General features: G+C 39.0%; 4 protein-coding genes and 1 pseudogene across 5 annotated transcripts; 3 read left to right on the top strand and 2 right to left on the bottom strand.

Moving 5' to 3' along the window:
• Window positions 1-10,787: 10,787 nt before the first annotated feature.
• Window positions 10,788-125,651, bottom strand: LOC140226907 (oxysterol-binding protein 1-like). The gene is made up of 13 exons (XM_072307336.1): window positions 125,478-125,651; window positions 114,355-114,563; window positions 69,673-69,920; window positions 43,499-43,673; window positions 22,243-22,366; window positions 21,306-21,450; window positions 20,359-20,505; window positions 15,806-16,051; window positions 14,774-14,995; window positions 13,734-13,829; window positions 12,767-12,942; window positions 11,623-11,843; window positions 10,788-10,944 (listed from the first exon to the last, which is right to left on the bottom strand). Exons 1-13 carry the CDS (start codon window positions 125,600-125,602, stop codon window positions 10,802-10,804), a joined length of 2,277 nt encoding a protein of 758 aa, XP_072163437.1. The 5' UTR covers window positions 125,603-125,651; the 3' UTR covers window positions 10,788-10,801.
• Window positions 125,652-125,900: 249 nt separating this feature from the next.
• On the top strand, window positions 125,901-133,105 carry LOC140226906 (mitotic-spindle organizing protein 2-like). 2 transcript variants are annotated; one of them, XM_072307333.1, is made up of 3 exons: window positions 125,901-126,027; window positions 131,054-131,201; window positions 132,049-133,105. In XM_072307333.1, exons 2-3 carry the CDS (start codon window positions 131,059-131,061, stop codon window positions 132,368-132,370), a joined length of 465 nt encoding a protein of 154 aa, XP_072163434.1. In that variant the 5' UTR covers window positions 125,901-126,027; window positions 131,054-131,058; the 3' UTR covers window positions 132,371-133,105. The 2 variants fall into 2 exon arrangements, with proteins under 2 accessions (XP_072163434.1, XP_072163436.1); XM_072307335.1 differs by lacking the exon at window positions 125,901-126,027 and adding an exon at window positions 126,860-126,896.
• Window positions 133,106-140,497: 7,392 nt separating this feature from the next.
• On the bottom strand, window positions 140,498-147,098 carry LOC140226905 (uncharacterized). Its single transcript, XM_072307332.1, has 5 exons — window positions 146,211-147,098; window positions 145,288-145,368; window positions 144,125-144,469; window positions 142,191-142,340; window positions 140,498-140,842 (listed from the first exon to the last, which is right to left on the bottom strand). The coding sequence occupies exons 1-5, from the start codon at window positions 147,038-147,040 to the stop codon at window positions 140,569-140,571; spliced, it is 1,680 nt and encodes a 559-aa protein (XP_072163433.1). The 5' UTR covers window positions 147,041-147,098; the 3' UTR covers window positions 140,498-140,568.
• Window positions 147,099-158,306: 11,208 nt separating this feature from the next.
• Window positions 158,307-181,177, top strand: LOC140226904 (pre-piRNA 3'-exonuclease trimmer-like). The gene is made up of 21 exons (XM_072307331.1): window positions 158,307-158,382; window positions 159,257-159,382; window positions 160,143-160,179; window positions 161,082-161,157; window positions 161,650-161,697; window positions 162,369-162,457; window positions 163,135-163,235; window positions 164,000-164,085; window positions 165,823-165,893; window positions 167,151-167,211; window positions 167,898-167,967; window positions 168,804-168,889; window positions 169,518-169,585; window positions 170,952-171,019; window positions 172,257-172,310; window positions 173,421-173,463; window positions 176,865-176,964; window positions 178,921-179,010; window positions 179,746-179,834; window positions 180,469-180,567; window positions 181,073-181,177. The coding sequence occupies exons 1-21, from the start codon at window positions 158,307-158,309 to the stop codon at window positions 181,143-181,145; spliced, it is 1,611 nt and encodes a 536-aa protein (XP_072163432.1). The 3' UTR covers window positions 181,146-181,177.
• Window positions 181,178-222,545: 41,368 nt separating this feature from the next.
• Window positions 222,546-225,776, top strand: LOC140227636 (uncharacterized; annotated as a pseudogene).
• The last annotated feature ends 486 nt before the right edge of the window (window positions 225,777-226,262 follow it).

The raw sequence follows: 226,262 nt of genomic DNA, 5'->3' as shown, positions 1-226,262 counted from the left end.
AAGCAGGGATTTTTTTTTTTTCATGATGCTTGAACCTCCAAGAATATTATACACATGTAATATCAAGTTTTGTTGTGTCCTGTTGTGTACAGACACTTGCTATCAGCAGTACATGTGTTCATGTTTCTTTCCCTCCAAGTTCTTGCTGACAAATTTCTCATTATTTTGTTATTCTGGTGGTCCAGTGAGAGTTATGTTTTTATCATGCTGTGCCGTCAAAATCAATACCCTAGGCTCATCGATGATTTAAAGGGATGGTACAGTATTGGTGGAGATGAGAATTGGGCTTTTAACTTTTTGCAAGATACCAAGAAGACACTTATGATACAGTACAGAGCATACCATTGTAAGAGGAATTGAAAATTTATTTGATGAAAATCGGGTTCGGAATGACTGAAACATCCAAAAACAAAGTAAAACAAAACGATCGTAATAAAGTGTGGGTCCCACACTTTATTAGAATCGCTCTTTTTTGGATATCTCAGCCATTTCAAAACCAATTTCCATCAAATAAACATTGAATTCCTCGTAGAATTACATGCTCTTTCATATTTCATAAGAGGTTTCTCATTATCTCACAAAAAAATGTTAAAAACCTGAAATTAGGTCTTAACCAAAACTGTACGATCCCTTTAAGAGTTTTTAAAAGTTTTGAATTACAAAGGTACAGCAAATGTGACATTGCTGTACTTCATCTACATAACAATGGTAATGAAAGATGATATCACATAATTGCTACCTCATTATGTTATCAATTCTAATAAATATGATAAATTTGCTATGTATTTACTCATTCCTTTAATCACCAGTTTTCCTCTATCAGTTGTTTTCCTTTTTTTTTTTTTACCTGGATTTTTATCCGTATATTGTTTTATAACATTTCTGCACTTCTTTTACGTACACATGACTTTGTAATGTTGCTCTTAATATTTTCATTGTTTTTTAATGTGTAGGAGCCCAAATACATAATTAATCGGTATGTGAGCGTGTGTTTGCAAGTTTAAATGAAATAATCTCTTACAAGATAATTCATGTACATATTTCCTCTAATTACGAAATGGTGTGTATGTGGGTACTACTGATTCCACATTTACCACGTCGAACAGTCATTATCCTATGTTTGCAATGCATGTAGCTGGCATTTACAGTCAAACAGTTAATATCCTATGCTTTGCACCGCGTGCAGTTTTCAATTTACTTGTAGTGCATTCTGATTACATGTTATATTGTACATGAATGTCACAGCTAACAGTTTTGCTTTTGTTTGTCACTAAAAATATCACGATCTTACACTCCTGTTGAGTCGTGTGGAATATTGTGTTCCGAAGCAGGACTCCCAAGGTTTTTACGAACCTCAAGCTTTTCTTCTGCTTTCTTTGCTCGAAGCTGTGCTCTCTTTGAGGAAAGTCTCTTTGTCACAGTGTATTCCGTTGGACCGTGCTTCATTTGTTAGTTAGCGAGTAACTACAATAACTGAAAAGTGGTTATACAATGTCTTGAGTCATGTTGACTTGTTTACTAGATTACAGACATGGTATACCTTGTAGCAAGAGAGGAACAATGAGTATTTTTGTGCTTTGCAAAAACTTATTTTAGTAAGCAGTCAAAATCATGCTACCGAAGAGCAGTGCAAATCATACAACTAACGCAATATATTTCTTTGACGGCATTCAATTGCATGAATGCCGCTTTCTTAAAAAAATTGTGGTGGAAAAGAGATTATATGGGTCTGTGTATTTATGAGAATATGGAGAAAAGAATCTATTAAACATGATGTGAAACTTAAATCAATAAATGTGTTATCTGAGGTGTGTTTATTGTGATTTCCTGAACCAAAGTTGTTAGTACAGTGAAACCCCGTTATAACGAGGTCCGTGGGACCGGCGATATTACCTCGTTATAACCGGTACCTCGTTATAACCGTACGCATCAAAAACAAAGAAAAACATAAGCACGACGTCATACCCAACAATGAAAGTTAAGAACATCCTTTGCGTTGTTATTACACAATTATGGATCATTATTATCGAGAGAACAAAGGGAAATTATTTGCGAATTAGGCGAAAATGTCGGGGTTGAAATAGATTAATTCTTTATTTTTCTTCCGAAAATCTCTTCGCATAATAGTGCACGTTATGTTCTTGAGAAGTATAGGCCTATATTATATTAAAATCACATTGTATAATATGCGTTGTTTACCGTAACTTGCGAGGTATTTTTACGCTGTTGGTGTCAAGCGGGAATGCGATAATTTCATGAATCATTTCGGCTGTATTCTTATACACAATGTATGATCGTTGCGCCCGAAAGGATTAAAATGCGTTGTTTATTTTCTTCCGAAAATCTCTTCGCGTTTTGGACATCCGTTCTTGAAAAATAAGCGACAGGATTGAATTTAGAAGGTTGCGATCCTTTTTACGCAGATCTGTTCCTCATAGACCATTCTGAAAGAAAGAAAATCTTCATTGTGAAATGCGTTGTTAAAATTGTGATGACGAACAAACCCAGATCCATTCAAATTGTTAAATGCGTTTGTTTCTTTTTCTGAACACCGAATAAGTAGCTTAACTTGCGTTATTCAACTGTTATTTTACGCTACTGTCATCCGGCGAGATCGCGATGATTTCAGAGTAACATTCGTGCGTCGTTTACCGAACTTGCGAGGTTATTTTACGCTGTTGTTGCCCAGCGGGAATGCGATGATTTCATGAATCATTTCGGCTGTAATCTCATACAATGTACTATCGTTTCGCCCGGAAGGATTAAAGATGCGTTTTTTATCATCTGCCGAAAATCCCTTCGCATTGTATACATCCGTTCTTACAAAAATTGCGACAGGATTGCGTTATTCAACTATTTTTACGCTACTGTCACCAGGCGAGATCGCGATTTCATTAATTATTTCGGCTATAATCATACACTCGTATTTGCTAACCAGCAAAAGAACTGGAAGTCGGGACTACAAATGGAAAGGATACAATGTTGAGTTGCAAACGCATTCCGATTTCCATATTTGCCACGAGTGTCGCTACATGAAAAGTTTTTGAGTGCGTTATCTTTTGCGCTGTGGTCTGCAAAATATTACGCACGCGTGTGATCTCGCGTAAAAGAAAATCAAGTGATTATGTTTAATACATGTAATTTAGTAGGAACATCGAATGGTATTAATGTGTTGTTGTTTTTTTTTGCGTGGTTTAGAAGAAAACATGGAAGGAACCGTTCTCTGCAAAACGGGAAAAAGACATGGATAGCGTGAATTCGATTTTCAATGTTTCATTTGTCTCGTGTTTGAAAGGCGGCAAGTCAAGAAATGGTACCTCGTTATATCCGATCAAATTTCTTATGTTTTTCTTTATCATGATGCGCCGAAAATGTCCTCGTTATAACCGGAATCTCGTTATAACCGAACTCGTTATAACCGATTCGTTCTGCCATAGGTTTACACGCAAAGGAAAACGGGACCGACGCGATCACCTCGTTATAAGCGGTTCCTCGTTGTAACCGAACTCGTTATAACGGGGTTTCACTGTAAAGGGGACTGTGTGACTAAGGCTTTAGAGGACAAGTCCACCTTCATAAACATATGGATTGAGTGAATGCAGCAATATTAGTAGAACAGTTCAGTGAGAGTTTGAGGAAAATTTGGACAATCCGTTAACAGTTATGAATTTTTGAAGTTTCTGCTGTGTCACTGCTGGATGAGAAGACTACTACAGCTTGTGATTTCACATGTGTAGAACGATATAAATAAAAATAATATAAAGAAAATTCAACGTATTTTCACTTTTCTGGCATAACAAAAGAACACTTGACTTACCTCTTTCAGTACACATGAGGAATAATATAACCTTTAATATACATCAGTGACAAGTCTAGGAAATGTGCACTTTAAAAAAAAAAAAAATAAAATTTTGTGAAATTCTCTTTATATTTTCCTTATCATTCTACGCAAGTGACATCATACACTGTAGTAGTCTTCTCATCCAGCAGTGACTTAAAATGTACTTTAAAAATTCATAACTTTTGAACAGATTGTCCAAATTTTCCTCAAACTTTCACTGATGTGTGCTACCAATATTGCTGCAGTCACTCAATCCGTGTGTATGAAGGTAGACTTGTCCTTGAGAGTCTGGTATGAGGTCAGTGCCCTTTCCACAGTGTGCTCATTACATGAAAACCTCTCAATAAATGGTTTACTTGGATCATGCTACTTCCTTTTAGTTTGGAGGAAAACTTGGTAAGTTTAAATTGGTAGATGTACCCCTTTCCTACCATGCTCAAGAGTTGCTGGTATGTTACATATTCAGTGAAAAATAGCCAGTCTTGTGTCTCTTCACTTGCCAATAACAAGGATATAAGTGGTTTTTAACATTAAAGGCTCCAGTAAACAATGTTTTCGTTACTTAAAATCTAAAATGCATGATCCTCCCTGCTCCCAGAGCCTCTGATGCTGTAAAACCAGAAACATTCCTGGCACGAAACTTTTGCAAATTGCCACCGGCATTGAATGCATTGTGTAGACAAAATATCTTTGTGCGCATTTCATACTTTCGCAAATTTTGGCTCCTCGAGAAATTCACAAGTTTTCATGCAGTGTGAAAATTTCTGGTTTTACAGTACATAATTATATTGTGTTAATGTGAAGCTGTGGAAAAACTAGGGTTGAAAACACATTCCAAATGCTCATGAAAGCAAAATCTGTCAATGACTGGATTCAGTGTATCCTATTCAATATTTCCCATAGACAGTAGTGTTGGAGTTAACCATTCAGCAACAGTTCATTAGAATGGTGATATTTCTTCGTAGATCTCTTGAGGGAGAGGACAATTATAATCCCATTAAAGCCATCTTGTATGCTGGGAGTATTTTTATCATGCTTTTGAACATAATTATACAGCTCAGCGAAGTTATCTTGAAAGGAATGTAGGTCCTACATATTTTCTTTTTTTCATTCTTATGATAACTTGAAATCACTGTTTTGGCTTCCATCAACCCAAGAAGATATATATGATGTGCAGTGGCCCTCCATTCTCCCATGAGTTATATACAATATTAATCCAAGACGGTCAATGTGCACACACTTATGGTGCATTTACACCAAATCTGGCACGGGTCACAGAACAGGGTTTTTGCTATGGTGCGCCAAAAGGAACTAAAATTAATCTTCTGCTGTTGATTTTGTTGCTCTTGATTTTGACATAAGAATAACATTTTGGGTGATTTTTTAATCGAATTACTTATTCTATTTAAACAGAACCAGAGATGGTTCCTTTTGGCATACCATAGCAAAAACCCGGCCTATTGTCTGTACCGTGCTCGGTATAAACGCACGATTACACCACAAACAACACACACGGACAGGTGTTGGGAGACACATTAACAAGGCAGCCAGTTTGACATTATGAACAACAGTACACAAGTTGGGACAAAGTTTCCTTGTTTTATATTAATTTTTTTTAATACATTCATCATTCAAATACAATTTTCTTCTTCAATTTTTTTTTTTCTCTCTCTGTTAAATCTTGGTACATCATTACATCAAATAATGCCCCCAGCAACCCTTTGGGGCCGAGACACATTTACTACACTCATCCGAAACACTGGACAACCGCCATTCATAACACATGGAGAAAGGGAGGACTTACAAATCCATCAAAAACCCCAACATAATCTGGTCATCGTCTAGAACTAACCTCTCACAAAGTACATGATAAGAGTCGCAGCTTCCTAATTTGAAAAAGAGAAAAAAAAATTCTCTGTCAGCAGTTCGTCTTCAGGGCAAGGGGGGAATGTTTTCATAATTAGAAGAACAATGTGAGGCTATTGCCTCCTCATGTATAGCTGAATCCACATAGAGGAATTCAGCATACATTGTAGCTCCATATGTAAGCAACAACAACAACAAAAAAGTACTCTAAATGAAAAAGCATAATTAAAAAATGTATGCTTAAGTGCTTCTGGTCATAGCATTCTTCTTTTGATACACACTTCAGTACATAGTTGGTGCAGTGACATTTTTGGAATTTCGGCATATTATTCTTCCTTTGTGTCCTATCTTTCCCCTTTTTTTTTATTATTTGTGGCTGCAGCATTTGCTGTGAATGGAAGCACAATCTCCTATCAGTTGAAGGTAAAGAAATATCATCACCTGCAACCATTTTACATATTTTGTGCAAACCATACCAAAGACTCATGCCTGCCTAACACAAGAGGGAGCTCTTCCTTAGGTGTAGGAAGTGGGTGTGGGGTCGTGCAAAAGCCAACTCTCGACCGAAAAGGGCAGACTGTCGTATTTTGAAACTCTACCTTCTACCCCCTCCTCACAACCTGTAAGATATCATGGGATTACATTGCCGCAATAACAACTTTGTGTAGCAAGCTGCAAATGCATTTTGAAATATTACGTTGTGGGCAATACTGTGAAACAAGGAATGTTCGCATGCATTTTAATTTTGCAAATTTCGCAAGAGCCTGTTCAGAGCCAAGATTCGCGAAATTAAAATGCACGCGAAGGCTCTTGTCTACGCTATATGCACTGAATGCCAGATGCACTTCGCAAAAATTTCATGCCGTGAAAAAGGCCGTTGGCTCCAATTCGCAAAAAATTTCACACCGTTAAAATATCATGTTTTATAGTACTTGCTGCCATTGGTCAATGGTATTTGAGCTTAATGAGTATGCAGGTTAACCTCCAGTGGACCATTTTTTCTGATGTAGATATCACCATCGAGCCACATGAATTCTCTTTTATGGCAGATCCTACATTGTATTTCATAGATCAAATATTGCACCATTTTTGGAAGGTCATGACATTGAGGCTATGCACATCATGGGTAGGGCACCAACACTGATGCAATAATGCACTTGGCACAGTGTGCATTGTGCATTAAGCACAATTACAAGTATCTTTTCATAAGAGCGTCACAGCCACAATGCACCTAAAATTGTGCATTATTTGCATAAGCAAACACAGAGAAAAGTCCTGTCATCAACAGCCAATTTCTCCGCAGCCTGCCCTGTTCATTTTTTACACCTCGACATGCCTACAGAATGAGCGGAGATCAATTTCACATTTCTCAGCCAATTCATTTGACGCTACATGTATATACCGGCACATGAATCGATAGTCACCTTGTGGTCTGACTGGCAGTGTGTATAAACCAGTCTGATGTATTTCTCAATATATTATGGCACTTCAAGCACCCAGGCAATATCATTTTACATTCTCCAACTTCTCACATGGTAACAGCAGATTGTATCTTTCGCAATACGCCATTGACTGATTGGACTGACCAGCGGAAGCTGAGCAATTCGAGTGAAACAAAGACTTGATTCGGAATCAGCAGGTTACTATGGTAACGGCATCAGATTATTGAAGGGTTACAGGTTGAATATGCACACATGTTGACAATAGCTACTGACAGAAATGTTAAAAGGGTTTAGTGGAAATGACATTCTACATTTCTTGTCTTACTTTGGCATAAAACTGAATAACACAAGTGAAAATTCATGCGTGAAATCTACTCATCCTTTATTTGTTGAAAATAAGGTACACTCAAATTACCTCGACACAACTCTAACCCCAAATGAGTTCAATCAGAGTTGCTGCATTCCCTGAAGCCTTTTACGGTATTTGGAAAAAGTTAACGGGAGACAAAGGGTAAAATAGCACAATATAATGCTTCACATCAACTACCCATACTTTTTTCCATGGAATCTGCATCTATGATGATTCATGCCTTGTGTGCACCTATTATGTACATGTTGTGCATAATATTATAAATCTTGAAAGTACAGATCTACCTTCTCACCACTGCTGGAGTGACTGCACACACACAACACAGTTCTGCCACATTCATTTCCTATGAATGCAAACCGTAATATCTCACATATTTTCCCCCTAATCAATGCCATTGTACACATTTTGTCAAAATACATACAAACACTGTGCACTTGGTTCCTAATGGAAGAAATTAAGATGGTGATTGATAGCACAAAATATCTTCATTCTTGTCATCTGTATGCGTTTGTGTATGTGTGTGTGTGTTTACACTTGTAGCTGCCAGATGCTAAGCTGACGAAAATGCATGGAAATGAACAGATAATTACTGACAGCATGTTATTAAAGCAAGCACAGAGATTCAAATGTACCCTTTAAAACTGAAGAATGTATAACAGCATTTATATTTCAAAATTCCTAGATGGTTGTATTGCTTTCACATTCCTCCATGTCTTTACACTCGAGTTGTAAACTTACAACGGGCAGAGTCCGACGACGACGTAACGTCGTTCTCCTAGCAAACCCACACTGTGCTGGACTGGCAGAGGTAAGAATAATTTACAGGCCCGCGTAACAGAGAAGAGCACTGGGCGTGGTGGGGCGGGGTCACTTTGTGAGGGCATCCGACCTGCTCTCCTCCCTGCCTAAGAAACACAGTACAGTACACAGGCTAGGCAAGTCTTCACACACCCTACTCTATCCCCTTGTGACTCTTTATTTTTCTTTTTTTTTTTACTTCTAAAAATGAAGTAAAGAAACCCCCTTACCCATACAAAAAAAGAAAGAAAGAAAAAAGAAGATAAAAATACCATAATGCATTGTCCCCCAAAGACAATGATCTTTTTCAAGTTACCAACGATCCTCCACAATAATCAGAAAGTTATGACATATAAACTCTGTCTATTCCCTGACAGACTGAATGATATACTTGCTAAACAGTGCAGAGATGAATTGGCAAACCACACATCTCATATCTCACCTTTGGCTCATATAAAGTGGAAGGAGAGATAGAGAAAGAGAAGAAGAGAGATGGCTCTCCTTTCTATTTTTTTTAATAAGCCCAACTTTGAGAGACTTTATCGCTACTTTCCAAATGGGATGAGATATATTCATATCCTCTCCGAATAATTGTGTTTGGCATAACAGGTCATATTCTTGTTATTTTCTTTCTTCCGATAAACAAAAGGCTCAATGATTGAAACAGACTTTATATCAAAGAACAAAGTTGATTGGGTGACAGAAGGGATCAGCTCCCTGTTTTAGTTCTCAGTTCCTCCTCATGAAATTATAAAACAAATAATGAACCAACGATAATATCACTTTAACTCCCAACACACAGCCATTCATCACTCTTCAGAAGCTTAAGTCTTCCTATCTACATTTCTTGCTACTCGGGGGGGGGGGGGGGGGGAGGAATATCACAAACTGTTCTGGAGAACACAACATCTGTGCTTCTCAGTAAATACAATACCACAAGGGATCTCAACACTTTATTCATATCCCACATTCACTCTGGATACCAGCTCTTCTAATGGAGTCATACAGCAAAGAATGATCATGGGTGGATGGAATACTAAAATGCAAATCTGCAAAGAGCTGGGGTACGGAAGTGAAGCCTATGACTCGTGTTCATGGGTAGAGGGCATGTCATATTATAAAGTACTCCTCATAATTTGCTATGGAAAACCTACAAGAGGCCCTACAGAGTTCCTCCAAAAAAAAAAAAAAAAATAGAATAAAAAAAATCTTGAAATTAAAACGAGCATAATCAATTGTAGATATTCATATATTCATATACATATATATTCATAAAAAAAAAAGAACCTCTCTCATAGAATTTTGGTGTGTAATTCTATACAAATAGATTTAATAAACACTGGTTATAACATGTACATTCTTCTCCCCATTCAGCTCTCCACAAAACGCAAAGATACGTGTGTTTTGGAGCGTGTTTTTGATACGCCGTATTTCAGACTGCTCTGTAATATTAAACCCACTGCCCACTCACACCTGGTAAGCCCTGTGCAATGCCTATGCGGATTTCAGAAGCTAGTAGACAAGGGGTTAAACCTCCTTTTTGACAGCTGATGGGAGACAGTGGAACAAAGACTCACCACTCCACTGCTGCCTCTGCCTCTGCCTGACTCATCATCATCATCATAGAAAAAAACAAAACAAAAACATAATACCTCCAGTGACACTTTGTGGCGGGGGCATTAAAAAAAAAAAAAAAAAAAAATCTCTTGCATGTTTTCACTTCTCAACAAGCTGCATTCCATACTGTCAGCTGTGTATAACTTGTCACGTTTTTTTAATGAAATATTTTTTGTGGAGGAAAAAATCTGCATAAGCCCCGCACATAAACAATTACACCATTACTTCTACACCTCTACAACACTCACCTCGTCTTGAAAGCTTCCGCTTTCTTTAGTCTGACAAAAATGTATCATTTCCACACAGTGGATCTCATCAACTTAAAAGGAAAAATTACAATGATTAGAGATCCCAACAGCCACGGAGTATAGATTACGATCCCCTCTTAGCATTCTCATCAAAATCACATCTCGACACCTCAAGATCGGGTTTTGGATTCCACTTTCGCAGTGCCAACTTCGGCATTGGCAACCTCCATGCGTCGTTCCGTGCTTGTTGTATTTCTTGAGAATTTGAGGAAAGCTTTTCTCGGTCTTTATACGATTCAGGCATTTCCAATGATGCCAAGCAATGAAGATTTGCCACCTCTCCACACGGCAGCACGATACTGTAACTGGCAGGGGAGCAATGAACAGAATGCAGTTCGTTCACACCCCCTGGGATCGCAGATGGAAAACTGAAAGTGACGATGGTTTTTCTGCAATCATTCCTTCATTCTTCGACAACGTTTTCCACAATTTTTTTTCCCCACAATTGTTGGCATGTTCTTACATCATTTATTAGAGTGGCCTAGTTGAGAGGTGAGCAAGAGAGAGAGAGCGTGAAAGAGAGAGAGAGAGAGAGCAAAAGAGGAAAGTGAAGCCCACATCAATATATATCTGGACATTGGTTCCAGTCCTGCTTGGCTTTGTTCTGCCAATAATCTCCCCTGTACGTGTACGCCATGCCCTTGGTGATAGGATCCATACGACGCTCAAACCAGACTGGTCTGTATCCCTCATATGGCTTGCCTGCAAAGAATTGTGGGGGGGGGGGGGGAAAGGGCAGAGAGAGAGATTGAAAAATAGTTCTAATATTTCTTCTCCTTGTGGAATGCATAGACATTTACATTTACATTTACATTTACATTTACATTTACATTTACATTTACATTTACATTTACATTTACATTTACATTTACATTTACATTTACATTTACATACCCTTTTTTGATTACATCTCAGCATTTCAAATTATTTTCAACTTATTTAATCAAGAAGCTGACAGTATGATTAAACTTGTAAATTAATTTTCTGTATTCTGATAAATTGACTAATTGAAATTGAAAACCATCAAAAATTATATTTGAATTCAGTTAAGTACACAAAAAGTAAGGTTTTATGTAGTGCACAGGTACATACACAACAATCAAGGGTACACAACAATTAAGGATAAACATTTTCAAAATTTCCCATGAGTAGTGTGAGATACTATTTGCCTACATGCAGGCCCACATATGCAAGAATGGGAAGGTGCATTATAGACCCCTAAGGTAACCCTAGGGCCTTCAGAGGGTCCTGTTTCATTTGTTTTTTGATACTCTGAACAAACCGTGTGAAATGCATTCCCCATTGAAGCCGTTTATGAAAACACACACGCAGGCACACAAATTGCCACGTCCGGTAATCATTCTCTCGCTGTCGACTAACCTGCTTCTGCCGCCGCGGCCGCATCTGCCTCCCGCTTTTTCCTCTTGGCCCGCTGCTTCTCCTCCAGCCGCAGCTTCTCCTGGTTGGCCTCGTCCCAGAAGCCGTCCTCCATCAGCCGCTGGTCCGGCCGGTGGCGACTGTCCGTGGGCGCCACCCCGTCCTCGGGCTCGTTCATCGTCACCGCCAGCTCGTTGAAGTTGTACATCAGCTCGGTGTTTTGCCTGTGAAGTTACGGTGATTACGACATGTACAGGAGAGAAAGAGAACTTAAGTTTTCACGTGACACTTTCATTTTAAAAGATTAGATATATATCAGAAAAGAAAACATAAAAAAACAATCATTAAAAAAAAATCAACTGAAATGTTCCCAGCCAAACCAACCAAGAGAAAAATGTAGTGTAAAAGATATATGCATGAAGAGATGGATAGACAGAATGGACCAATACAGATTGATGCAGATAGATGGATACATGCACACAGATAGAGATTTATCATTTAGGAGCAGAGCAGCAGCATACACACTTTCTGAGTGATAAACACAGTGAATATACAATGATGGGTGCATTTTCTAAGATTGAAACACCATACTATAGAAAGCTATTGCTACAAGTACATAGACATGGACATGTATTCTTTGATATGATGTAAGTTTCACAAGCACTGTGGTATCTAAATGCATCCATGATCTGTCACATCCAGTTTGATATGATGACATCTGGAATTATCTTCCACAGACCATGACTTCCATCCTATTCTCTTTGTTGCCCATTAACACCTCCCTAACCTGAAACTTTCTTACCTCAATATGACAACAGCATTTCAATCATGAACTCCCACAAGCACTAAAATCTTGCACCAACACCTTATTATCTGTCAGACATCCAGTTTGATATAATGACATCTGGATTATCTTCCAAATTCCATGACTTCCATCCTATTCTCTTTGTTGTCCATTAACACCTCCCTAACCTGAAACTTTCTTACCTCAACAAGACAACAGCATTTCAATCATGAACTCACACAAGCACTAACATTTTGCGCCAACACCTCATCATCTGTCAGACTAACCACTGCAGTAACATTTAATGAATGAAGGGACAGAATACCACTGAAGTGGAACTTCACCAATCTTCACAAAACTCACATAGGAGGGTTCCTCTGCCAGAGGACCTTGGGTTGCCCCCTCTCGTAGACCGGCTTGCCCGGACCCGACTTGTCCGTCGTGATGTGAAGGACCTTGGCGTACTCCATCTTCTTGTCCCACGTGCCTGACAGCACAAACTTGGCCATGTTGTTTGAGTCCATGATGACACCAGTCACCTGCGGGGCGAGAGGAGAGAGGAGGGGTAAATAATTGCACCCCTTCCGGCATCATGTGACTCGTTACTGGGATTGGGGAGGGATTGGGGGCACATGCAAGCACACACAATCTACTTTTCCTAGCTCAACTCGCGTATATTTGAAAGTTTGCCCATGTTGAAGATCTATAGAAACAACAAAACCCAGCGTACATACACTGTATACAGATCACGGTTAAATACTGTCTAAATTGGTATCTATGGTTTAATCCAATAGATCAGACTGAAACACGTAAACACCATTTTCTGCTTGATGCTTGAAGTTAACCATGATGACAATCTCTTACTTCATACAGATTTTGGTTGGACCTGCTGAATACACAAAGCACAAAATAACTTTTACTACTTAAGATAAGGGAAATTGAAGTAATGACAGAGCTATGCACGCTGCACATAAATGTAAAACAACAGATGTTGACTTGGGCAAGTGGGAAAAGGTATCTGTGAAGATGTGGATCACAAATTTTCTCTTCTCCTAGTGGCAGACAAAGAAACTATTGCTTGACTATAATATGCATATTGTGGTGTACTTCAATGCCCAGACACAAAATATTCACATCATTGACTCTTATCTTAGATAGAATCCTTCAATTATGCCTGAATGACTATATGCACGAGGTGGAAACATTTCTTTTCCATTCATTGACACAGGGGATAAGAGTTACAGTCATGATACATGAATCCGTTTGCCCTTTTCACATCATTAAAGGAATCTTTGCTCAAGTTGTTCTCTCGTTTGAAATGCGGTCTTACCTTCCTCGGTATATCTCTTGAGAAATAACTGGTCTGCTTAAAGTTGAGTCTACACACATCTTTGGTTGTATGGTTGAAGAGTTCACATTCACCAGACTTTAGTGGCGCATTGGGAGAAAAACAAATGCAATAGTGAAGTTAATTTAATACCCCAGCCATGCACATGCATACAGACACACATATACAGCATAAAGATATCATTCGACAAAGAACTGATTTAGCTGTAATCACGATATCATTTACTGACAGTCACCAGCATATAATGGGAAAAGGGGCTATGCCATCAAAATGTCTTTTCAAGAACATATTGAGAGCCTACAAAGTTTCAGCAAAAGGAGCCACACACCATGTAACTATCACTTTTGTGTTGGTAGTGTACTTGAATACTCATCCACATGTTACATTTCAGCCACAATATCCTCCAGACAATCAATCCAAAGTCAGTACAACAGGATCTCCCTACTACAATCCCTTCTATGCAGTAACAAATGCCTTCAATTGTAAAAATAAAAAATAAAAAGACTTTCTGCGTGTTTGTTTCTGACTGTGACAATGAGGAGCAGCAGAAGAAGATGTTGAATGAACTACACACGCCAGCTAAATGTAAGATGTAAACTGACCACATATAGATATGTGATCATGTCTTGAACATCTTCTGTGAGTGGATACTAGCACAGGAAATATACAGCTGGCTTCTGTAACTCTTGTTGTTGTTCTCAATATCAATACTACAATTGTCATCCTCACCATCATCAAAATTATTTCCATAATTATGTTCTCATCAATGGACTGACAGCCAAGCTATATTTGATTTGATTTTGTTTAATTGCAATCAGTCACAAGTACACACCAAGGGAAGCGAAAGCAACACAAAATGCCTTCTGTTACCAAGGGCACTTGCCACCGTCTTGTCTGCCATCCCAAACTTCTCCTTCTTCAAAACTCTCCGTTTTTACTCATGAACATTTCTATGATACATCTACTAAATCCCCCTGAAATGGGGGTATGAAGGAGGGGGTTAGGAGGCAACATCCACTGACCTGGTCCACCCACAGCTTGCCGACGATGATGTTGTGGACGGTGACGGTGACCCGCGTGTAGGTGTAGTGGCTGCCGGACTTCTTGAAGGAGATGTGGGCCGTGCCCTGGGGGAAGATCTGCAGATACTTGCCGCGGAACTTGCTGCTGATGGTGGTCTCCATCCACAGCGTCCAGTCTTTGCTCTCCACGTGGAAGGCTGCGGCAGGTGGGTGGTGACTCACCTGGAGTGATGGTGGTGGTGGTGGTGGTGATGGTTTTTGTGGTGGTGGTGGTGGTAGTGGGCAACAAGGGGAAGGGGAAAAAAAGGAGGTTAGGGGAGGGGAGAGACAGGGTTAGGGGAGGGGAGAAGAGGGTGGGGGTAAGAGAGGTGGGGTTAGGGAGGGGAGAAGGGGTTGGGGAGGAGAGGGGCAGGGTTAAGAAGGTGAGAAAGGTGGGGGTTAGAGGAGAAGGGGGAAGGTAGAAGAGAAGGAGAAAGGATGCATCAAAGTGTGATCGAATAGAAACAATTTACAAGATGCTGTCTACGGCTTCTGTAAAAAAATATGTATATTTGTAGATCATTACTGCTGTTTCTTGTCACATGGATTTTCTTTCAGCTGATATGCATGTTTTCATGAACAGAGAGCAAATCCAGTTCTCTCTCTGAACAGGGAAATGCTACTACCTTGAAAACACTTCCCTCCTAGTAAATCCACAGCCACTTATGCACACAGAACCTTTGTCAGTTGTATCATTCATTATTGGGAAATAGGATTGATTAATCAATTTTTTTTTGCACTTTTACAAGTTACTATGGAAGAGAAATCAGTTTGCAATTCCTGTCTTTAATTTCCAGATTGCCATACTAGAGATGTAAAAAAATCACTTCAGAGTTTGCAATACAGGCAAACAAGTAATCAATTATTACTGAAGTGAAAGATTTGCACCTGCATCAAAACATGAGTCATCTGTCTGCATTTCATATCTGCTAGTGAGCAGTCTCCCACTTTAGGGAAAGAATGATGATAAAAAGAAGATCACCGGCTATTCACCTGTTCACTTATTGCTCTCCATCCCAAGTCGTCTGTCCGATCGCATTCGAAGGTCTCTCCGAGGAGAGGGTTGAACGGCTTCGTGGATCGTACCGACGTCTCGGCATACGCGGAGACGATGAAGGCCGCCACATATGCCATCTCCTCGCACGTGTCGTCGCACTGGGCAGCCATGTTGAGCAGGTCGCTGTACAGCATGTCTTCTGTTAGCCGCTGCAGCATGGACAGCGGTTCGTTGAAGTTGACCTGGAAAAGGACAAAAGGAGAATGCCCCTAAACTGAAAATCTAAATGATAAGAACACAAGACTCGGGTAAAAGGGGGGGGGGGGAGAGAGATATACCAAATCCTCATTTGCAGGCACTGCACAGAGCATGGAATGTTTCTACTTTACTGCTAATGTACAAACAGACGATAATATAAATCCATTCATCCATTCATCAATCCTTAACAATTAACAATCACATGTATACCAACGCACACACATACACAAATGAGGTTGATTAGTTCGCTGCAGTTAAATCAGAAGATAGTGCAAATCATCTCATCTCCCTCAGCTCAAGGCCACCAACTTGCATACTTGCAAGTTGGACTTTTTTTCAACATTTTTTTCATAATCCTGAAGAATTACATCATATTAAGAATAATACTTTTAGTTTTCAGATATTTAATCTGATTTAATTTGACTTGATCTGATTTTGATTTGATTTGATTTCTTAAATGGTATCACTATATATCATGTTCCCTATCTAAACTTGGGAAATTATAGTAAACACCACTGATATCTTAACAGTCACCATTACTTAAAGAATATCACAGGATCTTTGTCAAATATTGATACTGATTTAAGGATTTTCACTGACACATGAAAAAACAGAATGAAAACCACACAACAAAGGAAGCAAGTACTGGACAATTTTAATAATCACGAGATATGAAACTCGTCACAATGACGAGTTAGGTGATACGCTTGGGGTCATCAGATGTTGGTCATCTGTGATCAACAAAGAAAAGAATGTGATATAGGCACCTTGAAGTTATATTGAGCGTGCATGCGAAACCGTTTCTCTAACCACTCGGCCACGGGACATCCACGGAAATGGTAAGACAAAAAAACAACAACAATGTATAGATATAACAGGGGGAAAGTGAATGCCCACTCAACTAACGTGGCCGCGTGAACATCTATTGCACTGCTAGACGGAAAAGCGGCCTTGTAACGACTGATGTCGCTATGCCATTTCTGGCAACTTGGGAAAAATACGTCCCGCAGACATAAAACCTATAATCGGCTGGTTTTGATACCTTGCCTTTAATCACAATTTTCAGTGTAATGACGTCATCAAATTACAAAACAATGACATTGTCTTGAAAGACAATTGTTCAAAGTACAACACCTCAGTCGTCGTCATTACATACTATGATCGGTTTGACAAAGTCAGCCTGCAAAATTTTGCTGCAATCGAAGCAATGTGGTCTCCAACACAAAAAAGAGGGATATGGTGTGTGTGTGTGTCTGTGTGTGTGTATAGGTGCGTTTATATACGAACGTGATTTCTACATGGACGAATATGTAATACAAAATTGAAGAAAAAAAAAAGTAAAATAGCTAAGTATTTTGTTTCGTGATCTCGTGGGGTTCGAACCCGCAACCTCACGTCTCTGAGACGTCGGCTTTAACCACTCGGCCATACGTCTCGACGAGAAAATATGAGGAACGTAAACTTATGTATGTGAAAGATGAATGAGGAATCGTTTTGTCCACATTCCATTCTCATTTTCAGTTTTAAACTGCAAAATTGTCAACCTGATGAGGAGATTTCAAAGAATAAAATGCATGATTACTGCAGCTTATTGTCTCAGCTACAACATACTAAAGTTTCAGAGGAAATGAAGCTAAATCAGCTCAGATAAAGGTGCTTAAACGTTGTCAAGTCAATGCATGGTTTTAAAAAAAATCACCTCCCATAGACCATACACGTAAACTTGTCCAATTTTGCGTCTTTACCTTTAATCACAATTTAAGGTATGATGACGTCATCAAATTTCAAAACCATGACATTGACTTGAAAGGCAAATGTTTAAAGTACAACATATCTGAATTTGGGATAATATTGAGCTTAAACAACAGAGATACGAGCAAATGAATGTTAGAAACAGTACCTCAAAAAAATTAATTCCACTTTTTTGATTTCAGATGATGATATGATGACTTCATAATGTATTTCGGGAAATATTGATACTTGAAACGTTATTTCCAATTCATATGCTTTTGTAATATGCAATAAAAACATAGGGTCAACAGACTTTTTAAAGAGCTATGGCGAAATAAACAAAGACATGTTTTTCGCTATATTTCCACATAGACGCGCACACGAAATTTCAACTTTGACGCCAGCGCATTCCTTTGTTATAGGTCAAAATTGATCGGAAATCAATGGATATTGTTACTTAATGTATCAGGAATCCAAATCTGTAAAAAAATTTGCATTTTCATGTTGCTTATGCGCACTGCGCGCGAAAATACGCGGACGGAAGCGTACGCGCGGAACGCTTAAAATTGTCTGAAACTTCGAGATTTCCCATTGGAAAGTTCTTTTGAGCCTTTTAAAAGTTTGACGCGCGCGTACGCGCACGTAATGATGTCCTAGGTAATTAGCATCAAAATGTAAGATAGAGCGTGACCTTAACTTTATGTCCACCGAAAATGATACAGAAATGACCTTTAGTTATGAAGTTATGATCGATCATGTAACGTGGTCCGAAAATCACAAAATGGCGCCTAGATGACGTCATAGATATGTTACTGTCATGAAAACCTTATTGTGGCTAGATTTTGTCATGAGACATGTTGACTGAAAATGTCATGTTATTTCGTAATGTCATTCTTGAGATATTGACGACACAAAATTGTCCAGAAAGAAAGAAGAATAAAAAAAAATAAAGAGAGATTTTGACAATCACAATAGGTGATACGCTGATAGCGTATCACCTAAATATATCTACAACACACATGCCTTTGACCTGAACAGCTTGCCAATTTACCAATCATGCTGAATACTTCCAGATTCATCGAACCCTTCAGGGCCTCATTACAAGCTGATTAGCACTGTGTTCAAATGTAAGCACACGATCTGGTGGTAAAAATCTGTATATCTTAGTGCGCCCTCGACAGAGCTGTGTATGCAATGACCTTCTAACGTTGGATCGGGTTTCATGCCTGACTCCCGATCACTAATGCTCATTACTCATGCATTTATTCGCAGAGTCAACTCTGGAACCACTGGAAGAATATCAATGACACTGACCTAGATATGCACACAGCCAGGGAAACCTTGGGGTGGGCATCTGACTGGGTGCAAGAACTGACTCGTGGGACTCTAAAGTGCCACTGTAATGGCGGGTTTCTTTACAGTATTCAGGGCTCTGCTAAAGGTATGATTAATGGATACTATGTTTCTTTGACATCATTCGCACCTACAGCGAGTCTACTCCTTCACAGAAATCTGCAAAAGCATTGTAAGTCCACTTGCACAGAAAAACAGTCAAGAGGGTATTGCAAGAGGGGCGTAACAGTCAGGACATAAGCTTTAAAGATGGTTTGAGTTTAACCTCGGACATCACTCTTTGTGATTTTCTAGCATTTACACAACCCCAACTTTGCATCAGATGTTAAATCTGTCATCATTTAAACTAATTTGCTATTACTCATTCTCTCACTTACATGTGCACAGCATTTTACCCCTAGATGATATGCATAAATTCCTTTGGGAGTAGCCTCTTCTAGTAAGAGTCCTAATGCCATCAATTACGCCATCTTTCCAGTCAAGCCTTGCAAATGAAGATGGTTCCCAACTTATCAATCATTTTCTCAACACTTTTCTTGAAGTGTTTCCTCACCTAGAATACATTCAATATGAAAAATCTATGTGTTTTCTCATGTATGAGTTAAATATCACATACATTAATTTTGCACATACAGTATGTCCCCATAACCCCCCCCCCCCCCAAAAAAAAAAAAAAAAAAGAAACAGATTTCCGCATTGATAACTTTCAATATGATTAAACTGTCTGAATGCTATTTCAGGGTCTAAAAATATAGCATCTGACCTACATTTTTGCAAAAAAAAAAACAAACCCATTAAATTTGGTTAAATGGTCACAGAGAAATGGGGATCCTTGTAAAGCATGTCATGAGTTTGCTTCTTCCAAGTTTAGCACTTGGATGCTCTTGGAACTGCATATTAATGTGTGAACACCATGGACAGAACTCGAAGTGAAGGGATTCCTGACATGCTCTACAAAGATCTTCATTTCTCTTTGACCACTGAAGCAAATCGGATGGGGATTCCAATAGATGTGGGTAATAAGTTATAGTTTCATACCCTGAAATTGTATTTGGATTGATTCCATATTCTAAATTTATCATTGTGGAGGCTCAGGTTGTAATTTGTGGGGGGGGGGGGGGGGCATACGGTATAATCATGCCAAGATTTTGTTGCATTGATATCAATAACAGAATGCAGAAATAAAACTGAGCTCAACTGAACTTACAGGCATGGGTATCCTTGAGAGCTCCTTGCCAATACAGTTCTTGATGATACTCCAGAGGCTGAGGCTCTGGTTGGGCTTCTCTGGGATTTTCTTACGCCTCTGCCTGGCCGTCTGGGGCGCCTTGGGCCGCGGCCATCGGTTGGGTAACTGGAAAGAAAGGGGAAGGGGGGAGGATTCAGCACCTTATCATTGAACAGGAGAAGGTTCTATTCATTTACCTCCTGGTATAAAGAACTGGTGGTGTGTTCATACCCAGGAAAGATAGGGAATGGGTGTTACTGGTAACAAACCTGATCACACACTCATACAGATATGGGATTGTCAAAAGTAAAAAAAAATAATGGATAACCAAGCAAATAGTAGACAGAAAAGTAATGCAGTCTCATATGGGAAATCCCATATGAGGTGTTCCTAAAGTCATTTCAACTGAACCACTTACTTACAGAAAGCACTTCTGATATAGTCTATACAGACATGGTTTCTGATACATGAATCCACAAAAGAACACTGGATTTTCCCTTTATCCAATTTCCCAGGAGGAAGCGACTGTATTCAGTACATGGTCAACAATGTGATGTTCCCTTGAAGCATCTATTCTTCTACAACCTATAACCTCTACTCCCCTTATACTGAAGTGGACAATGCCTCATGGACTTTATGACAACATAGAAACAAACTTTGAGGGGCATACTTCATCCTAATAAGCACATACACAGATACATGATGACTTCATCTGCAATGAATTTAACTGAACCTGACTGACATGCATCAAAGATTAAATGCCACACAAAGTAGGACTGTACAAAATATCTTTCTTTCTTTTCCTAGGATTGAAGAAAGAGTTTGGGATGTTGGGGAAAGATTGAGAGGGGGTGGGGAGTGGTTGGATGGGGGAAAGGGGGGTCGGAGGATGGAGGAGGGCAGGGAACAGCACGTCTTCCACTCACGTCGTTGCCGTCATCTGCTGTGTGCACCTTAACCATGGCCTCAGGCTGCATCTCTTCCTCACTGCTTGCCTCTGGGTCCTCCCCACTCCGCCCTATCACCCCGATGCTGTCTGTGCTGGCCACACTACCACCGCTAGCTGTTCTCCTGTCGCCACGGAAACGGAAACGAGAGCAGAAAAAAAGGATAGGGGGAATTGGAAGACACACACAAAACAAAGGTAAGTCTATCATTTACCATTCATTTGGGAAGTCAACACTGACAAAATCAGCTTAAGTCTATGTTGAGTGAGCCAATACATATTTACAACCATATGTAAGTGGGGGAAGGGGATCCTTCTAAGACGGAAATGAAAGGCAACAACAAAGTCTTACGTAATTTATGTTTTGGGAAAAAAAAAGTGATGGAAGTTTAACTGTCATAGAATCAACAAGTAAGCAAGACATTCTCACATGACTATCCAAAGTTCTCAGTTACACGGATGCAGTTCTATACTCATTTTCATGTACATGGTATATTCTTGGTCTTTTTTTTTGGGGGGGGGGAGAGGGTCAGAAAGGAAATAATTGTACAGGCTTTGCTTTTCTTCTGCAAGTTCCTTCCATATTTACTACAATTTAGTGCTACATCAATTTGCAAATATGAAGATAACAATAAAAATATTATGTGTATGTACGTGTACGTATATGCAGGATGTATACCAGTTGATTATTTGGTTCATTTCATCAGGGAGGTCTCACCTCCCTGATTTCATGTGCATTTTTGTATTTACATTATTGTATCATCTTAATATGCCTTTTCACCTGCTTGTGCAAATGATTGTAACTTTGTAAAAATGTTGTATTATTTTGACACGGAAATGAAATGAAATGAAAGATCTCTTCACTTAATGTGGCAATAATATAAGACCTGTGTGATAGCATCAAGGCCTAGTCTCACCTGTGCTTGCTGAGGTTGTCGCGGGGAAGCTTGACCGTGGTAGTGAATTCCAGCTTATCTACTGCATCGAAGAACTCATTGTCCTCGTCATCGCTGTGTTCGTCTTTGCGGACTTCTGAATTGCCTGGATGGTTGGGCACACAGAGAAGGAAATTTGACTGCAATGACATCACGGCATCATAATTAAACTCAGGAGATGTCTCTAAAACTACGACAATTTTCTGAGCGGAAATGTTTACAACAAAGGCAGATAGATGCATGCCGCGGCCATTTGATGTCCATGGGGACATATGGTCAGGATTAAATTGATGGACAATCAAGTTTCTCCCTTCCCTAAGCAAATTACAAGGAGGGAATGACTTGAGAATCCGAGCTCAGTAAACATTAGGACCACTGAAATCTGACAAACTAAACAACAAAATGAATCTGTAAGAAAACACACTGTAAGAATAAGTATGATGAACTTTTTCATGAGAGAAAAACTTAAGCGCTGGTTAGCTGAGAGCATACTTGATGAGGGCGACAACACTCTACAGACAGTCACAAAAGCTACATGTCCTCCACTAGTATTGCATTTTACTAGAAGATGCTCTCGACTTGTAGAACTGACAAATCCCTCATTACCATGTAGACACTGAACTCGCTCTGATCACACAACCAGAAGATTACAGAACATGTTGAAATAGCATTTTCATGTATAGCATCCTGCGATGTAGAAAACAATTTGCCAACACAATTAATACTCCGTGAATGCAAGTCTCACGGTAGGGCCCTGTATGCACGCCAGCATGGAGGGCGCACACACTTTATGTGTATACATTTGAATTCATGCTGTACCATTTGGAGGCAAGCGAGTGGGCCCAACAACTCTCCACGGGCAAGTAGTCTTTGCAGCGGTCAGATGGGGCATCTCTCCAACACGGCAAAACTGGACGTGGCAAGATATCCACTAGAATTGACACTCGGGAGCGAAGGGGTCAATTGTCCGGATGACCGATGATGGTCAACTAAGATTCCACAGGCTACTGAGTTAGAAATTCTATGTACAGCAGACCGCAGCAAAAAACTGAGTCAAGAATTCGGTCACTGACACGCGAGAGGAATAACCTCACAAGTCCACTGATTACTGACAATACATGGGTTGAACCGCAATACTCTGATTTGTTTGACCAGTGTCATGGCCATTTCTTTTTTTAATTACACGTTTATCACAACGCTTCCAAAAGAGGCATTGAATTGGGTAAAAAAAAAAATCCAGTACGGGGATGGTAAAACTTCACGGACAGAAAAGTGCTGATCAGACACTTAGATGAGATATGCTTCTGCAATTACAGAAGGAAAAGAGCATTAACATGTGCATGAACGACTGTGAGCCAGAAATGTTTAGTCGCAAGGTGGAGTACCAAGTGAAGTAAAGCTGAAAGAAAGGACTGCCCTCCTCCACGTACTGCTGTCTACAAAGTTACGATCTTCAAACAAAGAAGCTCCACAGAATCACACCCGACTTTAATATACCGGGAAGTCAAGCCTACATTCAGCATATGTCACGTCACCGCTAATGACGGTGTGGAAAGGCAACTTGCAGCAAATAACATGATACAAATAGATACGAGGTTTCCAAAAGAGCCTTACACTGATCTCATCCCAATGATAAGAGGAAGAAAAATGAGAGAGAGAAGTTAATTTGTGTGACATTGGCTAAAAATGCTTCTTGCACACAGAGATTTGACAAAAGAAAAAAAAAAGAAATTATGGCTTCTACCACAGAAATTGTATTCTTCCCACGTTGCAGTAACTGTGACTTACATTTGGAGATGATCTTTCCACTCGATTCTTTGTCCCTGATCTAAAATTAACATCCCCACCACTTCCTTCATTAACACACACACAATGCACAAACGATACTTTGGTATGAGGGCGTCAGTCAGAAGAAATTGTGTGTAGGAATTGTGTGAGGTAACTATGGAATTGCTTAACCAGTGAGGCACAGCCAAGTTGGTGTGGACTAGATTCCATAGTTACTGCAAGCACACTATTCATTCTGACAAACAAAAGGAGACGGGCATCATTTGTTTTATAGTACAGTAGACAGATTTTTGCCTGAAATCCATTGTTTTAATTGTTTTTCTGACAATTAGATATGCTGGACAAATTTACTAGATACATTTTCTTTTGGCTTGCCATAGTTGGAAACAATGTACAGGAATTACTGGATGCATGGCTAGCCAATCTCTTGCTACAATGTACATTGTAAGTGCATGAACTTTTGCTACTTGTTATCACAGGATGCATAGCTAGCCATATCTTCCCAAGTGTGCGAACGCTCACCAAGTGCGTGAACTAGCTTGCTACAAGTATACATGCAGCAGCATACAGTGTCAATTGTAAGTGATTATTTCACTTTGAATGTGCTGCTGGTAGAAATTACTGCACGGCTCTTGACCAATAAAATTGCAGGATTTTCTTGACCAGTTCTAGAATGAAGTCTTGCTCCTGCTCTTCATCCCTTCTACCTGCCTTTAATGACCCGTTGAGGACGGACTGATTTTGCTACAACACGCATTTCCCATAGACACCTGCCCGAGTATACTCGGGACTCGTCTTCAACGGGTTAACTGCATTGCTAGAGTCCATGTTTCAGCAATATGCACCCTTCTCACAGAGAGATTACCCATGGTACCAGTACACAGAGATGCAGTGATGGAATACTGTAAAGCAAGATAACATATTCGGGGCATAAAATTTTCACAAATTGGAACCAACAATCTTTTTCGCCACATGAAATTCTCGCAAATTGCCACTAGCATTCAATGCATACAGTGTAAACAAGAACTTTAACATGTATTTGAATCTCGCGAATCTTGGCTGTCGTGAAATTTGTGAAATTAAAATGCACGCAAAAAATTTCTGGTTTTACATGAGTCCATATTGATATACAAACAGTGTTGTGGTGAGGTGTCTCAGTCGGTTGCCCGACTGCCTTGCAATGAAACGGCACAGGTTCAAGTCCCAGTGAGTCTAGAAGCGCAATGCATTCTCATCTTTTCTATGTTTTGCTGCACTATCTTTGGTACATAGAGAGATCCTATAAAACGGTATACGACCGAGCGCAAACTTTGTAAAGATTCATACAGTCTTGCACATAATACAAGCCACTCGTTATCCAATAGCTTGTCTTTGCTTTGGGAACGACTGTCATTGCTTCAGCTTTGCACTTGTGGGAAAATCTTGAAACTTTGGACTTGGGCATATCAAAGTTTGGCAAATCAGGAAATTTGGACACATTGCTTTTTTTTTTCACTTTATACAATTTAGGTTCAGCATGAGAATTCAATTATCAGAGTGAGACAGTTAGAATCTAGTTAATTGCATGAATTTCGAGCTGACTGCATGAGAGTCACACTACAATTTTGTCCCTCATGACACTTTGAGAAGCCTCCATGGACAAGTTAGGTAGTAGTACAGTGAGGTCTACCACATGCCCCATGTAACACTAGAAAAGGCAACAGCGATTCTAGAGGCTATAGATGCAAGAGGAGTAATGGCTCACACTGTTCAGTAGAGTTATCTCACTTGTGGTGCCAATATGCTGGGCAGCTTGTAGTAACTATTTCTACTGGCAAACAAGTAAATGACAAGGTACGTTTTCTTCAAGCCACAATCACTGTTGAACCTACCGTGCATTCGGCTGAGAGGTTCTTCCCGAGACGCGGCGTCTGAGTATTCCGTTTTAAAAATATTCCTACACGATCCCCGACCAGCAGAGAGGAAAATGACGCACCGCACCAAAGACACACAATGCCGCAAGACTCGTTGAGGAAATCAGTAACACTGCTCCCACGCAATGATTCCCTTCTATCGTTTGTCGATTGCGAGGAGTCACATGTCATCACTTCAACCGACTCGCCTCATACCAAACCAGGCCAACTGGACGGTTTGTGGGCAACAAACTTTTTGCGAGTTTTGAGAGTTCTTGGTGTACAATGGAGCTGTGGACAAAGCAGTCGTTTGTTTTACTTTTGGACCGCTGCAGACAGGAAGTGTGGCACGGACTGAACAGGAAAATCACTTCCTTCCTCCTTACAGAAAGTGAGTCTGATGGTTTGGAGTTGACATTCTGGGGTGGGGGTGGGGTGGAATTAAGGGGGTGGGGTGGGGAAAGATGAAGGAGGGAGGCTTGGGATGGATGTCACAATTTCTTTTGCAATTTAAGGTGCCGGATATCAGCAGAGACTTAAGTTTTCTTTCAAGACACCATAACACCATGACAGACTCCTGTCTTCTTCTCAATGACATGGGAAAAATGCTAGACTGTATGGAAATTATGGTCTTTGATAGGGCTAAAACAAAATGTGGGAATGGTCATATATTCTATACATGAATGCATAAACTTTCTATAAAGGAATCTAGCATTGGTATGCTTATAAGTGTCCCATTCAATCCAGTTTACAACATTGCTTACGAACTAAAACAAGCAGTATGGAAAACTTTGTCTTAAAAAGATGTTGTAAGAGAAATTTTGATTTAAAATTTAAAGATTATACTTCCAGATGTGATGAGACACATCTTTGGTTGTGAATACAGTACACATTTCTCCCTGACACATTCACTGTGTGTCACAGGGCATCTGTCTGAAAATTGTTTACAATTAAAAAAGCTTAAACGTCTTTGGTCTCCCTGAAAATTAATTTCATTGAGACCGTCAGTGTCATGATGTGTATTTTTTTTTTCTTTCTTTTATAATATGTGTGTGGGTGAAATTGTAGGGTCACAAGCTAAAAGGTTTCAATTCTCTGTAAACTTGATCTGCAAGCATAAAAAACATTTGAGTCGAATCGGCTCTGGATGAAATACGTGTGGAATGAGTCATCAAAAGTCTCCGAGTATACAATGTCAAGGCAATGGCAGGAACCACTGGCGATCTCTATGACGCTTTCTCAATGTCTTCTGATTGTTAATGGAATATATCAGAGGGAAGGGCAACGCCGTGAAAATGGTCACATTGCTGTAGCTGCTGTCTCATTCAACCCAGTTTCAGTCCTCGCATGCCAATGGTGCAGTTTGACACCTCTCCTGCACACACGTGCCGTGGAGATGTACTTTATCCGGTACACAAAGAGTTACTGAGAAAAAACTCTATTCCATATATATTCACATCAATGATAAACGGATAATCCACTCAATTCAATGTGAATTTTATATTCAATGTGATTTCATCACATTTGGGGAAACAAGGAACCGAAGAGAGAAGGCTGTATTGGAATCTACAAAGAAAACAGTATCTAGAAGAAAATGGCACAAAAGCTGTTAGTATAAATTTCCTCCTCAAAAAACTAATTTTTCCCGGTATCAAATTCTTCTGAAATTGTGATGAAAAAGCGATTATGGTGACTTTTGAGAGGGCTAGAGGATTTGTTAGAAAATTGATATACACCATGATTTTATTTTTTAAATAATGTGTATCAAAACAGTGGAAGATTTCCAAGTCAACAAAATCACCATCTTGTTACCTCATCATTCCCTCATCAACTCATCTTTGCATACCAGGGTCACTCTGAAATTAAAGCCTGAAAACACTTTAAAAGATTCCGAACTTTCTCATGTTCTAGTCTAATAGTCAATGACAGTTTCTATGTCTTTTTTCCCAATATTTTTCCCCTAAATTTCTCCTTCCCTACTGAAGTCAGCTAGAGTTCACTCTTACATCCTTCCAAGAACACAACCTGGATGGGTCACTTGTTCACTCACTTTTTCTTTTGATATTGAAGTAAAATAAAACGCAGTGCAGCTTTATCACGTTGAAGTCTTTTCTTGAAATTTACCTGGATGAGTCATGCATCCACTCTCATCCAGACCTCTTCCCCGAACGTGCAAACGAATGCTATCACACTACCGAAGTAATCCAATTACAAGACTAGTTTTCATCGCTCCAGCACATGGCTGGTGGAAATGAAACAAAAGGGAGGAAAAGTGGAAATGGGGGATTTACTGCCGTGTAAAAACACACCAATGCAATTCACTTAACAATTGGCCTTAACCTCGAGAAAGTAAGGGAGTTATGGTGAGAGAAATGGAAGTGGAGGAAAACTAAAATCCTCATCAATTACATTTTGTCCACTACGACGATTTCACCTCAAATCCAATCAGGCGACCACTTTGAGCATCCGCGGTTCATATGGGATGCACACAATGGGGCGAAATGAAGAACCTTCTCCTACCTCCCCCCATCTCAAGAGAATGACAAACGATAGCCTCGTTAAAACCAATGTAACCATATCATGCATGTCATTGATATACACTATATACTTTGTATACACTCTCCACAGTCCCTGGTACAGAAAGGTGTATAAAGAGGCATCTGTTTCATTCACCAACACACACAAAAAAAAAAGCAACAGAAAATGATAATGATAATAACGATGACGACAATACAACAACGGCAATAATAACGAATATGATAATAATAATATCTGTAAGAAGAAGAAGACGAATGATAATAAAAATAAAAATGATAATAACAATTACAACAATAATAGTGATAATCAATTTCGAAACTGGTATATAGCTGCCCTTGGCATTTACTGAAAACTTGGGAAAGAAATAACACAAAACAGAAAGTGCGCTAGTTGTGGTGAAAGTGCCCTTGACAACTTCCCGTTAAAAATTTTCAGTTTCCTTCCAAAGGAACCAAGGACTGAATAGCGTATAGTTACACATAAGTTAACACTACCCATCCCCAGTGATGTAAGCCTGCATGCACACACTCAAATATATGCAGCTGTGTCATACCATAAGAACACACAAGGAGGGAAGCTGCTGAACGTATGCAAATTCTAAATGCATACAAATTCTCTGTAGATTTGTTCTTTTGGTTTGCTTTCTTGCTTAGATATTGCTTTGTTGTTGTTTTTCATTCCCCAAAAATGTTGAATGTTTCAGCTTTTCTCTCAGAGCTCTCGTCGGTGACTCACACGTGGGGGTGAGGCCAGGGTACACTCACTGAATGGGAAATGACGATACGACTGAAAGTGAGCTAACTGCCCAATGTGTCGGGACGGTTAAGGATATTCTGTGTTTTCCCATCCTTGGATAGGCGCTCGGATCCTTCCTACCGAGTCGTCACATCAACCCTGCCTTGGTGTGCACATTGGTATCATGGTTTCCAATATCACAGCTATACAGTTTTCATGTAAACCATGGGCATCAAGTAAAACACTGCAGAGCCTCGAATGATAATGATGCAGTGTATCACTGCTGTAAAATCATCGGTGTTTTGTCACCATGAATCAACATGCCCTTAAACTCATGGCAACCAAACGTCTCTGATGGGCAAGTGAACTGTATAGACCCCTGTTGTTTTACCAGTCTACTAATCAGCCACTGCTTTTATACAAATAGTGAATGGTAACGAGTGCGATGGTACAAGATTTCGCATAAGATGAAAAATAGAGGTGCTCTATTCAACATGAGTAAAGATTGTACACTATTTCTTTTATACAATACCCACAAATGTCAATAAATCTGGTCCTCACATATTCTTGAATTTAGCACACAAATGGCAACTATTTTCTGTGTAAGACAAGTGAGTAGCTGCACAGTCAGTCACAGTCAACTGTGTATATATGTACAGATGCAAAACCGATCTTGTATTACCTTCAGCACAGATATTTCAAGAAATTAAAAGCATGAGGAGAAAGATTGTGAAGAAACTTCTGGTTTGAGGCTAAAAGTAGTCAAGATTGCATCTAGACGGAAGAAGATAAATGCTGAGACACAATTACTGCGGTTAAAACTCGGCAGAAATACACAGCAGTAGAATTTCTCTGTCATCATGATTAAATCAATAAACTACATCTGTAATCAGTTGGGTGAATTCTTTCCTCTCTTTTTTTTTTTCTCTCTCTCAATACAGAGAAAACCGAGCAAGAAGAGAACAACGTTTAAGACAAGCTTTACAAGGGACGTACAAATGAGCGCGAATAATGCTCATCCGGGCCGAAACTGTTCATTGATTACAGCGCAAAATTAAATTGCCCTCATGCATCAACAAACACCTTGTGAGGGAGCGGGAAAAACGGCATCTCACTGACGAAAGCTGGGGACGACTGAGTGGCTCCCATGGGGAGAGATGTAGGTACATTACGGCTTCTAGACATGCTACTTTTAAAAAGAGGTCACTGTATACAATGTTATATATTTCAGGAAAATATTTCGCTAATTGGGACGTGTAAGACAATTTCGCAAGCCTTTGAATTCACAATCAAGAACCAGCTTGACAGATTGAGAAAGAAGTATTATACCTTTTCAAGAGAAAAAGTTTGCCATTCCCTGCCATGGAGACTACATACAAGATGTATAATGATGTTGAATGAATTTGTGTCATGGAGGAAATATTTTTGTGAGTCGTCATCTTAGTGACTATTGGTCCACTTTATTTCATACATTGCAGACGATGGTTCCTCTTTAAAAGGTATATGTGCAGCGTCACTCATGGCAAAAGGAAACATCCTACTTGCCCACACACTTGAATGAGATTAAAAAAAAACAATACGTACATAGTTGTCTTAAATAACGCACAGTCAGTGCTACCATGACAGCAAGTACCCACTCATTCTGTACTTCCTTGCGAAAGAGTAATTTGGTTGCTGCAGGGCACTGAAGTTCATTACCCTTCTACTGTATTAGAGAGCTCTCACCAAAATTGTGGCGCTCTTGAGCGGAAGTTGGGATACAAGGTGGAAATCCCCCATTTGGCCTTCACAGCAACCTTGGCATGGATCAATGGTAGCATGGCTGTGTCTTCAGTATACCTAACCTTCTACGATTACAAAATGTATAATATGGATATATTTTCATGCCATCTGCAGAATCTATGCATATCATACAGTGTGAATTTTGTCGTTGTTGTCATTGAACAATGCAGATTACATAAATGTATGACTTATATGTTGTGTGTACAGGGTGAGTAGATACAGCAAAAGTGTAGCTACATAGACTGTCAGTAAATTCATCAGCCATGGGAAAGGGGTAAGTAGGTCCAGAGGAAATCTACCAGTAACTGCCAAGAGAACATCAAGTTCTTCATAATAATACATGTAGCACTGGCAATACCACTCCTAAGTCAGTATTCTTCTCATTTGGAAGCCCCTCATTTTTATCTTTGTCACTCTCAAATAAATAGTGAGACAATGTACAAGCAATTAACTTGCAATTATTCTGCTGCAGAAAAAAACAATGGTCATTGGAGACAATTGCCCCCCCCCCCCCCGAAACAAAAGAACGCTTACACTATTGCATGTGATGGGGTCAGAGAAAGTGCAAACCATTCACTGTAATTAAAAGAGAGAACATGTATGCACACAAAGACAAGAAGCCAGTGCCAAATTGTGCGTGGTATGACGTACATCCGGTTTTGCCTACTGCAGCTTGGAAATGGCCGTGAAAAATATAAGAAATCTACTACAGTCTTGTAATCCATACCTAATCTAGAGTTGATACATCTATTAATACCTGTTTTTGTTTACACACCAACGCAGACACACAAAAACAACATTCATTTCCTGCTGTTGTTGTTGTTGTTGTGTTGATGTAATCAAAGGCCGTCATGTGGTTATGCGATGCAGGCATCGCCACCACATGGCAATCAATATGCATAACTGCCGCTTGACGACATATTTTGATCTAATCTCCTCTCGTCAGTCTGCGCATTTTAATGAAAGGAATCAATGCGCATTCCGTATTCATGTTCCCTCAATTGCCTTGTCTGGCGCGGCGTGATTCAGAATGCGGCAAACCTCTGTGACAAGCACGTGCGGGATTTGCTACGCCCCCACGTGTGTAGCGCAATCAGTCAGGGTAATGACAAAAATTGCTTCCTGTGTGGAAGCGAGCTGCAATTATGAGATTTTGGAGGGATGTTAACAATGGTAAATTTGGCAGAGGAATTGTAAAGAACAAGTAGAGGGTGAGAAATTCAAATATGCGCATCGGTACACAGGCACCAACTTCTCTCCTCGCTTTCTTAGTTTTAAAAATCCAATTTCGCTTGATTAAGCAATTCCCAATGGATTTTAGTCCATGCAGCTAATTATGGCCAGTCATTCTAAAAAGCTGAATAGGTTGGATGCCTCTGGAGGCAAACATGAAAACATGTGAGTGGGGATGTGATGTGAATAGCTCAGTCAACAGAACTTATGTGCTTATAATTCATGTTACAAAGCTCTATCAGAGAGAAGGTATAACACAGCAGAAACTTTGCTTCAATATCCTTTCAATGTTTCATACTTTTTACAAAATCAAAATGTTCCAGACGGTAGAAAGCCTGGTGCAAATGCAGGTACCCATTCAGAAATTGCTCCAAGAAATGGACTAAGAAAATGTTCGAAATATCATGACATGCTCCCCAAGTTTATCATCTTCATCAGGCATTTATCTTCAGCTTTTAATGGGTCACAAATTGAAAAGCAATATTTTGCATTGTGACAGTTTCAGAATGATATACAACCTCAATTTAGAAAATGTGGATTCTAGTTTCACATCATCTTCTGATATCACTTGGTTATGCTGCACTACTACAAATATTTTCATCTTCATCAGGGTTTTCTCTTGCAGATTGTAAAGCAATATTTTGTGATGTTTGAGAATGACAGAATCAATGACATGTTCCATCTACACTGTAGTTTCACATCATCATCTGATATCACTTTGGTATGCTCCACTACCACTCATATTAAGATTGAGAAGGAGGTATCTAGGTCATTCACCTGGACAGGACAAATGCAGATATTTCCTGTGAATATAATATGTGTAATTAAGGTTTTGTATCCGATGCCCTGACAAAATTTTGGAAGAACATTGATTTCCCTTGACAGTTTTACTGGAGCAATTTTATCTTTTCTACATGTGGGTCTGGGTAAAATGGGGGCTCTATAACGGCCAGATTCACTTCATAACCAAAGCAACACAAGATGCCCAACTCCTTACCCAGTAAAATTATGGTCAGCACATTTCAGAACAACCTTGGCGTATACTCCGTGATACGAAAACAAGTCGGTGATCCCAACATCAAGACTGATGTTCTGCAATTCCATCGCAACACTTCACGCTACCGCCGTACTCCTTACACCACAGGCTATCATAGAAGTGCCCCTGGAGAATACTCTCCAAGGAGTATCGAATGTCCGGCTCTCGACATTGGGGGTCAAATGGGCACGGGCACTCTGAGATTCAAAGCTTCATCCAAAAGGCTCGGCTTTCGTCGGCGACCCACATAATGCCACCATCGGAAACTCTCATAACATGTGACCCACCACTTGAAGGAGGGCAAGGGGGAGAAGGAAGGGGGGTTGACTGGTTGGGTGCATATTGAGGTCATTTTGCGGAAGAGAAATTCTGGCAACCAACAATACGCAATACATCCCTTTTGAAATGCCACATCAAACAAGAAACTAATGAGATTCAAGGGTTCTTCATAACCATCCATAAGTGTAAGCTTTACGGGAGTTCATTACATGCAATGCTGCTGCAGAAGAAGCTTCGTACTTATTGAAATGGTTTGTGAGTATTCTAGTATCAGGTGGCTCTTCAAATAATTCAATGTTTCAGTCAGACTTCTAGTTTGTGCCTTGGGAAACAGCTCCATCCCCTACAAGCAAAAGTTTAATCGTCACTACAGCAGAACTCTATGAAGATATGGACAAACACGGCATCGTCCTCAGTGGGGGGAAGATGCAGATATGGCACAACGCAGCGTGGATATCTCAGTTCTGTACAGATTCTTACTGGATGAGATGAGCCGGAATGAGGAGTCACTTCGACATCAGGTCGGCAGTTAAATTGCAGCAAATGGCCACTTTGGTCCGAATGTCAATGCATGTATGCGCACACACACACACACATACAGAGGCACTGGAGCTGACCAAACAGGCTACAATAAAAAGGTGCTCTTGGGTTGGTGCTTTTGACACTGATTGGACCGCCTCTAAATCTTCACAACTATTGGCAACAGCGCTTTGTAACATATCAATGCTACCTTCAGTTAGTGGTCTCAGAAGGGTTAAGTGACTTTTAATGACTGCAGGAGGTAAAAGCACGAGAATCATAATGTACATGTATTACTTTACTGCAAATCAGCATCACGTCAGGAATGGCAGGATACACAAGTAGCAACTGCGAAGGACTCACATTGGCAACAAGCCACTAGCTTGAGACACGAATGGAGGATATGAATGAAAATTTCACATGAAGCAAGAGTTGTTTCTTCTGTAATGTTCAAGAAAGACTTGCAAGTAAAGTAGTCCATATTTTAGCATCAGGTGACTAATGAAACAGCTTGAGGTTGTTATGTAACAAGAAAAAATTTCAATACATACCATCTTTGTTGCCATCCTTAACAGAAATATGATCATTTTAAGCATAAGATAAGCTATGATATGCTTATCGTATCACATCCCAATTTATGGTTTCAGTGTAATAAAAATGTGAAAAATTTACTGTCATTTGGTGGAGTACCATTTACCGAAAACTGAAAGAAACATTTCTTGTCTCTCAGCAAAGTCACAAAAGGAATTTGTATCTGAAAGCTATGTACCAATCGCTATTCTAAAGCTATCGCCATTAGTAAAACTTATTGGATATTTCAAACAGCTTGCAAAAATGAGCAACCTCTGCCTTTTATTTTTCCCCACCTCACTGGATATGGACTTATCAATAATCCAACTCCCTACAATCTAACCTCACTGATGAACTTGGATGTGTGGCGGAGAATCTGCCGACAGCTTTATCAACTGCCGCTTTAATCTCTGTCACCCCGTGACAGAAGCTGAAAGCTAATAGCCACGTTATCGGTTTAGCCGACTCACTGTTGCACTTGTCACCTGTTGGCTTCCTGTCTTCACGGCCCCTCCCCATCTGACACGCCATTCTATCACCCTCCTTTAATAATCATAATACTCTGACAAGCACTTCATACTGGTGAGTGCTTCCACTGGCATTACAAGGTTGCAAAACCCCAAGAGGGTGAGCTCTTCAATATTTCAACATAGTTTCATCCATCAGAGTGGTTATTTGGCTTTATGACAGCGCAGCTCTAATTTTCCTGATCACGCTATCATCGGGTTTGCTGATGAAGAATTTGGAAAGCAGAATGGATACACATTTCTGCGAAATTTTCTGTCTCTCCCTCACGAGCATCTTAACCACGAAAAAAAACCCAAAAAACACTGTGACATGCTAAATACAATGTGAGTGAACGCATGCACATTTTTCTTTTTTTTTAATTCGTTTTTTATTTCCTGCTAATACTTTGCCTTAAAATTCACACGGTACTTTCTTTAACTACCTTTTACCCTGACTTTTTTTTCTTTAAATGCGAACTAGTCTTGGAACAAGACTGATGCATCCATCTCGGTCTCTAATGTCCATTCATGTTTCAGACATCATTTGAAAACCTGCATATTGTCCTCACAGCTTCAGCGAATCTCTCAGACGAGCCAAATTATTAACTTCAGCGCTAATGAATTAATGAGACCGATCAGTCATTCCACTCTCCAGAGAAAGAATTCTTAAGCATTTCCTTGCCTACTCCCAATTAGTTTTTCTGACCATATCTGGGACACACAAACACATGCACATTACGAGCTCTGGAGGCGCACTGACGTAAAACGGGACTGATTTAGGGCCAGCCGTTTGGGCAAGCCGTTTCAAAATTCATGCATGCAGGGTTGGGAGTTTGCTCGCGAGAGGAGCGTGCGTGCGAACATGTGCCAATGCATCGGATGGCACGGCCAAAAAAAAAAAAAGGAGAGAGAGAGAAAAAAAAGATGCACTCAAAGTTATGCTCTCGTCACGTTGCAGCGATATGCCACAGGAGAAATTTTACACATGCACACAACCAGACTCGACCTCTTCTCTCTCTCTCACACACACACACACAAATATAGACGCATGGTGATATCTGCGTTGTGCTCCACGCAAAATTGGCGTGCGAAGCCCCCGTCCCTCTCACATGGGGCACAGTGCTCCGCGTCTTTGACGTCACTGTCAATTAAAGTGCCAGGCAGAGTTTTGAGAATCTGCCTGCCGGAGAGAGAGAAGAGGCATGGAAAAAATGCTGGGGCACTGGCTGGGAGCCCTGCGCTTTCCATCTTCTTGTAATAATTGATTTTCACCAGTGTCCAACAAAAGGTACTGACCTGCACTTCATTATTAAAGGGAAAATCACTCAGCAGAGGTATATTGAATAAAATGCAGTGACTCCTTGAAATGGACAGGGCATGGGACATGGCACATCTTAAGGAAGAGGCACTTACTAGAAAGGATTACACATCCTTAGGACAGCTTGATACAAGTATGGGTAATGCCATCATAGATATTGAAAAGAGAAATAAATCTCTATGCAAGATTAGCCACTAGGTGACAGGATTGTGTTCAAGATGTGTTTAAATCAGAAGCAGTGTTAATTCCCAGTCATAAAAATCAAGGAATTGTAATCACATAGTGTACATTAAAAGAAGTGGCCCAAATTGCCATAGAGGTATTTGGGGTAAAGCAAATTGTCCTGTATGCCACAAAAGAATATTTACTCTTCCAGCAATAAGGGTTATCTTTACATAATTTGGGCTAGAAAAGAATTTTGCTCAGAATGACATCATTGTATGTTAAGTTCAGCTCTCTTTATTCACATGAGTGCAACATAAAGCAAAGAAACCCCTTTACTTTGAATGGTCTGAAAACAGAACCCAATATGGCCTTTAACCAGTGATCTTATTACAGATGATCACAACACTAAAACCTGAAGTGAATACAGCTACAGAAGGACAAAAACACAATATGCCATAATTCAAAATAATGGTATTAGAATATATCACACAATTAAACATAGATATTGTAAATTTGGAGATGTACATCTTCATCTTTTCCATCTTATTCCTACATCTGAATGAATAAACTGGAATACACACTGTAGATAAAGACACACCTGAGCAACATCCGTTGCACTGCGAGGATTCAACCGTTCTCCTTTCGAATGCTGGAATATTCAAATCCATATCTAGAGATGTCACCCATGCCTTCGGGCTCTCCCATATACAATGTGTATTATATACTACAGTCCTCTTCTTTTTGGCAACGTATGCAGTCCTTCTGGTATTTGATTTACCACAACTGAATTCGAGACCTGTCTGAACATATACACTATGTAGCCACACAAACATTTTGCTACTTTCTTGCTCTTAGAACATACACAGGTAGCTTGACCAGAGAATCAAGCTTTAACATTGTGAGGTACAAGTTTACTTGACTTTCGAAAAGGAGTGAAAATAGAGACTTTCTCTCTCTGACAATGTGCTTTTAAGTACATTAAATGCAATTTTCTCATTCATTGTAAATTTTCAGAATTCATTCAAAGTGATAAACTCACACATTGAATCATCATTTCCTGCTAAAAGAAGCTAATTTTTGTTCAAGGTTCCTCCCCGCCACTTCTCAATTTTTCCGAACAGGGGCCGATTTAAACTTTCAAAGGGATGTGGTATAGTTTTGGTTGAGATGGGGGATTCAGATTTCATCTTTTTGCAAGATTATCAGAAACCACACATAGAATATTAAAGAGCATACAATTCTGAGAGAATTCAAATTTTATTTGATGAAAGTCAGTTTTGAAATACAGTTGAACCTCTCGTATCCGGACAAGTCGGGACCGGGGCTCGTCCGGATAAGGGATTTGGCCGGATACGGGAGACTCAATGCTTTATACATGTAGAGTCTACATATACATACACATATACACTGTACTGATGTAGCCCATTGTAGTACCACATGTAGTCATGTGTATACTGCAACCTTTTCATTGTTACACACAGTAACAGACCCCAAAATAAAGGTTCGTGTTTGCAAGAATGAAATCATTTTCTTTTATAAATTCTTGGGATGATTTACCTAAATAATTATTAAGAAATGTATCCGTTGGGAATCCCCCTTTCCTCCCGTAATTATTAAAAAAAGATTAAAAAATCACGGCGAGATTGCGTCCGGATAATAGAGAGATCCGGATAAAGGGAGGCCGGATAATAGAGGTTCAACTGTAGCTGAAATATCCAAAATGAACTAAACCAAAGAGGTCCTGATAAAAGGTGGGTTTCACCTTTTATTAGGACTTCTTTGTTTTTTTGACATCTCAGCCATTTCAAAACCGATTTTCATTAGATCAAAATTGAATTCCTCTTAAAATTGTGCTTTTAATATTTCATAAGAAGTTTTTCATTATCTAACCAAAAAAAGAGTTGGAAACCTGAAGCCTCATCTCAACCAAAACTACATCAGCCCTTTAAAGTGATGGTCCCTGTTTTCAAATGAAGACTTCAAAAATGGCTGTGAGGTACAGGTGCGAATCTGACAGGCCGGCAAATTGTCTTCTCCCCACCCCACACCCACCACTGTGCCATGTCTGGTATAAAATCTCATCGTTTAACATTCCTAGCACTTCTGAGAGGGGTGTGGGCATGTTACCCACGTCGACACTCGTCCATCATGTGGGTGGCCTAATAGCGAGGACAAGAACGCAGGCCCCTGATTAATTATGACGTTTTTGATTACATTACACCTAGCCTCATACCATCCCGTATGAGGTCAGAACCTGCACATAATTAATCCTTTCCTTCCCCGAGCATGCACTTAGAAAACTATGTACACATGGAGCCAGTAATGATTGCGGTCTGGTCCAGGAATAAAAACAAACAGGAAGACATAATGTCACCCTTTACACTAAACACAAACACAAACACACAAACAAACAATCTGTCTCTCTTGCCTCTGTCTGACACATTTAATATTTGTCTTTGATGTAAAGCTACAAACTGTTATTAGAGACAGAGTAATTCATTCCACTGTTAATACCATTGTGGGACTATGCAAAATTTGGAGAGTTTCCTGTATCGTTATCTTAAATAATAATTGTATCTGTAACCTTTGACCAACTATTGCAGGGGAGATTACCTTACAATGATCATGAATATTAATTTTTGCACTATGTATTACCTCTTGTTAGATGGGAATTGAATTGAGTTGAATTGAATTGAAATTGAATTGAATTGAACTGAATTGAATTGAACTGAACGGAACTAAACTGAAATGAATTAAAATGAACTGAACTAAACTGAACGAAATTGAATTGAATTGAAATGAACTGATATGAACTGAACTGAACTGAAATGAATTGAACTGAACTGAATTGAATTGAACTGGATTGAACTGAAATGAATTGAATTGAACTGAATTGAATTCAAGTGAAACAAACTGAATTGAATAATACTCTTCCTTTCCCCTACCCAGACGCCAACAGCAGAGTTCCCATCAAATTACACGTGTAGCTTCCGACATGAATGGTGTATATTTCATTACACAAATGGTCTACTAAATGGCAAAAATGATGCTGTCTGCTAACTACACCACAAACTTGCAGGAACAATTTATGCGATCTCCAAGGATTTCATCCATGCATGACCCTCAAAGAGCATTCACCTTCACAGAAAAGGCAGGACTCTTTGTTTTCCAATTTCGCTGATGAATTGCGCGACGTGCCGTTAGACACATCGCAGATCAAAGTCACTTTCAAGGATGTTGCAGACTACGCGAGATAGCTTGTATCCATGATGAGAAGGCAGTAGCGGTTAACACCACACGCATGAATCATACTGTCTAAACTTAGCCTTCTATACTCACATCCACAGACAAGGAAGGACAAAAGGAAGGTTGTAGGAGCTGATAAAACAAGTATCAGATGTTGGCACTCATCCACTGTCAAACTTTCTTATGAACGAGATGCACTACTGTAAAAGTGGAAATTTTCGCGGTGTTGAAATTCTCGTGCATTTCGCGCAACCAGAAACTAGCTTGAAAATAAAAGCACGCGAATATTTTTGCTTGCCATATGTTCAAGTAGTTGATGTCTTGATTCCGCAGAATTAAAAACATGCGAAACTCTTCTAACCCCACCAAGCACGAAAAATTAGTCAAACGAAAATATCCACTTTTACAGTATTATATCTGATGTACTTTATTTGGGGTCTATCTTCATCTCACCTAGTCTCTTCTTCTCTATCTTTAATATGTCTATTTCCTTTATTTCTATACTTTCTCTCTTTCAACATTGTATAGAAGTTGATTAATTCTTTTGATATGTGCCATACAAAAATGGTTTATTATTTTTTATTAATATTATTCTTATTCTTATTCTTATTCTCATTCTTATTCTTCTTAATACTATTATTATTATATCATTATTATTATTATTCAATTATTAATACTATCATTACTACTACTACTATTACTATAATTACAATTATCATCATTGTTTTTGTTAGTATTCATTAAGGCTACTTGAACAAGCAAACAAACATGAAAAATGATCCATTCCTTGTACTAAAGGTAAGAGTGTAGGGGTGTAAGAGCGTAAGGGATGTTCATAGAGGCGAGAAGATGGCAAATCTTGTAAAAACTCTCGCAACATGACACAATGGTACATGTCAGGCTTCCTTGTAGTATTGGAAGAGAGAATTTCACTCCAGTTTAAAAGGGCAGAAATGACAACAGGCACTCTCTTGTGCTTCTGTTATACGAATAGGATATTCACATTGTTCTATCGAAACTTGTCATCATACACTTATCTGCACATGGATACCAGATAACACAAAATCCTTGTTATTCTTGTAGAGAGTATTTCCTCTATTGCCAGGCTTAGCTCACAAATTTTAATCCATGTATCAAACTGGACTGAATAAATGTTGCTGATGTGAAAACCACTGTGTTACTTGTTAGGGGTTTGACAGGAACATGCAAAGAATTCAACCAAAATGTGACAAACCCTATCATGAACGAGCAGCCACCTTCTGAATGCAAAATTTCTGCTGAAATCAAAATAAGGCTTCAAAACTCAAACATCCCCACAACCTTGAAAGATTTTTTTTTTCCAAGTGCCAAAAAGATTTTTTTTTCTATGTGATACTAGATTCTGAAAGAAGAGATTCACAGTTTTAAAATGCTATCAAATTTTGATGTTTCTAACCTATCAAAATAAGTGATTTAAAAAAAAATCAAGCATTCTTCTATTTATGACAATTTAAAGTCAGGGATGTCAAGGGTGACAATGAAGAAATCCAACATGGGTCTACACAAAATGCTCAAACGACTCCTTATACTTCGTTTCCTGCCTGGCATAGCTTCCCTTGATCATAATAACCTGCCTGTCACAAGAAGGACTACAACTTACCTTGATCTACCACCTGCGCAAAAGCATAATGGCAGTATGTGCCTCCAATAGGTCATGTTTTGAGTAATATCACAGCAAATGAAACGTGTCAACAGGGAGTGGAATGAAAAATCTGTGACATTCATATTTCCTAGTTATGCCAGCTTTCTTTACATCAAAGTGTTTGTCAGTCGATCAGTCGATCTGTCTGTTTTTCTCTTATCATTGTATATCATTCTTGAAAAAGAAATTAGTAGTGCTTCATTTTTTTTTTTTATTTGTAGAGATTAAAGTCTTGATATTGGAGTGCAGCAAAAAAGATAGCTATAGATGATATTTCCTTGAATTTGAATACATTTGCAGTTAGGTTCATGAAATGTGTGATAGTATTTTTTAAATCAGCCACCTTTAATGTCTGGCCAGCAAAAACTATCGCCGGAATCTGCGGTAACATGAAAAGGTACAAATTTGATTTCCATTACTCACACACCCCGTGCCTCCCGGGCTGTATGAATGTCTGTGGAGTTTGATTCTATCATTTCTGTTTTGTTGTCAAGATCTCTTTCTCTCTCTTCTGTGTTGATCATTGCAGCCACTTAAATGCATGCATATATGTGTGTGTACGTATGTGTGTTTGTGTGTGTGTGTGTGTTTGTCTGTGTGTGTGTGTGTGTGTGTCTGTGTGTGTGTGTGTGTCTTTATGCCTCTAATTTTATCCTGCGTTATAAACATTTTGAATGTCTGTCTCTACCTGTCATACAGTCTTGTCTGTGTGTGTCTCCTCACCTCAAATTCTGTCTGTCTGTCTGTCTGTCTGTCTGCCCTCTCCCTCACGATGATCACATATGTTTTGTTGGGGGTTTTTGTTTTTTTTTTTGCATGAGAATGTTAGTCTATTCATCCAGTCAACATGTTTCAATGTGTCTTCATGTGCGTGTGCCTGTGTGTGTCTCTCTCTCTCTCTACGTGGCAATGTCTGTTTGGCTTTCTTCACCTCATGCGTATACACCTTTTGAACAAATGCAGATAAATCTTTCTACCCTACCACGAATTCATTCCAAGAGAGCAGAAGTCATTTTCCAGGCCATAGCCTGCAGACCTTGAAACCCACAGTGACGACGCAGAGGAACACTTGATTACACAGAATGAGACCAGACAGAGATTTCTCTGTAACATTCACAGAGAGAAGATGCTGGGATTGCATCTGTGATAAAAGTTGATCCCTTTCATCTTTTTTTGTTTTCTCCTTCACAAGTATCGAGATGAGCTCTGAAATGTGGCAGAGAATTACTATGCCTGCGGTTTCCATGGCTACACAAATTTGCCATCATGCAGTGCACTGCCTCAGACAGAAAAAATAACGTCCAGGTAGCTGGTATCACTTGGTAATGTAACACAGCCTCAGACAGGAAAAAAAAAAAATAACGTCTAGGTAGCTGGTATCACTTGGTAATGTAACATGCAATTTGACTATGCTATCTGAACAATGGCTGCTGTATATCTCCACCAAGTGAAAATTTACCATCTGATAAATGTGATCAGAACAAGAAATCTGCAAATGCACTGTGTGTGAGACTTGATTACAGGTCTCTTAGAATATGCAAACAAAAAAGTGCACAAAAATATATTTGTACTATACCAATAAAAGCAGGATTTATATTTCGAAGGGGCTAACAAATGATTCGCAGGTAAATAATTAATACGAATCAGACACCAATCTGTACAGATTAGTGTTCATTAGCAGACAGCTATGGAGTTTCACTGTACAGTCCTTGAACCATGGCAGAAACAGTGTGTGTCATTAAAGGCAGGTCTGCCTAGAGCAAGTATACAAGTGAACAAATGTGTGTGTTAAGCTTCATCACTTGCACATATAAATTCACATGCATGGAAATATATTCCTGGGACTAACAGAGCTTCCTTCTTTTTTTTCCTCCTTCATTTGTCTGTATTAACTTGGACACAATACAAAAACAAATGGATGGGACTGAAAACTCATGAGAGCTGCCTTACTTTTGGGCTTATCCTGGCTGTTGGCCTCGCGGCAGGCCTGCTCCAGAGAGTTGTGCTGTTTGGCAAGAGTTTCGATGGTCTCCTCTAGGCGTAGCCGCTGCGTCTGCTCATAGTGGATCGCCTTCTGCCACTTTCGACCATGGGTCTGGGCAAGCTCTAAGAAATCCGCACATGCCTGGAGGTTGAGTCAAGGGGATGGAGAAATAAGAAAGAGAGAAGAGAGAGAAAATGGTTAATATCACTCGACACTTTATATGCATTTTACGAGAAACTTCACATGTACCTGAGCCTTTTTAGAATTTCAGGTGGTATTTCAATATTTGATAGGTGTTCATACAACATGTACAACCTAACCTCATCCATTGAAAACAACAAATAATTAAAGGACCTTCACTAAGACTCACAAACAGAAAAAGCATCTCGTGAATGCTATTAAAAGCATACCTAGTGGCTGGTAAAATTGCATCTTTGAGCTCAAGCGCACCTCATCTGGAATTCTTGCATATTACATGCTGATTTTGAAGTACACATCCTTATGCACACATTGTATAATATGATTGCTCCCCTTGGTTCTCTGCAAGGATTACCTAGCATGGCAGATGTTCTACACTGATACTCATCAAATTACACAACTAATATGGAGAATAGCATATTGCGTGGGAAGCAGTCATATGCTTTGTGTCACATATTCTCTTGATTCCCAAGTGCCATTTTCAGGCACAAGGTACTGTATACGCTCGCATTTTCGCGTACAGATATTTTCCCTAATGAGGTCATAGACATTTTAGCGAGATGTTGTTTTCATGAATTGACGCTGACGCTAACATAAATGCATTATCACCCAAGCACATCGAGACATTTTCGTGTGTTGTTAAATTCGCAATCCAACTGTGACTTTAAGTTAACCCAATGCTAGCAGGGGTCTGGAGTTCAATGTATGTTCTCTTTGGCGGATGACCACCTATCACAGGCAATGGATTACCCTCGAACAGGTGGTCATTTCTTGGAGCAATCATTCCTGGCAGTCAAATAGTAAGGATAAGAGGAATATGAGAAAGAGTAGACAGAAAGAGAGCAAAGGCAGTATTTGCTTTTTGGATTCATGACCAATGATAAGATGTAATACCATACAACACACATTTTAACTTACTTTCAACTCTCATCCATCAATCAACTCCCCCCCCCCCCCCCCCTCCCAAAGCAGGCATTGCACGGCATGTTACATAGAGTGCATCAATGTCTTTGTCAAAAGAGTGGCAAACATTTGTAAATGTGATCAGAACGTTGATGTGCAAATAGGTTAAGCTCGGTGGAAATTCAAGCGACAGCCTTCTTTCGCACTTAGCGCATCCACGCTCTAAGTGGATTTCAGGCTGTACTCCGGATCGATGGTGTCTCTTTCTAGACCCTTTCGCTGTTGAGCCTGGAGAAATGAAGAACATTTGATAAATATCTGCTCTATCTCGACAGTTAAACGTCTGCTGCGTAATTGCCTTGATGCACTGAGCTTGTATACGCATTGCAGGTTGTGGCAACATCGTCTTTGTGTCAGACCGTAATCCTACCTCATTCTGTTTATGGAGAACAACCACCTGAACCGAATTGTAGTCGTTCCCCAAATTCCTAACACCATTTTGCAAACTTGGCATGACTAACAAATTTAATTTTAGCACCTACTGCTGGTATTTGTTTGCTCGTCTTACAAACAGGATTCTATGCGCATCGCTTCTCTTTCTTTTCCTGAGGTCATATTAAGGGTTAGGAGGCTGCAAACGTACAAGACTTGATCATTTCACTAGCAGGAGAGGAATGCGACCTTTTCTTACCTACAGAAAGGGTATGACCGAACACAATGGAAGGAGTAGGAAATGTAAAGTATGCTAATGATGCAAAGGTCCGAGTGCATCAGTTAGAACTGTGTGCATTTTCCCCTATGGTAACTATGAAATTGTTTCACCCACGAGGTAAAGCTGAGTGCATAAAGACTAGATTTCATAGTTACACCATGCACACTATTCCGACTGATGCACGAAAAGACATGTGTGCATCATCTGTTTTATAAAACAGTGGACAAATTTTTGCCAAAAATGATTCTTTTTAAACCAAGCCTCCAGTAATTATCAGCACATGGCTAATTTACAGGATGGATGGCTGGCCATGCATGCAGTACATACACATACTTGAATGCAAGGTAAATTTACTGGATGCACGGCTAGCAACCTCTCACTAGGTGTGCAAAAGCTTGGTAAAGTGAGCGAACTCTTGCTAAAGTGTGCAATAGCATGTTTACAGTGGCTGTCATCAGTGCTCATAATCAGTTGATCATATCAAACATGCAGCCAGTTAAAATCAATACGAAATAACAAAAATCCATAACAATTATTTCTTAACTTTCTTTCTTGTTCCATTTGTGTCTCAGGAGCTACATTGTAGTTCTAGAAAATGTATGGAAGTCGGTACAAATCTGTGTAATTTGCTTGACAACTCCAGCACCCATGGAAAATGGAAAGTTTCCACAATGGAAAGTGCAACAGACTGATCCGAGTTGTACTCTTTCAATCTCTCTGCTGTGTATAGTCCTTCAATAGTGTTTGAAGTGAGGCAACACCAAGTGTACATGGGGACATACTTTCAATATCAAGGCACAGTAACGACAACATAAACACATCAAGACTCGTATATGTGCCTGGTATCGTCCGGTATCGGTTTGGTACAGATTGCCATTACAGCAGGAAGAGCTCGTTATGATTTGTTAATTACAATCAAGAGGATCATCGTGCAACACATTGTCTGGCATTTTGCCATCCTCTTCTAGTTTTGATTCAAAGTTTGCATGAACTCAAATCAAAGGTAGAGTAGGCAACTGCCACGAGTTCTGAATCAAGGACAGTACACTAATCTCAATTCTCACTATCGCAGATAAATGTAAAAACTCCACAGCACTATTTCATTTCCATGATACTAGCAATGTGTTGGCAATGGTGTTTCAGTACACAACGTGAGCTCTATTTGGTCGTACACGAAAAAATTTTGAGATCTCGATCTCCAAACTACCATATGTAGCTTTGTACATTTTCTCAGCAACTGTAAATTGTCAGGAAAACGAATATCTTTCTGTAAGCTCTGAAAATGTGTTTGCATTGTGAAGTGACATGTTTTAGTCATGATAAAACAGGGAATATGATTACAACATGTACACTCTGTGCGTGCCTGCTACAACTCCATGTAACCAGAAGTGCGCAAGTAAACGCCAAAACTGAGACCCCACTCGACGTCCAGATGATGCGCGTAGGTGCATAAGATCACAAATCTCATTCATTTGTACACAGCATATAGCCAGCATATGGACCCAACTGCTGCTGACGAAATGTTCGCTTATATGAGACAGGGAGAATTCCACAACACTTGTAGGAGCCTACACAATCTATGCACCATAATCATGTACTACACATAATCTGATGGAGCAACAACCCCGTACTACTGTACCTTGGTGGGTTTTTTTTTTCTTTTCTTTTTTTTTTTTTAGATCACGCAACTCATATTCAATGATCAGATTCTTGAGACTCTGTTGGTGAAGTCTCTTTCCTAGATCCTCTTGTATACAGGCAATCTTCTCAGCTCAAAGACAGTCTCGGGCTCTTTGAGCGGGGAGCTAGGAATCAAGTGAGGTGGTAAAAGAGGGTGCCACTTTGGGTCATTACATCTAATGAATTAACCCTGCCTTCAGTGATTGGCCCGCATCTTGTAATGAATTAGCGATGAGAGGAGGGTAGAAGATCGAGGGAGAAGCACACAGCCCCTTCCACGTGCATGTCCACACTTTTATCATGTAAGATTCAAATACTGGTACAAAGATGGCCAAATGACTTCCAGCAACCCCCTAGAAAACTTACGCGTAATCATGGGAGCTCACTTGCTGCTGCCCTAGTGCTTGTAATGAAAAATATACTGTTATACTTGTCAAGGCCAACAACAGTGTCAATCATAATTGTTACCCTTTTTTTTTTTTTTACCCATATTCTAAGATCGGTCTGCTAACATATTCGATCCTTATCTACTTGTATGTATGCTTTTAATTAGCATTGCTCCCAGCAAACAGAATGCCCGTCCTGGGTTGACCGACATAGCAACAACTCATACATGCAACAAGAATTCCAGATTTTGTCGGTACAATTGCATGAAATGGTTTGCCACTGCAAAGGTCCTAAAGAAAAGAGAAACTGAATATTTAAATGCACTGAAAAACTATGGTATGTGTTCTAAAATGCGAGGTAGGGATAGAAACAACCAACCGAAAAATGTTAATCAGTATAACCAATGTTACGTAAAATGTGAACAATAGTCCTACTAAAGTAATTTCTAGAATAAACAGTCTATACATTCATGGTTTATTGAGAAAATCAGTGATGTTTCCTTCTATCTGCAGCTTTATTGCCAAATTTTGACATGATAGGATGTTTTTGTGATACAACTGATCTATATATGCAATGAATGTGATAATTCAAACATTTCCTAAATCAATGCTCCCAATGGTAAACACTGAATTTAAGAAAGCAACGTGGGTATGAAAAATACCCTGTGCCGTACCAATATTGAACACGTTCAATTCCGAAAAACATCCACTAAACTCTGAGACAGCATATAATCATGATTACTCAAGGCCTCTGCAAATACATGTACACATAAGCCCTATATACTCTTGATCTACATAAGACATGAAAAAAAAAAAATTCATCAAATTATTGGGACTTTGTCATAACACAGGGTCAGTTAAGTTGGATAAAAATTGCCGCTGGAAATTTTTCCTCATATCTAGTACTTTTTTTAAAAAAGTTTTACACTCATCCCTTAAGTGTTTCTCTTCACTGAGATACATTCATTAACCCGTTGAGGACGGACTGATTTTGCTACAACATGCATTCCTCATCTATAGACGCCTGCCTGAGTATACTCGTGACTCGTCTTCAACGGGTTGAGGTTGCTATGGAAAAACACACCATATGAAACAGTATACATGGTTCGTCATCTTGGAAACAAGCATTTGTTAGGCTGATCCTTGTGCTGTTGTTGATGATTCACAGGCCGCATTTTTCCAAAAATAAATCACAAATTGGATCTTGTTTTCAACCTACAAATCTGCTTCATAAAAGCATCAATTTCTAAGGTTTCAAAACAGCTTGAAATAAAGGCCAACTTTGCTCTACTCAGAGAGGATAGGTAATTTTAAAAATAGAGATGGCTTCATCTACGATAGCTAAAAGTAGACGACCGAACTATATGTTGCAGTTATTTTGGTAAGAGTGGCCATGTCTCTTTTTATGTCGCAAACTTATTTGTATTAAAAGAAAAGCGTCCAGCATGAGTGAAGAAAATACTGACTCTATGTTTAAAGGAAAAGATTCAATTTCAAAGAGCATCTCGTTTTAAAGGAAAGTTAACAGATGAAAATAAATGATGATTTCAATCAAGGTTGCATAGAGTATCAGATCCAATCAAACCAGTATATCAATAAGGAGTAGTCTATCTAAAAAATGTCAGATCTTCTTGTAAGAAAACTTTAATACAAGAAACACATTACTTGGTGTGTTCTGCTATATGATTATGAAATAACCAGCATAAGGTCTGCTGAACACACTTTTTAATGCTTTCTACAACTTCTGTTTCTAACTGGTCTAACCTCTGGATCTCAATAAGAAATATAAGAAAGTTGCATAACAGTATGCGTCTCAAAAAAAAAAAAATTGCATGAATGGTTCCGCACCTTAAAGGATGTGTACAGTCCTGGTCGAGGTGAGGATTTAGCTTTTAACGTTTTGCGAGATATTCAGAAACCACTCTATGAGATGTCAAAGAGCATGCAATTCTCAGGGGTATCAAAAGTTTATTTCATGAAAATTGGTTTTGAAATGGCTGAGATATCCAAAAACAAGGTGAAAAAAGAGATCCTAATAAAAGGCGTGGCCTGTAGTCTTTTATTATTATCACATTTTTGGATATCTCAGCCATTTGAAAACCAATTTTCATCAAATAAACGTTGAATCCTTCTTATAATTACATGCTCTTTCATATTTCATAAAAGGTTTCTCATTATCTCACTTAGGAATGTAAAAAACATGAATCCCCACCTCAACCAGTACTGTACAGTCCCTTTAATGTCAAACAGAGAGGGATATGAAAGAGCCTTTAACAAAAGTGCCCATCTACAACAAAGTCTAAGAAGTAATATGCAGAAGCTAACGCTTGAGATTGAGGGGCTAAACTGCCACTTAACTATCAAGTGCAGCCTTATTCTCAAACAGACACGGCTTCACATTATACGCTGTCAGCCTTGAAGCAACCCTACAATACCCTTCACCCTCAAACTGAACGTCTTCCACAGAAGCATCTCTTCCAAGAACTCCATCTCAAAAATTTGGTGTATGCACAAAAACAATAGGAGCTTCAATTCCAATACCTCAATTCCATACACACCATACAGAATAATCACATTCTGCCACAAGCGATCATCCGTGTACCATACATTCTAACTTTTACATTCTGCCAGAGCTTCTGCCAAGATACATTGTAGAACTCTTTACACAATATATGCACATGAATGCAGTGTTCAAGACTTGGGCACGGGAAGTAAAACAAGCAGATGCACTTACAATACTCCAAGACCTGAAGTGTAATGAATATGCTCTGACTAAAATTTCAAACTCCACATGCAAATACTAAATTCACTGCAGATATTTTAAGTCATATCTATCACAGAGATACTTACGGTCCTGACATGGCATATCACAAAGTTGAGGCACTCTGTTGATATAAACTCACAGCATCAATACCCATGAAAATACATTATACAAAGTTGATAAATAAACAGACTATATGAAGTACAGTGTATTTATTGTGGTTGGTGTGTAGAACTAAATGTAGAAGCAGAAAAGAAGACACAATATCTGCCACACAACCACCGACGATAGCCCATTCTACCTCGAGACAGTTACCATCCGCCTGCCTGTCATGCAGGGGTGAGCTCATTATGGGACAGTGTGGGCCTGGGTGTATGGTCTGTTCCTAACAACAACAGCCAAGGACACAGGGGGTGCGTTTAATCAAGCTAATTAAGGGCGGAGCGAGGAAAATTAAAAAGTGCATCACTTTACAAAGTGTGACGGACGCTGTATGCGCTGACAGGATGACAAGCCACGATTTGACACGGCACTGCGACATGTACAGGATATGAGATTGTTTGCATCAATACAAAAATCATCAGAATCACATCATAATCAATTTTTAAAGGAGTACAATTGATTCATATTTTGTGATCCTCAGCATGCGGTCGTGATTTGGCAAAAAGGTGTATGTCTGAAAAATATCATGTTTTTGGTTTTTACCATTTGGGGGGTTTTCGATGCCGAAATTTTCATGTGACCAACTTTCGTAAGTCATCGATCCTTTGTTTCCGAGATACTTGGGGCTATCTCTGTATTATTTTATCAATTTTCCTGCTTTTGATTAGGCAAAAGGGTGTATCTTTACATACACCCTTGACGTACAACGACGTACAAGGATAGAGAACTACATGATTTGGCAAAAGGGTGTATCTCTAGATACACCTCTAACCGTGCACGCTGGGGAGAGCTTAAAGATTTGGCAGATAGGTGTATCTTTAGATACACCCATCTGCCGAATGAATCATGAATTATAGTTGCGAAGTATGATAAGGCAGAAAGGTGTATCTTTTATACTCTGTGTATATTATATACTCTGTTATACGTGCTGCTGGCATGTATGTGTACCGTTTCACCGGTCGGTGCGGTGGCGGGCCATGCTCCTGACTCAAACTGGCAGCCCGTTGTACTGCAGAAGTTTCTCCTTGTTACTAGTCGGTGAGTAGATAGAACCTAATATCTAGAAGTTCAAATCTAACGTTTGTCCTAGACTTCTATGGCCACTTCTATGCCATTAGATGCGCAGATTCGTAAAATCTAGCATTTCTGTTGAAATGACAGCTTTTCCGGCAAGTGTGGCTGTGGGATGAGAGTTCTCCACGCTTCAAAATGACAGTGATCCCTGCACTGTCCGTGCTGTGCAGTGCATGTAGAAGCCTGTACATAGTGTAATGGTGTGCTGTGTGACTGTAAGATCGGCTACCCATTACGCTATGCGTATGGGGCTGTTACCTAACAGACATTTAGTGGCAGTTACGCAGAAAGGTCTAGAGAAAGATGTGTCCCTGTCTTTGGAAATGATACTTGGATGTACTGCTCAAAGTGCTCAGTGGATGCAAACAGTTAAATGATCCTACCTGAATTTTCACATTTATTGAATTTATTGCAAAAATTGGGAGCAACATGATAACTGCGTTTTTAAGAATAGATACATGATGTGCAAACAACTGCCTTTTTTTTTTTGCTAAAGCATTCAGCAGAGAAAACAAACGAACCTTTTGTCGAAAAAAAGGGGCACAAAGCTAGAAATATAATGAATCATCTCATTGGAAGTAGAAGTTTTTGAAAAAAGGGAGGAGAAGGAAGAAGAAAAATTCTTCAGCTGTAATCCTTAACCATGCATATCCATGAGACCATGTTTTGTTAATATTCAGACTCTAGGGTGAGTTGTAATTTGCGCACATTTTTCTGTGTTTGATGAACAAGTTGTGCATATTGATATTTTTCTTTATTGTTATTTTTTAAATCTTTTTGTAATAATGAAGTAAAGATTGTCAAGAGTTAACATTTTATTAGAAATGGTCTCATGCACATACACCCTTCTCCCTACAAAATCTCTGGTATATTTTGTTATCGTTTAATTTGGCAAAACGATGTATCTCTATACATACACCTTTTTGCCAACTTAAATGCACAATTTCTCACGGTGCATGAGAAGATACACCCTTTTGCCAAAATAGCGTTGGTTGCAGTCCCTGTAAACGTGATTTGGCAAAAAGGTGTATCTCTATACATACACCTTTTTGCCAAGTTAAATGCATGATTTCTTACGGTGTATGTGAAGATACACCTTTTTGCCAAAATAGCGTGGGTCGCAGTCCCTGTAAACGTGATTTGGCAAAAAGGTGTATCTCTATACATACACCTTTTTGCCAAGTTAAATGCATGATTTCTTACGGTGTATGTGAAGATACACCTTTTTGCCAAAATAGCGTGGGTCGCAGTCCCTGTAAACGTGATTTGGCAAAAAGGTGTATGTCTCTAAACATGCTAAAAGTGCTAATTCTGAAGTATTCTTTAAAGTTAGATGCAAGAAAATTATCAGGAAATGAAATTTGAAGTGTATACTAAATCATGGAATTGAATCCCTGAGCGTTGCACAGTTTAGGTGGCTTCTACGGTCAAGGAAACTGCCAAAACTTTAAAGTCGATTTTCTCGGCTTTGTAGTCGCTGTAAAACTGCAGACATACACCTTCTTGCCAAATCACGACCGCATGGCGTATTGCGTTAGTGTGTGTGTGTGTGTGTGTGCATAATAGAAACAGACTTGTGTAAATAGTGAGAATGAAGAAAAACTAATGATCTACTCAGAGAATTTGTACGCTCTTTGGGAGAGATATATGTGGAGAAATCTGTATCAGATCAGCCAACGATCGCAGGCAACCGCCACAGGGTTGGTTCACTGAACAAATAATTGACCCTTCTGGGGGAAGCCTGCTAACGTAACACGAAGCTGACCGCTCATGGGTGATGCTGATGATATCATTCACTTATAGGCTTACACGGAAACCGAGAGAATCGTCAGCAGGGGGAGGTATTTTTAGCTTGCTCTCCTTTTGTCACGGCCCCCGGACCGCATATTGCATGATAATCAATAATGCCCCACTCATCTCCCCCCCCCCCCCTTATCATTATCTGTTTTCCAGGTGCATGACTGCGTTCGAAACGATACTGAGTGTCATGCAATACGCACATCGTTGATTCACTGTGTTGATGGAGTGCTGCTCATGCAAAATGCCTGGATGTGCCTTTGGGAGAGATCGGTGGACAAAAGTCCAAAGAAAACTCACACCTGTTGATTCTGTTTTTTAAATATCGATGACTCTTTTGAAATGGAGAAGGCACACAAATCAACATTGCCATCCCCAACGACTCTGCCTAGAGCTGAATACAGAAGCAAAAGTCGTATCATGTATTGAAAAGTGGCTAGCATGTGGCTATGTACCTGTCATTCGGAATCAAATAGTACAGGTATACAACTCCCCCCTCCCCCCCCCCCACAATCTTAATTTCAGTCTCAATTTGATAATTTGATATTCAGAGACATGCACAAACTGAGCAGGCTTTTTATAAAAGATATTTTTAAAAATATAGGGAACACCAGACCTTTCGAACATGCGGCAATTTGATCAATCCTGAGTTCACATCACAAAGCTTTATAAATCTATTAGTTTAAAACAATGGCCAAAAAAAAAAAAGGCTGCAATGTAGACATTAGCTTGTCAATGTCAACTTGTTATTACCGAGCTTGCTACACAGAAGCCTTCATTTGTGGAATATAGTGTATTTACTCATTTTCTGGGAACTTCACATTATTCTAGTGAATTTCCGTGCCACATCTTCAGGTACTCACCGGGGCAATACCTCTGTCAAGTAACAAAAACATATAGCACTTATACTGTATCTTTCTACGGAATCAATGGATAATGAATATATAAATAAATACAGAAAGAATGAAAACATGAAAGAAAATACAACAGTACCTGTGACAAGACTGTGCTTGGAAATGTGAAGCCATTCTCCATTTAAATACAACATGAGCCGTGGATTAAAGAGACTGAGTAACGCATTAAACCACTTCCTTGGCTCTTATAAAGATCTCATCAGCTGTGGCCAAAAACTTACCGCCAACCTTTGGATGACCTCTAAAAGATGAGACCCTACACACACGTACAACCCACTGCAAAACAAAGAAGAAATAGTTTCTTCTCTCTGCCCATGCAGTACAGATAATGAGTAAATCCAAAGTTTTTTTTTTAAAGAAATGAGATCAAGGCAGCCCACATAACGGTATATTTTCATTCCCCCTCACCCCTCCCCCCTCCCACACACACACTCTCCACTCACCTCGACCTATGGTTGCGTTGGATGCGGTGAAAAAAAATCCCAGGAAGCTAGCGAGGCGTACTTCTCTCTGTGTGCGCGCGTGTGTGTATGTGTTATCCGCTTGCAGTAGCAGCGGCTGCTTGCGGCCAGTCTCCGCTTATTGATTTAGCCCTGCCCGGACGCAGCGACACTTGCTGCCCCTCCTGTGTCACAGCCCCCCCTCCCCCCCCCCCCCCCCTCTCAGAGAGGAATTGCGAGCCATTGATTGGCGCTGTGTGTGCGTGGGGGGAGCTGTTACGGCAGCGCTTCAGTCGGCGTTTGAGCCTAATTACATGAGCACTGCAGAAATATGTCCCCTGAATACATAATAGATTAAAGTGCAATGGCACACAGATGTAAAGGGGTGGTCACAAGGAAGATGAATTTGTTCACTGCCAATGAGGAACTACTCTAGAAGAAGGAAGAAAAATGTATGTCGAAATATGATCTTACTGAACATGTACTTGTCTCACTGAACATGTACAGGTACTTGTGAAAGTACAAATACATCTATATCAAAATGGTATTATACATTCTAACTTTCCTTTTTAGCCTCTTCTTTTTTGTTCAAAAGGGGAAAGACATCTCAAATTCTAGAGTGTTTTGCTTGTAGATTAAGTGTTGGTTTTTGATTTGGTTTTTGATTTCATAAATTTCTTGCATGTACAACACTTTCTGTCATGTAAACATATTCCCCTACTTAGTAATGGGTCATTAAACTATTTAAGGCTCCTCCACACAAAAATTGAGCAGAGAATGAGAGTAGGCTCATTAGAAAAGCACATGGTACCTTTTCATTCTCCAATTTCAGATGGTTTATGCATCAGAAGAGTATATTTGGTGATCATCTTGAGAGTTGCTCAAGGGGAAGATAAAAAAAAACAACTGTTACAGCAGTGCATAAGTACATGAATGTGCACATGAGTATTTTCCTACATTACCTTCCATTACAGTGCATTATTTCCAACATTTCTGGTCATTTAGTAACTAATGCCTGTCATAAACATATTGTGAATCATCAATACAACTTTTTTTCTTCATAATCAATGCAGCATTTAAGGCATAAATGTTTTTCACAGGTTATTGAAAATCATTAAAATTGTTAAATTAATGTACAGAAATTTCTTGCAATGTTTGGCTAGGAGAATACTATTAGCCCCTATCTACCCCCCGTGTCTACATTTGAGAGCAAGAAGGGTCTTAACGTGATACACAAGGTCCGCTGTGTATATCCTTCTACTTGAAAAGAATCACATTGTACGACACGCATGGCAGTACAAATGTTTTCTCTCATCATACATTAGGGGCAGGAGAGACGATCCCATCTCCGGATACCAAATGCTACCACGGTCCGCAAATTGCGCTCAGGCCACCCGATACAATGTAACCACGTCTTTCCTAGTAGCACGGGTGATTGGGTTAAATCTTCTCAAAACAAAAACGTGAGCGCAAAGCATTCCTTCATTCTAGATTGCTAACATCCGCGACACGCAAAGTGTCCGCTGACATTATAAAATGTCAACTGTGATGCTGATTTGAGACAGGGCGCAAAAAAAAAAAAAATAAGGAAAAAAGGTATGAGATACTTCTACAACACAACAAACAACCAGCTCCCATTTCCGAGCTCCTGCGTGCTTGTCATAACACTTCACTAACTCAATAGATAGCTCACCCTGTGCTGCTGGATGAATTGTGACTAAATTTGGTCTCCCCTGCCAAAGGTCAATTCTTTCCGCGGACAAAAACAGGAAGAGGTGGGTGGTTCAGCACTTTTACATCATTTTTTTTTTCTTTTCTCGCATTTCATGCAGATCTTTTAACTCTGGTGAAGCCCAGGAAAACATTTTCCCTGCAAAATAAACTTTTCATTCTCTCTAAATTAATTGTGACACAAAGTCGATAGGGTGTTTCTCTTTTTCTTTTTCTTTTTTCAGCGGCATCTTATACCAGATAAATTTTCTTTGGCATAGAGGACCGATGCCCCTCATTAAAATTCTAAAAATCTTCGTTATTGTCACTATCTTCCCGAAGGGCCATGTCGTCCTTTTCATAACAGTGGTGGCAACAGATCACTAATTTGTAATTCTGTACACCTCTTTATCTTGTAGAAACTAGGGAAGTTTTCTTGCATCTCTTGTTTGCACAAATACGTCCCAGAGGGGCAACGCTATGTCCAATTAAAATGATGATGGCTTTCATTACAGGCAATAAACATCATTAAAAGTGTGCAGGCACTAATGAGAAGGTGGAAAATACACAAAATCATCTCCATCCCCTATACTACACGGTACAATACATTACACTGCTGCAAAGGATACAACTATCATAGTATTACAAGTACTACATTATCAACTTGATGCATTTTACTCGCAAGATAATTGTTCGGATGCGTTTTCCAGTTGACTGAAGTAACATACTTTCACTTTCATGTGCTCTCATGTGTACACGACAGTCGCATACTATGTGGAAATCTACCGCATAATCTGTCATTCTTACCTACAGTACAATTACTCTATGCATGACATGCTAGAATGCCACGCATATATCAGCTTTTTACGTTTGAGGGCATGAACAACAGTCTATATCAAATTGCAATCATGTTCGAGATTGCGTGATGACCTACCAACTGAAGCTTGCTCTGGGCAGTTTTTATATGCAAACTTGATGAACATTCCGTGAAAGCTGCAATGCAAGGACGAATTATTCCGGCATCACATTTGTTACAAGTTCAGTGGAACTCTTATAGCGCCTGAGCGAAGGATATCTGACTTGTAATTCAAAGTAATCAGGCTCACACATCAAGACTCCCTCAGTTGCCCCAAAACAGTGCTGCACATGTGTGTATACAATATCGGTCCTTGTTCAGTTTCAGCCGATGACACCATATATTCTGGGTAGAAACTTTTGTAAGTTTCATGACGGGGCTGATTTCACAGATTTTGCAAACAGTGAGAATTCGTCAAAGTATCAAAAAACAAAGAAGCTTTGCATAACATCATGTGTACTGCAAAACTACTCACATAAATTAATGCCAACATTACCAGATTTCTCCTCTCTTCTAATACTATAAATGTCGATGACCTCATTGTTGAACTTTGGTCCTTGAAATAACATCCTTGTTTTCATCTACACAACATCGTCACACATTTTCATTGTTTTCTTTCCATTTTGAGAGTGAGAAACGAAAGTGAAACTACTGTAAATAGCTCATGAGAGAAGAATTCCCCACACATACATGTACACTTGATGCATGTAAAGACAAAAGGGCAGTAACATAGGCACACAACATGCAACAAGACATGTTGCAGCACTGGGCACTACATACTGTAGTTTAAGATATACAGTTAGACCTCGATTATCCGGCCTCCTTTTATCCGGAAATCTCTATTATCCGGACGCGTTCACGCAGTGAAGGACTTTTTTTTTTTTCATTCAAAAATTGAGAAAAAACAGTGACTTTCATGGATTTATTTCACTAATTTCATAAGATGTGCATGATAGGTTTCTCAATATCTAATGAGGTAAAACATGTATGATTTTCACATAAAGATATACATTGTACTTTATTTTTGTGAAGGGACTACAATTTTGTGCAGGCTAGCATAGATTACACCACTGTTGCGGGGTACGCTACCTGCCTAGCTGCCAGTGCACTGGGACGGCAGCTTGGACGGCAGCTATATACATTAACATTGTGTCTCCCATATCCAGCCAATTCGCTTATCCGGATGAGCGTTGGTCCCGACATGGCCGGATAATCGAGGTCAAACTGTACAGTGTACAGGGAAATCAGGCCAAAGAAACAAGAGCAGGAGCTACACGCTTGATTTCTTGTAGAGTTTTATGAGTCAATTTGCAGAAATTATAAAAATTGTAAATTGGTTTTTGAAATGGCTGAGATATCCAAAAACAAGGTGAAACAAAGAGATCCTAATAAAGTTGTGACATGTCGCCTTTTATTATTATCACTTTTTTGGATATCTCAGCCATTTGAAAACCAATTTTCATCAAATAAACGTTGAATTCTTCTTAACATTATATGCTCTTTCATTTTTCATAAGAGGCTTTTCATTATCTCACTTAGGAATGTTCAAAACATGAATCCCCACCTCAACCAGTACTGTACAGTCCCTTTCAGAGTGTGGTGCCCATGGCCACAATGTCTGCAGGAAATATGCCTCGTTTAAACCACTTCAGGGTGTAGTGTTTTCTACACTCTGCCCGGATGATGCCAGTCACATGATACTGAGACAACCTCAAGGGGGCGAAATCCACAAAACACAGCCGGCCGTTTCCCTTCAGTCAATATTTAAAGACGACTCTTCTTCCCTGCCCCCCCCCCCCCCCTTCCCACGAAACTCCCATTTTATGCCATCTTGTTCTTCCTACAGGAGCACATGTCACTGTTTGTATCACACAAGGATTGAAAGACGCGCTGACCTCCATCATACTGTGAACCACAGATACCCACTCACTCAATTTGCCCCCCCCCCCCCAAAAAAAAAAATAGAAAAAAGAATTTCCCTTGATCTGATTATGGAGTCACAATCTCAGTACCGTAAGCCAGTTATCATGGCCTAAAATGCTGTAATCCCACATTACCTGCACCGCCATCTCACAGCTGTTTCCACCTGTAATGGATTTACCTCCAACCTTACAGCAGGGACAATCCAATATCATGGCGGAGAGGCGCTAAAGGCGTCACAAGAAACACGGGAATGAATCAGCAGAACCAATAAGGGGGATCACGAGGCACCTGGACGGAATTGGATATTTCTATGTTGTCAAATGACACACAAGAACACAGAAATACAATTAGAAGATGGGCTGCATAAAATGGTGTCAAAGATTGGAGCATCGTCCATTCACAACTGTCATGATCAGTACTACTGCATATTCAGTTGATGCACTAAATATTGTCGACTGGCAACTTCTGCCACGTGATAAAAATTTGAAACTCTATAACGCTTGCATTTAAGAATAGAAGTGGCAATCACTGTGGGGTTTGTTTTTGTTTTTTCTTATCTGTCTGATGAAACGTGACCAATGCAGGTCTCCAAACATTGAATTATGCTACTGAATGACCCCAACATCCTTTGCGGAAATCTCTCCGTCTAATTTGGGAAGAAAAAAAAAAGAGATGTCTTGATCCTGCTTACATGAAAGAATTTTTTTCTTCTTCTTCAGATCTGCTCGTAATATGTGAGGATATTATGTTTCTATGACTCACTCCAGACAAGGAAGTCACATCCTTCAAGAAGAAGAAGAAAAAAAAAAATTTCGAACTTTTTGATATGTGAGGAATAAGATACTGTACCAGTAAAACCAGAACCTTATGGTCGAAATAGGTTTTATTTTTTGTTTTCTTTGATGATTCACTGGACTGCCCTAGATTATTTGGTTACTCATTGTTTTCATCCAAATTTCACTAATAAAACAAGAACATTGTAGCTTGCTATCACTTTTAAGTGTTTTTCATCAATACTATCTTACATCTGTAGGCTGGTTTGCCAGAAACAGTAAAAGATTAATACATGAGAACATCAAACCACATTGATCTTCCGCCTAGTATTTAGTTGCTTCAGAAGACACAGAAGAAAAACACTTCAGCATTTAGGACAATTGATTTGCTGGCTTTATATGTACCTCACAATAATACAAAAGATCAGAATTCCTCATGCACTGTCTTGAAGATTTTGATTGACTAAAGCAAACACCAATCTTTGGAAGAACAAATATTGATACAAAAACTATACCTCACACATACTCAAACAACATGCACATACACATACAAATACATAAACACAAACACAAACACATACACATACACATACACACATACATACACATGTATACACATACATACAAATAGACTACACATACACATATACACACACATACATACACATACACATAGACTACACATGCACACTTGTTCAAACACAATACAGTAGTACATAGTGTATTTGGAGAATGAAATGATCAGAGATGCATTTTGTAAGACATACTGCAAAATTATCACACACAGAAACATATTACTTACCAGCTTAGCATAGAATGTGATTAATCTTTCAGAGAGAATCCAGTAGCAGCGTATTTACAAATCCATTCAACTACCGTTTGTAGTGCGAGAGCAGAGTGCTGTCTTCATAAGATGTGTAAACAGCGGCTTCGGGGACGGAAGACGTATGCATTTGCCTCAAGACGGGGGGCAGCTCTTTTCTGGCGCCCGATGCCGACAATTCAGAAAATAATGCGCAGGGCTCCTGTGACCGGAGCAGGGCAAACTAATTCCTCCCCGCACACACACACACACACACACAAAGCTCACAGAACGCAGGGCTCCCTCAATGTAGCCTTCGTGAGAAAGGGGGAAACACACAATCCCACCGCTGGAAAGAGAGTTTTTTGATACAGCTTCCTTTCTCTATCTCTCAACGTGGATGTAGCAATCTTGCAAGATATCCTTTGGTCTAAATTACCCTCACACAATGAGATTTTCTCCTTACATGCATGCTCTGACCTATTCACTTTGAGAGGCAAATCATGGGACGGATATTTTGGCAGATGAATTTCTTCAAACTGACTTGAGTGGTGCAACGCAAAATTTGTGTCCTGCTGAAAAGTGATCACATTTACTATCAATTCAAATTTGTTACTGACTCAATGCACACAAACATCACTGGTTGAATTCTTCGTCTGAACACACTTGCAGTACTCAGTGTGTTTTGTTCATTGCTAATCCATAAAGACATCCACATGAGAGGGAATTTACTTGAATGATTATTGCTGCTTCGAACTGGGAAGAGCACTGACGGGATAGGTTCATTGGTCGCTCACTTGTGTAAACAGGGTGATGCAGGCTCGATCGATGAATCAGAGCTGACAAGAACAGTGTACAGACAACTTAGCACACCCTGCCACTAAGATAAACTGCAAATGGATCATTTAAATGAGATCCTATCAATGATGACAGCACATGTAGATTGTGGTTTCACGCCCAAAGTGTAATTCCAAGCAAATTCCTTGGCAAGACTAGAGACTGCAGAAAATGAGTTTTCCACTAATCTTCCAGTTCAGGTAGTAGCATACAGTATTCCCGAAGACAAGCAGCTCAATGGTGTTGTAAAGGAATGTTGTATACTGGCGCAAATGTGACTTCAGATGTAGATGCAATTGCACAGACAGCATGCACACTGCTCGAGCTCCACACATGTGTCCACAGCAGACAGAACGAACTAGGCATTAAATCAGCCGGCACTCAGCTACCCATCTCGGAGGGAGCTTTAGAACAGCCACATGGACATTTGATAATGTGCACACTGCTGGAGCAAGCATACAGTAGAAGAGCTGGTGCATCGAACAAAAGCGCCGAGAAAGCCGGATTCGCAATAACAATGGAGATGACGATGGAGAGGATGAACTTAGTGGCTTTGCAGTGAATGGGGAAACTCGCTTGCTTTTCGTGAGAGACGGGAGAAAGGAGCGACCAGAGGAGATGCATAGGTCTTCTAGGGAGTGTTGGAGAGAGAGAGAGAATGGCTCAAAAAGAGGGAGTGTTCAGTGAGCATGTATAAAGTGTGTGTGCACATGACCACTTAACACGACACATGGACATGTGTATATAGTTCTACAAGTGTGTGTGTGTGTGTGTGTATGTGTGTTGAGGAGTGTATTGTGTCCCGGCGAGAGGTCTTTTATGGGGAGGAGAATGTCTGTCGGATTCTTTTTCCTTTTTCTTTTCATATTCTCCATGCATTGCATTTGCTTTTGACAAAACAAACAAACAAACAAACATTATTCATGGAGAATGAATGGGTAAACCAAGGTGTGACGTCTGCCTAGAGTGCACACAATGTAATATTCCTCAACAATGGGGGTTCTTCTCACTTGAAAAGGTCAGGATTTTTCCTTTTGAAATGATTCAACATGTTTGAAAACATTTGTACCCCCTTTGGATGCTTCTTCTGATCTATAGATATCCTTAATTCCTTCAAAGAGTGTATGGTTGTTGCAAAATGATGACATTTCGAAATACAGTTCCAATTTGTTTTATACACACAAACAAATTACACAGTAACTACACATATCAGTTCAGGCAACTATGATTGCAGGTACAGCTTTAACCTCAACACAAAATAAGAAATAAAGATTAAATGTTCAACAACCCAACGCCTGTAGTTAAATAATGCAGCATGACTCAATCATGCCTTTATGCTCTTTGCAATTCACTCTCAGCATCTACTTCATCTGTCCCCCCCCCCCTCATGTTTAACCATGTGTCTCTATCTATATCTCTGTAACTGTACTTTTTTAGAATCCAGCCATCTCTCCATCCCTCCATCCCTTTACCCATATCTTTTCCATCACTCATTCGTTCTCTCTTTCCATTCACACATTATCCAGATATATTTTCACACTGTATGTACAATTACAAGAATCCATATATCGTCATGCACTTTGCCACATATGTATCGCCCTACATATCACTGTATATATATATCGCTCTCCCTCACAAAGCTGCCAAATGTGTTACGCCCGCAGGAGAGGGAGAGCAATCCTCGCAGACACGGCTTATTCACACCAAAGAGTCTCATTTGCGATGCACGCTCTGAGCAGGGGGTGCCGCTCTTACGCACTCAGACGCCTCAACACTGCAGAAGATGTGCTGTTTTTGCTGCGGGCCACATTTGACACTCTGCAATTTAACTCGGTAGATCTCAGACAGCGAGACAGGATGCAGACCTACGCGGACACATCATCTTTTTTTTCAGGATCATTGATTTGAATGAGTGCAGAGTGGCTGTGCTATTTGTCAAACCGATACAAACATTGAAGTGTAACAAAGTGATTCAAAATCCTGAATATCAAAGAAAGACATCAGAGCAAGTTGTGTACATGTACATCTTCAATCATTCACAATGAACAAGCCAAGACATCTGGAGAGCCAAGCATTCAACATCATTCTGAAGGACATGGTACATGCTACCCCAAAATGATCAGAGATGGTTCTCTGAACAACTGATGGGGTGTTATTTTGAAATCAGCATCTGTTTAAATGATGTATTAACAGGATCATTCCATCTGTGTGTGCACTCAAAAATAGGTTTTTGCCGTCGCCTGACACAAAGAGAGGGGTTATCTAGCCATGGCATTGAGTAATAGCTGGATCAAAACACATTTCTATCTCCCCCTCACTCTCAGTCTCTCTCCATACTTCACGGTCGAAATCAACTTGCTTGTTACACCCACACATGCACGGAGAGACTTCCCCTTCACTGACTTCACAACAGTTGATCCATCACTGTCAAGTTCCAATTCCCACAAAATGTCCAAATTTGAAATCCTATCTCTTTTATACCACAACCCGTCCTTTTAAACTCTCGATGACAGCACAAGACCTCATCTGACACTTTCAGAGCAACTGCATGGCAAACTGATGTCTTTAGGAGTGTATTATGTTTGTGGTTATGTATTGCTTGCCAATCACATACAATTTGGTATACCATCCACCATCTTCTACTGTAGTAAAAAGTGACATTTTGGGGGCAAGTCATTTCTTTGCAGTCAGCTGAGAGAGATGAAATTTTTGCATTTTAAACTCCACAGACTAAAAATTTGTCTATAAAATAGCACAAAATTTAATGAGCAAGGAAACCAGTCAAGTGCTTTTACTTTAAAGCATGTTTCATGTCATGGGAAATGCACACAAATTTCTACTTCTACAGTACCTTTCAGCATCTTTTTGAAAGGTATACAGGGTAAAGAATGTTAAAAATTAAAACAATTCTTCATATCTTGAGATAGTAAGCTGCCAATGCTTCTACTACTCTACCCATCTTATCTCATGCACTATCATGCAGTGTTGTAATATTTCCATTATCATTTACTCATAGTTCTTAAAATTCGTATAGATAGATTTTCTCTCCTCACAAACAGGATTATTCAACGCAGCACATGTATGCACAATCTTTGTCTGCACATGCTCAGTAATCTGAGAAAAGTCATTATTGTGCCTTGAAATAACATGGCTTGCCCAATCATTATACTGACAGACAGGGAAAGTAATATGTTGCCGCAGTATTGACATACATTGTATATATCAATGACCTTATATGATATGATTTTTTTTTAATATATATCGTAAAAAAGAAAAATCATTTACTATTAAAGGTCATTTCTGTCAAATAGCATATCCACATACAGTGACAGCAACAAAGTCACAAAGCGTAGCTAGTTAACTCCAAGGTTACACAAAAACTGCTACCAATTTTGTATGTATTTCCCAAAGGATCTAATATGTATTGTTTGTATCACACAAACCAGTTTTATTCAATCTGATATATCAATTTCACAACAGAAAAGGCATGAAATTCATTACATGCCTTAACATGAAGTGTTTTTCTTAATGCTGTCATATGCTGCTGTACTTCTGGTTTCAATAGGAGTCATTTCTTTTCATACACTCATACACAAAACTCTTCATTACAATTTATGCAATTCACGGATTTGATAATACCCCTTGCTGGCACATCGACTCGCCAGCCATCATATTTTTGCATTTCCCCCTTTTAATCCTCCACCCTTCTGGGGTACCCCATGTACATTCTGTATAGTCGGCCTACTCTCAGCGAGTGGTTATCAGTGTTGTAATTAATAGGCCCCGTCAAAAGCCGCCATGAATATTTACGGCGCACGCGTCTGCTTTGCTTAGGGAGCCCCATCATCATGTGTGTCGCTGTGACAGTGATAGCTATCTCCTATCCACTGCTATAGCTAGATGCCCATTTGCTGACTGACACAACAGACAATAACAGTACCAACAACAACGACAAACAAAACCCCTGTTTCATTCCACATTCAAATCACCATGAGGCTCATACAAACTTAATCAAACATTCCAATAGGATTGATTTTTTTTACAATTCGTTTCTCTTTTTTTTTTTCAATTTGAGGAGAATATTCTTCATTATTCCTTCTTATTCTCAATCCAGACATAATGTTTATTTTTCCAACATTGTTATTGCACTCATTCTAGATAATATTCTGCTGAGTAAATATCAAATCAAATTGTGATGTTGACTGAGAATAAGAGTCAACATTCACTAAGATTCGAAAAGGGCCACAGGAGCAAGATGCGTACCATGTTACATTGATCACCAGAACAATAATACAGTGTAGTTCCCTCATTTTACAAAATCCTGCATCCATAGTTTATCTACAGATGATATTAACATGTCATTGCATGGCTTCATCTGTACGCGCGATGAAACCTTAAGTAGCGCCTTCATTCTGCCACAGACAATTCTCGGTTTTCGCTCAAGCAATCGCAACATGCTGGGAGAAAGTGGTTCCTGATATTGAGATCAGAGGAATGATGACCCCTCTCTAACCCATCTTCTCTTGCATCTCATAACTGTTTATTTGATCGGGCTAAAAACAAGAAAAGGAACCCCCAGTGCTCTCCAGGGGGCCCCCTGCTGGTCACAGTTTGATGATATCTTGAGATTTGAGGACAAAATGAGCACAGCATCAGATTTCCACTATACTCATATCATCCCCCCCCCCCTCTCTCTCCATCTATCCATCTATCTATCTATCCATCTCTTTCTCCCTCTATTTCCTGCCAGCCTTTCTCTCTTTCTACATCTTCTTTTCACCTTTTTCTTTACCTCATCATACAGGCTTCTGCCTTTTAAGTTAATACCTATCTGACTATCTCCCTCTCTCTCTCTCTCTCTCTCTCTCTCTTCCTGATACTATCTATAACTACTACATGTACAGGCTGCTGCCCACTATTACTGAATAGCATAAATTTGACATCACTGCCAGAATATGGTGGCAATCCAAATCAGCGTTTGCATGAAGTCAGTGATGGAAACATCTTGCAGTGCCACGGACGTTAGTAGTGACCTTGCATACAGTATTTATCTTGTAATCTAGCTGATCTCTTCCACATAAATTTTTGATAGTACCTGGTATGCTAAAAAAGGTGTTATTTAATTTTCGCAAATGTGGAGGTCACAGACATTTTTGCGATTTGACATTGAGACTATTGAGAGTGCATCAATGCCTATCCATATAAAGTTTAATGGGATTACAATCAGGTGGTAACATTTTTGCATGTTGTTAAATTTGTGGTCCACCAGTGACTTGCAGAACTTGCGAAAACAAAACTGTCACAAAAATATTCATACCATTAGCAAGTCAGATCTCCTGTACACACTGTGCCTTTGGGAATTATGCCACTCATTGCTATGAGGAAATGGGAGAGGTTGTTGCTGTCTGTATTAGTAATGGGTTCATGCCTTTTCATATGTACATCGACAACATAAATAATACATGTACTTACAAATCTGAAGATGATGGGCTACAAAAGTTTTTTTTTTCCATAGACCAGCATCCATTTAAAGTCTGTTAATGGTTTGCACAAAACCCAGTGATAGTGTCATCTGTTTTGATTAGCACTGCGGGATTTTACATTGAAACATAATTCTCACATTCTAAGCTTTGTATAAAAGATGTCATTTTGTTTTGATCAACACTGCATGATTTCACAATGAAACATAATTCTTACAATTGAAGTTTTGCATAAAAGAAAAGCTATAATCTACACTCACATGACAACTAAAAACAAGCATCACATTATTCAGGGGCAAATCCCCCCAACCCACTCATAAATCCTAAGACCTCTCAGGCAGTGCTCTGGCTTAGGAACAGCACTTGGTCTATGAATTTAATTAAGTTTGATCAAACTGATACTGGAAGCGTTTTTGCAATTGCTTTTAGCATATTGACACCGTGTGAAGATAATACCCATCATTATTTCCTCTAAACATTTGAAACATCAGCATCATAATGTGATACGATAATGACAAGAGCGTATGTAGATCCAACTGCACAGAGGAAGTACATACTGTTAGTGTAAAACCAGACATTTTTGTGTGCATTTTAATTTCAAGAATTTCACGAGCCAAAATTTATGAAATTAAAATGTGAGTGAAAGTTTTTACGTTATATGCACTGAATGTCAGTGGCAATCTGCAAAAATTTCATGCCACATGCCACAGTCGGCTCCAATTTGAAAGATATATTATATAATATGCCCTGAAAATTTCTCGCTTTACAGTAGCGAAAGAGATATTACATCCCATAGAAAAGAACAAGAGATGTAACACAGGAGAGAGGGGAAGAAGGAAAAAGAGAGAGAATAAAAAAGGAGAGAGGAAAGAGAGTTATGAAGGAAAAAGGAAGACCTACAAGGGAAAGGACGATGAACAGAAGGACACAACAACAGGAAGTGAACAAGGAGACAGAATGACAAACAAGCATACGGCTGAACAGAACATGGCATAGGGAGACAGGAAAGACAACAACCAAGTTGATAATGCAGAAATCTTGTTTACTCCACTGCTCTATTACTCTGTTAACGTCCTTGATTACGACTGATGATATTACTGAAGTTCTTTGTAATACTGGGGGCCTCAGCCAAGAACAGGGACTGGTACATGTAGTGAGAATGGAAAACATTAGGCCTAAAAAGAGATATGTAGCAAGGTTGAAAATGGTAAAGGGCTAAAAACAAAAGTGCTAATCTGCATTGTGAGTATCATTAGACTCTAAATACCTCCCCTAGAAAAAGACAGAACATAAATTTATGTGTTCACAGTTTTAATACAGTGTATGTATGAAGGAGAATCCATTTATTTGGAACATCACATGCACTAATAATATCAAAACAAAAGATACCTTTAGTTATCTTTGATCTGCATTTAGTGATTAACTCTGTTAATTCTTAAAGTCACGCAAACAAAGAAAGAAGGTAAGGCCTGAGCAATAAATCAACCACAATATTTGCCTGAAGAGGATGATACCTGTAGTGCATATTAAAAACCAAACGACAAACTGTAGCAGTAAAAAATATCATATACATCTTTTTTTTTTTTTTAAATTGAATAACTTTCTCAATGCATGGACACACAGCTTAGACTTACATGAATGAGGGGAGGTAAATTGGAAGTTGCTGAGCTACATGATATAGAATATTCAGCAAAGGGAATTTACAATGACATATACATGAACTCTGCACACAAGCACTGCAAACAAGACATGGATTGAAGATCATCCACCAACAGAGGGCAGCAGACAGGCAGCCATCATCAGAGCAATTGGGTTTGTAGGCATAACACACCACAGCAGCTTCGCAGGAGTCAAGATTGTCTCAGCACTCATTCTGGTAATGAACATGGGCTGAATACAACACAGCCAACTGACAACTTTCTAAAAAAAACATCCTTTTCTACAACTGAAATGGCAATCATCATATTTGATGAAAAAAAAAATAGAATTGAATTCTTTTCACATGAATATCTTGTCAAAGTGCCTTTAAGACAGACTGTAGAATTGACAAGGAATGCAATTCAATTAAATTTTTAAGAATTTATGTCACCTTTTCCATACCATTGATTTTTAGAATGGAAAATGAAGCTGTACTACATGTAGTCAACCCAGGGTAAGTAGATCTAAATGCCAACTGGCCAAGACCTACTGAATACATGCATAGCAATCTCTGGCTCGTAATCATTTGTGGCACTACAGTGCACTCCCGTTATAATGAACACTAATGAACGTTATAATGAACGGTTACAACGAAATAAAAATTCAGGCCGTAACATTATCAGTTCTATGTATTTTTATTGTTCATTTGTTCGGTTACAACTAAATTGCAATATAATGAAAGAAAATTGCCGGTCCCGAGGACTTCGTTATAACGAGAGTCCACTGTATTCAATAGCTTTCTTCATTTTTTTCTTATTGCCAGAATCAGTGTCTTTCCCTCACACGATTCCTCCAAACAGATTTTGCTTTCTCAACATTTTTGAATTACATTCAACTATCTACCCCCCCCCCCCTTTCTCTTCCTTTTGTTTTTATTGTCTAAAGTGTAAACTAGTAACCTGTTGAAGATGAGTCCTGAGAATACTTGGGCAGGTGTCTATAAGAAAATGCGTGATTAGCAAAATCAGTCTGTCCTCAACGGGTTAATGTTTCAACACCTGCATAAAACACACACGAGTGGCGAGCTGACTTACGTTAATCATGGCGTTGGATGTTATTCTGAACAGCGTCGCTCGCTCGCTGATGCCTTTCAGACGGGACGAAGCCTGCGCTGGATCTTCGGTGACCTCCAGCTCCGAGAGCGCCCTCTGAAGTGCGGCCCCGTGCTTTCCTATCAGATCATTGCACGTGTTCAGGTCCTCCAGTTTACTGGTCAGCTGCCTCAGTGTCGTCTGGACCTCGTTTCGGTCAGTTTCTGGCGGTAGCACCTCCTCGTCATCATCTGGACGACAGAAGAGTAAAAAGTGACCAATGAGATCGTTTAGAGCTTTTGCATTTAAGTGATAGGTTTCTGGACTCCACGGGGAAGGGAGGTGTCTTGACTCGACTTTGGCAGGTAATGAATAAAAGCCTAAATTAACATCCGAAGCTGCAGTTGACTTTCTAAACTTTTTGAGCCTTAAAGTATTTACAGGGAATCTGTACATCAGATATTTTTCGGAATGACTCGGTAGATGAATATTTCCACGGTTAATGATCGTGATAAAATGCTCAAGCAAATTTAAACTTCCCATTCAAAGTTAAATCATTTTGCTGTATCACAAGTACAGGTATGCTACAACTATCACCAAGACTGACATAAGACTAGCTGTTTTAAGCATGAGTACAATGTACAGTGAAGTTGCCTCATCACAGGATTGCCCAGATGTAAATGGTCTTACAGTCCACAATGAGTACGCCATATTTCATGAGCTTATATGCCATATTTCACAAGTGTATATTTCACAAGTCATAACTTGCAAAACAACTTTGCCCAAGTAACTTCGCTCAAGAAACTTGAGCGAAGGAATCAGAAATAAGTCTGTTCCCTTTAAAGGGAAGAGTCAGCAACTTGCTACCTTGGAGATGATGTACACTGCACTGCATCTCAGGAGTAACATTTTGTAATTTAGGAAATATAGTTAACTTGTGCAATTTGCAAAGAATAAAGACATAACCAAAAAAAAAAATGTGGTGGACAGAGTAAGTGCTATGTCTAGGAAAATACTGGATCTTTAATTAACGTACTCATAGAAATGCTCCATTGCAGTAGCCCAGGAAATAATGTAAATACACATAGCTTTCAGAAAGTGAGGTAATAATCCCCTGCCAAGTCAGGATTAATCAGAAATGAATGGACGAAATGACAGCTTCATTATCAAGATGAGCAAGAAGATGTTTAGTGCTGACTTTTAAATAGAAAACAAGTCTGTGTCATGTTTTTAATTATCTTTATTACATGGCAAACATTGGGATGTCTGAAATTAGGCTGGCATAGAAGATCTGAATTGATTAGGCAATGCAAAAATCTATGTATGACATTAGTTTGAATGTAAAATGTACATCGATGTAAAGATGTGATCTACACGAAGTTCCAGAGCTCTGTAAGTCATTAGTGAGGGTTTATGATGCATCAACTGCTATCAACATTGAAGTTCCTGTTGAAAATTATCTAATATGCATTGTAAGTACTGTTAATCTTAAAGCATTTTACATCATGGAGAGGCAATGTATTGTACATGGTAAATCAGATGTAATACTTTAATTTGGTGCATAATTCAAATCTTATGAATGTTTGTTTGTTTGATTTTTTTTTTTTTAAAGACTGAAATTCTTTACCATCAGAAAGCTTATGCAAGATTCACCTAACATAACAGCAACTGATTAATGCGTCTTATTTAGATTATAGATAGTAAAAGGCTTCTTTAGAAACAGAAGAATTTAAAAGCTGAATATTTGGTCTTTATTGAAAATATCCACAGATTTCAAGACATCACCAACAAGTTTACACCAATAAAATGGCAAAACAGAGCTCTGGGAAGATGCAAACACATGAAACCTGCACCAAAGGAAGGACAAGTGTCCAATGTGATGATATGTCCCTCTTGAATTAATTGGCCGTAACATACTCCATGCAATGCTGACATGGGTTTAAAATTTTGAATGCAGAACACAAAACTAGATATGTGGGACTGAGCTAAGAGCACAAAATTAATGACTGTCAACCCTACACTGTGGCATGTCCACAATGTGAGTGGAAGTATAGATACAACTGTATAACATTCAACTGTAAGGACAACAGGCATACACTTCTGGGGACACCCTGTTACCCGATGCACGAGCAGTAACTTACAAAATGTAAAAGGTGCACTGGTTTGTTTTGATGATATGTGCACACGTTTTTCTAATGGAGCAGTCATCCATTATAACTGATGACGGGGCTGTGTATCACAACACTGCGGTGTCATTACATCGGTAATTGCGGGATGGAACCCTTTCCATCGTCCCAATGCCAACCCACTGCAGTTACATCTTCAATTTGCAGCGGGGAAAACAACTACAATACACATGTAAATCAAATTCTAACGCCCAGTTGTAAAATCTCAGAAAGTGGAAGGGAAAGAGAAGGGCATTGTATGGTGGCCTTGCAATGACAGCAATCACAAAATTCATGCAGTAAAGGTGGTGGTTTCTTCTGAATATGTCTTTAGCTTCCTAACTTTCTCTTGGAGCACTTGGAGCACACACTTGTTCATTCACATGCTTGTAGTAGTACGGTGGTGAAGTCTGTCATTTAGACATAAACTGCTTGACGAGTAGGAATGTTTAGAGAGGGAGATAGGGAAAGAAAGAGAGAAGTGAGCAACAATGTTTAACTAGTTGCTCGTACACATTAACACAGCATGGCATGAATTACTGTCTCTGGGGCGTTGCATCTTTGGTGGAATGGTTAAACAGCAAGTTTCCGTCCATAATGTCCAAATCTTGTAGACAATAAAAACCTCCTTTCCAAACATACACAGCAACAATCATCCAGGAAAGGATCAGTATTTTGGTGGCTGTGGCACCTAATTTCTTGACTCGCAAAGTCAGAAGCACATAGAGAAAGCGCAAGACTGAAGATGGCAGTTTGGATCATAGGCTGTGCTACACTGTACCTCAGCTTTCCCTCTGCTGACTCTGTACTGCACAACATATCCTCCGCCATACACCACACACTCTCACTATGAGCGTGTTTCTACTGAGAGCACTTTGCATCACCTCTCATCACCATGAATTTTGTCCCCCGCATCACCTCGTATTTTACGACCACTCGAGCTGTTTCTACAGAACGATGAATACGTGGTGATGCGAGGTGACGTGCTAAATGAGGTGAATCTGGAAGTCGCATATATTTTCAGGTCACTGGTAGGTCACTGAATTTTGTTTAGCCTTTCCATTCAAAATGCCCTAACCCTCACCAAAAGTTCCTGCCACTTGGTTATCAGGAATCGGTCATTGCAGGTCGAGGGTCCTGTTAATGCTCCCCCGGGGCTCCGACATACTAACATTAGTATTCCAGCGAAAACGAATTAGGGAATCTACATCTTCGAGGCGATACGATTTTATGGGAAAATGAACGCAGTGTAAAAATCAGAGTACATGTATATAGTATGATAGGCTGATGAGCACGCAAACAATTTAGACGATGGATGCACGCAATTCACATGTACTCACCTCACCCGGTGTGTTTCTACTGAGAATCGTTCCTCGCATCACCACGCATCGACCACCTCAAAAGGTGGACGACGGAGCACCTCGCATCACCTCGCATCGGCCACTACCCGATCTGTTTCTACTGAGGAAAAATTTGAGGTGTCACCACGCATCATCGCGCATCACCATGTATCACCATGAATCACCTCGCATCGCCTGGCATCACCTCAAATTTTCAATGCTCAGTAGAAACACGCTCTATCATCCACTATCAAACAAAAGGCAGAACTTATCCATAGTCTCGAGATGATGCACTGATCAATATTGAATGGGTTAAACAAAAATCCTCCAAAAAAAAAATTAACAAAGCAGGGAATGAAAAAGTAGCACTGCCCATCCCTGACATGTAAAAGAAGTCCATGTGTAATTCTGTTAGCATGTTTGTTTATTTTTGTCTTCCCAGGCAGGTCAATCTTTAACCTGAAAGCTCTCTAGTAATGTCTTTCAACCGTTAAGCAATAAATCACGGCTAATGCAAGCTTACAGCATCCCCCCTTTCCAACCTCTTCCCCGTGATCAGTCATCCAAATCTAGCCTACCTTAAAGGGATAGTATAGTTTGGTTGAGACAGGGATTTAGGCTTTAATTTTTAATAGGATGATTGGAAACCACTTACATGTATATAAAGTATGAAAGAGCACACAATTCTAAAACGAATTCAAATCTTATTTGATGAAAATTGGTTTTGAAATGGTTTAGATATCTAAAAACAAGGTAAAAAAAAGTGGTCATAATGAAAGGTAGGATCCATCTTTCAATAGGACTTCTCTGAATTTGGATATCTCAGTCATTTCAAAACTGATTTTGGTCGAATAAACTTTCTCTTGAAATTGTGTGCTCTTTAATATGTCACATAAGAAATTTGTCATTATCTAATAAGAAGTTAAACCCTGACTTTCCATCTTAATCAAAACTATACCATCCCTTTAACCATGTCAACTCAAAACCATGCATAATTTATTTTGCTGTTTTTGTTTTTGTTTCAATGAATGTGTTATGGACATGGAGCCTTATGCAGAATGCATAAGAGAGACCTAGGTGACATACTGTCCCAGAAGATACCACTTGAACAACTAACTATATATTCTTTTTTTCCTTTCTTTCGAATAAAAGTTCACACTGCTTTATAGCAAGTGAATGATTAAGAGATTTTTGCGTTGATAATCACAATCTGATTTCTAGAGCTTTTCTGTATTATTTAAAACCCTTGATACACCGGGTTAAACTCTCACCAATGCAGCATATCAGTAAAGGTAAGAAATTTTCAAATTGTTACTTACCTTCTACTGTATCTCCCCCCCCCCCCCCTTCTCTCTCTCTCTTGAAACAAAAATATACAAATAAAATAATCCTATTAACCATGTACTGACTGAAAAAAAACATACACTGTATTACACTGTCCCTAGCATTCCAATTTGACATTCCTTGCACAAAATGGTATTGCTCATGCAAATGTTACAACACTACCAGCTAACCCCAATGGTTTCATATCTACAGCTGAAGAACTGTACAATGGGAAGAAAATGAGCTGGCTGCTTCCTCACCAACGCCTGCATAATGAGCAGCTTGTCATGAATGCTGCAATGCAGACACTTACATGTAATATCTTTGTCAAAGCGATATGAATTTACATCGCTGAGATGCTACAGACTGAGATTATATCACGTCTCCAGAAAAGTTTGCCGAGATTAGACATTCACCGAAATGCAACTTGGGTATTGTGGCGCTGACTGCGCAACCACTTATATTTTGTTTCTCGTTGCTTGAATCAGAATGCAATACAAGAAAACTGTTCATCTGCATCAATATGCACTGGAATGTGTCTGTGCTTATTTGCACCCAGGGTAGTAAGTGTAGATGATGATATTCACTACTGTTTATGCCATATATTTCACAGAGTTTTTATTTCTGTGAATTTCTCAAGTCAGGTACCCTTTGCAAATTTGAGAACATGTGAAAATATCGACTCTGATCCCAACATGAATGTGATGTGCACACATACATTTGTACATCTCTTCATCTATTGCTTTACTCCACTATCATGAATTTACTCAATCTCAAATGTTGTGAAGTCCTGATTCGCAAAATATTAGACTTGCCAAATATATGGTGCACAGTGACTGTATTCTTCACATAGAAAAAAGAAACCCATATTTCTTGCAGGCTTTCTATAAAAATTTACATGTGTGTTTGTCTGTCTATCCATCTGTCTGTATGTCTGTGTGGTTACATCCATGCTGACACATTGCACAACAACTGAATTTAAACTTATAACCAGAACCTGAACCAAATTTCCTCAGAACTATTTTCAAAGTACACTAGTATGGACATTGTACAGTTTTCAGGGTTGGGTAGAAGTAACATATTACATGTACACGGCTGTTTTTCACACTTTTGCCTGTAAGACTGATACAATTTTGTAATCAGCTGTTTGAACACTAAATGCTGAACATTCAAACAGACTGACAGCAAAGGTAACGGGTCCAAACAAAATCTCACACTGGTCCTCAAGTTATGCTATAACTACAGACAGTTCAATTCAACACACACTGAATGTCCAGGAGATAATGTTTGTACAACATAATAAAATGATGCTGAAACATCACACTCAAGTCTCCATGCAGAACACTGCATAGCAGTCACATGATACTCTTGGAATGTTGTGGGTAGAAAATGCAATCACACTCACTTTGCTTGGAAAAAGGGGGATGCATGAGGTAGATATCTTTTAAATCCCTTCAGGAGGAAGAAATTTTTTCCTTGCAAAAGCTGCCTAATTCCATCCCATCTCGCATCCTCACAAAAAAGGGAAGAAATACATGTGTATGATTTCATGATAATCCTCAGACATCAATTGACGTCAGAGTACGACTGAAGAAATTACAACTGAAGCCAAGGAAAAAAAAAAAATCTTAAATTCCCTTCATTTTTTTTGGAGGGGGGCAGTGATAACAACCTCTTGAAAATATAAAAATCATTATTCTTAAGTACACAATTTATTACATTGAAATGAAATAAAGGTCAAAAGTTCTCTTTAAGTGTTCCTTATCATAGATGACAATATAAATCCAGGGAAATGTTAGGCCAATATGGCAAATAAAAATGCTGTCACAATGACTATGAATGATGCAAATAGTTGAATACTAGATGACTTGCTAAACTGTGTTCAAAGTTGAAGTGAACCATGCAAACCACAACATGATACAATGTACAATGGAAGTCCCGACTGTCCTAATTGTCCAAAGCATTGTTGCCACAATTCGGGCCGGCACTACAAAATAACCAAGCATGCTACCAACTTTGGGACCTTTTGGTCAACTTTTGCACCAAATGTGCAAATGCTGTCATATTAACTGCTCTGTTTTCATTACTCACCCTGTACATGCTAAGCCACCTGTATCAACAGGTACACAACTATTTTCATGCTGTTTCTGTAGATGGTGTCGCTTGGCCACCAAACTATTGCACTCAGATTGGAAAAAAAAAATAAAATTGCACCGCTGAAGGATCATGCATACACACGTAATTGTGCATTACACATATGTTGTTGTTTTAAAAGAAAGAAGAGAGAGAGAGAAATGGGGCCCTATACAAATAATTTGCCTCAGACAGCACGTCTATAACATAAAACAAACATTATAAATCTTCTAAGAGAGATCTAAACAGGAATATTAAATATACCAAGTCTCCACGAGGGAGCTCATATCGTCTCCACGAGGGAGCTCATATTGTCTCCATAGAGGAGCTCATTAATTCTCCACGAGGGAGCTCATATTGTCTCCACAAAGGAGCTCATTAAGTCTCCACGAGGGAGCTCATATGATATGGAGCTCATATGATATACACATAATTGTGCTATTACATGTGATATTTGGTGCTTCAATGCTACATTTGTACAATGAAAATTACTGCATTGCTGAGGGCAGTATAAAAGTAGCACTGGTCATCTACTGCTCGAGGCTCTCCCCCTCTCATTCATAAATCACATGTGAAAAGAAAATGAATACATTTAAGACAATAAAGGATTTTCAGAATCAAAATGAAATTTAAGATGATTTCGAAGCAAAGTTTTTTTTTAGTAGAGATATCAGCAGGATAAAGTACAATGTATGTTTTAGAAAGTTTGATGAGTTCAGCTTTTAGAAGCTGTTGTTATTTTCAATCACAAAGTAATGAGCAACTTGATGAAACTTTTGAGAATTGCATATATATGTTCTAAATTTAGAGTGCAAATTGCAGAATATATCAAGAATTGCATTTAATAAGTTTTCACTTTCAAATGTCAGGGTTCTTTTTTTTTCATGACAAGTACATAGATTTATCAAAAAACTTGATGACATTGCTCATTTAGTCAACAAAACAATCCTCCAAGTGGTAATACCCATAGTGCAAAAAATATATACACAAGATTGTTCAGCCCGTCTGATGCAGTTAATGAAATACAGTATGGATTATTACACTTTGAAACCCAAACACAGCCATGACATAATTAGAATACAGGAAAAGTGGAAATTTTCATGTAATTTTTTGTGCTTGGCCAGGTAAGATGAATTTTGTGTGTTTTAATTCTGCGGGATCATTACATAAAACAAGCAGACTATTAATGTGCTAAAATATTCAAGCTACTTTCATATCACACAAATGTGCGGAAATTTCGACATTGCGCAATTTCTATTTTCACAGTAACAGGCCAAAATGTACGCGCTTGGCCACAGTTTGATATGTGAGAGCTTCACAGAAAGTACTAGGGATAGGTACAGTATGGTACTATGCCAGGATGGGTTACTCAACGGTAATTACACAGCTAAGAAACCACACTCATATTCATTCTGTAACCGAATGTAAATATGTGCACATGTGTTCAAAAAAATTGAAATGAAATAAAATTAAATTAAATTTGAGCATAAATCTACAATATTCAAAGTGATATTATATGTTCTCAATAACACTACATACATAGCAGAGTTTGGTTGATAATATGATTTAGAAATTGTTACACATTTTAGACTAGACAGAACAAAACAAAAAATCTCACACAAACCGTGTGTAACTAGCTTTTCATCAATGCACCGATTTCAAACTAAGGTGTTACAAATATCATCAAATTCATCACATGACATCGATAATGACAATGCTTAGAAATTAAAAAAAAAGAATTAATAATAAAATATGTTGTACACATTATGCCAAAAAGAACTATAACATGCAAAGGTTGGTATTCACCACTGACACAGATCCCTCATCAGCTGAATAATATGTCAGAGATGAGCACATGTAAACACGGATACGGGAAGACAATGCTGCATACAGTGTAGAGAAAGCTAAAATCTAGAGCCTACTATTGTAGCAGATCCCATTTGCAATCTCTGAACATTCTACAGTAGAATCTGCAGCTAATCTAACGTATCTCCTCCAAATATCGAGCAACTGCATTTTGCGCATCATTTGCTATTAAAAGCATATTAGGATAGTACAGATTTTTGTTTCAAATATTGTCCAGTATAACAGATAAGTAGCAAACATTTAATTGCCCTCCAAACAAATCCCTCCCATCATATACAGACATACAAGCAAGAAATATAGAAATATCAAAGGCTTTAAAGGTAGGGAATCCCATTTGCATGCCTTAAATGAAGAGTTGTATAAATACAGTGGTATGTTGAAGAGAGTATCATTTTAGAAACTCCCATAAAGTATTGAAAGTGGAAGGTAACATTTAGTACATTTTTATTGACCGTTAGATTTTGAATTGAATTTTTTTTGCGGGGCTCACCGTAAATTCCAGTACATTTTACTAGGCTACCTTTGCAGACCCATGCATTGCATGTGTGTCCATCATGTATATTTTGTGAAGAAAGTTCATCAAAACTTACAAACATTTCTATATAAATTCTTGCCACACACTCTATATGTTATTACATCAGCTCTTATACTTTTAGATTTGTGTTTATAGATTAAAAAAATACAGAAGACTGCAACAAAAAGGCTTAAGTGTGGCTGACACACAGAACTACTGAGTAGTTGAGTTTTGTGCATTATTCAAATTGCAGATAACTGTTGACTTCTAAATTTCTCAGCAGTGGCCTAAACAAGTCCCCTGAGGATCATATTTAATGTTTTGCTGCATTTTGGGAGGTCTGTAAAAGGTATCCCCTACCTTTCAAGTTGTTAGGAATCCTGGACATGGTGTTAATGTTGTACCATCGATGTACTAAAAGATCCTCTACTTAGCTGCATTTAAATGCACTATGCAACATAAGGATGTCCTGTAAGTAATGCATTTTGTCCCAAATCATTTTTTTTTTTCAAATTGCTGCCTACTGTAACCCCAAAATGTGTCTATCTACTTTCTTCTTTCAATGGCATTTAATTTCTTACATCAATAAATCAGAACATGTATCCATGGAGCTACTGGTACATTGTAGCTCCATGATGTATCAAAGCATACATTGTAGCAGTGCAATAAATTTTATGCTTTCAGAAAAAACCTTAATGTCCATTATTTATTTATCATGTATAAGACATCTGATGATAGGACTGCATAATTGATTGCATAATGACTAAGTTTTCATACCAAGTCAAATTAAGATGAAATTATGTCCACATATTAATCAAATATCACTTGTGTTTCTTTGAATGAATATGATTTTTAATAACAGTTCCATACATAATGCTATGTTTCACATTCATGCAAATGAAACCCTTGAACTTACATGAATTTGCATGACACAATTTTTGTTTCTTTTATGGAATTTCAAACTTCAACTCACAAGCTTGAAAAATCATACCAAACATTTAAATGTTGAGAAAACGTGAAGTTTTGCCTTTTCAGGGGACCTTATTTTGGACAAGTTTGCCCTGTAATCAACATGCCATTAGCAGTCGTGATCCTAGTCGTTTTTAATCTTGATTTGCGATGAATAGTTTGCATGGTCTATGGAGGGATGAACATTACTGAAGTGAGAGTAAATCAGAAAAAAAAAAAGAGAGAAACATTCAAAAATTACTTGCACCTCTGCACCCAGCAAATAGATGACTGTGGTTTGATATGTACAGTACACTGTACATGTACAATAAATTCCTTTTTTTATGCAGAAGAATCAGGATAAGCAAATATTACGCACAAATTTGAAAAAAAAAAAAACATGACACAAACGGGGAGCTGGACATGAGCGGTACGTGTTAACATGGGGATGGCAAAAAACAAAACCAATGACAACAATTGAAGAGATGGTAGGAATTATAAAAAAAAAAAAGATGCAAAAAGAGGAAATAGTGAATTACTGGGAGGAATTCGCTAAGCAAGCTGGGTGCACATTGTACCTTTTGGCCACTGAATGAGTGTCCATGAAGACAAAGCTGAAATAAACAAGAAAAGTCAATAAACAAAACATGACAGTTGATGTTCTCTCACTACATGCCTCTTGTAATCCTTCACTAAAGTTTCTCCTCATCAGCCCTACCCCCGACCCCCCCCCCCCCCCGCAAAAAAAAAGAAGAATACTGCACTAGTACACAGTACTTAAGCAACTATGGTATCCCCCCCCCCCCCCACAACACACACACTAAAAAAAGAAAAAGAATTAAGTTTTTTACATTGTTTTCCAAAGATGTCAAAAAAAATTACAAGAACAGAAATTTGATCTGAAAACATAATAGAGGATGACATACAAAAAAAAATACCCTCCTGATTAAATTAGGTCTACGAAAACAAGATCAGTCACACAATCTTCTAACACCTACTGTACAGTGTGTATCTCCTGGAGCTGAAAAATCTATGTGTAGAAACATTCTTGATACATTTGACACATAATGTATTTACATAAAATGAATGATGCCTTTCCCAAGCATGCTTCAGTACATGAGCACAGAGCTACAAACAGATCTCCCTGATAGGGTTTAATAGTGGGAATCACATTCCCATACTCAGGCATATCAGCCTACCATTATGCCAGTTCAAACAGATCCGAGAGATTTCACAATTCACTAGATTTTCAGTTGAAGAGGTTGTAAATTACACATGCACAGTCCAACTCAACAGCTATTTTCATATAGTACTTATAGAAATGTTTTTTTTATCTATTTATTTTAATACTCGCTTGTTTATTTTTTCACAACTGTTTAGTTACAGCTATTAACTGGGACATTCTATTCTGCTGCTATGCAGCAAAGCTGCTTTTCAAGGAAGCCCTGAATACATAATACACTACATGCACTTTAGTTTGCTTTTATTGTTCTTTCTTTGTAAAGCATTGTCCTCTGAAGACAGTCTTCCACATGAAGCATCAAGCTTTAAATCTTGCACTGCAAATTACGAAAAATGAAAGGGCAGCCTCACTCACTATCCCCATGGATATTCCCAAAATAAAGCCACAAAGATCCTCCAATATTTTAGGTAATTAATCCAATGACATGTGTCATCTCTTCTGATAAATCATATTTTCCACACACAGAGCAACCAAGTCTCACGCATTCTGCGTGAGACTCAAGCATTTAGGGGCCGTCTCACGATCTCACGCATGACACCCATTTTTTCTCACGCATCGGGCGGAGTCTACAACTTGAGCCTATAATAATGAGCATAGCTCAGAGGACTAAAGTTATTGTTGCAATTGAAGGTATATTTTCCTTTTGTCTTTCAAAATAAGTAAAAAATAGTATACACGTAAAGTAAAATAGTATATAGTATAAAAAATAAAGTATGCACCTGATCGCACCATTAAGAGCAAAAAATTGAAAAAGCTCCCTACCTTGGAAGGGGGGGGGGGGGGAACCCTCCACACCCTCGCTTACGCACACATTTGCGCGCCGAGGTTCCGAGTCATGGAAATCTCATTCATAAAATTTTTTTTAACTTGCCATCCCTGCACACACCCATTCTGGCAGGTCGTATAGAGTAAACAACGCATACAAACACAAATAGGCTGAAGTAAAGACAAACATGGAGAACATTTTAAGCTGCATCTACCTTTGTACTTTCAAGCACACAATAATGGTGCTGTCACTATGTCGCTGTATGCTGGTAGGTACACTGTAAATATTCATCAGAAACTTAAATCAATTCCTCACTGTGTTTGATATGGATAGTGAACATTTGGAAATGTGAACATTTTGTGAATTTGTGTTAAATGTTTACAGTTTGTACATTCACTGTGTTTAAGCGCCACAGCCACATAAATATTCACTCAGTACTGATGATTATTAACTCGACAGCTGGTTTAAACATTGTGCCCTTTCACTATGTCTTGGTGCTCAAGTGACTTTATGATAATTGTCATCAACCAAAACGATGAGATCGAGCCTGCCATTACAGCTTTAATACTCGCTTGCTCTCTGGTATAAAGCCCTTAAGTCTCACACTTTCTCTTCTAATGCACATGTGGTGAAGTACACCGCAATTATCAAATGGCAATAATCCACATGCTACCTCCTTATCAGGTACTTGTTGATGCTTGAGGGTGCTATGTATGGCAACACTTATGTTATAGTGCACTATACCATGAATGACATCACAGTGTACAGTGTAGTACACTTTCACCCTGTTGTTTTCATCATCATCAATATCATAGCATGTTACATGTATGGTACGTCACATGACACCATGCAGAAAAATAAGGCAATTGCATTATATTAATGAGGGATTGGATACCGGCTTGCCGCGGGCAAGTAGAACTTATTGTCGGGCATGTAATATGAATATATGGGCATTTGCTTATATCTAAAATACAGTTGCATGAGGTCCTTTTTCCCATGAGCCCAGTTGGGCAACTGAAAGAAATATCTTCATAATGCCCTGCACACAGATGCAGAAGATGGGTTTCAAAGGTAATTGAAAGAACTGGGTGCCACAGCGAGGCATGAACTCTTGACCTTCAAACTGAAGTGTAGTATGCAGTGCATTTGAAGTCAGTGCCTCCATCAATGGCAAAGTCATGTCTACACTAACTTGTACCAATAGTATATCTTCTTTTTTAATGATAATAATAACAATAATAATAGTCTACACTTCTCATAACGCAACAATCTATCACAGAGATATTCACTGTGCTTTTAGGCTTTAAGGTTCAGAAAAACAAGAAATAAGTACACATTATATATTCTTATCAATTTACAAGCATTGTGTATTTTTTAAGTGCAATACATTGTATTTCACAATATTATACTGAATGACAATTATGCAAGTATTTGAATTTGAGATCAAGACCTGCAATGACAGAATGACAAATATTTAATATCCCCAATATAGTAGAAAAGTGGGTGAATTCCAACCAAGGTGACTTCATACAGCACATTCGTATCCCAGGAGTCAGTATATGGTAATCTCACCCTGACTATTAACCTTGTGTACATCTCATTGCAATATGTAGATCATTGAAGAATCTGAATAAAACCAGGGAGGTGACCTCCCTGATAAAACTCACACATTTACTAGAAGTGTTCTTCCACAGCATGAACACATATTGTTGTTGCCATTGTTGATACTTGTTGTTGGGTGGGGTTTTTTTTCAGAATTCATCCACACACTACTATCTAACCAGCAACACAAAGAAACAAGGCCAAGGGATGTTGTACAGAAAAGACACAACATGCCTGCATGGCTAGAAACAGGAGGTGATAAGGTGACGGCATACAGATGTTTTATGGATCAACTCATTAGAGGCCTAGTCTGTGGCGCATCTTCAGAAATTGGATAAACGGGAGAGCGAGGGCACTTTTGAATTTCTGTTTCTAGGTTGTGGACGCCTTTTGTTCCTTACGAATAATAAGAAAGGTAGGAGTGCTGCCGCAAAGCACATAAACTTTCGTAACCATGGTTTCTTTTGGAGCTCCTCAGTTTTCATGTGTTTTGTCTTGGAAACGTCTTGGAAAATGCCTCGATGACAGTGGCTTTTAAATACAGCATTATGCTGTTGCTCACTTACAACCACCCTTGTTATCACTCATAACAGCTGTGGTTACACAGCTGATGCATGTATATAAATACAATGTGTGGTGGGGCTGAAAAGTATACGGTCTCCTCACATGACATGAATCTATGGTGATGCTGCTCGAGAAGGTTGGGAAACTTTTCTACGTTAAAATCTGACATGTGGGTATTTCAATTACAGTGTACAGTGATGCAGATAATGTATAACACACATGTAGTAACGATAATAAAGGCAATGATAATAATTTAATAGGGTTAGGGTTACTGCAAGGGTTAATTGAATGGTTAGGCGGTTTAAAAAAAAAAGAAAACATTTCTCCTTTGCTTTGCATTAAATGCACTCAGTGATGATGAACTAGGAATTCCAAATGTTCACCTTGCTGCAACCCTATCTGAATACCATGAGGTCGACATAGGGGCAATCAACAGGGTATCCTGCCATTGCTCTGTGCAACCAACATCTTTCTTATTAGCAGCTGAATAGATTGATAGATGATATGCTGCTCCTAATTATGACTGCTCCTTAAAAAGAAAAAAAAATATGTCAAATAATTAAACTGGAATCATGGCAGGAGATGATATTCCTCTGAATACAATGTAGGCCTACAGTGTATTAAATTATTTTTTTTTTTTTGCTCTCCCTATTCTTAAAAAATAAAAAATAAAAAAAATACACCCTAGAAATATGACTGCCAAATGTGAACACTTACCTGAACACATACCAGCCACACTTGCAGGCAAATGTGACCAAACATCTGGCACTGAGACTAGGCTATGATTCTAAATGAGCGATTCATACTCTCCCTCCCCCACCCCCCATCCCCAAGTCATCACACACAGGAATACAACAGCAAGGCCAAGGGCACACTGTAACATACCATGTACACTGAGAAAATTCAATTTTCTTCACCCTTCTTCCTCTCTCTCTATCTGGTTCACCACACACGCCTTTACATTTTCCACATTTGCATCTTCAATAAGATTACGCATCTCCTAGTTGCATAAATAATTCCACTGGCAATGATCATCTCTAGAAGGAATGCATAGCAAGCCAAGGGTGTCTAACCAAAGTGACGCACACTCTGGATTGCAGAGTCTCCTTCCGTTTTCTGCCTCGTCAGAGAGGTAAAGTTTCTACTCCTACGCGAGACAGTTTGACCTACAAACATCAGAAAGGTGCACTCTTAATTCTGTGAATTCTTGCGGTAAACATTCTACACGAAACTTGCAACTCTGAGAGTCGAAGCCCCATTCAAGGTACAGTTCTGTAAGTCACCACAAAATGACGGCAAGAATGATCCCCACAAATGGGATGTACTTGTATGATATCGAATGAATGCACAGACCCACTAACAACACCCATTCTCACGATGTGGAATGACATCGTTCCAAAATTCAATACAGACAAGTCATCACACTTTTTTTTTACTTATCCTTGCGTGGCATTCCTCCGTAGTAAATGTGATCATCAACAAGTCTCTTGGGATTACGATTTCCTCGACATTTTTGCACACCATCGCTACGCTTTTCCGAGCAACAGTCCCTCCCACACACTTACATCTGGTTTACCTGTCCATGCTGCGTCCCGCGTCATTGCTCCACACAGCGAGCACAGCAGCCAGTTTCCCATGAGATGATTTGGACCAGCCACTCGACCGCGGCCACCGCATCTTTCAGACACGACGAGCACCATCCATCATGGGCATCATTATCGCGGTCCTCCGACCGACATTCCGAGTGACGGGCGGGCGCTCGCTGCTGCAAGGAGGCTCACTCGCTCCCCCGAGCCAGACAGAAGGAGGGAGACGTCAGCCACATAGCCGATTGCACTGCAATGAAGCATAACACCACTGAACGTTCACCCTAACCCCACCCTCCCCCTTCTCTCCCTATCTCACTCTCGTAGAACATACTGATCTCTTTTCTCTATCCCCCTCTGTCACACTCCTGCATCTACCCCAGCCCCAGCCACCCCCCCCCCACACCAATACATACTTCTCTCCTCTCCTTCTATAGATCTCACTCATGATGATAACTGTCAGACTTCCTTGACAGATTCCATTGTCAGAAAGAGGATCACAGCGCAGATTAGACTAGATAAAGAATGCTCCCTCAGACACTCAAGGGAATGACGCCCAAAAATCTCCTTTCCCTTTCAAATCCAACTGAGCATTACATATATGCAAAGCAAGCCTATGCCTGTTGTTTACTGTACTCCATAAGGAATATACAGAGAGAGATGTCAAGTGAAGATATCGTATTGAAACATGCCTACAATGCTTAGCTTGTATTTCTGACTCGGTAATCAATAGTTTGACATGAATGGTCTCGAATGTATACACAGTGACTTAACACATATGTTTGTGCCTATATGAGGGATAATTCTTTACTAAACAAGCATATGCCCATGCATGGGAAAGTCATGTGCCAGTGGATAAGCACTGACATAGCTCAGCCTTGCTCAAACTTCTGTTCAACATGCGTGAACAGGGTGATGCTATCTACAGCAATTAACTACACGGTGAGCACTGATACCATTGCAAGAAGCTTTGTACCCTAGAAATGCTTCAAATGTCTCAATGAAGCAGACTCGATCAATACTTTACCATCACGGTTCACACACATTTTAAACTTGATTAAAAATACATTGTATCCTCATTGCACCCTAATCAGCACTACAAAATGTTACTGTGTAAATGCTGCAGTAGACAATTTCATGCATTTGAAAAAGTCTACCTTGCTGTGGCAAGCAAAACAGACTGTCCAGCAAACATGATTTCAGGGCACCTGTCTTGACAGTCTAGAATGTGAAATGCCACATTTTTAATTAATCAGACAACTATAAAATGACCTGAGCAGAGAAGTGGAAGATATTATAATGCAATGTTCTAGTGTAACTAACTGCAGCATTCTGCAGGCCCTGTACTCTTCTTTGAGAAAATACAGTCACAGGAGTATTAATAGTCATAATCAAATTCCAATGGTGAGAAGACACATGAAAGCCAGATTTGAAATAATTATTGCCTTTCAGTGAGAAAATGTTTTGGCAAGTTCTTGCATTACAGTGAGAAAATGTTCTTGCAAGTTCTATTCTTGCAAGTTAGGCACAGACCGTGCATCAATCTATCTACTGCTTCTGATAACAGACATGGCAAGGGAAAATGTCGAGCAAAGTTTGAAATTATATGGAATCCTTCATGCTGGAAATAGGCATAAATTTGAATAAATTATACTAATAGCTATCACTCAGGTAATGAGAAGTCCCAGGATACTGTATACGCCGAATATTTCGCGAGGTTTTTATTTTCGCGAGTCAGTTGCTATTCGCGAAATTAAAGACACGCGAAAACATTGACTCTGATCCCGATGTGAATGTTACAACGTACGCGTGTACACTTCTCTGTTCTGTACAGGACTCCATGATCGCAAATTTAACCACTCGTGAAATCGTCAGAAATTCCTGATTCGCGAAAATTTAGACTCGCGAAATATATGGCGTATACAGTAGTATATGAAAGGTCTATGGAAGGTGTGTTCATGGAGCTACAGACAAAATTTGTTAGTAGCTCCATGGTGTGTTTAAGATCCTTCGCAGCGCAGATGAGGCAACACAAGCTCACAGGCTACAGTGTATCTTGGGACTGTCAAGGTCTCTCCAGCACGGCTTGGGAATGCTAACCTTCCAAGAATGCAGGCATGAATCAGCCTGGCTGCCATCATGAAGGTTGGTCTTGCAAGGTCTGTCCGCACTCATATTCTATCTACGGTACTTGACCCTGATGCATTGTTTGCTTATATGTTTGTTTCCACAACAGACCACAAAGATTATACAAACATCTCTCATCATCTTTTTTTCTCTCAAGTAAATAACAGTGCACTCCTATCAAACAAACATGGATACAACAAAATTCTCGTTACAATGAAGTAAAAATTCAGGTCCCAAAATTATCCTCTAAATATTTTTTTTTTTTACTTTACGGTGGCTACAACAAAATTTTGATAGAATTAACAAACATGGCTGGTCCCAAGGGCTTAATTATGATGAGAGTTATTTGTATAATTCTCTATTTTTTATGTTTTTTTTTGGGGGGGGCAGTATGTCAGAGGAAGAACATTCAGATGACTTTTAGATGGACAGAGAAAATCTTCAGGAGGGAGATAATATTGAGGAGTAGTACTAAAAGTGCTGACAGCATCAAAAATAATCCATGGTATAACAGAGAAAACAGAAATGATCAGATCAAAGGACTCCAGACATGAAACAGATAGAAGATGAATGGGAGACATAGAACAAAAAAACACCTGAAGAAAGACTACCTGTACAAGCCCCCCTTGATCACTCCAGCCTCTTACGGTTCTGCTGGATCAGAGGTAATTAACCTGCTTTTCAGAATGGATGGCAGTTCACTAATGACTTTCCGCACCCACTCAGCAGTGGCGGCAATGGCAGAAACGACACTATTCACGATCCCAAGAGTTCTGTAACAGGCTGGATGGAACGGAGAATTCTCCAAGATGCAAATCAGAGGACAAAATGGCTGGCTCCACAGAGAAGAGCTCTTCTGAAATCTTTCGCAAACTCTGCTGTGAATTCAACTTGACAAGGAAACACCACAGAAGACTCACAACATACAAAATGCATCAAAGAGTGCCAGCAATAAAGCCACTGTGGTACTCACAGTTTGATTAGAAATTGAAAGTGTTACTTTCGTCTTGTTGCAACTGATGATTAGAGTTATTAAAATTACATATTCTTCTTTTTTTTTTTTTTTTTTTTGCTTACAACATTGCAATGTATGACGCAAAGAACAAAATTCTTTTTACTCCTCTTTCAAAACAAAAAGTAATTTTACCATTTGAACAAAGAAATATCTGTGGACATCAAACCATGCCTTGAAACATAAATATCACTGAAAAGGGAAGTAAAGCTGTACATGCAGAAATACAAATAGATTTGGATTGGGTCTTCTTTAGGAAAGCAATCAAACATTTTCTTTTTTTTTTAAAGTTAGTCTCACCATGATGAAAAGTGTGAATTAGACCCTACAAATGTTGAGTGCTGATGTACAACTGACCCAGCAACCAACATGAGACTTGTCAGGGTAAGCCGAGCTCTGGTGCGAGTGCTTCCATGCGCATACATGAATGTCTCTCGCATCGAACATACCATCTTCTTCTCCCCTGGTGCCAAGCATAAGCACACTTCGTCACACGACCGAGGGAGATTAGAGTTCATGTGCATACTCTGCACCCTGCCCACGCATGGTCAGCTAGTCTTTTCACGCAGACTGTTATCTTCTACATCAAATAACCAACATGAGACAACCGATGCTGCAGGATAATCTAGCAGGGCGCCATCAGAGTTCAATCAAATTTCCATCGGTTTAATTCCAACAATTTATGGCAATATTGAATAGTCTATTTCTATCAATTAGTATAATCTCGGAGGCCTCCCTTCAATAACTGGTCCCGTGATATATTCGAGGTTGATGGGGCCAAGGGTCAAGTTCAGTGAGACTACTATCTCCCTGCCCGTGGGGGGAGTAGCATCATGTCTCCGTGGCCACATTGCAATTATGCACAGACACATGCGACCAGACATGTTGTTGCACGTCAATCAAACCCAACAGGCAAATTAGATTTGTAGCTGGATTGGGAAAGGGAAAAGAGAGGGAGAGGGCGACAGTGAGATGGCATAACTGGGCTGGAATGCTCTTGAGGAGATAAAGGTGTGATGTGGTGAGGCCTCCCTCACACTGCTGATGTGAAAGTGAAGATGAGATGTTCACATTGCGCAATTTTCTATTTTAAGCGGTCTTCCTTCACACAGCCTTTGTAAAATTGTACATCATTTGGTCATGCTTCCATTCTTGCATTTTACATGACACTGCTGACAATACAATTGATTTTGTATCTCCAATCTTTGTTTTAAATCAAATAACATTGTAATGTTTGATTGTAATACTCAGCTAATCCTTTTCTTTATTGCATTTTTGGAAACGAGATGAAAAAAAAAATATATATATATCTATATGAAATACATTTGTACTGGTGTAAATGGAATAGCAACATAAACAGACATGACAATACCAGCGTATGCAGCTGAGAACTGTCACATCAAAATCAGATAGCGATTTCTTTTCCCCAAATTTGGAACAATGGGATAAATAGATATCTCAATAATATCTCAATGCATTACAATGCTAACAAAATATCACATATCAGTTTAGATTTCAAGCTGCGCTCATCTCTCCCTCAAGAGAGATAGGAACAGGTAAAGATGAGACTTCCATCTGATCCTATACGAGTTGGTGGGAGAGAGAAAAAGAAATCAATATTTTGGCAATTTCCTACGACAGGAACACAGCACTCTTGCTAATTGATGGATCGTCAACATCTCCATCAAGGAGAAAGCTATTAAATCGAAAGCAAGTACAATGTACCCACTGCGCTTGTTCTCCATAGCACTGGGTGTCTGACATGCTCACACTTACAGCCACATCTTTATTGAGCGAGTGTGTGTGTGTGTGTGTGTGTGTGTGTGTGTGATATGCACACATGTCTATATCATCACTTCAGTCAGGTAGCTTAAAGGCATAATCTGCAGATGAAACAAAAACCCAGCTTTAGTGCTTCTTAATAGTTCTAAAATGTGAGGTAGGGATAGAAACAACCAATGTAAAATTTGAACCAATATAATCAATGCTGAGTATTGTTAAATATCCTGAATGTGAACAATAGTTATAATTAAAAATGTTTCTAAACTACAGATGTAAACTGTCTACAGTTATGGTTTAGTGAGAAAAATAGTGATATCTCCTCATATTTTAGGCTTTATTGCAAAATTTTAATATGGTAGGATGTTTTGCGATACAACTGACCTACAACATTATGCATCAAATGTGATATCTCGAACATCTTTTACATCACTGCTCCCAATGGTAAACAGTACCTCTTAAAGGGTTATTACAAAAACATAAGCCCCACTAGGAACTTCAGTACAGACATGTTGCGCCCTCAAGTACATGTACTTACAAGTATAAATGCACAGGCAGACATTTTGTAAACTGTTTTATAACTAGAATTCAAATCTCTTCAAATAGAATTGATTTCATGGGAATTCGAGCAAAGTCTACTGGTGTTTAAAGCCCACATACAGCTTTTGCAGTAAAAAAAAAAAAAAGAAGAAGCAAATAGTATTAAAGAAAAAAAAAACATGCATTAGGACAATTTACTGGATTTTATGTCGTATGGTAGCAATGCTAAAGGTGTTAATTTCTTTTCTTTTGTATCAGAAATCGAGTAGTTGGAATTTTGGTCCTTGAATGGTACAATTGTATGAAGGGTATCGAGACATACTTGCTGTAAACTATGGCATAGTAAGAAAAAAACAGCGATGAGTTCCCCTAACTTCATAATACATGCACACTGACCATCCAGTATTTACGGTCCTACTCCAATCCTCACATTTGATCCCTTATTGTGCCACATATCCACTGACCTCGCTGAGTCAACCAGTTCATTCTACATACACTGACTGGAAGTCCTCTTTTATCAGCAGACAGATACAATAACATGGGGAGTTTACAGAATACAATTAGGTGTACCTCCAATATCTCCTTGCTAACAAACCGCACAAGTATTCTGGGGTCAAATTTTGACTCACACTACACATCCCTTTATACAGTTGTAGGTGACCACACACCACACTAAAGACTACAATCTGGTAATAACCAGGAGGGCTTTTAAGAAACCAACAAAACATTCATCTCTCACCTTCCGGACAGAGGGTGCATGGTACAATGATGTGCTTTAAAACTCACTAAAATTTCCCAGCTGGTAATTCAAGAAGTAAACTCCCATCTCAGGTTTCCTGCTGAACACAAGGCCCGTCACATGATCAGCATTCTATTATTGATCATCAGGTCTCCGAACTGGATACACATGTAGTATAAGTAAGCGCATCCAACAGCACATACAGTTCTGTACCAGTATTTCCTAGTCTGGTGTCTGGAAGTTTCTGCAGTTCTTTTGCACTTGTAGACAGACTTACAAGTATAAACTCTCAAAGTACCATCAGCTTATATTCTGCACATAATGTCAATGGTATTTCAAGACTGTGGTCCAAAGAAGATTAATTTCTTCCTGTAGCTGGTTGTTGACTTTTCATAAAGCAATCACTGTCATGTAATAATTTAATATTCATGAATGATCACTTCTTATTCAACAATGGTAGACATTACACAAGGAAATGGGAAGACAAAACGCAAACTTTGTGTTTGTGTACATGTTTCATGATCAGTGTGTGCATGGAACTTCAAGAAAAGCTCTAAACTGGAAAAATTACTTGTTTAACGTACAAGTCAACAAATCAAATAAAGTACAGTATTAGCAATACTCCAAGAGTGTCTGTATTTATCATCTAATATGGATCCTACAGGCATCTTAAATGACATACAAAATGTATAATTGGCCTAAAGATAGAAAACACTGCCCACACCCATTTAGATGCTTCTCTGGCATTTGGAACATGCACATAGTATTCTTTCATTAAATTAACCATTTAATTTGAAGGAAAAAAAAATGCAGACTTCCATTCTACAGGGGAGTCTTATGACTTAGGGCGGACTCACACTGTGCGATTTTTACTGCGATATACCCTTTGCGATGTCGCACGACGAGAAATCGCACAGTGTGAGGATGGCTGCGATACGATAACCGGTGATTTTTTAGCTATCGCAGCCCATCGCAGAACTTTCAACATGTTCAAAATTTATCACAGGATCGGCGAGATTCTTTGCAATGATGATCGAAAACTTTCAGTGGAGCAAGGCGGTAGAAGAAATACTGATCAGATTTGAGTGGATATGATTCCTTCATTCCACATTTGCTTACCGATCTATCTCAACATGATGACGAAGATGAGATGGGGAGGGATTTCTACGACTTAGGATGCAATCGTGAGTAATTCTACCACGAATATGGGCTTGTCGTGTCCATCGCAGCCATTTTGTCCATACGTAGTCCCATGTATAGAGTTTGACCGAGGGCAGATTAAACAGTCTGTGTGAGGTGGGGTAAAAGTTTGTCTACCCCAGAACTGGATCTGGATCTGGATCAATACGCTGCCGGACCGGGTGGTATAGTGCAGCGGGGAGAGAGGGCGCGGACTAATTAGTTGCAACGAAGGTGGCTTTTTTCTAAGAACAAGGTTCTACTGTATGCATAGCCTAGCCCTTACACCTATGGCTATTAATACTACCGGTAATGGTTACTGTGGACCCATATCTAGCCTAGGTACACACATTGTATGGGCAGAGTAAACTCTAGTGGTTCTAGGCCTCGTTAGATCTAGAGTGTTCTAACAAAACTTACTAACGTTAGAGTCTAGATCTAGTCGATTTTATAGACATACATCTGTACTAGTGTGCTACGACTAGGCCTACATTTTACAAGACTACTACACTAGTGCTAGATACTATAGGCTAGTATAGATTTCTAGAGATCTAGACATTCAGCTAATAAATTACATCCTAATGGGTTAGACTTTCAATATCAATATCATCATTTTTCTTATCAACGTGTAAAAAATTATCTTGACCTATATTCAACGTTTAGACAGAGAACCTACAAATTTGTATGGAGCTGGACACGATCACTACGTCCAGTTAAGTGCAGTAGGGCAGAGTGTAGAGCCTAACGTGTTAAAGTCTAGACTTATTAGATCTAGGGCCTACAGCTAGAACTACTAGTAGGCCTAGGCCTAGACACAGGCCGTGTAGATCTAGGCCTATATACCAAGAAAACTGTCACGCCGCATAGATTAGGCCTAGACATCTCTAGGCCTACCTTGGTACTAGAATCTAGAGTTAGAGTATATTGCTGGATCTAGATTTCAACTGTGCTAGCCTAGCCTGCCGTGGGCTTGGACCTTTTAATGGTCTAGATCTAACGTTAGGGCTCTTAGACCCTAATAGGTGTGGACCTACATGTATAGAGAATTTAGAACTTGTCTAACCGTTGGAGCTATTCGAGATCCATAGCTACGAGTGTTAGATAAGAAGCAGTAGGGATCCAGATCCTAGACAAAAAACAAACAAACAAACAAACAAACTCTGTCTGGAGGAGTTTAATGACATTTTGTTTTTAATCTTTGACGGTTCTCCTCCTAAGCAATTGTTTAGGAGGAACTCCTCTCCTGAACATTATTAGGAGAGGAGTTCGGGAAAGAAAGGGCTTCTCTACGCATGTTCATTATTATTGATGAAGGGTCTAGTGCCGTGGAAATTGCGTAACTAGGGCAGGTGTATAGCACTATAGATACAGATGAAAAAGAATAGGGCCTAAATGAGGCCTGCGGTAACTTAGATTGATCGTTTGTTCTTGGACATTTGTACGGAAATTGTAGTCTAGAAACAATTTCTAGATCTTGGGCAGGCTGTAGAACAGCTAATGGCCAGTGGTGGAGGGCGAGTCCCAAAGACAAGTGGACCAAGTGTGAGATGATAATAGTCTAATGTGGTGTGGGTTTGTGGCGTACTGTAGTAACTGCTTGCGCAGCTACATTATATGCAAAGAACATTGGATTTTGTGTGATGTACTCCATGATCATATTACTGATTGAGTCTGACCCCCCCCCCCCAAAAAAAAAAAAAAAAATGCTGTGAAGAGACCCTCTCTATGTGATTTACATTTCATCCATATGTGCCACTGCGTAGTTGGAGTTTTTATGTGGTGATCATGCACTCCAAAGTGAAAGTTGTAATGTTACTATATGAGGCTGTGTCACAAATGTACACACAAGTAGTTATGTACATGTATCAAGGCTGTATGCATGGTTGTTTTAATGTGTATGTACCAGATTAATGGAGAACATTCTATATGACATAGATATAGTACATACAGGCTGACCAGATCAGTGGAGAATTTTCTACGTGGTATACAATGTAGCTACAGTACATGTATGCATGTGACAGGAAATACATTATAGCTCACTCAATCTCACTGAATCGCTGCAAAACTGGAGAGGGAAAAAAAGATCCACAAGCTTTTTCCCTGTTTTGTTTGGGCCATTACAATGTTCTGTGACAATAGAAACATTCTTTCCACTACAATTTAGAAATGTATGTTTTGCATAACTTTACCTTAAACTCAACATGTGTGCCAAATATTGTTTGAATGGCTTAAAAACTGGGGAAGAAAGTTGTTCCCAAAGCCTTTACATAATTTTGAGGGCCATAAGTGCTGTTACCATGGCAACACACTTTGCATTGCGCTGAACATGTACGCCAAACTTCTTTTGAATGGATGGAAAACTTGAAAAGAAGTTCAAGAGATGCTTTGCCCTAAAGTTGTACTCTAGCAAAATGGTAGTGATATGACATCATATTTCTTTGTCATTTACAAGAATGTGCAGAGTAAAAACACCTTACATAGGGTGAGAAAGTGTGAGCTATTTCCAGTTTTTTAATCTTAATTTAACTTGACCATGGAACAACTTAGTTTTATAACTTATTAATCACCTTAATAATGCCAGTCTACATCAACAAGGTCTTAATCATTGATAAATGATGGACGAATTTCACAGTGTGTTTCCATTGCCTCGTCTAAACGTATTCAAATGTGACTTTGACAATGATATTGCCAGAAATGTTTGAGCTAGAAAAATGGAGAATGGCCCATATATCCTTGCAATGAATTTTATTGTAGCTGGCCTTTTTTACGATCAGTGGTGTAACTTTTGTACTCGGAGGGTCAAAATTTCAAACAAAATATTTTTTCATTATTCTGTTTGATTCCTGTTTGAAAGTATTCAAATTTTTGAAAAAATAACATTTCAGACCTTAAAGCTGAAGGGTTATTGGTGTAATTTAAGGAAAACCCTGGCACCTGAAGTAAATTTAAGCAAAATTTTGCTTTCATGAATTGCACCATATTGACAAAACTCTGTAGTCAAACTTCACCATGCAAAGTTGATATGGTTAACAACAATATATAGTTTGTGAATCAAAACTAATTGGGGGTTGAATATAAAGTGAATTCAAAAAAAATACATGAGATTTATAAATTTTTGCTAAAAAATACCAATTGACATGTAATTTTTAAGATTTTAACTATTTATTGGAGGGCAGGCCAGGTCAAACTCTTACTATAACAAGTCTTTAAGAAGGGCTACCTTCCTATATAGGTTAAATGAAATTCCAATCATTTCTTTAAAACTTGGATTTTTCACACATGGATGTTTCGGAGGTGACAGTTAACATATTAGAATGTTTCGGAGGTGACATTAATATTAACACTCACTTATTTTGAGAATAAGTGACAATAACACAAAAACTTCTTCTTTTTATCAATGTTTTTAATAATTATAACTCAAGAACAAGAAATTAACTCCTGTTTCAAGCAGATAAACCACACAGAACAAGTGTTTTTTTTACACTTCATGAATTAGCATGGGTACCAGTAGTTTGCCTTCCATTTGGACGAAGGATGTAAGCTAAATATTGTAATCTGAAGAAACATGGCATTCCATTTTCTACCTTAACTTGAGATGAGGGTGTGAGATCATTTTAGTAATGTTTCTTTGCTCTCTGAACATTTTATTCCACAACACCAGGGAAGAATCACTTCGTTTCGGAGGTGACATTCAATGTTAACATTGTGATAAAATATAAATTTACAGTAAGAATATGATGGACATAAGCTAGATATTGTAAGCTGAAGAAATATGGCATTCCATTTTCTACCTTAAATTGAAATGAGGGTGTAAGATCATTTCAGTAATGTTTCTTTACTCTCAGAATATTTTATTCCACAACACCAGGGAAGAATAACTTTGTTTCGGAGGTGACATTCAATGTTAACATTGTGTTCATGTATTCATATAGTATGTCCCCCCAAAAAAAATTTACAATTAGACTTTTGCATTGATAGCACCCAATATGATTAAATCAACTAAATTCTACTTTGGGGTCTTAAATTATAACATCTTAGCTCTATTTTGCAGAAAGCCCCAGTCAGTTTGGTTAAGTGATCTCAAAGAAATGTGGATTGTCATAAAGGATGTCAGGAGTCTGATTCTTCCAAGTTCAGCACTTGGATGCTCTTGGAACTGCATATTAATGTGTAAACACATGCAGAACTTGGAGGGAAGGGATTCCTCACATGCTCTACAAAAATCCTCAATTCTCTTTGACCTCTGAAGCAAATTGAATGGGGTTTTCTGTAAGGCGTGGGCAATGAGTTATAGTTTCAATCCCTTACATTGTATTTTAGATTGATTCACTATCTTTAAAGTTATTGTTGCGGAGGGTACCACTGTAATTTTTTGGCGGGGACATACGGTATGAATACCAAAAGCAAAAATTCTTATTTGACTTGTGTATGTTTTTGTTTGCACATAGTTTTATAAATAGATTAATTCAAGGATGTTCATGAATTCTTCATCATCCTTGATAGCCACCATATAAATGTTATAATACTGGTGAAAGGTGTTTGGTTCATCTGGGATAAATTTTCTATACACCAGATTCATTTAAACTGTTGACATTACTAAAATATATTTTACATATCATAATGAATTGATTGAAAATTACCTGCAAATCATGCATATTTAACAGTCACTTTTGAGAGTAAAAAGTATATGATAAGAAAAAACATTTTATTGTTTTTGAGGTGACACAACACAGAGACAACCCAACTTCTCAGATGTTAACTATTTAGTGAACATTCATGTCTTTCCTCATGGCTTTAATTTTCAAATATAAGCTCTTTCTTTAAGTTCTTACTTGTTATTTCGTTTGGTTATTCTCTTTCATGATAAAGGATACCAGCTCATATTTTGTTTGAGATTGTAATTCATACTAATCTTTAAAAGGTTTTTACAGTTGGTTAAGACAACATTTTGTGTTTCCCAGCTGAAGAGAGCAACATAATGCATAATGAGTTGTGAACTTGAGGGGAAAATTTGTTTTTGTTCAGTAATTTTCCCCATCAACTTCACAGAAGGTCCTGAACACAAACTGGTCTCAAATAAACTTATAAGGGACAGAAACTGGAAAAGGACAAGTTCACCTCAATAGACATGAGGGTTGAGTAAATATAGCAATATTAGTAAAACACATCAGTGAGAGTTTGAGGAAAGTAAGGCAATCCGTTTCAGAGTTATGGATTTTTAAAGTTTCTGCTCAGTCAAAGCTGAATGAGAAGACTTCATAGCTTGTGATGTCACATGTGTACAAGGATATAGAGAAAGTATCAAGAAAATTCAACGTTCTGTATTTTCACTTTTCTTGCATAACAAAAGAACACATGACTTCTCTCTTTTGGAAGGCAGGGTGAATAATATTGCCCTAAAATACATCAGAAGCAAGTTGAAGAAATGTGCACTTTTTTCAAAAAGTAAAGTTTTGTGAAATTCACTTATATTTTCCTTATATCGTTGTATGCATGTGACATCATACACTGTCGTAGTCTTCTCATCCAGCAGTGATTGCGCAGATACTTAAAAAACCCAGAACTTTTGAATGGATTGTCCAATTTCCCCCAAACTTTCAATGATATGTTTTACTGTTGAACATTTGCATTCACTCAATCCACATGTATATGAAAGTGGACTTGTCCTTTAAGAAACCATTTTCTTTTCCTTGAAATTCCAGTATTTGAAGCCAAATTCTAAGATAAAACATAATAACAAAACAAGGTAAACACCTCATCAAAAGTACTGAAATAGATCTACAAATCTTGTTTTTTTTTTTATCTTTCCCTTTCCAGTCCTGGGGACTTGATCCTCTGTTCACTTTAGTTGTCACATAACTTCAATAATCTTAAAAAATACAATGTCATAAACAGTTGGTTCAACTTGGAAATATGTAATAATTATTGTCATATTAAAAAAAAATCACATAATTTTGTTTATGATTACCACATTGTACATGGAAAAACAACAACTATGAATTCAAGAACAAGTTGTGCACCAGCTATAGGCATGTGGCCTTTTTGTGGAGTTTGATTATTTGATGATTTTTTTTACATTATTTTTTGTTAAAGATTGTGGACTATGGCATGCATGAACTGCCACATGTATTACTTTGGTATCAAGGGAATTCTGGTGAGCTATGTATACAAAAGTCACTTCAGTTGTGATGATTTTGTAGATATTAAATGTATTAGAAAAAGTTAATAGATAGTGAAAAGGAACTGAAGTCTTGCCTTTCACTATCACATAACAATATGGTGTTAACAAACAATGTCACCTCCGAAACACAAGAAAAAGCAACCTACAAGGAAAGCTGTGATTGGTAAATCTTCACAACTAAATTGCTTGTTGGAAATCAAGCTTCTAAGATGAAAGCATCTATATGTTTACTTAACTAAAGCAGGAGAAATGATCTTGATTACAACATTATATATACAACAGATGGGTGTATTTTGTGCATTCTCATTGTTAAAAAAAGTGAAAAAATGTAAATTTGCCCTAAAACGTACAGTCTAGTAATAAAAAAAAGAGTGAGAGTGTGGTAGTTGATTTCTCCACTTTGAGACTTATGTTACTAAAATAAATGATACCATTGGTGTACATGATATGGTTTCTTTTCAACAGAAATGAACAAAAAATCTTGTTAACAGTGTTTTGTCACCTCCGAAACAGTAATTTTTAGTTTTTATTGAATCTTTTATTAATCCCTAGAAAATTCTCACTTCCTGTTGCCATATTACTATTGTCATCCAAAAGAGATTCCTGTCAATTGGACAGAATCAAACAAAATTGCTTTGCCTTCGAGAAATTATCAAATATAATATGCCTGTTGTTTCGGAGGTGACAATTGTTTCGGAGGTGACAAGTGTTAACGGAAAATTGTAAATTGCTCCGAAATGAAAACAACAGGCTATATTTCTACTACCTTCCTTCAGAGATAATGTGAGGGGATATGTTACATTTTTGCAAATGTAATGTATAACTGATGTCAAGAATAAAAAAATTAAATACATAAATCTGTTGTCTCGGAGGTGACAGAAATGTTAACGGAAAAGTTACATAAATTTCTAAACGCTCACCAAAAAATGATAAGTTATTTGAATTAAATAATCTTTGGATCAAAGTTAAGTCAGATTGATTACTATTCTGTTTTGATGCAAATTAGCAAAGTTGAATTTTATAATTGTGAACAAGAGCTAACTCAAAAGAGGGGTTAATTGTTAACGGAAAATGTCACCTCCGAAACATAAAGTTTGGACAATTTCAGTATTTAAAGAAGACAAAGCAGAACCTGGTAAACATAATAGTTCTTAAAGTTGGATACCTGTCTATCACAACAGCAACAAAAATAATGAAAAGGAATAAACAATTTAATATGCTAGCTCTGACAAAAATACTATGTCAGAGTGAGTACACCAAAAGTGTTGGATTTCAAGCATGTAAGTGCCTGCCACATCTGAAAGAAAAAGAGAGGAAAGTTCATTAAGGTACCCAAGGTAGACACTGTGGGTGGTAAGTTTATGAGAAAAAATAATGCATATCTGTCAGTGTATAAGAAAGTTATACACCAATTAGTACCAATACTGCATTTTACACCACTGATTGTAAAAATGGCCAGCTGCAAACAAGAACTCATGTTACTGTGCAATTCTGAATTTAGAGTAAAGTGATTGCAGCAGTCGGCATTCTGAGATAGCTCTTTTTCCTTATGCAGTCATATTCTGCTACTGTATAAGTGTTTGGTATGTTATTCATATATATTTAAAAAAAGTCTTCTGATCTTAACCACAGATCCCCCCCCCCCCCCCCCCCCCCGAACACAAAATTATGTTTGTTTGTTTTTTTATACTATCTCTATCTGTATCAACGGATAACATTTATTACTGGATTCACCATTGGAAGGTTTGAGTCAGCAAATTGTTATAGTTAGTTTTGCTACATTGTGGGCTACAATTTACCACTTACCCTTATCATTCAAATATTTCAAAGCAACTCAGTGTTCATTCATTTGTATCTGCCTGATTTACTGATAACATTATTTCTTGCTTATGTCATGTCTGGAAAGTAGAATGTGTGACCAAAATACAACTGGCCTTCAACCTTTTACCTTATTTTTTTTTTTCCTTTCACACATTTTAACCAGCACATCTTCTTCTTGTAAAGAATGCCTTAAGGTTGACAGCAAGATAATCTGGGATGGACAGAAAATAGACAATGGGGAGACCTCCTGTAGTGATATTACGGCGCCGGGTATACAATTGACAAGGTTCACACAGTTGGAATTTCACTCCAAATGGCTGCTTGGCCACAGTATTTTGCAGTACATGCATTGTCTGATTAATCTGGATTAAAACTGGTAGCACATTTCAGTGCACCTCCGAGCACCCCTTAGAATGCTGGTATGATCATTCTATTTTGACATGTTTCAAAATATGTTTACAGTAGTGTTTATGTACCGGTACCTTCAAGAGCATTGCTTGTAGAGTATGTTACTGTAAAAGTGGATATTTTCGCGCGACTAATTTTTCCCGCTAGGCCGGGTCAGAAGAGTTTCGCTTGTTTTTAATTCCGCGAAATCAAGACATCACGCACAGGAACGTATGGCAAGCAAAAATATTCGCGTGTTTTTATTTTCGCGCTAGTTTCTGGTTGCGCGAAATGCGCGAAAATTTCAACACCGCGAAAATTTCCACTTTTACAGTATATTGCAGCAATTTGCTTTGTGCTGTTTGTTGCAACATGATTTGGGAAATAGTGGCATCCAGGTAGTTGTCTCATGCAAATTGTAATGGCAACAATCACTCGTACAGCTGAACTTCTTGTAGATGTTGACTGAGTTTTTTTTTTTTTTTTATGTGGAAGAGAAATAGAAGTTGCTTAGTTTTGTCGCTTTGTGTGCTATTTTTATGAACTATGATGTCCATACTTCAGTGTATGTGAATTGTACAGCACAATTATGATATTGCTTTGGTAAAGTACTACAGTAGTACTAGTTTTGCATTTTTGTGTGCTTTATTTTGACAGTAAAATTGCCATTGAAATAATTTAAGCATGCACCTGTATTTTGGTGTACAGCAAGAGTGATCGATGAATCTACAGTATATACCAAAAGAAACTTTGCGTTAATCAACAGTAACGTTTCATTAACGCAAGCGGTTTCACCTGAATCGTTAGTAACGCAAAGTAACGATCGGGAAAATTAACGTTTGTAGTAACGATGAGTAACGATGAGTAACGATGAGTAACGATCCCTAACGCAAATTAACGATGTTTCGTTAAAATTAACGATAGGTAACGCAAGAACTCACACGAGATTTTGGTTTTGTAACGAGACCTGGTGAAAGGACGACGTAGCCCCTGCCGAGTGTAGCGATTTAGCGGAGTCTTTTCGCGAATCGAATCACGATTTCGCGAATGGTTAATTTGCGACCGGCGTCACCAAAAACGCACGCCGGGCCGCGTGGCCACCAAAAAAGCCGGATGTTTGCCTTCAGTTTTGAAAATGAACAGCGGTAACTATCGGCTCCGTAAGCTGCTAGAATAAATGTCAGATGTTTGCTCTTAATTTTGGAAATGAATAACGGTAATATTCGACTCCGTATTATACAAAAATAAATGTCGGATGTTTGCTTATACTTTTGGAAATGAATAATGGTAAGATTCAGCTCCGTACGGTGCTGAAATTAACGTCAGATATTTGATTTTGCGTTCGGAAATCAATAGGGATAAAATACGGCTCCGGAAGATGCTGAAATAAATGTCGAATGTTTGCTTTGACGGTCGGATATAAGTGATAATGAATTTCAACTCCGTATACGATGATAAAATAAATGCTGGAAGTTTACTTTTACGTTCGAAAATAAATAATAATAATATTTAGCTCTGGAAGATGCTAAGGTAAATGCCGAATTATCCCTTTGGCGTTCGGAAATGAATAACAATAATAATAAACTTCGTACAACGACGAGATAAATGTTGGATGTTTGCTTTTACTTTCGAAAGTGAATAGCAATAACATTCGGCTCCAGAAGATGCTGAAATATATGTCAGATGATTGTTTTTACGTTTGGAAGTGAATAACACTAATATTTTGCTCCATACGATGCTAAATAACTGTCAGATTTTGTTTAAAATTTCGAAATGAATAACAGTAACATTTAACTGCGTTTGATGGTGAAGTTAATGTTTGCTTTGACGTTCGGAAATGAATAACAATAGTATTCAACTCCGTCCGATGATGAATAAATGTTTGATGTTTACTTTTATGTTCGAAAGTAAATAGCAATAACAATCAGCTCCGGAAGATGCTAAAATAAATGTTGAATGTTTGCTTTGGCGTTCGGAAATGAATAACAATAGTATTCAACTCAGTACGATGATGAAATAATTGCTGGATGTTCGCTTTTACGTTCAAAAGTAAATGGCAATAACATTCAGCTCCGGAAGATACTGAAATATATGTCGAATGATCCCTTTGACGTTCGGAAATGAATAACAATGATATTCAGCTCCGTACGACGATGAAATGCCGAATGTTCGCTTTTACGTTCGAAAGTAAATAGTGCTCAATAACATTCGGCTTCGGAAGATGCCAAAATAAATGTCAGATGATTTAAGATTGCTTGAACGTTCGGAAGTGACAAGCAGTAACATTCTGCTCCATAATTAAAATGCTAAAATGAATATCAGACATTTGCTATAAATTTAACATTTCGAAATGAATAACAATAACATTCAGTGGCGTTTGATGGTAAATTTAATGTCGGATGACGTTTGAATGTGAAAACCAGTATAACATTCGGCTCCGTACGATGATGAAATATGTCAGATGATTCATTTCACTTTCGGAAGTGGACAGCAGTAACATTCGGCTCCTTCAATCATAAAGTAAATGTCGGTGTTTGCTTTTGAATTTGGAGATGAATAACGGTAATATTCTGCTCCGTACGATGCTAAAATAAGTAACAGATTGTTGCTTGTACATTTGGAAATTATAAACGGAATCAATCGGCTCAGTTAGATGATAAAATAAAGAGCGGATGTTTGCTTTCACGTTCGGAAATGAATAACGATGATATTCAGGTCCGTAAGATGATAGAATGAATGTCGGTTGCTTGGTTTTACATTTGAAAATGATTATCGGTAACATTCGGCTCCGGAAGGTGTTAAAATACTTGTAAATGTTGAATGATTGCTTGAATTTCCACCAGAAATAAATAACGGTAATTTTTTGGCTCTTTACGGTGCTAAAACAAATGTCGGATGTTTACAATGTCTGCAAATGCTCCCATTTTCTCATTTCAAACGTAAATTTTGACCACTTTAATAGGCATCAACTTTTATAACAATCTATAAGCCTATTTGCGAAATCTTAGAACTCAGAATAACGGTATAAGATGATTAAATTTTCTATTCATTTATTTTAGGCGTGGGTACCTGTATCACGTCAGTAATACTTGATATTTATTTTTCTATGTTTAGTAGGACCGATAGTTTTGCTTGTTTGTTTTTCTTTTCGGGCCACCAAAAAATAAAAATCAATCATTTTTGTGGCCCGATTGGGCCACCGAAATAAAAGTTAGTGTGGAGCTCTGGCCTTTTGTGGATAAAGTGTCTTGCTGAAAGGCAAATAAACTGTCTGTATCGGGCTTCGAGGGGATTGAAACCGCAAACCGGTACCATGGCTAATTGATCCAGATTTTACTGAAGTACATGTATTTGAAGGTCAACTTTAGATAGACTTCTTTTTTTTTTTTTTGCGATACAGCTGGGGCTCCACGCGCATTTATTTACAACAACAGTACAATCGGAAGACGAGCAAAAAGAATGTCAGCACCAGGAGTAATTGCACCGGGCCGAAAGGGGAAAAGGATAAGTATATCCTGAATCTATACCCCCCACATCGACAAGAAGACAAACGATAGAAAAAAGAAAGAAAATGAATGGACCCACATGACGCATAATTTTGGTAAATCTGCGGGATATTCGTTATTTCATTTTGCTGTGTTCAAACTATACACCAGTTTTGCTTTTCGAGTGTGATCTTAATGCGTATGAATGTTCTATGGACTTTAAGTTTATAATGCGAAAGAGGGTAACTATAAAACAATTAACGACATTGATAACGCCAAACAATAGGAAATTTCAGAGTGCAAGAAAAATAAGATGTCCCGGAAGTACGCCAGACGTCATAATTGCTTTTTTTTTTTTTTTTTTTTTTTGTTCCTTTCTAGCTCCACAGCATCGTCTAGGAAAATCGATTTGACCAAGAACAAAAGCGTGTCCCTCTTTTCTTCCTGGGCAATTACCCCGGACCCTTCCCCTGGCCCTAATCCTAACCATAACCCAAACTCCTCGCCCTAAACCTAACCCTAATCTTTACTCTAACCTTACCATTAACCAGTATTTAGCGGGGGAGGGGGGGGGGGGAGGAGGGGGGGGGGTAATTGCCCTCTGGGGTTAATTGCCCGGATTAGGTTGCAACAAACAACAAAAACCTCTTCTCAGCCCTACACCTTCCTGATCTCCGTGTGTTGTCAGGTGAAACGACATGTTCAAATACAAGAATAAAACAACAGTAGGTATTGATTGAAACTCGACACCCATTCATGCCAGCCAGGCCAGGCTGAAATGTAACTTCAAAGCACATTCCGACAGCTGGCTGGCAAAACCACATGGCAAAGGAATTTGCGCGCGCGTGTGGATTGCTCAATTGGAGGCCTGGGAGCGGGAAAAACAAGGGTGATTTGATAGTCTGTGAGTTATCAAAAGCAGACCTTTCGAACATCGTTGTTTCGTTGTATCACAATTTTTTACATAGCCATGCAAAACGATTACTATACACTCATGTCATGACAAGAAATGAATCAATATTCCAAGACAAATACAAAGCAGCCTCGGGTACGGACGGTGACAAGAAACGCCACGCATTCACGATGCACGTCGGGGAGCAACAGAGAGGTGGGAAGAGACTCTTCCCGCCTCCCTGGGAGCAACATGGAGTTGGCAGGGAGGGGTGATCCTGGAGTTTGTGACAACTTCCCGATACTCCGTGACAACAGGGACTGGGAGGTAGAAGAGAGACACTCCACCTCCCTGGTGACAACACGATTGTGACGATCTCAAAGCATGGACCTAGAATACCACGCCCAGCAAATCTGCGTGCTTCTTCTCAAATTTGAAGGAACCTTGTCTCTGATCTGTTGAGTAGTTTTTGCTGAATATCAGGAGCTTTTCATGCCTGAAGTTCAAATGGATGGTTGCCAAAAATTTCATAATTTATAAATCTCTCAGTAATTTATCTTAGGCTGTTGATGCTGCCATAAAAACATTAGAAATTTCATGTGAACTAGTCAGGATAAAGACAAAAAATCTCCGCACAAAACAAATACAAGTATTTCTTTTTATTGTCATTGGTAGTCAAATTTGTGTTTTACAGATATGAATAAAGCAATAGGTATAGTATTAACTATTGTATTACACGTAGTAACACTTTCATGGTAAGTTTGACGTTTTAAACGGCTACATTAAGTTAACAAAGATCGCAGGAGAGTTTTTTTTTTAAGGAGTGCAACCATTTCTAAACGTGAAGGCATGTTAAATGAAAGGAGAAAAAAAAAATCAACGTTTGTAATCCTGGGTCTTCGACTAGAGCTATCTTTAATTAAACATTCCTTCTCTGTTCATCTCCAAGACCCCAGACCAGACTGTTCATGACCTCCGAGAATGCGCCAGTACGCGCGGTTTCTTCTGTTAATTGGTCTCTCTCTCTCTCCACCCCTCCCCATTCCCACTCTGGCACCTTGGCATCGTGGGATTTTTCATGTTTCTGGGTAAACTTTCATGTGAAAGCGTGCCTATCAAGTCACCACTTGACTCACCTGCTGGCAGTGTAATAATGCGAGCAGAAAGTGGCAGACATTTTCTTCTGCTGCCCGCTACTTTTACTGCCGAAATACTCGGCTTTGTCACCACACACTACCACCAATTATTCAGCGAGACACACGTTGTGTATTGGAATATAAATGGACTTTTGCACCTTCCTGAATTGAGTAAGTGTCTGACAGTTAAAAATCGTGACATCGCTAACGTTAGACAGTCGGCGTTAACAGTCGTTAGTTTTAGGCTTGCGTATGCGTGATTTCATGGGTTCAATGTTCGATGGAAATGTTGGCTCTGGGGAAAAAGGTGGCTTCGACATTTTTGCTTGCCCGATTCCATTGACTGCGCCCATGAGTACAAATTTGACCACCATGACAATACGACATTGCCAGGGGAGTTCTGCTCAACTATAAAATCTTTTCGGTATTTGTATCGCTATTTTGATGCCCTCCGCCGGCAGGAAATTGTCCGTAGTAAATATAAAGAACGACAGGCATCTCCGAGTCTCGCAATTTCCGAGATTTCTTCCCAGTCCACATGACAAGTCCGCTAACGCAAGATCTAAAAATTAACGCACAGTAACGATCTGTAACGCACAGTAACGATCATTCACGCACAGTAACGATCTGTAACGATCATTCACGCACGGTGATCGTTAATTTTGTAACGCAGAAAGATTAACGCAGTAACGATCGGCGCTTGCGTTACACGTACATTTAACGCAAAGTTTCTTTTGGTATATACTGTATATTAAATTCAATGACTTGAATATGAGATCATCTTTATTCTTGTCACTTTCTGTATATGTGAATCAATATACGTGTATATTGTAAATAAGTGTGATTCCCTTACATCTGGATAGTAAATACATACAGAAAACCAAAGTGAATTTTTCAAGGACCAACTTGCAAAATAGGTCAGCACAATATTGTATGTGTTTGCGAAACCACAATGTTAGACTTGCACTATCATGGCTATAGAAAAGCACTCAGAGAATACAGACCTCCGCCATGCAGTACATTTTCACCTACATTGTGATTTCTACCCATTGTTGTAGTTACATAAATGTTCATAAAGTATGCTGAAAATGACCCCATTTCTTTCGACCACCGCCCCCCCACCCCCCCCCCCAAAAAAAAAGAAAGAAAAACTTTGATCCAGGCAGTGATCCAGATCAATAACAAAATTGCATCATCTCTTCCTTGTATCATCATTAACTTTATTTCTTTGATTATACGGTATTCCATTCGATTCGTATCTAGTATTTTTTAAGTTATTTCACAAACAAACAAACAAGCAAGCTTCAACAGACTTTACAAACCAACGTCGCCAAAAACATTCACGAGTACACTTCATTCAGACCGGTGCCATATCGTTGTACGCATGCGCACAATGTAAATCGTATGCTACAAATCGCATAGTGTGAGGGTATGCATCTCAGCACCTGCGACAGAGGGCAACAGGGCACGATATCGCTCATTGTTGCACCGCCATGTATCGCAGTAAAAATCGTACAGTGTGAGTCCGCCCTTAGATAATTGGACAATAGAACATTTTAGATACCATACATGAATTTCCAATTGACAATGCTATCATACTACTTGTAGGTACAGTTGTAGTCACTTTCCACATAAATGTATAAGTACTGACTTCAATTAGACAATACTTTTTTCTTAAATCATTCCGAGGCTTTCTTCTTTAACAAGGGAATTTGAGTCCATCCCCCTACTGTAGATCTGTAAATTGCATGATAAGGATGATAAATCTGTAGAGAAATAATTCCAAATCTAGATCTGCCTTCTCATGGTAAAATTAATGAAGACACAGGAACACATTAAACATGTACATATCGAGAGAACAAGAACATACCTGTTATTTGATGTTAGGCCCTTCTAGATCGAGTACTGGTATTGTATGAGTACGACAAAATCTTCTGAAGTATCTCCAACACACACACACACACAAAAAAGATGGCTCCACTTCTATATCTAACAGCTGATTAATGACAACTAAAGAACTGTACACCATCGATCCCAATGAGTCTGTTCCTTTTAAACACAATGCACACATTCAGAACTGGATCTGCGCAGAGTTACAAAAACATTTTCAGCTGCGTGGGAGGAACAGGATACATACAATCTACATCAGACCGATGTTCACTCAAAACATTGATTACATGTATAGCGTAGACAGGAAAGACAGAAGGAACAGCTACACCTAGTAGTCTACACAATGAGCCACTGACAAGGCCATCAAACTACATATCTTTTCATTTTGTTGTAATCTTTTTTTTTTTTCTTTCATGATGTGGTTTGAATATATAGCCTATAGTCTTCCTCCATGCAAACATCACTGGAGCCAAAGGCAGGCAAACAGTAATGGCGACTGTGTCAGGTTGACTGGGCACCATCAGATCAGTCATCCAAACCCCCCACGATGAGAGCCATGGAAACCAGCCGCTGTTTACTCTAAAATGTTTCCATTCTTTGTGCAATCACAGGCAGCATATTTCACTGCCATGATGCGTGTTCAGATTGTACTTGTCCCAACTGCTTGTACAATTGGTTATCAAAATACCCCCCCCCCCCCATAAAAAATAGTAATAAGCATAACTTCACACCCTTCTCTTGGTTGACGTTAAATAATCTTTCCATTCAATGACATACAGTTGTACACGTACAACATGTACAGTGTATCTAGATACATACAGCTGTACATTGTAAGTGTACAGTAGCATCTACAGCTTATTTTCAAACTCTTTTTAGAAAGAGAAAAAATAATAACGGTGCAGACCTAAAATGACTAGGGAGAGAACTACATAGAAAAAACAAAAAGACTGAATGTTAAAAACTTGAGACTTCAAAGAAAATACACAAGCTATTCAACATCAAGAAGGTACGATATAGCTGTACATACGACTGTGTACACAGCACTTCTATTAAAACCAATATCGACCCTGGGTCAAACAAATCTGAAGCATCAATATCAGTTTCCTGAATGAATTCTTTGAGATGACTGTCTCTGATCATGTATCTATAAATGTTCACGGAAAAGGGGAGAGTTTCCAAATATGGCAAACATCCCATTTAGGAGACACCAGAGCAAATAATAACTGGCAGGAAATCAAAGGTCAGACATGGGTCACATTTGTCCAGAAAAACATCACATGTCACCCACGTGCCCAACAAAACAGCACCTGCATCTGTATATTGCATGTGAGTTCAATACTTTAAAAATATTATCCACAACTCGTCAAATGCTTGAATGATCAGAAAATTAATGCAAAATCAGGCAATGAAAATATCCAAACAGAATTGGAATACTCGAGTTCTAAAGTCATAATTTGCCTAATCCCTTTTAGTTTTTGATACCATAAGCATACATATTCAGTGTACAGTGTACATCATACAACCAAGATGATCTTCCTATGTTGTAGCAGAGAGTTACATTATGTAACAAAATATTACCCTATCAAAGTTGGGCTAAAGAACAATCTACAAAATGTGTATGCACAATCAACAGAAATCTAGGCCAGTCACTTCTGTGTAGCAAAAAAAAAAAAAAAAAAAAAAAAAAAAAAAAAAATCATTCATATATGACAAATTGTTCAAGGAATAATATTAGAAACATATCACATCAGTCATCACATTTTCAGCACACCCACAGTATGCAAACAAAACTTTTCTCTCTCTGAGCCGGCATGAATGGGTACCGATACCTAGTTAAGATTTCTGGCAGAAGTGCACACCACCTACAGTACTATACACTGTAGATGGCTTCCTGATTCACAGAGGATACATTACAGGTAGAGGTATTTTAAAACATATGTACGGCAGTCTCAGCATTTGATAGAAACTACAGTTGATTCATACAAACAAGCATCCTTAAATGCAAGATACTCACAGCCATGCAAGTGTACGTGTACCAGTCTACTCCAGTCACACCCTCATACCTACTCTATTGTGTACGTACATGTACATTGTACACTGTGTCACAACTGGTGAGCACAAGGGAAAAGCAAAATCAAACACTGACCACATAAAGTCATAATCTTTGAATCACATACTTTGTTTACAATCCCCATCACAGCAGCACGATTCACTCTGTCCTGCTGGGGACTGAACCAGGGGTGCTGATTTGTCATACCCCGGGAACAGGGTGAACGCGAGCATTCTCAGATACCACACTCTTAGCTGGTCCATTCCCGCAGAGCCGTCCAACTGGCACCATGCTTGCCACATTAGACTGTTTGCCCCACATATACAGGCAGTGAGCTCACAGTAGATCACAGTAAGCACTAATACTTTTCCGAATACAGTACGTAACTCTACTGGTATTACTCTGCAGAATACAGTGCCACAGCTCTCTCATAACTTCAAGATATCATACATAAGAATGATCACTGCCTGCAATTTCATTGAAGGACCCCCTCCCCTCTATCCCCCTCCCCCATATTTTCAATGTTTTTCCTTGTTTCATTTCTGGAATTGCCTACCAGCATGTACAGTAACCACAGTGACTTGAACTCAATACTCTTTCAATAGCCAACATGGTTTTAGGTTCCCAAGCATTGCTATAATAACCTATTGTTTCATCCTCAACACCTAAAATTTTTGTACAACTAGCAAAATCAATCGTCTTTAAAATCCATTGCAAGGTTATCAAGATATTTCAATATACTGGGTAATATCACAATACTAAAAGCCTAAACAGTCATAATATCTTAGAAAATTAATTAATTTAAGGAAATTAATACAAAGATGCTCCAGTAAACTACCATAACATTTGTACACATTAAAGTTTCTACTGTTTCAAATGTACAATGTAGGACTTTAAATGGCTCCTCGTGTCATATTGACCAAAGAAAAATAGTATTTTTTCTTTACTTTCTATTCCATGAATCTTCGTGAAAAATAAATCCTTTTAAATCTGCAAATGGATATCACAGTTACTTACAGTAAGTACAAATTTAACATGAAGGTCTCTAAATAGTATGAGACAGTTTTATGGGTCACCAAAGTTCTTCCATGGATGTAAAAAAAATAATCATCATCATCATAATCATAAAAAATAATAATAATAATAATAATAATAATAATAATAATAATAATAATAATAATTATTATTATTATTATTATTATTATTATTATTATTATTATTATTATTATTATTATTACTAGTATTATCATTATTATTATTATCATCATCATCATCATCATCACCATCATCATCATCATCATCATCATCATCATCATCATCATTATTATTATTATTATTATTATTTTCCTGTTCAAGGTACATGTAATACATACTGTACTTCTTATCCCCCACCCTCCAACAAAATAAAGTTACAACACTTTTGTAGCATTTATAGCATAACTTTACTACCAGCTGGTCTTCATGAAGTACTGTACAGTTTATTGGCAAGGAGTATTATACATGCAACTGGTCGATGGATTTTGAAGAGTCAAAGCCATGACTAAAAACTTGTAAGTTGTCTGTTTTAAGGTAACCCATGTTTCTGAACTGAGAGTGTCTCAATGGCATAATGTTTTGGCATAATGTTTGAGGTGTAAAATCTTCTGCCATTTCACAGGTCTTTTGCAAATTTTAATCAGGAGCTAGATTTATAATGACACTTCTTTTTTCAAGATCTGCCCATGAAACAAGTTTATCAAGTTTCAATCAAACTATTGGTGTCAGGTAATGTCCCATGTCTGTCGGTGCATCATTTATAAAGTTTACAAAAGAAAACTAATATTGGGATTCACTAGTAGCTCATGTCATTCTGTGTGGATACTTTATAATATCAGTAGCATTCTATCACAAATGTTTGTGAGTGCATGACCAACATGGACTTAACTGCCTGCGTAAGTTAAACTTTAGATTATTTACATGCTCACGGAAAAAAAAAAAAAAAATCATAAATTGTTTGAAATTACAAGTACCTCACATGAAAGGAATTAAAGTAGAAAATTACAGGGCAGTATGCATGACATTTTGGGTTGCAAAGACTAAATGAAACTAGATTAGATACAACAAGAATGTCATTAAAAAAAAAAGAAGAAGAAAAGTTGAGGCAGCAATGGCAAAAACAAAATATTTAGCTACTTCATAAAGGGGGAAAAATACACTGAAGTTCGAGTTAAATGTAGGCTGATGTGATACCAATGGCATATGTACACTAATGTCCCACATAGTATGAGTTAGATTCCTTGCACTAGGAAAATGCATGCAAATTCCAATATTCTTTATGAAATTGCAATGTACAAAATTATTGCACATCTTTCTTTCAAATGGAACACGTGGATCTCTTTTTGCATTTGTCCAGAAACCTTTTCTGAAATTAACCAAAGTAAATTGCTAAGTGATAACTCCAAATACAAACGTAAATAACTTGTTAAAATGGGGGCAGATGTTTGATGACTACTCAAAAAAACACTGTATAACTTCTCACCAAAGGTGTAGAAACTGGCTACAACTAATACCTGAAGACTGTCTCACAAAAGTTGGAAATGTAGGTAACACTTTTAATGGGGTAAACTTCCTTTACACAATCCCCATTCCCAAGTTACAAAGATTCAAAACAAGTGAATTTTCTCACAAAGATGACAGTGCAAACAAAATATTTTTTATGAACAACAGAACTTGACAAGATGGTGAGCTGTAGCTGATCTGAGCCAATGGTATTTTTATACTTCTGCATCATGTGCTCAATTCTTTAACCCTTTAGCAACTGAAGATTCTGTACATAATGGTCTACGGTTCCATAGTCTAAGGTACAGTAATATTGCTCCCATTTTAACAACTTTCTATTAATGACTTAGAATACAATGTAGCTCACTTCATGGTCACTTTTGTCTATCATAAATTATGTTTATTTGAAAGCCTATCAAGATCTTACCAAGAGAATGGTGTGTCACAGAAGTAATTCTGACATACTTCAGTTGACTTTCAACTAGTGAAATTACATTATATTTTCTATATGAAAACACAAAATAGTAAAGCATAAAACAATTTTTTTTTAAGATGGGCAGTTTCGGGCATTTTAGGGAGTAATAAGATGGGCGGTTTTGGGGCGATTCAGCTGCTAATGGTTTTAAAAAAAAAATGTGCAAAAGACAACTGATGAGGGCTACAAAGAGAAATTATTTTTCCTTTTTTTAATATCATATTAGTGTTAGTAAGATTTCAGTACCATTAGGTTCAAACTTAACATGACTTGCAGGACCACTTGATAAGAATTCAAAAAGCAATTTTATAGACTGAGCTGGGATTGCAGCTTTTCTGTAGCTCATACAATGGTATGCTCTATAAACTTTGGGAACACACAGCCAGAGAGAGAGAGCTTCATACCTGAATCTTCCTCCATCATCTGGATTGCTTTGGCTTTGGCAAGCTCAAGTGCTGTCACCCAGCGCTGTCGCTCTACCTCTGACGCTGCCTTCAGGTGGAATGTCTGTGCCCCGCTGGATATCACAAAGTTGCACGAGTCCTCCGTATCTATGTAAGCTCCGGCAAGGTTGATGGTTCCTCGACAGGTATGAGACATTTCTGCCTGATTTCTGTGAAGGAAAATGTGTTGAATGAAAGTAATGAAATGGATCACATTTTTATGCCATCTAGATCTAAGGCCAGGGGAATAAAGAAAAATGCTGCAGCTACACATATTATGAGCATATTACACAACAGGGGTTCTACAGTGTTATTTGTGAAAAGTTTAATGCATTCTCAGAAGACACTGAAAACATAAAAACTTATACAATGGTGTACACATGGTGTATACTATAATCAGCTAGATAATGAAGACCATAGTATTAGAACCAGGTAACAGATGTCTAGTCACAGTATCTGCATCACTTCAGTGACACTCCACTTATTCCCAGACATACACTATAACCGATTGCAGTTACATAGTTGGACAGTCCCTGCTACTCATCGACCACCTTTTGATTGAATACAATATGCCTTGTTTCTTACAAACAATCCCTCAGTTTCACCTTAATTTCATTCCACTCAAGGCAGAAAATACCGCAGATTCATATCCCGAGCTCAGATTGTTGACTCGTATCATACGCGCGGAATTATCGACAACAAACACAAGTGACATTTTTCACTGACAAGTGCAAGCTCATCATTTTAATCGACCACCTGTTTTCCCATTGAAAAACATGTAAACCCAGTAAATGGGCAAATATGCATTACAATAATTATGTGTATTGCTAATGAGGATTTTCTTCAATTCATTTTTCTTCCTGTTTCCTGAGGTTATTTACCTGTATCCCCCTAATTTCTCTTGATAATTGTATTCATGTTCAAATGTTCCAGTGTATTGCGCTCCATCCAACGTAATACTTTTGATTTAATAAGCGAGAAAGCCATTGCGTGAGGGTGGTCGATCTAAAAATAGGTGGTTGATGAGTAGGAGAGTAACTATATCTAGGGCACCAAGGTTTCTTCCGTAGCGTCATGTCTCAAGATTCGACCATGCGCAAAACTACTGTAAAAGCATATTGTTTTTGTAGGTTTCTACATGTAGCACTAGCAGGCAGTTGAATCTTGGATGGATGGTGTTGTGGTTGAATTATGGTGGCATGTGTTAGGCCCTGTATTCCTTCCTGTTTACCCAGGAGATGTTGCAATTCTGTGTAGCATAGCTGCCTACCCTAGTGTTATCAATATCATGATCACTCATCACTCATCAGTAGGTTCGCGCATAGGCACTAGATGGCGCTGTTGCGGATGTGTCCCGAAAGTCAATGCGTAAATCGTTTCCGATTCTGTGCGATCGTTTTGCTATCGGCGTGTTGCTCTGTGAAGGTTGGTCGTATGAATTAATATTCTTTTCACTTTGTGTGACTCGGTTTTCACACTCATGTACAGTGATCTGCTACAGTATCAGTACTGCTGCTCTCTAAAGAAAGCAATGCTGTGAGGGAATGCGACCGATATGTCATAGAATCAACAGTGAAATCCGAGGCTAATTTTTAAATTTGAATCGATCACATGCGAGTTTCATCTTGAATACTTGTACGAGTTTTCTTTTGCAGAGGCATGGTAGCGCAGAGTAGCGCATAGATGCAATGAGTACACAAAGTAGCTACAGGGCTTGCAGGAACAATTTTCACACGATATCGGTCAGTGAGCAGTCTTCGCTCGCACTCGCGAGAAGAAACCCGAGCGCACATCTATGCAGTTATACCTTATGATACGATATGTTACGTGAATGGAGGTATGATGGTATTGTACTTTTGTTGGCAGAATTTGTTGTGTGTCCAAAGCAGTTTCATATTGTCGTTTCCTTACGATAAATTATTCTCCAGTTCATGTAAAATGGAAAAACGCGACATTCAAAACGCACATGACCGTGTTATTTCAGTCCATTCACTGTCAGTATACGCTAGTTATATAGTGACACAGCAAACTGGCAAGGGACAAAGAATTTGGCGGCTCATGCAACTCACGGCCCTGTGGCCCGCGGAGTTGAGCGCGTGGCGAAAGCAGTGGCGACTGTTCGCAAACGGGACACATCCTGCAGCTTGGATTCTTGCGACAGCAAGAATTTTTGACAGTAATTTTTGACAGTTAAAGAAGCGGCAGCAGAAGAAACTGCCTGCCGCATGCCATTTTCTGCTCGCGGGATAGCCCGACCAGATGCTGTTAGTACGGCGAATCTCTACGTACAGCGACTGTTATGGGCTGTGTATAGTTACTCGCGGGAATCCCGTGGCGTGGTGTGTACCTGCGCTGCAGTATGCATCCACCGGACTAGCAATGGCCGCGCACACACAGCGCATCTGCACACATGTGATTGTCATGTATGGATTGCATGAGCATAATGCACAGAATACATACTACTGTACGTAATATCGTTGCAGCAGCGTGATGTACGGTGAATGATGGTACAGTGCTTACAGGGCCAGGGTAAGGGAAACTTGCCGAAACTTTTACAAATTATGTTTACAAACCAAAAGAAAATGAAATTGCTTGAATACAACGTATGCAAAAATCGTTTCAGTATTTTCGGGGGTGCGTCAAATGTACCGAGGATGTCCGTCAAAAAAGTGACCGAGGTGTGTATCACTTTCAACGTGTTGTCCGTCAAAAAAGTGACTGTGGTGTTCGTCATTTGCGTTTTGTCCGTCAAAAAAGTGACTGTGGTGTCAGTTACGAGTTAAAAACTCTGTGTGGTCAGTCAAAAAATGACCATGACGCACACATGTCCGGGGTAGTGGGGTGCGTCATCACATTGACAAGTGCATAACATGTTATATAAATTTTACATGTCCAATGTAACATTAGTTCAGACTTCAGACATTGTCATTTAAAAAATAAATTTAAATTTTGAGACTGGCTTGTGACTTTGGACCCGATACAACCTGTAAAAACCTACGGCAAAATCGTGAAATAGGCCCCACCGCAGTGCGCGTACATCCGTGCGTTAGCAAGCAAGGGTAGGTCCTAGGGTTAGGGTTAGGGTTAGGGTTTAGGGTTAGGTAGGGTTGTAATATGGTTAAATTGGCCGTTAAATTAGTCGAGGGACAATAGGGAGTCCTTCCGATAAGTTAAGAGAGGATGAAAGATGCTATGCTGTGGAAATCGGCCCCACCGCTGTATCAATTTCGCGTAAACGCCGTTTGGTGGGGCCGCATTCACGAGTATTGTGGAAGGAAGCCCCACCGCACCGCCGTGCTTACCTACCGATGAACGCCACACGGTGGGGCTGAATTCACGAGTATAAATAGGCGAGCCGCCGTAGTATTAGTAGGGTGTCGGATCGTGCCCTCCCTACCTTCGGACCATTGCGCGCCCTATCTCACAACACGCAACTCCCATAGGACGCCGTGCAAACGCGAAGTGCTCCGATTTTGGCAAGCGATTTTGAGCCGGATTTCGCCTTTATTGAGTTTTCCACAGTCGATGCCGACCTCAAATCCTAACAAATTTGGTATCATATGAAAGAAGGAGTTTGTCTCCATCATGTATTAGAGCGCTGGTACATGAATCCGCCAATAAATAGGTGTAAATGTCGTTAGAAACACGTTTATCCCCATATCTCAGCATCTGCTTCGGTACTTGCACCAGCGTGTAGCATGTAAGTAGTTTAGGATATGCTAAATCCGGTGGTGTGGTTAGTTTTTCGCTAGCTCCACGTCTTCGACTGTGGATTTTGTCTTGAAAGCACCCCTTGCAATAATTTTTCGGCTGCAGCGAACGTTCGAGGCGTGGCTTCGTATGCAAGGATCCATGGTAACATTCGCGTATTTGGGGTCATGCAAATTTAAATTCAACACGCAACGCAGCCACATGGCATTCGCGGCGCGAAGCTGGATTGCGTGTGCATGATGTGTGTATGTAGGAAGCCTGTGTGTGTGTGTGTGTGTGTACGTGTGTGTGTGTACCATACGTACATGTATACATACGACTGCGTCTGTAGTGCTACTCCTCGCTGTCGCTGCACAGCCAGGCCAGGCAGCGCAGCGGCAGGAACATGCCAGCTACGCAGGCATGCATGGCAGGGCACGCGCTGTCGACAGCTAGGCTAGCTTGTGTTGCTACCTACAGCGGTACCCCGGTCGACAGCATGATCGTGCAACGCACGATGTTTAATTGATACACACTGATTCCACAGCTTACAAATGGACAATGCTAAATGTCACGTACCTTCGTGTAGACTCAATACATGCAACCACAGTCACAAACAAAACACTATCGACAACATTGACTCTCGCTTTTCTCAGACAGCCGATGTGGCAGCTATCGCAAACAAATAAGTTGTATGCATACGTAGAGCCACAGATCGATCGCAAATGAGCAGTATTCCTTCCCAGGCCTACGCGTGGAAGACACGATTGAACAGGAAACTGTGAGTACGATCGAGTAGACCTATTACGAGGTTTTTTTCAAAAGATTACTATAGCCTGTAGGCTCTTTAATGCTTTTATGGATGGTGGTAATTTGGCATCATTTTCATGCAAGAAGCTGCTGGACGACATACTTCCTGTGCAGCGCTGGCATCACATACATGATCACGGTGCGTGCGTGGCGGCGATCCGCGAGCTGCTAATGTACTGATACTGCCGCGCGATGGCAAGGCTAGCTGCCCGAGGTAGCAATGCGCGCGCTGTGAAAAAGGCATGGGAACGGTCGGCTAGCTGGCGCCTATATTCTCGTACGCCGACAAGAGCGCTGCTTTCGCGCTAGCTTTATCGCGATGATTGGGGGTTGTGTGGGTCTGTAATGTAAACAACTGCGCTGTGTGGCACGGTAAGCAGTAGGGGCGCTGGTCCGAGAATGAGGATCGTATTTGTATATGAGGGTCGTCTTCGTATACGGTGACTACGTCGCAAGCTGCCGACTTCTCGGCGAACGGCGTCCCGATAAATGAGGATGCGTCCTTAAAAACCGATATAACCTTAGAAAACTATGATTGTCCCCAAAAGTAAGGACGCAAAAGCGCGACTGTTGATTGCTTCTTGCTTTGACCCTCGTAAATGAGGATGATGTGCAATAAACAGAGATCACTGCTTTCCTCGTTTTCTGTGTGCCCATGCATATGTTTTGTTGTAAGTTGAAGCTGACATACATGTAATACATGTAGGGCTATCTCTATAATACAAACGTACCACACGAAGCGAGGTAAACACAAATGCATACATTTGTGTTTACCTCGCTTCGTGTGATAAAAATATACGTACCGCTGCATGCTGCGCATTGCGACATCAATTTACAAGTCATGCAAATTTTGCATTTCGAGGAGCAATATGGATCGAGTTTTATTAGCAAAATGCTCTTCAACCTAAATGTGAGTATCGATGTCCTACTATTAATCATTGTGATGTTTGTATAGACCATCGGCATAACATACCTAAGTACAGGTAGATCGCTAGATGTGCTTGGATTACATGGACGTTTCACTCGGGATTCTGTAAATTGTGAATAATTCTTGCAAGCGGCCTATTGTGGCATGTTGATTTGTATGTGAAAGGCAGATGAGTTTCAAGTCTGTTTACGTCTATCATTCAATTACTACAATTTTTAGTTGAAAACGACACACATTAGTATTTTCCATTCAATAGCGCTGACGAAACCTGTATGTATTAGAAGTCTTGTGTGGGTATGCATGTGTATGCAATGTGGGTGTTTGAGAGTAGTCTGTATACCCAAATGCCAGGAAATTGTTATCATACATCAAGAAAAAAACAAAACAAAACAAGCGCCAAGAAATCAGGTACATACTTTTGTACCATTTAATCACAAACACACACACAAATCTTCACATTTTTATTGCCAATGCTATAAAAAAAAAGATATAGGCACAGGTATCACAGCACACGATGCATGCATTTCCTTTCTGTGCTGATAATATTAATGCTAGCTAGAATTATGATACAAGCAGTATGCTTTAAAAAAAGACTAAAAGCCTAATTACATTGTATGCGTAGAATAATGAAACATTCAGCAGTAAGATAACTGGAAAGCAAAAAAACAAAAAACAAACAAACAAACAAATAGATTATTAACAATTTAAGTATAACAGACATAATAATAAACTTAGTAAATTGTAAAAGATTAGTGAGTGTTAAACGTGAAATTGCACTTAATGATTATTATTAAACAGTTACCAAACAGTTTGGCACAGACAGATCTTGGCCTAGGAGTTACCGAGGAGGGCATAAACAAAAGTATGACTTTATTGTAGGAGCTGATGTCAAGACTTTTTATCTTTTGTCCTCGGGAGAAGATAGTTTGGTGACTTTTTTTTTCCAGTTACAAACAGAATGGGTAGATGCTAAGCACATAGCTGTTCATACACAGCAACATATCAGGAAGGAATGTCCCTAACATTATATACAACACCGTTGGTCAAGTACACAATATTGTAACATTATGCCTACAGTCACTTTACGATCTGCATACTTTGATATCACACAAGTTTTCCCCGTTTCGAAATAAAAATGTCATTTTCTTTTTCTACAGAATTAAGTCATGAGAATTAAGGTTACAGCGTCATTTCCATCAAGAACAAGCTGAAGGAAAGTTGAGCAGTAATTCTGGATGTTAATTGCATGACGACAGGTGCAAGCTATGTTTCATGACGCCGTAACACTGGTACTGAGAGCCGCCGGGAAAGCCGACATTCGTGAGGAGCAAGCCGAACATGCGAACATGAATTGGGAGTAGCCCAACTTGCATGAACATGTGCCCTTCAACATCAATTTCTAGAACTGCTGTCGTGTTCTGTCCTCCAAGATCATTCACTGAATCAAAGAGAAGAACAAATACTGTAATTAATTTGTACAACAAAAGTAACTCGGCAGTTTTGAGTGTAGTGGCAGAATTGTACATGAAACACGATAGGAGCGTACATTGTAGCTCTTGTATATTATGTAATTAGTTGTTCATCATTCAAATTATATATCTATATAACCTCTCTTAAACATAGCTGGTTCTCTTTATATGCATGGTAACCCATTCCATGACATATTTTTGTTCTTTTAAATAAAACTATTTGATGTAAAATATAATACACTGTATGTCCGACATAATCAAGCTACAGTCATTTACGATAAAGATATCTTGCCGAAGTACAGAGCACTGACGTTAGAACAAAGTCTTCGGGATCGACAGTTTTGTTTCCTTGTATCAAATTTTTTGTGTACAACAACAACAACAACACACACACACACACGCACAAAACCCAACACTCAAGCTCCGTTTATATTACCGGTATGCGATTATCGACTACCCATAGTACGCTAAAAAGCAATATTAAATGCAATGTTATCACTCTAATTTCGTTGATAATGTACATTTAATAGAGATAGTTGTTTGTACTTCATGCTTAGTTTGAAATCACATTAAAGTAGTTGAGGATTCGAGTACTATTCCAAAGGTTCATTGTTCCTAATGTCCGTTGTACTATAAAAGGTTCGTCGTTTCGACGGGTCGTCGGTTTTACGGCTCGCTATTCCCAAGGTTCGTAACGGTTGTTCCAAAGGTTCTTTTTTATATGAAAAGGAAATTTAAGTTTTGCTATTTTGAAAGTCCATTTATCCGAAATGAAGTATCATTCGATTTTTCCGGAGGTTCGTTCATCCGTCAATCAAAGGTTCTTTTTATATGAAAAGGAAATTTAAGATTCGCTATTCTGAATGTCCATTAATCCGAAACGAAGTATCATTCGATTTTTCCGGAGGTTCGTTCATCCGTCAATGAAAGGTTCTGTTTATATGAAAAGGAAATTTAAGGTTTGCTATTCTGAAAGTCCATTAATCCGAAATGAAGTATCATTCAATTTTCCGGAGGTTCGTTCATCCGTTAATGAAAGGTTCTTTTTATATGAAAAGGAAATTGAAGGTTTGCTATTCTGAAAGTCCATTAATCCGAAATGAAGTACATGTATCATTCGTTTTTCCGAAGGTTCGTTCATCCGTCAATGAGAAAATGTTCGTTATTACGTTTCCTTTATCATAAAATGGAAATAAGGTTTATTGTTCATAGAAAAAGACCGTTCATCCTGAAATGAAAACGGTTCATTATCCGAAGACTTGTTGATCTAAAAACGATGATGTATGTTTTTGTTAGCAGTCCTATAATCACCTCTTCGTTTTCAGATTAACAAACGATTTTCATTTCCGATTAACGAACCTTGAAACACAAAGATTCCTAACATTTTTGGATTAAGGAACCTTCGTAATAGCGAACCTTATTTCATTTTCGGATTACTGAACGCAAGGAAAAACGAATCTTCGCAGTAACTAATGCCATACAAACAATGTCGCAATGACGGACAGGTAGTTTATTTCGGATTTGCAACGAACATCTAGGTACACTGCAAACAGAATTTGTGTGTTTTGGAATTACGAACCTTCGGAAAAACGATCGTTATTGCATTTCGGATTATCTTATAATATGGCCTAATGCAAGTTCCGTGAAACGCAGAGCGATTTCTATTTAAACCCACTAAAATGTGATGCGTTCTTCAACAAAGCGACGCTCGCTAAATTTTTCTTATGCTGAAGTTATACTGTATATCGTAAGCGTCCCGCATTTCGTTTTAGGGTCTAATTGAATAAATTTCGTTTTTCTTTTTCAGTGTCGCCCGGAAATTACTTAGTTCAATCAAAAATCATTTAGCTATTAAACGTTTTAGTTTTGAGCGACTCAATGATGTTTATTTTTAAATCTGAATTTTTGCATGTGCTTCGACGTTGTAACAATATGTCGTGCACCATATCAGCTCCTCTTGCCAACGCAACATGCAGAAGCATTGTTGAGCAATAATAATGATTCTGGGAAGAGTGTAGGGCCTATTTCAGAGCTGCCATTATCCTACACATCGTATGATCTTACCTTGCTCAACTTCGATTGTGCTGTTGGGATCTGTGCCATAAGACAAGGAAAGAAAAATACAAAAACTGTCAAGAAATGTTCCAGTTTCACGGAGAGAAATATAAATATGCAATGTGATCAGATTAGTAGCAATATATCAATGTTACTTTATGTGTAACGTTGCTTACCTGGTTCGTTTTGGCCTTCATTACGCAACTCCTTCATTTCCTCAATGTGAACATCCATCAGTTCTTGGAGGTCATCTTTATGAAATTAACAGATGTAGTTTGGTTAGTACACTTGCATCTACTGTAGATTCAAACAGAATTTAAGATGTGGCACACGTATAACACTTCTAAAGAAGTACATATAATCTGTTCCTGCTTATGATGCAATAACCAATAAAACAAATGTGATATGATTAATGAAGCATGCGTGTGGGCCATCATGTGAGAAGTTCTGGTAACTTTTCTTACCAATACTGGCCTCTCCCCTCACTTGACTCCACGATGACGGGCGTGCTACCGGACCTACAGGTGAGATCTCACCCTCATAGATACAATGATTCACGGGAATAAATCAAACACAGTTTGGTTAAAACTATCAGCACTGCATACTCTATAACTGTAGTGAGACCAGTCTTTAAAATTGCTACAGTACTCACTTACGGGAGCCATTTTCACGTTTATTTTATAAATTATTATTGGAATTTTAAAAATGGGAATATCATTTAACAAGTTAGATGCGATCGAAAGAAGTATCTTTGATAATTTCGTTTCCACTGTTTCAAAATAATTACTTTTTTTTTTTCGTGTTTGTTTTTTGTTTTTTGCTTAAAGTTTTGTTGTTAGTTTTATTCAACCGGTCCTTGAATATTAAAGCACTTTCTGTTTTGTTTGTGATCATTTAAATGTCCATGTGCATGCATACATTATACCGTACATGGGAAACTAGCGTCGGCATGAACGCAGCTGCCATGCACGGGCAGTCGGACATATTCAACACAACGGTGTTCACAACGGGATTTTAGGTACCGGCATACAGTCGCCAAACCAGGCAATCGGAAATCGGAATATTAATTAACAATAATTAGAATTAATATTTTATCGATCAGAAATATTCATACCGTTCAAATTTGCCATAATTCCACTGCAAAGTGCATTGGTTACTTCGTAGGTGTGTTGCTCCATGATGCGTGTATTGCCAATGACAGCACAGCGACTTTCACATTTCGCGCGATAAATCCACGGGAAGACGGACAACCCACATAAGTAGACGGTGAACTAGGGGTATTTGTACACGAGGAATCCGTTTATCGCATCTAGAACGTGCGGTTCGGTACCCCTAAGCCCGCAAAGCCCCGAGGAAAAAAATCGTCCGCGAAAAAGCTACCGATCCTGATTTTCGCGGACGCGATTTTTCCGCGTTTACGAAGATACCCTCGTTTGTGCGGACGATCCGCATTCTCGGACCAGCGCCCCTACTGGTAAGGGTAGTAGCGAGCACATACAAATGTGTACACACACACACACACACACATACATACACAAACACCACATGCGGTGTGACGACATTGTGGGGGAGTGGCTTCAGCGCTTGTTACGCGTATTTTCTAACCGCTGTACGCTCATTATCCGATTGCTTGAGATCCACACGCGAATGCAACTTTCCGGCGTAATGATTTGGACACATTTTGGAGCGTTCTCGGAGAAAAGTGGGGTAATATTGCTGTGATTTGAAAGTTAAATTTCTCGAGATAGAAACATCGTTTCGCCATGAAATTTGAAATGTGTCTTAATGATGCAATCCTCTTTCATATAAAATAGTTCACAATTCGTTTTTCAGAGAATTTCAAAAGTTACAAAAATGCTTCAGACACCCTAGTATTAGTACGGACACGCAGTGGTGGGGCCTAGACTATTTCACGAGTATGCCAAACCTACGATTACCTAGTCTCTAGCCGATTGCGATAAATACTTCATTGATACACAAATTGCACTGTGTCCCACAAGTTACTTTCCTTGGCCTTGGTTAATATTCGGTTGATATTACTACAAGGTGTGTATTTGGTATCATATCAACAGTCAACACTCACTCGTCACCCACTGCACTGACACTGTTCAATAAAAAATAAATGGACTCACCTGTAATAGGAGAGCAGACCATTCGACAGTACAAACCATCTCCTCTGATAACCTTTGATGTAGTTCGTCCATTTGTAAAGCCACCCCCTGAAGTTTTCCGGGGCCCCTACTTTATTTTCTGCCATCTTGCTTGAATTTCAAGCAAAAGAACGTAGAAATGTGTGTGGCAATTTTTATGCAGTTAGTCGTTGTCGACTGATGATGATGATGGGACACGTATGTTGCATATGCGAGGAATAGCATTTCCATTAGCATTCGTGAAAGGCGGTGTCCAATCGTAATGTGTAAATACAAGAGCAAATAATCTGCCCATGACAAACATATCATGGCATTAGAAAACTTTTATATGCTAAAAAAAAAAAGTTTTTAAGACTCAAAGCTACAGATATATGTGTTGATAGGTTTTTAACGTATAGTCTTTTAAGTAATCAAACAATGTTACTGAACGAGGACAAAATGGCGCTAAGTTTGATAGGAGAACGAATTTCGCAGCTTTTTCGACTGTTGATTGTGTCTCTCTGAAAACCTTTCAACGCTATTTGGATATCAGGTAATACCTATACTTGCTCTATAAATCATATTTTGTACGTCAGTTAGGTAATTTTGTCAAACTTCAAGTCAGATTTGATGTAGAATCTTTCCCAATTATACCACCTTCTCTCAGTCCCACCTGTTATAAATGAAGTTGCTTCAAAGTTCTCGGTGCTGCATGGCAGCATCTCACTCTGTGCACAGCTCCAGTTTATAGAGTCTAGTAAAAATAACAATAAATTTACTGACTCTTGTCTACAATACTGTAGTACAATGTAGTTATACTAGGCTCAACCGTTTTCAACCCGAGGATCACTTTGGCTCCTACATTTTTTTTTTTTTTTTTTTTAGTTTAAATAATCGGGGAAATTACAGAATACCGGCTAAATTAGCATATTGGTGCGTATAACAGCCGCCGGAGGCGGCTCTCCCACTCCCCGCGTTCACATTGGTCCCTGCGACGCGGGGACAGCCACAAGAGATCTTATCTTTTTTACGACTGACCGTTCACATTTTGGTATCTCATCTGTCCCCGAGCTGTGGGGGCATTTTGGGGCTTTGGAGCGAGCTCTGCCACTTGAATCCAGGCATAGCGCATGCGCACATTTTGATGACCACAGCTGGACGCTATCAATTGCGCCCCAAGGTCACTCTCCCCTCCAAATCTTGTCCCCGTACCCGACTTGCTTCGCGGGACGAGGGGACAAGTCCCAGCGAGCGTTCACATTATGGTTTTTGAGGAGAAAGTCCCACAGCTCGGGACTTTCCCCGCGTCACGGGGACCAATGTGAACGCGGGGACTGAGATTTCAGCCCGAAAGGCTGAAATTCGTCTTTCCCGTCGTCTGGGGCCCCCAAAAAAGCCCGGGAACGGAACGGCCATCAAAAAGTAGGTTGACCACACAATTTTTATGAAAATTGAGTGGTTTCAGAGGAAAACTGCTCTAACATCAACTATCGTATGGTCGCCACTTGTGTGTAATTCTTGTGCACGTCGGGCTGGCGAACTAATATCGGCACTGAATTAGTTCGCCGCCCCTAGCCGGCCACATATTATTAGCGTGTGTGTTATACATACGCTTCAATGAAGGAGGCATTGTCGGTCACCGCGTTTGAAAATCTCCCTTAATCTGCCACCTGAAATCCATTCTAAATCAAAAACATCCTCGCATTAAAAATGGTTTTATCACCTGTTACATATGGTGAAATATATTTTGATTAAAATTATTTGTGTTTTTACGGAGGAAAAAGGTGAATTACGAATGTAATTTTGAGAGTGATGAAAATCCGTCGCCCAACCTGATCTCCGATCGCGGCGCGCGGTACATGCGATGTGAATGTCTGGCGACCTTACCGCAGTGGCGACCATACCGTAATTGACGTTTAAAGACCTAATAAAATGGTTTAGGCATTTTTTTCTCAATGATGTAATAATATTAAATGTTAATTTCTAAGTGATTCTATGGTTGTGCGGGGTTTTTTACTGTTCTGAATTTTGTTCTATATTTGTTAACATAATGGATGCAATTTCCTCGGTTTTGGAAAACTTGCTATACTTTCACCGCATGCGGCGCACTATCACTTCTAAATTGTGATGACGTCTAAGAACGGAGTCGTTCACGACCAGTCTAGTAGCGTAGCCAGCGAGCTGGCAAGGCTATGCTAGCGCAGCGCAGCGACAGCCGGGGCGCGGCCGGCGGCTGCACTGGCTAGCGCTGGCGGGGGAGCGAGCTAGCGAGCGCATAGCAGGTGCTGCGCTGCACTATTGTCATTGGCTCAGCCTTTAGACAAAAGAATATTTAATGAACTGTATCGGATTTAATACTGCCAATAATACAGATCACAACTGTGGTACGCTTGGATATCCATTATTTTCGGCAAACTCGTGAAATAGGCCCCACCACTGCGTGTCTGTACATACTACGGCGACTCGCCTGTTTCAGCCCCACCGTGTGGCGTTCATCTCAGTAGGTACTAAGCACGGCGGTGGGGCTGCCTTCCACAGTGAATACTCGTGAATGCGGCGAAAATGACTTCATAATATGGCCCTCGGCTCGACTAATTTAACGGCCAATTTAACCATAAATACAACCCTACCTAACCCTAAACCCTAGGAGGACCTACCCTTGCTTGCTATAAACGCACGGGTACGGTGCACGCGTGACTGCGGTGGGGCCTATTTCACGATAGCCCCACCACCACTGCGTGTCTGTACTAATACTACGGCGACTCGCCTGCTTTATATGCCTAGACCTACTCGTGAATCCAGCCCCACCGTGGCATTCATCGGTCACGGCGTTTGGGCTTCCTTCCACAGTATGATTTTTAGCATAAAACAAAAACTACTCGACCAAAATTGACGATCATTCTTGGTATCGTTTTTCTTAGAAAATGACGCATCTAAATCACTGATCATATTGCAGAAACTGACTATGGGAAACTGGTTATCGTGTTAGGCTTTTTTTTTATTATTTATTTTTTTATTTTTTTTTTAGCCACGACCCACCCTGTAACAACATATCCCCCTAACCGTTAATCGTTAGAGTGTAGCCTCTGTACTAGTACTACTACCAAAGATTCTGCTAATTACTAGTCTACTAGACCTAGTGCCGTAGTGGTAATAGTACACTACTAGTAGTAGTACTAGTAGACTACTACCGTACTACTAGTAGACTATTATAACTACTAGTAGACTGCTACTAGATCTACTACTAGACTACTACTGGTAGTTTAACTTGTAAGCGCCGGCCGACGGGCCAGGCCACGGCCGGGACGCTCCCGCTTGCTTGCTGCGGCCGGAGTAGCCGCTCACTTTGTGAGCGAGCTGGGCCTGTTCTTAAATACTAGACAGTTACAACTTACAATGTCAGTCATGTAGAATGCAGTGTATCCTTTCTAACGTTAAACTATATGGGGGCATACCAGACATACCACTCTGTATTTCCCAGGCGATCGTTTCCGTGAGGTCTATTCTCGGGCTTGGTGCCATGTTCATACGCTCTTGCACTGGCAGCGGGGGAGATGCTGCTGGTTGTGCAGCCCCACGATAACGTTCTGGTTCATCGGCTGCCTCTCCCTCTCCATCTTCCCCTTCAACTTCATGTGCCTCCTCTTCCTCTCCGCTGTCGTCAGAGCTGCAGTCTTCATCATCATCATCAATGTCGAAGTTTACCCATATAGGGGAAGACATTATGCTCGAGGTACCAGGTATCTGTGCAAGCTAACTTAGTGATAATGTACGTGGTAATGCGTACATGTCGACAGTCAGTGTGTCGACCGGGAGCGCACATCCCGCGGGGCCCGGGCCTGGCCGGGCTAGCTATCGTGTACGCGCGTGTACCAAGCTAGTAATCTGAGTGCTTGTGCTGAGCGGCGTCTGCTAACTGAGCACAACTCCGTGCTTATACGTCATCAATCGGTTCAGGGGTGTTGGTCACGTGACTATCTTTTTCGCAAAAGCTGCAACGGGGTCCTCCAAAAATGTGATATTTGGGGGAGTTTCTAGAAGCGATGAAAACCGGAACGACACTGACAACATATTTACATTGATAATCATGACATATATTTTACATTTCTTTTGCATATTAAAAAATTTTGTAAGCATTTTATTAGGTCTTTAATCAAGATAACTCCAGTAAATCGTCGATAAAGAAAATCGAGCCGATTTTGACGGAACTACTTTAAACTTGATGACGTCATCACAGCTGACATCCTCCTTCCTTCATCTCTTTTCGACACAACTTCCAAGTCATTCACGATCAATCACACTACACTAGTTTGGCAAGGCAGCGCGTATACGCGTATTGTCATGACACAATTATGCGCTCATCTGCTATACGTACTCTAATCTGTACAAGTAAACATGCGCGTTTTGTAGACTCAGTACGCGCTACCACTGCCACAAGTACGCACAAACTGTTGTGTGTGGATGATGTGTAGTACAGTGCATACATAGAGTCAACATGGTGGGCTGTCAAGCGCACCCACACAGTGCGTAAGCTCTACTGTAAGCTAGCACCAGCAATTAGATAAGTGATTGCTTTGTAGTCTCACCTAAATTTCTGTAGTTTTCTTGTTGTCTACACGGATACGGACTATTCTCAACTCCTAAAAACGTGAGTACACATCGTAAATTCGGATAAATTTTATCGGCTAGTCTAGACTAGCATCGTCATGCAGGATCTAGAACTACCCGGTACATTATTCGGGGGACACCCCCGAAACCCCCGAGAACAACGTAAGATACCACACTTCTCACCTCACAGAGCAAAGAAAACACACGTAAACAAACGCAATCGTCGACAGCCGAATCACGGACCATATCGCAGATCGGATTAATATTTTAATGGTTGCTATCGGCAAGCGTAATTACGCTCTTTTCAGAGCGATTTGCGCTCTCCGTGATTGGTTGCCGGTATTCTGTAATTTACCCAAATAATCTGTTTAGCTAGAATCCTCTTTTATTTGTGTGTGTGTGTGTGTGTGTGTGTGTGTGTGTGTGTGTGTGTGTGTGTGTGTGTGTGCGTGTGTGTGTGTGTAACTAACTGAGTTATAAGGTTTATAAGGCCTCGGCAGCAAAGAGTATAAAAGCTAAGAGGGCATATTCTCACGATTTCACACGCAAACGGGTGTAGTACGCCGTGGAGCCCCATATGCATGGAGCCCAATAGCGGCCATTTTAGTAATAAAAGCGCGAGCTTCTAAGTCAAATGTAAATGATTGACAACTATTTGCACCTGCTATTGACATACAATGTAATAAGGATTGTACATTCTTCAGAGTACCGAAGAATAAAACATTTTTCAGAAAGGACACTTCTGTATGGAATTAAAATCATCAATAAGTTTGAGTGTGCACTTTCTGGAAATTAAACATGCGTGGGTTAAACAAATACTTTAGATGTTTAGGATATGAGCGAGGCTTTGTGGAGGGTTGTCATCATTCAGGTCTTGAAGTCCTGAAAAAAAAGTAAAAATATTGAACTGTTTTTGAGAGGACATATTTGTGGACTTAATCATTACGAGAAGTTTGCTGCATTATTTGCAGATAAAATGACATCAACCCAACGCACCACCCAGTCACACAAGTACGCCATCCCGGGCAAGAGGGCAAAGGATGCACTCAACAAGGACGAGCAGGATCTTTATGACCTCTGCAGCCTGGCTGGTGTGGAGATGAGCCCCGCTGTCTTCAGGTAAAGCACTGTTCAGAGCAGAAACTTTGGTGCAATTGATATTTCACACTCTGCTAACTTCAGTGAACATTGCTTGTCTATAATATTGCAAGTTCAAAATGTGATATTTCCAGACTCCTAGTAAGTTATTGTCTTTTGCAATTGTTTAGCGGAGCATGAATTTTGTGAAAAACTTCCAGGACTCCACAAAATCATCCACATATTCCGGTTACTTTTGTTAGATTTCTTGAGTGCAGTACCATTTGAAGCAACATTTTTTCCTTCTCTTTACAAGATATTTGATTCTGATACGTCAAGAGTTTACATTGTGAGATGACATTTATTCGACTACCACAAGAGTTTATATTGTGAGATGACCAAGTCACTGAGAGATATTTTTGTGTCTGTAAATGCATCTTTCAGTCACCCATACTTCAGTGGACAGCAATATTCCAGTTTTGTGTCTAGGGTTATGTCTGCCCCTAAATTAGAAGTTTTTAACTATTTTAAATATCTTTACTATTTGCCATGATGACTCTATGAATTCACCATGTGGTGATACAGAGCATGATGTTATTAGGATGATATCCTGAACAGAAACTAACTATCCAGTGAAAGAGCAACCACCTGAAAAACTTCAGCCATTAAAATATGTTGTAGTGAATTATCAATTGCTACTGTAACACTGGCATTACTTTCCTACAGTGTATAGGCCATGGGGCTAAAGGTCAAGATAAAACATGTGCTGCTTCATAGCCACCTGCCTAGTGGGAGAAACTAGACTCTTTTTCAGCAGAGTGAAACAATTGTATGGCATATTCTAACTTTTATGTGATGTACCGGTATGCATCATCTTTTCCCCGCAAAGGATTGTCATGAGTCTCCTCAAGATGAACGTCTCGCCCATCGCCATCGTGCAGATGCTGAGGTCAATGGTCAATCCAAAGGTCAGCATCTCCACCACTTCGTTGACCACCTCCTCGACTGCCGAGTCCGATGTGATGGGCTTGTCGCCCGTCTACAGCCACAGTGCCGTCAAGCGATCTGCCTCCGCGACAATGGCTGGGGGTGGCGGGTCAGGTACGACGAGTACATATCGTAATATGAAGGGGGCTTCTCGGAGTGCAACAAGCGTCAGGAGTGACCAGAGTGGACGACCGAGATCCACACGGAGTAATGCAAGGACTTGATGAAAAAAAAAAAATTTACAACATGCAACTCTGTGTGGATTGCTTGTACAAACTTTCCTGACACAAATGAGGCCTTTTGATGAATTCAACCTCTTATTGAGTGATACAAAAGTAGAGATTGATACCTTTCTTGAAATTCATCTGATCATCCCAACTTTAAAAAGGAGCAAAAACTGTACTCTGCTAGGGTCATCATACATGTTGTTGCATGTAAGTGTATGTTCAAAATAAATGAACATGTGTGTGTAGATGTACGTACACTTAGGCTACTGATGCAGGTTTTCAACTGAGGCCATAAGATATGTAAAACATGTCATATCTTCCTTTACATGTGCATGATGCTCATTTTTGAACAACCTACATGTAGGCAACTCATACTGTTCAATTGTTCCCCAAAGCCCCAAACATTCCATATTCTAAGCCTTTCTTGCATAATGATGTCAGATAGTCCCAAGCCACAAGTCATATTCTAGATTTCTTGTTGGAATTGAATTGGCTGATGTTCCATCTGTGATCATTGCAACTTTGTCCGTTTCACTTTATTTGATAGGGGTTATTCTCTAGAGTCAAACTTGTAGTCAGCTTTGTTGCAAATTAACCCTTGTTTGTGTGACATTGACATCCCCTGATAATTGCCCATGCATGTGTGCGTATATGTACACAATATTTCTTTTGATCCTGTGTACATTGTATCATAATCTAGGTGTAGTGTGAATAAAAGATAGAACACTGTAATCACTGTGTAGTTTGATTACGTTTGTACACTGTTTTGTCAAGAGCGTCACGATGGCTAATTGCTTGACAAGTGTAACATGCATGTTTGATGACAGTAAGTTTGTGTGTGCCTTCTTTCTTTTGTTCTCATATTTCAAACTGAAGCCCAAATATCAATGTGGATTGAATGAAAGCAGCAAAATTAACCCGTTGAGGACAGTTTAGTTTTGCTACAACACGCATTTCCCATAGACACCTGCCCGAGTATACTCGGGACTCGTCCTCAACGGGGTAATAGAACACATCACTGAACATTTGAGGAAAATTCCTCAATCAGTTCAGTAGTAATTAATTTTGAGGTTTTGGTGCTGTCATTGCTTGATAAGAAGACAGTTCATGATGCCATTTTGAGCAATGATATAAAAAAAAAATTTTACAAGAATTCCACAAAATCTCATTTTTCATGAAAGGACACATTTCATCAACTTGCTACTGACATATGTTAAGGGTAATATTATTCCCCATGCTTTCTGAAAGAGGTAAGCCAAGTACTCTTTCATTATGCAGAAAAGTGAAAATGAGTTGTTGTTTTTTTTTTTTTTCATTATGTGTGTATTGTCCGTAATAATGTCATGAAGCGTGGTAGTTTCCTTATCCATCGATGACATCACCAAAACTTATAAAGATTCATAACTTTCAAATCAATTTCCCGATATTCACTAAACCTGTCACTGATGTGTTCCAATAATTATGGCTGTATTCACTCAATCCACATTATGTTTGGGCTATGGTTTCAAGTGAAGCATGATCAGACAAAAGAAAGGGGGGAAAAGGGGGTACTGGTGCCAGTTGTTATGGCTAGTACAGTGCTTATATATCAAAATATTGAACTATAGTCAGATTTAGCTAGTACTCTTAAGTCATGTTTCAGTTATTTCAAAGACTCCAGGGTCAGTATTGGTAGTCTTAGTTCAAAGCTTTGATTGACCCAAATTTGTTCTTGTGGCAATATGTGTAATGAAGAAAATCAACTTGCAATCTTCTATGGTACAAACACAATACACTGTAGTTTGTCTACAATGTATCAGGGAGGCAGTACTTTGAGGTATCAATGCATTCTCAGTGTGTGGGTGTGTGTGTATATATATATATATATATATATATATATATATATATATATATATATATATATATATATATAATATATTTCTATATACGTACATGTACATATGTTGTTGGACTCCCGTTATAACGAAGTCCTCGGGACCAGTAGTTTTCTTTCGTTATAACGAAATTTCGTTATAACCGAATGAATAAACAATAAAAATACATAGAGTTGATAATGTTGCGGCCCTAAATTTTATTTCGTTGTAACCGGAATTTCGTTATAACCGTGTTCGTTATAACGGGAGTGCACTGTATATTCATATGCGGTGTGTGTATTGTATGTAGTTTACAAATTTGTAAAGCATAGTTCCCATATGACTGCATGAACTATTGATTTCTGTTCTAAAATGGAGACATAAGCATAAGCCATGTGTAAAATACATAATGCTGCGTAAACAAAATTTCAGTTTGGAAAAGACGAAAAAGTGAAACATTACCAAGAAAGGTACGCAGAAGTCTTGGAGCATACCTGATCGTGGTTGCTACACAATTCTTTATAATCCATTACATTGAGTGCATATATTGGGACAGCAGTATCTATAGCTTTCAATATGTCTATTGTGAGCAAATTCCAAAAGGTGGGAGATAGACTATTATCCTTTCTGAAAACCAGGGTAATCACAAAATTACTCAACTGCACACAGGAGGAGATTCTGTTATTACATATGGAACATCAATTTTTATTAGCAAAATACAAACTAACATTGATGACCAAAAATACATACCTCTCCAAAAATTGTTGTTATCATGTTATTATGACATGATAGTGTAATACATTTACAGAGCTGTGACTTTGAAACTGCACCCCTCACACACATTTTCTCACTCTTCTCTCTAACATTACATCTACAGGTACAGTGTATGTATTTCAAAGTCCAGTTTATGCAACGTCTATAGCATTACATGTGGGGCTGACACAATTTGGCAGTTGAGTGTAACCAGTATTGCCTATTTATGACCTCTGGGAACTTCTAGTTACCATGACAATGATGAGGCCGCTCTGAGCATTTGGCTTCTGCCATGGCAACCAAGAGTTAAAAACCTCTATCCAAATGTTTTTTACTTCAAGTCTCCTAGTAAATCGGGGAAATGAATTCATATTGCAGCAAGGTGACAAAGCAATACCAAGTACACTGCAGAACCCATCAACTTAGACTAACCCCAGCTCCTTCAAAAGCAAAAAAGAAAAAGAATATGAATAAGGCCATTACACGAAGCAAAAAAAAAAAAATTATAAAAAAAAAAATAAATAAATAAAAAAATGATCCAGAGGTGAGGTGGCGCCTGTTTTAGAAGAATGCCAGGAATGCAAGCTGGTAATTGACGTAGCTAAAAACTTTCATTAGCAGCATATCTTCCTTTTAATAAAATAAAACAATATACACAGAGCAGTGTCCCTTGGTTGCTACGTGTGCACATGACAACCTCATTTTCTAGCAAAACTTGAATTAATTTAATAGTTACACAGGACATCTGCTGTGATTAGTATATTTAATTACCCTCATATTTCAAACACAATGATTTAGTGTAGTAGAGGACTCGGTTTGGTGACAAATCATATTTAGTATATTGCACATTAACTCTCTCAATGGGGTAATGTGCAAATATTACTCTGGCAGCCACAGGAGAGTGGTGGAGATTTCTTTCTTGTGTTCTGTACTCATCAGTCCTCATACCGTAGCTCACCGTTGATCAGATTCAATGACTCTTGCTAAGCAGTTGCACCAAAAAGAAATCAAGATGCAGGGTTTGTTCATCCCTATCTTGCACTTATTCCACATCATGTCATGGCCGGCGCCACATTTTCAAAAGTGGGGGACCCAGTTTATATTTCTGGTGTCACTTCTGGGTTTCTTCAGCTGACGCGCAAAATAGAAAAAGAAAAAAAAAAGGCCTTCAGCACAACTTTTTGCTCCCACTTCCAGGAAAAGGCCTTAGCATTTCCGTCTCATATACCACAAACAAAGCTTAACCAAGTTTGTTTGTTTGTTTCTATTTTCTGGTGCCACTTCTGGAGTAAAAAAGTGTGGGGGGGAGGGCAAGAGGTTAGACCCTATATATTCTTATGTATTATCCAAAAAAGTGCCATGACAACTTATAACTTCTCGGCTGTCCTGTGAAAAAAAGTATTTGTGTACAAATCACCATGCTAAGATGAACAAATTACTTTGGCAGGCAACGAGGTCATGAGTCCAAGATATGGGTTAAGATCACTGCCTACCATTCCACATTCTCAAACAACAGCTCTTAAAACATTACGTTAAGTGTGGTCCATTTTGGTGTCAGCACATGCTACGACAGGAGAATTTTATCCAGCGTGATAATGGGGAAAGACTTCTTTTTTTAATCACATCATCTACATGTGCACATGATCAGTTCTCCAATTTCTTACAATCATAGCTGGTATCTGCAGAGCATCCTCACTGCCTAGTTCAAAGTTGGAAACTTGCCCCACCTCATTTTGGCAAGCACAGCAAAATATTCACACCATCCTGCCCACCCATCATGCATGGATGGTGTAAATAATGCTATTGAAAGCAAACACAAACTAGAATCTGTAAAAAAGTAAAGTTACTTTTGACGTAACATTCTTCAACATACAATCATATGAGATGGCTTGTAAAAAGGAATACGAACTGGCATATCATGTTAAATCAGTGGTCTAGACTGCCATGTAAACAGTTTCGAGAAGTGAGAGTATGGACTATTGCCAACAAATGTTTAATCTTATATCAGTATCGAAGACATCAATGAGTGCATAACTGGCAGACTCAAAGCCACCTTACTCTGCCATTGTCTACCATTATTTTTACACATTCACATTCACTTACAAAGTTCAAGTTGTGTACCAGTATACACTATGAAGATGCATGAAGGAAACAAATGTAAAAAACCTATGCACATTGCTTTTCTTCTGCCAGCTACACGTACATGCAAAATCAAAGTAAAAAAGGATGTGCACACCACAGGGTCACAAGTTCGACTATGAATGCAATTGACAATTTTGTGTCTTTTCCACCACATCAAAAGGATGACTGAGGTAAAGAGTAAATTACAAGGAGAGTGTGACGTCAATAGTGCATGAGATGTACAAATTCCACAATGTTTATGTTCCCTGTTTTTGGCCCCTCTCTCTGATGCAAAATTCATGATAGAGTCACACAAAGAATTGCACGCTGGCACTGTCTCATTTTTTTTGTATTTTTGACAATGCTACAACATGCACTGCTGTTTTCAAATGTGTTATCCTTCTTTCAGTATTACAGTGATATCGATATCAATCTAAAAAATAATGATAATAATCCCTCAACAAGAGTCAGAGGTCGAAAATCTCTCTTCATTGTCTGCTTGCCCTGAACAGTCTGTCAGTTCTCAAAAACTAAGCCTGTTATTTGGGACAGCCATGAAACCCTGATATGATACCCAAAAGAGAATATGAGAGAAAGAGGAGGGCAGAATGAGAGAAAAAATATGAATGAGTCCATTGTATAAATAGAGATACCAGGTATTTTGTAATGGTTGGATGGAAACACCATGCTTCTGACACCTCGTGGAGTACGAGTCATGAAAAGGTTTTTTGGGGTGGGGGGTTTGCGGGCCAATGGGGGATGGTCGGGGGTCAATGTAACCCTTTCTTAGTTACAGTTAACTCCCGTTATAATGAAGTCCTCAAGACTGGTGGTTTGCCTTCATTTTATAGAAATTTCATTGTAGCTGAACAGTAAAGTACATAACAATATATAAATGACGATTTTGGGACATAAATTCTTACTTTGTCGTAACAAGAATTTTGCTATAAACGAACCATGTTTGCTACAATAGGGATGTACTGTATCTCTTTGCTGCAATGCTGAGCTTATGGGGGGGGGGGGAGGTGGGGGAAGCCCTGCAGTAACTTTACAATCCAGCTTTTTTTCTTCTTCTTCTTCTTCTTTTCTCTTTATTATTGTCAAGAATAAAAAAAAAAAAAAAAAAATGCCAGCAAAGCGACTATCTGGTATACCATGTATGTGTAAATTATTGATTCACAAATTCTTTAATCTTAACCAAACTAACGTTATGACAGCACAGTGGTATGGGACATAGCTTGGGTGAACCTTTACAGAAACGGCTTGAGAGAATACAAAGGAGGAAGATTGATTTAAACTGTCAAATCCTATATTTGCAATAACTTCTCATTTGTCTTGCAACCTGAATGCAAATCTCATGCAATACGCAATTAAGCGACATGGATTTGCATCTGATCTGACACAAAACACTTTCACTCTTCATATTGAACAAATTCAACACTTATCCAGAATGAATTCATATACAGTGTATTACAATTCAATGGGCCAGATAGACTCACAGTATTCCGGATGTTTGTCCCATATACATGTACTGGGTGCAGACCAGATGTGGACGTGTACTCTTTACGCAATACGTTTAGCAAGTCTAATATTTCGCCAATTGGTACCTCCCAACAATTTTGCGAGTGGTTGAACTTGCGAACGTTGAGCACAGGAATGAGCAGAGAAATGTACACGTGCATGCTGAATTTATGTCAAGATCAGAGTTAATGATTTCACGTGTTTCTACATTCGCAAATAGCACCCGACTCGCAAAATTTGCGAAAAATCAAATCCTCACAAAATAGTATACATGTACTCGATCATGAGAAAATAAATGTTGCTCTCTGAAATCCATAATTATCATAAAGCACAATTAGGTGCAGTTGATGGTGAATTCATCAACACATATGCAACTTGTCACGAAATATTTTGATGATAACATGATATTACAAAACCACATCTGAAAAATCCTGAGATTTCACCCGACTCAAGAAAAGAGCACATTCCCAAGATTCTTTCATTGAAAAAAAAAAAAAAAAAGGCTTTCCTTGATGTAAAACCATTTCCACCCTTGTGTCTACCCATGTGGAGTCTGAAATTAAACAAATCAAATTCTGCTCTTCCCAAACTCTAGAAAATATCTTATGAGCTCTTAGTGCCAGCATTGCCTGTCGGCAAGAGAAAAGTATCTGTTGCACCTTCAAATTGAAAGTCCAAGAGGGCAGCAGACTCTCCAATAGAAAGATGTAATGCATTTTGAATGATAAACGATACAAACTATCATGTACACGTAAAATGTCAAACTTTTGACAAAAAGGAGGAGCACAAAAGACAGAATATATCATATTGCAGGGTTCAAATATTGGTGGCTATTACCAGTGTAAGCATTAAAGGTATTCAGCATTCTTTTCAAGTCTTAGCTCCAAAAAGGATGTAATTGCTCATGTCTGTTAACTTCATTTCATCTCTGATGTCTTTCACAGTCAGCTACCTTCAGCACACCAGCACATGGACATGTGCAGCAAGCCATGACCTCGATTATGATGTAAGCATTCAAATTTTGCTCTGGGTTCCATCCCTTCATCCATGCTGATATCAAGGCATGTAAGCAAGGTAATGGTACCTTCTCCTTGATAATAAGACTCAATTCCATGGTGCATGCGAACAAAGACATCACCTCTGCTCCAATGCCCTATTGCATAAAAAAGAGGAAGATGTGAAGCATGGCTTTCAAACATTAAAGAATCCAGTGTTGAGGACTCAAGTTTGATGTGTGCTGGTCTCTGTAAGCATAGCTTCCAGTGTATTACAGGGCTCATATTGAACAACAGCGAGCAGGCTGACCACCAAATGCATCTTTCATCGAGGGACTCATCACGATAAACTTCAAAATAGCCTTTCACTTTATGTTATTTTCATCTCGCTTCATTTCTCTCTTAGTTCTAGGCATACAGTATTTCAGTGTTTGGCAGTCATCAGACAATAACACAGTATCCAAGGAGTCTGAACAGTCAGTGACAATAAGTCCATGCTGTAGTTGTGACACACATGACAACTACCCCACTGCCCCAATGGGACAAGACAATGCTTGCGATTCTTGCAATTCTCCCATCCAGTCAGCTGTCGGAGCCATCCGAGCACGAAAGGTGGAGCGGTATGCATTTCATCACTCTCATAGCAGAGAGTGACGCACCGAAAGTCCATTTGACATTTCACTGGTTGCATGCAATCCTTAATGCACAAGCAGGAGTGATGGGAGCTCAAAATTTTTGACTGGCAAACAAAAACTTTTGCAGATGCACAAATATCCACGCTCTCAACAAAGAATCATGCAGTCCCCTCCAACCACACAGTTCAGCCTCCGTTCCAGGAGCAGCTGATCATTTCTCCATCTCATTTTAGTAACATTACATGAGCTGTCTCTTTCAAAAGTTATCTAGAGTTTTAAGTTTGCATAAAAAAATCAAGGCTAGCACCGCGTGGGGGTCACAGATCCATGTCCTCGTCATAGTCCGGTAGGCCCTCCTGCATGCCGTTGCCGGGCGTGGCGGCAGCGCCGTAGGGCGGCTGCTGGTGTGACATGGCGCTGGCCTCGGCTCGCTCCCGCTCCACTTCCACCTCCATGATGGGGGCCAGCTCGGAGCCCGGGGGAGAGGGTGAGGCAGAGGGCGACTTGCTGGGCGAGTCGGGGCCGCCGCGAAGATTGAGGATGGACGGAGGAGGGCGCCATAGAACCAGCTCCATGCAAGGCGACGTTGCTCTGTGTGGAGGGAAGATTGCAGTCATATTAGTTTCATGATTCAATCAATTCATCTACCCATTCGATTTCAGTCACTAAACTTTGCACCACAGTAATCTAGTTATGCAGCCATTTCCCCCACTTACAATCCAATCCGTGTCATCCAATCAGGACATCAACAAAATCTTTGCACATCGGTGTCAAGACATTAAACCTCGGTTAATATAGGTTGCTTTTCTATATCAAGCATATAACAAGGGTACAATCATGTGACTGCTAAAATACTGGACAGATCAATTTGCTTGTAACACACAAGAAAGACAATGACCAGCTGCTCATTATTCAATTCAGTGTCTTGCCACATAATTAACACATCAATTATCCTGGTCTGCTAGTCCTAATACTTTGAAATTACACTCACTAGAAGACATATGGGACACAGCTTCTAACAGATATTTCAGTATACAAATGATACAAGGTCTGTGTGTGTCAGTAGGAATTGGGTGCATAAGGTAACTATGGAATGCTTAAGCCACAAACGTTTAGGCTAAATTCCATAGTTACCGCAGGGACACTATTCCTTCTGACACATGAAAAGACATGTTTTATAGAACAGTGACAAACTGTATTTCTGACAATTTGCAAGTCTATTTTTGGCTTGCCATATATAAAAATCATGCACCAGTAATTATTATACAACAGGTACTAAATGGCCCGTGAAAATGCCAGTGAAAATTGATACATGGCTCTTGACCAATGTGATTGCAAGATTCTACACTTCGTTCTGTAATATATTGTTAGTGAGGTCCATAAATCCATGAACATTACAAAATCCCTGTCTATTCAAAGTGTGGCGAGTACAGGTGACGCATCAAACAAAGGGGCTTTCCATACACCATTTCCTGTTAGAATAAGAGCACATGAAGCTGTCAGTCAATTCGGTAATCTGCATAGCCTGGACCCTGCTGCACCCAATCAAATGACCACTAGTAACTGGCATTGCTGAATTAGAGGTTCATCTATGAATAGTCAGTCATAACCAGTGATTGTTATAGGTAATTCTTTGGCCTTGCTGTAGACATACCGGTAAAGAGTACATAACTTTCTTCTTTTTTATTTCATTTTAACGTCGACTAACCATTCCTTACACAACTGATTGGATCTTTTAAAATTGTAAGCTTTTTTTCCTGCTCTTTCTCCCATGAACTGTCACACAAGAGTACCTGGCGATAAATTGATCATTTTGTAACATGTTTCTAAATAGGTTACATAAATCGGGTGATAAGTTCAGTTCAGCATCACAATTTTTCATTGCATCTAAGGGAAATGTGAACATGCGTTTTACATACTCCCCCAACAACAAACTAACATTTTCTTGACAATGTCTGCTGGCAAGACGTGATTCTCTGCTCCTTTGGCCTTGAGGGCCAGGGCTAGTTGGGGTGTCATCTCGAGTCGCTGACCGTCCGACGATGGAGGCATGTCTTCTTCCACGCCTTCATCGTCTGAATCATCCAGTCTAGCAGAGAAGGGGGTATAGAGGGGTCGATTGTTACGAGCAACACCATCTCACCTCTGGCAATAATGCTATTATACTCACATGTAAAGTAATTTCAGGGTCACTGATAATTTAGAGTGAAGCTAGAGTCCTGTTAGTCTTCAAAATTACTTCCAGTACTTTTCACAATTTCAGCTTGCTTAAAGGGATAATACAGTATTAGTTGGAGGTGAGAATTCAGCTTTTAACTTTTTGCGAGATACTTAGAAACCACTGTATGAAATGTTAAAAAACATACAATTCTAAGAGGAATTCAAAGTTTATTTGATGAAACTCGGTTTTGAAATGGCTGAGATATCCAAAAACAGAGTAGAACAAAGTGATCCTAATAAAAAGTGGGTCCCACCTTCTATAAGGATCACTTTGTTAGGATATCTCCGCCATTTCAAAATCAATTTTCACCAAATAAACTTTTCATTCCTCTTGGAATTATGATGTTCCTTCATATTTCATAAGAATAAGAGGTTTTTCATTTGTTCAAAAAATAATAATCAAAAAATGTTGGAAACTTCAAGCCCCATCTCAACAAAAAACTGTACCATCCCTTTAATAAGTGCAAGAAGTAAGGGTGGGGAATAGTGATGCTGTTAAATTTAGCATTGGTTAGGATTTAAAGAAGGCAAAGATTGAAAAAAAACACACATGCACACACACAATGATCATCAGTGATGACATGCTGCACCACTTAAACATATCCATGCTAGGAGCTTCACCACTACAAGTACGAAGAAAACGATTGTATCCGTAGCTTCAATATCTTATCTATTTGGTCATATGCATACCAAAATTAGATATATTACATTAGAATACATTTGTGACCACAGCTGGAGATTCCTGCATTGCAGTGTGAATCAATTCTGACTTTAGAGAAAAAAATTGATTAGATTTGCTCATGTTGTCATCAAGAGCTGACCTTGTTTATTTCTAGAAACGGCAAACAAATTAGTACAGGTGTTAAGCTTTGATTACATTGGAAGCAGTTCTTTTTCAAAAATTCAAACACATCTAGCATAACAGACATCAATGACTTTCCATATTCTGAAGAGCTGCAATAGGGACATAGAACGGAAACATGAATGATTTTCCTAATTCTTTTATAAACACATGCTTTGTTTCTCTGACGTTCCAATATAAGAACTAGAAAAGCACTCAGACAGCGCACACCTCCGCCAAGTCAGCAACTCATTTTCACCCGTACACGTACACACATACAATTTCCCAATATAGAAACGTTTTGTTTACATGACAAGCTTCCAGCTGCACACCTGAGCAGAGCATGTGCTTTAGTGCGCTTTTGTAAACCTCTAGTACACACAGCTTGAACTGCCAAGGTCATTGACCTTCCATGCCAACAGATAGAAAATCCTTCAAAAATCCATAAAAATTTCCAGATCAGTACTAAAATTTAATCATCTGTTCCTTGTGTCATTACCGACTTTTTGAGTTATTTTGCAAACAGACAAACCAAAACCAATGATCAATTAACCTCCTCCTTCCTTGGCGGAGGTAATGAATTAGTATCACTCACAGTATCACGATATTTTCTTCTCCCTATCTGACAACAAAAAACCGGGGGGGGGGGGGGGGGGGGGATGGGCCTGTAGAAAGCATAAAGTCAAGATTTGCAGCATTGCAGCATGCATAACTGTAGCTATTCCAGCTAGCAACTCCTTCTCATTGAACAGAATTATAGACAATGAAGGCAAGAAGAGATCTGCAAGGTGTTCAAGACTCAAGGTACCCACCTCCTTTCGATGTCCGCAATGACGGCCCTGGCAGAAGGCTTGGGTTGGGTATAGTGGTGGCATTGGTGATGCCTGAGGAGGTTGGACGACTGGGCACCGGTGCCGCCACTCGTTGAGGGGAGGCAAGAATGGGAGGCGTGGTCCTGTCGGAGGTGGGGAGGGAGGGAGGAGTGGGGACACGGAGGGCTTTCCCGGGCCAGTGGAGGAGTTGCCATGGCAGCAACAGAGGGCGGAGACTGGGGCGGGAAGAGGAGGGGCTTGTGGAAGCCATCGAGGCTCAGGTTGTGCATCTCTGCGGCCATCCGCTCCTCACTGATGAACTGTTTGTGAGTGGGCTCAGTCGACCTGCAGCAAAGGCAAAGCACCACCAATTATACATGCATGCATGCAAGACATGCTCAATTTCAATCTTATGAATTTTCAACTGCAACAAAGATAAACACAGCTCTGCAAAAAGCAAGCATCTGTTGTGATGAGAACTCTACAAATATCCATACTTTGTATGGTAACAACTTATTATCAGGTAAACTGCAATATTCTTCTGATACCATTTCCTCCCAATTTTAAAATCACACTTTTTGATTGAAAAGACATTTATAGTGCATAACTTACTAACATAATTTGCTCAAATTTAGGCATACAAAAAAAAAAATAATTTAGTGTTCACAAGTAAACAGGGAAATTCAAAATGTGCAGTTTGATTTCAGTATCAAAGAAGATGGATCTCATTAGCCTTGACAAGCTGCTAATCTAGTGGTAGAAGAACTCTTATCCCATGACCATGGACTACATGTATCACCACTCAAATGTTGTAGTCTAGCATATGCTTCCTCTCCATTAGTCTTTCCTCCTCTCTTTTACTGCCTCTTCCAGATGTCTCATGCTGTTTTATCATAATGTTTTGGTTTCCTTGATAATTTGTGTTCCTGCGAGTGTGTGTGTGTGTGTGTGTGTGTTTCCATTACTTCACTTTTCTTTTTTGTGTACTTCTAATTGTGTGGAGTGGCCCACATCTCTACAAGCATTCACGGAAAAAAAGAAACTGTAAAAAGTAAACACAGATTGAACTGCATGGTCATAGATGACTATGACAACAAGAAGGAATTGTGCAAGGAAATCATATCACCAACAGTGCTCGTATCCTGCATACATTGTATACTCACCAGGATTCATCACAGCTGGTACTTGAAAATGCTCTCTTTCCAAAGAACCTTGTTCCTCCTGACTCCATGCTTGTCATAGGCCTGTCAGAAACAAAAACAGTTGAAGTATTACATTGCTAGATTCCTTACAGAGTTCATACTGAAGGAGATGGTTCCATGGCATTTGCTCCTGTGATATATCTGCACGCGAAGCCAAATATAAATTCTACCCACAAACATAACCCTTACCCTAATATTAATCATCACATCAAATTAAACCTAAAACCTTATCACAACCCTAACCCTAAGTTCTTGGAGAAATTAATACCGAAGCAACTGTCGCAGGAGCAAATGTCACATCACCAAAGGAGACACATTCGCCTGTAGGAGAAAGTTATTCTGTTAAAATGAAATCATGCAAATTTATGAGCACAGACCAGCATAAGTTGGAGTAAATCGATTCACACACTGAGACAATTGTGGTAATAGACTAAATACCATTATTTCACATTGTAAACTGTGGGAATCTCAAAATATTTGTTTTGTCAATGTGACTATAGAACTACTTGAGTAGTATTCCATGACTATTGTGCACCAGCAAAACAAGATGCCTCAATTCTACTTGAGATTAATTACAGAAGTTGACTGAACACTGGAAGTGTTGACCAAGAAGGCATGGGGGGGGGGGGGGTTAAGATGACTGTTCCGTTAACCACATTGGAAGACCATTACTGTAAAAGCTGTTATTTTCACTCACTGTTGGGCCGTGTATTTAAAAACATCGCCATGTACAGGAAAGTGACATATATTTATGATAGCCTTGGTGTCATATCGCAAAAACAATATCTTGCTGAAAATGTCTGTGACTTCCTCACTTGTGAAAATAACTGTTCATGGGAATAACAGCTTTTACAGTAGAGGGAATGACATTATAAGAAATGTACCCAGAGTGCGCTGCTGACACGCTGAACATGAAGGGTTGCCTGTCTGTGTAGCTGCCACTGCTTCTCCTACCATACTTCCACACTCTGGACCGGCGTGCAGCGGAGTTGGGGACCTTCTCTTCCTTCTCTGGAGACATCAGCAAGGGAGCGGCATGGCTGTGGGAGGGCTGGCTTTGCACAGCCCCGTCAAAAGACCCCGCCCGCTGAACGGGGGAAAATGGGCTCGCCTGGTGTTGCTGTTCCTGGCTGCCGTTCACCTGAGGAGCTGGATCCTGGCTGTAGTATACATGGCTTGGAGGCCAGGACTGCTGCTGGGGAAGTAAAGGTGGCCGATGATGATTGGCCCCAACCTGGTGGCAGTGAACAGGACTTCTCTGGCTAGCAGCAGAAGTGGCCCCAATGGAGTTTGCATTGGGGAACATCCCCTCGCCGACACCAGACACGAATCGCTCACCGCTCACACCCACATGCACCAAGCTTTCGGCCGATGGTTCCGGATACACGTCATTTGCATTCGGAAGAAATTGCACTTCATTCTCCGGGAAGGGCGTAGAGGGCCTTCCTGGCTGATCTTTTGGAGCAGAGGTGTCTTTGATAGGGCACTGGGAAGCCCCAGGGACATTCCCATTGCTGTTCTTTGAGTGGAAATTGAAATCTTGTGTGGCAAAGTTCTGTGGTCTCTGCAGACTCTTGCTGGCATCAGCAGCGAAATCTTCTTGCTTGGTTTGCCCCATCATGAATGGCAGCTTCTTCATCTTCCCACAGCCAGCCAAGTATGATGAAAAGCGGATCTTCAGTAGATATTTTTTAAGAAAAAATAAGAGCAACATCACAAGACAAGGTAAACAATTACCAAAATGAAATTTCACAGGAAAGTGTTAACTTAAGTAACTGTTAATACTGTAAATTATATATGTATATAGGCCTACATTTGTATGTTTTAACTGTCATATTCAAACAAACAAGCAAACAAAGGTTTACAGTAGGTGTGTCCTTTTGGCAGCTTCATATCTAGAATACCATTTATTGTGGTTCTTGTCTGTCACAATACCTCACTCAGTCACTGTTCCATTTATTGCTATTCACCTCATCAGTGCATGCAGAGAGTCTATGAATATGGCCATGGCCATGGGATGCCGGGTGCACAACTGTCATCTACATGTTATGGTTGAGGGGTCTAGATATCGCGCACGAAAATTTGTGATGCTCTTATAATAAAAATTATTCTACAATCGTACCTGAATTTCTCAATAAATATTATGAAAATGCAGAAAAATCACCTCCCAGAATCTCCTGATGATACGATGACGGAGTAGTGCGCTGTCGCCGTTTGTATGTCGGACTTAATTTCATGCGTTCAATTTCTCGGGGTATGTAAAGGTCGCGCAGCTGCCCTATGTAGTTTCATGCGTGAAAGTGTCTGCCCCTCTCTGCGGCTGAACGTGCTTCGGCTTTCGCAGAATATTATAAACGATCGATCGAACAAAATACGAATTCTATCGGCTACGATCATACGAACGAGACAAGCGAGACGACACGTCTTGGCTACAACATCCTTAAAAAAGATTTTAAGCTAAGGTAGGTAAATTATAACGTAAAAAATTGGAAATTTAGTGAAAAATTTGTTCCAAAAAATTGGAAATTTAGTGAAAAATTTGTTTGAAATCTAAATTTTTTACCTGCTTCCTTCTCATTTTTAGCGGTTGTCAGGTATGTTTATTCCATGGGCGTTATCGGCAAATTTTGCGCTTAGTCTTACGCGTATTAATGCTTGCTATACGCAGTTACGCTATGCGCGATCATTACGTCCCTGCGCGAGACCTAGTACCCTTACTATACATGTAAATTTAACTCTGTGAAGCTGATCAACACCTGAACACTTTGTCTTTACTTTAAAATTTCTTAATTTGGCTTAACTTTACCTCCATCTGTCCTGCATGGTCATGAGGTATGGGTTTCCATCCCTAATTCTGTGGTGTATTGCATGCCATGGGCCATTTATGATTCGTACAACTACAATACAGCGCAATGCAATACCAATGTCAATGATTGTTTCCTACCAGTGCCTACGGTAAGACTTGTACAACGGTCCCATCTATATATTCCACTGTATGTGATACAACTAACTATTGGCTGAGTGGGACACGCTCGAAGTCATTGAATTATGCGAATACCACTATCTCTATTATGCATAGACTTATTCTTTAAGTATCCCAAAGTCTGCTCAAATAAGAATTTTTAAAATTGGTGCAACTTACATGCGTGATTCACTCGTGTACAACATGAAGACAGCTAACATCACTAAGTCGGATCTCCGTCGCGTGCAAGCCTGTAGTGTGATGTGAAAACAAAAACGCATCGCAATAGAAAGCAGCTACACTGGTAGTATAGCTAGCTAGCTAGCTAGCTGTCGCTCGAGCTCGTACTGTATACTCGTACTCGTCGTCGGATCATCATTCCGTGACAAGTATGACGTCATTCTCTCAGCTACTAGTCATGTACAGTAGGCCTATACCACCGAGGTCTAGTAGTCTCCCGAGCAGGCCTGGGAGCAAGTAGAAAGTTCGAGATATTACTATACGTTCAGTACAGTTGAATTGAACGGAATTCATGGGTTTATTCAGTATCAAACTCAGCAGCCCATTTGCTACATTCTGTTTGATTTACAGTTATAATGTACAAAGAAAGAATATACCTGACACACAAACAAAACACGTCAGGTAGTGAAATTGTACTGCAGTGTAATAAAAATCAATTCGTGTAGGCTCTACATCCAATATTAAAGATAGATTATTGGATCATGACAGATATAATGCCAATCTAATTTTGTACTTGATCCACATCATTGTAGGTATATTTTCATAATTCTTTTGGTTGCCAGCAAGATGGGTAAAAGATCAAGAAAAGGGGGAAAACAAAACAAAACAAAACAAAACAAAACAAAACAAAACAAAACAAAACAAAACGGGAGTGAGAAAGCCGGGTGAGAATTCAAGGAGGTGGAGAGGGGATAGTGAAAGAGTTCAAGGGAGAGAGAGGAGAGAAGGGAGGAGAAGAATTAGACGTAGAAGGCAAGGAAAGGAGGAAAATGAAGACACAAAAGGAGCTGAGAATAAATGAAAAGATAAGAGATGAAGTAGAAGACGACGAAAAAGAAGGGGGAAATCTAATCAAGGCATTTCTTTCGAACATAATGTTTAAAATTTGAATTATTACACTATTCAATATTAATTGTGCTGAATATGAAACACACACACACACACACACACACACACACATATATATATATATATATATATATATATATATATATATATATATATATATATATATATATATATATTATATATATTATAATATATATTGGCAGCAAAACTTGCACATAGACGTGGCTATATAGTGTTGGGTTGCACCCCTTTAATCAAGCTTTCTGGCGAAATGCCCTTCTTCAGGATCTACACAGTCAATACGTATAAACAAAATCAACCTAGATGTAAATAACTAACCTTCAATATTATACATTCCAAAATATACTCAACATAACAATATATATATATATATATATATATATATATATATATATATATATATATATATATATATATATATATATATATATATATTATAGTAAATAAAAAATAGCCTAATCAGACGCCGTGTGAAGGTCGCGAATTCTGCATGTATACAGCGACAGAACTGTGTATAAAATTAATAATACAAAAAAATACACAAAAAACACTCCATCATTGAAATATATTCAAATATAAACCATGAATAATACACCATCACAATATTGAACGCATAAAATGTAAATAAAAAAGATAAAATAATACCAGACATGCCATTCGAATATTAAGTAGCCCCCCCCCCCCTAGATTTTTAATGACTGCACTACACCTTGGAATGCATCCTATTTGGAATATACAGACGTACTAATGATGAGGGTTGCACTTTATCCCGATTGTTTCACACACACACACACACAAATCAGGATTTTCTTCAACGTTTAACAGCATTTTGTTACTTGATTTTTTGAGAAAATAATTCCAACCTGCTCTTGTCCAGATACACAATGACTATTAATTGTATCACAATTATTTCAAATGGTATAAGAACTGAGTTTTTAAAAAAGTCGAGAAAATTAATAAATATTGAAAAATACAGTTGTAGTGAGAAAGGAGATGGTGAGGGAAGAGAGAGAGAGAGAAAAGACCGTAGTAGAGAGCGAGGGGAGAATGAAAGGGAGGCACAAAAGGAAATCAAATAATATGAAAAGATAAAAGAGATGAAGTATAGAGGACGACAAAAGGGAAAATGTAAAGTTAAAAAAAGTACAAGACGTGTCATTCGAACATGATGTATACTCGACTCTGCGTGTGGAATTGTACTTTTATATCATGTTTTTTGTTTGTTTGTTGTTTGTTTTTATTTCCGTCTTCAGATTAAAGAAAAAAAAAATACACAGAAGTTGCATATACATTGCATATACGTACAGTATGAAGAAACGGGGGATTGCCCGTTCAGTCATATCTGCAAAATATGACTGTTCTTCCACAGGGTCCTAGAATGCATAACTAAATAACACTAACACACACACACACACACACACACAAAAAAAAAAAAAACCCCTGTCATTTGAACACGATGTACAATATACATTCTTTTGTATAGGGGATATCCAGTCAAGTTAGTCTGATAAAAACAGAGTAAAATCTTACGAATTCAACGGTAAAAATTTGACTGAAATCGACGAGTGAAAAATAAGGAAGTTGTGATGTTTGAAGTTTTGCTCATTTCTGCAAAACAGTCTTTGTACAGTGGATATGAATATGCTAATGAGTGAGCTAACCATGTCATACCCTCACAATATTCCATTGATCGTGTACAAAAAAAAAAAAATGACGAAATTATTTGCTATTCGATGTTTCTGTCATTTTGAGTCTGAAACATGATGTTCTTTCTGGTTGAATAACTTCAGAATAGTGATCAGTTAGATATACGAGGATTTGAGCCTCGGGAATAATTGTGTTTGAATGAAAGACTGGAAATTTCACAATTCTATGTACAAACTATTATGGTAAGTTGTGAGGGAATGACATGCTCACTTTGCCATTTGCATGCATATTGACTGTTCATGAATTGTTCCCCCCAAAATAGCGGAAACTTCAAAATGTCAAACTTCCTTATTTTTCATCCGATTTCACAAAATACTACCGTTGAACTCTTAATATTTCCTCTTTCTTATCAGACTTAACTTATATTTGAAATGGATTTCCCATTTAAAAAGAAGTAGGCACCCCTACATGGCAATTTATTCGATCATCATGGTTTGATACAGATTCAACATCATTGCACATTAATCACACATCGAATTAATGAGATCACATCAGATCTATAGTTTTTGTAGGCCTTATAATGATTATTATAGATATTAATGTTGTTGTTATTATTAGACTGACTGATTGATGGAATCGAATTAATTACTTATAACATTAAATTGATTGAAAGATTGAATAGCAGGTTAGGTTCAGTATTAGTAATAGTACGTGATAATTATGTGCGATAATCATGGGTATGTATAATATGTGAGAGTGTTTCACTGTAGTTGCTCACAATTATTGTATATTACTTTATTTTTTAATTTGTAATAAAATTTAAATGAGAGATAAAGTCACTATTCTTTTAGGACAAATTGAATAGTTCCTGTGTGAAATTGGAGTTCAAAATACTGAAATCGGTGAAACATAATCACAGAAATGAACAACGCAATCATGTATCCCGCATTTCATACAGGAAGAGAACTGAAAACTTAAGGAATTAAAAAAAATCGCAGTTATGCGTCGCAAAATGAGAAGAAATCTATAGCAACAACAATTAAATGATTGCATGATGACTTACGACATTAACAAAAGTTTTTGAGGCAAAGGAATTATCCAAACAAAATGTTGGTCACTTAGCTAGGCCAGGTATATGCATATGTCTTTCCTGAACCCGATTAGAAAGTTATGATACAGTACCCACTTTTCAACTCCCCCAACACATAACCTGTCGTGTAATGCTCGGTGTTTTGAATGTATCTGATTTTTATTAAACTGACATCATTCTGTTAATCTGATTTTAGTCTATCCACAGTAAATGAGCATGACATATCGCGGAGAGTTTTACTTTTTTTTTAAAATCTCTCGAAGTTGATCACCCTCCTCCAGAAGAAGAAAAAGAAGGAGTCACTAATCACTGATCACTAATGGGTGTGGCAACTGACCAGTGTAGGTGTGGCCCATCATCGCCGTTTGGCTGTTGTATCCTTGCGAAAATCAAGAAAATATAGGAACATACATGTACTAGTGGGTGTGGACACATGATGGCGTTTTTCTGTGCGCATCATGCACAGTTTACCTTCGCAGCCCAAGGGGGGGGGGGGGGGGGGTTAAACCTCATACCCCCACCCGCCCACCCAGTTTTTTATTACCAAAGTTTTTATACCAAAGTTACACTATTTTTTACCATTCTTTTGTTTTCTTTTCTTTTCATTTCTTTTCTTTTTTTCTTTCCTTTTCTTTTTTCTTGTCTTTTCTTTTCCTTTTTTGCATTGGTGGTATGTAAACATAAACAAAGATAAGAGATATCACTTATACTATTAAATGATACTCTGATTCAATTTTCTTTAAAAGATCAGGCAACCACCCTTTTTTCCGATGCGTTCTTCGATAGGGCTATATAGCGCTTGCAATTTCCCCGTAAAGTAGGCCTACATGTAGAGATTGCATCCTGCTATGTTCCGTTACTGATTGACTGTATTGATCAAGATAACCAAATCAAGGGGCGGGGGAGGGGGGGGGGGGGTGTGATCGTGTATCGTCACTAACAAAAGAATCGTTTCCCTCATTTCAGTCTTGTTTCGCTGATGTGCCTTATTCAGACGGAAATATCTTTAAATAAATACAGATGATGAGGAGCAGCAAAACCTGAGAACATGACAAATTTTGTGTCAAAAGATGGGTATATTGCTGATTCGCACATTTTCGCACACGCATAAGACCTTGCCTGATGGCAAGATATACCTGTTCTCTACCATTACCGTCCCTTTTTGCTCTGGAATAAGCTGCTGAAAAGTGAAATATTGAGATCACAAATGACAATCATTTTGCCAAAATGATAGCTTTGTTTTAAAAACTGCCTGCTTCTCCCAAGCGAAATTGTCTGAGGCATGATTTCCTAGCATACACCACAACTACATATTCACTTTACTTGATTTTTGTGAGTTATTTACTTCTGCGCCAACGGCGTAAATCCGTACTGAGGAGTGGGGGGGATGATCACCATCACCACGATCACAAGCCCATAACCGGACCGGCGCAGCCTTGGGGGGGGGGGGGGGGGGGAGCTTTGTGCCCCCCCCCCCCCACACACACACACTTTACAGGGATCGGATGTCCCACTCTTTTGCAGAAATATGAAGTGGGAGGAGAATGGCAGCAAAAATATGAAGACTTTTTGTTCTTTTTGTTGCTTTTTTTTTTTTGCTTGTCAGATGACTTGCGGCGGAAAATCAGTTTGTTTTTGAAATATCTGTGAGAGGGAGCGGAGCGACCGAACGGGGGGAGGGTGTGTATGGGGGGGGGGGGTATCCCTCTCCCACACAAGGAAGATTTTGCATTTTAAGACCTGAAATTCAGCGATCTGGTGCACCCGTTTGGTGAAATTTTTGTGTGTTTTTTCTTTAAAAAACCCAATAGAAAATGAAATATTCACAATATATTATTGAATGACTAAATCGTGGTATTTCAGCTCTTGCTCCGCCTGTGCGACATCACTGCGAAGGCCTACTAAATAGTGGGGCCTATCACCGGCGTAGACAGGATTTGATCTTAGGGGGAGCGGTTATGAGATCGTGAGGGAGCGAAGCAAGGGGGAGGGTATGGTAGGGGGTTTCCCCCTCCCACGGTGAAATCTTTTTACATTGAAAATTTTGACATTTTACTGTCCAAAAACTGCCGTTTGTAGCTGTATTTTATTGGAAACTAAGGGGGGGGGGGCACACCGGCGCAACTGCTCTCAATCACTGGCAGCAACATCAGGAGAATGGCATAGCGATTAAATGCGAGCGAGCGGAGCGAGCGAGCTTGAAAATTTTGACATAATACTTTTACAGTCTAAAAACTGCCGTTTGTAGATATACTTCTTCGCTTTGGGAAGTAAGGGGTGCCGCACCGGGCGCCGCACCGGGCGCAACTGCTGTCAATCATTGGCAGCAACATCAGGAGAATGGTATAGCGATTAAATGCGAGCGAGTTTGAAAATTTTGGCATTTTACAGTCCAAAAACTGCCGTTTGTGGCTGTATTTTTTTGCTTTGGAAATTAAGGGGGGCGCACCGGGTGCAACTGCTGGCAATTACTGGCAGCAACATCATGAGAATGGCATATTGAATGCGAGCAAGTGAAGCAAGCGAGCTTGAAAATCTTGACATTTTACAGTCCAAAAACTGCCGTTTTTGGCTGTATTTTTTCGCTTTGGAAATTAAGGGAGGCGCACCGGGCGCAACTGCTGGCAGTTACTGGCAGCAACATCAGGGGAATGGCATAACGATTAAATGCGAGCGAGTGAAGCGATTGAGCTTGAAAATGTTGACTTTTTACAGTCCCAAAACTGTCGTTTGTAGCTATATTCTTCGCTTTGGAAATTAAGGGGGGCGCACCGGGCACAACTGCTGGCAATTACTGGCAGCATGCAACATCAGGAGAGTGGCATAACGATTGAATGCGAGCAAGCGAAGCGAGCGAGTTTGAAAATTTTGACATTTTACAGTCCCCAAAGTGCCGTTTGTGGCTGTATTTTTTCGCTTTGAAAATTAAGGGGGGGCACACCGGGCCAACTGCCGGCAATTACTGGCAGCAACATCAGGGGAATGGCATAACGATTAAATGCGAGCGAGCGAAGCGAGTGAGCTTGAAAATTTTGACTTTTTACAGTCCCAAAACTGTCGTTTGTAGCTATATTTTTCGCTTTGGAAATTAAGGGGGGGGGGCGCACCGGGCACAAGTGCTGGCAATTACTGGCAGTATGCAACATCAGGAGAATGGCATAACGATTGAATGCGAGGAAGCGAAGAGAGCGAGTTTGAAAATTTTGACATTTTACAGTCCCCAAAGTGCCGTTTGTGGCTGTATTTTATCGCTTTGGAAATTAAGGGGGGGGGGCACGCGGGCCAACTGCCGGCAATTATTGGCAGCAACATCAGGAGAATGGCATAACGATTAAATGCGAGCGAGCGAAGCGAGTGAGCTTGAAAATTTTGATATTTTACAGTCCCAAAAACTGTCCTTTGTGGCTGTATTATTTCGCTTTGGAAATCAAGGGGGGCGCACCAGGTGAAAACTGCTGGCAGTTACTGGCAGCAACATCAGGAGAATGGCATAATGATTAAATGCGAGTGAGCTTGAAAATTTTGACATTTTACAGTCCCCAAAACTGTCGTTAGTGGCTGTATTTTTTCGCTTTGGAATATTAAGGAGGCGCACCGGGCGAAAACTACTGGCAATTACTAGCAGCAACATCAGGAGAATGGCATGATTAAATGCGAGCGAGCGAAGCGAGCGAGCTTCAAAATTTTGACATTTTACAGTCCAAAAACTGCCGTTTGTAGCTATATTTTTTCGCTTGGGAAATTAAGGGGGGCGCATCGGGCGAAAACTGCCGGCAATTACTGGCTGCAACATCAGGAGAATGGCATGATTAAATGCGAGCGAGCAAAGCGAGCGAGCTTCAAAATTTTTACATTTTACAGTCCAAAAACTGTCGTTTGTAGCTATATATTTCGCTTTGGAAATTCAGTCACTGGCAGCAACATCAGGAGAATGGCATAGCGATTAAATGCGAGCGAGCGGAGCGAGCGAGCTTTAAAATTTTGACATTTTACACTCCAAAAACTGCCGTTTGTGGCTATATTTTTCGCTTTTGTCCCACTTTTATCTGGGAACCATTCCCCCCCCCCCCCATCGACGCCTCTGCATATGAGGGTGCTTTTGTTAAGTGAAACTCTTTGATAAATTAGGGAAATGTACGTCAATCTCAAAAGTGTACAAAGTCTATCGAAAGGGATACTGTATAGCGGAGCTTTTGCATGTTTAAGATTGCAATACATTTAACTATCTGGTGCATAGTTCTGGCGATATTTGGACAATTTTCCATTAAGAAGGTTCGAGATTTGTCCTCATCTCGGGAATAGCTTGGGGGATAAATGATTTGTCTGCCTAAACATTTCCGTAGGGGCGGGCAGATGCCCCTTTGCCCCCCCCCCCCCCCCGAGATAGATTCGACGCCCCTGATTTTCCCTGGGTATGCCCATAGATGTATCCTGACTGAGTCACCAGTCACTGTCGTTTCTCAGGAATGATTCAGGAAATGGAGGGGGTTCAATTATGGCGATATAGTTTTTTTTTTTTATTGTTTGTTTGTTTGTTTGTTTGTTTGTTTTCGTACATATTTTGTAGATGGTCCCAAGTTACTCGCGTCATAGCATGTTTACATGTAGGCCTATACTATGTGACGTTGTCAACGTCTGAGCCATACCTTACATTGTACAGTATCGTCGGCCTCATGCCAAAAGGGCACTAATAGTGTACAAAGTCTATGGTGTAAGGCCCTTTTGGCATAAGGCCGACGGTTATGTCGATGTTACTTTCTTCGCGAGCGAGCGAAGCGAGCGAGCGCTTGAGAAAATTATGTATACATTTTCCTACAAGATAGAATACTGTTCAGCTCTGTTACCTGTCTGAAGGCCGGTGTACAAACGTCACGCAATATGCCAAAATTGATACAACCACATTTCTGCTTCCTCCATTTTTTTTTCAAAATTCAGGGGGGGGGGGGGGGATGATTGTACAGGCCATCCCCCCCTCCTCCATTTCAGGGGGGGATATATCCCCCCATCCCCCCCCCCGGGATTTACGCCCATGTTCTGCGCATAATTTATATAGTTTTAGATTTCTCGAATCTCCGTCTTGTTCTTCTCCCGGCTTGCTGGCGGTGACGATCATGGGATCAAAGCAATGAAGCATGTTAAAAATGTTTTTGTGGCACTTTTGAGATGTACAGGTGCATGAATTAATTAACGATACAATGAATGTCCTTGTATATTAGGCCCATGGATAAACCAAATTATAAGATTTGTATGTTTGGAAAAAATATAAGATTTGTATGTTTGGAAAAAATATAAGATTTGTATGTTTGGAAAAAATAAATATATCTGTATATTTTAACAAATTTTGAAATTGTTGATAAATATTGATAATTAAATTATAGGTTAAAATAGAGATTATAATTATAGTCTGGCAAAAATAGTCAAAATTATGACTGATTTCCATTAAACTCAAAACAACAACAACAACAACAACAACGAATAGGCCTAATACCCTAAGACGTTCACAGTCCCAGTGATGTTGCGCAATTTTTGTCCCTTTTGCTACACAATTTCATCATCACAGAGTGACTGCCTACTAACCACGCCACGGGGCGCTCCTTTTGTCCTTGTACACAGCAGGGAGGTTTGTCTCACCTCCCTGTACACTGGTATACCAAGGAGGTTTTGTTCACTAATACAGTACCTCCTTGATGCCTCTGTACCCCATTTGAGAGCACGCGCGTCCCTATTGACCGATTCTGTGACGCGCTATGTGTATTTTTGGCATGGGCAGCGCCATTACTGCGGTGTCTCAGCCGACCCCCCCTCCTCTCTCCCCACCCCTCTTACGCGCGCAGAATGAAAAACTGATGCGTGGTTGTTTTAGCCAATGGGCATCTCGTACTGAGTGCGCGAATGCTTGCTTAGTGCGCGAACCTTTGTTACAAGTGCGCGATAAACATGTTGCCCGTGGGGTGGGGGAGAGCAGGGGGGGTCGGCTGAGACACCGCAATTTGAGCTCATGGCTGCGCCCAGTGCCATAAAATGTCTGCTGCCCTCAACGAACCCGAATCGGTCAATATAAAGCGATCGATCGCCGCGCCGCCCCAATGCCCACCGCCACTTTCTCGTTGCCTGTGGAGTGAACGACTGGCTGCTTCTCTAGAGTCAAAGTTGGAATACAATTTACTTAGTATGGAAGTCACCCGTCACAGCTTCCCATATGAGGAGCACAGGATACTCCAGAGCATAAGTGACAGTTCTTTTATCGGTTCGTATTTCAAGCTTTTCTAGGCTTGATTAGTAGGCCATTATCAATCTTCACTCAAAAAGAGCTCGAGTTCATTGATCTGTTCAGTCCCACGCGCGACTTTCTGTGTATGACTTGTCAAAGCCCAACTCGAGTTGCAGTTGTACACAAACAACATGTACAAACCGGTTTGTGTGCCCGTGGATCGGACATGGCCAATGACAATGTAAAATGAAATGCAATAAATGGTCTGAGACTGAACCGAATTATGTATTGTTTTGTAAAGCACCGTGTTGTTGTAGGCATATTCCGCTAAATTTAGATGCATGCCTCCTGTGCCATGATTGATTGATCACCACTTACTTATTGTTTTTCTTTTTTGGCAATTTTGTTTGTGTTATGTGTGTCCGTGTGTTAACTGTGCAGTGTGTGTGTGTAGTCAGGTGTGTGACTATATGATTCAATATCTAATGCAATGCTAGGCTTTGTTTTGAAAGATATCCATATAAATATGAATAGGATCTGGTGATTCATTCAACCAAAGTCGTGCTTGGCTCACATGATTGACACAAAATTTCTTAATTTCCTATTTCATATTATACACTGTATGTTATAGCAGCATAGGGAAATGCAAGCAAGTGGTTGATGTTAAACATGTTATCTGAATGGAGGAAGTCGGGTTTCAAGGTTTCATATTTAATTCAGCCCACATTTTTTCTTTCTTCTTTTTTTTTTCTTCGTATATCACTGTCCAACACCCCTTAGTAGGGGCCAACCGGACAGGGGGTGCGCTGGTGTTAAATTGCGCGGAGAGAGTAGTTTGGGGTCTGCTATGTTGCCTGTCATGATTTTCAGTAGCCATGTTTGTGCATACATATTGTATCATGTTTTCCAGCTATAGACACAGAGTTCACTGGCTTACACGCTACTGAAGAGGATATCAACAGTTTGTTTGACAGCCCTGAGAAGCGGTATGAGAAACTCAAGAGAATGGCCATGCAGTACACTATATGTCAGATTGGTAAGTGGTGCAGTTTAGACATTTACTTTATTCTCTGATGTCTGGACTGCCAGTGTCTACGCCAAGATTCTGACATTGTCATTATCATTTACTTATGTCTAAATTAGACTGTTCAATACCGTAGTGGACAGTTGCTTGGATAGAAACTTGATCCTTGGAAAATGAAATGTGTCGACAATTATTCAACATCTTTTTGTTTAAGAGAAAAGATAAATGCTGGCAAAATCAATTCTAGCATGAGAAATTTGATACACTACATCTGTGTTTTTCTGAAGGGCTTTAAAAGACTAAGATAAAGACAAAGTTGATGGATTATACCTCCCTGTGATTATGTTTATTCAAGCAATAATTGATATATCACCAAAAAACTTGTGATGCATTTTGAGTATTACTGCAGATTTATGTGATTTTCTGCTAAAAACCATCACATTGAGTGGATTAAATACCAGAAATTATTGTTACCTTCCCTGAATTGATGAATAAAGAAATATCATGTCTTCTACCTACCCTGATAGTATATTCAAATTCTGTTACATTATAACCTGCATGTTATGTGAATCTGGAAAGAAACCAATTTTTTGCCATTAAATTCTGCAGTATGAGGCTTGGTAAGTTGAACATCTCAAAAGATTAGTGAAACAGTATCTAATGCTCAGTATGAATTTCATACATGCCATCATTATGAAACCCAACAAATCTAATTGTTAATTTCAATTTTGTGTTATGTTTGTGATTGTTTCCTCATAAATATTCTTTTCAGGTATATCAGCCTTTGTGAAGGTACCAAAGTCAAATAAGTAAGTGGAAAGAGGAACCTTTATTATGCCTTCAATTTGATAGCAAAATGTGGATTCAGAATTGAAATGTCACAGGCATTGGAAATAAAGCCACAAAATATGAGTTAGCTTGCAAGTGATTTCATCTACAAATTGTAATTTGACATTATTATGTGATCTGTGCATTCTATTTGTTATTTTATTCCGTAGTTTAGAATAAAATGCAATACCAGTTATTCTTGTCACCCTCTATGGCTTCAGTATATTCTGATTATTTTTTTTACAGATTACAAACCTTTAAATTTTACATTTCCTGTTTGCACTTCTCAGAATAAAGATGGATTGTAGTTGATATGCAAGCTGATTGATAGATGTTCATCGTTTTTCAGTAGAAAGTTGAATCAGTCACAAATTTTAAGTCACACAGTTGAGGTTAATTGAAGTTGTCCAGCCCTGCTAAATCTGGATGTACATCACAAGTCTATGTGCTTGCGTGCCAATGAATGTAACTACAATGAGCATATCATTATATTCATGTATACCCTTGGGAATAGCATTAAAAGAAAAAACCCTAACTTTAGTGCTTCAAAAATAGTTCTTAAATGTGTGTTAGGCATAGAAACGTAAAAAATGTTAATTAGTATAATCAATGTTAAGTATTGTTAAATATACACGTGAACAATAGTTATAGTAGTTATGGTTTACTGAGATAAATATCGTCATATATTTTAGGCTTCAAATTCATGAAATTTTAGGCTTTATTGCAAAATTTTTGTGTGGTAGGAATCCTGTAGGATGTTTTGTGATACAACTGACCTACACACATGCATCAAATGTGAAAACTCGAACAATTTCTAAATCACTGCACCCGATGGTAAACAGTACAAATTACCATAGCATTTCATAAATGTTTCACCCTTCAGGTACGTGGCGCACACATACAATATCTACCTGTTCCCCAGGAGCATGTCATCAGTCGATGCAAGATTTACTTGCCAGGTAAAATGCTGTAAAATGCTTTGCCTTAAAATAGTGGACATGCCACAACTGAATTGTAGCTCATTTATGGTACTTATTGTTTACCTAAAACCTAAATGTCCTGTCCTCTCACATTTTATTATATATTTTGATATTTCACCTGCTGCACAGAAAACCCTCCAAACATTATTGTGTATTACAAATGATCAGTTTTTTGTTTTGTTTTGTTTTGTTATTTTATTCATCCTGTATTTGGATTGGGGATTTTTTTTTTTTCATATCTGTGTTGAAAACACTTTGTTACATATATGCATGATGATGAGTCTGTACAATTAGTATGATATTTTTTTGTGGTGACAAAAAAATGAAAGAAAAATAAGATTTTATGTACATGTTGCATTTTCTCCTTTTTTGCTTTGAATACCATGTTCTCAATGCTATCTTCCTTGCTCTCTGCAGAACTCTTTCACTAATTTTCTCTCTTTCTCTCTTTGTACTTGAATTAATCCACAGGCATCAAGTATTGAATTCCTCTGCAAGTACAGCTTTGACTTCAACAAGGTGAGATTGACAGTATTTTTATGGTTCTGTACAAATTGGCTTCAGATCCAGTTCCATATGTGCATAACTTTGAGCACAATTCTTTAAATTGATAATTGATTATATTCCGATGAAAATGGCAGATGTCCTGCAAAGTCTGTCAAAAATTATTTAAATTTCTCTCACTGGAACTATACTTAAAGTATATCTAAGGCTGAAATAAGATATGAAATCAGTTATGTCGATAGAAGTTTTATGCACGTTAAAGCAGAAAATAGATGTTGTTTTGTTCTGTTTATGGCAGAAAGAGAGGAAGCATAATTGCTCTAAAGGTATCTTTGTTTCTGTGAATACATTGTAGGCCTACTTGATATAGTAACTTCAAAATGCAGACATACTTCTGTTAACAGGGGTTTACACTTGTGTATTAGAATACCCTTTATAGTTAGTTAGTCATTTAGTTAGTTTGTTTGTTTGATATATCACCTTCAGAGATTTACATGGAAGCTATGACTTCAAAAATTGTAGTGGCACTGTGATTATATTGATGTTTCTTTCTATTTTTTTTTTTTTCATCATTGTGACTTATTTGAGTGTGCCTGAAGACTTTGTCTCAAGTTTTAATGCTGTATACAGTTGTAAGTAAACAAGCATTAAATGCAAAATCTGCTAATTTTCATTCTTCATGACAGCTGTTCTACTATGGCTTGAGTTACCTGACAACGGACCAGGAACAGGAACTCAGGAGGCAGGCTGATACCAAGCCCATGTTGCTAGCCAGGTAGCAGTTTAGATTGATTGTCTGGTTGGTTGATTCTGGGGATTGTCTGTCTCTACACCATGCCCCTTTGTAATATTGTGTATGCAGGCAGTGAGTGTGAATGTGTGTGTGCTTGTGTGTGTTTTTTGCTCTGTGTGTGTGTGTGTGTGGATGGGAAGGGAAGGAGGTGGGATTATATATCAGTGGCGGATCCAGAGGGGGGCGCACCGAGCCTGCGCCCCCTCTATATTTTTTTTCTTTAAAAAAAAAAAAGAAAAATTGGGGTGCGTGCGCCCCCCTTTAACTTTGTAAAGGTGCCTCCCCTTAACGGAATTCCTGGATCCACCCCTGTATATTTTCTTTGAGACATGCAAAGCACTGTCAGAGCAGTTTGTAGTTGTAGTTAAGATTTATACAATTAGGGGAAGAAAATAGTTGACTGTATTTATTCACATTTCATAAAAAATGCACATTGTCATTTAGTCTATTAATTTACCATTCCTAGGGTGATTTTGAGAATTTCTCATGATAAGTATTATTCAGTTTAGAGAGTTTGAGGGAAATCATAAATGTTGCTCTGATTTGTCGGTAATCACTTGCTTGGAGAATGACTTTCACCTTTATTCCTGTTGTCCAAACATTACCTTAACTCTGTGGTAAAAACTATTGCATCATCGTCACCTCTTCACTTCTGATAGGTACATGGACAAAGACATACAGAGAGAGACGAGGAATAGTGTGGCAGAGTGGCTATCTGGTGCAAAGCCAGGCGATGAAATGGTCCTGGGCCAATATGAAGGTTTGTGTTTTTGTTTCTCTCACTGTTGTCATGGCAACTGTTCCATATTGTAATTGTTTTGTTTGTTTGTTATTGCTTTACAAATTTGTTTTGTTTTGTTTCATTGTGTGCTCATTATATCTGATAGCTGCCATTCTTTTCTCTCTGTTATACCCATTGCCCCTTTTCATCCAATTTAGAGTGTTTGTGTTGTTTGGTTTTTTTTTTTAACTGATTTTGTGCTACATTGATGATGGATGCAGAAGATAGAAAATAGATTGAGAGTTTACAAGTTGCTGCTACCCCAAGAAGGCATTGAAACATGTACCACAAAGGGTATATGTAAAAACACATTCCAGCACATCACACTGGGAACTTACTACCATTTACTGATCATCATCAACTGATGTATACCATACTACTTCTTGATTTAAATGAGAATGTGAATGTGGCATGCCATTGAGTAAGTCAATCATGCTTAGCACTCACTTACAGCATGTACAAAATGTACAATATAACAATTATGTTACAATTATCACATTACAATGCATAAAAGTTGAAGCATGACATTGTTGGGGTTGTCTGAAGACTTTGATGAGAAACAAGAGGAAAGAAAGCAAGAAGGAAGGGGAAAATAAGCAATCCTATTTCTTGCAGAGCATTGCTGTGCGAAATTTCTTGAAAAGATAGAGAGGACATGAGCAAGGAGAGAGAGAAAGCAGATCTTTGATGTCATGTCTTTTGTTTTTTTCTCATTATGATTATTTTCATATCTTCACTTTCAGAGCTGAATGGTTTGCTGACTCAGCTGGTCCTACAGGATTCTTTTCCCATTCTCAACACAAGGTTTGATGTCAATAATACATGGCAGGTGAGCTTGGGTTTACCCATTAAAGGCCAAGTCCACCTTCATAGACATGTCGATTGAGTGAATGCAGCTATATTAGTAGAACACATCAATGAAAGTTTGGGGGAAATGGGACAACCCGTTCAAAAGTTATGAATTTTTTAAGCGTCAGTACAGTCACTGCTGGATGAGAAGACTACTACAGTGTATTATGTCACATGCATACAGCGCTATAAGGAAAATATAACGAAAATTTCACAAAATTTTACCTTTTGAAAAAAGTGCACATTTCCTCAACTCATCACTGACAAATGTTAAGGGTAATATTATTCCCCCTTGCCTTCTAAAAGAGGGAAGTCAAGTGATCTTTTATTATTCGAGAAAAGCTTTAAAAAGTTGAATTTTCTTTATATTTTCTTCATATCGTTGTACACATGTGACATCTCAAGCTGTAGTAGTCTTCTCATCCAGCGGTGACTGAGCAGAAACTTCAAAAATTCATAACTTTGGAACGGACCGTCTGATTTTCCTCAAACTCTTGCTGATGTGTTCAATTAATATTGCTGCATTCACTCAATCCACATGTCTGTGAAGGTGAACTTGACCTTTGATATAATTATCACATTAGATGCCAGGCTTTAAAATGCCCATAGCTACAGAATCTGGATTCCACACAGCCACATACAAGTGTTGCTGTCATCGTTGGCATCAGCGTCGGCATTGTAGTTGTGGTTGCTGCTATGAAAATTTCCAGTTATTGCATGTCTTTTATACCGTATGTCCCCCCCCCCCCCCCCCCAAAAAAAAAAAAAAAAAAAAAAAGTTACAATGAGACCCTCCGCAATGATAACTTTAAAGGGGCTGTACAGTTCTGGTTTAGGTGAGGATTTAGCTTTTAACGTTTTGCGAGATATTCAGAAACCTTTTTATGAGATGTCCATGCAATTCTAAGGGGTATCAAAAGTTTATTTGATGAAAATCGGTTTTGAAATGGCTGAGATATCCAAAAAACAAGGTTAAACAAAGAGATCCTAATAAAAGGTGTGGCCTGTCGCCTTTTATTATTATCACTTTTTTTGGATATCTAAGCCATGTGAAAACCAATTTTCATCAAATGTTGAATCCTTACAATTACATGCTCTTTCATATTTCATGAGAGGTTTCTCATTATCTCACTTAGGAATGTTATAAACCTGAATCCCCACCTCAACCAGTACTGTACAGTCCCTTTAAAGATAGTGAATCAATCCAAATACAATTTCAGGGTACGCAACTATAACTCATTGACCACATCTTACAGAAAACTCCATCTGATTTGCTTCAGTGGTCAAAGAGAAATGAGGAGTTTTGTGGAGCATGTAAGGAATCTCTTCTCTCCAAGTTCTGTCTGTTGTGTTCACACACAAGAGCATCCAAGTGCTAAACTTGGAAGAATCAGACTCATGACATGCTTTATAACAATCCACATTTCTCTGTGACTGCTTAACCAAATTGTATGGAGTTTTCTGCAAATATAGCTAAGATGTTATATTTTAAGACCCTGAAGTTGCATTTAGACAGATTAATCAAATACGGTGTTATCAATGCGAAAATTTGATTGTAATTTTTGGGGGACATACTGTATATCAGATGATAAGATGTTTTACAGCCACACGTCTGCCATTTTCATCTATCATTCTTTTGATTTAGCAGAAGAGATTCAAAACAATCAAAAGTATTGAATAATTCAAATCCTGTTGTATTTGTGTGTTTCACCACTAGTTAACCATCAAGAGAATGGCCGAAGAAAATGAAGACTCCCTGCACACAGACCAAGTCGCTATTGGCAACAAGTAAGTAGCAAAAATGTGAAGACTTGTATGATGCATTGCATTACCATACTCAAGACCTCCTTACCTTTTGATGGCAAGTTATGTAAGGCTGCTTCATTTCCAGTTATATATGCATTACACACATTCACCCACAGACACATACATCCAGGTACTGGCATCTACAAAACATTGATAATGATGCATACACACACTCATTCACAAACACATAGTATTAGCACACATTTCTCATTCAACTGCACACACACACACAATTAACTTATAACACACACACACACACACTGTTACAAAAAGAATTACATGCAAATTTAGACTCTCAGATTGACTAACTTATGTCTGTCAGTAAAGGATTTAAAGGGGAATTCCAGACGATTTTTCGTATTTCATATCATGTAGTACATAAATCAACAGCTCCATATATAGATTTGTGGAATTGATTGTGGTCCTTGAGCAGAGAAACCAATACTCTGAAAAATCTTAAACAAAATACACTGAACAGTCTTGATGATATAGGAGCCTCACATATTTCAGAAATCTGGCAATGTAATCCATTACAATACGTCTTGTTTAACATGTTCACCTGTGTGAAATCTATGCATGCCTTCTTCTTTTGTTCTGCTTCCTTGAGCCCCAACTCATGCATTCTTATGGTGAGGCTGCCATGTCATCATCCTTGTTCAGTGCAATTTGTTTTAGATTTTGAAAACATTCTTATTCCTCACCCCACTCACTATAAATTCTGAAACTCTGTACTCAGTATAAGTAATGTATAGTTGTTCAAATGTAAAAGTCTGAAAATCATGCGGAGGTCTCCTTTAAGTGCTGATACTAGTAATGCATGAAATCCAGGTCAACATTACAACACTGCTAAACACAACCATTCTATAGGTTTATTTTTCTCTTTTTTGCTGACAGATTGCAACACAGTCTGTTTAGTGTTGTACAAATGAGTGAAATATAACAAAATGTATTCGTGCTCAAATGAACATCAACCGTCAATGAGATGTTGTAGAGCGCTAAATTCTCTTTTGCCTGCAGTCCCAAATTTCCTAAAGACTTTCTTCAGTTCTATGTTTACAAAGGTGTGTAGGAGTGTAGGGAGAATCTTTTTAAGAATGTAACCATATTCAAGGTATTATTTACCACTGATAATTTGCCTAACACATATCCTGCACTTTGAAACGTGAAGTAGTAATAATTCTTCCTGCTTTGAACCCTATGGCTACACATCTGAAGTGTCTGTTGTTTTTTCTTTTCAAGGATTGTAGATCTGCTCTTAGGGTTCACCAAAGTCTTCCGTGCCATCAGCGAGAGTAAAAAGGCAAGTTCCTGGGAAACAGAACATATTTGACTTTACTTACTTACTTACCTTACTTTACTTGGCTTGTACTTTTCCGGAATGATGGTGTAGGTCAGAGCCTGTTCATCGATCAGGATCGTATCTTTGGCTGCTCTTGATCCTTCCTCATTTTAACTGTCGATGCTGCAGAGCTATTACGAGGACTGCTTCTGTATAAAGATTAATTAGTTAAAGATATTGTTTTGTGGACTGAAATGAAGGATCAGTCAGAAACATGACGCTAAGACATTTACTGGCAGAGAGTGTCTCTGAAGTATTTTTGGTTATTAGATAATTACTGTTGTCAATATAATATCAAGGTTTCATAAATAGAACAAATGACAAGACCCTAGGTGTCTTTATCGAAAAGTTATGTGTTCAAATAGGAACAAAATGGTTTGTTCTCAGGCTCACTCATATTGTATGAGCACAATCATAAATGAAACCAGTTGTTTGTATCATATGTCCAGCACTTTTATGAGATATATGGATTTCTTAATAGTGAAAGCATCATTGAACTTGACTGCAGCTTCATGTGGAACATGGGAGGTGATCGCAAATGGCCTGTCATGAGTAGCCATTACATTACATCTTGCCTCACAGCTGAAGATTGAAATTTACTGTCACGCTGGCTCACATAACCTTCACCCTCTCTCTTCTACCCTCAGCCCTTGATTGGACATAATCTACTGACTGACCTCTTGCTAATGTTCCAGAAATTTCAAAATCCACTTCCAGGTAATAGACCAGTTCATTAGCATATTCAAATGTTTTAATGTTTCTTCCACCCTGACGTAGCAAGTTATGTTATTATTAATACGTGTACTCCAGAAACACCTTTGAATACATGGAATCCGGTTTATACATTACAGCATATGCCATAAATTAAACAAGTTATAATTTTTTCCAAATTGGGACTGCCTGACAATATTGCAAGTGGTTTTATATGCGATCATGGAGTGCAGTAATGACTGGAGAAATGTATGTGTGCACGTCACATTCATGTCGAGATAAGTGTTCAAAATTTTGTATGTTGTTAAATTTGCAAAGTCCCCTTACAACATAAAATACTAGTACTGTGTATAGTTTCCAAAGCAAACTGATGTTCTTACTCTTTCTCTTTCTTCCGCTATGTCATGTCCTATCTATCTATCTATCTATCTATCTATCTATCTATCTATCTGTCTATCAATCTTTCTATCTGTCTGTCTATTTATCTATCTTTCTATCTATCTATCTATCTATCTATCTATCTGTCTATCAATCTTTCTATCTGTCTATCTATTTATCTATCTTTCTATCTATCTATCTATCTACCCGTCTATCTACCTATTTATCTATCTACATATGTATCTGCCCATCTATCTATCTATCTATCTGTCTATGTCTATTCACAATTGTAAGTATCTATATATCTATCTATCTACCCATCTATCTATCTATTCATCTACCTATCTATCTATCTATCCATCTGTCTATCTATCTATCTATCTATCTATGTCTTTTTCTATCTATCCGTCTATCTCAGCCACCATGTCCTCACATTCATCTTTTTTTTTTAATCCTTTGTTCAGGCAGTTATGCAACCTTCAAAAGAGAGATACACCAGCTTTTTCCAAAGGTGTACGACACAAAGTTCCTGGCATTTGAGATGCGAAAGGTACCTGTCCTTACCTTTGTTAATAACATTTGCCAGAAAGGTTTCATGATTATGATGACTGTGATGAAAATTTGTTTTCATAAGTTGACACATCATGATAAGATTTATAAGAAGAGCATACCACCCGCTTTGATAGGTTTACAGGAATATGTGTTTTGTTGGTGTTTTTTTATACCTCCACTAATTGTTAGATCAGTGTTATCAATTGATTCTTTGAAAGTATTAAGAATGGAAGCCGTCAAAAGGTAATCAATTTCTCTTTGTCAGATATACATGTACAGTAACATGGAAGCTCCAGGCACCAAATTTGTCATATATTTCATGATTCATTTCTTGAATAATCTTTAAATATGTAAGATAAAGATGCCTGTGTAAAGGGCCAAAATAGTTCTTCTCTCTTCCCGATCAATCTTTCCTCTGTCTCTCTCTGGCAATCAATCCCACAAAGTTGGGCCCATGTGGCTCCCAGGAGCAATGTGCTACAGTGAATGAGAGAGTTCAGAAAAACCTGTTTATTATATCAGTCTGGTCTTGTTCTCTCATGGAGAGAGGAAGATGAAATGCGGAGGCAGTGGCAGCATGTCAACTCTATTCTTGGTTTGCTTGGGTTTTTTTTTTTCCTCTTCAGAGCATGAACGAGGCAGGACTTCCCATCTCCCAGACATTCCTAGCTTCCCTCTTGGAACATCTTTCATCGTGAGTACCTAGTAGTCTTTATAAAGGAACTATATAATGCATATGCATGTTGACTTTTGTTGATTCAGGATACTCTCAATATCACTTACATAGCCACATGAATATGTGAGTATGTGTCATATGTTTTATAATAATTTTTTACTATCTTTCTTCAGATCACGTGGATATGCCCACAAAGATAGAACACATTCCAAACCAAGATTCAGCATGTAACATCATCTGTTTAATCATTCCTTAGGTACTGCATATGGTATAGTTAACTAAAGACGTTTGAATGCACATATCCCTAGGCCGAGCACAACTTGTATGTTTCCATGTTACCAATGTGATTAGCAAAAGACATTGCAGAAAAACATGCAAGTTCTTGCTAGGTCTAGGGGGGAAGGTGCATTTTACTGTGTTTTGTCAATTACATAAATACTTTGCAATACAGGTAATTGGCAGATGATGTCATTGGCACTATCTTGGTTAGGAAGATTTTCTTGTGGGTGTATCCCAAGTAATCTAGTCCGATAGCAAATAAAGTTTAGCTTAAAGGGATCGTACAGTTTTGGTTGAGACCTAATTTCAGGTTTCTAACATTTTTTGGTGAGATAATGAGAAACCTCTTACGAAATATGAGAGAGCATGTAATTCCATGAGGAATTCAACGTTTATTTGATGAAAATTGGTTTTGAAATGGCTGAGATATCCAAAAAACAGCGATTCTAATAAAGTGTGGGACCCACACTTTATTACGATCGCTTTGTTTTACTTTGGTTTTGAATGTTTCAGTCATTCCAAACCTGATTTTCATCATATAAACTTTGAATTCCTCTTAAAAGGGTATGCTCCATACTATATCATAAAGTGTTTTCTTGGTATCTCACAAAAAGTTAAAAGACAAATTCTCATCTCCCACCAATACTGTACTATCCCTTTAACCTGTTGAGGACGAGTCCCGAGTATAATCGGGCAGGCGTCTATGGGAAATACATGTTGTAGCAAAATCAAACCGTCCTCAATGGTTTAAGCATGCACATAATTGCCAGCACCAGACTAGACTTTTCACGTTCAGTACTAGTGTTGTTTTGTCAACGTTTTCACTTGTTATTACTTCCGGAATCGATGACATATGGAAGAAATTTGCAAGAGTAAGACCACCACGAAAATTTTAGCGTTAACAGTAAGCCATCAGAAGCTGTCAATAGAGAAGTTCCGATTTCACATGATACATATTAGAGAAAATCATAAGACGGAAGTATGTATGAGGGTCTACCGTTACTCTCTTCACTCTGTAGATATGAGCTTTCACATTTCCTCATTGTTTGAGTGTTTTGAGTGAAATGTTTCTCGGCTGTCCTCGGCCATTTTCTCTTCTCGACAGTCTTGAAGGAAAGCAGCTAGTCCTAATGTCTCCGGATATCGGTCATGAGGTTGGCTTTGACAAGTACGGTAAGACAGAAGGGAGATAGTTACTGTTACTACTGTCAAGTTACTGCTATTTGTTTTTCATTCACTACATGGAACTGCTCCTCACTACAACTGTAGCTTGATTACCCCTTTATACAATCCTTCTAGGCGCCTTAGGTCTTCAAACTCATCTCTACTTGCTGTACCACAAACTCATCAATTCTTGGGGTGATCGATCATTTCTGTATGCTGGCCCATTCCTATGGAATAGACTCCCACAAAACATTCGTAATCTGTCCTCTCTAAGTGAGTTTAAGAGCTCACTTAAAGTGACCTGGTTATTTAGACAAGCTTTTTTGTGAACATTTCCTTTATTCCTTTTCTCATACCTCTTTTTCAGTGGTATTTTCTTTCTGCCTCTCTTTCTTGTGTCATGAGCATCTATTCATGATGGATACCGGCGCATTACAAGTGTTCATATTATTATTAGTAGTAGTAGTAATCAAACTCTGCAGAGATTTGATAGTGTTTTCTTTTTATTTCTTTTTTTTTTTCTTTTTTGGATGGACCTTCATCTCTAGGGGCGTGATATAGTGGGTTTTTATTTTAAAAATCTCATCGTATCTCTCAATAACCATTTTTTTTTTTTCTTAATGAGGAATATGACTCTTAAAGATTTCCATGGGGGGGAAAAGAGTTTTGTCCTTCAGGTGGTGAGAGATACTACAGTATGTATGGCCGGCGTGGGGTTAATGTGAAATAGGGGACTATGGGTAGAAAGCGTGATGCCCTGTCTAATCAAAGGTAGCAAGTGTGTGCTTCTTGGTTTGATCAGGGAGGTCACCTCCCTGGTTTGATTCAGAAAAATTGTTTTCATGAAATAAAAAGCCTGAAGTCAACTAAGGTTGTATTCATGTATTTAGCTTCAGGCCACTGTAGTGTTGTTTTTTCATCAGAAATTTCTGGGTCCAGTATTCCAAATCAGTTTGGTCTGTCTCATGAAATTTAACCTCTTCATAGTAGTGTACATAAATTATACTATACTTAGTTGTCAAATATGATGGACTGAGAGGGAACCTTTAACTTTTGTATTTTACTGTTTGCATTTGCCCGATTAACCCTCACAGTGTTGGCATGTCAAAATGCATTTAACACAGTGTACAAACAGGTTGCCATCGGCAATGATGAAAGTTAAAGTTCACCATCACCGTGTCACCCCCCACCCCCAACTCCACCCCTTGGTAGCCTCGTGTGAAATATCCTATTATCTGTCATACAGGCACTGAGGCTCCTCTTCACGAGGCGGGCTTTGACGCCTACGCAGCCGGGTATGGTGAGTGGCAGCCTTTGTTTACCCCATGTCACCATGGTTCCCATCTGCAACATGTCACATGACTCGTGTTCCACTGTGGGGGAGCTTTTGACAAACTAAAGTGTTGTTGTGTTTATGTGACATTATCATGTGTGTGTTGGCTTTAGATAGTGCACTGATGCAGAGACTCCAACCCCAAGCACATTCTGATCTGGAAATTCTCCCGCCTGAAACCCCTAGCAAACGGGAGACTCCAAGTTGATGTCCGCGAAGTGCACATCACGAGCGCGAAGTTCCTTGCGGCCAGGGTCCACTGCCCACTAAAGGGCCCTGGAAGCTCTAGGGTTCTACCTGCTCTCTCGTGCTACCTGAGGCTTATTTTTCAACATACGATGGCAATGAGTAAGAAATCCTTTCCAACGGGAGACACAGAGCCAGGGCGGGAGAAATTAAATCTCAAGAGGGAGAACGGGAGATTTTGTAAAAATGGGCTTTCGGCGGGAGATCTCCCGTCGAAAGCAGGAGAGTTGGAGTCTCTGCTGATGAAGAAACTGTGGTTTAGGGGTGGTCTTGCTCCAGTGGGGTTCGAAGATTACTCCAAACTGTCTTTCTTCCCAATAAAGTCTTGTGCATTTGAAGCAATACATGTGCATTGTTGAAAAGTTGAGCAGAAGTTAGCAAGTATCAAAAAAAAAAAAAAAAATTACAGCAGTTGATTGTAAGGTAGACAACCAATGCAGCATACAACAGGCACTGGGCATTTGCCTCGATCTTTGATAGTGGTACTGCTTGCGTACGAACTCTCATTTGCTGTGCATAGAATGAGACAAAATGTTTATATTTCTTTGAGTAGTTAAATTGGCCTCCTTGCTTGGTCTTGAAGGATATGTGGGGGGAAAAATGATGAAATTCTCATAGTTACACATCACATGGAAGGAGCATCCACAAGTTTGAAGACATCACACAAATTTTTCATGTATATGTGCACTTGATGTATAAAGACAAACAAAGGCATTCCATGTTTGAAATCGTGATGTTAGAGTCAATCTCATCTTTGTGAATTTCACTTTTTCTATCCTCTGTATTTCTTTTTAGAGTAATGTTTATATGTTTTGTTTCTCTCCTGAACAGTGTTTCTCAGACTTGCCCACTTCATCAGTGCCAAGGATACAAGGTAAGAACATTTTAATAGACTACACTTTTGTTGTTGTTGTAATGCTGCATTGATCAGAAAATTTACATGAGGAGTTTAAAGGGGTTGTTCATTTTCAATCTCTGCAGTCCACTGTGCTCATACAGAAAATCCAATGAGCCTATCACAAAGGACACGGGAGCACATTTCTCTTTCTCGAAGAGAAACAGACATAGATTTTCCCAACCACATCTGTTTTTATAGAGATAGCACACATTCACTCACGCACACAATTGATGCCAAAAGAAGAATAAATGATGTGATCATATAGATACAGCAGAGAACTCTTACTGGATGGCAGCCAAATTTTACTCAGATCTTATGTGTGAGGGTCACATAAGATAGAAACAGAAAATCTAAATCATAAGTATTTTTTTTTTTGTACATATAACTATCAAAAGTGCAGGATGTAACACTCCCCCAAGAATCTTCCCATTCCCAAGCAGCTATGCTGGCATTTAATACTGCTTGTGGACAGAAGCAGTCAGGGAATGGCATTGATGGAATAGTTAGCCTATCAATCAGTCCTCAAAGGTTCGTAAATTTTTACAAAATAAAGAGAGGAATGGAAAATTTTTTTTTGATGTACTGACACTACAGGGAGAAAGTTAGTAACTTTTTTTTTAGGGGGGGGGGGGGGAGTTCTCAGTGACCCTTTTAGATTTTAAAATTGTGTTCAGAGTGCTTATTCAAATATGCATTTCATTTTTTTTTTTTTCATTTTGCATGAACACTCACTAACATGCACTGTATTCACATTTGTCCTACAGAGTCAGCTTCTATATATACCCCTTCTCCTTAGCTGTCTCTAAAGCTAATGTTCAAACGGCCGAGTAATGTAGTCTGTAATCGTGTTAATGAGGTCTCCATCAAGGTTAAGCAATAATAGCTTAAGCTGAAGGTCTCCTCATTACTTTTTTTTTAACTATTGTCTTTTGCAATTATATTACTAGTAAGTGTGTTCATATTGTGTTGAAGAAAATGCAAAGAAAAAGAAAAAATAGACTAGTATCAAATCAAACTGCAAGAGGGCACTCAAAAAAATTAAGGTCATTTCCTCTGAGTGACGCCCACTTCCACATCCTAAAATGCTCTTCACCTATTGACTACATTGTAATTAAACATAACTTTTTCATTTTGCCGACAAAATCTACTGCATGTCCTTCAGTCATTTTTCTGGTTCTATCAGTGGTTTTCACAGTATAACTATTCCTCAGCTTCTTAACTTAAAATTTTGTTTGTTTGTTTGTTTGTTTGTTGTTGTTGTTGTTTTTTTTTTTTTTGGGGGGGGGTTATTAATGTCAAAGTGGGATTTCCCTGTAACGAGAGACTAGGAGACAGTAGTAAATCATGGTAACAAACTTGTTATACTGCCCCCAGTGGTGACATCTATACAGCTACCAGTAACCATAATCCTTCCAGTGGTGTTTGTGTATGTGTTTGTGTATGTGTGTTTGTGTAAGTGGTCATGTCTACTTAAATACATGGACCAGATTGCACAGCCAGCACACTGCAGATTATTAACCCTTTTATGTGCCCAAGCACTAATAACCTAACTCATCAAGCTTTTTCACTAGCATTAAGTATCAAATCAATTCAAACCTGACCAAGTTGTGGATTAGCAAGCCCACTCAGGTGTAACAATGTGCCTCAGTCCAACAGGAAGACCATGGTGACATGATGGGGATTAGGGAAATTAGGCTATTTCTTTTCATTGACAATAAGAATCCAGGCAATCGCGCCAATCATTGGTGAAGAAAGCGCCGCAGCCTGTGTGCCCAAATCCAGTAGATCGACAGATTAGGGGTTCAGATTTCAAGTATGCATCAATCAAGGCAGCCCTGCCCAAGCTTTGACAATTATTGTCGATGTCATTTAAAGGACAAGTCCACCTTCATGTTCATGTGGATTGGGCGAATGCAGCAATATTAGTAGAGCCCATCAGTGAAAGTTTGTGGAAAATTGGACAATCCATTCAAAAGTTATGATATTTTAAAGTATTTGTGCAGTCACTGCTGGATGAGAAGACGACTAAAGTGCGTGATGTCACATGCATAGAACAATGTAAGGAAAATATAAAGAGAATTTCACAAAATTTTATTTTTTGAAAAAAAGTGTACATTTTCTCAACTTGTCACTGACGTATATCAAGGACAATTTTATTCCCCCCTGCCTTCTGGAAGAGGCAAGTTAAGTGTTCTGTTATTATGCAAGAAAAGTGAAAATATTTTGAAATTTCTTTGTATTTGCTTTATATCTTTCTACACGTGTGACATCAAAAGCTGTAGTAGTCTTCTCATCCAGCAGTGACTGAGCAGAAACTTGAAAAATTCATAACTTTTGAACGGATTGTCCGACTTTCCTCAAACTCTCACTGATGTCTTCTACTAATATTGCTGCATTCACTCAATCCACGTGTCTTTGCAGGTGAACTTGTCCTTTAATCACTTGTATACATGCGCATTACAGTCAATGTCACGCAGTTTGGGTTTCTTTCGTCATCAGATGCCACTCCTTGCTGACAATTAGTGACTATGGCTTCACAAACTGAACTGATGAATGTCAACAAGTTGCTCCTCTCATGGAGCATCAGTGACAAAGTCCTTGCTTGTATGGCTTTCGACAAAAAAAAAACAAAAAACAGAAAGAAATGTTCGGTGGAATTACAGAAACAAGCTGTGGAGATTTGGACCCATGTGTTCAACCAGGAGTAGAACCAATTGCAAAAGAAAGGACATTTAGTTATCGTTTGAGGGGAAAATAATGTTGAAGATTAGTCATTTCTTGCTATCTATGTTAGATTTCAGGAACAGCAAGCAGGCACAATTGTTAGCAATTCAAGTAGAATTACCTAATATGCTCTGAATCTTTTCTTTCCTCAAAAAACAAGCTCCGCTGCACAGTTTCATTTGTGTGTGTGTGTGTGTGTGTGTGTGTTGTATGCTTGTGTGTGTGTGCGTATGTGTGTGTGTGTGTTTGTAGTCATTTTGCGTGTGTCTGTGTCTGTGTCTGTGTTTATCTGTGTGTTTGTGTGTGTGCTTTTTGTTTGTTGCGGTTATGTTGATGCAAATTGGCGTATCCAGAATGTATATATAACAGTGATGATCATATCTCATGCAACAAATCCACATGTATAACTTAACCTGTTCCACATGGGAACCTGGTGGCCTGCGTACTAAGTCTATGGGGATTTCAGAACTCAGCATGAAACGGGTTAATAAAAGCAGGACATGCCTGCTAGTGAAAAGAAAGAAAATGGAGAAAGAACAATCAAGCTTTTGCTTTCCCTTTTCCTTTTGAATGTGTATGAATTGCGTGGTCATTGCCATGAATGTCCAAAAGATGACAATCATGCGAATCTCTATGAAACGATTTCTCGGCAGTGGGATGGCAGTCAGGCCACTCGACTTCAGGGAGTATGAGTGGAAGCTGCAGCCTTACATCAACAAGGTGAACATCATACGAGCCATGGTCAGCCATGTGGTGAGTAATACCCATTAACCCTTTCTGACCCAGGTACTCTTGGACAGTGTGTGTACAAAGCTATGGGGTTTTCTTGTGTCAATCAGCACTCAAAGCACATAGTGGGTTAACACCGTGGTTGCTGATAAGGAAGTGCATACAGAAGCCGGCCCACAGACCGTGGTCTACATGCCCCATTTGAACGACGGATGCCGGAAATCATGCGAAGCATGGAGAGCCACCGAATGGAAAATGGCTGTTCTATATGTACATCCCCACTTTAACCCACCAGAGTTGGGGAAACATATTTTCCATCTGCTCCTGAAACTTTGAAAAACATTCTACATTTACCTATAGTGCTGATGCAGCCATAGAAACGGTCTTTGTTTTGTTGTTTTTTTTTCTTTTCTTTTGTTTTTAAAGTAAGTGAAGCCTACTTGTTTGTGTATGAGGACTGTATTTATGTACATGCCCAGAGCACTGATGAGACAGAAATAAATGAAGAGTGGACAGAGTGTGCATCAATCAATCAGTAAATTGAACTGTTTGTCCAACAGGATCGTGTCTCTGACCTTAGGACCTGCAACCAGCCTCCCACGCACTTAAACACACAGCGCGAGCGCAGCTAGCTAGCTATAAACGCACGACCACTTGAAAAAAACTTCAACATGCCAAAACCTTCTGACCAGGTCCTGTGATTGAGTTCTAAGACCTGACTCTTGGGTGTTTGGTGTCATCAAACCGACAGTCGGATGGTCGTTTAGTGTGCGGCGGGCTTCAAAAAGAAAAAAGGATGTGATGCTAGTGTAATAGGAAAATATCTTCTCCATTCTTTTTATTGGCTCATATTCTTGAAATATGATATGCTATGAAAAAGGAAGGATTTTCACTTAACCGTAGTGGACCTGTTTTTCGTAAGAAAATGGACTTGACTACGATATGTAGTAATGCCTGCCACTCCCACCCTGCACCTACCCACTATCTGAAGTATGAAAACATCAGTCTATTTACCAGGTTGACTTGTGTAACTATTTATGCAATGAAGTGAACGTTTTGTAATCATCAAAACTTGTGTGGTTAAACTCCTTATAAAGATTGCAGTGCTCTTCTTTCAAGCCCATCTAACTTTCATGCACCCTCTATCTTGAGGTTATGACCCGGGTTTATGACTGCCTTAAAGTGTATTACAAATCCAAGATAAAACTGCTACCTTGTCTTCAAATCAAAATTTAAAATGTTCCATTTTCTCACTGCTCTTGTACACTGCAGCTGAAGATTGCCATTTATTCATGCAAAATTTTGTAATTTAGCCATGCATCAGTTTTTCAAAGCCATGTCCAGCATTTTGCTGGAGAACAAGGCATAAAAAGGGGAGCATGTTTTGCAAGGACTAATTATGAAAAGCAAGACCAATGCAGAGACCATTTTCGTGTGATGAACGTCCTTGCACTTTCACCTTTCCGTTCATTTACCCATAAATCAAGACACAGCCTTTTGGACCTCCTACATGGCAGTGCTTCGACCCTTTTTGTATGACTTCTCTCTCTGCATATTAGTCATCATTCCATATGACTGCTGATTGCTTACCAGGAGGTACTTTCACTGAAGGAATTATTGGTTCGCTACAGAATGACAAAATGAGTTTTATGGGGTTTCACACAATGCTGTGTCCATGATGACTAACCTATTACTGTAAAGCATGATATATTCCCGGCATGAAAATGGGAGCCGACAGCCATTTTCGCAGGCATTCAATGCATATAGTGAAGACAAGAACTTTCACATGCATTTTAATTTTGCGAATCTTGGCGCTCGCTAAATTAAAATGCACGCGAACATTCCTCCTTTTACAGTAAACAAAAACTGGTAGAGCATATTCCCTACTTGTAATTATGTCATTCCCATATTTCTCATCCCTACCCTCCCTCTGCCATCCCCCTCCCCCTCCCCTCTCCCCCCCCCCCCTCCAACTCCCAGGACCTAGGAGGGCCTGATCCCCCCTCTCTGAGACCACAGTGGCTCCACATCTCATCCAAGAGGCTCACCCAGTCACTGGATGTTGGCAAGGTGAGCTGACCCTTGACCTTTGCGTTCCATATTATGTGAGAGATGTTCTTTCTTGCTTCGCATATTTCCCAACCCTTCTCAATTTGAAGAAAAGAATCTGATTTTTGACCATTCTCAACACTTGTTTTAATAGGAGTTTCCTATTTGTGTGTGTGTGTGTGTGTGTGTGTGTGTGTGTGTGTGTGTGTGTGATTATTTTGCTACACACTCCTATCAGAACTGCTTTTCTTTCCTTCTTTTGAGCCAGATCATCACTATTTTTCAGTCAGAAAGGTTGAGATGTCTGGCTTTGGCATCAGAAAGCATGTTGTCCATGTGAAGAGCTTTCAAGGAAATTTAAAGGCTATTTTGGGCAATGTGGGAAGATTTAGGCGGGAAAATATCTGTTCTCTGTATAATTATGAAACTCCCATAGACTCTTACCTTCAGAGTAATCATTTTGACATATTCCTGAAAACAAGTTGGGTTTACCAGTAATTATTGAATTATTTCTAATTCTGTTGATATTGATCACTAAAGGAAAAGAAACTTGTATATATTTGTAGCCTCTTGAGCTGATGATGTTAAAATTGTAGATGTCAATATGAATGAAATCTTTTTTGGTTTTGATCTGTTGTCGTGTACCATGGAACCTTTTCATTTTCAGTATCAACACTCGCTTGGCAACTGTCCATTTCAGAGTTGGTAGAAACGATCAGCTTGACCAAACTTTATGGGCATTCTTCCTTTCCCCAGCTTGCCCAGACCTTTGGAGCATTTAGCTCCGTGGATGTCCAGATGATTGACAGGCGACATGCTCTGCTTGCCGTGGCAACGTACGGAGGGTGGGTGCAGAACTCCCATGTCTTTTGGCTGTGTGTAGCATTGATCGTCAATATTTTTCAGAAAGCTAGCTGCCCGTGGATAGATGTCTTCTTAACCCACCCCTTATTTCTTTCTACACCAAATAATTTGTTCTAGAGAATGAGGAATCTTTGTTGGAAAGATGTTAGTCTTAAAATAGTGATTGAAAGTGGGTAATGGTCTTAGACGTGAGAATTCATCAGGTGCTGTGTACCAAAAGGCATCTAGATTTGTACAGAAGTAACTGCATATGCAAAAGTATGAACAGATGAAATAGGTAAGTTTAAAAAAAAAATGAATTAAATAAAAGATTAAATCAGTAGCTCGTACAATATTTCAACTTCTTCCTTTCCATTAGACAAGATATTTTGATTTGCTCCATAGTAGCATATGTGACACTAGCCCGAGTCCACATTGCCAAACCAGGTGAAAGTTTGAGATAAGGGTTGGAATATGGTGCTTTAGATTCTGTTTACTATCATATTCATAAAGAAAAAAGAAAAATAGAATGAAAATAGAGATACCAAAATAGGGGGGAAATGCTGTTGTTGATCATCTCTTGAAAATTTCTCACTTTTGTCAAATTTGTAAAATTCTACTCCTGGACACTTCTAGGAGCAAGGACATTATGAGGGCCTTCAGGAATCACCAAAAGTTGTCTGTGGTGAAGTACAGCCCCCTCTACCATAGCCCAAGAGTTAGGATGGGACTGTGGTGAGTTGTTTCTGCGTTTGTTTTGTTTTATTTTGTTTTGTTTTGTGCCGTCATGTCATAAGACGCGCCTCCATCTTTCGATTGCATTCTACACAGGAAGCGAATTTCATAAAGAAGAGAGAATACCCTGAATTGACAAAATAGGTATTAGAATGAATGTATAGTTTGTGAGTACAGAATTTTTACACATACACATTATATGTGCGTTTCTACCTTTCCTCTTGATAAACGATGTGTATAACCAAAATCTATTCAATGAACCATTGATTCAGCCCGCTGGGTAGATTAGTCTGTCTGAATATATTGAAAAGATTAATGTAGAATTCTTACTTGTAGAAAGAGGTTTGATAGCAAAAATTATGCTAATTGCTTTGTTCATTTTTATATGTTGAAACGAAGGATAGATATAGATATTTTGTCTAGTGTTGAGTATGTGATATTTCCCATAATACAATAGAAAGAGCAAAAACTTGTAGAGCTCTTCTGCTGTTGTCTTTCTACATAGGGGTGCCCTGCTGGTGTCCGGTGCCGTGTGTGTCTGGGCCTTCTTTGGCAGCCATTCCAAGTCAAGCAGATGAGGAGAGTGGTTGTCATGGCAACCATCAAGTGAAGAAGGTCCATGCTTCCATGCCTGTTGATGGAGGGCTTGTGTTCTCCTAGACGTCCATCTTCATTCCTTTGCCATGCCTGTAACCATCAGGTTACTGGCTTAGCCTGCCCTGAGATGTCAAGGGCATGTGTTAAAAGTAGATCCTCTGGGTCACATGACTTTGTCACCTGACAAGTTCAATTGTCACATTGGATTCTTAGAAATGCAATGCTTCTCCTTTTGCAGCATTTCTTGCAATTTTTGAGGTAAAGTGCAATTAATCCAATTCAGAAATTCTACAGTCATAGACCTGCATTGTAGAAAGAAAGAAATATTGTAAATTTTGTCTGCATCTGTCTCTTTCTGTAACTTGCCCCTATGTATTTTGCGTCACTAAAACCTAAGATAAGATGTGCTGTGTGTTAAAGGTAAAACATAGTTCTTGTATGCCTGCAGATCTGTCAAATTTTACTCCAAAATGTACATGTATGCCTAAGAAATGTGTGGAATAAGGCTGCAATAACAAGATATTTGTTGGGTAGTGATGAAAATACGAAATATTAACCAAAAAGGTTCGCTGCCGGCGGTTTGTTGGCGGGTCCGAGTTGTACTATGGGAGAACTTCGCGTTCTGGCTGGTCGCAATTAGGGGCCGATTTGAAGCAACATGCGCATCAAAGAGGTTCTGTTTGGCATGCATACAAAATGAACGTGCGCCTATGTATATAATGTGGCGATCACGAACTGCGTATAAATATTGTCTGAAATAGGGCAGAGTTGTCTCCGGGTCCGAGTTAGCCTGGATCCTCCATGGAATAAAAGTTGGTATACTAACTTTAATTATTCTATACTTTTCATCTCAAAATGCTCCAAAACTACTCATCATCCTGGCAAACTGCATCAGCCAGGTAAGTTTCTTGGTAGACCCTTACGATATATTGCAAGCAAATATGAAATGGTGCAAAACGGGTTCTCGAACCCTTACCAGAACTATGTTTTCACTTTAAGATACATGTATAATGGTATTAGTTATTATATTCCACGTACTAAGAATCTTGCTGTAGGATTGGTCAAGAGCTGTTCACATGATTAAGCGTAGTGTCACCCATCAGATAACCTGAGAAGAAGCTCGTTACACTCTATGTTGCTAGTCCCTTTTGTTTTGCTGATCTCTTCAATCCATACAGTCCAAACACAAGATGAGTACACGCGAAATAAAAGTGCATTGCACTGTGGACTATCAGTTAACTAGGTCAAATGATAGTCCACAGTGCAATGCATTTTTATTTAGGTGTCGCACATGGTGCACGGAGCGAATTCTTTGTTTTGTCATCTATGCGCATACGTCTAAAGTAAACTGCATATAAAAGCCTAAGCCCTGAGGATACCCAAAGACAGCTAAAACGGTTTCAGATGTGGAATAAAATGGGAATATCTAGGACCCTAGATGTGGAATAGAAAGCAAATAATCAACTTTTAGTTTCAGGCAATGAGACAAACTATCACTTCCTCGGCGATCTGAATGTGTACGCTATCTTTCCTCAGCTGCGCTTCGGAAAGATAGCTACATCCAGATCGCCTTGGAAGTGATAGTTTGTCCCATCACCTTCACTAACGTTGATTATTTGCTTACTGTACAGCTTCAGATTTCTTGGGAGGACATCAATGTCTGTGCAAAATTTCTGAGTCGACGGCTATTTTGCATCAGTTTGAAGATGTCATTAGCATGCAGCAGGTTCATGCTGATTGCCGAACGGGAAATTGTAATACCGTAATCAGCATGCACACAGATTACCCAGCAGGGAATTGGCAACTAATCCTCGTCAATTGGTATTAGCTGCTATCGGAGTGAGCAGACCAAATTGCCATGGAACTGACTCCTCCCTGTTCAGTGCCACTCCATATTGCCACCGTTTGATCCATGCCTGATACTTGCATGCAGTGATGTCTTTCCAGTGACTATGAGGTTTGCTGGGATTGATTTCCGACTTGCAAATGATTCCTGGGGATGACGAGATGTCTGTCTTTATATTGCGTTTGCCATTATCTCCCGTCGGGATTTATAGCTCAAGTGCAAGAGCAAGAACAATTCATGTAGAGTTTTTGTCTGTGTTACAGAACAGACACACATACACACACATATTATACTGACATACTTGCCAGGCATTCATGTTTTTATATGAACATTCCATCTTCTTTTTTTTTCTTTTTTTGTCAGGAGAGAAGAAGCCTTATCAAATGTTATATGTTCATATATTTATGACCAGCAGTTAATGGTAAAGTATGAGAGATTGATAAAATTCATATTTTATGCTAATTGTACTTCCATTTTTTTCCTGTTTGTTAAGCTGTGGGGTTGGCAGGTATGGACACACAGCATCATACAAAATTGCTACTCGTTATTGCAAGGAGGTGAATTTGGTGGAGTCAATAGATCTGGCCAAAGTTGGAGCCAGCCAGAGTTATACAGGAGAACTTCATGGCCACGAATGCAGATGCATTGTTTTCCTGTTATAATGAACATGATTACATGGTTTATCAAAAATCTCGTTACAACAGAGTAAAAATTCAGGTCCCAAATTCATCATCTCTCTATCTTTATGTACTTCACTGTTCAGCTATATTGAAATTTTGGACGAAAGAAAACTGCAGGTCATGAAGATTTCTTAATAACAGGAGTCACATGTACAACAAGATTTCCATTATAGTAGCATGGGATGATTTTTCTGGTACAACTGTCATCATATCGCTTTATACCCTTTTTGTTTGTTTAGAACAAGATTTCATTTTACTGAGAAAACTATCACAGTCCGATCTGTCCCATTATAAAGGGGTTTGCCTGTATACTTTTCTGCTTTGACTAAAGATTACATTGCTTGAGATTGATTTTTACCTCCGCCCTGAAGGAGGCGAGAGGCGTTAGTTTAAATCCCTATGTTTGGTGTGTCTGTATGAGTATCAACAATGGTATACTATGTTTGTGTGGTACAATAACGGTATATGACATTATACAAAATGTCCTCAAGGTGACGCAGATTCTGAACATTTGCATGAATGGGAATCTCTATGGTGCTGAATAGTTGAGACATGTGACTTCTTTTTTTTTTTTTTGGGGGGGGGGAAATATATGTATGTACCCAAAATATTCGAGAAATGTGCAGCATCAGAAAGATGAGATATACCATGCACTACAGCTTTCATATTGAACAATCCTGCCTAAGAACAAAGACTAAAACAAAAAAGAATCAACTGTTTGCCACCTATTTGTACTACTGCCCACCACATTTGCTTTGCTCAGAATAAACCCAGCTGTAGGGATGGGTTGGGCATTGGAGTGATCATACACTGCATGTTTATTTGAAAAATGTGAACTACATATGCCAACAAGGCTGTGTGCCCAGACTTCCTACACCATAGCTGCCAAGTCTCCTCATTCGGCAGGAGACTTCCTGAATATGAAAACTGCACTATTTCTTCATCTCTGGATAAGAGAATACATGTATGAAAAATCTCTGTGATTTGCAAATTATATTTGGCAGAGCACGTATATGCGTCTATCATGGAAGCATCTCCCTGATTGTGCCTCGGAATCTCCCTGATTTTGACGAGTACAGTGCGCTCCCGTTATAACGAACACGGTTATAACAAAATTCCGGTTACAACGAAGTAAAAATTCAGGCCGTAAGATTATGCACTCTTTGTATTTTTGTTGTTTATTTGTTCGGTTATAACGAAATTTCGATATAACGAAAGAAAACCGCCGGTCCCGAGGACTTCGTTATAACGGGAGTCCACTGTAAATGTTGGAAGCCCCGGGCCCCACTTCATGAAAGATGTTAGGATAGCAACTCTTTGCTAGAATAGCAACTTCCCGTAGCAACAGCCAATCAAGAAGCTGGATTCTCGTTGTTTCCCTGACATCTGCCACTACAGCTAGAGTTGCTGTCATAGCAACTTTATATGAAGCTGGGCCCAGGGGGTGTTTCATAAAGCTGTTTTTAAAGTTATGAACGATTTAAGAACGACTGGTGATCAGTTCTTGTGCTGAATTATTGAAATTCTGATAAGTATAGCACATCAGAACTGATGACCAGTCGTTCTTAAGTCGTTCGTAACTTTAAGAACAGCTCTGTGAAACACCCCTGGTCTCGCGGGTCATATCGAAGAAAAACATGGGATGAGTCTTTGGTTCAGAGTGTCTCGATTTAACATCAGCTTTACTCCAGAAATAACAGTCAAGTGAAGACTGTAATGTATGAATCAGAGGAATGGTGGGAGAGGAAGGTAAAAAAAAATGTTTGTCAAACTCGGATATCGTGAGAGATGAAATATCTTCCTATTTTCATTAAAGGTGAGATCACCAACCATGAAACTGTAATGGTTCAATGGCAATCTCTTTCCCTACAAGGTCTGACTTTGTGTGGTGTGTGATGCACAGGTATACTTGTGTGTTTCATATCTGTTAATGACAACAAATATGGTCCTCATTGTCTTTCAGCTTTGGTGCCGCGGCAACGGCTTGGACACAATATCAATGGTATCATGGTGATTCGCCTGAGAGCATTCATTCCCATAATACCACAAAAATTATTTCCACCATCACTCTATCTTTTTTTCTCTCTCTCTCTCTCTCTCTCGTGCATACAATAGTGGTATGGTGCTGATATTTGCATGGTTGAATGAATGAATGAAGGAAGGAATTCATGAATGAGTGAATGAATAAATTTGAATTTGTTATACAATGCAACAACATAATCATTGTACATGTTTACAAATATGCAGTCACTGTAGGCTCCTCTCATCTTTGGGAGGTATGTTATGCACAATAAATGATAATGAAATATATCCTAAAATTAAACAATGTATAATGAACTTGGAAATGTATTTATGCTCATGCCAGTCATTCTAAATACTCCCTTGCTTATGCTTTCATTTTGTGTTCCTTATTTCTGTCCCATATTATTTGTCCCCGCCGAACGAGTTCGAGCAGGGGACTATGAAACGGGCTCCGTACGTGTGTGTGTCCGTCCGTGTGTGCGTCCGTGTGTGATCAAAATGTTCAAAATGCTACTCCTTCGCCATTTCTAACCCGATTTTGATTCTGTTTGCTTTATATGATAGCACTACATGGGAGCTTTGAAACTTCTATACAGAATTTCAATTGTGACCTTTGACCTTGACCTTTGACCTATATTGTACATTTTGCTTCAAAATGCTACTCCTTCGCCATTTCTCACCCGATTTCGATTCCGTTTGCTTTATATGATGGCACTAGGTGAGGGCTTCAAAACTTCTACACAGAATTTTGACCTTTGACTTCTTTGACCTTTGACCTTGATTTTTGACCTATATTGTACATTTTGCTACAAAATGCTACTCCTTCGCCATTTGTAACCCGATTTCAATTCCGTTTGCTTTAAGTGATGGCACTAGGTGAGGGCTTCAAAACTTCTACACAGAATTTTGACCTTTGACTTCTTTGACCTTTGACCTTGATTTTTGACCTATATTGTACATTGCCTACAAAATGCTACTCCTTCGCCATTTCTAACCCGATTTTGATTCCGTTTGCTTTATGTGATGGCACTAGGTGAGGGCTTCAAAACTTCTACACAGAATTTTGACCTTTGACTTCTTTGACCTTTGACCTTGATTTTTGACCTATATTGTACATTTTGCTACAAAATGCTACTCCATTGCCATTTGTAACCCGATTTCAATTCCGTTTGCTTTAAGTGATGGCACTAGGTGAGGGCTTCAAAACTTCTACACAGAATTTTGACCTTTGACTTTTTTGACCTTTGACCTTGATTTTTTTGCCTATATTGTACATTGGCTACAAAATGCTACTCCTTCGCCATTTCTAACCCGATTTCGATTCCGTTTGCTTTATGTGATGGCACTAGGTGAGGGCTTCAAAACTTCTACATAGAATTTTGACCTTTGACTTCTTTGACCTTTGACCTTCATCTTTTTACCTATATTGTACATTTTGCTACTAAATGCTACTTCCGGCGGGGACATATATTACGCACCGCGTAATTTCTACTTTTCCTTGTTCCACTTTAGACAAATCTGAAGAAGACTTTAATCTCAAAAACTTAAAAAAAAAAACAATCCTGGCCTGCGACATCCTTTGACATATACATGTATATATATATATATATGTGTGTGTGTGTGTGTGTGTAAATGTATATTTCAGAAAGCTCAATATTAACTTTTTATTTCTCTGATGACCCGATCGAGCTACTAACAAAAAGCCTTTTGAGGAAATTGGTTGGCCCGACATCATTGTTAGTGGCCCCGTTAGTGGCCGTATGCATACATAAGGTGCTGACATTCTTTTCCTTATACACTGTACTGATTTATTTTTTTTCTTTTTTTCTTTTCTTTTTTATTTGGCTGTATCACTGGTAGCAATGATGTGTAAGATGTCTCTTGGCTTTGTTGTTGTTGTTTTTTTTTTTTTTTGGGAGGGGGCGGTTTGTCGTTTGTTGTTGTTTTTTAATCAAAACCCTGATTTACCGCCTCCTGTTTCAGCAGTAGATGTAGAAATGTCACAGATATAAAGTAGCACTATTACACACACACACACACATATATATATATATATATATATATATATATATATATATATATATATATATATATATATATACACACACACACACACACACACACACACACACACAATTGCGGCCACTCAGTCTCTTTTAAGTGGGTGTGTGTGTGACACAGAATTCGTATCCAATTTACACAATATGTTTGTACGTCTGTATATGTACTCTCTAAAAAAAAAAAGGAAGAGTGAAAGGTGGTCACTCTTGAAGGAGTGACTAACAGAAAGGGATCACTCCAAAATCTTCGAGTGATCCCTGAGGTCACTCCAAAATTAGTGAAAATGAACATTTTCACTCAAAATTCACTCCAATTTCACTCGGCAGTCACTTTTTGCTGTTATTTACTCCTTCAAGACTAAACATTTTCACTCTTCTTTTTTTGTTTAGAGAGTATGCACGCGTGTATTTGTTATGAAACTGAGATTCCAACTTCAATGATCTCTTCAACAGAGAGATTAGACGGCTTTAGAACTGTGACGAGAACGCTTAAGACGACGCTATAGGCTAAAAATTGTGTTCTGCACATGCGCGTGAGACAGCTGTTTCCATTGTCCAACCTGGGAGGCTGCGTACATTGTCTCAAGTGTTCGCGTCGCAAATCTAAAGCTCGCTTTCATCTCACCTGGCCCTTATGCCTGAACACGCGTCTAACAGGAGACTCTGATCGCGTGAACATGCAAACGAGTCTAGTTTGTGGTCGTAGCGCAAATCACGAGCGCGAAAAAAGAAGTTCTATTAGGATACTCTGTGTTGCTATCTTAGCCTTAGTTTTGGAATATGATAAAGGACAAACTAAACATAACTAAAGCTATTAAAGCTTAAGCGGGAGGAAATACATCACGGCCAGAGCGGAAGATTTTTCAGAAAATGCTCTCGAAGCGTGAGATCTCCCGCCGAAAGAGGTAAAGAGTTAACATGGACTCTCAGAAACACTGGGTGTGTCATTAAATTGGTATTGGTTTTGTGTTTGAAACATACAAAACAACACAAAACAAATCCTCAAACTCGACAAGTTTTTCTCCAGGCACTAGAACATAATAATCTATGTAGGCTTATGTGTGTGCATGATTGTGTGTGTGTGTGTGTGTGCGTACGTGCGTGCGTGTGGGTGGGTGCGTTTGTGTGTTTGCACGCGTGTGTGTGTGTGTGTGTGTGTAGTGTAGTGTGTGTGTAGTGTGCGGGGTACTCCCACAATGTATCCTACCTTTTGTAGGTTTAACGCGTGGGAGTGATGTGCGTGTAGAGTGTGTGTTGGTTTACTCAGTTAGTAGCTGTGGTTATAAGGCCTACATGAAGCCTGTCATCAGCGACCGAGATATATGCAATGGGAACAGAAGCACAGTCAGTATGAGGAACGCTAAATTTAGTGTTCCCGCACTTCATTCTCTATCTTTTGTCCATCAGTTCTATTCTAGCTGCCTATAGAATCAAAAAGAGCGAGGGACGTTATGGGCTGTTGGCTGTTCCTGACACGTTAGCAATCACTCTTTGATATGCTCAAATTTGAGAGGCGCATTGAGGTGACTGAATCCATTATCCATCTATAGATGATTGCTATTTTTCTTTTTCTTTTTTTTGGTATTGCTGCTGTCTCGTTTTCTGTCATGTATCTACTTTCATTCCACCCAATTTGCTTGAAAGTTTGGGTTATTTTTTTTTTCTCCAAAAAGAGAACACTTAAATTATTTAGTCTCTCCCTCCTCGCTCCCTCTCTCTAATAAAAAACAACCCACAAAAAGTGCACAAAAACGTCATCTATATTCTCTTTTCACTTGAAGGTCACGTTAATTGGATCCTATATGATGTGCGGTTATGTGGGGTGTTTTTTAACAGAACTTCCATCATACTTTGTCGAGACATGGCTCGTTGCTTCGGGGAGAAATTTAACATCACGCTGTACATAACAGCACTGGTCGATTGTCACACAAATCGAATATAGGCATCTCTCATTTCACCCATCATGTCCGTGACATTAATAAATAGCTATAAATATGCGCAATAATGTTGTACCACTCTTCATTGTTCTTTTGAGAACATTGTATAGTGGTATATAGAGGGCTACTTATGGGCTGATGGAACCGCGTAGCCGCAATTTCCGCTGCAGAGCCCGACTAAACTCAAACTCGTGGAAATACAGCGCATATGCAGAAATGCCAAGGTCAGACATCATTTAGGAGTAGGATTTTGATATGTTTTTCTTTTTAAAGTATAGATATACAACTTATACAACTGGGGGTGAGGAAGATTAGTTTCACCTGCTGCTCGCATTCGACTGGGACACCCCCGCATTTTCAGTCGATCAGTACAATATTGTCTCTTCTATGAAAATGAAGTTCGTTAATCTTGACCTTTGACCCTGGTGACTGCGTGGAGAAATTATGAGAAGTAGCTTTATCTTCTTCTTCTTCTTCTTCTTCTTCTTCTTCTTCTTCTTTTTCTTTAAGCCAACCCTGTTCTAAGCAAATTGTCGTTACTATCCACGGTAACAGAAAATATTTGTCGGAAAAAATATGCAGGTTCTCTGTATTGCAAGTCAGGAGGGGATCGTACTTTTTGCATCTACACACCAAGGCTAAATTAAAGTTTAGAATAGTTATACTCCACATTAATGTTTAGAATACACCCCACTGTCATGGACGCCATGTTGTTTAATAACGTAACTTTGGTTGTGGGCGCCACGCGGCTGACTGACTATGCACAGAGCCATGTTATTCGCTTCGAAACAGGTTAATATTTCTGTGGCAGAATAATGACGCATGATGCCATCGAACTTTATACGAGATGGAATATATACATGTATTCTAATCATTAATTTGGCCTTGGTGTGTAGATGCACAAACAATCCCCTCCCGAATTGCAAAACCACAGTATCTGCATTTTGTTTTTTTGTTTTGTTTTGTTTTGTGTTTTATTTTGTTTTGTTTTTTTCAACAAGTATTTTCTGTTATCGTGGATTGTAACGACGTTTTGGTGGATTGTTTTTCCGTCTATTTTACTCTCCAGTTCCTTACAATGTCCAGAAAGACTGACTGGCTTTAAGTCATGCAACCAAGGAGGTACCACCTTGTGTATACCGGTATACCGTTGGTTACTTGTCGATTAGGGATTTTCTATAAGACCTTAACCCCCTCATCGTGCAATACACTCGGTCTTGACACTTTTGTATATCAATGAAACGGACATTGTTATTTTGGTTGAATGTGCATTTATTGTTCTCCGTTTCTTTTATATTTTTAGGGGGCAGTTCAGGACAAAGAGGACAGTCGTTTTTTTCTTCATTACACCATTTTTTGTCTTCTTCGTTTCCGTACTCATCCTCCTATTCCTCTTTTTATTTCTTCCTCTCCTCCCGCAGCTTTTTTTTTTTTCTTATTTTCTCTGCGGTTTAACGGAAGCATGGATGGGTAGATCAGACAGTCGCATATAATTAAATGAAATTTACCTGTTGCCCGAACTGATGCCTCCGCATCAGTGAGGCGGGAATTCGGCCTTGTTCTAGTTTTGAGCCAACCTGAAGCCCATGCAATTAACAGAAAATGTAGGAGATACAGAGATCATAATAAATTCCCATATTCAATTACGTATTCCTATTCTTTCCAAGCTCTCTTCATAGGCTTTATTCATATTTTGTTTGTGTGAGTTTCGCAACATGAGTCAATAAATGGTTAGGGGGCCTATTTGTTTGTTTGTTTGTTTGTTTTCATTGTTGCGTCGATATTTGTCTGAATTCTAGGCCATCAAATCAGCATTTTGTTTTTAAAAACAGAGGGTAGCGGCTATATAGTTCAATAATAAGATCGTTTGCCCAGATTTATTATGGAGGAAGCGCACCCCACCCCTCCCCCGGCGGCGCGTCTGCTTCTTTTTGATTTAATTTTGTTTCCCCTGTGCTGTTTAACAAATTGATATGCTTAACCCCGGAAAAAAAAAAACGGTCACTCATTGGAGGCAAAGTTTATCGCTTCCGGCCACTCACCGAAGTGTATCGGATCGCAGTCTAATGAATCCGGCTTGTGTTGGTCGACTATATATCAGGTCAGTGTCAGACATGTCGGGCGGTGATCCGATGAGGCAAGATCGTCCGATGAGGATATCATGCGCCACACGTCTGACACTCGCCTGATAGTCGACCAACCAAGTCGGATTCATCAGACTGCGATCCGATACACCTCGGTGGGTGGCCAGAAGCAACATACCTTGCTTCTAAAGAGTGACCGATGAGAGAAAATCTCTGCGGAATGGGGGTATTATCAAGATTTCAGCGGCCACATCAGACAGACCCACACGGAGTCGCAGCCCCACACGGAGCCGCAGCCCAGCCGACAAATTCAGCGTGTTCTTTGCACCAGTGATGGTCGTGCATGCTGATGAGGCGAACGGTTCCAAGGATCGCCACAGTTGCATTCAGCCGCTATATATTTAAGCATTACTTTGATAGGAATGGACCCGTAAAAAAGCTTGCATGCTGTAATACGCGCGCTATAGTGTGCAATAATCCAATCAATAACTTGCTACTACCAAGAAGGTTATACTAGGCGACCCTCACTCCCTTGCTACTGTTATATATTCTATGTGCTATAACATTATTACGATCGAACGTGGTTATAACGAAAATCTCGCTACAACGAAGAAAAAATTCAGGTCCCAAAATTATTATCTTTATCTTTAGATATTTAATTGTTCAGGTACAAGAGAATTTCGATATAACGAAAGAAAACTGTCGATCCCGAAGACTTCGTTATAGATGGAGTCGGCTGCCAAATTTTAAATCGGAAATGTAATACCAACATGTGGGACTTTGAAAAATTACACGTGAGCTGAATGGACAACGATAGAATCAGATGCTCCTTCATTTTGTTTATAGGACTACGCATACACCGGCGCATACACAAGAAACCTTATCCTAACTGTTACGTCATCTAGACATACATTAAACGAAATTGTGGGCGAAAGTACAGCCAGGGACTATGGCAGAAATGACGTTCTAGCTGTCTAATGAGTTCTGGAATGAAGTTTGTGTTTATTTTGTTTGTTTGTTTGTGTGCGTGTGTGTTTGTATAGTTCTGCTTACTACGGAGAGAAAGGTAGACTAATAAATTGAATTCAATACGTCACAGCAATATAGGTTTCAGATGAGTATGACGCAGACGCTGTCTTGACGCAGAATGCTACCGCAATATAGGATACAGGACCTAGGTCGTATTAAATATATAAAATGGTAAAGATGATCTCGATGACACACCTAGGCGTGTAGACGTCTTTTGTTTATCTTATCTTGCAGACGGCTCACTGCGATAAACTTTCCACAAAACACACCCATCGTTGCGATGTTGACGTAATCAGTGCTTTAATCATTAAAGATGACGTCTTATAAAGCCTTAAGAAATTCAGCAGATTTCTTCAGATGACTAACTGGATGTGCGATACAGATTTCATGGCTTCTATAATACGTGCAATTGACCTTTGCATTGATAAACGAAACAGAATGTACGCAGGTGATACTGATCCGCTTTACCCTCTAAAGCAACTTCCCCTAATATTGCCCTCCAGGATTGACGCCACTGCATTCGAGGGAGCTTTTGCATTTTTAGAATTCAAATGAAAATATCCCTTAAACACATTCTTGATGGCGTAAGTTTGGAAATTGTCAGTGCCTAAAAAGTACTAAATCTATGGAGGGAAAGGGTTAATTGAAAGGATAAGAGTCTCTTCACACAAGGGAACTTTTGCATTTTTGGAATTAAAGTGATATTTTTTGTGCACAGTTTAAAGATATATTCAGAAATCTGTCAATCCGATAGTGTCCTATACTATGTCATGTTAGGCTATGAGAAAGGACCGGACGGGGCAGGCTTTGGGAGGGCGTCCCCCTCCAATGAGAGAGAGATTTTGCATTTTCCAGAATTAAAATTCGACAATATGCATGGTGCACGCTTTGGGTGATATATTTTGGACAGTTTTCTATCAAAAAAAAAAGTAAGATAATTGTCTATCTCGAGAATTGGGGGTAAGCAAAATGATAATATTATGTTTGCTCCTTCCCCAGTATTTTCATGGGGAGTCACCTCCCCACGTCGACGCCCCTGATACAAGGGATTAACAAACATTTAGCATTTCATTAGTATGCATGACCACGGATTGACCGCAATCACGCTGTATAACATGCAACAAAGACAATTGTGTTCTTTGCAAATTAATGCAAGAAACAAAAAAGAAACCATGATTCTCAATGACATACAGGGCTGGCGGAGCGTTTTCAAATGTGGGGGCCCACTTCCGGGTTTTATGAGCTAACAAGCAAAAGAAAAGGCCTTCAGCGCAACTTCTGGTGCCACTTCCGGGTTTCTTCAGCTGGCAAGCAAAAAAAAAAAAAAAAATTGTCTTCAGCCCACCTTCCCCCCCCCCCCCCGGTTCCGCCGGCCATGACATATAATTATCTTTATCAGTTAATGTTCCAATTCTCTCTGTAAGAACTAATCGTTGAAGTTACACAAAGCCAAATTACGCAAGGGGGACTAACCGGCAAAGTTATCAAATCCTCTGATGAAACCATGCATAATCGAGTAAACGATTGAAGTTTATAAATTGCTGCCGTACTTTGAACTATATAGGGAGAAAACCATCTCAAAGGAAACCCTAAGTGAAAGAGGAAATTGTATTTATCTCCCATCCATCCGCGCTTATACGTATCTTATACTTGCTGTACCTGCGGTACATTATGCTATTGTTGTTGTTGTTTTTCTTTTAATTTATACCCAGATGAGCTGGTTTTCAGTAACAGTGGTTTTAGTTATGAATTTACTATCCTTTATACTCCGAGTAACGTGAATAACGTTAATGACGTGAAACTATATTAATTCCTTTCCTGTCAATTCGTAGCGTGTAAATGAAATGCAAATGCCATCAACATACACAAAACAACTTTGTTTAAAATTGTTCGATCCCTTGATTGATCACTCGATTACTATAACTTGCTTTTTGTTAAATGATGGTTTGTAGTCCAACAAAACTCTTTCAAAATGAAATAACTCGAACCAAACAACAGAGGATAGAACTTTTTTTAATGTACAGATACTTTGCGTGTAACAAGTTCAAGGTAATCCACTCTTCATTTACTATAGCCAAGGACCGATAGCCAAAGAAATTTGTTGCATATTTGTTTCCACATTTCCATATTGCTTTTACGGAAGGGGGACTGACCGGGAAAAGTTATCAAATCCTCTGGTTTTCTCCCTAGGCTTTTACGTTGTCATTTTCACGCCTTTACATACTGCTTACATAAACACAAACACGCAAAAATGGGGGAAAAACAGCCAAACTTCATCAAAACATTACAGCAAGTCCACAGACAAAAACCTCATGCACCTGCATACTCACACTTACTCCCTTATGTTACACTTTTTTTATGATATTCTTTATTTGAATTTTATTCAATGTCAGGCTCACTTTCAGAGTGAAACTAATGAACAAAAATAATTTTTTTCCCTTCCACAGGGTTCCTTTATTAAATGATATCATACACACAAATATATACAAAAAGAGATATGTATGTACATGCAGATTTAACACATGATATTCTTGGCCATTCTAAATACAATAAGAACAGCAAACAGTTACAAAAATCAATTATAAATTGCAAATTCTTTTCAAAGTGTCAGAAAATTACCTGACAAATCATTTCATAGAAAACACAATCAGAAATATCTAGTAAAATGTAACCACTTCGTCATAAATTTCTTTTCTTTCAGATTTGTTTTACATGTACATATACATATATACAAAAATAAAAAGCTGTTTTCGTCTCTCTCTCTCTCTCTCTCTCTCTCTCTCTCTCCATACACACACACACACACACACACACACACATACACACAAATACATGTCATGTCATGAGGGACCTGAGATACATTAAATCGTAAAGAATTATACATGGATTATTGTGCATGCCTGATTGTGTTTTCGAAAAAAAAAAAAGAAGAAATGTTTAGACTGATATCAAAATTAGTTTAGACAAAAAGAAAAACAACTCTTGCCCTCACTAAGTCTTGTGCCATTGGAAATCTTCAGCTTACAATTTTTACAGCGCTGGCAAATGATGTTGCTATATCACTACTTAACACAATTCTTATTCAAAAATCGAAAGCGAGAAACTCAAGCATGTGCGGCGAAAGCTATAACACAATCATTAGGGCGTAGACAGCAAATTGCTCATGCTCCATGAACATTAATACGTTAATGGACTCCTATCATTGTAGTGTCAGAGCATAAATTTGAGTTGAATTGGGACACAATATACCCTGGACATCTTTCAAAAAACGTCCATCATTACGCCAGTGAGCTCTGTTCCCGCTCGCTGACAACATGGTAGCGAGTCAATATTTGCCCTCGCCGAATGCACCGGCGGTATTAAACCCGCGACACGGCGGCCAGTCGACATCCCTTCCAAATAATGAGAATGAGAAAATGGCGGCACTGTGTCATTATTATGAAGGCTCTTTGAATCTCTTGTGTTCTGTACGGAAATGGGTTAAATCCTATAGCCATTATCGATTACAGGAGTTCAGATGAAAACGCAGAAAACATGCAGGCTGTTTACTACTCTTCACGTGTGATTGCATGTGTCCCTTTTTTTTACGCGGTAACCGACGGGAACTCACACTCCTCAAAATACAACTTTGTATTTTCCCGTATGTATGCATGATTCATCTCTATTAGTTTGTTGTATATCGTTAATCCTTCGCACTTTGTACTGTATACATGCTTATGATGGATTTTCTGATTTACCTCGTGTTATGTTTTGTTGGAAAGAAAATGAGAATGAAATAAACGAATTGAATTGAATTGAATTGAATACATGATAAGTGTGAAGATTCAGGAACGCACGAGGAGGAATCGACGGTTTACAGAATTTAGAGTTTCTAAGTGAAAACATGAATTATGATGAAAAGACACGAGAGAACCTCCACAAACATAACCAATACTGTCAAACATTGACCGATCCGGTCGAATAATATGCCGTAATCGGCGTCTTGATGCCATGCCTGTATAGTCGAGGCAGCTGTATGGAACATTACATGCATAGATGAGCAGAAACAGACCTTTTAAACTACAAGAATTACAGCGAGATCACGTAAAGAAAAAACGTGGTCAAACAGTAACCACTGGGGGAAAAAGAAAAAAATTAAAGGAAAAAAAATATATGAATTTAAGGATGTAAAAAGAACTACGGCAGCATCCACATGACAGGAGAATGGCGGGTAAAACAGTAATGATGGGATAAATCTCCTTACATGTTTGATGAGCGGAAAAAGTCGTCGAATCATCTTCATCAAACAGCAGATCAAAGTGAAAATCAACCCAAGTTGACGTTGATGATAATGAATAAAGTAGTAGTATAGTACTTTCAAAACAAGTATGACAGTATCAAAGATAATCACAAGTCATGAAAATATAAACAAGAGTTCTCATTACAAAATGTAATCATTTTCATGGCAAATCAAGTGGAGGAGACCGTATCAATAAGCAAATTGCCTGACTTGAACAACGGCCTCTAAACATCACGGCTTGTAAGAATTATATTTTTTTTTTCAACTGAAAGAACAGAACACAGACACATAGAATAAAATAACGTAAAACTTTCAAGTTTTTTAAATGTCATTTGACCAAAAAGGACAACACAGGTGAATATAGGCCTAAAAGTACAAAAAAAAAAACCATGAATAAGGGACAAGAATAAAGGGGTACCCGAATAGGAGAAGTACAGAGAAGAAAAGAGAAAGGAAGAAAAAATAGTATACAGTCAAAAAAAATAGAATGGTAAGATTGCCAATAAAATGAGATAGAACATTCTATGCACTTATACGGAATGTAAGAGTTTCTCAGTAGATGCTCAAAACGGTGATATTTGTCAAGTCATTATCATTCAAATATTCTTGTGGCAATAAATTTTACAAAATGTCGTCTTTTTCAAGTGAAGAAGAAAATCACAGCACCAGATCCTTGAGTTGATTTGCTAAAGCAGAATATTTGCAGGTTAAAGTTGCTGAATCATAGGTTTAACAGATAACGTATATCAAATACTATGTACAAACAAACCCACGAAGAGTTGAAAAACGATAACAATATCACCGCCCTGAAAATGTTCTATGCTACTGCGCGCAGTTCACTACTCCGAAGGTTCGTTAAATTTCTAAAATGAAATAAGGTTTGTGATTCCGAATAAGCACCGCTAGATTCATTTTCGGATGATTAGATTGGTATATCTTATTAAGATTGTGTCACTTTGACTGTTACGATGAGACATGTACAACTACCATGTCACAAACTGTCTTCAATGAAAATAGGTGTACAAGGGGGAGAACCGAGGCAAAAATGATGGAGTCCCCCCCCCCCCCACACACACACACACCCTCTTCGCTCTTTAAAACAAAAATAGTAAACGAAAATCAAGATTCCTCCCATTGAAAAGGGGATGAGGTAGCATTGCCCCTTGACTCAAATACAAACATTACACCTGACCGCGGCCGGGGTCATCCCAGCACGAGGCCGACATCAACGAGTCACTACGGTACGGTCCACGAGTTCGACATTGAATAAAGGTCCATTGAAGATAATTATACAACCCACGAGTTAAACAGCCCATTATAAATTCGACACTTATAGGCAAATAAGGCTCATGAGCCCGACACTAGGCAAACAAGGCCCACAAGTTCGACACTAAAATGTAAAAACGACCCACGAGCATGACGAGTTCGACATTACATCATGGGGCTTAATATGTCTCGTGGGCCTTGTTTGTTTGGTGTCGAACTCGTGGACCTTGTTCGCCTATAGTGTCAAACTCATGGACCTTATTCGTTTTAAACTCATGGGCTGTGTGACTTCCTAGCGTGCGTGGGTGTCGAACTCGTGACGTGCACCCCCGCCCCGCCCATCTGAAAATCTCTCTCGTGAGTGAAGTTTGTGCTTTGTGTTCGTCTGCAAATATACGCGTATACATGTAAATATGTGTATTCAAATATATTCATTCAATTCTGTTCTTGCATTCAAAATTATCTCATTGAATTGCTGTCTTCGATTTCTGTTGAATGAAAGTGAATAAATAAAATTCCCTTCTTGCTCTTTTCCTCTCTGTTATTTTTAGTTGCGAGTTTAGCAAGTGATCCGACAGGTTGATATAAGCTTTGGTCAAGTTGGGCTTTTCTGATTGTTTAAAGTTGTCGGATTTTTTTTTCTTCGTTATCAATTACTGCGATTCTATCTAATTTCAATTTCATTTGACTTAGGGTGAAATGAATGGAAGAAAGTAAATTATAAGATTAAAAAAACTCTATACTTTCCTGACATATACGTGTCAGTATTTAATCATTTCCCACTGTAGCGTGCAGATATCACGAATCATACACTAGTAGATGATCTCATGCGAAATGCAGACATATTATACCAAACACATGACCTGTGTGGTTAGATGACATGAGTGTGTTCAGTATACATTAATTAGTCGAACCTACGACTAAAAGGAAAAATGAGATGCATGATCCACTATATAGACCGTTCATCTATTAGGAAATCGTTTGCCTCAATGTGGAGGTAAAGTGAAATATCAGCAGAGTGGGCGTCTGTGTGGACAAACACAGCGAGAGTAGACAAAAGGAAATCATATCTACATCAAACACTGCATGCGGGACTGGCGTTTGCCGCCGAGTGAAAAGACAAACATCGTGTCTTCTCTCTCTCACTCGGCCAGGGGATCGGGAGAGCGTTTTGCATCTTTGAGGCCTTTCAGTGTCTCTTTTGTATCGGAGTTGTCGGGGCATATGTGCTCTGCATATTGCTTGTCACTTCGTGGAAGAACATTTAATGCTGCCTTAAGAATTCTTCTTCGCAAGTCTTCTTTTCTGTCATTATATTTCTCATCATCAATACTTTCATAATCATTATGATGACGATCGTATGAAGCGATGATGATGATAATAACAATGTACTGATTAACCATCGTTTTTTGTATCATTACAATCACATTATTATCATTACAATTATTGTTATTATTATTATTATTATTATTATTATTATTATTATTATTATTATTATTATTATTATTATTATTATTATTATTATTATTATCATTATCATTATCATTATCATTATTATTATTATTATTATTATTATTATTATTATTATTATTATTATTATTATTATTATTATTATCATCATCATCATTATCATCATCATCATCATCATCATCATCATCATCATCATCATCATCATTTTTATCACGGTTATCTTGTCGTTGTTATCATGCATTGACACATGAACATTTACAAACGACCTTTTCCTCCCGTCAGCATTGCGTTTTATTGTATGTTTAGCATCATAATAATGAAATGAAATGAAATGCGATTTTATCTATACCAAACAATAACATTGTAAACATTGTCAATATAGTCAAAATAGTCAATAGTTAAAGAACACTTTTGGTAAACAGGAACCGGCAATAGTAAGTATAAGTCCTATCTCAGGAGAGACTATTCCAAAGAGATGCATGGACTTCGGCCTTCTATTAGTCTTTTTCTTATCATTAACACGGAAGACGCCGTTGGATGAACTGGATAGCTCTATCGATGCTCAACACGATTTGGTGTCAAACGATCAGATCAGATAAGTCGTGACATTTCCTTTGTGGGTGCTTTATCAATTCGTCAGCCATACCCATCACTTCCAAGTTGGCATAGGCAGAGCAATCAATGTTATGTAATGCTTCACTACATTTTGTTTCGGTTTGTTCTCTTTTCTTTAAGGGGTGGGGAGGGGGTGGGTAGAGTTCCACTGAAGCTACCAGCACATTACCAGTACATTAATCAGTTTGGTTATAGAGGTGTATGTTTTTTCTTATGATAGGAATGATGATATTCAGAGCTCTTTACATCCTATCGTGATATCACTTTTGTGTTTGTCATCGAAGATAGTAGGGAGTCCAGTTCTACCGCGGGCACGAAGGTCTAAGAGTCAATCTTGAATAAGGAACATGAGAGAGAGGGTATGGGTACAATGTTATTCGTCTCTCGTTCTGTCTTTTACATGTGGCTATATATGGATAGTGTCATTTAGGCCTACTGTCTGTCTGTCTGTATTTCTTTCTTTTCAGTTATCTGTAACGTTAGGTGTTTATCTCTATCTCTATTTTTCTCTGCTTATTTTCCTTCCTTTTTTTTTTCCTTTGGAAGTTATTTGTCTGCCACAAATACCAGAGTCTCGTGAGCGTTCCCGTGAATATCCCATCATACTGTTAATAAGTTTCAACTACGTAAATGTTACGCACATCACCCCTGCTTTGCTCTGTGAAATCATGTGCCCTTTCCTCACGTGTTTTTTTTTTTCAGTATCCGTTTGACGCGTTGTGTGTGTGTGTGTGCTTGCGTGTATGTATGTGTGTGTATGTTTGTGTGAGCGTGTGTGTGCATGCGCGCGCGTATGAGGTGAAAGAATGAAAATTATTGAAGAAAAGTATGTGTGTATGTGTGTGTGTGTTTTATGGCACACTTGCATTTTGTTGTTTCAAAATATTGCTTTATCAGTAAAGGAAGACACTTTGCATTGTTTAACCGATGAAAATTCGATTTCAAGTGTCCTGCAATCTAAATGTATGATGACCTCTATATGCCATTTGGTCTGAACATAAGCAAATCACTAAACACTTCATGAAAATATGCATTATACATATTTAAAAAATTTTTCACCCTGTTTCGTCCCACCTCTAGAACAAAAAAAAAAACATAAAAAAGAGGAGGGTATAGATCACAGCTGGGATGTGAATAAAGACGATCTGGAGGAGTTTTTAGAGGTGGCGGTTTACAGGGTGTAGAAAAAAAAAGTGAAGATGTTTAAAAATGTATAATGCCTATTTTCATGAAGTATGTAGTGATTTTGTTATGTACAGACCAAAATGCATTGATAGAAGTCAACACATTGCAGGGACCCTTTCAGGCAGTAAACGAAAATGGGGTATATGAGAGATAGGAATAAAAAGGAAAGAGCGAAAGAGGCAGAGGGAAAGGCTGAGAGGGGCAGAAGATGAAGAAGGGGAGAGGAGGAGGAGGAGGGGGAAAGAAACACCTTCTCGTGATGCAGTATAATGATGCACAGGACAGAGTGGATCGGTGAGAACTGGATGCGCGCGTTTAACTTTGGAACTGTTTAAACCCACGAGTGGGTTTCAGACTGTTCCAAAGTTAAACGAGAGCATCCAATTCTCACTGATCCACGAAATAGGCCTGTGCATCATTTGTGTTTTGAAATGGGCAAGTAAATTCATGAAATACAACCATTTTCCCCATCATGCGTCCGGTACACCTAGTACACTATACAAGACTTGAGCCATGCGTTCGGATTTTACCGGACGCATGGCTCAGTAAGGATCAGTAAAAATCAATGCATGGCAATTGACCAATCAGATTGCAGAGATTCTAAAACCTATTTTATAACTGATCTTAATCCTGTTGCTTAATTACCTTCCCAGAACTGCCCATTGCGCATTGAGAACCACATCACGTCTGCGCCCATCGCTATCGATGGGCTTGGCTTTTGACTTGGCGATTAGAGTTGATGTGATTTCACTATCATTATCATGACCAACCATTTTGCTTGAAGACTGCTCACATTAGATAAAAAGTTAATTTGCCGCAACGTGGTTAAGATGAATATACTGATATGTGGAACGAAGTTATCACCGTAACAGAGTAGAGAAGCTTGGGCAAATAGTCGTGACAGAATATTATGATATTGAAAGATCGTTTATATTTGGTCATTCGATTGTAATCAGCAGTTCAACTATTCACTGCCGACAATTACAAGTGTATAGTGAACAGAACACATTGATTGTATGACTGTCAAACCCTTCTGTGTATTTAAGGGGTGATCCAACGGATATTAATACTCTCTAGCTTCTCAACAGGATGTCAGTTCAAATTCTCTCTCTCAGAAGAAATATCAAAAAACCAATTATATGGCGGCGTAATCATCCAATATTTTGCAGTTTTACCTCTACCTCACCCTCGATCCAGGCGCTGAATGACATACCATAATCTCATTACGTATATGCTTCCTTCAATACATTTCTCTGCAATTTTCAAGCGTTAAAGCTCTATACATGCTGAATCTGACAGTCGTTCGTACACATATTTCATTCGACTCAGTTTGATCACACAAACGAAACACCGAGAAACTAGGTTAATACTCACAGCCTGCAAAGAAAGAAGCACCCAGTTTTAGTCATGCATAGATTCCAAAGGAGCACGATATAGAGGGGATATGAAATATTCAAACAACCCTAATTCGTGTTTCTAGAAATAGTCATGGGGAGAATTCAAACACCCATATTGGAACAAACTCAACAACAAAATACGAAGATGTGTTAGTTTCATTGAGCGCAAGTGAACGAAAATTCAATCACGTGACTTGTACAATATTACAAGATAATATCTTTCTCATATATATAGTGTATACCGTAGCGCATGATTGGTTTATCTGTAGCGCTTCAAGTTTTATCTCTCCTTTACTTTCTTCAATCAATGTTCATTCATTCTCCATCCTCATGAAAATAAGATCACAAAGCGAGCGGCCTATGGAACTGAGAGACAATTTCAAGTAGGCATTATCTTTTGCTCCCTCAAGATGAGGTTTATTGACTGCAATTGACAATTTGATTAGCGCAGTTCACGTAGTGACATCAGAAATTAATATTCGTTATAGCTGATTGTCTGCTGTCAAGGTGATACTATGGAAACAATACTGCAGTCGACCGTTTTCACAGACTTTATGAAACGGTACGCCGGTCCCTCTCAGTAAATTGTAATTCATGAAAATGATTTACAAATTAATCTACCTTTGATAGAAAAGCAATTATATTCGGTCTTGGAAATGGCTCAAATTGGCAGTAATACCATACCGAGTGCATATACAATGTTTGTCTAGCGGGTTACTGGCTCGCCTTCTGATTTCAAACTTTCTCAATAGCCGCGGTCACACTGGCAAAAGATTGGGATCTTTAATATCGAGATCTTAAACTTGGCGATCTTTTGCCAGTGTGACCGCGGTCCGCGGCTTATATGCATATAAGCAGCGTTACATCGTATAATAGCGTTTGCTTCGAACACTGCGAAATATCGGGACAGGAACCTTGTTGTATCGAAATGAGTAGACACCTGAAGCTCCAGCAATCATGAAAATGTGCAGAATCGTGTATTGCAATATGATTGCCCCATCGGATAATGAATTTATTATAATCATATCACCATCCTCGGTATAATCACTTAATAATGAACACGTTTCAGCGTTGTGAAAGGGCTCATTCCAAGAATATCAAATATGAACTATGATATATATATATATATAATTTATATATATATTTATACATATATATATATATATATATATATATATATATATATATATACATACATATATATATATATATATATATATATATATATATATATATATATATATATATATGTATATATAAATATATGATTCAGAGAAGACTAACTGATCGGTGAAGCAGCTGACAATATATGAAAAAGTGGCCCTCCAAAGTTCGATTACCTTTTACAGTTCATATTATTCATATTGAAAAGAAAAGGTAATCCACTTTGGAGGGCCACTTTTTAATATGTTGTCAGCTGTGGAGAGCGCAATGTTGGTCGTGAGGAAAAGGGAACTCTTTTTCTTTCCATTAGTACCAAATTATGTTGACAAATGTCATGTTTGACGGAGCGCATGAACTTTAAAGTCAACAATGACAAAAAAGACACTTTTTTCCAAGGTTGGGTGTTATCGTAAAGGAACAATGAATGTATCACTGAATGGATGAGATCTGTCAATGAAAGTGGTAAGATCAATAGGCTTGCCTGTACGAATGCAGGTTTGTGTTTCAGGGTTTCTTCTAACCTTTTATGATCCGTAGCCTTTCATTCCTGTCCGATAACTTGGTCACTCCCACAAAGACCAACCCACACAGTCCATTTTCTCTGTTCATAAAAATACAACACATAGCTCGCAGTGACAGACCATGTCTTGAATAGGAAGAGAGGAAATGGATAATGGGTTAACCTTTGTGGGAGTGACCAAGTTACCGACAACGTGGCCATGTTGGAGGTTATGGACCATAAAAGGGTTAGAAGAAACCCTTAACACAAACATCCATTCGTATAGACTGGACTGTTCATCTGACCACTTTCACTGACATCTCATCCATTCAGTGAGACAATTATTGTTCCTTCGCGATAACACTCAAACTTGGTAAAGGTGCAGTTTGTCATTGTTGTCTTTAAAGTTCATGTGCTCAGTCATGCATGACATTTGCCAGCATAATTAGGCATCAATGGAAAGAGGAAGAGTTCCCCTTTCCTACAACCACATCGCACTCTTCGTAGCTGACAAGTATGAAATATTAGCCCTCCAAAATTTGACTACATTTTTTGATACGCACTGTATATCCATGTTGAAGGCATAGTTTTCGACCAGCCAAAATTTACCTCATCGTGCTTTTTAAATAAGAAAAAGAAGAAAGAAGAACGAATGCTGATGAGGAAGACAGAAATTTATTGATTTTTTTTTTCTTTATGCTCCTATAGTTCTAGTTTTCAAGGGCGCCAAACTGAATCAGAGCAAAATCAGTGTGACGTTCCTGCGTACGTATTTAGTCGATGGGGACTCTCGGTATATTGATTAGCGTAACATTCAATATTTCGATCCGGGAACAGAAGGCACATTGTTGTTCAATCGAGCCGGCATGCGCACAGGATGTGCGGAAGAATATTGATTGTTTCTGTTTACTTCATAATGGTAATGGTTACTCTTTTAATCGGAGAGAATTACGAATAGAATCAGGGGATGAGATGGGCGCGCGAGAGGAAACGAAAAAGGAGAAACAGTTTGAAGATAATTAAGTCAGACATGGAGGATAAGTTTATAGGAACAAGCGCTTGTTATATATAATTATATGAACATGCGGCAGGACAGAGAGACACATTACACACACAGAGGAAGAGAAATTGAACATTTTGAGTGGGAACAGAAAGTGGGGGAGATGGAGGGAGAAAAGAAGCAGCTAATGTACCAAAATAGACAGCCCAGGGACAAACACACAATAACTGATGCAGACACAGCGCTCACTTCATTAAGAATGTAACTGCAGCTCTAATAGAGGGTGTAATTGCTTTTTATCTGTGGTCGTCAGGAGGATAATGATAAAGATCTAAATGTTACACCTGTTATAGACAGGCGCATAAAAAAAAATTACACTCCTCATGTCAAACAAATCCGGGTCCTGTTTTATGAAGAGTTAAAATTGATTTATAGTTGATTTCAACTGTAAGTCTATGGCAGCCTGTGTAGTAAGGAAAATTTAAAATCGATTCTATCTTTTGATAAATCGGGGCCCTGAAGCATACAATATCTACCTAGGAAATTTATAATTCAGTCCATATCTGTTTCTTATATTGATAAAATCATTCACCGTGAGATAATGACCTCCCCCTCCACGCGGTGACTCCACACTGCAAAAACATCGGTGTTGAAAAGTGTTCACCTGGCACTTTATGGTGTTAATTTGACACTGCAGCTGGTGATATTTTTGACACTGCGCTGGTATTAATTCAACAATGACACCGCCTGGTGTTGATTTCAATGGTATAACATCCGCCCAGCTTCAATAGCAGACTACACCAACTGGTGTTACTGTGGGGTAAATGAGTTCACACCTTTTTTTTTCAAAAATCAAGTACTTTCAATAGGAAAATTCTTGATCGTCTTGTTTAAGTTCAAAATCAACAAGAAAAACAGCAACTAAGAAACTATTAAAAAGAATAATTTTATATCTTGAAGTGACACCCGGAGGTGTTAATCTAACACCATAAATGAGCACCGAAAATTTAACACCAGCTCGGTGCTTCAAATTTAACACCGGACTTTTAGCAGTGCATTGCAGTCATCTTTCCCCCTTCCTCCTCCATCCAACTTCACTCCTCCTGCTCCTCCTCCCGACTCCTCCTCCCCTCTCCCCCCCCCCCTGCACTTCCTCTCGTGTCATTTTGATTGCCGCCCCTGTTCCTCAGACAAACAATATTAGTGAAATAAATGATAAATGACGTAATTAGGATAATGTTGGGTCGGTCACCAAGTGTAAAAACACCATTATTATCAGAGTGCAGTATTCGAGAAAATGTCAAACTTCTGAATGATGGTGATAGATGCTTAATGACAGTAATTTGAGGTTTACAACACGCGCAGGGCGTGAAGAGTGCCATAAAGATACGTCAATTATATAAGAATATCGAAAGCAGGGGGATAAAATTAATTCTCTAAATAGATGGTGACAGTATGGCCGAACGGGATAAAAGGGGGAAACCCCAAAAGAAATGGGGGAGTGACGGGGCTCGAGCCATTACTGTATACGTGGCATCAAGGCACAATAATGCACAGAGGGAATCAGCAGCGAGGCCACTGTGCAGCATGGACGGGCCGCGACACCGCTGTCTCCAGCTCGCTGGGGACTCGCTGGGGACTCGACGCTCTGGCGCCTGAAGGTTTATCACACTAAACATGGATGCCATTGTGTGCTCGCAATATACAATATGGCGTACTCACAATAACTCGCTACGACATCAATAAGAGGTTATTATGAGCTGGGGTACTCATCGGGAGGTTTTTGACCGATAAAATCCATTTTCTTTTATTCTTAAGAAATTGATTTTTGCTTCGACCATGACATTATGGAATTTGATCACAATGACTGAGCTCCTATTGTACGCGACCGACGCATACACTCAGTTCGATGAGAAAATTATTTTATCCACAGGCAGTTTCCCTTCTCATCATTAATAACGGTGTATTTTTGTAATTTTAAAGACTATGTAAAAACAATAATAATATGCATTGGGTACAATGTTCAAATTAAAGTGCCATTTACATTGGAGGCTTGGCCAGTGACTTATTGTAGTATTGAGATAATTGACTTGGTAATTGTAGTAATTATGAGCATTTTGAAACGTACGCAAGATACGGTAAAATATGGATACATGTACATGTACATGTACATGTACATATACATGTACCGTGGCTTAAAGGAGACTTCCGGATGATTTTCAGACCTTTGCCTTTGAACATCTATAAATTGGTTATACGGGATACAGAGTTTCAAAATTTATATTGATTGGGATAATGATTACGAATGTTTTTGAAATTCATTACAAATGAAATCACAATGAAGAAGGATGTGACATAGCAGCTTCACGTAAGAATGCATGATTGGATTCTCAAGGAAGCAGAACATAAGAAGAGGGCATGCATAAATTTTACACAGGTGAAGTTATTTAGCAAGTGGTAATGTAATGGGATTACATTGCTACACTACTGCAATATGATCCTCAGTTTAGTATGGAAATATGCCACGATATACATCGAATCTATCTCAACTTATAACACTATAATGTCTGCCCGTCGCTTTTGTCAGTGTCATAATTAGATCAGGGGCCCGTTTCATAAAACTTGTCATCAGTGACAACTGCCACATTTCTATGACAAATTTGCTCTCAGCCAATCAGATGCAAGGATTTCAGTAGCTTGTCACATCTATGACAACTTGTCACTGATGATAAGTTTTATGAAACGGGCCCCTGTTTAATAACCGCAGGTGAGACGGGAAAGACGCCACACCCATTTCGCCGTGCTGTCGTGCACACGCGAGCACGGCAAGCGGTGGCGCACGTGCAGGTGCACCGATGTGACCATCATTGCACATCAATACGTCGCACGTACGTAAGTGTCTGATGGCTTAGGGGCAGTGATAGATAAGGTTCGCGGATCATTGTGCCCAGGAGACTGTTCTCCAAAGGGACATCCTGTGCAAAGGTTGTCTTTTTTTTTTCTTTTTTTCTTTTTTTTTACAGCTGTGACCATCGCTACATCTTCTCTGTTAGCGCACGGGGGACGTTCGTCATTTAATATACGTATGATTCGAAGCTACATTTTATGGGTGCAGTTCGTTATTCCGAAGATTCGCTTTTCCGAAGGTTCGTTATTAAGAAGGGTCGTTAATCCGAAACACACGAATTTCCTATACCTAGAGGTTCGTTAATCCGAAAATGAACTAGAGATTGTAATTTGTCATCACTGACAAATTAAGGTGATCCGATTTCTTTTTTAATCAATGATTCGAGTCGTGATAGTGCAAAGTCTCAGCTACAACATACTAAAATCTGAGAGAAATTCACCGAAGCATAAGTAAGATAGTGCTCGATAAAGAGAGTCATGTCAATTTTCACATCTAAAAAATTCCCTCCCATGGAGATAACACGTCATAGCGAAAATAGAAAAAGAAGTACATATGACCTTTGACCCCACTTTGCACAGACAAGATGGCATCTGAGCAAAAAGTGGTTATTTCATGAAATGATCCCTGTAACATGGTCTTTACGTGTGCAAAATATGGGAAAGATAGGACATGTATTCACCAAGATACAGGATGAAACATCTATGACGTTTGACCCTAATTTACATACCCAAGATGGCGTCTGATCAAGTCGTTGTTATTTTATGAAATAATGTTCGTGACATGAACTAAACATGTGCAAAATATGGTGGTGATAGGGTATGTTTTTCTTGAGTTATTGCGCATAACGTTGCAAAAAGAAAGAAATATTTCAATACATCGAAGATAAACTTTAATTTCAAGTAAGTTTTTTGACGTGATTCCGACATCATATGAAAAAACGAAGGGCACACTTACGATAGCCCAAAGTCTCAGCTACAACATATTAAAATCTGGTAAAAATTCACCGAAGCATAAGTGAGCTAGCGCTCGAAAAAGATAGTCATGTCAATTTTCACTTCCAGAAAAACTGCTCTCCCATAGAAATAACACGTAAACTGGTCAAATTTTACAAGGAAACTTTCAATCCATTTTTACGAGGTGATGACGTCATCCAATCAAAACTTTGTAATTATAAATATGAAAGAACATTAAATAAGCTACAACATACTGAAAGTTAGGTGAAAATCGGCAAAGGATAAGTGAGATACGCTCGAGTGAACTTGAATTTTTATGACGTCATTTTGAAAATTTACTTTTTTTAATTTATTAAGAAATTTGATATCTTTCAATCATTTTTTCAGTATCGCCAACCCATGAAATGATATGTGCAACTCATCAGCTTTCAAAATATGTAAAGAAAATGGGGGGTCACCGTCCATCCTGACGAGTAAAATCGGATTTAAATTTGGCGGTTTTTTGGCATTGTTGCACTGTATATCGCCATTGACGCGCGCGCGGAATTTCAACTTTGACGGGCCCGTATGACGTCATATTGAGTCGGATTGACTTGAAACTTGGTAGAAACATTCCTTGACATTTCAGACATCCGATACGTGTAAAAAAACGGGAAATTTCTATTGCATATGAGCTGTGCGTGCGTATATGCGCGCGCGCGTACGCGTCCGTCGATTTTTTCTGAAATACTCCAAATGACCTGAAACCTGTGCAAAACAATTTTGAGCTCGATTGGAGCATTTTAAAATTTCAACGCGCGCGTACGCGCTCGTTTACTATGAACTTGACTAAATTTTATGAAATATATCAATAGAACTTGACTTGAACTATATGATATGTAAATTTCATTGAGAAAATCCATTCCATTAATGAGATACGAATGTGAACGTGTTTTCAGATAATGACGTCATAGTGACGTCATGGTTGACTGATCACAGTGATACATTAGATCTGTCGTCCTTATGACGTGATACATATATGGTATCAGTTTAGAAGTGATAGGTGAATGACTTTTTGAGTTAACCGCTGCACAACATTTGAGGAGAAAGAAATAAAGAAGAAGAAGAAGAAGAAGAAGAAACTAGAGATTGTAATTTGTCATCACTGACAAATTAAGGTGATCCGATTTTTTTTTAATCAATGATTCAAGTCCTGATAGTGCAAAGTCTCAGCTACAACATATTAAAATCTGAGAGAAATTCACCGAAGATAGTGCTCGATAAAGAGAGTCATGTCAATTTTTACATCTAAAAAATTCCCTCCCATAGAGATAACGTCATAGCGAAGATAGAAGAAGTACATATGACCTTTGACCCCACTTTGCACACCCAAGATGGCACCTGAGCAAAAAGTGGTTATTTTATGAAATGATCCCTGTAACATGGTCTTTACGTGTGTAGAATATGGGAAAGATAGGACATGTGTTCACCAAGATACAGGATGAAACATCTATGGCCTTTGACCCTAATTTACATACCCAAGATGGCGTCTGATCAAGTAGTTGTTATTTTATGAAATAATGTTCGTGACATGAACTTAACATGTGCAAAATATGGTGGTGATAGGGTATGTTTTTCTTGAGTTATTACACAGAAAGTTGCAAAAAGAAAGACATATTTCAATACATCTTTGATGAGCTTTAATTTCAACCAAGTATTTTGACGTGATACCAACATCGTGTGAAAAGACAAAGGGCGCTTACATGGTAACACAAAGTCTCAGCTACAACATATTAAAATCTAGGAGAAATTCACTGAAGCATAAGTGAGCAAGTGCTTGATAAAGTTAGTCATGTCAATTTTCACATCTAGAAAAACTCCCTCCCATAGACATAACACGTAATAGCGAAGATTGAGAAAGAAGTACATGACCTTTGACCCCACTTTGCACACCCAAGATAGCATCTGAGCAATTAGTGGTTAGTTTGTGAAATGATCCATGTAACATGGTCTTTACGTGTGCAAAATATGAGAAAGATAGGACATGTATTGACTAAGATACAGAATGAAACATTTATGACCTTTGACCCTAATTTACATACCCAAGATGTTGTCCGATCTAGTAGTTGTTACTTTATTAAATAATGTACGTGACATGAACTAAACATGTGCAAAATATGGGGGTGATAGGGCGTGTTTTTCTTGAGTTGTTGCAAAGAAAGTTGCAGAAAGAAAGACATATCTCAATACATAGAAGATAAGCTTTAATTTCAACCAAGTTTTTTATCGTGATCCCGACATCGTATGAAATAAGGAAGGGCAATTTACCGATAGCGCAAAGTCTCAGCTACAACATATTAAAATCTGGGAGAAATTCACCGAAGGGTAAGTGAGCTAGTGCTCGATGAAGACAATCATGTCAATTTTCACATTAAAAAAAAATGCCATCCCGTAGAGACAACACGTCATAACGAAGATACAAAAAGAAGTACATATGACCTTTGACCTCAATTTGCACAGACAAGATGGCATCTGAGTAAGTAGTAGTTATTTTGTGAAATGATCCTTGTAACATGGTCTCTGCATGTGCAAAATATGGGAAAGATAGAACATGTATTCACTAAGATACAGGATGAATCACCTATGACCTTTGACCCTAATTTACATACCCAAGATGGTGTCCGATCAAGTAGTTGTTATTTTATGAAATAATTTACGTGACATGAACTAAACATGTGCAAAATATGCAAGTGATAGAGGCCGTTTTTCTTGAGTTATTGCGAAATAAGTTGCAGAAAGAAAGAAATATCTCAATACATCGAAGATAAGCTTGAATTTCACCCAAAATTTTTGACGTGATCCCGACAGCGTATGAAAAAATGAAGGGCACACTTACGGTAGCGTAAAGTCTCAGCTACAACATATCAAAATTTGGGAGAAATTTACCGAAGGGTAAGTGAGCTAGTGCTCGATAAAGATAGTCATGTCAATTTTCATTTCCAGAAAAACTACACTCCCATAGAGATAACACGTAAAATGGTCAAATTTGACAAGATTACTTTCAATCCATTTTTACGAGGTGATACAGTCATCCAATCAAAATTTTGTAAATATATGTTTGTAAGAACATTAAATAAGCTACAACATACCGAAATCTGGGTGAAAATTGACAAAGGACTAGTGAGATATGGTCGAGTGAACTTGAAATTTGATGACGTCATTTTGAAAATGCACTTTTTTTACTTTATTAAGAAATTTGATATCTTTTAATCATTTTGTCAGCATTGCCACCCCATGAAATGACATATACAACTCATCAGCTTTCAAAATATGTAAAGAAAATGGGGAGTCACCGTCCATCCTGACGAGTAAAATCGGATTTAAAATTGGCAGTTTTTTGGCATAGTTGCACTGTATATCGCCATTGACGCGCGCGCGGAATTTCAACTTTGACGGGCCCGTATGACGTCATATTGAGTCGGATCGACTTGAAACTTGGTAGAAATATTCCTTGACATTTCAGACATTCGATCCGTGCGATAAAAAGGGAAATTTCTATTGCATATGAGCTGTGCGTGCGTATATGCGCGCGCGCGTACGCGTCCGTCGATTTTTTTTGAAATGCTGTAAATGACCTGAAACGTGTGCAAAACAATTTTGAAGTTGATTAGAGCATGTTAAAATTTCAACGCGCGCGTACGCGCTCGTTTACTATGAACGTGACTAAATTTTATGAATTATATAAATAGACCTTGACTTGAACTATATGATATCTTAATTTCATTCGAAAATTCCGTTCCATTAATGAGATATTGATGTAAACGTGATTTTAGATAATGACGTCATAATGACGTCACGGTTAACTGATCACATTGATACACTAGATCTGTCGTCCTTAGGACATGATACATATATGGTATAAGTTTGAAAGTGATAGGTAGGGGACTTTTTGAGTTAACCGCTGCACAAGATTTGAGGAGAAAGAAATAAAGAAGAAGAAGAAGAAGAAGAAGAAGAAAGAATCCGTACAGATACAATAGGTGATCCGAGAGGATACTCGGATCACCTAAGAATCCGTACAGATACAATAGGTGATCCGAGAGGATACTCGGATCACCTAAAAAGGGTTCGTTAATTCGAACATTTGTGGCGTTATTCCGAAGGTTGGGTTTTCCAAAGATTCGTTAATCCGAAAATGAAATTCGGAACAATGAACCTTCGGAATAACGAATCTTCGGACTAAAGAGCCTTCGGAATAACGAACCTTCGGAATAACGAGATGTAACCCATTTTATGACAATGTTAAATGATTTGATATAGATATACATTATGTAAAATAAAGATTTTGAATAGAGTGTGTGTGTGTGTGTGTGTGTGTGTGTATGTGTGTGCGTGTGTGTGTGTGTGTGTTTACCACTTCAACGGAGATATTATCCCTGTTTATAACATCTCGGTGTCACATATTTTGAAAAGTGTGTGTGTGTGTGTGTGTGTGTGTGGATGTGTGTGTGTGTGTGTGTGTGTGTGTGTGTTTACTACTTCAACGGAGATATTATGCCTGTTTATAACATCTCGGTGTCACATATTTTGAATAGTGTGTGTGTGTGTGTGCGTGTGTGTGTGCGTGTGTGTGTGCGTGTGTGTTTACCACTTCAACGGAGATATTATGCCTGTTTATAACATCTCGGTGTCACACGTATTAGAACAGCACACAATGACTACTGACGATGTTCAGAGCTGGCCTTCTTATTATAAGATCTGTTTACAGGTTATGAGATAAGAATAAGCATTCAAAAAGAATACTTACTGAAAAACAGTAAAAGAACAAAATAGACATATAGGCAACTATGATATACAGGAACATACAATCGCAGCGATGTAAATGAATCGCAGCATAATACATTACCAAAACCTGATTTCCATAGATTTAGTAAGAGGTGAGGACGTCATGAATAATCTCGCGTTAAGGATATAAACTAATTTCCAATATCATTACCTGTCTATAAGTATCTTTCTCTTTCTCCATACTTTAGTAAACAAGGGCGATTAAAACTTGCTCTATGATTGGTCACTCTCCCCAGGCAAATCGCGAGTTTCTCATGTCATCGATCAATCCACAAACATATCCATGAATTAACAAAAACGATTACGGAAAACATTTGTTTCTTTTTTTTAATTTTTACATATTCAACACATTCACTTAAGTACACACACATAAACAAATATACGTAGATACGTGGTTAAATAGATAGATAGATAGATAGATAGATAGATAGATAGATAATAGAAAATGTGTGTGTGTGTGTGTGTGTTTGTGTACAAGTTTACATGTACAAGCAATTTGACTATTATTGAGCGAACACGGATTCCTATACATAGACTAAAAATAAATGATGCTAGACCCTTTTTTAGCAAGAGAACGAGGGAAGATTAATAACAAAGTGGGGGCGTAAGGGTATGGGAGGTTCATGAGAAAACGGAATACCGAAATGGAATTCCTGATCGGCGCGAAGAACATGATTGTGCCGTTGTCATGGTCGTGTTATAATTATAAAGCATCAGTCTAAAAAGGGGTGGGGTTGGGTTCGTGAATCTTGGAATCTGTTTAGGGGAAAATCTAGTGTTTATCAGGGTAAACTTCCTCACAGACGAAATGTAATAAATGCATCATTTGCATAAGCAACATGGTATGAAGTGTGTAGGAGGTACAAGTATGGAAGAGTTTAAGTTATAACTCTTCGGAACATTGGCTGGGATTATGAGACTGGCAGCTAGACTCAATGGAGGGAACGGGGGCTACATGACGTTACAAACATGGACGAAGGAAACCCGTCATTTCCTTGATATAAGTTGCAGACCTTAAAGGCCCTCGTATTTCTGTTTCGGTTAAGCGTAGTTTCTCATATAGCATAAATTACACAGGGCATTGTTACCATGTACGAATGTTTTCAAGTTGGGGCTCGAACCCTACAACGGCACTTGCAGCGTCCAACAGTAAAGCACTTGGTGTATATTCTCTATGGCAAACCATTTACGCATGGATTAGAAACTGGACGATAAAAATGGTGGGATTTCAGTATATGCGAGCCTGTGAACTGGAAGCCTTGACTATGAATGCAGCCGAGGGAGTTGAGTTAGTGCACGGAAGATTGAGTCTACACAGAGACTTGAAATTATTGCTGCTGCTGTGAAGCGCTTTAGCACTTATTTTGTTAGCAACATACATGGATATACATGAACACACAATGCATATAATAAAACGCACTTCCATAATGCATCTACCTCTTTTCGTCAATGAAAGTAATATATTTATCACCAATACCCAGCAAAATTCAACAAGACTGAAGTCGCGAAATCCAGTCCGTTGTGTATTGGATTTTTGTTAACCATCCCAAATTCTGAACGATGTATTTTAGTATTGTAATTGCATGCTGAAAAACGTTTCTCTCTCCCTCCCTCTCTCTCTCTCTCCTTCTGTTACACACACACACACGCACACACACACATACACACAGAATCAATCAATGCACTCGGTAACACTATATACATGGATAGAGGGTGATAAATTTAAAACATTTCAGGACTGAAATTTCGCACAGAAGGCCATTGATGTGTTGATGCCAACACAATGACATTGAACTACAATGCATCGTCGAAAACGCTTTTATCCAAATTGATTTTCTCTTTCCCTGCTCCCCCTCTTTTTTTTTTTTTTTCTTGTAAATTTCGTCTGCAAACTAAAGTCCTGCCGATGGCTGTGGACAACATAGCGTGTTGACACTGGCTCACGTCACATTGTGCGGTCATTCTGCGAGCGGATGAGCCGACCCTATGGCTGGCTGTTATCAGCGCCCGACGCAAACATTATTTGAACAGCGGTTTGGCGCCATTTCCTTACCGTCTGCATGGTCACCAGCTATCCGACAGTGGCCCAACACAACACATTGCGTGCATTACGCGGTTTTGGGTAACATGCGTCCCTTTTGCAGTGCTTCCATTCTCCAATTTCCAAGGGAAGTGATGGTACTTTGTCGCTGTCAGAACTGTCCACATTATTTGATGCTGATTTCATCAGCAGAGTTAATTTTGAAATCCATTTTCGTGTATAGACGTGAGTTAAGTTCAGATATTTCTGCTAAAATATACAGCTTCTAAAAAGAAATACAGGAAGTGACATAAACCGGGATGTCTTTAATCACATCTTTAAGAACATTCCTTCTTATTTTACAAGTGAGGTATCACTGGAAATATTTTATTTTGCTTTATCTTATGAAGGACTTAAATGTTTTGAAATGGCGCCTAGCCTACTTTGCGATAAACCTCAACATGTGTTTAAAGATATTATACACATAATAGCAACAACAAAAAAAAAAACAAGAAAAAGGTTTCATTCCGAAGGTAAACCAAGAGCTTGTTGATTAGTGTGATAACAAGTACGATCAAGAAAATTGACTATTGGCCATTAGCATGAATTACGTTTCACGAAACGTTTGATTGGCTTTACGCTGTAAATAAGTCGGAATGACCTATTTTTTGAGCTCTACATGTAAGAGCCTATAAATCGCCTGAACGTGTAAGAGGTCTGCAATATTTCGTCAATGCAGACAGGTACACACACACACACACACACACACACACACACATACACACTTACACATATACACATGTGTTAGGAGAAAATAATATAAAACTATACGGAGAGGTAAATTTAGGAGCTATCGGTTGGAAACGAAGAATCAAATTTCTCTTAACAAGCTATACGTTTAAAACAAAAAGTTGTCATTCAGCCATTTCTAATATTGGCAGATTGATTAGTCACATTTCTCGTAATACTTGATAACAAAGCTATAATCATACCAGTATAATGGGAATAATATGCTGTCCTTACAAAAGGAAATACGCATCATAATAACAGATAGAGGCTTTGGCACCTCTTCAACTATTATAAAACGGTTCAACAGATCTTATGTTTGATTTCATTTTATTTTTAGTCTTCGTAATGCAAATTTAAACATGATACTGGCATATTGCAAACGAAATGGAGAGTCTTTCCCCGTGAAATTGCGAAAATGCAATTATCACTTTCTGGCACTTTTGAAAGCGGCCTTAATGATTTAGTAGATTCTGATATAACAGGACTAATTGGAAGCCTCCCAACGTCAGCCCTCAGTTGGTGTAGACTTTTCTTGTCTGTGAATGTTTAATATTTCAACAGACAACAGCTCCAAAAAAAAAATCGTGAAAAAAATGAGATATTGACAGACAATAATGAAATAGCCAATGAATTATAAAATACATAAATAAGTCAATTTCAATTGAGTTTATTTCCATATTTTCTACCAAACACGATGCAAGAGAATTACAAATGATCTTGAGTATACACATTGCTCGAGTGTAAAATGAAACTTAAAAATGTTTAGCGAATTGAAAATGTTACATATTTTCGAACTAAAGTTTCGCATTATCTATAATCTGAGAAAAACAAAAACATAATGAGGGGTCTACTATAAAGAGCAGTATGCATAGAGAGGGCCGAACCAAACTATCGCAATATATATGTTCTGAGAAAAAAAAAATATCATTGCCTAACTCTATATCCATTTGCTATCAGAAGATACACGTGAAATGATTCATGTCTCAGAAACATGACGGAGTCGAAAATACGTGAGAGTGCTAATCATTATTGTAATTGAACATGCTTTATCCCAGCTTAAAAAAGCAAAAATCTGTGATCTTTAAAACTTTCTGTCTGGAGAATCATAGTCGATCTGAATTGGAACACACAAAGTTGATATAACTGCTCTTACGTAATGCTAGGAAAGTAGACGCATTTCCAGCATAATGTATTTACAATCCCATTTATGGCCTAAGCGTTTATTTATTTTTTTTCATTTAATCACGGCAATTTGCTTCAGCAAAGCTGTTCTTCTGCAAATCCGTGAACAACATGAAAATAGCAGAAATACATACAAGCTGCATATATACAAAAATAAAAAAAGGAGCAAGTGTCAGGTAACAACAAAAACAGCGAAACATTAAAAAAAAATACAGTAAAAAAGGAAAACGGAGCAAATACCCTACAGTAAAGGTTATTTCAACAATATCTAGTAGAGACAGAGAGAGAGAAAAGAGAGAGAGAGAGAGAGAGAGAGAGAGAAAATCCTGGGCAGTTGCTTAGGCTACAGCAGAGATACATCAAGAGCTCGTTTGAAACTGGACAGAGAGAGAGTACATTTCAAATCATAATCAAGTTAACCTATTCCAACACTGGACTCCTCTAAAGGAAAGAGTTCCTTTTCCAACTTCTGTTTTTACCTTACACAATATAAATTTCTTCACACTCAAAAAAATAATTTGTTATATGTTCTTCAAAATATTGCAATACATATTCTGGAAACATTCCATTAGAAATTTTATACATAACATGTAGTAATTGTTTATATCTTTGTTATTCCAAAGTATCTACGACTGTAGATTGCTATTTCGAATAATTTGCAACTTTTCAGAATCCGTTTTTCGCAGATTACCCCATACAACGCTGCAATAATCGAATTTACTCTGAATAATGGATTTGTAAAATACAAGAGCAGTTTTTTTTTTTCAGTTATACAAAATCGTATTCTTTTCAACTGAAAAGCGTATCGACAGTCACTGATCTCACATTCCCTGGTGTATTGTGTTGCACATTCTATTGTATTGTACACTACTATATGGAGTGGTAGTAGTAGTAGTAATTCCCAGAAACCGTGTTTTATAATGCATTGTATATCTTCTCTGATAGATGGAGTATGCATATTCAAAAGTGATGATCAAATGCAATCAGCAAAGTGGTCGCTGGTCGCGTGTGATTATCTCTATCATGACCATATACCACGACATATCATTTATGGTCTTTGCTTTTGTAGCGAGGCAGATCTAATGAAAGGCTTGCATCCGGGCCAACGGTTGGGGTTTGAAGTTTCGTTCAATATCATGATTATAGTCACTCATCTATCAATTCACACAAAAAAAAAACACAAAAACACATCAAAAAAAAAACACTAAAAGCGACATTTTGTTTGCAGACGATGTAGCTGTCCTCATTTGTGCCTTATATAGAGCAGCTCGTTGTTGTGAGAATAAAAGGCGGGTACATGTATATCTGACTATTATAAGACAGTTCACTGTTACAATCTTACAATGCGCAAAGGAAAAAAAAACAACATTTAATTCAATACAATTCAATCAAATTTTGTTTCAAATATCATATTTTCTCTACACAGCTACAGAAAATACAATGAAAAATAAAATCATATGAACATCTGGAACTATTTGTTCGAAATCAACGTGATATTGGAAAAGATAGGCTCACGTAAAAGACAAGGTTGCATGTAGAGATATGGGCCATTCAATAAAAAATTGAACATACAAAAGAAAAAAAAGAAGTATAACGGAAGCACACACGAAGGCACAGAAACGCTCGGGGAAACATAGACGTAGACAGGACAAACGACAAGAGACAATGGGAAGGGGCAAATAATAGAGGGAGAAGGAAGATTACTTATTTGAGAGGAAGCAGGGGTCCGCAGTACATGCAGAGCTATTACCGGACATTATCCACTGGCATGGGCAAGGTAATTGACATCAAATTGCAGACCTTCCCTTCATATCGACCTGTAATTTAGGTCTTAAGGTTTTTCCGGTAAATGGAGAGTTCCCTTATAAAAAAAAAAAAAAAAAAAAACTAAAGGCCATGTCACACCTTTCCGGGCAAGCTACGCGGGCTTCTGGCGAGTAGGGATTTTCCAGCACGCAGGAGAATTATCTGCGGGCTGACAAGAATGTTCGCACTTGTGTCTTACCTGCTAGACTCGTGCTACTTACCTTCTACTTGCGTGTATTCCGTGTGACCTACCTGAGAACTTTGAAACCGATCCGTTTTCTGTTACGAGCGATTTACGGGTACTGTGAAGTACCTGCGTTGGAGTTGCCTGCGAGGTGCTGCCGGTAAGGGTCTCCCACTGGTGTTCTGCGTGTACCTCTGCGGGCGAACCCCGCGACTCACTCGGAACAAGTTTTGAGCATGCTCAAGGCCCTGTCATACCGTATCTGGGGAAGTTTTGCGGGTTGACTTGCGATTTTGCTACCCGGAGCTCTCCGCAGTTGGTCCGCACCTGACGGTACCTAATAGCGCGTATCTCCCCCGTAGTTGCTGGGAGGTGCGCACGCAAGTCCGATTTACCCGCAGCCAAGTGTTGAGCATGACCAAAACTTTTTCCGTTTGAGTCGCAGGGATTGCCCGCAGAGGTCCACCCATGGTGCAGTGAGAGGCCCTTAGTGGCAGCACCTCCCAGGCAACTCCCACGCAGGTACTTCGCAGTCCCCGTATGCGGCAAGATACTTACATTCTGTGGGACCTCTGTCATTCCTACAGAGGAATTCCGTCACCGACTTGTCAGCCCCCACGCACCTGGCACACAGGTCACACAGAATACCCGCCAGTAGAACTTAAGTAGAACGCGTCCAGCAAGTAAGACACATGCACTGACTCGCCCAAATCCTTGTCCGCCCTAAGAAATTATCCGGTATGCTGGAAAATCCCACAAGCATCAAGCCCGCGTAGCTTACCCGGAAAGGTGTGACAGGGCCTAAACACGGTTGCGGATAAAAAGATTTGTGTGCACACCTCCGGGCGACCACGAATGAGATACGTGGTAGGTACTGTCATGTGTTGGTCATCTGCTGGGCCCTCCGGATAGTAAAAAATTTTCATCGCAAGTCTTACGCCAGTCTTGCCCGGAAAGGTGTGACACGGCCTTTTAACAGGTAAATTGCAACTGATTGTGACAAATGAATTTTTATCCAGTATGTTATAGAGATTAATTCATGTATGAACTAGGTATGATTATTGGAAAGTACTGCTAAATGTGTATTCTTTTAAGGGAATTGAGAAAAGCCATTCATGCAGCACTTACTACATGCTAATAACCACTTTCTGCTTAGCTGTTTTCATCCGCTCCTCTAATTTTAAGATTAATCCTTGATGAAAATTCTATGGTTTATTAGGGGTGATTCCAGGCCATAACTGTAACTGTAAACTGTCGTGTTACATCGTCACCCATTGAATGTGTGTATAGTGTGTGTTATGTAGAGCTTAAAGCCATGCTTGTGCACAAATCGTCTTCTGATGCATCTGATTAGTTGTGCAGCCAGATGTCGGTACATCCACAGAGTGTTACTTTGACATATTTGTCTAATCATCTGAAGCAATTCCCAGTCTTCTTAAAACCGTTAATGATGAAAAATAGATGTTTTGGTTTTTTTTTTATAATGACATTGAGTAAAGAATAGTAATATTGAGATATAGTGTAGTAGTGACAATTACAACAGAAAGGTAGATATGTCCGTTAACTTATGGTCCCTTTAAGTATAATCATTATATTTTTAAGTAAATTCAAACCAGAATATTCATGATTCCTAAAAACACGTAGAACATATCATGGAAGAGAAAAGGGAATGATTTGCTGTATTTTCTATCTTATAACGAGTTACTGAATTTGTTTGTGAAACTTGATTTTCCATATAAAACTTTATTTTACCAAAAACTGTGTAATTATTGAATTAGTTCATTGTATTTTTGGGGGAAAAAGTAGCAATATCAAAATGAAATTAAGATGGAAGTGCAATGTCTTTAAAGAGACACTACGATGAAAATGTTTTGAATAAATATCATATTTCTCTTCAATTAAACAAACACAATAAGTAAGTACATTACTCTTCCAAGGGTTTACTGATAAAAATTTATTCCTCTCTTCATAAAGCAGAATGTTGTTCAATACAATTCTATTACGTAATACTCGTATAAGTCTTCAGAGGTTAGCATTTCCCAGGTGTTTAAGGCAGTGAAGTCACATAATGAAATTCAAAGTAGGTGAAAATTCCAAGCAGTCCAAGATCGTTATAAATACCCGTGTCAGATAGCAGAAACCATCTTTTTCAAGTGTGACGGCAGTGAATTATAAAGCTCCAATGTCTAGTGATCGGGAAGACGACGCTACCTCTCAGCCCCCCTCCCCGCGGGGAGATCAGGGCATGGAAGGCCGCCTTGAAGCTCAGGCTATGGAGATCCGTAAACTTTCCGAGACACTCTCCCGCTTCTTGGATAGAGCGGCGCCAGACCGCGGCGATGACAAACGGCATGCGTGCCATGCCGGCTCGGGCAGGAGAGTTCCTCCTCCCGACGATTTGTCTAGACATGCGAGCCATGTCCGCGGGGACAGGGGCGCTGCCCCGCCCGCCGAAGATTTTAGCGATCTGATCAACCCCATAAGAAGCTCATGGGACGACGATATTCTCAGCCTCTTTCCCGGCGACCCTGACTGCCTCGCCCTGGGAGGTGACTCAGCCTCTACGGTTGATAGTCGTGTCGCTAAGAATTACGACCCAGCTGAATTCGACTCAGACGTCATTCCCACACAACCTAAGTCTGATACCGAGCTGGATTTTGACAATGACATATATGACACTAACTCTGATTTTGGCCCGGCCAAATTCGAAAAATTGGCTGATTTGCTAACGAAGGCGGTCACTCTGCCTCCCAAGAAGGAAAGCCTCGATAAAATCGCCGAGCGCTACCAAACGCCATCAAATGCTCAAGCAGCATGCACACCTAAAATCGAAAGCGAAATTTGGGCTACTCTCCCCGGCAAGGCTCGCGGCATTGATGCGAGCTTTCAACGGCTACAACAAAACGTAGTGAAGGGCCTTCTACCTTATGGGGAAATCCTATCTGAGATTCATGGATCATGCACGAAAAATCAGCCAGTTGACACTAAGCGAATCAAACAACTCGCCATCGATGGCCTAACACTTTCCGGCTATGCTTCATACGAACTGAGCATGCACCGTCGAGCTAGCCTGAGACCCTTTCTCAACCCCAGGTACAAAGGCTTGTGCAGCAAATCGACTCCGCTCGATAGTAAGCTGTTCGGGAAAGACCTCCGAGAAACCTTGGCAAGCGTCGCACAAGCATACAATGTGGGTCAGAAAGTATCCACCCAAGCCGGCAAAATGCAACGATCAAAAAGGATGCGAAGCACCCCCTTTCAACCCTATGGCTACAAACAACGACCATCTTGGCAGAGCCAGAGGCCCAGCCGTAGATTCCCTCAGCAGTGGCATCGCCCCCAGTCTCGGGCGGTCTCAACAGTGCCACGCCCACCACCATCACCCCGGCGCACTCCGACGGATACACGTCGCAACATGGTGCCCGCAGCCTCGGCTTGCTTCCCATCAAAAAACTAGTAAGTCCAAAACCATTCAAAGCTGGGAATCTCAAGCTTTTCAAAGATGATTGGTCAAAAATATCTTCAGATTCTTGGATATTAGATACAATATCCGGCTACAAAATCGATTTCATTTCAACCCCATACCAGCCAATTCTTCCACCACAAAGTTCACATTCTCCCGAGGAGGAGAAGGCAATCGACGAAGAATTATCTAAGCTTATCTCAAAGCAAGCTATTAGAGAGATTTCTCATTCCGAGTGCCAATTCATTTCTACTATCTTCACAGTCGCCAAAAAGACTGGCGGTATAAGACCAATCATAAATTTGAAAAACTTGAACAAATTTGTGAGATATGAGCATTTCAAAACGGAACAGTTTCATTTGGTCAAGGATTTAATTTTGCCTCTGGACTTCTTGACTAGTATTGATCTTAAGGATGCATATTTTTCAATTCCCATCCACCCTGCTCACCAAGCGTATTTGTCTTTCGAATGGAAAGGGCATTTTTACTGCTTTCAGTGCCTTCCCTTTGGCCTGAGTTCAGCCCCACGGATATTCACTAAGGTTATGAAACCCGTCATTGCCTCAGCAAGGAGTAGAGGCATTAGAACGATTATATATCTAGATGATATTCTCATTCTTTCTCGCACTAGAGAAGAGTGCCTCGACAACACCAATTTTATGATCAACTTGTTATCCTCCTTGGGGTTCTCAGTTAACTTTGACAAATCCAGTTTAAACCCAAAACACGTCGAGTCCTTCCTTGGTTTTCAGATTGATTCGCAGCAAATGAAAATCAGCTTGCCTCAAAACAAGATTGACAAAATAACTACTCTTGCAAATTCAATCTTGTCTAAAGAAGAGACCATAATTCGGGATTTAGCCAAATTCATTGGCCTTGTCATATCTACGTTTGAGTGCTTTCCACAAGGAAAATTACACTTTCGTCACCTGGAAACAGAAAAGACAAATGCTCTACGTAAAGCAGAAGGTGATTTTGACGCTCTAATTGCGTTATCTAGTCATGCTAAACGAGAAATTATTTGGTGGCTGTCTTGCAAATCCGAAGAATTTTCCACCCCCATCAACCCTGCCCCTATTAGCATAACAATCTCAACTGATGCTAGCATGTCCGGATGGGGAGCGGTCCTGAATAATGACAAATCCTTTGCTCAGGGAACCTGGACTGCCAAGAAGGCTGCCCTGCATATTAATGTGCTTGAATTACTGGCAATTCAGAACGGTCTTGAGGCCTTGTGCAGCTCATGTACAAACGTACATATTCATATTCAGTCAGACAACACCACAGCTGTTTCATACATAAACAAAATGGGCGGTAACATACCCGACCTGAACAAAATAACAGTCGACATTTGGAATTGGTGCCTAACCTCTAATAACTGGATGTCAGCTTCACACTTAGCAGGTGTAGACAATTCTGAAGCTGACTGCTTGTCTCGCAGAGACATGAACAAAGAACTACAATTATTACCTTATGTTTTTCATGACATGATTAACAAACTCCATACACTCATTGTCCCTGATGTTGACCTCTTTGCGTCTCGGTTCAACAACCAACTCCCTTCCTATGTAACATGGAAGCCTGACTTAAATGCCGTGGCCTCCGATGCCTTTTCCATACCTTGGAATGTTTTCACCCCATACATTTTCCCCCCATTCTGTCTCATCCCCAGGGTCCTCCACAAGCTTCAACAGGACCAGGTGGACAAAGCACTCCTCATTGCCCCAATATGGCGGGCGCAGCCATGGTTTCCGGCACTGCTGGAAATGATAACAGCCCCACCCTTACTACTCCCCGAGAGGAGCCTCGCCCCACACCCCCACCCACCAACGAACCTTCGGTTAGCCGCCTGGGTGCTCTCCGCCAGCGATGGCAAGCGACAGGCATATCGCAGCATGCTGCAAAGCTCCTTTCATCATCATGGCGAGACAATACCAACAAACAATATGAGGGCGCTTGGAGACAATGGCATCGCTGGTGTTCTGAACAACCTTGTGATCTCTTTAACCCATCTATAGAGAATGTTGTGAACTTTTTAAGCTATCAGCATAGCTTAAACAAAACCTACTCCACGATTAACTCGTATAGATCTGCTCTCTCATCCATACTACCTAAAATTGAAGGGTACGACATTGGCAAACACCCCCTTGTAGTCAGACTTATGAAGGGAGTATTTAACTTCGACCCTCCTAAGCCTAAATACAACAAGACTTGGGACGTTGCAATTGTTTTGAATCACTTTGTATCACTTCAGGATAACCATGAACTTTCTCTGCTCGCCTTGAGCCAAAAACTGCTTTCATTGCTTGCACTCGTTTCGGCCCAGCGTACACAAACGCTGAGGTATCTTGATCTTAACTTTATGACATTATCGGCAGACGAGGCGACGTTTCACGTTAGAGATATTCTTAAAACTACTAGTACTAAGAAAGGTAT

Source organism: Diadema setosum, chromosome 4, assembly GCF_964275005.1.
Source record: "Diadema setosum chromosome 4, eeDiaSeto1, whole genome shotgun sequence".
Classification (NCBI taxonomy): domain Eukaryota; kingdom Metazoa; phylum Echinodermata; class Echinoidea; order Diadematoida; family Diadematidae; genus Diadema; species Diadema setosum.
The sequence above is the reverse complement of the archived record's forward strand: the minus strand, read 5'-3'. Positions and strand labels throughout refer to the sequence as shown.

Bases quoted from the DNA above. Each gene is read 5' to 3' on its own strand.
- LOC140226907 (XM_072307336.1), bottom strand. From the start codon at position 125,602: ATGGCAGAAAATAAAGTAGGGGCCCCGGAAAACTTCAGGGGGTGGCTT. The intron at 13,830-14,773 runs GTCAGTGGATGT...GCGCCACTAAAG, and splicing joins GCAAGCTGTGGGTGGACCAG to TCTGGTGAATGTGAACTCTT. The intron at 12,943-13,733 runs GTAAGACCGCAT...CTCGCCCCGCAG, and splicing joins CAAGAGATATACCGAGGAAG to GTGACTGGTGTCATCATGGA.
- LOC140226906 (XM_072307333.1), top strand. From the start codon at position 131,059: ATGACATCAACCCAACGCACCACCCAGTCACACAAGTACGCCATCCCG. The intron at 131,202-132,048 runs GTAAAGCACTGT...TTCCCCGCAAAG, and splicing joins ATGAGCCCCGCTGTCTTCAG to GATTGTCATGAGTCTCCTCA.
- LOC140226905 (XM_072307332.1), bottom strand. From the start codon at position 147,040: ATGTTGCTCTTATTTTTTCTTAAAAAATATCTACTGAAGATCCGCTTT. The intron at 145,369-146,210 runs GTACATTTCTTA...TGTTTCTGACAG, and splicing joins GTGTCAGCAGCGCACTCTGG to GCCTATGACAAGCATGGAGT. The intron at 142,341-144,124 runs GTGGGTACCTTG...CTTCTCTGCTAG, and splicing joins ATTGCGGACATCGAAAGGAG to ACTGGATGATTCAGACGATG.
- LOC140226904 (XM_072307331.1), top strand. From the start codon at position 158,307: ATGGAAGTCACCCGTCACAGCTTCCCATATGAGGAGCACAGGATACTC. The intron at 162,458-163,134 runs GTAGCAGTTTAG...CACTTCTGATAG, and splicing joins AAGCCCATGTTGCTAGCCAG to GTACATGGACAAAGACATAC. The intron at 167,212-167,897 runs GCAAGTTCCTGG...TTCTACCCTCAG, and splicing joins CCATCAGCGAGAGTAAAAAG to CCCTTGATTGGACATAATCT.